This window comes from Dendrobates tinctorius, unplaced genomic scaffold, assembly GCF_039654945.1.
Source record: "Dendrobates tinctorius isolate UK_male_01 unplaced genomic scaffold, ASM3965494v1 ptg000155l, whole genome shotgun sequence".
NCBI lineage: Eukaryota > Metazoa > Chordata > Amphibia > Anura > Dendrobatidae > Dendrobates > Dendrobates tinctorius.
The window spans coordinates 23,796,605-24,033,770 of record NW_027361822.1 but is presented as its reverse complement, the minus strand read 5'-3'; the positions used below and the strand labels follow the sequence as shown (position 1 = coordinate 24,033,770).

The following is a 237,166-nucleotide window of genomic DNA, read 5'->3' as shown; positions in this document are numbered from 1 at the left end:
CGGAGCCGTGTGTGTACGAGGTGTACGGAGCGGAGCCGTGTGTGTACGAGGTGTACGGAGCGGAGCCGTGTGTGTACAGGGTGTACGGAGCGGAGCTGTGTGTGTACAGGGTGTACAGTGAGGAACCGTGTGTGTACGAGGTGTACGGAGCGGAGCCGTGTGTGTACAGGGTGTACGGAGCGGAGCTGTGTGTGTACGAGGTGTACAGTAAGGAACCGTGTGTGTACGAGGTGTACGGAGCGGAGCCGTGTGTGTACGAGGTGTACGGAGCTGAGCCATGTGTACGAGGTGTATGGAGAGGAGCCGCGTGTGTATGAGGTGTATGGAGCGGAGCCGTGTGTGTATGAGGTGTACGGAACGGAGCCGTGTGTGTACGAGGTGTATGGAGAGGAGCCGTGTGTGTACGAGGTGTACGGAGCAGAACCACGTGTGTACGAGGTGTATGTAGCGGACCCGTGTGTGTACGAGGTGGACGGAGCGGAGCTGTGTGTGTACAGTGAGGAACCGTGTGTACGAGGTGTAAGGAGCGGAGCCATGTGTGTACAGGGTGTACGGAGCGGAGCTGTGTGTGTACAGGGTGTACAGTGAGGAACCGTGTGTGTACGAGGTGTAAGGAGCGGAGCCGTGTGTGTACGAGGTGTACAGAGCCGAGCCATGTGTACGAGGTGTATGGAGAGGAGCCGCGTGTGTACGAGGTGTATAGAGAGGAGCCGCGTGTGTACGAGGTGTATGGAGAGGAGCCGCGTGTGTACGAGGTGTATGGAGAGGAGCCGCGTGTGTACGAGGTGTATGGAGAGGAGCCGCGTGTGTACGAGGTGTATGGAGAGGAGCCGCGTGTGTACGAGGTGTATGGAGAGGAGCCGCGTGTGTACGAGGTGTATGGAGAGGAGCCGCGTGTGTACGAGGTGTATGGAGAGGAGCCGCGTGTGTACGAGGTGTACGGAGCAGAACCACATGTGTACGAGGTGTACGGAGCAGAGCTGCATGTGTACGAAGCAGAGCCGTGTGTACGAGGTGTATGTAGCGGACCCGTGTGTGTACACGGTGTACCGAGTGGAGCGTGTGTGTATGGAGCAGAGTCGAGTGTCTACGACGTGTTTCATGCCCATAATCGTTGGAGCTGATGAGTCTGGGGGTAACCACTATAAGACCACCTAGTCTGTCTAAAGTGACTACAGCCACTAGTGTACATCTCCCACTGACAAACAATCCCCCCAGACGGCCCCTACTAAGGTTTGGCTCAGGAGCTCACACTCCTCCAGGAGCCATGAGTGACTCCCTCACTTCCCCATACACAATCAAACTTTGCTCACGGATCATTGAGAACAAGACAGACCTTATTACTTGTAGTTTGATGATGAACAGTCACAAAGATTAATTACTGCACAATGAATAGAGTAAAAAGTGTAAAGTGCAATAGTAAGACTATGGCCGGGGTCACACTGGCGAGGAATACGGCCGAGTGAGAGGCGCTAAAAGCCCGCATTAGACACGGACCAATGATTCTCTATGGGGTCACTCGCACCAGCCGTATATTTCTCATCCGTATTCTACGGTCCGTGCCAATCGCAGCATGCTGCGATTGTCAGCGTACTACGGCCGTAATACGCCAATGCAAGTCTATGGGTGCGCAAAAAATACGGATTACACACGGACCACACATGTGACTTGCGAGAAATACGCACCCGGTGTATTTCAGCAAAGCCGGCAATTCAGTGCGCTATACAGTAAACTCACACTGACAGGTTTAATAAAGAAACAAAAGAATAGATATAGACACATAGAATACATATATATATAGATATACAGTATATATATATGCATTCTATGTGTCTATATCTATTCTTTGGTTTCTGTTAGAAACCCTGTCATAGGGCTCCATTATATGTCCATTTTGCAAGCCTGCGAGAAAATCTCGCCATATGGATTACATACGGATGCCATACGGATTACATACGGATGCTGACATGCGTAAAATACGCGACCACACCTTGCTTACGGATGACATACGGAGCACTGTTTAGGGGCCATTCATCCGTATTACGCATGTAAAATACTGAACGTATTTTGCGTCGGTTAGTGTGACCCCGGCCTATGAAGTAAATCTGGATAACAGTCCAATCATAACAATGAACAGTGGGTGAATCACCTTAAGAGCCATGCAGATGTAACCCAGATATGGGAGACAATTCAAAGAAGACCCAGATGAACGGCACCAAGGCTCTAATCCACCAGCAACAAGTCGAGGATCAATCACAGGCGCACAGTATGCAAAACGCTGCTGGGAATAACATTGCTCAGCATCAGAAAAAACATGCTAGATTTGTGAGCGAAGAAAAGAGATGCGGCACTCACCCAAATTTGCAGTGCAGTGTTTCTTTATTCAACCATTAAAGGTCACACAATAAAGGACGGGCAGGTAACATAAGGCATGAGGCAAGACCTGTTGAAGTGTCTGTGTACGCGAAACGGCTGTCGTCCGTTTTTTTCCCCGCATGCCTCATGTTACCTGCCCGTCCTTTATTGTGTGACCTTTAATGGTTGAATAAAGAAACACTGCACTGCAAATTTGGGTGAGTGCCGCATCTCTTTTCCTCATTCACAAATCCAGATATCGGAGAAGTACTTAGGCTGGTTTCACACTTGTGTTGGGCAGAGCTGCGGCGGGCTGCGTAATTCTTCCGTTAAGCCCCGCCCACTGCCGCACCTCTTCCATTCAGCTCTGCCTATGTCTGCCTGCGTACCTGTCTTTAACATTGGGTACGCAGGCCATGCACCGACCGCAACAAAATGCAACATGTTGCGTTCGGCGAAGCGCCAAATCGACGCAAGCAGAGGCATCCGCATATATCAGCATGGCCTGCGTACCCAATGTTAGATAAAGATAGGTACGCAGCCCTCCGCAGCTCTGCCCAACGCAAGTGTGAAACCAGCCTTTCTGAGTTAAGAGAGTTATTCAGAGTGTCCCCACCACCCCAACGCGAAGTGGGTTGGAAACCTTGAAACGCGTTTACAATAACCTGCACTCATGCTTCTCTTTTGTTTGTGACTGTATCTTTGAACCTTGTGCAGCGAGAACTCTGAACCACCATATTCCTTATTCCTCAACATTTCTCCTGCTACAGCCTTTACATGATTCTATAGCAGATGTATGTCACGTGTACCATTCCTGTGTGACACGACCCGCAGGTTGGTAACTGAAACAAAAAGACTGTCACGTATACCTGTCCTGTGTGACTCGACCCACAGGTCGGTAACTGAAACAACAAGACAAAAGGGGGACACAGGGAAACAGTTACAATGGTAGGCCCTGCAATAGGGAAAGGGGACGTGGAGACCTCCTGCACTCTCCTGAGGCAGTGTCCCTGAACACTCCTAATGTTCCTTATACAGGCTCTTGATCTGTCGCCAACCAGGATACCTGAATCCCTCACTAACCCTGCACCTAGCCCTTACTAGGGAACTGGATAGTGCGGACACTGGTCCCACCGCCAGGGCCGGCCCGAACGTATAGGCGAACTAGGCGGCCGCCTAGGGCGCCGACCCAAAGGGGGCGACAGAGAAAAAATAGAAAAAATTATAAAAAAATCTTTTCAAAAGGCAAAAAGTTTTAGGGATGGAAAGAAAAGTGTACATATTTAAGGGCAAATATGACGCAAGAGAGGTTGGTTGGGTTGGCAACAATTTTGATAGAATCTGAAGTTGCTAAACAAATTAATCTCGGTGACTTAGTGTCATCCTTTTAAAAAAAAAGGCAAGGAAACAAAAATTTTAATTACCTATGGTCGTTTTTGTTTTGTGTTATTGATTACTTTGTATATATTTGTCCTATACAACTTCTCAGAAGATTAAAGAGTTAGGAGAGAGTTAATTAATCATTGTTATTGTGGTTTATTTTGCTCCTAAATTTATATCCCAAGTTTTCATCTACTGCCAAGAATAGTAGGTGCGCAACAAAATAGTTTCGCCTAGGGCGCCGTAATCTCTCGGCTGGCCCTGCCCACCGCTGCACTAATACACACGAAGGAAAATACACCAAATGGGGGAAAACAGCAAAAGACTTATCTTTCTCTGCTGCAGTCACCGGGCAGCAGAGTTCATCACTGGATTAGCTTTCAGCAGTGGCTCGACACCTAATAGCCAGCTGCTACCTTCACCATCTTCAGCAGTGGTTCGACACCTAAGAGCCAGCTGCTACCTTCACCATCTTTCTCTGCTGCAAACACCGGGCAGCAGAGTTCAGCACCAGATCAGCTTTCAGCAGTGGCTAAACACCTCAGAGCCAGCTGCTAACTTCACCATGGTTGGAATTCACCAAGGACCTGCTATAATCAAAGACATGTAATAACCCCAGTGACCACTGGGGGCAAAAGGTAAAGCAAAGAAAACTATCAGACATGTAATAACACCTGTGGCCACCGGGGGGCAAAAACCCATATTAAGGCCCCAAAGTCCTGAAAGGAAAAAAAGGTTTAAATGAGGAATTCAGAATCTGACACAGGTCCAAGAATTGGACTGTGACAGTACCCCTCCCTCAATGAGCGGCCTCCGTACCCTCAACACCGTCCTACACTGGAGACGTGCTACAGTGAGGATGCCTTGTTTCGCCAGAGTTCACTTCAGCAATCATCTGGCACTCAGGGTCATGGCAAGAGAGGGCAGATGGAGGTGACGACGAATACTCCGGAGGTACCACAAATCTCCAGAGCGCCGACCTGGGGAATGAGCTAGGCCTGGGTATAACAAAGGGTAACTCCAGATGATTTGAATGGCAGACACCCATACAAACACGCACACACCCAGGTCTGGACCTGAACGTTTATTGTCATTCACTCTCTTGCCACTAGATGGTGAACTCCTCACAGAACCGACAACAGAGGCGTCCCCCCCGGGTCGTGACACTCACACCCCCACAAGGCTCAGAGGTAACCACTCCTCTCTGCCCCCCCTCCTAAGAGGACTCCGACTCTGAGGGGCAGCTTGTGGTGAGGGTTGCGACTTGCCCCTACTGCCTGGCAGCACCCCTGCTGCCACTACTGCAGGAGAAGGGGATGGGAATATGGAGGAAATATACACTCCCTGGTCATCTTCCTCCACATGACCAGGTGGGGGCAGCTTCAATAGTATAGAAGTTTCAGTGCAAGCCCCGCTGACCAAATTATCAGTCTGCTCACAACAGGGACATGCCCCCTTACCACGGGCAACATCAGGCAGCACCTCAGGGACACCAACTCCTCCCACCTGCCTGGGTGCATCCACGTGTATGAGCAAGTCCTGCTCGCTAGCAGGGACTACAGGGGGCATATTTGCCAGAGCCGCAATTGGAGAGGGAAGGATGAAAGAAAAATACTCTTCCTGGTCGTCTTCCCCTAAACGACCAGGAGGGGGCGGCTTCTTCGTTAGTATAGAAGTTTCGGCGTGAGCCCCGTGGACTAAATCATCAGTCTGCTCACTATAGGGATGTGCCCCCTCACCACGGGGAACATGAGGCAGCACCTTGGGGACACCAACTCCTCCCACCTGCCTGGGTGCATCCGCGTGTATGAGCAAGTCCTGCTCCCTAGCAGGGACTACAGGGAGCCTATTCGCCAAAGCCGCATATTGGGGTTCTAGTTGAGCCAGAGGGGAGGCCCCAGACCCCGACAACTGCTGCTGCTGCTCCAACACACCGTGCAGCACCTCACTCTCCTCAGTGAGGACCAGAAGCAATTGGTCACAGGTCTGTACTTGGTCCATGGCTCACCAGAGAAAATGAGTGGTTAGTTTTAAACTGTCACGTGTACCTGTCCTGTGTGACACGACCCGCAGGTTGGTAACTGAAACAAGATAAAAGGGGGACACAGGGGAAACAGTTACAACGGTGGGCCCTGCAATAGGGAAAGGGGACGTGGAGACCTCCTGCACTCCCCTGAGGCAGTGTCCCTGAACACTCCTAATGTTCCCTATACAGGCTCCTCACCTGTCGCCGACCAGGATACCTGAATCCCTCACTAACCCTGCACCTATCCCTTACTAGGGAACTGGATAGTGCGGACACTGGTCCCACCGCTGCACTAATACACACAAAGGAAAATACACCAAACGGGGGAAAACAACAAAAGACTTATCTTTCTCTGCTGCAGTCACCGGGCAGCAGAGTTCATCACCGGATTAGCTTTTAGCAGTGGCTCGACACCTAAGAGCCAGCTGCTTCCTTCACCATCTTCAGCAGTGGCTCGACACCTAAAAGCCATCTGCTACCTTCACCATCTCTCTCTGCTGCAAACACCGGGCAGCAGAGTTCAGCACCAGATCAGCTATCAGCAGTGGCTAAACACCTCAGAGCCAGCTGCTAACTTCACCGTGGTTGGAATCCACCAAGGACCTGCTATAACCAAAGACATGTAATAACCACAGTGACCACCGGGGGCAAAAGGTAAAGCAAAGAAAACTATCAGACATGTAATAACACCTGTGGCCACCGGGGGCAAAAACCCATATTAAGGCCCCAAAGGCCTGAAAGGAAAAAAAAGGTTTAAATGAGGGAATCCAGAATCTTACACAGATCCAAGAATTGGACTGTGACAATGTGACTTTCACAATTCTATCAGAGGAGAGGATCTATAATATTTTACACCACTTGGTTATCAGATGAGACCTTATTTGCACTTTTTTATTATTTTTTTACCAGTGTTACCATTTGATTCACTCCTGGTTTTGGCTTACAATTACTGAGGTAAAAAAAATCACCAAATACTCAATGTGTGGCCTTACACAGTGACCTATATAGATTATATACTTTAATCCAGGAAAAGCTGTTTTGCCTTACTTGAACTGTGAGCATTATCGTCTTGTTGCAAACAATCGCTACATGTGTCTTCTTCATGGTTGTCAAAATGGGTTATGACAAATGCAACACGATCAGTGATGAAATTTTTCTTTTCCCTTTCCAGGTTCTCAAGATGTAATTCTCTACAAGCTCTAGAAAAAAATAGAGGAAGAAATTAATCCTGTTGATTGCGCGGGAGCGCTCCCCTGGCTCCCGAATCTGCTTTTTGCGGGCCCCCCGGCGAAGGTATCAGTCAACTGAGGGTAAGTCCTCTGAAGCAGGCCCCCCTCTGATGCTCCAGGACCACACCTCTCCTTCTGTAGGGGGTCCTGAAGCGATGAGATGTGGAGTGGAGCACACGCCGCTGGCCCTGTGAGGTCCTGCAGTGCTGCGGTTCACGGTGGTGTGGCGTGAGAGCCCTGTCGGCCCTTATTTGTGTCTCTGCACTGCGGGCGTGAAGAGGAGTCCTGCTGGAAGCCGGCGCTCAGTTTATGCCCCCTTCTAACGATCTTATTGGGGAGGCACTGGGAATAAGGCTGTGTGTGGGAAACTTGTGGTTTTGCCAACACCTTTTGAATGCTAGAGGCTGGAGCCTGGAGATATCTTCCCCAGTACAAACTGAATAATATCTCCCTCTGTTGTTTATATGCACACTGGGGCTGGGGCACCTGGAGAATCTTTTTCTCCATTGTATGTTTCAAAGCATATCTCAGTCCCTGCTTTCACTATTCTGGAGCTCTTGGACTGAGACTCTACTGCTATCTGGTGTCTAAGCATATTATTATCACAGACAGAGGTCTTAACTGGCTAATGAGTGGGCTACCTTTGTGATATTCTATTTTTTGAGCATGGGGCAATCACTGCTGCAAAATATGGGACTGTACGTCTTCCAGCTCAGCCGCCGACCAAGCGAATCCTGATTACCGCTTATTCTCTGCCCCCCCCCCCCGGTCCCCTATTGTTGGGAATCTCTCTCAGGCAAAACTAACAGGTCAAGGAAATTCTTATCCTCTCTTGCTGACAACTTTATCTTCCAAAAGGTAAGGGAGAGAACAAGGGGAACTGCTACCTTGGATCTAATCCTTATAAACAGGGAGGAAATGGTTGAGGAGGTAAAAGTGGCTGGGACCCTAGGAGGTAGCGACCATGCTATTTTAGAATTTTGGATAACTAGAGGAGGAAGACCTGTGAAGACTCAGAAGTCAAGGTTAGATTTCAGAAAGGCAGATTTTAAGGGATTCAGAAAGAGAATTGGAGCGATCCAATGGCTGGATATCCTTAAAGACAAAAATGTCCAGGAAGGATGGGAAATCTTGAAAAATGAAATTCTCAAAGCATAATTGTTAACAATTCCGAAAAGAGGGAAGAATAGGAAGCATTTAAGGAAACCAGGATGGATGAACACAGAACTTAAGCACATGCTAAAAAGGAAGAAAGAAATGTTTATAAAATGGAAAGAGGGAGGCATATCTAAAGAAGAATAAAATGCTGTCTGCAGAAATTGCAGGGCACAAATCAGATTACCTAAAGACGACAATGAATTGAGGCTTGCAAGAGATGTCAAAAGCAATAATAAAGGATTTTGGGGATATGTCAAAAGTAAAAGAAAAGTCAAAGATGCTATAGGATTTTTACAGGATGAAAATGATGAAATGGTAAGACAGGATGTTGAGAAGGCCGAAATCCTATTTTGCATCTGTTTTCTCTCAGTAAGGAAATGTAACATCAACTGTTCTTCACTGTCCTATTAAGGGAATAGAAGAATCCAGAATATCTATAAACAGAAAAATAGTGAGGAAACACTTAGCTGACCTAAATGAATTCAAGTCTCCAGGTCCAGATGAATTACACCCCAGAGTACTGAAGGAGATAGCAGAAGAAATTTTTGAACCCCTCTCCATAATCTTTGAAAATTCTTGGAGAACAGAAGAAGTCCCAGAAGACTGGAGAAGAGCAAATGTTGTTCCTATCTTCAAAAAGGGGAAGAAGGTGGACTCAGGCAACTATAGGCCAGTGAGTCTGACTTCTATACCAGGAAAGATCTTTGAACAAATTATTAAACAACATGTATGTAAGCACCTGGATAAGAATGAAGTGATTAAACAGAGTCAGCATGGATGTGTAACTAATAAGTCATGTCAGACTAACTTAATTTCCTTCTATGACAGAATCACTGATTGGGTGGCTCAGGGAAATGCTGTAGATATAGTATATCTTGACTTCAGCAAAGCATTTGACAAAGTATCTTACACAATCCTTATTGAAAAAATGGCTAAGTATGGAATGGACAAGCAACTGTTAGGTGGAATCAAAACTGGCTTAGTGATTGGACCCAAAGGGTGGTTGTAAATGGCTGCACATCCAGTTGGAAGGATGGCTCAAGTGGGGTACCACAGGGCTCTGTCCTGGGCCCTGTATTGTTCAACATCTTAATCAACGATTTAGATGAAGGAATTGAGGGTAAACCGGGCCAATTTTTACAATTCTGACCACTGTCCCTTTATGAGGTAATAACTCAAACGCTTCCATGGATTTCCGGTGATTCTGACTTTGTTTTCTCGTGACATATTGTACTTCATGTTAGTGGTAAAATTTCATTCAAATAACTTGCATTTATTTGTGAAAAAAATGGAAATTTGGCAAAAAATTTTAAAATTTTGCAATTTTCCAACTTTGAATTTTCATGCGCTTAAATCACAGAGATATGGCACACAAAAAACTTAATAAGTAACATTTCCCACATGTTTACTTTACATCAGCACAATTTTAGAACCAAAATTTTTTATGTTAGGAAGTTATAAGGGTTAAAAGTTGACCAGCGATTTCTCATTTTTGCAACACCATTTTATTTTTACAGACCACATCACATTTGAAGTCACTTTGAGGGGTCTATATGATAGAAAATCCCCAAAAGTGACACCATTCTAAAAACTGCACCCCTCAAGGTGCTCAAAACCACATTCAAGAAGATTATTAACCCTTCAGGTGCTTCACAGATATTTTTTGAATGTTTAAAAAAATGAACATTTAACTTTTTTTCACAAAAAAAATTACTTCAGGTCCATTTTTTTTATTTTTCCAAGGGTAACAGGAGAAATTAGACTGCAAAAGTTATTGTGCAATTTGTCCTGAGTATGCTGATACCTGATATGTGGGGGGAACCACTGTTTCGGCGCATGGCAGAGCTCAGAAGGGAAGAAGCGCTGTTTGACTTTTTCAATGCAAAATTGGCTGGAATTCAGATCGGACGCCATGTCACGTTTGGAGAGCCCCTGATGTACCTAAACAGTGGAAACCCCCCACAAGTGACCCCATTTTGGAAACTAAACCCCCCAAGGAACTTATCTAGATATGTGGTGAGCACTTTGAACCCACAAGGGCTTCACAGAAGTTTATAACGTGCAGCCGTACATTTAAAAAAATCATATTTTTTCCACAAAAATGATCTTTTCACCCCCAATTTTTATTTTCCCAAGGGTAACAGGACCCTAAAAGTTATTGTGCAATTTGTCCTGAGTACGCTGATACCCCATATGTGGGTGTAAACGATTATTTGGGCACATGGCAGAGCTCAGAAGGGAAGCAGCGCCATTTGACTTTTTTGGCTGGAATTGAGATCGGACACCACGTCGCGTTTGGAAAGCCCCTGATGTACCAAAACAGTGGAAACCCCCCACAAATGACACCATTTTGAAAACTAGACCCCCCAAGGAACTTATCTAGATATGTGGGAGAAAACTACTGTATGGGCACACGTCGGGGCTCGGAAGGGAAGTAGTGACGTTTTGGAATGCAGACTTTGATGGAATGGTTTGCGGGTGTCATGTCACGTTTGGAGAGCCTCTGATGTGCCTAAACTGTTGAAACTCCCCACAAGTGACCCCATTTTGGAAACTAGACCCCCCCACGGAACTTATCTAGATGTGTGGTGAGCACTTTGAACACCCAAGTGCTTCATAGAAGTTTATAACGTCCGGGCTTTAAAATAAAAAAATCATATTTTTTCCATAAACATGATCTTTTAGTCCCCAATTTTTTTTATTTTTCCAAGGGTAACAGGAGAAATTGGACACCAAAAGTTGTTGTCCAATTTGTCCTGAGTACCCTGATACCCCATATGTGGGAGAAAACTACTGTATGGGCATACGTCGGGGCTCGGAAGGGAAGTAGTGACGTTTTGGAATGCAGACTTTGATGGAATGGTTTGCGGGTGTCATGTCGCGTTTGGAGAGCCTCTGATGTGCCTAAACTGTTGAAACTCCCCACAAGTGACCCCATTTTGGAAACTAGACCCCCCCACGGAACTTATCTAGATGTGTGGTGAGCACTTTGAACACCCAAGTGCTTCACAGAAGTTTATAACATCCGGGCGTGAAAATAAAAAAATCATATTTTTTTCCACAAAAATGATATTTTTGCCCCCAATTTTTTATTTTCCACTGTTTGGGCGCATGGCAGAGCTTGGAAGGGAAGGAGCACCATTTGACCTTTTCAACGCAGAATTGGCTGGAATTGAGATCAGACGCCATGTTGCGTTTGGAGAGCACCTGATGTGCCCAAATAGTGGAAAACCCCCAATTCTAACTCCAATCCTAACCCCAACACACTCCTAACCCTAATCTCAGCCCTAACCCTAGCCCTAACCCTAATGGGAAAATGGAAATAAATACATTTTTTTCATTTTATTATTTTTCCCTAACTAAGGGGGTGATAAAGGGGGGTTTGATTTACTATTTGTGGCGGGTTTTTATGTTTGGCAGCTGTCGCACGCTAAAAGACGCTTTTTATTGTAGTAATAGTTTTTGCATCACCACATTTTGAGAGCTATAATTTTTCCGTATTTTGACCCACAGAGTCTTGTGAGGTCTTATTTTTTGCAGGACGAGTTGATGTTTTTATTGGTACCATTTTCGGGCACGTGACATTTTTTGATCGCTTTTTATTCCGATTTTTGGGACGCAGAATGAACAAAAACCAGCATTTCAAGAATTTCTTTTGGGAGGGGCGTTTACACCGTTCCACGTGCAGTTAAATTGATAAAGCTGTTTTATTCTTCGGGTCAGTACGATTACAGCGATACCTCATTTATGTCTTTTTTTATGTTTTGGCGCTTTTATGCAATGAAAACAATTTTATATAAAAAATAATTATTTTTTTTTCATCGCTTTATTCTGCGAGCTATAACTTTTTTATTTTTTTGCGGATGATGCTGTATGGCGGCTCGTTTTTTGCGGGACAAGATTATGTTTTCAGCGGTACCATGGTTATTTATATCCGTCTTTTTGATTGCGCGTTATTGCACTTTTTGTTCGGCGGTATGATAAATAAATCATTATTTTTTGCTTTTTTTTATTTTTGAAGGGGTTCGCTAAAGGGGTTTACTAGTGGGACAGTTTTATAGGGTGGGTTGTTACGGATGCGGCGATACCAAATATGTGTACTTTAATTTTTTTTTATTTCCAAAAAATGAATTTATTAGGGAATTTATATATATATTTTAATTTATTTCGCGATTTTTTATAAATTATTTTTACACTTTTTTTTTTTAACTTTATTACAATGTCCCAGGGGGACATCACTGTCATGTGACAGATCGCTGATTTGTCACATCACAGATCGCTGTGACAGATCAGCGATCTGTCACAGGCACTGCAGCAGACTTCCTCATGCCTGCGCTCAGCAGGCATGAGGAAGACGCCTCCCTTGCAGTCTCCCGAAGGTCCCCAGCACCATATTGGATCCGGGGACCTACAAGGAAGGGGGCCTCCGCAGCAGCGCTGCACATTGCGCTGCTACGGGGGGCTCAGGGAAGCATGGAGGGAGCCCCTTCCCTGCCGATGCTTCCCTAAACCCCCGGTAGACTGCGATCGTGTTTGATCGCAGTGTGCCAGGGATTAATGAGTCGGGGGCGGCCCGTGGCCACCCCTGACACATAGTGCCAGGTGTCAGCTGTGAAAATCAGCTGACACTCGGCCGCGATCAGCTGCGCTCCCCCCGTGAGCGCAGCTGATCGCGCTAGACGTACTATCCCGTCCATGGGCATAGGGGCCCAGGTCCCATGGACGGGATAGTACGTCAGATGTCAGAAAGGGGTTAAATTTGCTGTTGACACAAAGCTAGGAGGGATAGCTAATACTAGAGAAGAGAGAGAGAGGATTCAAAAAGATATAAATAAACTGGAGCAGTGGGCAGCAACTAACAGAATGTTTTTTAGCAGGGAAAAATGCAAAGTACTACATCTGGGCAATAAAAATGAAAAAAGCATATACAGAATGGGAGAAATAGGGCTAAGCAACAGCACATGTGAAAAAGACTTGGGTATACTAATAGATCACAGACTGAATATGAGTCAACAGTGTGATGCAGCAGCAAAAAAGGCAAATGCAGTTCTAGGATGTATTAACAGAAGCATACAGTCTAGATCACGTGAAGTCATTATTGCCCTCTACTCCTCTTTGGTCAGACCTCATCTGGAATACTGTGTCCAGTTCTGGGCGCCACATTTTAAAAAAGACATCAACAAACTTGAGCAAGTTCAGTAAAGAGCGACAAGAATGGTGACCGGTCTGCAAACCCTGTCTTATGAGGAAAGGTTGCAGGATTTGGGAATGTTTAGCTTGCAAAAGAGAAGACTGAGAGGAGACTTAATAGCTGTCTACAAATATCTCAAGGGCTGTCACATTGTAGAAGGATCATCTTTATTCTCATTTGCACCAGGAAAGACTAAAAGCAATGGAATGAAACTGAATGGGAGGAGACACAGATTAGATATTAGAAAAAACTTTTTGACAATTAGAGTGATCAATGAGTGGAACAGGCTGCCACGAGAGGTGGTGAGTTCTCCATCAATAGAAATCTTCAAACAGAAGCTGGACAGACATCTGTCTGGGATGATTTAGCGAATCCTGCTTTGAGCAGGGGGTTGGACCAGATGGCCCAGGAGGTCCCTTCCAACTCTACAATTCTATGACTCCATTATACTGTATCATTTAGCCATTTGACTTTCACCTCCTCAAGGTCTTTCAAGCTGTCACAAAGCAAAAGACGATTTTTAATTAATAAAATTTGCTTGTATGGACCGCTATCTCCTTCGTAGTGGGCAAAAACAGCCTGTTTCTTCCTGTCTTTTTGTCGTCTCAGACCTCCCCAAAATGGATCCTACTCTTGAACAAGATGAAAAATATCCCCAAATGGAGAGTGGGGAGAAATCAGATCATTCCCACAAACTGCCTGGCATCTCAATTCCAAAAAAAAGGGGAAGCTCAAATGGACAATTCTGACTTGGCTATTGAGGTCATGGCCAAATTACTACCTGAAATTAAAACCATAATTGAATCCACTCTTAACTCTGCCCTGAAGGGCCTACAGGATAGATAGAATGAGCAGGCTGAACAGCTGGCTGAACTGGAAAGGCGAATGTCATCCATTGAGAAGGTTTCTAATGATGATCAATGATCATGCCAAAGTGGCAGCTATCGCCCATGAAAACTTGGTTTTGAGAGATCACATTGATGACCTAGAAAACCGTTTCCGCAGAAGTAATCTACGTTTAGTGGGACTACCGGAGTCATATTCACAGGATACCCTGAAACCTTAATGTGAAAATGATGTTCCAAAAGCTCTAAAACTACCCGAGGGCAAAAAGGTAGAGCGAGTTCATAGGATTGGTCCTCCGTCTTCTTCCGAAAACTGGGAGGCAATTAGACCGTCACAAGACATCATGAAGTTTCTGGATTTCAATGATAAAATGGACATTATTCGAGCTTTTAGGCAGCTAAATCAACCACTTATCATTCAAGCCCATAAAATCTTGCTTTTTGAAGACTATTCTATGGAGGTAACCAGAAAACGCAAGGTTTTTAGCTCCATATGCACCAGGCTACATAAGGAAAAAATTTGCTTTCAACTCCGTTACCCGGCTACTTTACGCTTGAAGGATCACAAAGGTTCTATTTGAAAATTTCCATCACCTGACAAGGCGAGGATTTTTGTTAACAATCTTCTGGATTCAATGGGCAGTTCTGATAGGGCTCCCCAAGCTGATAAAGAGTCTCATCATTCTCGGATCCCGGGATCCTCGGCAAGTTGGGCAAGCAATGGAGAACAGAGACCTAAGAGATATAAGTCAAAAAATGTTAAAGGGCACCTGTCACCCCCCCAGGCTTTTTAAGTAAAAGAGCCACCTTGTGCAGCACTAATGCTGCATTCTGTCAAGGTGGCTCTTTTATTTAGCGTCCCTTCCACTGCCGAAATAATCGTTTTTAAAATTGGTCAGACATACCTGATATTTGTCAGGGGGCAGGGCTTTCCTCCCTGGACACATAGCCTCACATACGTCAGTCATGTCCTGCTTTTGAATTTGGCGCCGCCTCCTCAGTGTTCATTACTTTTTCTGGTGCCTGCTGCACCGCTGCTCTGATTTGCTCCGCCCCTACTGGTCACATGCTGCTGACTTCATCACAGGTCCTGCTTGCACCCACTGCTCTGGTGAGCTCCGCCCCTACTGGTCACATGGTGCTGACGTCATCACAGGTCCTGCTGCACCACTGAAAGAATATTACAGCGCAGGTGCAGCGTTCATTTCTTTTTCTTGCACCTGCGCTGTAATATTCTTTCAGTGGTGCAGCAGGACCTGTGATGACGTCAGCACCATGTGACCAGTAGGGGCGGAGCTAAGCAGGGCAGCGGTGCAGCAGGCACCAGAAAAAGAAATGAACGCTGAGGAGGCGGCGCCAAATTCAAAAGCTGGACATGACTGACGTATGTGAGGCGTCAGTGTCCAGGGGGGAAAGCCCTGCTCCCCTGACAAATATCAGGTATGTCTAAACAATTTTAAAAACGCTTATTTCTGCGGTGGAAAGGACGCTAAATAAAAGAGCCACCTTGACAGAATGCAGCATTAGTGCTGTACAAGGTGGCTTTTTTTTTACTTAAAAACGCCTGGGGGGGGGGTGACAGGTGCCCTTTAAACAGTCATAGTTTGTGTTATTTGCATTTCTCTTTCAGGGCTTTTATTATCTTTAGTACCATACTGACGTAATTAAGCTCCTTACCAGAGTGTTACGAAAGAAAGAGAGGTGAGAAGGGGACAGAAGTAGGAAAGGGGAGAGTGGTATAAGGAATAGAACATATATAATGAGGGTTATTTTTGAAGTCTCATACACTTGGTCGGGCAGAAGTGAAGTCCAGTCTAAATGTTTTCCCTAGCGAGTTTGAACAAAATGTCCTTACTCCTGCTGGGGCAATTATCTGTTTTTGTTTTGTTTGATACCTATTGTTTGGGTCAGTTACACAATGTTGAGAAGCATTTTTTTTGTTTTCTGATCTGACTACATGCCATTATCATAATCTCTGCTCTGAATCAACTCCTGTGTTTCTCCACTCCATTCAGTGTCAGCAATCAGTTAATCCTGCATGCTATATATCTGTTTTCAACTATGCAAGCTTATATCTGGTATATAGTTATTTCAACTTACTCTGCTTGTCCCCTTATGTTGTGAGGTCAAGAAACTTTTCAAAGTGCTTTATGATCCATGTAGTGCTGGACATCTGTTTATCTGACCACAACATTTTAGTGGGTCCTGCTGTCTCAATTTAGTTTGATTGATTAACGAGAAGAGAGGGAGCACAAAAAAAAAATCTAAGCCTTAGCCTCCTATATATTCAGACATAGCTTGGGGGAGCATTTATGCAGGGGGCATTTGTGCACATGTAATGGAAGTACATGTATCAAAGTACTGGCAGTTATAACATGGCAGTTAGACAGGGCAGGAGACAGGTAAGACAAATAAATAAGTCTATTCCCTGTACATTTGGAGTACAACAAATATATACCATATGCATTTGTATAATTTATATCCTGGCCGCTGCATTCACACATATCCACCGCCCTGGCATTAACTCTCTACACTCCATTCATATCGGCTCCTCGCTCCTTTCCTCTCCTATGTATAGCACTCACGCACTTTTCACATTGTTAAATTGCACAGATCCAGTCAGTCCCACCATTCAACATAAGAGACGCTCTCACAAATCACTTAACCATCTGCTCACTCTTTCTATCCTCCTTCTCCTAGTCGCAGGTGACATTGCTCCCAACCCTGGTCCCCCATGTTATAGAAAGTCAAACCCCCCCAATTGCTACACTCAGAAACCCCTCTAATCTTATTAATATTCCCTGCATGCCATCTGTCTCTATTAATTGTGCACTTTTGAATTCTCGCTCAGTGTGTAACAAACTCTCCTTCACTCATGACTTTTTCCTTTCTTACTCTCTTAATCTCCTGGCTCTCACTGAAACCTGGATCCAGCAGTCAGACACTACCGCTGCTGCTGCTCTTTCATATGGGGGACTACACTTCTCGCATACCCCAAAATCAGACAATAGAGCAGGTGGAGGCGTTGGTCTGCTCCTATCACCAAAATGTACCTTTCAGGTTATCCCTCAACTACCCTCACTAGTCTTCCCTTCTTTTGAGGTCCATGCTGTCAGACTCTACAGCCCCTTCTCCATGTGAGTGGTGGTGGTGTATCGTCCTCCCGGCCCCTCCCATCAGTTTTTGGATCATTTTGCCACTTGGCTTCCACATTTTCTCTCCTGTGACATCCCTACCCTCATCATGGGAGATTTCAATATCCCCATTGCTCTTCCCCTCTCCCCATCTGCTACTCACCTTTTATCTGTAACCTCCTCATTTGGCCTTTCGCAGCTTACTAATTCTCCAACGCATGAAGACAGAAACTCCCTCGACTTGGTCTTCTCTCGGCTTTGTGCAGTGGATGATTTTGCAAACTCCCCTCTCCCACTCTCTGACCACAATCTTCTTTCATTCTCTATCAAGAACTGCCAGGCTGCTCAGATCACCCCCACTGTCCATACTTAAAGAAGCATACAGGCCATTAACACCCAGAAACTTATGAAGAACTTGCAGTCTTCATTGGCCCCTATCTCCTCCCTCTCATGTCCTGATTCTGCATTGAAGCATTACAATGAAACACTTCAAAGTGCCCTGGATGAATTTGCACCCCCTATAAATAGAATACCACAACACAGACAGTGACAACCCTGGCACTCCCTGCAAACACGTTTCCTGCAGCGGTGCTCCAGGTGCGCTGAACGTCTGTGGAGAAAATCCTATCTACACGAAGATTTCATCCATTATAAGTTTATGCTTAGGACATATAACACTGTCCTTCATCTCTCCAAACAAACCTATTTCAACACCCTCATCACCTCACTGTCCAATAACCCGAAACGTCTCTTTGACACTTTTCATTCTCTACTCAACCCAAGAGTACAGGCCCCAACCACGGAGCTCCGAGCTGATGATCTGGCCAATTACTTCAAAGAAAAAATTGACCAGACTCGACAGGAAATTATCTCCCAATCACCTCATACCATGCACTGTCCTCCCTCCCCCACTGCATCTAGCGCACTCTCTGATTTTGAACCAGTCACAGAAGAAGTAAGCAGGCTCCTTGCATCTTCTCGCCCAACCACTTGAATCAGTGACCCATTTCCGTCACATCTCCTCCAGTCCCTTTCCCCTGCTGTCACCCCTCACCTAACTAAAATATTTAACTTCTCTCTCTTCTGATATCTTTCCCTCCTCACTTAAGCATGCTGTCATACATCCACTACTTAAAAAACCATCCCTCGACCAAAACTGTGCCGCTAACTATAGACCTGTCTCTAATCTTCCCTTCATCTCTAAACTCTTGGAACGCCTGGTCCACTCCCGTCTTATCCGCTATCTCTCTGATAACTCTCTTCTTGACCCTCTCCAATCCGGTTTCCGCTCTTTACACTCTACTGAAACTGCTCTCACTAAAGTCTCTAATGATCTACTAACAGCTAAATCAAATGGTCATTACTCCATGCTAATTCTCTTGGATCTCTCTGCAGCATTCGACACTGTGGATCATCAGCTCCTCCTCAATATGCTCCGTTCCATTGACCTCAAGGACACCGTTCTCTCCTGGTTCTCCTCCTATCTCTCTGACCGCTCCTTTACTGTATCTTTTGCCGGTTCCTCCTCCTCTCACCTTCCCCTTACTGCTGGGGGTCCTCAAGGATAGGATCTAGGCCCCCTCCTCTTCTCCTTGTACACTGCCCCTATTGGTCAAACAATCAGTAGATTTGGTTTCCAGTACCATCTCTATGCTGATGACACCCAATTATACGCTTCTTCTCCTGACATCACGCCAGCCTTTCTAGAAAACACCGGCGATTGTCTAAACGCTGTGTCTAACATCATGTCCTCACTATATCTGAAACTGAATCTGTCAAAGACTGAACTCCTTGTGTTTCCTCCCTCTACTAATGTACCTATACCCGACATTGCCATTTCTGTGTGTGGTTCCACTATTCCTCCCCAGCAACATGCCCGCTGTCTTGGGGTCATACTTGATTCTGAGCTTTCCTTTGCCCCCCACATTCGATCACTGACTCGCTCTTGTCATCTGCACCTCAAAAACATTTGTAGAATTCGACCTTTTCTTACTTTTGACTCCGCAAAAACTCTTACTGTTTCTCTTATTCATTCTCGTCTCGACTATTGTAACTCTCTTCTAATCGGTCTCCCTCTTACCAAACTCTCCCCTCTCCAATCTGTCTTGAATGCTGCAGCCAGGATCATACTCCTCACCAATCGTTACACCGATGCCTCTACCTTGTGCCAGTCATTACACTGGCTACCCATCCACTCCAGAATTCAGTATAAACTTATTACCCTCACCCACAAAGCCCTCCATGGCTCAGCACCACCCTACATCTCCTCCCTTGTTTCAGTATGCCACCCTACCCGCGCCCTCCGTTCTGGTGATGACCTGAGGTTAGCATCCTCAATAATCAGAACCTCCCACTCCCGTCTCCAAGACTTTACATGTGCTGCGCTAATTCTTTGGAATGCACTTCCCAGGTCAATACGATTAGTCCCCAATCCCCACAATTTTAAGCATGCCCTGAAAACGCATTTATTCAGACTGGCCTATCGCCTCAACACATTAACCTAATCTATCCCTGTGTGGCACAGCCAAAAGTTTTACCATAACCAGGTTCCCCGCATCATGTTTCCACATGCTTTATGCATCCATTAGCCCTCTGTGTCTGTACTGTTACACACTTAACATTATGGCTGGTCCATACAATCAGGGCAACTGTTACCACCCACCTTTCGTGTCTCCCCTTTTTTCCTCATAGACTGTAAGCTTGCGAGCAGGGCCCTCATTCTTCTTGGTATTTGTTATAATCTATGTGATTATTGTTATGCTGTAATGTCTATTGTCTGTACAAATCCCCTCTGAAATGCAAAGTGCTGCGGAATATGTCGGCGCTATAGAAATAAAATTTATTATTATTATCATCATCCTGTAATTGTCTTATCAGTGTTAATCATCCATTTTTGTCCTAAATATGATTACTGTGTTATGGAATGTTAAGGGTTTGAGATCTCCTCAAAAATGTATGAAAATCCTCAGACATTTAAAGCGCCTAAAATCTGACATAGCCCTTTTGCAGGAAACACATCTTCGGAGGCAGATTTCTTCAGGATGAGAAAGTTGTGGGTGATGTCTATGGCTCTTCTTCGGTGGACAGGAAGGCTGGGGTCTTAATCCTAATCAATAAACACTATAGCAAAGGTGGACTGATTCACCTAACAATGTCCACGCCTAGTGGGGTCTTCTCTAGTTATAATATCTATGCCCTTAATGAGGGGAACAAGTCCTTTTTTAAACAGTTGGAGTCTAGACTTCTGCTTGATTCCAACTCTAATAAAATAGTGGATGGTGATTTTAATTTGGTAGTTTCGGTCCATGAAAACCGGAAAAACGTCGCAGGTACCGTTCAACAAATAACTACCCACGATAAGGTGCTCCATCCATTATCGTCTACCTGTCAGTTATTTGTTTCATGGAGATTTCTTAACCTTAGTAGTAGAGAGTATACCACACTCCAATGACTCTTGGTCACGGATAGATTATCTCTTTGTCTCCCCCTCCCTGTTGGACAAACTAAGGTAAATATCGATAACATTGCCATTTCAGACCACGCACTAGTAATTATGGAATTGTCAGAGATTTTCCCTCGGGGTTCAGACTTTTTGTGGAGATTTCTGAGTTATTTCTGCAGGGATGACTCCTCTGTCTTCTCTCTCAATTTATGGTGACAGGAATTCATGTCGGATAATTCGGCACACTGAGATTATCCAATGTTGTTATGGGAGTCAGCTAAGGCAGTACTTCGAGGGAAAATTTTTGCATATAACTTTACTCATAAAAGAAAAGTCTTTAAAAAATATGGTGAATGCTCTAATGAATTAAAACAAGCCTATACCAAATTTTTACTTGACCTATCTCTCATAAATAAAAACCACTGGAAACAAAAACAAACATAATTTAGTCAATATGTTGAGTTAAGAGAAAAGTTTTAATTATCTAAATCAGAAGTGTATTTTTATTGATTTGGAATTAAATCAGGGCGAATGATGGCTAACTTATCTAAAGGGGTGAGAAAACCACAAGGAATTTGCCAGTTAAAAAATATTAATGGAGAAATTCATTCATTCATTCATTCATTAGCAGACGTCATGTCACGCTTGAAGACCCCCTGATGTGCCTAAACAATGGAAACCCCCCACAAGTAACATCATTTTGAAAACTAGACCCCCCACAAGCAATATATCTAGATGTGTGGGGAGCACCTTGAATCCACAGGTGCTTCACAGAAGATTACAAAATAGAGCCATGAAAATAAAAACCACATTTTTTTCCCACAAAAATGTTTTCTTTAGCCCCAATTTTTTTATTTTTACAAGGGTAACAGGAGAAAATGGAACCCAAAATTTGTTGTGCAATTTCTCCTGAGTACACAGATACACCAAATGTGGTTGAAAACTACTGTTTTGGCGCAGAAAGGAAGGTGTGACCTTTTGGAATGCAGACTTTCATGGAATCGAATACGGTTGTCCTGTCGCATTTGGAAAGCCCCTGATGTTCCTAAACAGTGGAAACCCCCCACAAGTGACCCCATTTTGGAAACTAGACCCCTCAAGGAATTTATTTAGCGATGTGGAGAGCCCCTTGAACCTACAGGTGCTTCACAGAATTTTACAATGTTGATCTGTGAAAATGAAAAACAAACTTTTCCCACAAAAATATTTTAGCCCATATTTTTTCATGTTCACAAGGATAGCAGGAGAAAATGGCCCCACAAAATTTGTTGTGCAATTTCTGCTGAGTACACCGATACCCCCATATGTGGTTGAATACTACTTTTGAGGCACAGTGCAAAGTACAGAATGGAAAAAGCGCCATAATGGAGTTCAGATTTTGCTGTAATCGTTTCAGGGTGCCATGTCATGTTGGTAGAACCCCCGATGAGGGTTCTTATTTTACAACCTACACCCCCCCATGAATTCATCTAGGGGTGCATTGATCATATCGACACAGAGGTGTATCACAGAATTTTATACCAATGGGCAGTGAGGAAAAAATAATGACATGTTTACCACCAAAATTTTGTTTTAGCGCAAGATTTTACATTTTCACATAGGGAAAGGGCTAAAAAATTGCATCAAAATCTATCCCACAATTTCTGCTAACTGTAAAAATACCCCATATGGCAAGACTCGGGAGGGACCGAGCGCTATTTGCCTCCCGGAGCACATATTTTATTAGAATTGTTTGTGGACTCCATTTACAGAGCCCCTAAGTGCTAAAAGTGCAGAATCCCCCCTCAAGTGACCCCATTTTGAAAATTATACCCCTTTGGGAATTTATCTACAGGTTTATTTACTATTTTGGCTCCATGGGTGTTTTCCAGAAACAAGCAGCAGTAAAACTGCTATTGTAGTACCTAGTATGTTGTAATGCCCAGTACATTGTAGTGCCCAGCTCATGCTTCTGGAAACACGCACCCATAAATAAGGCGGGCTCTCATCACTACAGAAATGCAAACATATGGATGCTAAATGTGGTTTAGGCACACCGGGACTCATAACAGAGAGGGGCATTTGGATTTGGGAGGGCAGAATTTTCTGAATTTCGTCTGGGGGGCAAGGAGCAATTTCACTTTTCCTGAGCCTTTGTACTTTCAGTAGCATAGGAGCCCACTATATTTCCATTAACAGATGGCTAATCTTAGTGGGGATTTCTTTTTTTGTGGTTTTTACTTTAAGCTAATCCCAGCCCCTCTTGTAATAATAAGACTAACTTCTTCCCTGTTACACTCAGAACCCTGCTAATCTCATTAATATTCCTTCCATGCCTTCTGTCTCTTTTAATTGTCCCCTTTGGAATACACGGTCAGTGTGTAACAAACTCTACTACCTCCATGATTTTTTCCTTTCAAATTCCATTAACCTTCTAGCTCTTAATGAAACCTGGATCCAGCAGTCGGACAGCACTGCTGCTGCTTTCTCATATGGTGGCCTACATTTTTCTCATACCCCAAGACCTGACAACAGATCAGGTGGAGGTGCAAACGCTCCTTTAAAAAAAATGTACTTTTAAGGTCATCCCTCACAGTACCCTCTGTGAGGCAGTGACCCTTCAAACAGCTAGGGGGCACTGTATGTGCTCCTCAGGATGGGCATGGAGGCGTAACTGTGATGGTGAGAGAGTGACAGGCATCATTGTAAATGGCCGGTATGTGTCGCAGAGGAGATCCTCTGTGCTGTAAGCCCGAAATGTTGCTCTGGGACTTGTAGTTCCACAAGTGTTTGTGTAGTTTATAAGGGGGGCTTACTGGGTTAGTCGGAGACCTGGGCAGGACTGACTAACCACACATACACTGCCCACCTATAGGGGTGGTTACAGCTACATAAAGTGACCAGGATTTGGGTCACATGTTCAGAGTGTATGGACCTGAATGGTCTTTGTTCTAAGGTCCTGTGAGATAGGAAGGCCTGTGTGTTGGAAGGTCCAAGGAGTGGCCTTCCTGAAGAGCACATGGAGAGGCCGTATGTGCAGAGTCCGCGACGGCACTGCGTTTGGAAGCTACCATTCCTCTGAGGGTCTGGACTGTCAGGAGTGCCCTGGTCACATGGACAGTGATCCAAGTAAGACAGCTTCCCCAGGAGAAGGACTGACAGAAGTCAGTGTGTGGAGCAGGAGCCACTGGTGACATATGATACTAGTCCAGGAGGCACGTGTGGAGGTGATTGCTGTGGATCGGCAGGTCCACAAAATTTTTTTCAGGACAACTTGCTGTGGCCTTGCGGGGCCACGAAGATTATAAGCGTCAGGCTGTAACTCGGTGGGTTTATGAAGATTTGCTGTGGATCGGCGGGTCCACGAAGTCTGTGTAGAGGAGCTGCAGTGGCAGCAAGAGGCTCTGCTGCAGCAGGAGATGCAGTTGCAGCAAGAGGTTCTGCAGCAGCAGTTTGAGATTGGCAACCGTTGGTGGAGCCAGTGGCTGCAGCAAGATCTGTGGCAGTGCCAGTAGGAGCTGGTGAGGTGTCATAAGGACATTGGAGGTCCAGTTCGTACAAACTTTTAAAGGGCCAGTGCAAGCCCAGAGATATAAGTGTACTGTGCAAACGGGGGCCAGGAGAGTGCCGTGGGGGAGACCACAGTGTGTACCACAGAGAGGGGTTAGTGTCCCTAAAAGGGGTGGTGTCCCAAAAGGGGTGATGGACCCAAACAGGGATGGTTTCCAAAAAAGGGGTGGAGTCCCAAAAGGGGGCGGTATCCCAAAAGGGAGAAGTTGACCAAAATGGAGCAGAGTCCCAAAAGGGGCCAAGCTGGTAAGGCCTTTGGAAGAGGTGCTGCCAGCCCCTACGGTCCAGTTAAAGGGGCAACCCGAGGACCCTCGGGCAGTGACTATTTGTACTCTGCAGACTGCCGAGTCTTCGGCCCAGGAGAAGGGTCGAAACATCCTGGAAAGAATGCGGGCCGAACTCTCCAGCCTGAATCCAGTCCAACTCCTCCAGATAGAAACATTACTCGGACAGTACCACGAGGTATTTGCCAGCCACGAGGATGATTTTGGATGCACCACAGCCATCACGCATGGAATTCCCACGGCAGGAACGGCCCCCATCCGGGAACGATATCGGCAAATCCCTCCACAGCTTTACCAGGAGGTGAAAACTTTACTGGGCCAAATGCTCTGGAAGGGGGGCATACGAGAAAGCCAGAGCCCCTGGGTGGCTCCCATCGTGTTAGTCCACAAAAAGGATGGCACCTTGCATTTCTGTGTGGAATATCGGAAGCTGAACGCCCGCACCATCAAAGACTCGTACCCGCTGCCCCACATAGAAGAGTCCCTGTCCGCCTTGGGGAAGGCGACGTACTTCTCGACTTTAGATCTGGCCAGTGGGTACTGGTAGGTGCCGATGTCGGAGGAAGACAGGGCCAAGACGGCGTTCATTCTCCCCATGGGGCTGTTTGACTTCAACTGGATGCCGTTTGGCCTGGCCAAAGCCCCGGGAACCTTTCAGCGGCTGATGGAGCAGTGTCTGGGAGATCTCAACTTTGAAGCCACGCTGATATATGTTGACGATATCATCATCTATGCTGCCACGTTTGAGGACCACCTGCGGAGGTTGGGACAGGTGCTTGGCCGGCTGCAGAAGTACGGGTTGAAGGTAAAACCCCAGAAATGCCACCTGTTTCGCACTCAGATCGAATATCTGGGGCATATCGTCTCTGCCGAGGGCATTAGACCATCCCTGGAAAAGGTTGCCGCCATCCAGGGATGGCCTACCCCTGAGACGGTAAAAGATGTGCGGGCCTTCCTGGGGTTGGCCGGATACTACCGTTGTTTCGTAAAGAATTTTGCATGCCGAGCCTGAGCCCTGCAGGACCTGCTAAAGGGGGCTCCTGCCAGGGCGAATGGGTGAAAAATCCACTGGCAACAACCGCAAGAAGAAGCTTTCCAAGATCTTAAGGCTGCACTCTCGGGTGCCCCAGTGTTAGCTTATGCAGATTTCTCGCAACCGTTCATACTGCACACCGATGGGAGCCTCCACGGGCTAGGGGCTGTATTGTCACAAGTTCAAGATGGCCGGGAGAGAGTAATCGCCTATGGTAGCCGATCACTTCATGACTCCGAGTGTAACCCTGACAATTACAGCTCCTTTAAGCACGAGCTCCTCGAGGTAGTGTGGGCCATGATGGAGCGGTTCGCAGAGTACCTGGTGGGCTCCGAGGTGGTGGTGCGGACCGACAACAACCCGCTGGCCCATTTGAAAAATGGCAAAATGCCAAACTAGGGGCTCTGGAGCAGCGATGGGTGGCCCGGATGGCCAAGTTCAACTATAAGATAAAATGTACACGCTGACGCCCTCTCCAGGGTCCGGCATACAACCGCAGGGAAAAGTCAGGACAACGAATTGGAAGGAGAAGAGACGCCGTTCGCCCTCACTGCCGCCGTGCTCATGGCTGCCACACAGGAAGAATCCCAGCTAGAACCCTCACGGGGTATGCTGGAGCAATCATGTGACAGATGGATCCAACAGCAGCAAGAAGATGAAGAAATTGGGCTCCTACGCCAATGGGTGACCACCGGCAGACTACCCACCGACTCTCAGAGACAGACCTTGACTCAGGATATGTTGCTGATGTTACGCCAAGGCAGTATCATGGGCAACGTCTGCAACAGCTTGGCAGGTAGTCGTGCCCGGAGCCCAACTCAGTGAACTGGCTCGGGAGGCCCACGAAAAGGGGGCTCACTTCGGAGCTCAAAAGATCTTGCAATGGTTGCAGCAGATAGTTTACCATCCGCGCTTGCACGCTGCTGTGGAAGAAACTTGCTGGGCTTGCCGCCTATGCGAGCTAGCTAAACCACCCGCACAACGGACCCCGGTGCAAACGATAGTGACATCAGCACCCCTCGAGCTCTTGACGGTGGACAATTTGACCATTTGTTGCGCATACTAGGGGTATGAACATTGTCTCGTTATGGTGGATCATTTCACCAAATTTGCCGTGGTAACCCCCACCCGAGATCAAACTGTGGAGTCGGCCGCCTATGCAATCTGTAAAAACTTTATCCGAGTGTACGGCTGCCCTCAACGGATACATTCAGACCGACCGGGGAGCGTGCTTCCTGGGGAAAGTCATGGAGGAGTTACATTGTCTCTACGGTACCAATAGATCCCGGACCACGCCATACCACTCCGCAGGGAAACGGGGCCTGCGAACGATTTAATCAGACACTAATTCAAAGGTTACATACCCTGGAGAGTGACCGGAAGGTCCACTGGCCTGAGTATGTCCCTGAACTAGTGTGGGTCTATAACAACCGAGTGCCGGGTTACTGGCTATACCCCCTACTCACTGCTATTTCGGTGAGAAGGCAAAGGGATCACAGAGGTAGAATTGAACCCGGAGGAACCCCAACCCTGGACCGGGGTGCCATCATGGGTCTGAAACCACCGACACCGGCTACAGACCCTCCACCGAATCGTCCATACAAAACTCCAGGACCTAGAACACCCAGGGGGGAATCTGCCTCTGCCCACCGACCTCCAGACTGGGGATCGAGTACTCGTACTAGACCAGCTCCCCCAGAACAAGTTAGAACATCGGTTGTTGTGAGCTCATTTTCGGGTTTGCCACTGGCTTCTGGTGAGGGCTATGGAGCTGGCTGTGCTGACAGAGGAGTAGTGAGTTCTCTATCTGGACTCCCTCTGTTGGTGAAGGGAGGTAATGAAGCTGATCTAAATGGCAGAGACCGGCCACCTGAGGAAGAGGACTGCGATTGGACATCAGGAGTTTCTGATTGGATTTAAGGCAGCCAACTCCCTAGTTTCTTGCTGGTGATTTTTCCTGACTGTGGCTTCTGGTTTCCAGTTTGGTTCCTGCCTTCTTAAAGCAAAGTTTTCTCTGCTATTGTTCATATGAGTTTTTGTCTGGTTTACTGGTTTTTGTGTTGAGCCAGCCCTGGCTGGGACTGGGCTGAATTCCCATTTTGTCTCTGATCAGTTGATCTCTTTTGCTCTGTCTTCAGAATATACCTGAGTGCTGATATAGGGAATTGAAGTCTAGCGACTTCAGGGCTTTTTCCTATCAGACGTGTTGGACATTTTTTGGCAGGGTTTTTTGCTTGATTGCAGACAGCAGCTTTTCTTACGTGTCCTTTCTAGTTAGTGAGGGCCCTATCGTTTGCTCAGCCTATCTTTCTATCTGTGTTTGTGTTTTCATCTTGTTTCACCGACAATACATGTTGGGGGCTGTCTATTGCTTTGGGGTCTGCTCTGGGGCAGTTTAGATTTTCCCTTTCTTTAGGCTTATTTAGTTCTCTGGCCGTGACGAGGCGTCTAGGACCACCGTAGGCACGCTCCACGGCTACTGCTAGTTGTGTGGATAGGATCAGGGGTCTGCAATCCGCTAGTTACCAACCTCTCCGGTTTTCTGGACTTAGCTTGCTTTTTGTTTTTTCATCCTCGGTGACTCATTCATAACACTCGGTGGGAAGAAAGCCCTTACCGAGTATTGCGTTGAAAAAGCTCCGACGGGCCTGTGTATGAGATACAACCTGAGAATGACGGGGCACTTCCCACTCGTACTGTGCACCGTAATATGTTACGACCCTGTACATCCGCCGACCCCTTGCGACCCGAGCCTACTCCTCAGGTCCCCGACCCACTGCCAACAGTCTGAGACCTGGATGACAAAGAAGACTTCCCAGCAGTACCCGCGGACCTTCCAAGAAATTACATCTCAGTTGGCCCAGTCAGCCCGCCAGAATCGAACTAAGACGCTCCGAGCGGTCAACAGCTGGCAAACTCCCTGAACGTTACGAACAGGACCAGTTCGTATGGCAACAAGAACTTTCGTCTCTATTGACCAACCTGAGCCTACTAAGGCCCTCACCCGAGGACTGGCGAGCAAACAAGATGGGGGAGTGTAGGAGGAGGGGCCCCCGCCGAATGTCCGGGCCGGAACCAAGGGGACCGTCATCTAAGTTCCTAGGGGGTGCGTTTCAGGGGAGCAGAGTTAGGGGACGGACCGCTGAGACTGACAGGATGGTTGGGGCAGAGCCTATATAAAAGGGGCAGAAGATGCCAGTCAGAGTGAGTCAGCAGAACGGGAGAGAAGGAGCAGGAGACCGTGGGAGTGCCAGGGAGCCAGAACCACAAGCAGAAACAAGAGAGGACAGTGACAGGAGGGAAACTCATGGTGGACTGCAGAGAGACGGCGCCGAGCCGACTGACAGAAGACCGCTGATTCACTCCAGCCCGCGGCCATTGCTGCCTCACTCCAGCTCGTGGCTGTGGCCTGCCCGCAGCCACCTGCGGCCGTTGCCGCCTCACTCCAGCTCGCAGCTGCGGCCTGCCCGCAGCCACCCGCGGCCGCTGCCGCCTCACTCCAGCTTGCAGCTGCGGCCTGCCTGCTGCTGCCCACAGCCACTGTCGCTCCACTCCCGACCGCGGCTTGTCCATTGCCGCTCGCAGCTGCCACCGCCCCGCCCCAGTCCGTGGCAAGGGTCGGGCCGTCGCCCGCTGCGGGTTCCCTAGTGCAGCCGCTGGCTGCGCCAGTGGCCTACCAACCGCCACTCAACACCGCCGCTGCCTGCCCCTGTTCAGGGGCTGCGGCCTCGACTCTCCCACTACCAGGCTGTGTCCCGCTGCCTCTGCTGGGGGACACTCTGCCAAAGAACCCTTCTAGGGCCTGTTGTGCCCCTGCTTCGCCTGGGCGTCGGAACACCTGAATACTACGCCAGGTCCTCAGCATCTGGGCCCAGCACCATTGTCCAGGACATTGAGGGACATCAGGATGGATAAGTGACCCTACAGAACTAAGGACCCGTAGTCGGCCATACCGCGGCCCTATAGTGACCGGCCTTTGTTGGAGTAGTCGTGTTCTTATAACCAGTGTTTGCTTGTATTGAGTCCCTGTGAGGACAATTTCTGTTATTTTGTTTGGTTGCTTAGGATAGCCCTACCGGCATCAATCCATAAAAGTTATTACCTAAAGTTCAATCCGTCTCGCGTCTCATCACTGCATCCCGCGTACCTGCCATTACCACAGCGACATGACTGTGTCAGCCATACCAGAATGTATGACCGTTAGAAGTGGGCCTGCGGTTTCCAGGATGACAGATCGGGTGGTGGTGACTCCCATTCAGACGGTGACGCAAGTGGAAAAGAGTCCGGTAATGCTGACTCAGGTACAAGTAGCAAGTCTTCCTCCCATCGCTGGAGAAGTAAAGGGCACAAAGAGGCTGAACAAATTGCACCCTTTGAGGATATCAATATAGAAAAAACAGTGAATTGTGCTTTAATTCAAGGTGTTAATACTCTTCTAGACACTGAAGAGGTCGGGAAGGAAGGTGACGTGTCGTTGCCCATAGCAACTGCTAGGGTGGAGTTCTCTGAAGCTGCAGAGAATTGTGAGGTACCTAAGGGTGACCGGGCAGAGCCTCAAGAGAGATTGAAGGTGTCAAGTATGGAAGCTGGCCCATCAAAAAATATATTTAAAGAAGTTATGGTGCGACACGTGCTAGCCAAAAGAGAACAGGATCACGAAACAGAGCTGATTAAAGAGACCATGAAAGAGCATGTTGAACGAGAAAGGGTTGTGAGACAAGCGGCTGAGCACAAAGTGGATGAGCTGGAGAAGAAAGTCTCTGAGCTCAGAGGTCACCTGTCAACGTGACAAACTGTGAGCAAGACCTTAAGGGAAGATGTGGAAGTGCTCAGAGAAGAATTAAGAGGTCCTCTACAAGAAAAAGAGGTGGTGGTCGCAGACTTACCGTGGCAGTGCCAGAGTGATAACGAGGTGAAGCTGCAAATGCCCATCTTGGCAAGGGGTTTTGAAGAGTGGAAAGCTGAGGAAGAGTTTGCGCCAAGAGTGGAACAAGACAATCACCCGGTCGTGGAAGATGTCTTGATGGAAAGGACCCTGGCAAAGCGGGAGCCGTCCGTCCATGAAGAGAATGAGACTTCGCTCTTCAAGTGCGTGATAGAGGTACCCAAAGACATACGGGAAGCTTGTGCCAGTGAGGCTGTGCATGAGACCTTTAGAAAGGCAGTAGAAGCATGTAGTGTGAACTGGGCACCAGATACGAAACAGTTGGTGATACTGTCGACTAGGGAAGTCACAGTGAAGTGGGAGGCTATACTGAGGGACATGCACCTAAAATATCTTCGCACGAAACAGACGATCCTGGTGAGGAATAAGGAAGCCGCTCGACGTTTGGAGCATGCCAGGAAAGCTCATAGTCGGCTGGGCTTTGTGGAAGACATTGTTTAAATGCCCAGAAATCTGGTGAGAAGAGTCATTGGGAGACGTGGAAAGGTGATACAGGAACTCGTGAATAGATCTGGTGTGGCGAGAGTGCGGATTCCAGCTGAAGACGAAGTTCAGGTAGCTGGTGAAGAAGGGATGGACTTATTCGTCATTGTCAGCTCAGTGGAAAGCCTTAGGAATATCCGAATGCTCCTGGAATATCGGGTGACATACCTGAGGGAGATAGAGCAGCTCAGACTGGACCGACTGCAGATTAATAAACAGTTGCAGAACATAAGATGGTGGCCTCCTTCAACCCAAGGTAAAGGGAACAGAAGGGACCCTCCAAATAATGGAATTGCTGTTAGCCAAAGACAGCCAGAGAGAAGACGCCTGGGATGCAGAGAATCTGAAAGTGGCAGTTCTCTCAGTACAAAGCTAAGGGACATGGACAGTAGCCCCTGTAACATATTAGATGGGTCAGAGGGTCAGACTCAGACCGGACAGTAGGCTCGACTGTCAGTGGGATGTATGACTGCGCCAACCATGGGTGGCGGCCATGGAGATAAAGGTCAGGTGAAGGGGTATACTTGAGAAAAGTGGAGACTAAAAAGGGTCTGGTGACGCAGACAGACGGTGACTTAAGGTCCAAAGCTCAAGACTTACATACTGACCACTGGGGCGGGGAAGGTTTAACAAAGGGAGGTGACGCTCAAAGACGATTGAGAGGGCCCTCTCGACTTGTAGGGCAAGGTGACATGGGTGCCTGGTCTCGAGAACCCTGGTGTGAGACAAGTGTTCAACCCCACAAGTTTGAACAGAGGGGGGTATGTGAGGCAGTGATCCCTCTTACGGCTAGGGGGGCACTGTATGCGCTCTTCAGGATACGCACGGAGGTGTAAATGTGATGGTGAGACAGTGACCGGCATTATTGTAAATGGCTGGTAATGTGTCGCAGAGGAGATCCTCTGCACTGTAAGCCCAAAATGTTGTTGTTCTGGTACTTGTAGTTCCACAAGTGTTTGTGCAGTTTGTAAAGGGGGCTTATAGGGTTAGTCGGAGACCTGTGTGGGACTGACTAACCACACATACACCGACCACATATAGGGGTGGTTACAGCTACATAATGTGACCAGGGTTTGAGTCACATGTTCAGAGTGTATGGACCTGAATGGTCTGCGTTCCAAGGTCCTGTGAAACAGGAAGGCCTGTGTGTTGGAAGGTGCAAGGAGTGGACTTCCTGAAGAGCACATGGAGAGGCCTTATGTGACTGCACTGGGTCGGGAAGCTACCGTTCTTCTGAGGGTTTGGACTGTCGGGAGTGCCTTGGTCACAAGGACAGTGATCCCAGTAAGACAGCTTCCCCAGGAGAGAGGACTGACAGGAATCAGTGTGTGGAGCAGGAGCTCTAGGAAGGTAACTCCAGCAAGGGATTTATAACGGCAGAGAAGTATCTGCCATTGGAACAGACTGTCGGTGGCTATTATGTTCTGTTGATGTATATAATGAACTGCTCGTGGTGCGGTTTATGCTCTGGAAATAAACCAGATAGACTGTGAGAAATACGTGCCAGTGTGCTTTAATCCCGTTGCCAAGCGAATGTCCCCCTACACACTTAGTAAGTGCTGTCTTACACCTCCCTTATGTTCTCTTCTCTGGAGGACCACACTACCCTAGTCTACCAGCCCTTCTCTCTGAAAGTGACAGTTGGGTATCGCCCTCCGAACACCTCCCATCAGTTCCTGGATCATTTTGCTACCAGGCTTCCAAACTTTATCCTGTGACATCCCCACTCTCATCATGGAGGACTTTAACATCCCCATTGGTGATCCCCTATTCCGAACTGCCTCCCAACTTTTCTTTCATCACTAACTTCCTTCGGCCTTTCCTAGCATGATAATTCTTCAACGCATGAAGATGTGGATACTCTGGACCTGGTCTTCTCCCAGCTCTGCTCAGATTTTACCAATTCCCCTCTTCCGCTCTCTGATCACAACCTTCTTTCATTCTCTGTCAGTAACTGTCACCCCGCTCAGGACACCCTTACTTTCCACATATGTAGAAATATACGTGCCCCTAACACCCAGAAACTTATGAAAAAATTGCAGTCATCATTGGCCCCATTCTCCTCCCTCACATGTCCTGACTCTGCACTGAAACAATATAATGAAATACTGCAACATGCCTTGAATGAAGGTGCACCGCCTACATTTAAAAAATCTCAACACAAATGTGACAACCCTGGCACATGATGCAAACACATTTTCTCCAGCAGTCCTCCAGGGGCGTTATGTTATAAGTTTATGCTTAAAACATACAACTCCTCACTTCACCTCTCCAAACAAGACTACTTTAACACCCTCATCACCTCACTATCCAACAATCCTAAGCAACTCTTTGACACTTTTCACTCTCTCCTCAATCCAAGAGTGCAGGCCCCACCACTGACCTCAGTGCTGATTATCTGACCAATTATTTAAAAGAAAAAAATGACCATACTGTTCTAATCTGCTATCTCTCAGATATCTCTCTTCTTGAACCTTTACAATCCAGTTTCTGCTCTTTACACTCTACTAAAAATTCCCTCATTAGTGTGTGTGCACACGCTGCGGATATTGCTGCGGAACCGCAGCGGTTTTGGCCCTGTGGATCCACAGCAGTACAGTACCATAATATCCTATGGGAAATGGAAACCGCAGTGCAGACGGTGCAGATTTTTCCACTCGGATTTGCTGCGGTTTCTAATCCGCAGAAAGAATTGACATGTCAATTCTTTCTGCAGATTCCGCTGCGGTTTACCATCTCCTCCATTTTAGAGGTGATAAACCACAGGGCAAAACCGCAGGCTAATCCGCAGATAAACCGCAGGTCTTTTGACCTTCGGAATTACCTGCAGATTTTGCAAAATCGGCACGGATCAATCCGCAGCAGAATCTGCAGCGTGTGCACATACCCTTAAAGTCTCCTATCATCTACGAACAGCTAAATCTAATGGTCACTGCTTTCTGCTGATTCTCCTGGATCTCTCTGCAGCATTAAACACTATCGATCACCAGCTCCTCGTCATTATGCTCTACTCCTTCGGTCTCAACGACACTGTTCTCTCCTGGTTCTCCTCTTACCTCTCTGACAGCTCCTTCACTGTATCCTTTGCTGGCTCCTCTCCCCCTCCCATTCACCTTACTGTCTGGGTTTCTGAAGTTTCTGTACTAGGCCCCCTCCTTTTCTCCTTGCACACCGCCCCTATTAGACAAACAATCAGTAGATTGGGATTTCAGTACCATCTCTATGCTAGTGACACACAATTATACACATTGTCTCCTAACATCAACCATGTATTACTACAAAATACAAGTGATTAGCTTTCCACTGTCTCTAACATTATGTCCTCCTTCTATCTAAAACTGAATCGGTCAAAAATAGAACTTTGTGTTTCATCCCTCCACTAGCCTACCTATGCCCAAAAGTGACTGGTGATATCAACCAGTCCAGGCCCTGCAACACAGAGACAAATGGAGAACCAGCCTATTAACCCGCATGACCCTGTCCAAAGCCCCCTTTAAGGGCCAGAGGGGCCTTCTGGGTTCAATACTCCCCATCCCTGCCACACATTGCCCAAGGAGGGATGCATAGTTCTGTATCTCACCATTGACAACCCCTCAGAGAATGACCAAGGGTTATATGTACTAGGCTCAAGTACTAGACTTGGGAGGGAGGGAAATGGTGACAAAATGGGTAAATTTTGGTTAAAAAACATAGATGCAATAGGGGCTCCACAGGGAGTTCCTGATAGATTCAAAGCCAGAAACAAGATAGCAGTTGGATTTGAACCCATCATCCCCATGATTGGGACAGGCATGAATGCAAAATGGATAAACTACCTATACTATAATCAACAACGGTTTGCAGAATACACTGGGGATGCCATAAAGGGACTTATTAATATGAACCTAGCACTCAACTTAAAGGTATTTGTAAGGCGGTTTATTATAGTACACGAAAAAAGACGTTTCAGTCAATGTGACCTTCTTCAGTTACGTCCACCGCATCTGGAGGCACGTTTGCCCCTCTCCTATATACTGACAAGCTCATTACCTTAGAGAGATCATTCTCCTCAATGCCTAAAGCACCATCGTCCTTTCTGATAGATGCCTATAAGCTCTACACAATCTATATACCACACGTAACTGAAGAAGGTCACATTGACCGAAACGTCTTTTTTCGTGTACTACAATAAACCGCCTTACAAATACCTTTAAGTTGAGTGCTAGGTTCATATTTGTTGCTTTAACGGTTTGGGAACCTAACTTTAGCACCATCTTGAGTTGTGCTCACAGTGTTCTTTCTATAAAGGGACTTATTGACCCATTAAATTTGCAATAGCTATGTGTTTTGATTGTATTAGCCTTAATTCTATGCTCCATGCCTTAAGAAAATGATGATGAAAACCATGGAAACCACCATGATGGCCATGCACGCCGACTTCAATGAACTCATAGATGGAAGATGCTGCTGTAAAACCATGAGAAGAATGCCATATCCACCTCCACCGGAATATGTCCTCCTGATACATGCCAAATAGGGAGTGAGTAGGATCTGACTTCCTTCTGCACAAGTCCGTTACGAGGGGGTCTATCGTAAGCGGTGAAGAAGCCTATAAGTGGACTTGGACAGATCGATAGGTTCAACGAGATTAGAGTTCTGATTTTGCATACTGTATCTCCAAAAGGGGACTGGGATATGATTATGAAGATATGCAAATCATGGACACTTATATTCAAAATCGACACTTTGCTTAATATGTATTAAATGACGTGGTTACTTATGCTCTTATTCACGCCTGTCAGCAGGTTACATAGCGTTCAGTGGACTCTTGACATGATTAATCCACTGATTTTAGCAAGAATAAATAATAATGTGGCTGTACCAGGGAGTATCAATCACACTCGCCTAATAAAAACCAAAGATCAATATGCTGCGTCCAAAACAGATGTCAGCTTGATTAATTGGTTAACCATTAGCAATAATTTTTAGATAAGGCAATGAGGTAATAAGTTGAAAAACACCTTGTTTCTCTCTATAAATACTGTACACCTCAACCAATAAAACCAGAATTCATTTGAGACACAACTCATTGTCTTTGTCCTTTGATTTCTCCTGCCATAGAGCTCCAAGATACAATTTGGCAGCAGACAATTAAGATGACAACACACGCATATATATATATTTCCATTGACAGATTATGGACCTGAGTGGGGACTTGCTATTCTTGTGGATTGAGTTAAAGCTTTTGTTGGGAACATTTTACATAAAGTTTGGGGTCACATTTATCTGGCGCTCTGCGCTGAGCACTTTTTCTGCTGATGGAGCTGTATGGCGACTTTATATTTGTGGAACAAGATGTTGCTTTCAGCTATACCATTTTTATTTACATTCATCTTTTTGATCGCATTATATACCACTTTTTGCTTGGCAGTATGATGTTAAAGCATCGGGTTTTTTTATCCTGTTTTTTATTATATTGTTTTTTACAGTATTCACTGAAGCGGTTAACTAATGAGACAGTTTTCTGGGGCTGGTCATTCTTGATGTGGCAATACCAAATATGTGTACTTTTGTTCATTTTACACAAAAATACAGATTTATGGGTACAATATATTTTTATTTTATTATTTTGCAATTTTTTAAAATATATTTTTATTTATTTTTACTTTTTTTACTCAGTTGCTTGTTGAGACTTTCACTTTCAGCCATGCATTATAACTGTCAGTCTGCTCTCACACAAACTTGTTAGACCATGCTCTTAACATGCTCTTCTCTGTTGCGGTAAACCCGTGAGAGTACCCCCCTTCTAAAAGGGGCCTCAAGAATGTGAGGTCCGGGTTTATCAGGGTGTGCCACGTAAAAGGACCAGATCAACCTGATCACATGAACATTAGATACTGGTACCCACATCTTCTCTTCAGGACAGCAACCCTTCCAGTGTAAGGCCGGTTTCACATTAGCGCTTTATAGCGCAGCGACGGCCTGCGCATGGCAGCCGCTAGGCCCCGCCCCCTCAAGGCTCCCTGCCCGCCGCATCCGGTCATCGCCGCCTACTAGCGCACATATCTTTAGCATAGGGTGCGCAGATCGTGCGTTGGCCGTGCGCTAGCAGGATTTTGCAGTGAGCTGCGCACTTTTGAAGGTGCGCCCGTGTGCGCAGAACGCAGCATGTTGCATTTCGGCCGCACGGTGCACCTTCAAATGTGCGCAGCGCACGGCAAAATCCTGCTAGCGCACGGCCAGCGCACGATCTACGCACCCTATGCTAAAGATAGGGTGCGCAGATCGCAAGCGTCCATGTGCGCTAGTAGGCGGCGATGACCGGATGGGGCGGGCAGGGAGCCGGAAGGGGGCGGGGCTTAGCGGCGGCCGTGCGCAGGCCGTCGCTGCGCTATAAAGCGCAAATGTGAAACCGGCCTAACAGATACTGAAGAGACTGAAAAACCAAACGAGATTCCACATTTTTAGCTATTTGGAACTTTGAAACTCTAAATTCTCATCAACAATGACCGGAGATGGAGGACGTGGTGATCGTTCAGGGGGCGCAACATATTTTTTGAGCAAAGACCGGTAAAACACATTATGAATCCTAAAAGTACAGTGCCTTGCGAAAGTATTCGGCCCCCTGGAACTTTTCAACCTTTTCCCACATATCATGCTTCAATCATAAAGATACCAAATGTAAATTTTTGGTGAAGAATCAGCAACAAGTGGGACACAATTGTGAAGTTGAACGAAATTTATTGGTTATTTTAAATTTTTGTGGAAATCCAAAAACTGAAAAGTGGGGTGTTCTGCCCTGATATAGGGCAGTCTGTTTAGTATTATGTGCTGGGTTAATTATAGCACCATCTAGTGGTGGCTGAATTTATAGCAGTGTTTTTGGTAGCATTATATAGTCTGTGCTTTTAACAGAAGCAATGCACTATGGGATTGAAGCTGTGCTTCGTGGGAAGGAAGCAATGTATTCTGGGATGAAGGACCATTTTGCTTCTGTGTATATCATAGGATGCACGTGTTTACCTGTCCTCCATCTTAACCCCTTCATGACCCAGCCTATTTTGACCTTAATGACCTGGCCATTTTTTGCAATTCTGACCATTGTCCCATTATGAGGTAATAACTCAGGAACGCTTCAACGCATCCTAGCGATTCCGAGATTGTTTTTTCGTGACATATTGGGCTTCATGATAGTGGTAAATTTAGGTCGATAATTTTTGCGTTTATTTGTGAAAAAATGGAAATTTGGAGAAAATTTTGAAAATTTTGCAATTTTAAAATTTTGAATTTTTATTCTGTTAAACCAGAGAGTTATGTGACACAAAATAGTTAATAAATAACATTTCCCACATGTCTACTTTACATCAGCACAATTTTGGAAACAACATTTTTTTTCGTTAGGAAGTTATAAGGGTTAAAATTTGACCAGCAATTTCTCATTTTTACAACAAAATTTACAAAACCATTTTTTTTAGGGACCACCTCACATTTGAAGTCACTTTGAGGGGTCTATATGGCAGAAAATACCCAAAAGTGTCACCATTCTAAAAACTGCACCCCTCAAGCTACTCAAAACTACATTCAAGAAGATTATTAACCCTTCAGGTGCTTCACAGGAACTAAAGCAACATGGAATGAAAAAATGGACATTTTAATTTTTCCAACCAAAATTTTATTTTAGCATCAGTTTTTTTCATTTTCACATGGGTAACAGGATAAAATGTATCCTAAAATTTGTTGGGCAATTTCTCCTGAGTACACCGATACCTCATATGTGGTCATAAACCACTGTTTGGGTGCACGGCAGGGCTCAGAAGGCAAGGAGCACCATTTTATTTTTTGAATGTAAAATATGCTTGAATATTTAGCGGTTGCCATGTCTTGTTTTAAGAGTACCTGTGTGCCTAAACATTGGAGCTCCCCCACAAGTGACTCCATTTTGGAAACTAGACCCTCCAAGGAACTTATCTAGATGCATAGTATGCACTTTGAACCGCCAGGTGCTTCACAAATTGATCTGTAAAAAAAAAAAAAAGTACTTTTTTTTTTCACAAAAATTTTATTTAGCCTCAGTTTTTTCATTTTCACATGGGCAACAGGATAAAATGGATCCTAAAATTGGTTGGGCAATTTCTTCTGAGTACATCAATATCTCATATGTGGTCATAAACCACTGTTTGGGCGCACCGCAGGGCCCGGAAGAGAAGGAGCGCCATGTGACTTTTTGATTGGAAAATTAGCTCCAATCGTTAGCGGACACCATGTCGCATTTGGAGAGCCCCTATGTGCCTAAACATTGGAGCTCCCCCACAAGTGACCCCATTTTGGAAACTAGACCCCCAAAGGAACTTATCTAGATGTGTGGTGAGCACTTTGAACCCCCAAGTGCTTCACAGAAGTTTATAACGCAGAGCAGTGAAAATAAAAAATAATTTTTTTTTGCTCAAAAATGATTTTTTAGCCCACTATTTTTTATTTTCACAAGGCTAACAAGAGAAATTGAACCACAAAAGTTGTTGTGCAATTTGTCCTGAGTACACTTATACCCCATATGTGGGGGGGAACCACTGTTTGGGAGCACGGGAGAGCTCAGAAGGCAAGGAGCGCCATTTTGGAATGCAGACTTTGATGGAATGTTCTGCGGGCGTCATGTTGCATTTGCAGAGCCCCTGTGTGTCTAAACAGTAGAAACCCCCACAAGTGACCCCATTTTGGAAACTAGAACCCCCAAGGAGCTTATCTAGATGTGTAGTGAGCACTCTGAATCCCCAAGTGCTTCACAGAAGTTTATAAATGCAGAGCCATGAAAATAAAAAAATATTTTTTTTTCCTCAAAAATGATTTTTTAGCCCGCTATTTTTTATCTTCCCAAGGATAACAGGATAAATTGGACCCCAAAAGTTGTTGTCCAGTTTGTCCTGAGTACACTGGTACCCCATATGTGGGGGGAAACCACTGTTTGAGCGCACGGCATGGCTCAGAAGGGAAGGAGCGTCATTTGACTTTTTGAATGGAAAATTAGCTCCAATCGTTAGCGGACATCATGTCGTGTTTGCAGAGCCCCTGTGTGCGTAAACTTTGGAGCTCCCCCACAAATGACCCCATTTTGGAAACTAGACCCCCTAAGGAACTTATCTAGATGCATAGTGAGCACTTTGAACCCCCAGGTGCTACACAGAAGTTTATAACGCAGAGCCATTAAAATAAAAATATTTTTTTTCCCTCAAAAAATAAATTTTTAGCCTGCTATTTTTTATTTTCACAAAGGTAACAGGATAAATTGGACCCCAAAAGTTGTTGTCCAGCTTGTCCTGAGTACGCTGGTACCACATATGTGGGGGGGACCACTGTTTGGGCACACGTTGGGGCTCAGAAGGGAAGTAGTGACGCTTTGAAATGAAGACTTGAAGGAATGGTCTGTGGGCGTCATGTTACGTTTGCAGAGCCCCTGATGTACCTACACAGTGCAATCCCCCCCACAAATGACCCCATTTTGGAAACTAGATCACCCAAGGAACTAATGTAGATGTGTGGTGAGCACTTTGAACCCCCAAGTGCTTCACAGAAGTTTATAACGCAGAGCCGTGAAAATAAAAAAATATTTTTTTTCCTCAAAAAATGATTTTTAGTCCACTATTTTTTATTTTCACAAGGGTAACAGGATAAATTGGACCCCAAAAGTTGTTATCCAGTGTGTCCTGAGTACGCTGGTACCCCATAAGTGGGGGGGACCACTGTTTGGGCACACGTTGGGGCTCGGAAGGGAAGTAGTGACGCTTTGAAATGAAGACTTGAAGGAATGGTCTGTGGGCATCATGTTACATTTGCAGAGCCCCTGATGTACCTAAACAGTGGAAACCCCCCACAAATGACCCCATTTTGGAAACTATATCACCTAAGGAACTAATCTAGATGTGAGGTGAGCACTTTGAACCCCAAGTGCTTCACAGAAGTTTATAACGCAGAGCTGTGAAAATAAAAAAATATTTTTTTTTTCCTCAAAAAGTGATTTTTAGCCCACTATTTTTTATTTTCACAAGGGTAACAGGATAAATTGGACCCCAAAAGTTGTTGTCCAGTTTGTCCTGAGTATGCTGATACCCCATATATGGGGGGGGGGACCACTGTTTGGGCACACATTGGGGCTCGGAAGGGAAGTAGTGACACTTTGAAATGAAGACTTGATGGAATTGTCTGTGGGCGTCATGTTACATTTGCAGAGCCCCTGATGTACCTAAACAGTGGAAACCCCCCACAAGTGACCCCATTTTGGAAACTGGACCCCCCAAGGAACTTATCTAGATGTGTGGTGAGCACGTTGAACCCCCAAGTGCTTCACAGAAGTTTATAATGCAGAACCGTGAAAATAAAAAATCTTTTTTTTCCACAAAAATAATTATTTTAGCCCCCATTTTTTTATTTTCCCAAGGGTAACAGGAGAAATTAGACCCCCAAAGTTGTTGTGCAATTTTTCCTGAGTACTCTGATACTCCATAAGTGGGGGTACACCACTGTTTGGGCAAACGTCGGGGCTCGAAAAGGAGGGAGCACTGTTTGACTTTTTGAACGCAAAATTGGCTGGAATAAATGGTGGCTCCATGTCGCGTTTGGAGACCCCCTGACATGCCTAAACAGTGGAAACCCCTCAATTCTATCTCCAACCCTAACCCCAACACACCCCTAACCCTAATCCCAACCCTAATCATAACCCTAACCACAACCCTAATCCCAACACACCCCTAATGAAATCCCAACTCTAACCCTAACCACAAGCCTAACCGTAATCCCAACCCCAACCCAACCCTAATCCCAAGTCCAACCCTAACCCTAAGTTCAACCCTAACCCTAAGTCCAACCCTAACCCTAAGTTCAACCCTAACCCTAAGTCCAACCCTAACCCTTAGTCCAACCCTAACCCTTAGTCCAACCCTAACCCTATTTCTAACCCTAGCCCTAACCCTAGCCCTGGACCTAACCCTAATGGGAAAAAAAAAAAAAAAAATATTTTATTATTTGTCCCTACCTATGGGGGTGATAAGGGGGGCGGTGATTTACTTTTTTTTTATTTTGATCACTATGAAACTTTATCATAGTGATCAAAATAAATGAATGAATCTGCAGCGTTGCAGATTCGATTCGGCGCACTGCGCATGCGCCTGCCATCTTGCAAGATGGCGGCGCCCATGACGCTGGACGGCGGGACACCGGGACGGATAGCGGGAGGTCGGAGGCACAAAGGAGGGTGAGAGTGGGTGATCGGAGGGGTGATCGGAGGGCTGGGGGGGTGGAGGGAAGGCGGGGGGACAGATTATGACGGCGGCTGCCGATCGGTGCCGTCAGACAGTGGCGGCAGCCGATCGGTGCCGTCAGTCGGTGTGGGGGGGTCGGGTCTCGGTGTCCAGCCATGTCCGATGCTATTTCAGCATCGGCCATGGCTGGATTGTAATATTTCACCAATTTTCATTGGTGAAATTTTACAATCGCTCTGATTGGCAGTTTCACTTTTAACAGCCAATCAGAGCGATCGTAGGCACGTGGGGGCTAAGCCACACCCCCAGGTGTTAACTCTGAAGGGTCCTTTGTGTGCGGGTCGGGTGACCTTTCAGTGACCCCGGTCACCCGACCCGCAGGGGGCTATTTATAGCATGACGCCTACGTAGGCGTCAGAGGTCATTTGGGCACTGCTTTTCATGACGCCTACGTAGGCGTTATAGGTCGTGAAGGGGTTAATTCTCCAACTTGAATTCATTATCCAGTTAATGCATATCTGGTAAGCTTAATCTTTCTTACAATGCAGTGTGTGCAGAGAGTTTATTAGCTGCAAAGTAGTCAGTGCTCAGTAGACGTAATTGGACACCTGTGTTTTCTTTCTATGTAAATTGCATCACACTAAATGCTTCCTGTATCTGCGTTAACTGTGTTATCTGCGCATGTAGTTTTACCGCGCATGTTCTATACTCTTCACAAATAAACAAGTTAGACTACAGAGAACAGTCTGCTTATTTTGGAAGACAGAGCTGTGGTTTATACTGTATGCTGGATTGCACATCGTGTCAGTGTGCCTGAAGGCAGAATATGGGGCGTGCAATATTATTCGGCCCCTTGAATTTAATACTTTGTTGCGCCACCTTTTGCTACGATTACAGCTGCAAGTCGCTTGGGGTTATGTCTCTATCAGTTTTGTACATCGAGAGACTGAAATTCTTGCCCATTCTTCCTTGCCAAACAGCTCGAGATCAGTGAGGTTTGATGGAGATCGTTTGTGAACAGCAGTTTTCAGCTCTTTCCACAGATTCTCGATTGGATTCTGATCTGGACTTTAACTTGTCCATTCTAACACCTGGATCTGTTTATTTGTGAACCATTCCATTTTAGATTTTGCTTTATGTTTGGGATCATTGTCTTGTTGGAAGACAACTCTCCGTCCCAGTCTCAGGTCTTCTGCAGACGCCAACAGGTTTTCTTCAAATAGGTCCTGTATTTGGCTCCATCCATCTTCCCATCAATTTTAACCATCTTCCCTGTCCCTGCTGAAGAAAAGCAGGCCCAAACCATGATGCTGCCACCACCATGTTTGACAGTGGGGATGGTGTGTTCAGGGTGATGAGCTGTGTTGCCTTTACGCTAAACATATCGTTTGGCATTGTTGCCAAAAAGTTCGATTTTGGTTTCATCTGACCAGAGCACTTTCTTCCACATGTTTGGTGTGTCTCCCAGGTGGCTTGTTGCAAACTTTAAATTACACTTTTTATGGATATCTTTGAGAAATGGCTTTCTTCTTGCCACTCTTCCATAAAGGCCAGATTTGTGCAGTGTATGACTGATTGTTGTCCTACAGACTGTCCCATCTCAGCTGTAGATCTCTGCAGTTCATCCAGAGTGATCATGGGCCTCTTGGCTGCATCTCTGATCAGTCTTCTCCTTGCTTGAGATGAAAGTTTAGAGGGACGGCCGGGTCTTGGTAGATTTGCAGTGGTATGATACGCCTTCCATTTCAATATGATCTATTGCACAGTGCTCCTTGGGATGTTTAAAGTTTTGGAAATCATTTTGTATCCAAATCTGGCTTTAAACTTCTCTACAACAGTATCACAGACCTGCCTGTTGTGTTCCTTGGTCTTCATGATGCTCTCTGTGCTTCAAACAGAATCCTGAGACTATCACAGAGCAGGTGCATTTATACGGAGACTTGATTACACACAGGTGGATTATATTTATCATAATTAGTCATTTAGGACAACATTGGATCATTCAGAGATCCACAATGAACTTCTGGAGTGAGTTTGCAGCACTGAAAGTAAAGTGGCCGAATCATATCGCACGTCCCACTTTTCAGTTTTTGTATTTCCACAATAATTTAAAATAACCAATACATTTCGTTCAACTTCACAACTGTGTCCAACTTGTTGGTGATTCTTCACCAAAAATTTACATTTGGTATGTTTGAAGCATGATATGTGGGAAAAGGTTGAAAAGTTTCAGGGGCCGAATACTTTCGCAAGGCACTGTATGTAGCAAAGCATGGCAGAATGGCACAGGATTGATGACAGCCACAATCTCATAATGACCGATGAACCTGGGACACAGTTTCCAAAAACCTATTGACTTAATGTTCCTCGAGGACAACCACACCAAATCAACAACACATAGGTCTGAACTCACCAAGCATCTCCAATCAGCCACACTGTTATATTTGGCCCCCATCTTCTTCAAATTATTGACATTATAAGCCACCCTGAGATATAGTTAGAAAACCATTTGGCTCCCACAATCTGATTAAAGAGGTCTGGGATGAGAGGGAGAGGATACAGATCCCAGGCCGTGATCTGATTGAGTTAGCAAAAGTCTAGGCAACTGCGTAACCCCTAAATACCGTTGCAACAACAGAACATGCTACACACCAAACTGCATGGATTCCACATAGACTCAGCCCCAGATTCCCTTGACCCCGGGCTTCCTGCAAATTGCAGTGTCTCCTTATATCTCTGACGAAGACGGTGGTCACACGGATGGCCAGAGACATCATGGCTGCCTCCATGGAAACTGGAGTCTTATACATGGCAAAGGCATCCTTTAATCTTACCGATAACCCTTGATAGAACTGGCTACGGAGTGCGAGGTCATTCCACTTAGTATAGGTAGATCACCTCCGAAACTTGGAGCAGTACTCCTCAGCCGGCTGGTCTCTCTTTCGAAGCTGATGTAGTGTAGACTCGGCCAGGGAGACGCAGTCGGGGTCATTGCATATGTGACTCGACGACTGAAAAAATTCCTCAACCGTCCATAGCAACTGAGAGTCGGTCAGAAGAGAAAATGCCCAGACTTGTGGGTTACCCTGAGGAAGTGAAACTATGATGCCCATCTGTTGCTCCTCAGTTCCAGAGGAGTAAGGACACAACTTAAAATAAAGTTTACAGGCTTTCCTGAAAGCAAGAAACTTGTCACGCCCCCAGAGAATCTGTCAGGCAAGGCAACCTTGGGCTTCAACAGGAGTTTTTTGGGAGTTGCATTCCATAAACCAGATGCTAGAGCAGTAATATTATCCATAATGGATCAAAAAATATTATATGCCATTGTTACTGTCACGTTTCTGTTGTCTGATTACCAGGAGCTCCTTTCCTGTCCCTAACGCTAGGAGCGCTAACTATCCCTGCTCTCCAGATTACTTCTGATGGTGAAGATGTTAGGGCCATGTAGCTTGCTGAACTCTTGAATCAGCCCTATATCTGTCCCTCTCCTCCACCCAGAGACGTAAGGAGGAGGAGTCAGCATAGAATAAGAAACAGCAAAACAGCACTAAGCAGGGTCTACTCACTGATGGAGATATAGATATCTGAATTCCGGACTTTTGGGTGATTTTCAAACTGGTTACTCTGGTGCTTACATGAAACCACACGTAGAATCAAAACAAAAATCCAGAAGCATGGACCTGTTGAAGCGTGTATAACGCGAAACAGCTGTAGTCTTATTCTTTCTTTGCATTTTGTTCACATACCTAGCCCTATGTTAACCTTGTCCAACTGATCCAATAAAGGACTTTGGTTTTCTTTAACGGAGTTGAAGAGTGCTGCATTTTTTCTCCTTCTGGATTTTTGTTGTGAGGAGGAGTAGTGTATGCATATACACAAACCAAACAAACAAAGAAGGACGAACAGGGGCAAATGAAAATACCAAACATACAAATATGCACTCACAGACAACAGAGGGGAACACCAGGTAGAAAAGGTAGGGAGACTAAATAGGAGAGGATGAGGGACTGCACGCAGCCAAAACACATGGCAACAGTCACAGTTCAACACTCCAAAACACCTCTACCGACTCCTCCACTCCTCATCAGACAGTATAAGACTTAGCACTGGCAAGCCAGATTTCCACTGGAGTATACATAGGAGAGGGGAGTGGGCAATACTGAATAGCTAAAATCAGCCATATTGGGAAGCTACGGAGACTCCAAGCTCAACAGAGTAAGCCCTGCACTGCTAACAGAAACCTGCACCGCTTAATATGAAGGAAGAAGGAGAAGTGCTACTGATCAGTGCATTAGTATGTGAAATCAGACACTGCAGTCTCCTCGCCCCTCTCTGTCATGGTAAGCCCGTGAAACCTTTCCGGTTATTCCTTTAGAGCTGATTAACTTCTGTTCTGCAGGTGGAGCAGCATGCTGTAGTTTTATCCATTCTTTGTCTTACTTCGGTGTTGTGCCTGAATTTGTACACCCTCAGTGGAGTCCAAACAAGTAATTGCGTGTGTACCCCATTTTCACTGGAGGAATTACAAAGAAGGAATGGATCATATATGTATAAAGTAATTTGCAATAAAAACATGTTTATTGTTGTTATACAGAGAAAAGTTACATGAGTTTATTAAAACATGAATATTGAGCTGATACTGTAATGAATGGCAGATCACTGAGATTTGGATTAAGAAAGGAGCAGGAGGTGGGGGGTGGTTTGAAATACTCTTGTCCAGATTGTTAAATATGTACAGTATATATTCACTATGTAAAATGTTCAGTGCACATGGAATATTGCTCTTTATTTGCTTTTTAGATAACAGATGTCTAATAGTAGCTGCATATATTATTAATTCTAATGTACGTTCTAACTTGCCTTTTATCTTTCACTTATTTGCTGTTAATTTGACTGTCTCTGTTATTTGTTTTCTTGTACAGTTTGTCAAAACATATGTAAGATTTTATATACATCTAAAATTTTATTAATGGTCAACAAAATATGGTTTTCAAGTAAAACATTTCTCACCTCTCAGGCATGACAATGGCTTCGTCTCATGTGAGATTTTTGATGTTCAAAATTAATCAATTTGCATGTAAAAAATTTCCTACATTTTGATCATAAAATGGATTCTCCCCTGTGTGAATTCTCTGATGGATAATTAAAACTGATTTCCGATTAAAACATTTTCCACATTCTGAACATATATATGGTTTCTCTCCTGTGTGAGTTCTCTGGTGAATAATAAGATATGATTTCTGCTTAAAACATTTCCCACATTCTAAACATGAAAAAGGCTTCTCCCCGGTGTGTGTTCTCTGATGTATAACAAGATGTGTTTTATCTGCAAAACATTTCCCACATTCTGAGCATGAAGATGTCTTCTCCCCTCTGTGCATTTTGTGGTGTTTAACAAGATTTGATTTATCTGCAAAACATTTACCACATTCTGAACATGAAAATGGCTTCTCCCCTGTGTGAATTCTCTGGTGTATAGCAAGAGTTGCTCTTTCTATAAAACATTTCCCACATTCAGAACATGAATATGGCTTTTTTCCTGTGTGGATTCTCTGGTGTAGAACAAGAGTTGATTTATCTACAAAACATTTCCCACATTCTGAGCATGAAAAAGGCTTATCCCCTGTGTGTAACTTCTGATGTCTAAGAAAATGTGATTTATCTCCAAAACGTTTCCCACAGTCTGAACATAAATATGGTTTCTCCCCTGTGTGAGTTCTCTGGTGTGTAACAAGAGTTGATTTATTTACAAAACATTTCCTGCATTCTGAACAGGAAAATGGTTTCTCTCCTGTGTGAACTCTCTCATGCCTAACAAGCTGTGATGTTTGGTTAAAATATTTCCCACACTGTGCACAAGAAAATATTTTCTCCTTAGTGTGAAATTTTTGATCAGTAAAAAAAGACATTTTGAGGGAAAAACTGTTTCCGTATTCTACACTTGTAAATGGATTATTTGCTGCATCAGAAGTTTGATTTTCAATACCTCTATTGTGACTTTTATTTTTTTCAATAGATAGTGATGCATCAAAAGGTATAATCTGTTCAAAAGGATCAAATGATAGATCTTTGCTGTGGAGGGATGCTGGTACATCTGGAATAATGGTGTACACTTCAGTTAGATCTTGTGTGATATCAGAGTAATCGGATTTAAAAACTGAAGATGTGAGTTGTCCCTGTGAGATACTGGTACAATCATCTGCCAAGAATAAAGATTAATAGTTTTGAATAAAATATCCTTAAAATTATATTTCTAGAACATTCCTAAATATCCATAAAATTTGTTCTTATTTTCTGCTATATATAAATATACACTCACTGGCCACTTTATTAGGTACACCATGCTAGTAAGGGGTTGGACCCCCTTTTGCCTTCAGAACTGCCTCAATTCTTCGTGGCAGAGATTCAACAAGGTGCTGGAAGCATTCCTCAGAGATTTTGGACCATATTGACATGATGGCATCACACAGTTGGCGCAGATTTGTCGGCTGCACATCCCTGATGCGAATCTCCCGTTCCACCACATCACAAAGATGCTCTATTGGATTGAGATCTGGTGACTGAGGAGGCCATTTGAGTACAGTAAACTCATTGTCATGTTCAAGAAACCAATCTGAGATGATTCGAGCTTTATGACATGGCGCATTATCCTGCTGAAAGTAGCCATCAGATGTTGGGTACATTGTGGTCATAAAGGGATGGACATGGTCAGCAACAATACTCAGGTAGGCTGTGGCGTTGCAACGATGCTCAATTGGTACCAAGGGGCCCAAAGAGTGCCCAGAAAAAATTCCCCACACCATGACACCACCACCACCAGCCTGAACCGTTGATACAAGGCAGGATGGATCCATGCTTTCATGTTGTTTACGCCAAATTCTGACCCTACCATCCGAATGTCGCAGCAGAAATCGAGACTCATCAGACCAGGCAACGTTTTTCCAATCTTCTACTGTCCAATTTCGATGAGCTTGTGCAAATTGTAGCCTCAGTTTCCTGTTCTTAGCTGAGAGGAGTGGTACCCAGTGTGGTCTTCTGCTGCTGTAGCCCATCTGCCTCAAAGTTCGACGCACTGTGCGTTCAGAGATGCTCTTCTGCCTACCTTGGTTGTAACGGGTGGCAATTTGAGTCACTGTTGCCTTTCTATCAGCTCGAACCAGTCTGCCCATTCTCCTCTGACCTCTGGCATCAACATGGCATTTCCGGCCACAGAACTGCCGCTCATTGGATTTTTTTTCTTTTTCGGACCATTCTCTGTAAACCCTAGAGATGGTTGTGCGTGAAAATCCCAGTAGATCAGCAGTTTCTGAAATTCTCAGACCAGCCCTTCAGGCACCAACAATCATGCCACGTTCAAAGGCACTCAAATCACCTTTCTTCCCCATACTGATGCTCGGTTTGAACTGCAGGAGATTGTCTTGACCATGTCTACATGCCTAAATGCACTGAGTTGCCGCCATGTGATTGGCTGATTAGAAATTAAGTCTTAACACACAGTTGGACAGGTGTACCTAATAAAGTGGCCAGTGAGTGTATATATATATATATATATATATATACGCAAAACAAAATCAACCTAATTTTACCATTAACATAAAGTGCAATGTGTCACAAAGAAAAAATCTCAGAAACACTGGAATCAAATTCGGCATTCCAAAATAATTTCATGGAAAAGTAAAACTGGCTGTAACAGAGAGCGATTAAATCAGAGAATCTTGGCCACTAACTACTGTAGACAAAAACTGTGACTATAGACAATAATATATCTGCTAAAATGATCCCTCTCCATTCTGTCTTCATCGTCAATGATTTAGTAATTTGTCAAGTGTGACCAACTTTTTACTATTGAGGCTGCCTATGCTGCCTCAATAGTAAAAAATTGAATGATAAAAATAATTTAAAAAATATGGTTATTCTCACCTTCTGACGGCCCGATGTCCTTAGCGGCGCTCCCAGTACGTTCCGTTCCCAGAGATGCTTTGCGCGAAGGACCTTTGTGACGTCACGCTCGCGAGACCGCTACGTCATCTCAGGTGATTCGCGCAATGCATCCCTGGGAACGGAAGATGCTGGCAGCGTGGCTGAGAGGCAGGAAGACTCCGGGGGCCATCAGAGGGTAAGTATATCACTATTTTTTATTTTATCTTTATTTTTTACAGGCATTTGGTACCCAGGGCATGGAGGAGAGTCTCCTCTCCTCCAGACCCTGGGTACCATCTGCACATGAAGTGCTCACTTCACGCATGGTGGGCATAGCCACATGCGTAAAGTGAGCATTTCAATGCAATCCTATGGCGGCAGAATCGCCGCGATTCCGCAGAAAAAATTAACATGCTGCGGATTTTACCGCTATGTGCTTCTGCAGGGGAAAAATCCGCAGCATGGACACAGCAACTGCAGAATGCCATAGGATTGCATGAGGATGCGTTTTATTAGCGTTTATGCGTTTCTGCTGCGGCAAAACGCAGCCGAAATGCATAAAAAAATGCAACGTGGGCACATAGCCTTATAGGGCCTCATTTATGATGGACCATTGGAGGTACTATGAAATCTGTAAATAAAGTGTTACAGTACAGATTACTGTACAATCTGAGTTTCTTATGACTGAAAACAAAATGCAGTTTAAAACGTGAAGTAATGCAAGAAACCAGTTACAAGCCATGCCAACACAACTACTGGACATGTGAACACCAGTCTGACCAAAGAACTGAGGTGGGCTTCCAGGGCTGCTGAGCGGAGATGGAAAAAATCCCACTCCAATGAGGACTTCATCACATTCAAACAGTCCCTCACTACTTTCAAGGCCACACTCGCTGCAGAAAAACAAACCTACTTCTCATCTCTCATATCCTCCCTGTCTCACAACCCTAAACAGTTATTCAACACCTTCAATTCTCTCCTCCGCCCCCCAGCACCTCCTCCCTCTCCACTCATCTCAGCTGAAGACTTTGCCTCATTTTTCAAGGAGAAGATTGATAACATCAGAGACAGTTTTGGTCAACAACCCCCAGGGCCCTTACTCCTACCTGCCCTGCCCTCCTTCCCCAAAACCAACTTCTCCACCATTACAGAAGATCGACTCTCCACTCTACTCTCAAGATCACATCTCACTACCTGTGCACTTGACCCGATCCCATGCCACTTCATCCCAAACCTCACCACAGTCTTCATCCCAACCCTAACCCATCTCTTCAACCTATCACTAACAACTGGTGTTTTCCCCTCAAGCTTTAAACATGCCTCAATCACACCTATCTTCAAACAGCCCTCTCTTGACCCATCCTCTGTATCTAGCTATCGCCCTATATCACTTCTCCCCTATGCCTCAAAACTACTGGAACAACACGTCCATCTTGAACTATCCTCCCACCTCTCTTCTTGCTCCCTCCTTGACCACTTGCAATCCGGCTTCCGGCTACACCACTCCACTGAAACTGCCCTAACAAAGGTCACCAATGACCTACTAGTCGCCAAGGCCAAGCGACACTACTCTGTCCTCCTCCTCCTGGACCTGTCCTCTGCCTTTGACACAGTGGACCATTCCCTATTACTACAGACCCTCTCATCTCTTGGTATCACAGACTTGGCCCTATCTTGGATTGCGTCATACCTAGACATTCAGCGTCTCCCATTCGCACACCACCTCCTCACCGCGCCCCCTATCCATCGAAGTCCCGCAAGGTTCAGTCCTAGGGCCTCTGCTCTTCTCCGTTTACACCTTCGTCCTCGGACTGCTCATAGAATCTCATGGCTTTCAGTATCATCTCTATGCTGATGACACACAGATCTAAATCTCTGGACCAGATATCACCTCCTTACTAAACAGAATCCCTCAATGTCTGTCTGCTATTTCATCCTTCTTCTCCGCTAGATTTCTAAAACTTAATATGGACAAAACAGAATTAATCATCTTTCGCCCATCTCACGTGACCTCCCCAACAGACCTATCCATTAAAGTAAATGGCTGCCCACTCTCTCCATTCCCACAAGCTCGCTGCCTCGGGGTTATCCTTGACACTGATCTCTCCTTCAAACCACATATCCAAGCCCTTTCCGCTTCCTGCCGACTTCAACTCAAAAATATTTCACGGATCAGTACATTCCTCAACCAAGAATCTGCAAAAACCCTAGTCCATGCCCTCATCATCTCCCGTCTTGACTACTGCAACCTCCTGCTCTGTGGCCTCCCCTCTAACACTCTCGCACCCCTCCAATCTATTCTTAACTCTGCTGCCCGACTAATCCACCTGTCCCCCCGCTATTCCCCGGCCTCTCCCCTCTGTCAATCCCTGCACTGGCTCCCCATTAGCCAAAGACTCCAGTTCAAAACCCTAACCATGACATACAAAGCCATCCACAACCTGAGTCCTCCGTACATCTGTGACCTAGTCTCCCGGTAATTACCTGCACGAAACCTCTGATCCTCTCAAGATCTCCTTCTGTACTTCCCTCTTATCTCCTCTTCCCACAATCGCATACAAGATTTCTCCCGCGCATCCACTCTACTCTGGAACTCTCTACCACAACATATCAGACTCTCGCCTACCATGGAAACCTTCAAAAAGAACTTGAAGACCTACCTCTTCCGACAAGCCTACAATTTGCAGTAACCACCGATCCACCAAACCGCTGCACGACCAGCTCTACCCTCGCCTACTGTATCCTCACCCATCCCGTTGTAGATTGTGAGCCCTCGTGGGCAGGGTCCTCTCTCATCTTGTACCAGTCGTGACTTGTATTGTTTAAGATTACTGTACTTGAATGTATTATGTATACCCCTCCTCACATGTATAGCGCCATGGAATAAATGGCGTTATAGTATAAGAGCCATCAGCTACACACATCTTACAGATATATCATGTGTGGCATGGCGACTGGTCAGGTGATTAATGGGCGGTATGTATCGCAGAGGTGGGTGGCCCTGTGATGGAAGCCTGGGCGTGTTTTGGCTCAGCAGATATACTGCTGAGATTTTGCTATATATTGGGAGGCTTCCAGGTGACTTGGAGAGATGGGTGGGTCCAGTCACCTACATACCCTCCCAAGAGGTGTGTATCTTAATACCTAATTAAGCCTGTGTGCTTGTCTATGTACAGGACCTGCAGTGAGGTCATGATCATGTGACTAGCCATGTGATAGGTAACTGGGAGTGGTTACAGCTATCTAAGGAAGGTGTGTTGCACATGGGAGGGAGTGTTTGGGAGTCTGGCAGTGTGCACAGACTTCCATGTGTCTAGGTGGGACAATACAGAGTGGTCTCTGTGCAGGAAGAAGCCCTCCTGTGTGTACAGCCCCAGGCTGGACATTGCCCTGGCCTGTGTGTGCACAGGGCTTGAGGGAGCAAAGCCCAGGTAAGGACGGTTTGGTGTTGTTTAAAGACTGTTGACCATTCTGTTGTGGATTTCATGGTTTATGAAGCAAGTAAACCCACATGAACTTTGAAGAGAATGTGCCTCCTGTATACTCCTATGCAGCGGAGTACAATCGTTACACATGGCAGAGGTGTAATGTGTTTTTGGATAGTTTATCGCAATCCTTTTTGGAGTTGGTAAGATCTTTTATCAAAGAAAAGTCAGGATAATGCGAAACTCTGGTGTCATTGTAAAGAAATTCACACTTGGCCAGGATTAAAAATCATTACCTTGCAATAAGGGGGAATTTTTCCTTTCTGGCCTCTCAAGACTAATCTGTTTTCAGGCTCTTCAAAGTTAAAAAAAAAATTAGACCTTTATGTAATAATTACTGTTATTTTTTTTATTTTAACTACATTTTAGCTGTAAGCTCTTACCAAAACCAATCTAGCTCCAACAGAAGGACTTTAGCAGGAGAATTATCACCACTTGATTGTAATATGGCCAGACTACAGCACTAATAAAGTAGCCACAGCCGGTGACTTATAAGAATCTGTGGCTTCTCAGCATTTAGTGGTTACTGCTTACCTGGGTAGTCATATGTAGGAATCTCCACTTTACACCACTCATCACCCATCACATATGTCTCTGTAGTATTAATATGGGTCAGATCTTCACCCTGAAACAAAAATTGTAAAAGTCACAGACAGATGGAGAAGTCACATCTATGATCAGCTCTAATCCTGCCATCTCCACCGTTCTCATTACACAAGTATAAAACATAATACTGGTGGATAAAACAAGACTGAACACAAGACCTTCACATCCATCTACACATCGTTGTGGAGATCTCATGACACCTTCTCTCCATCTACCTGATCATCCTGAGGAACATCAGGATTTTCTTGTTCACAGTTCTGAGGAAGAAGAGGATGGGGACATCTCTCTGTTGTTGTCGTCTTACTGGATAGAACTGGAGGAAACATAGAAGGACTGAATTCATTCTTTACATACAGATAATTATAGGCCGTGTGTATTTAGTCCTGTCTATTACCTGGTGATGTGAGGGGCTGGGGAACCTCCATCATGATGTCCTTGTACAGATCTTTGTGTGCTTCTAAATACTCCCACTCCTCCATGGAGAAATAGACGGCGACATCCTCACACCTTATAGGAACCTGACACATACAATCATACCATCATCCCCCCGAACCCTTCATATCATTACTGTATAAGGTACCAGCATTCCCAGCAGTGTCACCTCTCCAGTCAGCAGCTCAATCATCTTGTAGGTGAGTTCTAAGATCTTCTGGTCATTGATGTCCTCATGTATCAGGGGGTGAGGTGGAGGCCCCGTGATTGGGCTCAGGGGTCTTCCCAATCCCTCCGACACAGGTATCTGACAGCGCTCACTAGAGGTCTTCTTCACTACTGTGTAATCCTGGTTATGGAGAGACACATTAATAAATCTCACTACAGACATTTCCAGAGTCCTCACCTCTCCAGTTCTGTCCATCTGTTATTCCCATAGATAAGAATGATGTAATGTGACGACATCAGAATCTCTCACCTCTCCAGTAAGCCGGAAGAGGATCTCTAGGGTGAGGTGTAATATCTTCTCTACCATCTTGTCCCTGTCCTTATCCATCCTTGATTGGTAAATCAGGAAAATTCTCTTATATAGAAGATCTCCAGTGAGAGGATCCGATATTGTAGGGGCCTGAATGGGAAGAAGATGACGATGTAACAACATAAAGAATCCAGTGTAATAATACTATTAGAGACAATAAGGGGAAACATGAGGAGATAGTATGGGGAAACTAAGTTTTCATACATTGCAAGTTTTACCACCTAGAAAGAATGGAGAGATCTGTAATTTTTATCATAAGTACACTTCAACTGGGAGACAGAATCTTAAAAAATTTCTTGAAAGTCACATTGTATGATTATTACATAATTAATTTGTATTTTATTGCATGAAATAAGTATTTGACACAATAGAAAAACAGAATTTAATATTTGGTACAGAAACCTTTGCTTGCAATTACAGAGGTCAGACATTTCCTGTAGTTTTTGACCAATTTTGCACACACTGCAGCAGGGATTTTGGACCACTCGACCAAACAGATGTTCTCCAGATCTTTCAGGTTTTGGGACTAACTTAGCCTCGACCCATCTTCAATGTTCTTACTGAGGGAAGGAGGTTGTCGGCCCATATCTCGCAATACATGACCTCATCCATTCTCCCTTCAATACAGTGTAGCTGTCCTGTTCCCTTTGCAGAAAAGCACCCCCAAAGTATGATGTTTCCCCCACCATACTTCACGGTTGGGACGGTGTTCTTGGGGGGTTGTACTTTTCCTTCATCTTCCTCTAAACACAGCGAGTGGATTTGATATCAAAACTTCTATTTTGGTCTCATCTGACCACATGACCTTCTCCCATGCCTTTTCTGGATCATCCAGATGGTCATTGGTGAACTTCAATGGGGCCTCAACATGTGTTGGCATGAGCACCATGCGTGCCCTGCAGGATTTAAATTGATGAAGACGTAGTGTGTTACTAACAGTAATGTTTGAGACTGTGGTCTCAGCTCTCTTCAGGTAATTGACCAGGTCCACGAGTGTAGTTCTGGCCTGATTTGTGACCTTTCTCAGAATCATCCTAAGGCCAGGTTCACATTGCGTTAGAGCAGTCCGTTCAACGCATGTGTTAAATGGACTGCGCTAACGCTAGTCTGTTTTCTGATCGCGTTATGCGATCGCGCTAGCGCAGATTGCTAGCAGTGACGGACCCTCGAATGCTGCAGACCGCGTCCGAGGGTCCGTCACAGAATTACGAAAAAAGTGGTTTGGTACAGTGTTAGCCAGTTGAAAAAAATATATAAAGTGCTCTCAGTGAGAAAAACAAAATAGGAATCTTGTGGGTATGATACCTTTTAATGGCTAACAAATAATAGTGAATGTTGTTACAAAGCAAGCTTTCGGGACTGCTTACGTCCCTTCATCAGGCGGATATGACAAAATATTTGAAGAAACGTTATTTATATACAGTTTAAAGCACAACATTTCAATAAACAAACAATGAGCATGGAGAGAGAATCCTTAATTAGATGTGTCTGTGATTTAAAATTGCCTTTTAAAATGACAACTTTCATATTGTCTATGTTGTGTCCTGGATGACAGAAATGTTTAGCCACAGGAGTATGGTCGTCACAGTGGCATTGCCTTCCTCCCGGGAGGATGATGTCAGGCTTGGAAGCAATGAAGGGTCTCTCTAGCAGTTAACCATAACATGCAACACAGTTCCCACTCCGGGCCAGCAGAGGGAGCTCTGAACCACAATTGGGGGAGGAGTGCTCTCTGAGGGCCAGGAAGGGAAATGAGTAGTGATGGGAAGTTTGGCTCTTTTTGGCGATCCGACTCATTCGGCTCCGCTCACCATAAAGAGCCGGCTCTTTTGGCTCTTTTTTTTAATATTAATCCGTTTTCCACAGTCCTCGTTCCAGGTCTTTGCCTGTACAGTGAGGGCCTCATTCTCCACCTGTATAAGGATCTAGTGACGCAGTGTAGACTGTTATTCAGCATTGCTGTTTCCTCAGACTGTCAGCTCTTGTGATCAGGCCCCTGCTCCTCGCTCCGGTCTCTCCTGTACAGTGAGGCCTCATTATACCCCTGTATAAGGATCTAGTGATGCAGTGTAGACTGTTATTCAGCATTGCTGCTTCCTCAGATTGTCAGCTCTTGTGATCAGGCCCTTGCTCCTCGCTCCGCTCTTTCCTGTACAGTGAGGCCTCATTATACCCCTGTATAAGGATCTAGTGACGCAGTGTAGACTGTTATTCAGCATTGCTGTCTCCTCAGATTGTCAGCTCTTGTGATCAGGCCCCTGCTCCTCGCTCCGGTCTCTCCTGTACAGTGAGGCCTCATTATACCCCTGTATAAGGATATAGTGACGCAGTGTAGACTGTTATTCAGCATTGCTGTTTCCTCAGATTGTCAGCTCTTGTGATCAGGCCCTTGCTCCTCGCTCCGGTCTCTCCTGTACAGTGAGGCCTCATTATACCCCTGTATAAGGATCTAGTGACGCAGTGTAGACTGTTATTCAGCATTGCTGTTTCCTCAGATTGTCAGCTCTTGTGATCAGGCCCCTGCTCCTCGCTCCGGTCTCTCCTGTACAGTGAGGCCTCATTATACCCCTGTATAAGGATCTAGTGACGCAGTGTAGACTGTTATTCAGCATTGCTGTGTCCTCAGATTGTCAGCTCTTGTGATCAGGCCCCGGCTCCTCGCTCCGGTCTCTCCTGTACAGTGAGGCCTCATTATGCCCCTGTATAAGGATATAGTGACGCAGTGTAGACTGTTATTCAGCATTGCTGTCTCCTCAGATTGTCAGCTCTTGTGATCAGGCCCCTGCTCCTCGCTCCGGTCTCTCCTGTACAGTGAGGCCTCATTATACCCCTGTATAAGGATCTAGTGACGCAGTGTAGACTGTTATTCAGCATTGCTGTTTCCTCTGATTGTCAGCTCTTGTGATCAGTCCCCTGCTCCTCGCTCCGGTCTCTCCTGTACAGTGAGGCCTCATTATACCCCTGTATAAGGATCTAGTGACGCAGTGTAGACTGTTATTCAGCATTGCTGTGTCCTCAGATTGTCAGCTCTTGTGATCAGGCCCCTGCTCCTCGCTCCGGTCTCTCCTGTACAGTGAGGCCTCATTATACCCCTGTATAAGGATCTAGTGACGCAGTGTAGACTGTTATTCAGCATTGCTGTGCCATCAGATAGTCAGCTCTTGTGATCAGGCCCCTGCTCCTCGCTCCGGTCTCTCCTGTACAGTGAGGCCTCATTATACTCCTGTATAAGGATCTAGTGACGCAGTGTAGACTGTTATTCAGCATTGCTGTTTCCTCAGATTGTCAGCTCTTGTGATCAGGCCCCAGCTCCTCGCTCTGGTCTCTCCTGTACAGTGAGGCCTCATTATACCCCTGTATAAGGATCTAGTGACGCAGTGTAGACTGTTATTCAGCATTGCTGCTTCCTCAGATTGTCAGCTCTTGTGATCAGGCCCCTGCTCCTCGCTCTGGTCTCTCCTGTACAGTGAAGCCTCATTATATCCCTGTATAAGGATCTAGTGACACAGTGTAGACTGTTATTCAGCATTGCTGTTCCCTCAGATTGTCAGCTCTTGTGATCAGGCCCCAGCTCCTCGCTCTGGTCTCTCCTGTACAGTGAGGCCTCATTATACCCCTGTATAAGGAGCTAGTGACGCAGTGTAGACTGTTATTCAGCATTGCTCTTTCCTCAGATTGTCAGCTCTTGTGATCAGGCTCCGGCTCCTTGGTTGCAGACAGTCTTACCATGTATTCCTTTCTAATCTGTGGTGTTTTTTGCACATGTCCTGTCTGGATTAGTAAGTGCTGCAATCTGTGTTGGCGCTGTGTAAGAGTATAATCCGTAAAAGGTATGTTGGAAGCACTGTGCCAACACACACTCCAAAATATGTAAGCAACGCCTACTGAATGGTAAAATCCGACACTAGGAGCAGCTGCCTGGCAGGGGTGCTCGGTGTTGCCCCCTCACTGGTCAGACATTGCTGACCTATTCTAAGGTCAGCCAACATTAAAGTCACGGACAACCTCACAGGTGTACTTATTTGAAGCTTGCAAAATGATTTGGACTAGGGCCAGTTTTGTTTCCATATTACACTGAAAAGATCCTTTCTGTTCCCCCACTGGCACCCTTCCTCCTGACTCCCCTATTCCTGCAGTGTAATAAAGTCATGTGCAGTAAGAATAGTTTCCTATCGGCACTGGTGATCTGATAATTAACCAGTAGTAGCCCAGCGGGACATCCATTCCCCCAGACTAGGAGTCCGCACCTTCATTGCTGTAGTCGTTCCCTCTTGAACGCGATTTATTCGCATCCGTGTTTTTTCCACAAATGGATGCAAACGCATGGAACTGCGCCCTAATGAGGATTTGGTTGGAAATGTGAAATTCTGACTTCTGGGGCAGAGGATAGGGGGAGAGAGAGACTGGTGAAAGAAAAAAGAAAATGGACCTCGGAGCCTGCGCAGTATGAAATCCACATGCAGATTGGACGCAGGCATCCTGATTCAGGTGCGTCTACATTGACAATCATATGTTTTTGCTGACACATATCAGGATGTCTTCAGATTTTTTTTAACAACCAAAATTCGCAACAAGCTGCGTTTTGGGAGAACATGGAAAATCCTGATGCAAACGCAGGTCTGTGCATCCCTATGTTAAGTATAGAGATCTAATCTGGATCAGGATTGCTACGCTTCACAACGCACCGTACCACAACGCTAGTGTGAGCGCAGCCCCACTCGTGCAGCCCCTAACCAGGTGCCCCCATGTTATATACATGCTCCCAATACATTTTATTATCATTACCACACTGTAACATAGGGCACAAGCCCTTCTAGTGAGGCAGGAAAGATCATTGTATGGCAGAGCAGCATAGTCTATATTATGTCTGCAGTCTGGTCTCATACAGCACATCCCTCACTTCCGAGCATCAGTGCCGCAACACGGATCTCTGCACACGGACCCGTGTTGTCCTGGATCCGTGCCCCATAGAGCTCCATGTAAATTCCAGACGTGTAGCCGCGGATCCGTGCGTCTCCCTGTGCCTCGTGTTTTTCAGATGACACAAAACTGCAACAAGTTGCGTTTTTGTGCATCTGATAAAATATGCAGACACACGGATCTGTGGGAAAACGGTGACACCTGGATGCACAGTCCCATCCGTCACCACTGAAAGTCAATGGAGACGAAAACGGATCCGTGTGCAGCCAAAATATGCAAGTGTGAAACCAGGTGAACCCTATAAGGCCATGTGCACATGGTGCGGATTCTGCTGCGGATCCGCAGCGTTTCAGGCTCTGCGGGTCGGCAGCAGATTTAGGTGTGTTGTACAGTACCATTGTTTTCAATGGTAAACTGAAAAACGCTGTGTACATGCTGTGGATTTTTCCGCCCGGATTTGCTGCGGGTTCAAATCCACAGCATGTCAATTCTTTGTGCGGAATCCGCTGTGGTTTCACACCTCCATTGTAGAGGTGTGAAACCGCAGGCTAAACCGCAGGACTTTTTTACCTGCAGATTTTTCCAAATCCGCAGCACCAAAAATTATGTGTGCACATGGCCTAATTATTGGGGCTGGACCTAGATCTCTGCACAGTCTTGCCTGAAATCACTTTATTATATTGCTTACCCTACCCTCAGCAAAAACTGACACTTCTCCCTGTAGGGTTCCTGTCCTGTGTGACTGTTCTGAATCCTCCTCACTAAGGCCAGTTTCACATTTGCGCTTTATGGCGCAAGCGATGGCCTGCGCATGGCGCCGCTAAGCCCCGCCCCCTGCCAGCTCCCTGCCCGCCCCTTCCGGTCATCGCCACCTACTAGCGCACATGGACTCTTGCGATCGGCGCACCCTATCTTTAGCATAGGGTGCGCAGATCGCGCGCTGGCCGTGCGCTAGTAGGATTTTGGCGTGCGCTGCGCACTTTTGAAGGTGTGCCCGTGTTCGCCGAACGCAGCATGTTGCATTTCGGCGCGCACGGCGCATCTTCAAAAGTGCGCAGCGCACGGCAAAATCCTGCTAGCGCACGGCCAGCGCACGATCTGTGCACCCTATGCTAAAGATAGGGTGCGCAGATCGCAAGCGTCCATGTGCGCTAGTAGGCGGCGATGACCGGAAGGGGCGGGCAGGGAGGCGGGGCTTAGCGGCGCCGTGCGCAGGCCGTCGCTGCGCCATAAAGCGCAAATGTGAAACCGGCCTCACTCAGTGCTGCACTGCTGCTGAGCTGAGTCAGGGGACTTTAACTAATAGTATACGTGAGAGTCTACATGAGACCAACTTGCTGAGTCACTTGAGTTTAACCCCTCTACAGTCACATGCCATATACTGAATGCCATGCATACATGTCTGAAGCTAGGAGGAGTATATCACTTTAAATATTTCCACTCACTCCAGCACAGACAGCACACATTTCTCTCTGTCTCCTGACAGTTCCGCCTCCTCCTAGATGAGTCACTGCCACTGCCTGGCGCCAGAAAAAGAAGAAAAAAAAAAAAAAGAACCGGCTCGTTCACAGTGCAGAGTCGGCTCATTTCGTTCCCAGCGGGGAGCCGGCTCTTTGAATCGGATCGTTCATGAACGACACATCACTAGAAATGAGGAGTTAGTGTGAGGAGGCCGAAGTGTGTAGACGTGGAGAGAGAAGCTGGGAGACTGAGCGGAGTTGAGAGCTTGTTCCCAGCTGGAGCGCATAATCTGGAGCCTGGCCTCCACGGTTGTATGGATACTGGAGGTCCTGCAACAGAAACCAGAGGAATAGGAAGCTGTAAATGCTCTATTCCCACCTAAGACTCAGAGGCACAACAGCAACGGGTGAGTCAAGAGAAGAGATAGAAGGCTACAGCTGTCTGCCATACGAGGTAGATCTGAGAGGGAACAAGAAGGAGGAACTTCAGTGTAACACAGTAGTGCATGTACCTCAAGTAAGCACTAGGAAGGAGACTACACAACCTATCTGCATAGAGAGATTCCTGAGTTGCTTCCAGGCTAATCAGCTGCTGTGCCAACTGTAATCTGAACCCTGGACTGCACTTACAAAGTAAAGGTAAAGAAACTACACTTTGTTGTGTCCTTGCCTTCTTCCTGCAACTTCTTCAGCACTGCTACATCTCTGTGCCAGACACTGCACCCTCTTCCTCAACACCTATCCTCTTCATCTACTCTGCCCTGGGACTACAGCCCCGCCTGTGGAGGGCTACACCATCATTGCTGCACCCCACCATCTGTCCCAGAGGATGCCTGCAGCGTCGGCTTAACATCTCCCTTGCCGAACACCACAGGTGGCGTCACGAATCACTCAAACTTTATTTCATCACTCAATCCTCTTTTACATGGGCGCCCAGGGCCACAGACCGGGTCACTGCTGCTGTGACATTCCCCTCTGAAAGACCGGCCCGGTACTGAGTACCCCACAGCCCTGGGAGGGCGACCCATTTTGGCATCACAAACAGGCTTTACGGAGCCCGGTGTCCCCGGGTCCTGTGTGCCAGAGACAGTGTTGTGTGCATTAGACTGTTTGCATCATTGCCGCCATTATCCCGCTACTTGGCGCGTGTGGGAAACCAGAGAGGCGGGCCGTCGTGGGCAGAGCCCGCCGAAGAGCGCAAAGAAGTGAAGTGCCGCGCGAGAAGAGGACAGGGCGCGAGAGGTGGGAGGAGCAGAGGCCTGGAGCCCCGATCATCCAGCCTGCAAAGCTGCCGCCGGTAAGCCTGCTCAACCCCGGGGTCTGGCTAACGTTAACTAGGGGGGAAGAGAATGTCGGAGGCATGCGCCGATGCAGCGGCGGACGCCCCCGCCAACCACTCAGCGCAGCAAGATGCAGGGCCCAACGCGGCTGCGGCTCCAATAGCACCCACCGCAGCGGTTCCCATAATGCCGCTGTCTATGCCTTACATACCGGGAGCAGCATGGCTACCGCAGTATTCAGGGGAGTCTCATACCCTGAGTGACTTCAAAGAGAGACTGTGCAGTTTGTTTGAAGTGTATCCTCTGTCTGAAAGCCAGAAGGTGAACATCCTTATTGGGCAGCTAACAGGTGCAGCACAGAGAGAAGTGAAAAGCCTGGCAGGACACTGATAAAGAGACTGTTACAAAGATTCTGGCCAAGCTAAGAAGCACCTTTGACACCCGCCCTGCAGCTGAGATCAGGATGAGATTCTTTGGGTGTAAGCAGAAAGCGCAGGACAGTATACGGGACTATGCTCTTAACCTTCAGGAGGCGCTGCGAGCCGTCAAGCAGATTGACCCAGACAGTGTGAAAGATGGAGACGGACTGTTAAAGGAGCAATTCATTGAGGGACTCTTATCCAGCACCCACAGAGCACAGCTGCGCATCATAGCCCTACAGAACCCTGACCTAGACTTTGCTGATTTCAAAGACAGGGCTATCCAGGTGCTGCATGAACCAAATGTCAGTCGTCCAGCGCCCCCTAGGCGCCCAGCGATTACATACCACCAGGAAGCAACATCTTTCCCTTCCATCCCTGTGGAGGCTGATGCACAGACTCTGGACAAAGATCCATCTGCAGAACTGCGTCTTCAGGTCCAGGAGTTGACCAAGGGTATGGCTGCACTTGCTAAAACCGTGCAGTCCCTGCAGGTACCCTCCAAGGAGAAGATCCAGCTCGCCTCCAGTCCAGAGGATGTCCCGTGGCTAAAGAAGAAGAGGATCCCGCCCCTCCGAGGACGGACGTCCCATCTGTCGTCAATGCCACAAGGCAGGCCATATCGCAAGATTCTGTTATTTAAACGAGCAGCCCCTGGGGCAGAGGGCCAACCCCCAGGAGTAGGACCACAAGGCCCAAAGAACTGGCGAGCCAAGTATGTTGGAGGGAGACTGATCCTCCCAGTGGTGATTGACGGCATCCCCATGAACGCTTTGCTGGACACTGGCTCCCAGGTGACAACTATGCCCTATATATGTTTTTAATCCTTTACAAGCGGTATTGGGCGGATTCTGAACTTACTCACGGCCCAAGTGATGAACTCACAGTAGTTGCCAGTAATGGTCAGTCTTTACCGCAAGTGGGATGTAAAGAAATTACTGTTAAAGTGGGTCGAGTAGGGTTAAAATCTCAAGGTCTGATAGTTGTGGATATTGATCGACGAGAATGTAACCCAATGATGACTCTTGGTACCAATGTGATTGAAAATTGTCTTTCCGAGGTTATTGTCTTGTTGCAACAGGTGGCTGAGATTGCTGGTTCCAGAGAACAATGAGTCCTGCAGAAGGAGATCAGAGCCCTGATGCAAAGTCAGCAGGTAGAGCTCTCTGGCGGAGAAATTGGCAGCGTCAGAGTGAGTGATTCTTTCCCAATTGCAATACCCCCAGATGTGAAATGTTGATTTGGTGTCCGGCAGCCATAGGCCTCAGAGGAAAAGATTACCAGGCAATGGTAGAACCAGTATACTCTGATAGCAGGCCCACTGTCCTGACAGCCAGAAGGGTAGTTGATGTCCGTAAAGGGAGGGTACCTGTACGCCTCTTGAATTGTGGGGAGGAGGAGGCCACAATACCTCGGTATGCCACAGTTGCTAAACTGCTTACTGTCAGTAACAATGCAATGCAGGCAGCAAAGCCCTTGGTCTCATCCGACCAGGTGGAGGACAATGGCTCTATAAAGCAGCTGGAGGAATGGTGCCAGCAAATTCAGGTGGGGACTGACTCCACTCCTTCATACCAAAAGAATGGGGTTTACCGGGTGACTCAGGAGTATGAGCGGGTATTCAGTAAACACCCTCTAGATTTTGGGAAGGCAAAAGGGGTTTAACACCATATCCCCACTGGAGACCATCCACCCATCAAAGAAAGGTACCGGCCTATACCCCCAACACAGTATCAATGTGCCAAAGGTATGTTGCGGGAAAAGAAGGAGGCTGGGGTGATCAGAGACAGTTCTAGCCCGTGGGCAGCCCCAAAAGTCTTTGTGAAAAAGAAGGATGGTACCATGAGAATGTGTGTTGATTACAGAAAAATTAACAGCATTACACATAAAGATGCCTACCCATTACCCAGAACTGAGGAGTCATTAGCTGCACTTAAAACTGCTAACTATTTTTCCACCTTAGATTTCACTAGTGGGTATTGGCAGGTTCCAGTGGCAGAGGCAGACAAGGAGAAAACAGCGTTTACAACCCCAATGGGTCTCTGTGAGTTCAACTACATGCCATTCGGGCTCTGCACTGCTCCAGGGACATTCCAACGGCTAATGGAATGCTGTCTTGGGCACAAGAACTTCGAGACAGTCTTGTTGTACCTTGATGATGTCATTGTTTTCTCCAAGACTTATGAAGACCATCTGAAGCACCAGGCTGAGGTGTTTGAAGCCTTGTCCAACTTTGGCCTGAAGGTGAAGTGTTATGAATGAGTCACCGGAGGAGGAGAAAACAAAAATACAAGCTAAGTCCAGAAAACCGGAGAGGTTGGTAGCTATCGGATTGCAGACCCCTGATCCTATACACCACAACTAGCAGTAGCCGTGGGGGGTTCCTACGGTGCCCTAGACCCCTCGTCACAGTCGGAGAACTACATATGCCTAAAGAAGGAAAGGGGAAATCTAAACTGCCGCAGAGCAGACCCCAAAGCAATAGACAGCCCCCAACATGTATTGTCGGTGAAAAACAGATGAAAACACAAACACAGACAGAAAGACAGGCAGAGCAAACGATGGGGCCCAACTAACTAGATAGGACAGGACAGAAATGATGCTGGCTGCAATCCGCAAAAAACCCTACCAAAAATGTCCCAACCGTCTGATAGGGAAAAAGGCCCTGAAGTCTAGCTTTTAGTAGACAGGAACTAAACTGGATGCAAGAGCTCAGAGCAGAAAGGATCACCAGCAGCCCTGCAGGGCGTCGGCTGCCTTATATCCACTCAGAAATTCCAGATGTCCAATCACACTCCGCCTGTTCAGATGACAGGTTCTTTCCATCCCAATCAATTTCACTACCTCTCTTCACCAGCAGAGGGAGTTCTTCAGACATCAAAGGTGAAGGGGAGAATGAACTCACAACAGTACCTCCCCCTTGAGGAGGGGTCACCGAACCCTCATCCACGCCACCAGGGCGATCAGGATGGGTCCGATGAAAAGCACGAACCAATCTTTCGGCATGAATATTGGATGCAGGGACCCAAGAATTATCCTCCTGGCCATAACCCTTCCATTTAACCAAATACTGGAGTCTCCGTCTAGCCAGACGAGAATCCAGTATCTTCTCAACCTCATATTCCACATTACCTTCAACCAATACAGGGTCAGGAGGTGCCACCACAGGAACTACTGGCTCAACAAACCTCTTTAACAGAGACTTATGAAACACGTTATGGATCTTGAATGTAACAGGAAGGGCCAATCGAAAAGAGACCGGATTAAGAATCTCCAAAATCTTGTAAGGTCCAATAAATCTAGGTTTAAACTTTGGAGAAGCCACCTTCATAGAGATATTCTTTGATGACAACCAAACCATATCACTCACCTTAAACCGGGGACCAATGGTCCTATGCCTGTTGGAAAACCGCTGGGCCTTTTCCTGGGAGAGAGACAACTTATCCACCACTTGGTCCCAGATCTGGTGCATTCTCTCCACCACAGTGTCAACACCTGGGCAGGCAGAAGACTCCACCTGCCCTGAAGAGAATCGAGGATGAAAACCAAAGTTACAAAAAAAGGTGACATCAAAGTGGCAGAACTAGCTCTATTATTTAAAGCAAATTCGGCCAAGGGCAAAAATGAAACCCAATCATCCTGATCAGCAGAAATAAAACATCTCAAATACGACTCCAAAGTCTGGTTTGTTCTCTCCGTCTGCCCATTGGTCTGAGGGTGAAAGGCAGAGGAGAAGGACAACTGAATTCCCAGCTTGGAACAGAAAGTCCTCCAAAATCTAGAAACAAACTGAACTCCTCTGTCAGATACAATGTTCTCAGGAATCCCGTGCAAGCGAACCACCTGTTGCAAAAACAAGGGCACCAACTCTGAGGAAGATGGCAACTTAGGGAGTGGTACAAGATGGACCATCTTAGAGAATCTATCACAAATCACCCAAATAACAGTCATTCTCTGAGAGACAGGCATATCAGAGATAAAATCCATTGAAATATGGGTCCATGGCCTCCTGGGCACCGGCAAAGGCATCAACAACCCACTAGAGCGAGAACAAGGTTTAGACCGGGAGCAAGTCCCACAGGACTGCACAAAATTCCTGACATCACGAGACAAGGCGGGCCACCAAAAAGACCGACTCACCAAATCTATAGTACCAAAAATACCTGGATGACCAGCCAATGCGTAGCAATGAACCTCAGACATCACTCTCTTCCTCCACTGGTCAGGAACATACAATTTTCCAATGGGACAACGCTCAGGTTTGTCCTCCTGAAACTCTTCCAGAACACGTCTCAAATCGGGCGAGATGGCAGAAAGAACTACCCCCTCACCTAAGATGGTAGCATGCTTGGTCACAATAGGAGAATCAGCAAAGAAACTCCTAGAGAGGGCGTCTGCCTTGACATTCTTAGTGCCCGGAAGAAAAGAGACCACAAAATCAAAACGTGTGAAAAACAAGGCCCACCTAGCCTGTCTAGGATTCAAGCGTTTGGCCGACTCAAGGTAAATCACATTCTTGTGGTCAGTAAGGACCACGACTTGATGTTTAGCTCCCTCCAACCAATGTCTCCACTCCTCAAATGCCCATTTCATGGCTAACAGTTCCCGATTCCCCACATCATAGTTGCGTTCGGATGGGGAGAACTTTCGGGAAAAGAAAGCACAGGGATTCATTTTAGATGTTACAGGATCTTTTTGGGACAAAACAGCTCCTGCACCAATCTCAGAAGCGTCCACCTCTACCTGAAACGGGAGTGAGACATCAGGTTGCCGCAAAACCGGAGCAGAAGTGAACCTTCGCTTCAGCTCCTGAAAGGAAGAAACAGCCTCCGGAGACCAATTCAGCACATCAGCCCCCTTCTTAGTCAAAACAGTAAATGGTTTGGCAATACTAGAAAAATTAGCTATAAATTTACGATAAAAATTAGCAAAACCCAAAAACTTCTGGAGGGCCTTCAAAGGAGTGCACTGAACCCAATCATAAATGGCCTGTACCTTGGCAGGGTCCATTTCAATAGTTGACGGAGACAAAATAAATCCCAAAAATGAAATCCTCTGTACACCAAAAAGGCATTTTGATCCCTTGACATACAGGGAATTCTCCCTCAAAATCCGGAACACAGTCCGAACATGTTCCACATGAGAGTCCCAATCCTTAGAAAAAATCAAAATATCATCCAGATAGATGATCAAAAATTTATCCACAAAGTCTCGGAAAACATCATTCATGAAGCACTGGAAGACAGAAGGGGCATTAGTGAGCCCAAAAGGCATCACCAGGTACTCAAAATGTCCCTCTGGAGTATTAAATGCCGTCTTCCATTCATCCCCCTTCTTAATGCGAATAAGATTATACGCCCCCTGAGGTCAAGCTTGGTAAACCAGCAAGCACCTTTAACTCTGGAGAATAGATCAGAAATCAGGGGTAACGGATACTGATATTTAACAGTAATTTTGTTGAGGGAACGATAGTCAATACAAGGCCTTAATGAACCATCTTTCTTGGCCACAAAAAAAACCCAGCACCTAAGGGTGAAGAGGATGGTCTAATATGACCCTTCTCCAACGACTCCTTAATATAGGATCGGATAGCCTCGTGCTCGGGTACAGATAAATTGAAAAGTCGACCCTTGGGAAATTTACACCCAGGGCTCAGCTTAATTGCACAGTCATAACTCCTATGAGGAGGCAAAGACGCAGACTCATTCTCACTAAATACATCATAAAAATCAGCCAAATATTCAGGAACATCATGCGACTGGGGAGAGGTGGAGAAAATAGGAGAGTCACCAAGAGCACACCGACAACCCCAACTCACCACAGACACAGATTTCCAATCCAAAACTGGATTATGGATTTGCAACCAGGGAAACCCCAGAACGATGGTATCATGCGACACCAAAAATCTGCAATTTTCTTGATGGTCTGGGGCGACCCGCATTACCACCTGGGTCCAAAACTGAGGTTTATTTTTCGCCAAAGGAGTAGCATCAATACCCCTCAAAGGGATAGGCGTCCGCAGAGGTGTCATAGGAAACCCACAACGTTTAGCAAAATCCAAGTCCATCAGGTTCAGAGCTGCTCCCGAGTCCACAAAAGCCTTAGCGGAAAATGTGGACAGGGAGCAGATCAGAGTAATTGCCAGAAGAAACTTAGGTTGAACACCACCCACAGCAAATGTGTGTGCAAAACGTTTCTCTCGTTTAGGGCAGACAGAAATAATATGAGAGGCATCTCCACAGAAAAAACACAGCTTATTACGCCTTCTGAACTCCTGACGTTGCGCCCTAGACAAAACTCTCTCACATTGCATAGGTTCAGACATTTGTTCAACAGGTGGCAACACCTCTCGTGCAGTTTTGCGTTCACGCAAACGCCGATCAACCTGAATGGCTAATGACATAGAATCGTCAAGACCAGAGGGAACAGGAAATCCCACCATAGTATCTTTTACGGTTTCTGACAAACCCTTCCGAAAGAGAGCTGCCAAGGCACCATCATTCCAGGTAGTAAGGACCGCCCACTTTCGGAATTTTTGACAGTACAACTCTGCAGAATCCTGACCCTGGCTCAATGCCAACAGGGCCTTTTCAGCCTGATCAATAGCATTAGGTTCATCATACAACAACCCCAAGGCCTGAAAAAATGCGTCCACATTAGTTAGAATAGGATCATCAGGTTTCAAAGAAAACGCCCAATCCTGGGGATCGCCGCGCAGCAAAGAGGTGACAATTTTAACCTGCTGCGCGGAGCTCCCCGATGGGTTAGGCTTCAAGGCAAAAAATAATTTACAATTATTCTTAAAATTCAGAAATTTAGACCGATCCCCAAAAAACACATCAGGAGTAGGGATCTTTGGTTCAGCAGCATGTGAATGAGCAATATAGGCGGAAATTCCCCACACTTCAGCAGTAAGCTGCTCCACATGATCAGACAATTGCTTAATCTCCATTGAGAAAAAATTCCCCCCTACGGCCTCCGAGAAATAGAGGAAAAAATATACACAAAAAAAAAATTCTGACACTTTTTTTTTTTACAATTCTTTCCTGCTATTGAGTATCCTAGAATCTGCGGTATGGCTGGTGATTCTGCTATGAATGAGTCACCAGGGGAGAAAACAAAAATACAAGCTAAGTCCAGAAAACCGGAGAGGTTGGTAGCTATCGGATTGCAGACCCCTGATCCTATACACCACAACTAGCAGTAGCCGTGGGGGGTTCCTACGGTGCCCTAGACCCCTCGTCACAGCCAGAGAACTACATATGCCTAAAGAAGGAAAGGGGAAATCTAAACTGCTCCAGAGCAGACCCTAAAGCAATAGACAGCCCCAAACATGTATTGTCGGTGAAAAACAGATGAAAACACAAACACAGACAGAAAGACAGGCTGAGCAAACGATGGGGCCCAACTAACTAGATAGGACAGGACAGAAAAGATGCTGGCTGCAATCCACAAAAAACCCTACCAAAAATGTCCCAACCGTCTGATAGGGAAAAAGGCCCTGAAGTCTAGCTTTTAGTAGACAGGAACTAACCTGAATGCAAGAGCTCAGAGCAGAAAGGATCACCAGCAGCCCTGCAGGGCGTCGGCTGCCTTATATCCACTCAAAAGTTGAAGGGGAGAATGAACTCACAACAGTGAAGCCTTCCAAATGCCACCTCCTGAAGCCCAAGGTTCAGTACCTCGGTCATGTAGTGAGTGCAGAAGGTGTGGCACCGGATCCTGACAAAGTCACAGTCATCCGGGACTGGCAGAAGCCCAGCAACCTCCATGAAGTACGTCAATTCCTCGGGCTGGTAGGCTACTACTGAAGGTTCATCAAAGGCTTCACTGAGATAGCCATTCCTATGCAAAATCTTCTAGTGGGTCAGCCCAAGAAGTCCAGAAAGCAGAGTCCTACATTCGAATGGACTGAGGAGCTGGAGAGGCCCTTCACTCGACTGAAGATAGCTCTCACAGGAGATGAAGTTCTGGCCTACCCAGATTATGACCAACCCTTTGTGTTGTATACTGATGCCAGCAACGTGGGACTTGGAGCAGTACTGTCACAGGTACAGAATGGCAAAGAAAGAGTGATCTCCTACACAAGCAGGAAGCTTCGTCCCACTGAAAGGAACCCTGACAACTACAGTTCCTTCAAGCTGGAGTTCCTCGCCATAGTCTGGGCTGTGACTGAACGATTCAAGCATTACCTAGCTTCAGCCAAGTTTACCATCTTCACGGACAACAACCCGTTGACTCACTTGGAAACTGCCAAGCTAGGTGCACTGGAGCAGCGATGGATGGCTCGGCTGTCTAACTATGAATTCACCATCAAGTACCGAGCAGGGCACAGGAATGCCAATGCTGATGCACTGTCCAGAATGCCTAATCTGCTAAATGCAGGAGAAGACCCTGAGGCACTTGACGAAATCGAGTTACCTGCCTTCCACCGGCCAATTGTGGCCCAACGTGCCTAAGGAGTGAGAAACAGACGGTCTGGCTTTAAAGAGGCCACCCTAAATCCATTGCCTCATCATGACTGGGCAGAAACGCAGGATAGCGACCCCGCAGTCCGCCTGGTGAAGGAGCTACTGTCGCAAGCTGACTCACGCCCAGAGTCGGATGCTCCAGAAGAAATCCAGCAGTTGTGGAAGGAAAGAGGCCGGCTGTTCATCTATGAAGGAAAGCTGTGTCGGAGGAGTATTAATGCCCGCACTCATGAGTTGGTTTGGCAAGTGGTAATCCCAAAGAGGGAAGCATCAATGTTCTTGGAAGCATACCACAATGGAGCTGGACATTTCGGATGGAAGAAGTTGGAGGCCTTGCTCCGAGAGAGATTCTACTGGGCTGGTATGAGGAAAGCCATTGAAAATTGGTGCCGAGAGTGTGGACAATGCAACCTGCGCAGAAAGGACAGTAACAGCCAACGAGCTCCTTTGCAGCCAATAATAACCAAACAACCACTCGAGTTGGTCGTCTTGGACCATGTGAAGCTGGTCCCAAGCCATTCAGGCTAAACTATGCTCTTACCATCGTTGACCACTACTCAAGATTTTTGTTAGTTGTGCCTGTCAAGGATCAAACAGCCAGGACAGCAGCTAGAGCATTCCAACAGCACTTTTGTCGACCACACGGATACCCCGAGCGAGTGCTTACAGATCAAGGTCCAGCCTTTGAGGCGGAAGTGTTACAGGAATTCTGTAACTTGTACGGTTGCAAGAAGATCTGGACAACACCGTACCATCCACAGACCAATGGCATGTGTGAAAAGATGAACCAGGTGATGATCGATCTACTGAAGACCTTGCCTTTGGAAGAGAGGAATCAGTGGCCAGAGAAGTTGCCAGATCTGGTAGACCTCTACAACCACATTCCTGTGAATTCCACCAACTGCACTCCAGCCTATCTAATGACAGCGAAGCCTGGTAAGCTGCCTATTGATTTGGATATGGGAGTCCTTACACCTGAGGTAACATCACCAGATGCTGACTGGGATACAGAACGGCAGCAACAGTATCGAAGAGTACAAGAGTGTGTAGAAAAGAGTCTAGCTCAGGCAAGACAAAAACAAGAAAGGCACTACAATCACCATGCACCTGCAGTTCCCTTGACACCAGGAGAACAAGTCCTAAAAAGGAAGAGGAGGATGCATAAATTAGATGACCAATGGGAAGCTGAACCCTGCACCATCTTACCATCAAACTTCGATAACACCAAGGTGTGCCTTATCAGTAAGGATGGGGGAGAAACCTCAGCAGCAGTATCAAGGGATCATTTGAAATTGTGCCCTGACCAGTTAAAAGAAAGAATGGAAGCGCAAAACAACATCCAAGCCATAGAGGAAGAGGAAAAGGTCAGCACTGTACTTGGAGAATTCCCTGCAAATTGGACTCGAGCAAATAATGCCATAGTGGTGCCAGTTTTGACCTTTCCCCAACTGGTAGTACAAGAAGAAGTGACTCAAGAGAACTCTGAAAATCAGGAGGTTCAGGTAGCAGATGCCACACCAGCAGTGGAGCCAGAGAATCCTCGCCTTGCCAGTGGTGAATCTGTCATACCCATGGTGAGTCTAAGAGTCTGTAGACGGCTACTACCCAATTTACCCAGTTTACCCACACCAGAGCTACGTAGGTCTGTCCTTAGTACCCAAGGCATACCACCCCTCAAGTTTCGCATCTAAATAAGTTATGCAAATAATGTAAATGTTAACCTGTACATGTATATATGTAACGTTTAAGTTTTGTGCCTACAGAGACTCTGTAAGAAATCCTCTTTTTGAATTTTCCAGTTTGTTTTGATGGACACTTGTGCCACAGGACTAGGTGTGGTCAAAAACTTCTTTTGTACATAGTTCACCATTTGCCCAGGAATGGACCATGGACATTGACACATGGACTAATCATCACAGGACTATTTTTGGAGCTTTGGGTTTTTGTATTTTTCATTTTTCTTAAATCTTGTACATTTACCATTGTTCATTTGTTTATATGTTCATATGTTTCTTTTTATCAGTCCAAAAGTACTGAATTGCACTAGGGGGGAATGTGGCACCCCAAGGAGTATGGTCGCCACAGTGGCATTGCCTTCCTCCCGGGAGGGTGATGTCAGGCTTGGAAGTAATGAAGGGTCTCTCTGGCAGTTAACCATAACATGCAACACAGTTCCCACTCAGGGCCAGCAGAGGGAGCTCTGAGCCAGAATTGGGGGAGGAGTGCTCTCTGAGGGCCAGGAAGGGAAATGAGGAGATAGTGTGAGGAGGCCGAAGTGTGTAGACGTGGAGAGAGAAGCTGGGAGACTGAGCGGAGTTGAGAGCTCGTTCCCAGCTGGAGCACATGATCTGGAGCCTGGTCTCCACGGTTGTATGGCTACTGAAGGTCCTGCAACAGAAACCAGAGGAATAGGAAGCTGTAAATGCTCTATTCCCACCTAAGACTCAGAGGCACAACAGCAACGGGTGAGTCAAGAGAAGAGATAGAAGGCTACAGCTGTCTGCCATACGAGGTAGATCTGAGAGGGAACAAGAAGGAGGAACTTCAGTGTAACACAGTAGTGCATGTACCTCAAGTAAGCGCTAGGAAGGAGACTACACAACCTATCTGCATAGAGAGATTCCTGAGTTGCTTCCAGGCTAATCAGCTCCTGTGCCATCTGTAATCTGGACCCTGGACTGCACTTACAAAGTAAAGGTAAAGAAACTACACTTTGTTGTGTCCTTGCCTTCTTCCTGCAACTTCTTCAGCACTGCTACATCTCTGTGCCAGACACTGCACCCTCTTCCTCAACACCTATCCTCTTCATCTACTCTGCCCTGGGACTAGAGCCCTGCCTGTGGAGGGCTACACCATCATTGCTGCACCCCACCATGTGTCCCAGAGGATTTGTCTGCAGCGTCGGCTTAACACCTCCCTTGCCGAACACCACAGGTGGCGTCACGAATCACTCATAAACTTTATCTCATCACTCAATCCTCTTTTACATGGGTGCCCAGGGCCATGGACTGGGTCACCGCTGATGTGACATTCCCCTCTGAGAGACCGGCCCGGTACCGAGTACCCCACAGCCCTGGGAGGGCGACCCACTTGCCTATTGCCCTATAGCCCATCGCAGCCTTGTGCAGGTCTACAATTTTGTCCCTGGTGTCCTTAGATAGCTCTTTGGTCTTGGCCATGGTGGAGAGGTTGGAATGTGATGGAGTGTGTAGACAGGTGCCTTTTATACAGGTAACACATTCAAACAGGTGCAATTAATACAGGTAATAAGTGCAGAGTATGAGAGCGTCTTAAAGAAAAACTAACAGGTCTGTGAGAGCCAGAATTCTAGCTTGTTGGTAGGTGAGAAAACACGGGTATTACATACCTGGTAATGTGTTTTTTCATGATACGTGACGGCACCACGAGAAAGGGGATCCGCCGCCCAACAAGGACAAGAAACCTTTAAGATAAAAGAGGCAGCTCCTCTCTCCGAATCAGTTGTTTTGCAGAGCATGAGAGGAACTCAGCAGGTTAGTGTACATGTAAATAATACATCCTTTATACCATTTAGACTTTCAATACCCAAAGGAGTGTATAATGCTAATAATGCATCCCACTAATGATGTGATCAATAGGGAGGGAATATAAGGGTGCCGTCATGTCTCATGAAAAAACACATTACCAGGTATGTAATACCCGTGTTTTTCCATCATACATGACGGCACCACGAGAGAGATACAGAGATTTGTATTCTCTTAGGGAGGGATCACTGCTTGTAACACTCTTCTCCCGAATGTGAGATCAGAGGTAGCAAATAGGTCTAACCTATAATGTTTGACAAAGGTAGACGGAGCGGTCCAAGTGGTCGTCTTACAGATTTGGTCAATGGGAGCGTCTGCTTTCTCCGCCCTGGACGTCGCCACGGCCCTCGTGGAGTGGGCTTTTTATACCTTCTGGTATAGCCCTGCCTGCACTGCTATATGCTGGCATAATGGCCTTTCTCAGCCAGCTATAGTCTGTTTAAAGGCTTTTAAGGCCCTTCCTTACCCCCTGGAATGAGACAAATAAGGCCCTCTGTTTTCTCCAAGGTCTCGTTACCTCTAAATACTGCAGGAGACATCTCCTCACATCTAGGCAATGAAGCCTCTCCTCCTTCTGGTAGTTAGGGTTAGAAGGGATGACAAGATTATCTCCTGAGCCCTATGGCATTTTGATACCACCTTGGGAAGGTGTGCTGGATCTAATTTTAACACAACTCTATCGTCCATGACCTGAGTGTAGGGAGGGTCTGTTGATAATGCGAGTAAATTCTCAACCTACGGGCCGATGTGAATGCCATTAATAAGGCTGTTTTTAATGTTAGAATCTTTATCTGATGTTGTGTTTAGTGGCTCAAACAGACTCTCTGTCAGAGACGATAGGACTAAATTTAGATCTCAAGGAGGAAGAGTAGGGGACGGGACTGAGTCAGCGCTAGTACAGGTCCGGATAAACCTGGCCATCCACCTATTGTTTGCCAGGTCGCATTGAATAAGGCTGCCAGGGCTAAGATGTGTACTTTGAGGGTACTGACAGCTAACCTAAATTCTAAATCTTTCTGCAGAAATCCCAGTATTGCCGCTATCGAGACTTCCCCTTCCCATATTGGGCCTGAGCCAGATAAGAATTTTTTTCCTCAAAATCCTCCCATAAAATTCTTTGTTGTCACTGGTTTTCTGCTACTGAGTAAGGTGAATATTAACCCTACTGAGAATCCCTTCTTCTCTAGTAGTGACGTTTCAAATTCCAGGCTGTCAAATACAGCCCAGACTTCTGAGGGTGATTGAAGGGACCCTGTGTTAGAAGGTCCTAAACCTCTGTCACTAACATCACTCTCAGCCTAGTAAGACCATGGTCTTTTTTCCCACCAAAAGGGAGCTATCATAATCACTTTGGCTCTGTCCTCCCTGATCTTCCTCAGAACCGCTGGTATGAGGCACATTGGAGGGAAGGCGTACAGGAGACATGATGTACCCTCTATCCTGAAGGCGTCTACTGTCAACAGCCTGTCTGCAGGATTTAGGAAGCCGAATTTCTGATCTTCCTGTTGGCTTTTGAGGCGAAAAGATCTATAATGAGTTTTACCCACATGTGCACTATCTGTTGAAAAATGGACTCTTTTTAAGCACCATTCTTCTTGCCTCAAGTAGTTCCTGCTCAGGAAGTCTGCCTTCAGGTTGTCTACCCCTCGGCTATGCCGGGTTGATAATGAAAGGAACTGATATTCTGCCAGAGTCATGATCTGGCCTCAAGCTGCTTAGCGGAGGCCCTCTGACAAGAGTAGTCAGTTTCAGTCTAAAAGGACCGGTGACTATCTGCATCAAGGACTGAGAACAGGTGTCTCCCTGTTGGTTTACATATGCAACCACTGCTTGGTTGTCTGACAGGACTCTCACATGGTGTTCTCTTTAAGTGTGGTACCAATTCCCCTAGCGCCCTTTCGATTGTTAGAAGTTCTCAATTGTTTTTTGAGGATAGATTTCTTTCCTCCTGGACCTAGGGATCCTGGAGCCATAATGTGTCTAGGTGGGCTCCCCCAAGGACTGGCATCTGTTGTGACTACCTTGGAGGCTGTGTGTGTGCAGGGTACTCCTTTTCGGAGAGGACTATCTGTAACCACCATCTGAGTGACTGGAGTACAGAGTCCGGGATGGTGAGCATCCGCTCTAACCGTCCCTGAAGTTCCAGATTGTTCTGCAGCTCATACCCTTACAGTTCCCTTATGTGGAACTGGGCCTATTTCACCGCTGGTATGCAGGCGGTGAGGGACCCCAACACGGTACTTCACAGAGTCATTTCTGGCTTTTTTATCTCCATTTTCTTCCTCTGGGAGGTGATACTCCTGCTCCCCGAGTCCAACGTTAACCTCAAGAAAACTCTGGATCATTGCTGGTTCCAGTTTGGATTTTTTTTTTTGAGGTTCAGCTGCCATCCCAGCATCTGTAGTGTTTCCATCACTATTCTGACTTGTTCTTGACAGTAAGGGGGATTTCTTCCCACTATCAAGAAGTTGTCTAGATATGGTATCACCAGAGTATCTTTCCTCTGAGGTGCGCTACAACTTCTGCGATTAAACTTGTGAAAACTTGAGGGCTATCACTACTCCAAAGGGCAGAGCCCTATATTGAAAGTGACGCCACTGAGACCTCGTTTGGACTGCCACTCAGACATTTGCGGCCTTATTGCCGGATCAGAATGTGGTGATAAGCGTTCTTGAGGTCCAGGACTGCTATATAATACTGAGGAAGGAGGAGTTCTACTGCTGACCTTACCATCTCCATCTTGGAAGACGGGATTATAAGATACCTGTTGAGGTCTTTCCAGATTTACAATTGTCCTCCAGGAATTGAATGGGGTGTTTTTTGTTTTTTTTAAATAGGGGGAAGTAAAATTCTACCCTTATAGCGGAATCTCTTTCAGGACATGATTGTCTAGGAGTGAGATTACTTCTCCTTCCAGACTGTCTTTCTTGAGAGGACCGGATATATCCTCGTGGAGGCCAGTGGTGGAACCTTAACTCCAGACCTGATCCCACAATTTGTCACATCCAGGTGCTGGACGAGATCCTCTCCCAAGCTGGGAAGAAGTGCACCTAAAAAGGCCTGTCACTAATAGGGTTTTTTGGTGTTTTTGGAGGGCTTGCCGAAGTAGAAGCCTCTCCCATCTCTGGATCACTTGTCAGAGTTGTATCTGTCTTGATCCTTATATTGCCGTCTCCTGGACCTCCGACCCTTCTGGAAGGAGCGCCGAAGAGGCCTGAAATGGCTGTTTTTTGTTGTCGGCTTCTCCTAATATTTCGTCTAACGTCTGCTCAAAACAGGAAATATCCCTCACATGGCAAAGAGCAGAGTTACATATTTGCCTGTGTGTTCTCTGGCCAGCATCTAAGCCATACTGCACGGTGTCCCACATTAGCCAAAGCTGCTGATTTTGCTGCTAGTCCTGCTGAATCCTGCTGCAGCCTCAGCTAAGAATACTGACGCTGCTCTTATGGCCGGTATTGCTTTTAGGATAGAGTCCCTGGGGACGCCTTGCTCTAGCTGATCCTCCAGTTTATTAATCCATACCTTAAAGAGGTTGTCCGGGCATTTCACATAATCTCAGTGTATATCTTGGCTGCAGAATGCTGACAATAAGTAATTTACCTTCTGTGGCCAGTTTGCAGGGTTTGCTAGATATCTTCTCTTGCTTGTAAGATAAATGTCCAGGGGGGGTGTTCTGGCATTGAAATGAGAACTGGTCGTTTCCTCCTCACTAGTTTCACTTTCCATAGATCACTGTTCAGCGTGTGTCTGGGGGAGGAGCAGCTGGGTGGTCCTGCTCTCTGCACTGAGGCTGCTAGAGGGGGAGGATTTGTTACTGTGTGAGGAGGGATAGGCTTGTTCATGTGGACGGGGAGGGCCTATTGCTATAGAGGGTGGGGTTGTTGCTATAGAGGGCATGTTTTTAGTAGAGTAGGAGGAAATGACCAGTTCTCATTTCAATGCCAGAACACCCCCCCAGGACATTGTTCATAGAAGCAAGAGATCATATCTTGGAAACCGTGTATACTGTGTAGGGATGTGACTCGCTCAGGTGCAGCGGGAGACAATCATGAGGCAGGTTCTTCCCAAAGTCCATGAGGTTTATTTGCTCCATAAACCATAAATCAGCGTATCACCAAAATAGCCTCTAGCTTAGGCACAAAAGAACATAAACGTCCGTGGCTTCAGACTCGGACCGAGAGTCTCAGCACATGCTGGGAGGTGTAGTCCTCCCCATATACAACTAATATACATAGGCCAGGGCAATGTCCAGAGCAGCGCTCTATCTGCAGCCGCAGACACAGGAAGGCTTCTCCTTCCTTGGAACACAGACCACTCTCTGTAGTGTCCCACCTGGACACATGGAAGTCTGTCCACACTCTGACAGACTCCCTCCACACTCTCACATGTGCCAAACACCTCAATTACATAGCCCTGTAACCACACCCAAAGGGGATCACATGGCTATGACATCACCAAAGGTTGTATAGACACACAGGCTTCCCTGACACAGTGTAACAGAAAGATCAGCAGTACCTCTGCTGATCAATACACCCTGGAGCCTGCATCCCAAGGCCACCCACCTTGAGACCCACAATGGTCATTTAGGACCCTGCTCCTGTTACCACACTGAATGTGCCTGTACACCCGTCCTGGGACACCCACACAGCGCCCCCTAGCCGACACAGTGGTAACTACACCACATACCTCCCCCCTCTGTTCAAACTTGTGGGGTTGAACACATGACATCACCCAGGTATCTTGAGACCTGGCACCCATGTCACCTTGCCCTACAAGTCGAGAGGACCATCTCCGTCTGTTTCGGTAGTCAAACTGCCTCATATTCACGTTAGGCCTCCCCCGCCCCCAGCGGTCAGTATCTCGGCCTTGGGCTTTGGCCTTCCCGTCAACGTCCGTCAGTGTGATCAGACACTCTTTAGTCTCCACCTGTTTGCAGTGCGCTCCGTCACCCGACCTTTCTCTCACCGGCCGGCTCTCCCAGTTCACACTGTCATGAGTCCCACATCCAGCTGGGCCAACTGGCTGGTCTGAGTCTGACCCTCTGTCACTATGTCCACCACCGGGTCTCGTGCCTATGTTACTACGATTAGAACGGCCACTTGCGGACTCTCGACGTTCTTGCCTTCGACTACCTGTCCTTTCATTCCTTGGAGGATCCCTTCGGGTCCTTACACCTTGGGTTGGAGGTGGACGCCACCTGACGTTCTCTATCTGCTCATTCATCTGCAGTCGATCCTGTCTTAGCTGCTCAATCTCCTTCAGGTACGCTACCCGATATTCCAGGAGCATGCGAAGCTTCCCAATGCTTTCCACCGAACCAACCACAATGACAGGAACCATGTCATCTTCAATAACGACTTGGATTTCACCAGCAGGTGGGATCCTCACTCTCTTCACACAGGACCGATTCACCATCTCCTGCATCACCTTTCCAAGTCTGCCAACGACTTTCCCCACCAGATTTCTGGGTACCGGAATTATGTCTTCCACAAAGCCCAGCCGACTTTGTGCTTCCCTTGCAAGCTCCAGACGTCGAGCGGCTTTCCTATTACGCTCCACGAGCATCTGTTTCGTGCGGAGACATTGTAGGTGCATCTCCTTCAGGACAGCCACCCTTCTCTCTGTGTCTTCCGTTTCTGCCAGTATCACCAACTGGTCTGTTTCTGGTGCCCAGCTCACACTATAGGCCTTTACTGCCTTTTTAAAGGTCTCATGCACACCTTCGCTGGCACACGCTTCTCGCACGTCTTCGGGTACCTCCATCACGCACTTGAAGGTCATGGACTTGCTCTCATCCTGGACAGATGGCTCTGGGTTCCCCACGGACACTTCCCTCAAGGTATCTGCCAAGATCGGGTGACTGTCTTGTGCAGCTCTTGGTTCACCATCTTCCTGAGATTTACAGTCTTCAGGACCCTTTTCCAAGATGGGCTTTGGCAGTTCTGCCTTGCTATCAGTCGGGCACGGCCGCTGTACGTCTTCACCCATCCACTTCTTCTGCAGAAGACCTTTTACTACTCCACTGAGTTCTTGCAGAACTTTATCTCGCTCCTCTGCCAGGTAGCGATGCTGATCCTCTCTCCTGAGAATCTCCTGTTGATGCTTCTCTTGGGCCTCTCTGAGCACCTCCATATCTTCCAACAGGGTCTTGTTCATGGTTTTACATGCTGACAGGTGACCTCTGAGCTCAGAGACTTCCTTCTCCAGCTCATCCACTCTGTGCTCAGCTGCTTGCCTTAGGACTCTTTCCCGTTCGACATGTTCTGTTACAGTCTCCTTTATCAGCTGTATCTCATGATCTTGTTCTCTTTTGGCCAGCACGTGTCTCACCACTACCTCTTTAATTATATCATCAAAGGGTACCACTGGGTCAGTCACACCAGTCGAGTGAACCCTCCAGTTACCGTCCAGCACCAATGTGTCTAGTCCAGTAGTCTCATCTCCCAGCCCACCATCTGTCTTATCACGAGACGTCAGGTCCGTCAGTTGGGCAGATGTACTTCTTCCTCTGGTCAGTTCTACCTCTGACCTGTCCATGTCAGGAGCCGTCACTGTCTCAGTGTCTGCTTGTCCCACAGTCGAAGCATCTCCATCGTCAGACCAAACGTCATCAAACAAAAGAAAGTCCCGGCCCCTCTCCCAGGCATAGACTAAGTCCCGTGGTATCCCTCTACCTTGGCACTCACCACCTTTGGTCCCCTCAAACACTACTGTGTCTACTGCGTAGTTCACCGTGACCCCGTGTTTACAGCGAACCCTGACGTTTTTCTCGGTCAGAGAGAAAACGAGAGGCGTTCCTGTCAGAGTCACCTGACTCTCTGAGTCCAGCCGACCAAAGGCTCCTTCCCGGTGCAGCATCACTGTACACATCTGTGGCCCGTCATTACTACCCGGAAAGGATATTCCACATTCTGAAAAAGACCTGCACATACACTGCGGTACTCCAGACATACCTACTGAGACACCCAGTGCTGTCACTTCTTCACACTTGGCCCCTTTCTGGACCACCACCCCGCTTTGGGTTGCCACCCCAATTTTGGTCACCGCCCCCTTTTGGAACTCCACCCCTTTTTGGGTTACCACTCCAATTTGGGTCACCGCCCCCTTTTGGGACTCCACCCCTTTTTGGGTTACCACTCCAATTTGGGTCACCGCCCCCTTTTGGGTCACCGCCCCCTTTTGGGATTTCCCCATGTCCGTCCTGCAGAACCTCTTAGGCCACAGTTCACACAGTACAGTTTGTCTTTTAACGATACCACACAAGTCTTTGCTGGCACCACCACAGCTCCTGCTGTCACTGATCACCGGCACCTCTGGCTGCTGTTCACACACACACACAGCGGCTGGTGTCACTGCAGCTCCTGCTGCACCATCTTCGTGGACCCGCCGATCCACCGGAAGCCGCTTGTCACCTTCGTAACCCCGCCGGGTTACTGGAAGCCGCTTGTCACCCTCAAAGATAAAAAAGCCACAAAAGTGCGCCCATAGGGCCTTACCAGTGCAGGTATATTGGGTTATGCAGCAATAATACAGGGTACTCACCCTTAATAGTTGTGTAAAGCCACAACTGCTGTATCCGCTTAGTTACACTCCATAAAGCTGCAGCAGGATGGTGTAGACAGACAGCGTCTGCTACCAATGCTCCCAGGAAAAACACCAGGGCCCTGTGCTGCGAGACCTTCGTGACCCCACTGAGCCACAGCAAGCACCTTCAGGTTTTGCAGAGGAAAAGAAAAAAAAAAACAAAAACACATGCACAGTCTCTCATGTCCTGTCCGTGTGCTGTTCAGGACGTACCGTCTCCGCCTGAGACCGTCCAACACACAGGCGCACACCTGGTGCTATTCAGGGAGCCGACCCTCCTCCCAGGGTCTCCCAACACACCGGTCTCACCAGGTCCAGGGGCTCAGCGGGTGCTCTTCAGGACATCCGTCTCCGCCTGAGACTGCCCAACACACGCCTCACCAGGTCCAAGGTCATATCACGTGTTCCAGGGATCCGATTCCTCTCCCAGAACCTCCCAACACTGACCCTCCAGGACCTTGCTCACTGACCCCTCCAGGAACACAGTCTCTCACTGACCCTGGTCAGTGCAACACAGACTCCTGTCTGTTACCTGTGTCGGCCACACAGGTTCCTGGACGCCTCTTCTCCTCAGAGGTATCCCACAAATATTAATACAGTCACTTTCTCTGACCTCGGTCAGTATTACTCACGGTTGTCAGACTGTCTGCTCTCCTGGCTCAGAATCGCCAGCGCTGCCACACGTGCTTCTGGGAATCGCTGCCCGCATTCTCCACCAATTGTAGGGATGTGACTCGCTCAGGTGCAGCGGGAGACAATCATGAGGCAGGTTCTTCCCAAAGTCCATGAGGTTTATTTGCTCCATAAACCATAAATCAGCGTATCACCAAAATAGCCTCTAGCTTAGGCACAAAAGAACATAAACGTCCGTGGCTTCAGACTCGGACCGAGAGTCTCAGCACATGCTGGGAGGTGTAGTCCTCCCCATATACAACTAATATACATAGGCCAGGGCAATGTCCAGAGCAGCGCTCTATCTGCAGCCGCAGACACAGGAAGGCTTCTCCTTCCTTGGAACACAGACCACTCTCTGTAGTGTCCCACCTGGACACATGGAAGTCTGTCCACACTCTGACAGACTCCCTCCACACTCTCACATGTGCCAAACACCTCAATTACATAGCCCTGTAACCACACCCAAAGGGGATCACATGGCTATGACATCACCAAAGGTTGTATAGACACACAGGCTTCCCTGACACAGTGTAACAGAAAGATCAGCAGTACCTCTGCTGATCAATACACCCTGGAGCCTGCATCCCAAGGCCACCCACCTTGAGACCCACAATGGTCATTTAGGACCCTGCTCCTGTTACCACACTGAATGTGCCTGTACACCCGTCCTGGGACACCCACACAGCGCCCCCTAGCCGACACAGTGGTAACTACACCACAACTGCCACAGAAGGTAAATTACTTATTGTCAGCATTCTGCAGCCCAGATATGCACTGAGATTATGTGAAATGCCCGAACAACCCCTTTACGGGATCTAGCCACACAAATGGCCGCGATGTCCGGTCTTAGTGACCCAGCCGAGGCCTCCCAGGTTGTTTTAAGACAATTGTCTGTCTTTCTGTCCAGAGGTTCTTTCAGGGAACCTAGATCCTAAAAGGGTAGGGAGTATTTTCTGGCGACTTTTGAGATCGCTACATCAATCTTTGGAGAAAACACAAAAATTGAGCTTGGTTTGAATTGATACACATGCAGCATATAAATGCATGTTGATATTGGCCATAAAACATAAAACCTGCAAAAGACAAAGTGAGCAAAAACCCTGCTGTAACTAAATAAGTAAAAGCAAAAGTGCATCTAAATAATAGAGAGTTTTTAGTCATACTGGTTTTGATCAAAAGTAGCATGAAAGCTATCTCATGTATTATTTAGATGCACTTTTGCTTTTACTTATTTAGTTACAGGAGAGTTTTTGCTCACTTTGTCTTTTGCAGGATTAATCTTTGGAGCTCTATCCCAGGATGAAGATGCCTCTTCCACAAAGGGGTACCTCCCTTACAGGGAATTGATTATCTGGGACTTCTTCTCTGGTTTTCCCATTCCCTTTTAAAGAGTCCTTTCCACTGTAAGTTAATAGGGAAGGCTCTACGTTTTTCTTATAGCAAGCTGTCAAACATGAGTTCTATGGCTTTTTGTTTTCTCATCTACCCGTCCCATGATAGGCCGGACTGCTTTAATAAGCTTGTTTGTCCTGTAGCTTCCACTAGAAATGTATCTTTCTGATCTGAGCTACTTTCTGAGTAGCGACATTTAACTGAGTACTCCTCTGATCTTGTGGAGTCCTCCTGAGAGATCAATGAGGGGCTGGCCTATCCCTTGCTTTACTATCCGTGTCCGTTGACTGTAAAGCCCTTACTGACTTACAGACTTCTGACTGGATCAGAGATCTCAGGCTCTCAGCAAAGAGGGTGTCTCCTCCGCCACTGTTTTATCAATACAGGCCTGATACAACCTCTTATTCCTAAGGGACTTTTTTGCATAAGGAACATTCCTTATTCCTAAATTTTGATTTACCCCTTTTTTAGGGACCTCCAATGTTCGACCCCACCAATGTGTGTAAAAGAGGGGAGAGGAGACAAAAAAGAGAGAGAAAGAGAACAGACATTATCGTACTGGACTTTCTCAAAGCTCACTCACCACTCGGACATTTCACAGGATGGGTACCGGATCTGGAGGCTGTCTGGTCTGTTCACTTGTCTCCCATCGGAACTATAGACCCCTCCTTTTTAACACCATGGCGATCCGCCCGTACGCTGTCTGTGCGGCTTCCACTGTAGCTATGGTGCGTCTGGCTCTTTTCATCTGAGCGAGACCACCACTCCTGCACCTCCTGGCGTGGCTGTAAGTGCTCTGGTGAAAAAGGCTCTCAATTTTACAAGCTGACTAGCTGCTGCGGCTTCCAGATGAGAGCTGTCAAATTCAACCTATAATGACTGGTGACCGATGCCAGCACTTCTGACAGCATTACCCCAATAATTTTTTTTTTATTTCCTCTTTTCCTTGATCACCTGGCTGATCCAGCACATGCCGGCTGCCTGCGCTTTGCCTTTCAAGCGCGCTGTGTTCTGTGCACGCCTTCGGCCATCAAACAGCGCCTTACTATGCCATGTCTGTGTGCTCCTCTGGCTCCAGGATCGCACACACGCGCATCGGTAACCACTTCTGGTGCACGCTCTGTATTACTTCCGGTGCGTGCACCCTGTGTTACCATCGGTGCGCGCATCCTGTCATCTGAGCACGCTATCTCTTCTGTGCATGCTCCCCGACATTCCGGCCCCACCGCTGCCGGCACGCGTCCGGGTGCTTCCCCCATGTGAGCCCGGTTTCCAGGGTGTGCCTGCTTCTGGTGCGTGCTCCCGCTAATGGCTGCCTGCTCCCAGGTCTCTCCCAGCTGCGTGCACCCGGCTTCCCTTCTGGTGTGCGCCCGTGTTCACTGAACACCTGTTGCGGCATTCTCACGCCGTCAGCCGCCATGACACCCGCTGCTGCCACCCTCATACCTGCGGACCCCATGGACCTGGTCTCAGGAAGAAGCCTCCACGCTGCCCTGGCCACTACTATTACAGGTACTTGTTTCCCAGGGCAGTCCACGGTGTCCGGCTTGTGCTCGACAGGGTCCTCCGAGGAGTTTACCTCTGCCCGGGCACCGATGTGCCTCACGGGCTGCATGGCCACCATACGTCGACAGGGAGGAATCACGGAAAGTGGCCTCCGTGGACTTCTATGGGGTATGCTGGCATCAGGGAGGGAACACCCAATGTGGCCTGTGTGGCTCTAACTTCACCCGGGCATTTGCCTCACAGGCTGTGGCCATGCAGTCGCTCGGGGGGGCATAGGAATATATGGCTCCCGAGGCGACTACCGGTACCTGGTGACTGGTGTAGCAGACCGGTGCCTGCCAGTAACCACCCGACCAAGGTCCAGGCATCCTCTTCTTTCTTCTAGAATCTTCAAGAGGTTTTCATCTTGAGGGTTCCCCATCAAGGACAGGAAACCAACTGATGCGGAGAGGAGCCGCCCCTTTTATCTTGAAGGTTTCCTGTCCTTGTTGGGTGGATCCCCTCTCTTGTGGTGCCTTCATGTATGATGGAAAAATACTTATTCCATGCAACAAAATGAAAATTAATTATGTAAAAATCAAAGCTAGTTCACACAATAACATCACTCTTCATATCACCACGTTCTATTTTGATAGGTCATCGAGATGCCTGTCATAGGCGACACACTAGTACACCTGCACACCTTAGCTTCCCACGCAGCTAATAGGTAGTGTTATTGTATTTTGGCATACACAGGGTAACACAAGCAGCCTATATTTTACCATCTTTCAGTCAGCCATTAAAAATCTACTACTGAGGACTCTCAAGTTTGATTAACGTTTTTATATCTTCTGGATAACATGGTACAAAGATATATTCTTGGTTATTTTTCATTTTACCAAAAGCAGAAAGAGATGGGCGGCCTCTGTCCCCATAGACACATCCCAATATATCGCCATGACAGCCGAGGCCTAACAATGGGGTCTGAGAACGGTGACATTAAGAATATAAAGAGAAAAAATATCAACTAAAATCCAGCTACATTGTCTAACAAGAGAAGAAGTTCTACTTCTGGGATAATCTGTCCCCAGAATGTCTCCATTCCATGTACAGCTCACACCGCAGATAACAGCCCCTCATACATCTATAGCACCGGCCCGGGGCCACATCTCCAGACCTGGGAACCTGATCCAGGAGGGCGGTGCTGTGTCCCGGGGTCATCTGTATCTGCACCAGGAGTGGGGGAAGGGGGGGTTTATTTATTAGGAGGAGGGGGGGACATATTGTGTCGGAGGGGGAAGGAAAGGGAGAAAAACGCCGTGATTCTCAGAAAGTGTCAATAAAACACCAAAAATAGTCTCAGCGTCGAAGGGGTTACTGCCCCTGCGCCCAGTAATGGGGAATCTCCAGCACCTACCTCCACCTGCAGAGCCGCACTCCACATATATGGCTGCTCTGTGCGCACAGGACCTGGGATGAGGTCACAGGAGGGGAGGAGTCAGGGGTCACATGATCAGGGGCCTCAGTATATACAGGACTGTGCTGTGCTGGTTGTCATGGTGCTGGATGAGGGGAAGATTCTGTGTGGGGGTCAGGAGGGGTTTACAGTGTGGATGTAGCAGAGCCGTGTGTGTACGAGGTGTACGGAGCGGAGCCGTGTGTGTGTGAGATGTACGGAGCGGAGCCGTGTGTGTACGAGGTGTACGGAGCGGAGCCGTGTGTGTACAAGGTGTACGGGGCGGAGCCGTGTGTATACGAGGTGAACGGAGCGGAGCCGTGTGTGTACGAGGTGTACGGAGCGGAGCCGTGTGTGTACGGGGTGTACGGAGCAGAGCTGTGTGTACGAGGTGTACGGAGCGGAGCCGTGTGTGTGCGAGGTGTACGGAGCAGAGCCGTGTGTGTACGAGGTGTACGGAGCGGAGCCGTGTGTGTACGAGGTGTACGGAGCGGAGCCGTGTGTGTGCGAGGTGTACGGAGCAGAGTCGTGTGTGTACGAGGTGTACGGAGCAGAGCTGTGTGTACGAGGTGTACGGAGCGGAGCCGTGTGTGTGCGAGGTGTACGGAGCAGAGCCGTGTGTACGAGGTGTACGGAGCGGAGCTGCGTGTGTATGAGGTGTACAGAGCGGAGCCGTGTGTATGAGGTGTATAGAGCGGAGCCGCATATGTACAAGGTGTTCGGAGCAGAGCCGTGTGTGTGCGAGGTGCACGGAGCAGAGTTGTGTGTACCAGGTGTACGGAGCAGAGCCGTGGGTATACGAGGTGAACGGAGTGGAGCCGCGTGTGTATGAGGTGTACGGAGCGGAGCCTTGTGTGTACGAGGTGTATGGAGCAGAGCCGTGTATACGAGGTGTACAGAGCGGAGCTGTGTGTACGAGGTGTACAGAGCGGAGCCGCATGTGTACAAGGTGTTCGGAGCAGAGCCGCGTGTGTACGAGGTGTACGGAGCGGAGCCACATGTGTACAATGTGTACGGAGCATACCCATGTGTGTGTATGAGGTGTACAGGGCGGAGCTACATGTGTACGAGGTGGACGGAGCAGAAGCTATATTGTTAAAGAAATGGTTAATCTTAGTTCGCTAAAATTTATAAAATAGCAGAAAAACAACTGGTAACCCTTGACACCATTTTAATTGTTATCATCTGTCTACGTGGTAGGATAATTCTGCCAATGGTCAGTTCCAAATAAATGTCTAAATATGTTGAGGCCAAATCTTTTTCCTGGCCAAACACATCAACAGGATACTGTTCCACGAATTGTTAAATTAATACAAGGGAAATGCCAAAACCCCTCCATATCCTTGTCATCCAATTTAGTGATATCTCATAACTCATCATATAGTTGACATGTCGTTATATAACTATCTTTCTTTGCCAAGATATCCTCCATTTTGTTTTTGTTACACAATATTACGGAATTGTCCATATTTGTTCATTTCCTCTTTCTGGTTCACTATAAGAGATGCACCCATCTTATTAAAGGATGAGATTAACTTGAAAGACAAGCAACCTGTGTCTCTCTTTTTATTTCTCCACTCCTAGGATCCTAGGTAAGAGAAGCTCTAAGTGAGCTTTACCCGAGGTTGGTGACTAGAGAAAAAATCCTGACGCTGACAACTTGGAGGCCCACAGCGGCATTGCATTCCCCTTTAACTATCGATTTGGACTGAAAAAGATTGCCTTGCTTTGTCGGAGGGAGAGCAGAAAGAGGACCCGGGTAAGTGAGCATTTTGCTCGCATCCTTGCATGTCTCCCTCAGACAAGGTAGGTAGGTCAGTCTGTCTGGATCTTTGAATGGGAATCCCCTAGGGTAACAAAATTTAAAAAAATTTAGGTTTATTTTATTTTTGTCTCTTTGCTTTAATCTATTCTGTTTTGTGCTTTTGTAGTTGTTGCATATTTGCACTTGTTTATCTGTCTAAAAATACTAACCATCTTAACATTCTAATATTGTGTGCTTAATTGTTGTTGCAAAGCAAAAGACCGGACAACAGACCAAAAGTGCTGCTAAAAATTTTCTTCTTCTAGATAATCTTAAATCTTACAAAGGAGTGTGAGTTGTATGCGTATGGTGTATGTAGTATGCAGAATTGAAAATAGAAAGTAATGTTGTGCTACACATGTTCCACCCTTCTCACTTTAATTGCTATTTTGGTTTTTCTTTGGTTGGTGGATTATGTTATTATGTGTTTCTGTTGCTTTGCCAGTTGCTAAGTAGAAAGAGGGATAAGTAAGTAGTAAAGAGGGATAAGTAAGTGGCAAAAAGCATAAGCAAGTAGAAAAAGGATAAGCAAGTAGAAAAAGGATAAGAATTGGTTGTTTGGTGTGAATCTGCAAAAATAAAATTAAAAATGATTATCAAGGGAAATTTGATAAATGTCCTGTGCTCAGTGTGTTCAAAGCATAGTTATAAAGAGTTTGCAGACAGATGCCACCCCACGTTATTGGAAGTCTGAGGAAAAGATTACTGGAGGAGTTGGCTGGTGGGCAGGTATAACCTGGCTTGGATCTGTGAGAGTGTATATTTTGACTATAAATATTCATTTCAGAGTGCCTCGGGATACCCCGGTCAATTGTGAGATAGCGGAGATATTGCAAAGATTTGGAAGTCCAGGAGCCAGTTATTGCCCAGTGGCTTTAAGACACTTTGAGATGAATACTAGTCTGTGAAGTGTACGTGTTAAATGCCGTGTGAAAATTGTCTGTGTTCGGTTACTATAGTTGAAAAAAGAGTGAGAAGATTAAGGTCTGATTGGTTTTTGGAAAGAATACATTTGACGCCAGTTGTTCCCCATCAGTACAGGAGAGCAAATAAGGTGTATAGAGTATTTTCGTGTCATGTAGTGCCACACCCTCATGCATTATTGAAAAGTTGGTCATACATCTTAATACAGGATGTATATCTTTGCACCGTGTTAGCCAGTAGATAAAAAAATATTCAGGATTGAGAGTCCTCAGTAGTTGATACCTTTTAATGGCTAACTGAAAAGATGGTAACACATTGCAAGCTTTCGAGACTACTCAGGTCTCTTCATCAGGCTAGACTAATACAAATTTACCTCCAGATTTGGGTTGTAGGTGACTACTAGAGGCACTCGGTTATTTTCTTCTTTAGCTTTGTAATTTAGGGTTACCATTCAAGAACAATTGAAAACCAAATTACAAGAGCCACCAGATTGTCAAGGAATCACCTGCTAAATTACAAAGCTAAAGAAGAAAATAACTGAGTGCCTCTAGTAGTCACCTACAACCCAAATCTGGAGGTGCTAAGGGGAGCTGCACGTAAATTACAACCTTTACTACAAAAAGATGCCCGATTGAAATCCATTTTTCCAGACCCCCCACTGCTGTGTTTTAGGCAGCCCCCAAATTTAAGAAGCATCATTGTCAGAAGCTCCCTGTCCTCTCCAACAGCTGGAGGAACCTTTCCTTGCAACCAGAAAAAATGTAAAACCTGTCCATTTATAATGACCACGGACAAGATAAAGATCCCCAACTCACATCAGGACTACAAGATCGCAGGTACTTTCAGCTGCATTACATCTAATGTGGTGTACTTAATTATTTGTACTAAATGTCCAACTGGGGGTATGTATGTGGGGGAGACAGGGCAAAAGCTTAGAACAAGGATGAATGCTCATCGTCACACAATAAGAGAAAAAAGAATGGATCTACCTGTGGCAAAACATTTCTGTATCCCTGATCACAGCAACATGGATATGAAATTACTGGTATTGAAAGGTAACTTCAATTCTCAGAGAGAGAGACGAGTTTGGGAGTACAAATTTATGACGAACTTTGACACTCTCAGTGCTGGAATGAATGTGTCGCATGGATTTATGTCTTTTTACATCAATTAAGGAATTTCCTTTTAAAACCGTGTGGGGGCATCACAACACAGAACTAGACCCCAATCAAAGGACCATAAAACATCCGGACTCCTTATCTATGAACTGGTCCAATGTTTATATTTATGTTTCTCCCTCTCCCATATTGATAGTTCTGCTTCACGTCACTTGTCTTATCTATTGCATTTTTTCTAGGCTGTATTGTGCATAAATATGTGACTCTTCAGATTTTGTATTAGTCTAGCCTGATGAAGAGACCTGAGTAGTCTCGAAAGCTTGCAATGTGTTACCATCTTTTCAGTTAGCCATTAAAAGGTATCAACTACTGAGGACTCTCAATCCTGAATATTTTTCATACATCTTAGAGACTAGATGGTACATGCCAAGGTGGCAAGATATAGTTTCACAGTTTCACATGAATATTATTTTGATTTCTCTGAAACAGACTCAGGAATAGATTTGGCATGCTCAGAGTCTAGCGAGAATTCAGGTTCTGATTCTGATGTATGAGGAATATGTAGGGCTTGCTTTTGGAATAATATTGTTTGTAGCGATATATAGTTACCTGTTCTACAAGGTGTGTAGTAGAATCAGGAGAGAACAGAAAGTACAAGTTCAGCTTGTTACTTTGGAAGCAGAGATTTCTGGGCATCATAACCGTCCAGTGGGATCCTGCTAGTATAGATATCGGAGCTGAAGATAGGAGTAGCTAACTTTGACAGCTTCCGATACAGATAGTCAGAGCTGAAGATAGGAGTAGCTAACCTTGACAGCTTCTGCTACAGATAGCCAGAGCTGAAGATAGGAGTAGCTAACCTTGACAGCTTCTGATTCAGATAGCTTTTTGCTATGGGTATTAAATTTACCAGGCCAGGACGAAGCACAGATCCAAGATATAAAATGAGGGATCTGGTGCGCCTGGAGCATGGGCAAAAAGCGGTGAGAAATGCTACAAAAATTTTAGAGCGAGCAGGAATGCCGAAGAATGGGTGCTTGGATGTTGAGAGATGGAAGCGATTTAGCATAGAACATAATAAATGGATTAAGAAACATGGTTATGAGGAGCAAGTGGCCGCATGGATGAGAACAGCTGAGCAGCATGATCCATATTTTAATACTGATAATGATGATGACAAGAGGGAGTTCACCCAGAATAGGAGAGGGAGAAATCAAATAGCGCAGGGGCGAGCAGCAGCCCCTCCTTTACAGCGACAGACTGTGTCCGCAGCTCCCTCCGCTCCTTTGAGTGAGAGTAGGGAAATCTCTCTTAGTGACTCAAATGTTACCAGTAGTTGCAGTCCTACAAGGGACAGAATCATTAGTGGAAAAGGAATAGAATCCATGTCCACTGAGGCACCAGTTTCTACTCTGACGGTTAGTACTATGCCTTAATTTTCTTCACCATCATTTTTGTCTCCACCAGACCTTCACATGTCAGGACTCCATTCTGGTCAGATACCAGTGATTTACCAGACACCAGGAACCCCATTCATTCAGTATGTGGGGGAGAGAATGATTTCTCCTGCATCTCCAATGCAGATGCGGTTGAGCCCCCTTACTTTTGAGTCTTCTCCTCCTACATATTCAGCTACAAGTCAATACCCTGTGCTTCCAAAGGGGTCCCCAGATAGTTTTTCCACCCCAATAAAAAGTTCTGGGCAGGGGGAGCTGGAGGTCACAGGGGGAAGTGGGAATGATTTTAAGTTACAAATATCACCCAGCCCCTCCCAAAGTAGTCCTCAGGTAGTGAAGTTAAAGCTAATTAGGAAAAATGATGAGTGGAAATGTGAGGACAATCACCAACAGAGTGAGGATACTCAGGGTTATTCAAATAGAGCTATGAGATCCCTTACTTGGATTTGTAATAGGTGTAATAAATCACAGGAGAAGGGAAAGGCAGAATGTGATTTTTGCAGTAGGGCTGAGAGAAATACTACAGTCAGCAGCTTCCCTGTGATAACTCAAACTACAAGCAGACCAACAGATGACGGAGATTAGAGTTGAGCGAAACGGGTCGAAAAAATTCAAAAGTCGCCGACTTTTGGCAAAGTCGGGTTTCATGAAACGAAACCCGACCCTAGGATGAGGTCGGTCACGAGGTCGGCGACTTACGCGCCAAAGTCGCGTTTCAAAAGTTTGTTTTGCGCTCTTTTTCAGCCAATCAGGATCCACGGACACTGTGGGCAACGTGATGACCTAGGCACGGGTCACCACCATCTTTCAGAAGGGCATGCAAGTGATTGGCTTGCTTTGGTGGGCGTCACAGGGGGTATAAAAGGGCGTGCACGCCGACCGCCATCTTACTTCTGCCGATCTTAGTATAGGGAGAGGTTGCTGCTGATTCTGTAGGGAGAGCGTTAGGCAGGGAAGAAGACAAAAAAACTGCTTCTGCTGCTAGCGATTTGGCCTGCACAACACACAAGTCACTGTGTGTGCAGTGCAAGGGGAGGCTATATTGTGGTGTATCAGTGGTGTTGGTTGTTGGGCTGCCTTTTAAGGCTTCCTGACACGCTGGCATTGCTGTTTACCCACTGCTCCGCAAACTGCTTTTTTAAAAGCAATCCAATCTCCCTTATCCTCTAGTCACTTTTGTCACAGTTGTGCCATCGAGCCTGTCACATAGCGCTCAGATATCAGTGGGCCTCACACAATCCACAAGTGTCCAGTGTCCAAAAGTGTGCGCAGAGATTCAAAATCTCCATTATCCTCTCGTCACTTTGGTCACAGGCAGCTGTGCCATCGAGCGTGTCACATAGCGCTCAGATATCAGTGGGCCTCACACAATCCACAAGTGTCCAGTGTCCAAAAGTGTGCGCAGAGATTCAAAATCTCCATTATCCTCTCGTCACTGTGGTCACAGGCAGCTGTGCCATCGAGCGTGTCACATAGCGCTCAGATATCAGTGGGCCTCACACAATCCACAAGTGTCCAGTGTCCAAAAGTGTGCGCAGAGATTCAAAATCTCCATTATCCTCTCGTCACTTTGGTCACAGGCAGCTGTGCCATCGAGCGTGTCACATAGCGCTCAGATATCAGTGTGCCTCACACAATCCACAAGTGTCCAGTGTCCAAAAGTGTGCGCAGAGATTCAAAATCTCCATTATCCTCTCGTCACTTTGGTCACAGGCAGCTGTGCCATCGAGCCTGTCACATAGCGCTCAGATATCAGTGGGCCTCACACAATCCACAAGTGTCCAGTGTCCAAAAGTGTGCGCAGAGATTCAAAATCTCCATTATCCTCTCGTCACTTTGGTCACAGGCAGCTGTGCCATCGAGCGTGTCACATAGCGCTCAGATATCAGTGGGCCTCACACAATCCACAAGTGTCCAGTGTCCAAAAGTGTGCGCAGAGATTCAAAATCTCCATTATCCTCTCGTCACTTTGGTCACAGGCAGCTGTGCCATCGAGCGTGTCACATAGCGCTCAGATATCAGTGGGCCTCACACAATCCACAAGTGTCCAGTGTCCAAAAGTGTGCGCAGAGATTCAAAATCTCCATTATCCTCTCGTCACTGTGGTCACAGGCAGCTGTGCCATCGAGCGTGTCACATAGCGCTCAGATATCAGTGGGCCTCACACAATCCACAAGTGTCCAGTGTCCAAAAGTGTGCGCAGAGATTCAAAATCTCCATTATCCTCTCATCACTTTGGTCACAGGCAGCTGTGCCATCGAGCGTGTCACATAGCGCTCAGATATCAGTGGGCCTCACACAATCCACAAGTGTCCAGTGTCCAAAAGTGTGCGCAGAGATTCAAAATCTCCATTATCCTCTCGTCACTTTGGTCACAGGCAGCTGTGCCATCGAGCCTGTCACATAGCGCTCAGATATCAGTGGGCCTCACACAATCCACAAGTGTCCAGTGTCCAAAAGTGTGCGCAGACATTCAAAATCTCCATTATCCTCTCGTCACTTTGGTCACAGGCAGCTGTGCCATCGAGCGTATCACATAGCGCTCAGATATCAGTGGGCCTCACACAATCCACAAGTGTCCAGTGTCCAAAAGTGTGCGCAGAGATTCAAAATCTCCATTATCCTCTCGTCACTTTGGTCACAGGCAGCTGTGCCATCGAGCCTGTCACATAGCGCTCAGATATCAGTGGGCCTCACACAATCCACAAGTGTCCAGTGTCCAAAAGTGTGCGCAGAGATTCAAAATCTCCATTATCCTCTCGTCACTTTGGTCACAGGCAGCTGTGCCATCGAGCCTGTCACATAGCGCTCAGATATCAGTGGGCCTCACACAATCCAAAAGTGTCCACTGTCCACAAGTGTGTGCAGAAATTCTAAATCTCCCCTGTCCTATAGACACCTTGTACCTTGTTTTACATTACTATATAGTTTGTTGGATTTTGTCTACATTTCTACCAAAAATGAGGAAGGCTGGTGGAAGAGGCCGTGGAATTGGGCGGGGGTTGGCAGCTGGTAATGATGGTGTTGGTGGTGGATCTGATGGTAGTGGCAAGAGCAAAATAGGACCGAATGCAGGAGGTGCTGACCCTGCGTCATCGTCTGGCTACATAAGGCCTCGAACGCTTAGTTTTCTAGGAGTTGGCAAACCGCTTTTAAAGGCAGAGCATCAGGAAAAAGTTTTGTCTTACATTGCTGACTCAGCCTCCAGCTCTATCGCCTCCTCTTCTTCAGTTGTAAAAAGTAAAAGCACTGAGTCGTCATTGGAGGCTCATGTTCATGAACCACACCTTTCCTTGTGTCCTTCACCCCAACCAAGATTGAAGGATGACGCAGGCCATACTACCGATTACTCCATGGAGCTGTTTTCACATACCATGCCTGGATTATCAAGTGAAATGGTGAATTACCCAGGCCAAGATGAATCTGACATGGAGTGCACTGATGCACAGCCACTGATGGATGATTCTGCTGGTACATTCACTCAGAGCACTACATTGTCCTCACAGTGTACAGAGCCAGATTTTGGCCCTGATGAGACTCAGGTGCCCCTTCCCGCACACTATACCACCATACACGGTGACACAGAGAAAGGTGCACATGACATAGAAGAGGAGGTGATGGATGACCCAGTTGTTGACCCAGATTGGCATCCATTGGGGGAAGAGGGTGCTGCTTCCAATAGCTCAGATGAGGAGCATCCACAGCAGACATCGACATCGCAACAGCTGTTATCTGGCAGGCCCGGAGCACTCCAAAGACAGGTTCCAAACATCAAAAGAGTTGCTGGACAGCTTGTCCAGAGGGTCAAAAGATCACAGCGTGCTAGGCCGCAAAATGTCTGCCAAAGTAGGAAGAGTGCAGTGTGGCACTTTTTTGAACAAAATCCTCATGATCAGGCCAAGGTTATCTGTAAGAAGTGTGCAAAGACCTTTAACCGAGGGAAAAATCTGAAAAATTTGAATACCAGTTGCATGCTTAGACATTTAACCAGCATGCACTTGCAAGCGTGGACACAACACCAAACCTCAAGTGCCACATGTGCAACTGATCACAAAGAAGGTAGTCAGCAACGCTACATTGTTTCCCCCACTGTAAGCCCACCGGTTAGCACAGCAGCAAATGTTGAGGTGTCGTTGCAAGACCACAGCAGTCAGGGAATCCCACTGTTATATCAACGAAAGACTGATTCTAGGCCATCAGAAAGAACACCAACTCCATCACCATCATCAACCCTCTCTCAGTCCGCCCTGTCCACCGCTACTTCCACCATATGCAGCTCTCAAATCCAGCTCACCCTCCCAGACACTATGAGTAGGTCAAGAAAGTACTCAGTCTCTCATCCGCGTACACTGGGTTTGAACGCCCACATTGCCAAACTAATCTCGTTTGAGATGATGCCCTTTCGGTTGGTGGAAAGCACAGCTTTCCGCGAACTCATGGCCTATGCAGTACCACGCTATGACCTACCCAGTCGCCACTTCTTCTCTCGCAAAGCCATCCCAGCCCTCCACCATCATGTGAAAGACCGCATTGTCCATGCACTCAAGCAGTCAGTGAGCGGAAAGGTGCACCTCACAACTGATGCATGGTCCAGTCGGCATGGCCAGGGCCGTTACGTGTCCATCACTGCGCACTGGGTTAATGTGGTGGATGCAGGGTCCACAGGGGACAGCGGTGGTGGGACAGTGCTGCCTAGCCCACGGTATAGGAAACAGTTGGCTGTAGGCGTTCGACCCTCCTCCTCCTCCTCCTCCTCCTCCTCCTCCTCCAGAAGCGAAAGCTCGTCCACAGAGCGCAGTCGTACGAGCACTCCATCTGCAGCTGCCACTGTTGCACACGATGTGTCCCCCTATCGAGCAGCTAGTGGAAAGCGTCAGCAGGCTGTGTTGCAGATGATGTGTTTGGGCGACAGAAACACCGCCGAGGTGCTGGCCGAGTACTTGAAGCGACAAACTGAGTCATGGCTGGGCAGTGTACATCTTGAGGCAGGCAAGGTAGTTAGTGATAACGGCCGTAATTTTGTGGCAGCCATAGCCCTTTCAAAACTCAGCCACATACCTTGCTTGGCTCACACCTTGAACCTGGTGGTGCAGTGCTTCCTCAAAAATTATCCGGAGTTAACAGCCCTGCTCCAGAAGGTGCGAAGACTGTGCGCGCACATCCGCCGGTCGCCTGTACACTCCGTTCGTATGCAGAAGCTGCAGCGATTGCTCCACCTTCCCAACCACCGCCTCATTATCGACATTGCAACAAGGTGGAACTCCACCCTGCACATGGTGGAGTGGCTGTGCGAGCAGAGGCAGGCCATAATGCATTTGTGGGAGGATACACGGCCAGGCACTTTGAGAGCAGACATGGAGTTGACAGGCGTGCAGTGGTCGAAGCTGAAAGACCTTTGTAAAGTCCTTCAGTGTTTTGAGGAATGCACACGGCTGGTAAGCGCAGACGACGCCATCCTAAGCATGAGCATCCCACTTATGCGTCTGCTCATGCAAACTTTGACGCACCTTAAGGAGCAGGCGTCTGCAGCCAATGTTGATGAGGAGGAAGAGGAGGAGGGAATCCTTGATGACATTCAGCCATTGTCTGCTCAGGGACCTCTCCTGGACGAGGTGGAGGAAGAAGAGGAGGAGGAGGATGATGGGGATGATTAATTAGGGGAGGAGGATGCATCTCGTGGGGCAAGTGAAAATGTTGGCGTGGCAAGGTCTGGTACAGGGTTTGTGCGTGACTGGAGGGATGTGGATTTGCCAGAAAGTGCTCCTCCACCCAGCACTCGCAGTGCATCATTGACACCGGGAACATTGGCCCACATGTCAGATTATGCCTTGCGGATCCTAAAAAGGGACCCCCGCATTGCCAAAATGATGAACGATGACGACTACTGGTTGGCCAGCATCCTGGATCCACGCTATAAAGGCAAATTACAAAACATCATGCCACAGGAGAACCTTGACCTAATATTGGCTAATAAACAAGCAACTCTGGTAAATCGGTTGCTTGAGGCATTCCCAGCACACAGCAGCGGTGATGGTTCTCACACGAGCCGTACGGGCCGGGGGCAGCTTGGCAGAGGTGTTCGTGGTGCACACAGCAGAAGTGGCGTTGGAGACAGGGGTTTCATGACAATGTTGTGGACTGATTTTTCAAATACCGCTCACACAACTGGTAATACTGCATCGATGGAAAGTGACAGGAGACAGCAGTTGTCAACTATGGTTACAAACTACTTTTCCTCCCATATCGATGTTCTCCCACACAGGTCATTCCCCTTTGACTATTGGGCCGCTAAACTGGACACCTGGCCTGAATTGGGCCAATATGCCTTACAGGAGCTCGCTTGCCCAGCTGCAAGTGTGCTATCGGAAAGAGTCTTCAGTGCAGCTGGATCAATCCTGACAGAAAAAAGGACCCGTCTGTCAACCCAAAATGTGGATGATCTAACCTTCATTAAAATGAACCACGCATGGGTTTCCAAGGATTTTGTCCCACCTTCCCCTGATGACACATAGGGTGACAGAAAAATGGCTTGCTTTGGTCCACCTCTTCCTGGTACTTCACCTATTTCGCCTTTTGCATCAGCTGAATGTCCAACATCAACATATGCCACTTTCTAAAACTCCCTAACTGTGCTGCCTCCCCCCCCATGGCCGGGGTCACCACCTACCACACGACACCGTGCGAGTGCCGTTGCCCTGGACAGGTGGGTAGGCCGACTCTTGGGCGCGGGCACTGGCACAGGGTCCCTCATAGTGCAATCAAGTGTCTCTGACGGTGGTGGTGCACACCGCTGTACTATGAGGGGCCCAGTGCCAGTACCGACGCCCACGAGTGGGCCCCCCTTGCTTGGGCAGGGCCCCAGCATTTGCAATCTTTACCTCTCCCTGCTCCTCCGCTGTGTAATCTGGGCCGTCAAATCCATACTGTGCCTGACACCGTCTGAGCCTGCCTCCTGAGACATATATTTTGAATGTGTACGCTATCCATACATGTTATCCGGGGATACGGTACCCTTTCTAACCTTTGTGCAATCACGTGCAATCCATACTGGGCCTAACACCGTCTGAGCCTGCCTCCTGAGACATATATTTTGAATGTGTACGCTATCCATACATGTTATCCGGGGATACGGTACCCTTTCTAACCTTTGTGCAATCACGTGCAATCCATACTGGGCCTAACACCGTCTGAGCCTGCCTCCTGAGACATATATTTTGAATGTGTACGCTATCCATACATGTTATCCGGGGATACGGTACCCTTTCTAACCTTTGTGCAATCACGTGCAATCCATACTGGGCCTAACACCGTCTGAGCCTGCCTCCTGAGACATATATTTTGAATGTGTACGCTATCCATACATGTTATCCGGGGATACGGTACCCTTTCTAACCTTTGTGCAATCACGTGCAATCCATACTGGGCCTAACACCGTCTGAGCCTGCCTCCTGAGACATATATTTTGAATGTGTACGCTATCCATACATGTTATCCGGGGATACGGTACCCTTTCTAACCTTTGTGCAATCACGTGCAATCCATACTGGGCCTAACACCGTCTGAGCCTGCCTCCTGAGACATATATTTTGAATGTGTACGCTATCCATACATGTTATCCGAGGATACGGTACCCTTTCTAACCTTTGTGCAATCACGTGCAATCCATACTGGGCCTAACACCGTCTGAGCCTGCCTCCTGAGACATATATTTTGAATGTGTACGCTATCCATACATGTTATCCGGGGATACGGTACCCTTTCTAACCTTTGTGCAATCACGTGCAATCCATACTGGGCCTAACACCGTCTGAGCCTGCCTCCTGAGACATATATTTTGAATGTGTACGCTATCCATACATGTTATCCGGGGATACGGTACCCTTTCTAACCTTTGTGCAATCACGTGCAATCCATACTGTGCCTGACACCGTCTGAGCCTGCCTCCTGAGACATATATTTTGAATGTGTACGCTATCCATACATGTTATCCAGGGATACGGTACCCTTTCTAACCTTTGTGCAATCACGTGCAATCCATACTGGGCCTAACACCGTCTGAGCCTGCCTCCTGAGACATATATTTTGAATGTGTACGCTATCCATACATGTTATCCAGGGATACGGTACCCTTTCTAACCTTTGTGCAATCACGTGCAATCCATACTGGGCGTGAGAACGGCTGGCGAGCTGTTAAGCAAGCTACAGCACCTGTCCAGACAAGTACAGGGATTCCCTAGCGAGGAGACTTATTTGATTGTTTTCAATGTTGGGACAGCAATTTTTGGGGAGCACTATACTCTGGAGAATGATAGATGGGGCCCACCATACACTGGAACATTCCAAAGGTGGACATCAGACACTGGAGCAGCATTTACAGGGCCCATTATACACTAGAGCATTAGAAATGGGGCCCATTATGTTTGGAGCATTATTTGGGCCCATAAGACAGTGGAGCTTCATCCATGGGGACCAATGTACTGTAGCATTATGTGGAGCTCATCATATACTGTTTCAAACATTATATGGGACCAATGATTCTGTATGGAGAAATAGATGGGCCTCGTCATGAGATGTAAAAAGTGAGGTATTTTTCATTGTACTATACCGCTATTTATCTGCCGTATCGGAGCATGATGAGTTGTGGTATGTGTTAAAGGGGCGCCCTTTCGCCCAGGGCACATGAAAACCTGCAGCCAGCCCTCCCCCCCCCACAACTTTAGCCAAATAACCCCCATTTTTCAGTGCGTAACTTGTATTATGAAGTTAATTAAGGTTGACAAGCTTAAGTAAGAAGAATTGATGCTTTTGGCATTCAAATGGGCACTGTAGGTGTGTTTCCTGTCCTCCTCTCACTGCCGACTTTTATTCCCCATTGACTTACATTGGGTTTCGTGCTTCGGGACGACCCCGACTTTTCCCTATAATCGGACGATCTTGCTCGACCCGACTTTTGGAAAAGTCGGGTTTCACGAAACGAAAAGCGACCCTAAAAAACCAAAAGTCGCTCAACTCTAACGGAGATGATGAGGCAAAGTGTAACAACCCTGCTGGCATCACTGCATGGCCTACCATCCCCCGCACATCAACTTACTCACTGCTCCGGGTCATGCTGTGAATTCTGTCTGCCGCCTGTCCTGTGTCTCCAAGCCGTGCCCGCCTGTCCTGTGTCTCCAAGCCGTGCCCGCCTGTCCTGTGTCTCCAAGCCGTGCCCGCCTGTCCTGTGTCTCCAAGCCGTGCCGGCTTGCCCTGTGTCTCAGCCTGCTTGTCACTCGCTCCTGTCTAGGTGTCCTGTTCCCGAGTGGGATCAGCAGCCACAGCCAGACACCACCCTGGAGTGGCACCCGGCAGCTACCTGCCGCCCAAGCCTGACCTCACCATCAGAGGCTCCAGTGAAGACCGAGGTAGCTGCCGTAGTTACGCCCCTTCCAGGGTAGTCTGGTTTGTGGCACAGTGGGGCCACAACCCCCTGGCTTGCGCCACTCAGCCAAGGCGCGAGCGTGACAGTTTGCACAAGCCATGGTCCCCGCTGAGTCCCATATCCTTTCGCTCTCAGAACAAGATGAGCTTTTTTGCCAGTATGGGCAACCAAATAAATTTACCCAGTCTGAAGCCCAATCCTTCACTGCTCCACCCACCATTGTGGTCTCCAATAGACTGCTCAACTAGAGGCTGGCATACCTAAAGTTGAACCTCCCTCGGACCTGCCAAGATATGATGGGGACCTTAAGCAGTGTCATGCCTTTAAGGAGCAGTGCCTACGCTATTTTCAATGGCATGCTCCCTACTTCGCCAGTGATCGGGTAAAGGTAGGATTACTAATGTCCTACCTAACAGGAGATGCATTACAGTTGCTTAACCCCCTTTGGGAAGCGGGGGATCCCATCACCTTGAGCTTACCGGCCTTCCTGATGGCCTGCAAAGCCTTTGACAAGCCAAATACAGTGTATCCTGAAGAGTCTTCCCCCCAAGCTTCCAGAAACGGACCAGACGAAGAGAACCCGAGGCTAATTCGTCTCATCCGTCTATGACCGTCCATGACCCACCTGTTCCACAACCTGCCAAGACAGTCCCCCGTGCAAGATCCAAGAGGTCTAAGAAAAAGGGTCTGGCTAGGTTGTCGCCAGAGTCCAGTCCTGAGAAGGAACATCCTGACAGTCTCTGCCCTGTGAAGCCAAAGCTCCAGAACCTTGGGTCAGTAGGAGAGACTGCCCTTGGTGAGAGTACCTCCTCTCCACTAAAGTCTGTGACTGTTCCGGTGCCTTGTGGGAGTTTCGGCCCTGCAGTTGTATGTAAGCTGCAAGACAGACGGAGTCTGTGTTGGGTTCCTGTTCCACAGTTCCAGAATCCTTTGAGGGTGTTTGGTGATGGCCGAGCCCTACTTGTGAACAGTCCAGTACTGAGGGGTCAAGTACAACTCCTAATTGGAGCATTATACACGAAGACATTTGTTTTCCACCTGCTGTCCAGTTTGCCCACTGGTCGTTCGGGGCCGGGTACTCTACTGCCCCTTCCGGTCCAAAGACCCAGCGTGGTGCTGCATTTGGAACTGCCTAGCCAACAGAGGTTCCTAGTTCCACTACTGCAAGGCCAGTCTTCTGTATTGTCACCTTCTCCACCTGATCTGCCGGTTATTAAGTCATGGTGTGCTGACATCACTGAAGAAAAGAAAGCAGTGGCGCCCTCTCCGCACACCTCCGGTGACCAGTCCCCAGGAACATCCCTGTCGCTTGATTGTCTTCCCCAGGATAGTGGGCTGAAGATGGATCCTGAGTGGATGCCCTCGGCTCCTCTATGGCCTGTGGGTGAAGGTCCCAGGATTAAGCAGTACTCCTTCGCCAACTTGAAAGAAGTGGCCCAGTCTTTTCCGGGTAACAGGCGGAAGTGGCTCCCCTTATGTATGCCTCCAACTTCCATGTGGCAGGTGGATGAAGAGGTGAGAACAGTGGCCTATGTATCTCCGTTTTTTAGCCATCTGGAGGAGGAGGTCCAATTTTCTTGGAATAACGGGCTAAAAATTGACTCTGTGCAGGTGTCTTCAGTTTCTAGCTGGCCGGCTGATGTAGGGGCGAAGTCTGAAACTGCCAGGGCCCCGCCTTTTGCCAATCTGGAGGAAGAAGTCCTTGTACCCTCTGTGTTGAAAACTGACTCCTTTGGGCACCAAGAAACCGGGCAATCTGGGATTCCTGATAGCACACATAAACTATTCGACCTGATGAATATCATGTTAGCCTGGACTGTGTGTGGTCCCACACTCCTTCTGCAGGTCATTCTGGCAGGCCTGAGGAAGAGGGGCCGTAAGGGGGGAGGTACTGTAACAACCCTGCTGGCGTCACTGCATGGCCTACCATCCCCCGCACATCAACTTACTGCTCCGGGTCATGCTGTGAATTCTGTCTGCCGCCTGTCCTGTGTCTCCAAGCCGTGCCCGCCTGTCCTGTGTCTCCAAGCCGTGCCCGCCTGTCCTGTGTCTCCAAGCCGTGCCCGCCTGTCCTGTGTCTCCAAGCCGTGCCGGCTTGCCCTGTGTCTCAGCCTGCTTGTCACTCGCACCTGTCCAGGTGTCCTGTTCCCGAGTGGTATCAGCAGCCACAGCCAGACACCACCCTGGAGTGGCACCCGGCAGCTACCTGCCGCCCAAACCTGACCTCACCACCAGAGCCTCCAGTGAAGACCGAGGTAGCTGCCGTAGTTACACCCCTTCCAGGGTAGTCTGGTTTGTGGCACAGTGGGGCCACAACCCCCTGGCTTGCGCCACTCAGCCAAGGCGCGAGCATGACACAAAGATAGATACCACTACTTGGTATAAGCCATGGAGCAGATCTGAACAGTTAGCCATGGCAAACAGCTTCCCTGATCCCTATAAGAATCTCTTAGGATTCTATAAAGCAGTAGAAGGGGTAGCTGATAATTATGACGCAGCTTGGAATGATCTGGAAATATTGTGTCGAATATCTGTTGGAGTGCCTTTGCACTTGAGAAAATAAGGGCAGTCCCTGCAGATACTAACTTAATTCACGAAGTTCCAGAGGATAAGAAAACTAGAGAATCTGGGTGACAGTTTATAGCAAGGTTACTCGTAGTGGCCAAGAAGCTAACAGAAGAATTGACTTCAGGGTTACCTGAAGTATTTCAAGAATCAGATGAACCTATTGACAAATTCCATGCTAGGTGTGCAGCAGTGTTCACAGACCATGACTATGATCTGAAAAATCCTAGGGAAGCTAGGTTTCTAAAAAAACATGTTCATAACAGGATTAAGAGAAGACCTGAGAGCTGAAGTGATGAAAGTAAGACCTGAATGTGTATTTGCTACCTTGGAAAATTCTCTTCCTGTATTCCGGGGAATAGAAGCCCAAATTAATAATCGCAAAGCAAAAAAACAGCAGAAACCAGTGCCTGTTATGGTAAATATACCTCCTGATGCCTTTAATAATGCTGTCAGAGCTGCGGTACAAGCATCAGGCATACATAACAGAGTTGCGGGAGGAGACAGAAGAAAGAGAGATGGGATAATAGACCCCGAGGAGTGCAGACAGAAAGGGCTTTACTATGAATGTGGCCAGAGAGGACACATCAAAAGGAATTGTCCCAAGAGTAGAACAACCAAACCAGAGCAGACTCGTGTTTCACTGGTAGCAATTGATGAGGCAGGGAATTTGTCAGACTAGGAACTTGGCAGCCCCAATGTGATTCTGTAATAGTGGTTCCCCCTCAGGATGGTCCAATGGCCACCACACAATTACAACTTCCCAATGGGAAGCAATTGAAATGTTTAATTGATACGGGGGCGAGCCGTACGATTATAAGAAAACAAGATATGCCACAACAATTCATGACAGGGAAAACGGTACAAGGATTAGGAGCAGGAGGAATGGTTCATCCTTTGTATGAAACAGAACCTATGAATGTGGGAATAGCTCAGACTACTGACTTATGTGCCCAATTGTTAGTTTCAGAAAAATGTCCGCTGAATTTGATAGGCTCTGATATTTTGAATGCTGTCAATGCAATCATTAAGTTTGGGAAAAAGGGAATTACTGTTTCAGGCCCTTTATCGGAAGAAGCATTATCCGTGGTGATGTCCATGATGCAGTTAGAAGAACATGAAAAACAACAGGTTGAGCAAGATGAGGAAATACTGCAAATGCTTGAGCAGATACCAGCTGCACTATGGGTAAAAGATAAAACAGATGTTGGTTTGTTGAAAATAACACCTGTTTCTATTAAGTTGAAACCAGGAGCTGTACCAGTACGTATCCAACAATATCCACTGAGTAAAGAACAAACTGAGGCTATTTCAACACAGGTATCCACCTATCTGAAAGCAGGTATACTAAAGGAGAAAAAAATCCATTTTTAATACACCTCTTTTTCCGATAAAAAAGAAACAGACTGTGGCAGGGCAACCTGCAGTGTACCGAATGGTACATGATTTAAGAGAAATTAACAAACTAATGATGGTAGACATACCTATTGTGCCAAATCCTCATACCTTGTTGAATCAGATTCCAAGCAATGCAAAATGTTTTACTGTTATTGATCTCAGCAATGCCTTTTTCTCGGTGCCAATTGATGAAGAGAGCCAACTACTGTTTGCTTTTACACATGCTGCAAGCAGTACTGTTGGACACGGTTGCCTAAAGGGGGAGCCACTTCCCCTTCTGTGTTTTCTGAGGCAATGGCTGGGATCCTTCTTTCCTGGCACCCTGAAAGGGGAGATGTGCAGTTGTTACAGTACGTGGATGATTTACTTCTTTGTACCCTAGATAGACAAGTGTGTCTAAAAGAAACTGCTTCATTACTGATATTTTTGTACCATGAAGGATTCAAGGTGTCAAAGGACAAATTACAGGTGGCAAAAGAAAAGGTCATTTTCTTGGGACATTGCATTTCACCTCAATTGAAACACATAACACCAGAAAGGAAAAAGGCCATAAGCCAAGCCATTGAGCCCACTTCAAATACTACACTGAGAACATTCTTGGGATTAATTGGTTACTGCAGAGAATGGATTCCTGCTGCATCACAAATGATGCAGCCTCTCTTTGATGTGCTATCTGCATGCAATAAAGGGCAGCCATACCAGCTGACCCCGGGAGCCAAAGAGGGGTTCAGAAACCTAAAGGAGGCCATTGTCCCTGCACCCGCCCTTGGAATTCCAAGCTATAACCTGCCTTTCCGTTTGTACTGTCATGAATCGGGGGGACATGCTAAAGGGGTGCTTACACAACAACATGGAGGGAAGCATCGCCCCCTAGAATACTATTCAGCCAAACTTGACACAGTTGCACAAGGGGCACCAACATGCATCAGAGCAGTCGCAGCTTGTGCAATACTGAAGGAAAAAGTTGCAGACTTGGTGCTAGACAATCCCTTGGAAATTCTGGTACCACACTCTGTGCAGGAGATGCTGCTCCTGGCAAGGACAAAACATTTGACCATGAACAGGTTAACAAAGTATGAAGTGGCTTTACTTACACCCCCGAATGTAACTATAAGAAGGTGTACAGTTCTGAACCCCGCTACTTTGCTACCAGACACTGATGATTCAGAATTAATTGAAGCTCAGCATGATTGCTTTGAGCTTATGGAGGCAGAAACACAACCACTTGCCAATGTGCAAGAGACACCGATTTCCAATGCAGACCTAGAGCTGTATGTAGACGGATCACGGTTTTATCAAAATGGTGTACCTCACACAGGATATGCAATTGTAGATCAGCATGAGATTGTAAAGAGTGAAGCACTGCCAGCCGATATGTCTGCACAGGAGGCTGAATTAAAAGCACTCGCTGAGGCGTGTGTAATCGCTGAACATTTGACAGCAAATATCTTCACAGATAGCCGCTATGCATTTGGCATCTGCCATGATTATGGTCCCATATGGAAGAGCAGAAAGTTTGTTGGTTCCTCTGGTAAGCCCATTAAAAATGCAGAATTGGTGGCCCAGCTTCTCAGAGCATTGGAGCTGCCAAAAAAAGTTGCTATAGTCAAAGTGCAAGCTCACACTAAAGAGCGCACTAAGGAAGCCGAAGGTAATAACCGAGCTGATATTGCAGCCAAGGCTGCTGCTTTGTTCCCTCTTCCCGCAGGAACATACACTGTACAGGTGTCGGGGGAGGTGGATCTACAATTACTTCAGAACCTGCAAGATCAGGCCTCTGCACCAGAAAAGGAGGAATGGCAAAGGCACGCATGTGCGAAGGAAGAAGATGGATTGTGGAGAGCGGATGGTAGGTATTGCTTGCCCAGGGCATTGTTCCCTATGGTGTGCACCCTCTCCCACGGGCTAACACATCAATCCAAGGATGGAATGGTAAGCCAGGTAAAAGCAAGTTGGGTTGCACCAGGGATCCATTATGCTGCTGCAAAATTCATACAGGGATGTGTAATCTGTGCATGCCATAATGTGGGAAAAACAGTGAAGGTGCCACCAAAGTGCACCCCCAGGCCATTGTACCCTTTTCAGCGACTGCAGATTGATTTCATTCAGCTTCCAAGGGTAGGCAACTATGAATACGTGCTGGTATGTGAGGATCTTTTCTCAAATTGGCCAGAAGCATGGCCCTGTGCTCATGCAAATGCATGCACTGTGGTTAAAAAGCTAATATCAGAAGTTGTTTGCAGATTCGGAGTGCCAGAGGTAATTGAAAGTGACCGAGGTAGTCACTTCACTTCACAGGTGTGCAAAGGAATCACTCGAGCCTTAGGGATGAAACAATCTTTCCACACTCCCTATCATCCTCAGAGCAGTGGTAGGGTGGAACGGTTAAATGGTACACTGAAATTGAAAATTCTAAAAGTAATGGCAGAAACAGGTAAACCATGGACTGAGTGTCTTCCCATTGCATTGTACACTGTTAGGGTAACTCCCAAACGAAAGACAAGTTTAAGTCCATATGAGGTATTGTTTGGGAGCCCTCCCAAGACAGGATTGTACTTTCCTCAGAAAATGCAGGCCTCTCATTCAAATATGACGGCCTATGTGGGCGCATTACAGCAGGTGTTGCAGCAAATTCATACGTGTGTTTTCAGTTCCCTTCCAGATCCATCCTCCTTATCAGGCTCGCATGATCTTAAGCCTGGAGATTGGGTGGTAACGCGAAAGTACCTGAGGAAAAGTCTGGATCCTCGCTTTGAAGGACCCTACCAAGTCCAGCTGACCACACCTACATCTGTTAAGCTAGAGGGAAAAACCACCTGGATTCACACGTCTCACTGCAAGAAGTTCCACATAAACTAAAAAGGATGGAATTTGGGAAGTACTATCCATTCTTGCTTCTCACTACGATATTATCTATTCAATGTAAAAAAGATAATGATGTCTTTGAACCATGGAATAATGATGTATCAAAACAGTGGGCTAATAAATTTGTCCAGTACCATAGCTATATTGCCAGGTCGAAATTTATCCAATCGTTGGATTTGTTCTCATGCCCCCATTGCTGCAAAAACTATGCCATATTTCGTAACTCCACTGACAGAGGAAGAGCTATTCAGAGGAGGGTGTTGGGAAATGCGGGCCCTTAATCTGGCTGAGCAGCAGAGTCAAACTTATGCTGCCTTGCCTATTACAGGTTGGACTAAGCAGCCATGGTTTCAAATAAATCTTACTAGAAAACAGGAACCTGTAGATAAGCGACAAATCAATTTGTTTGAATTTAAGGAATATGATGGAAATTGGGGAAACAAGGCTACTGATAAAAATTATATAGGAAAAGTGCCCGAACAAGAGCTAAAACTTAGTTTCGCAGTAAAAACTCCCTTTTCTCTGGGAGATAAGCAAATTTGCAGTGACCAAGTGTGTTTAGAACGATTCTTACATGATACTAATTGGACAAAGAATAATTTCTTCCTTTATGGTAATACAGCACAATGTACAGCAAGAGAAGTGGTACATGTAGATGAAGAGACCAGAGAAGGTCAGTATGGAGATGGTGCAGCTGAAATGTCCATAAGCCTTAATACAGACCCAGAATGTCAGCCATTACGATATTATAGGGCAGTTACTACAGATTTAAATGACTCTTGGTGCCTTTATACTGACACTACCCGGTTGGTTTCAATAGCAATAGCCTTCCTTAATGAATTTCAGTTTGAATTACCAAAGGGAGTTTATATAGTCTGTGGAAGTAATGCATATAGATGGATTCCTAAAGGAGCTGAAGGTGCATGTACACTGGCTAAGTTAGAGCCAGCCACCTGGGTATGGAATGAGAATGACTTTCCTTATAAAAACGTTCCCAGCCACATGATAGCAAAGCGTAGTGCACCCTCTCCCCAGCCACCCAAGCATTTAATGCACACACCATGGTATCTTAAAACAGGGATGGTTCTCACTGGTCCTTTGGGAGTTATGTTTGGAACTCTAAGGAATGCTCAAATGATAGAAGAATTGGGTGATATCTTTGATAATGTAACTGAGTATTTATTTGACGCCATCAATGTAGGATCTGCTTATATGAGACAGCTCATTGTTATAACTAACCAACACTCTATGGTGCATGACTATCTTACAGCATCTCAAGGGGGATTCTGTCAGGTAGTGGGACCCGCCTGCTGCCACTATATCGATCCATCCGGACTGATGAGAGTTACTCATGACATAGAACAAGCTAGGTTGATAAAGGAAGGAATACGGAAGGTTAATTCCCTGGAGGACTTGCCCCTCCCTGAATGGCTCGCAAGGTTAAATCCTTTGAATCTGTTTAAATGGAGAGGCGGATAGATATCGGGAATAATTCATTTCCTAATTCAAGCAGTTTTTGTGATATTGGTTATTGCAGTAATGATAAGACTATTTGTTTTACTCATAAATAGTGTTGAGCATTCCGATACCGCAAGTATCGGGTATCGGCCGATACTTGCTGTATCGGAATTCCGATACCGACTTCCGATATTTTTTCAATATCGGAAGTCGGCATCGGAATCGGAAGTTCAGTTGATTGACAGCCTGACGTCATCATGATGCGCGGTGTGTGCGCATCATGATGCGCCGTCATTTCGGGCCTTCCGGGGGTCTCTGCCGGCCTGCCGGGGGGCTGTGCCGGCCTGCCGGGGGGCTGTGTGGACTGCCCGGGGTCTGTACCGGCCTGCCGGGGGGCTGTGCCGGCCTGCCGGTGGTCTGTGCACCCTGTGGGGGTCTGTACCGGCCTGCCGGGGGGCTGTGCCGGCCTGCCGGTGGTCTGTGCACCCTGTGGGGGTCTGTACCGGCCTGCCGGGGGGCTGTGCTGATGTCCGGGGGTCTGTGCAAGCATCGTCCGATGGGACTACAAGTCCCATCTGGCGATGCCTGCTACCATGACAGTGATTGACACATTAGCCAATGATGGGACAGTAGTAGTCCCATCATCCGGCTAATGTGTTAAATGTTAAAAAAAAAAAAAAATACTACATACATACTACATGCATGCTACATACATACTACATGCTACATACATACTACATACATACCACATACATACTACATACATACTACATACATACTACATACATACCACATATATACATACATACTACATACATAACACATATATACTACATGCATGCTACATATTACATACATACTACATACATACTACATGCATGCTACATACATACTACATGCTACATACATACTACATACATACCACATACATACTACATACATACTACATACATACTACATACATACCACATATATACATACATACTACATACATAACACATATATACTACATGCATGCTACATACTACATACATACTACATACATACTACATGCATGCTACATACATACTACATGCTACATGCATACTACATGCTACATATATACTACATACATACTACATACATACATACTACATATATACTACATACATACTACATGCTACATACATACTACATATATACTACATACATACTACATACATACTACATGCATGCTACATACATACTACATGCTACATACATACCACATACATATTACATACATACTACATACATACTACATGCATGCTACATACATACTACATGCTACATACATACTACATATATACTACATACATACTACATACATACTACATGCATGCTACATACATACTACATGCTACATACATACCCCATACATACTACATACTTACTACATGCTACATACATACTACATATATACTACATGCATGCTACATACATACTGCATGCTACATGCATGCTACATACATACTACATACATACTACATGCTACATACATACCACATATATACTACATACATACTACATACAATACATTCATACAATACATACATAGACATACAGTACATATAACATAGAGTAACATACTTACCAATACTTGTCACATTGTTCCCCGAAGCCATTGTCTTTTACGGAATAAATATTAACATAACAAACCACAAAAATACTCACCCACGATCCGAAGCAGTCCACGAGTGTGTCCCACGACGATCTTGGGTAGAGAACTGCAGCATCAGCTGTTGCTGCCATTCTCTACGGGCTGCAGGAATCCAATGACGGAAGGTAGGTATCCTTCCGCACTGTATTCCTCCGCCACTTAAAAAAAAAAAGTCCCTAGTCTCACTTTATGCCATTGCTGTGTGGGAAATTCCCACGCAGCAATGGCATAAAGTGAGACTAGGGACTTTTTTTTTTTTAAGTGGCGGAGGAATACAGTGCGGAAGGATACCTACCTTCCGTCATTGGATTCCTGCAGCCCGTAGAGAACGGCAGCAACAGCTGATGCTGCAGTTCTCTACCCAAGATCGTCGTGGGACACACTCGTGGACTGCTTCGGATCGTGGGTGAGTATTTTTGTGGTTTGTTATGTTAATATTTATTCCGTAAAAGACAATGGCTTCGGGGAACAATGTGACAAGTATTGGTAAGTATGTTACTCTATGTTATATGTACTGTATGTCTATGTATGTATTGTATGAATGTATTGTATGTAGTATGTTTGTATGTAGTATATATGTGGTATGTATGTAGCATGTAGTATGTATGTAGTATGTATGTAGCATGCATGTAGCATGCAGTATGTATGTAGCATGCATGTAGTATATATGTAGTATGTATGTAGCATGTAGTATGTATGTAGTATGCATGTGGTATGTATGTGGCATGTAGTATGTATGTAGCATGCATGTAGTATATATGTAGTATGTATGTAGCATGTAGTATGTATGTAGTATGTGGTATGTATGTAGCATGTAGTATGTATGTAGCATGCATGTAGTATGTATGTAGTATGTATGTAGAATATATGTAGTATGTATGTAGCATGTAGTATGTATGTAGTATGTATGTAGCATATATGTAGTATGTATGTAGCATGTAGTATATATGTAGTATATATGTAGCATGTAGTATGTATGTAGTATGTATGTGGTATGTATGTAGCATGTAGTATGTATGTAGCATGCAGTATGTATGTAGTATGTATGTAGCATGTAGTATATATGTAGTATGCATGTTGCATGCATGTAGTATATATGTAGTATGTATGTTGCATGTAGTATATATGTAGTATGTATGTTGCATGTAGTATATATGTAGTATGCATGTTGCATGTAGTATATATGTAGTATGCATGTTGCATGCATGTAGTATATATGTAGCATGCAGTATGTATGTAGTATATATGTAGTATGTATGTTGCATGTAGTATATATGTAGTATGCATGTTGCATGCATGTAGTATATATGTAGCATGCAGTATGTATGTAGTATATATGTAGTATGTATGTTGCATGTACTATATATAGAGCATGTAGTATGTATGTTGCATGCATGTAGTATATATGTAGTATGCATGTTGCATGCATGTAGTATATATGTAGTATGTATGTTGCATGTAGTATATATGTAGTATGAATGTAGCATGTATGTAGTATGTAGTATGAATGTAGCATGTATGTAGTATGCATGTTGTATGTATGTAGCATGTATGTAGCATGTAATTTTTTTTTTTTTTTTTACATTCAACACATTAGCCGGATGATGGGACTACTACTGTCCCATCATTGGCTAATGTGTCAATCACTGTCATGGTAGCAGGCATCGCCCGATGGGACTTGTAGTCCCATCGGACGATGCCTGCACAGACCCCCGAAGCCTGCACAGCCCCCCGGCAGGCCGGCACAGCCCCCCGGAGCCTGCACAGCCCCCCGGCAGGCCGGCACAGCCCCCCGGCAGGCCGGCACAGCCCCCCGGAGCCTGCACAGCCCCCCCGGCAGGCCGGCACAGCCCCCCGGCAGGCCGGCACAGCCCCCCGGCAGGCCGGCACAGACCACCGGAGCCTGCACAGCCCCCCGGCAGGCCGGCACAGACCACCGGAGCCTGCACAGACCCCCTGGCAGGCCGGCACAGCCCCCCGAAAGGCCCGTACAGACCCCAGAGAGGCTGTACAAGGGAAAAACAGGATTTTTCTTATTCCGATACCGGAAGTCCCATAGACTTGAATGGGACTTCCGGTATCGGAATCGGCGATACCGATACTTTTTTTTAAGATCGGCCGATCCATTCCGATCCGATACTTTGAAGTATCGGACGGTATCGCTCAACTCTACTCATAAAGAAAATTCTTGGCTCTAATTGTAAATGTTTTCCAGGTAAACGTAATGCTAAAATTGAGGCCGATTCAGAGATCAATCAAACACAAGTGATGACAACCTTCATAACCACTGTTCAGCGTGAATGTATATTCTGCAAAAAGCAAACTTCAGTAGACCTGGCTGATTGTATGCATTGTGGAAAACCCCGCTTGGCTCTACAAAGAACTACAACGATGAAGATTACATACACTATGGACTTTAAATGATTTAATATTTACTTATGAATAAAGATTAAAAAAAATACACTAAATATACTAATATATATAAAAATATATATGTTACAATGTATTACAGTAATTATGAATATCTTATTACCATATACAAAACAAATATAACTCCCCTTGATACAGTCTGTATTCCTCTGAGATAGGGCAATAAGTAGAATAGAAGTATGGAAAGGAGGTCTGATTTACAGGTATAATGTGAATGGATACACAGCAGGACTGGTATCCCATGATATACATAGGACAAGCCGTGTATTTTGTGAAGTAGGGTTATCTTGCAGGCCTCGGATAAAGGCAAGGGCAGATAGAGGTAAGTAGACAGAATGATAAAAAGAGGGGAGTTGTTAAAGAAATGGTTAATCTTAGTTCTCTAAAATTTATAAAATAGCAGAAAGACAACTGGTAACCCTTGACACCATTTTAATTGTTATCATCTGTCTACGTGGTAGGATAATTCTGCCAATGGTCAGTTCCAAATAAATGTCTAAATATGTTGAGGTCAAATCTTTTTCCTGGCCAAACACATCAACAGGATACTGTTCCACGAATTGTTAAATTAATACAAGGGAATTGCCAAAACCCCTCCATATCCTTGTCATCCAATTTAGTGATATCTCATAACTAGTGTTGAGCATTCCGATACCGCAAGTATCGGGTATCGGCCGATACTTGCTGTATCGGAATTCCGATACCGACTTCCGATATTTTTTCAATATCGGAATTCGGCATCGGAATCGGAAGTTCAAAGTTGATTGACAGACTGACGTCATCATGATGCGCGGTGTGTGCGCATCATGATGCGCCGTCATTTCGGGCCTTCCGGGGGTCTCTGCCGGCCTGCCGGGGGGCTGTGCCGGCCTGCCGGGGGGCTGTGTGGACTGCCCGGGGTCTGTACCGGCCTGCCGGGGGGCTGTGCCGGCCTGCCGGTGGTCTGTGCACCCTGTGGGGGTCTGTACCGGCCTGCCGGGGGGCTGTGCCGGCCTGCCGGTGGTCTGTGCACCCTGTGGGGGTCTGTACCGGCCTGCCGGGGGGCTGTGCCGGCCTGCCGGGGGGCTGTGCTGATGTCCGGGGGTCTGTGCAAGCATCGTCCGATGGGACTACAAGTCCCATCGGGCGATGCCTGCTACCATGACAGTGATTGACACATTAGCCAATGATGGGACAGTAGTAGTCCCATCATCCGGCTAATGTGTTAAATGTTAAAAAAAAAAAAAAAAAAAAAAAAAAAATACTACATACATACTACATGCATGCTACATACATACTACATGCTACATACATACTACATATATACTACATACATACTACATACATGCTACATACATACTACATGCATGCTACATACATACTACATGCTACATACATACTACATGCATGCTACATACATACTGCATGCTGCATACATACTACATATATACTACATACATACTACATATATACTACATACATACTACATACATGCTACATACATACTGCATGCTACATACATACTACATACATACTACATACATACTACATGCATGCTACATACATACTACATGCATGCTACATACATACTACATGCATGCTACATGCATGCTACATACATACTACATGCTACATACATACCACATACATACTACATACATACTACATACTACATATATACTACATGCATGCTACATACATACTACATGCTACATACATACCACATACATACTACATACATGCTACATACTACATACATACTACATACATACTACATGCATGCTACATACATACTACATGCATGCTACATACATACTACATGCCACATACATACCACATACATACTACATACATACTACATACATACTACATGCTACATACATACTACATATATACTACATGCATGCTACATACATACTACATGCTACATACATACCACATACATACTACATACATGCTACATACATACTACATATATACTACATGCATGCTACATACATACTACATATATACTACATGCATGCTACATACATACTACATGCTACATGCATGCTACATACATACTACATACATACTACATACATGCTACATGCTACATACATACTACATATATACTACATGCATGCTACATACATACTACATGCTACATGCATGCTACATACATACTACATACATACTACATGCTACATACATACCACATGTATACTACATACATACAATACATTCATACAATACATACATAGACATACAGTACATATAACATAGAGTAACATACTTACCAATACTTGTCACATTGTTCCCCGAAGCCATTGTCTTTTCCGGAATAAATATTAACATAACAAACCACAAAAATACTCACCCACGATCCGAAGCAGTCCACGAGTGTGTCCCACGACGATCTTGGGTAGAGAACGGCAGCATCAGATGATGCTGCCGTTCTCTACGGGCTGCAGGAATCCAATGACGGAAGGTAGGTATCCTTCCGCACTGTATTCCTCCGCCACTTAAAAAAAAAAAGTCCCTAGTCTCACTTTATGCCATTGCTGCGTGGGAAATTCCCACACAGCAATGGCATAAAGTGAGACTAGGGACTTTTTTTTTTTTTAAGTGGCGGAGGAATACAGTGCGGAAGGATACCTACCTTCCGTCATTGGATTCCTGCAGCCCGTAGAGAACGGCAGCAACAGCTGATGCTGCAGTTCTCTACCCAAGATCGTCGTGGGACACACTCGTGGACTGCTTCGGATCGTGGGTGAGTATTTTTGTGGTTTGTTATGTTAATATTTATTCCGGAAAAGACAATGGCTTCGGGGAACAATGTGACAAGTATTGGTAAGTATGTTACTCTATGTTATATGTACTGTATGTCTATGTATGTATTGTATGAATGTATTGTATGTATGTAGTATATATGTGGTATGTATGTAGCATGTAGTATGTATGTAGTATGTATGTAGCATGCATGTAGCATGCAGTATGTATGTAGTATGTATGTGGTATGTATGTAGCATGTAGTATGTATGTAGTCTGTATGTAGCATGCATGTAGTATATATGTAGTATGTATGTGGTATGTATGTAGCATGTAGTATGTATGTAGCATGCATGTAGTATGTATGTAGCATGCATGTAGTATATATGTAGTATGTATGTAGCATGTAGTATGTAGCATGCATGTAGTATATATGTAGTATGTATGTAGCATGTAGTATGTATGTAGCATGCATGTAGTATATATGTAGTATGTATGTAGCATGTAGTATGTATGTAGCATGCATGTAGTATGTATGTAGCATGCATGTAGTATGTATATGGTATGTATGTAGCATTTAGTATGTATGTAGCATGCATGTAGTATATATGTGTTATGTATGTGGTATGTATGTAGCATGCATGTAGCATGCATGTACTATGTATGTAGTATGTATGTAGTATATATGTAGTATGTAGCATGTAGTATGTATGTAGCATGCATGTAGTATATATGTAGTATGTATGTAGCATGTAGTATGTATGTAGCATGCATGTAGTATATATGTAGTATGTAGCATGTAGTATGTATGTAGCATGCATGTAGTATATATGTAGTATGTAGCATGTAGTATGTATGTAGCATGCATGTAGTATATATGTGTTATGTATGTAGCATGTAGCATGCATGTAGCATGCATGTAGTATGTATGTGGTATGTATGTAGCATGCAGTATGTATGTAGCATGCATGTAGCATATATGTAGTATGTATGTTGCATGTAGTATTTATGTAGTATGAATGTAGCATGTATGTAGTATGCATGTTGTATGTATGTAGCATGTAATTTTTTATTTTTTTTTTACATTTAACACATTAGCCGGATGATGGGACTACTACTGTCCCATCATTGGCTAATGTGTCAATCACTGTCATGGTAGCAGGCATCGCCCGATGGGACTTGTAGTCCCATCGGACGATGCCTGCACAGACCCCCGGAGCCTGCACAGACCACCGGCAGGCCGGCACAGCCCCCCGGCAGGCCGGCACAGCCCCCCGGAGCCTGCACAGCCCCCCGGCAGGCCGGCACAGCCCCCCGGCAGGCCGGCACAGCCCCCCGGAGCCTGCACAGACCACCGGCAGGCCGGCACAGACCACCGGAGCCTGCACAGACCCCCTGGCAGGCCGGCACAGCCCCCCGAAAGGCCCGTACAGACCCCAGAGAGGCTGTACAAGGGCAGGAAAGGGTTTTTCTTATTCCGATACCGGAAGTCCCATAGACTTGAATGGGACTTCCGGTATCAGAATCGGCGATACCGATACTTTTTTTAAAGATCGGCCGATACCATCCGATACGATACTTTGAAGTATCGGACGGTATCGCTCAACTCTACTCATAACTCATCATATAGTTGACATGTCGTTATATAACTATCTTTCTTTACCAAGATATCCTCCATTTTGTTTTTGTTACACAATATTACTGAATTGTCCATATTTGTTCATTTCCTCTTTCTGGTTCACTATAAAAGATGCACCCATCTTATTAAAGGATGAAATTAACTTGAAAGACAAGCAACCAGTGTCTCTTTTTATTTCTCCACTCCTAGGATCCTAGGTAAGAGAAGCTCTAAGTGAGCTTTACCCGAGGTTGGTGACTAGAGAAAAAATCCCAACACTGACAGTATGTACGAGGTGTACGGAGCAGAGCCACGTGTGTACGAGGTGTTCGGAGCATAGCCGCGTGTGTATGAGGTTACGGAGTGGAGCCGTGTGTGTATGGAGCAGAGCCGTGTGTATGCGGTGTACGGAGCAGAGCCGCATGTGTACGAGGTGTTCGGAGCATAGCTGTGTGTGTACGAGGTGTACGGAGTGGAGCCGTGTGTGTACGGAGCAGAGCCGCATGTGTATGCGGTGTACGGAGCAGAGCCGCATGTGTACGAGGTGAACAGAGCAGAGCCGCATGTGTACGAGGTGTACTGAGCAGAGCCGCATGTGTACGAGGTGTTCGGAGCAGAGCCGTGTGTGTATGGAGCAGAGTCGCGTGTGTACGAGTTGTACGGAGCGGAGCCGCGTGTGTACGGAGCAGAGCCGCGTGTGTATGCGGTGTACGGAGCAGAGCCGCGTGTGTACGAGGTGAATGGAGCAGAGCCGCGTGTGTACGAGGTGTACGGAGCAGAGCCGCATGTGTACGAGGTGTTCGGAGCAGAGCCGTGTGTGTGCGAGGTGTACGGAGCAGAGTCGCGTGTGTATGCGGTGTACGGAGCGGAGCCGTGTGTGTACGAGGTGAATGGAGCCGAGCCGCGTGTGTACGAGGTGTTCGGAGCAGAGCCGTGTGTGTACGAGGTGTATGAGCAGAGTCGCATGTGTACGAGGTGTACGGAGCAGAGCCATGTGTGTGTATGAGGTGTACAGGGTGGAGCTACATGTGTACGAGGTGGACGGAGCAGTAGCCGTGTGTACGAGGTGTGTGGAGCCGCGTGTGTACGGAGCGGAGCAGCGTGTGTATGAGGTGTTCGGAGCATAGCCGTGTGTGTATGAGGTGTACGGAGCGGAGCCGTGTGTGTACGGAGCAGAGCCGCGTGTGTATGCAGTGTACGGAGTGTAGCTGTGTGTGTACGAGGTGAACGGAGCAGAGCCGCGTGTGTATGAGGTGTACGGAGCAGAGCCGCATGTGTACGAGGTGTTCGGAGCAGAGCCGTGTGTGTACAAGGTGTATGAGCAGAGTCGCATGTGTACGAGTTGTACGGAGAGGAGCCGCGTGTGTACGAGGTGTATGGAGCAGAGCCATGTGTGTGTATGAGGTGTACAGGGCGGAGCTACATGTGTATGAGGTGGACGGAGCAGTAGCCGTGTGTACGAGGTGTGTGGAGCCGCGTGTGTACGGAGCGGAGCAGCGTGTGTATGAGGTGTTCGGAGCATAGCCGTGTGTGTATGAGGTGTACGGAGCGGAGCCGTGTGTGTACGGAGCAGAGCCGCGTGTGTATGCGGTGTACGGAGCGTAGCTGTGTGTGTACGAGGTGAACGGAGCAGAGCCGCGTGTGTACGGAGCAGAGCCGCGTGTGTATGCGGTGTACAGAGCGGAGCCGTGTGTGTATGCGGTGTACGGAGCAGAGCCGCGTGTGTACGAGGTGAACGGAGCAGAGCCGTGTGTGTACGAGGTGTACGGAGCAGAGCCGCATGTGTACGAGGTGTTCGGAGCAGAGCCGTGTGTGTACGAGGTGTACGGAGCAGAGCCGCGTGTGTACGAGGTGTTCGGAGCAGAGCCGTGTGTGTACGAGGTGTATGAGCAGAGTCGCATGTGTACGAGGTGTACGGAGCAGAGCCATGTGTGTGTATGAGGTGTACAGGGCAGAGCTACATGTGTAGGAGGTGGACGGAGCAGTAGCCGTGTGTACGAGGTGTGTGGAGCCGCGTGTGTACGGAGCGGAGCAGCGTGTGTATGAGGTGTTCGGACCATAGCCGTGTGTGTATGAGGTGTACGGAGCGGAGCCGTGTGTGTACGGAGCAGAGCCGCGTGTGTATGCGGTGTACGGAGTGTAGCCGTGTGTGTACGAAGTGAACGGAGCAGAGCCACGTGTGTACGAGGTGTACGGAGCAGAGCCGCATGTGTACGAGGTGTTCGGAGCAGAGCCGTGTGTGTACGAGGTGTACAGAGCAAAGTCGCATGTGTACGAGTTGTACGGAGCGGAGCCGCGTGTGTACGGAGCAGAGCCGCGTGTGTACGGAGCGGAGCTGTGTGTGTACGAGGTGAACGGAGCAGAGCCGTGTGTGTACGAGGTGTACGGAGCAGAGTCGCGTGTGTACGAGTTGTACGGAGCGGAGCCACGTGTGTACGGAGCAGAGCCGCGTGTGTACGGAGCGGAGCCGTGTGTGTACGAGGTGTATGGAGCAGAGTCGCATGTGTATGAGGTGTTCGGAGCATAGTCGTGTGTGTACGAGGTGTACGGAGCAGAGTCGCGTGTGTACGAGTTGTACGGAGTGGAGCCGCGTGTGTACAAGGTGTACGGAGCAGAGCCATGTGTGTGTATGAGGTGTACAGGGCGGAGCTACATGTGTACTAGGTGGACGGAGCAGTAGCCGTGTGTATGAGGTGTGTGGAGCCGCGTGTGTACGGAGCGGAGCAGCGTGTGTTTGAGGTGTAAGGAGCGGAGCCGTGTGTGTACAGAGTGGAGCCGTGTGTGTACGAGGGTTATGGAGTGGAACTGTGTGTGTATATGACATGTGTGTAGTGCACATAAGGAAGGGAGCCATATGTGTGTTCAATGTGTATGTATCATGTACGTAGGTAGAGGAGCTGTTAGTGTGTAGGAATCGGAGCAGTGTGTATATAAAACTCCACCGTCAGTATTTTAACTCAGTATTTGGTCAGTATTTTACCTCATTATCTGTAAGCCAAAACCAGGAGTGGGTGATTAATACAGAAGTTGTGACATGTTTCTATTATACTTTCCTCTGATTGCTCCTCTCCAGGTTTTGTGGGTTTCTCTTTGGCCCAGCCTGGTTTGCCCTTGCAGACCCATTATTCTATTCTGAACCTAGACAGTCTGTTATAATAATTGTAATAAAGTCCTTTCTTTTATGTGTGTACAGTATATCTAATATATAAAGCTCAAAGTGTGTATGTATGTGTGTATGTATGTATGTGTGTGTGTGTATGTGTGTATGTCCGGGATAGGCATCCGCACTGTCGCAGCTACAGCCACAAAATTTGGCACAGTCACACGTCTGGACCCTGAGAGCGTCCTAAGCTATGTTGTGAGGCGAAATTTTAACCCCGCGCGTTCCAATTCACCAAACAATTTTGCCCCGTCTACATACTGGGGAAAAAGTGTGTGTGTGTCAAGCCCCGCCCCTCATTATGATGTCACAATGCCCCTATTTGCATACTGGGGAAGCAGTGTGTGCGCGTCAAGCCCCGCCCCTCATTATGATGTCACAATGGTTGCCATGGCGACGCTGATGTCATCATAGGTTGCAAGCCCCGCCGCTGCTCATTATGATGTCATAATGGTTGACTATGGAATGGAGGATGTGTGATGAGTATCTGGGCACCGGACTGTGGGATGGAGGATATGTGATGGGTATATGGGAACGGGACTATGGGATGGAGGATATGTATATGGGCACGGGACTATGGGATGGAGGATATATATGATGGGTATATGGGAACGGGACTATGGGATGGAGGATGTGTGATGGGTATATGGGTGTCATGGTTAGGACATGGTTTATGTCCTGTTCTGACAGGGTTAACATTGCCGGCCTCTCTTTGGATCTGGGAGGGGTATTTATGCTCACTCCATACTGGCATTCTCTGTCAGTTATACTGCTATTCTGGTGTGTCTGACCCCTGGTGTGTGTGTACTCTGCATTGTTTGTTTGCTTCCCGTGTATGACCCGGCTTGTTCCTTCACTCTGTACTCCGTCTCTCGTTTTTGGTACCATTGTCTTTTCTGGTTCTGACCTCCTGGCTTGGCTATTGTTACTCCGTTACAGTTTACCCCTATTGTACCGTCTAATACCTGTTCTGGTTTTCTGATCTATTGCTACGTCCTGACTATTCTTTCTGTCTAAGCCCTTTGGTACTGTCCTGCTATCTCGTGCTTTGACCCGGCTTGATCTGGTGTCTGTCTCTGTCTATGCTCCTTGGTAACATTGTCCTGTAGTTACCCTTCTAGGAGTTTCCCTGCAGCTCCTAGCTCTGTGGAGCTTAGGCCACGCCCCCAGCAGTCACGTGATTCAGGTCCTGGAGCATGCATTGTCACCACTGCTGCTCACTCCGCAGGTATCTTTGTGCACAGTCTTTGTACTCAGGACACACGCCCTGGCTCAGTGAGCAAGTGCAGTGCGGTGTTCCTGACATTATAACTGACCGTTTCAGTTTTTTTTTCCTCTGAAGGAAAAAAAAAAAAAAAGTGTGTGTTATCCTCATGGATCCCATACAAGCCTTGGCTGATCAGGTCAAGCACCTGACCCAAATGTTCCATAAACTCAATGTGGAACAGCGCACGATGGCCCATACCCAGCAACAGTTGGTGGTTACTGTGCAGGGGGCTGTCGATGCAGGGGCTTCTAGTTCTGGGGGTAGGGATGTGTCATTAGCGTCCCCCGAATCTCTAGTCAAATTGCCCGATCCCTTCTCAGGGGATAAAAAGGAGTTCAGGTCTTTCAGAGAAGGATGCAAGCTTTTTTTTTCTCTAAGGCCCCGCTCCTCCGGGGATGAGTTCCAGAGGGTGGGGGTCATTATTTCCCTACTTTGGGGGGCTCCGCAAGCATGGGCTTTCTCTCTGTCTTCCTCTGCTCCTGAACGTACAGTGGGGCAAAAAAGTATTTAGTCAGTCAGCAATAGTGCAAGTTCCACCACTTAAAAAGATGAGAGGCGTCTGTAATTTACATCATAGGTAGACCTCAACTATGGGAGACAAACTGAGAAAAAAAAATCCAGAAAATCACATTGTCTGTTTTTTTTTCATTTTATTTGCATATTATGGTGGAAAATAAGTATTTGGTCAGAAACAAGCAATCAAGATTTCTGGCTCTCACAGACCTGTAACTTCTTCTTTAAGAGTCTCCTCTTTCCTCCACTCATTACCTGTAGTAATGGCACCTGTTTAAACTTGTTATCAGTATAAAAAGACACCTGTGCACACCCTCAAACAGTCTGACTCCAAACTCCACTATGGTGAAGACCAAAGAGCTGTCAAAGGACACCAGAAACAAAATTGTAGCCTTGCACCAGGCTGGGAAGACTGAATCTGCAATAGCCAACCAGCTTTGAGTGAAGAAATCAACTGTGGGAGCAATAATTAGAAAATGGAAGACATACAAGACCACTGATAATCTCCCTCGATCTGGTGCTCCACGCAAAATCCCACCCCGTGGGGTCAGAATGATCACAAGAACGGTGAGCAAAAATCCCAGAACCACGCGGGGGGACCTAGTGAATGAACTGCAGAGAGCTGGGACCAATGTAACAAGGCCTACCATAAGTAACACACTACGCCACCATGGACTCAGATCCTGCAGTGCCAGACGTGTGTCCCACTGCTTAAGCCTGTACATGTCCGGGCCCGTCTGAAGTTTGCTAGAGAGCATTTGGATGATCCAGAGGAGTTTTGGGAGAATGTCCTATGGTCTGATGAAACCAAACTGGAACTGTTTGGTAGAAACACAACTTGTCGTGTTTGGAGGAAAAAGAATACTGAGTTGCATCCATTAAAACACCATACCTACTGTAAAGCATGGTGGTGGAAACATCATGCTTTGGGGCTGTTTCTCTGCAAAGGGGCCAGGACGACTGATCCGGGTACATGAAAGAATGAATGGGGCCATGTATCGTGAGATTTTGAGTGCAAACCTCCTTCCATCAGCAAGAGCATTGAAGATGAAACGTGGCAGGGTCTTTCAACATGACAATGATCCAAAGCACACCGCCAGGGCAACGAAGGAGTGGCTTCGTAAGAAGCATTTCAAGGTCCTGGAGTGGCCTAGCCAGTCTCCAGATCTCAACCCTATAGAAAACCTTTGGAGGGAGTTGAAAGTCCGTGTTGCCAAGCGAAAAGCCAAAAACATCACTGCTCTAGAGGAGATCTGCATGGAGGAATGGGCCAACATACCAACAACAGTGTGTGGCAACCTTGTGAAGACTTACAGAAAACGTTTGACCTCTGTCATTGCCAACAAAGGATATATCACAAAGTATTGAGATGAAATTTTGTTTCTGACCAAATACTTATTTTCCACCATAATATGCAAATAAAATGAAAAAAAAACAGACAATGTGATTTTCTGGATTTTTTTTTCTCAGTTTGTCTCCCATAGTTGAGGTCTACCTATGATGTAAATTACAGACGCCTCTCATCTTTTTAAGTGGTGGAACTTGCACTATTGCTGACTGACTAAATACTTTTTTGCCCCACTGTATGTCAGTGAACTTGTTCTTTGAGGCTCTGGGGCACATTTATGACGAGCCTGATAGAGTGCGTCTGGCAGAGGATATGGTGATGAGTGTGACACAGGGAAGGCACTCTGCTGAATGGTTCTGCTCAGAGTTTAGACGTTGGACCGCCGAAGTATCCTGGAATGATGCCGCCCTGAGGGGGTTGTTTCGCAGGGGCCTTTCTGACCATCTGCAGGACGCTCTGGCATTACATCCGCCTCCTGATACCCTGGAGGACGCCATGATGCAGGCGGTCCGTATGGACCGGAGACTCCGTACTAGAGGAATGATGCAACAAGAGTCTCCCTTGTACCCCAAATTGTGTGACACTTCACCCGTATCTGAGCCCATGAACGTTGGGTCAGTCTCGGTTAAGGAGAAAGGGAGAAGGCACCGCAGAGACAACCTACTATGTTTTTACTGTGGAGCCTCTGGACATTGGAAAAGGAATTGTCCCTCCTGCCCTTCTTCAGAGAAACCTTCAGAGAAACGACTGAGTCTGGGCAACAATCGAGGAGGTTGTCCAGACTCCCAGGTACATTTTTTCTCACGTATAAAAATGGTCCTCCAGGTTGAATTGGAATCATAGAATCATAGAATCATAGAATCATAGAATCGTAGAGTTGGAAGGGACCTCCTGGGCCATCTGGTCCAACCCCCTGCTCAAAGCAGGATTCGCTAAATCATCCCAGTCAGATGTCTGTCCAGCCTCTGTTTGAAGACATCCATTGAAGGAGAACTCACCACTTCTCGTGGCAGCTTGTTCCACTCATTGATCACTCTAACTGTCAAAAAGTTTTTTCTAATATCTAATCTGTGTCTCCTCCCATTCAGTTTCATCCCATTGCTTCTAGTCTTTCCTTGTGCAAATGAGAATAAAGATGATCCTTCTACAATGTGACAGCCCTTGAGATATTTGTAGACAGCTATTAAGTCTCCTCTCAGTCTTCTCTTTTGCAAACTAAACAATCCCAAATCCTGCAACCTTTCCTCATAAGACAGGGTTTGCAGACCGGTCACCATTCTGGTCGCTCTTTTCTGAACTTGCTCCAGTTTGTTGATGTCTTTTTTAAAATGTGGTGCCCAAAACTGGACACAATATTCCAGATGAGGTCTGACCAAAGAGGAGTAGAGGGAAATAATGACTTCACGTGATCTAGACTGTATGCTTCTGTTAATACATCCTAGAATTGCATTTGCCTTTTTTGCTGCTGCATCACACTGTTGACTCATATTCAGTCTGTGATCTATTAGTATACCCAAGTCTTTTTCACATGTGCTGTCACTTAGCCCTATTCCTCCCATTCTATATATGCTTTTTCCATTTTTATTGCCCAGATGTAGTACTTTGCATTTCTCCCTGTTAAAAACCATTCTGTTAGTTGCTGCCCACTTCTCCAGTTTATTTAAATCTTTTTGAATCCTCTCTCTCTCTTCTCTAGTATTAGCTATCCCTCCTAGCTTTGTGTCATCAGCAAATTTAATCAGTTTACCCTCAATTCCTTCATCTAAATCGTTGATAAAGATGTTGAACAATACAGGGCCCAGGACAGAGCCCTGTGGTACCCCACTTGAGACATTCTTCCAACTGGATGTGCAGCCATTTACGACCACTCTTTGGGTCCGATCACTAAGCCAGTTATGAATCCACCTAACAGTTGCCTTGTCCATTCCATACTTAATCATTTTTTCAATAAGGATTGTATGAGAGACTTTGTCAAATGCTTTGCTGAAGTCAAGATATACTATATCTACAGCATTTCCTTGATCCAACCAATCAGTGATACCGTCATAGAAGGAAATTAAGTTAGTCTGACATGACTTATTAGTTACAAACCCATGCTGACTCTGTTTAATCACTTCATTCTTATCCAGGTATTGACATACATGTTGTTTAATAATTTGTTCAAAGATCTTTCCTGGTATAGAAGTCAGACTCACCGGCCTATAGTTACCTGGGTCCACCTTCTTCCCCTTTTTGAAGATAGGAAGAACATTTGCTCTTCTCCAGTCTTCTGGCACTTCTCCTGTTCTCCAAGAATTTTCAAAGATTATAGAGAGGGGTTCAAAAATTTCTTCTGCTATCTCCTTCAGTACTCTGGGGTGTAATTCATCTGGACCTGGAGACTTGAATTCATTTAGGCTAGCTAAGTGTTTCCTCACTATCTTTCTGTTTATAGATATCCTGGATTCTTCTATTCCCTTAATAGGACAGTGAATAACAGTTGATGTTACATTTCCTTTCTGAGAGAAAACAGATGCAAAATAGGAATTTAAAAGTTCAGCCTTCTCAACATCCTGTCTTACCATTTCATCATTTTCATCCTGTAAAAATCCTATAGCATCTTTGACTTTTCTTTTACTTTTGACATATCCCCAAAATCCTTTATTATTGCTTTTGACATCTCTTGCAAGCCTCAATTCATTTTCAGCTTTAGCTAATCTGATTTGTGCCCTGCAGGTTCTGCAGACAGCATTATATTCTTCTTTAGATATGCCTCCCTCTTTCCATTTTATAAACATTTTTTTCTTCCTTTTTAGCATGTGCTTAAGTTCTGTGTTCATCCATCCTGGTTTCCTTAACTGCTTCCTATTCTTCCCTCTTTTCGGAATTGTTAACAACTGTGCTTTGAGAATTTCATTTTTCAAGATTTCCCATCCTTCCTGGACATTTTTGTCTTTAAGGATATCCAGCCATTTGATCCCTCCAATTCTCTTTCTGAATCCCTTAAAATCTGCCTTTCTGAAATCTAACCTTGACGTCTGAGTCTTCACAGGTCTTCCGCCTCTAGTTATCCAAAATTCTAAAATAGCATGGTCGCTACCTCCTAGGGTCCCAGCCACTTTTACCTCCTCAACCATTTCCTCCCTGTTTATAAGGATTAGATCCAAGGTAGCAGTTCCCCTTGTTTTCTCCCTTACCTTTTGGAAGATAAAGTTGTCAGCAAGAGAGGATAAGAATTTCCTTGACCTGTTAGTTTTGCCTGAGAGAGATTCCCAACAAATGTCTGGATAGTTGAAATCTCCCATGACAACTATGTCATATTTTTTGGAGAACTTGGCCATTTGATGCATAAAGAGTTCATCCATAGCTTCAGCTTGCACAGGCGGCCTGTAGTAAATGCCTACAATGGTGTCCTTTCCATTGTTCTGTCCTTGTATTCTTACCCAAACAGTTTCCACAGAACTCCCAGTCTCTGAAGCTTCAATCTCTGTGCAGATATACGCGTTTCTAACATACAATGCGACACCCCCTCCTCGTTTATCAAGTCTGTTTCTTGCAAATAAGTTGTATCCTTCTAGTCTTGTATTCCAATCATGTGTATTGTCCCACCAAGTTTCAGTGATTCCAATGACATCATATTTCTTTTCCTGTGTTAGTAGTTCCAATTCTCCTTGTTTGTTGCCCATGCTTTGTGCATTAGTATAGAAACATTTTAGTTTGTGATTGGTTTCTCTTTCTCCAATATTTTTATTAATTAGATTCTTTCGTCTTTGTTCTTCCTTTCCACTTCTAATAGCAGAGTTCTCAATAGCATTTGTCAGGTGTATGGCTTTTTCTGGTCTTTTGCTTCCCTTCCCATGTTGTTCTAGTTTAAAGCTCTCCTTACAAGTGTAGCAAGGCGACTTCCAAATACATGCTTACCAGTCTTCGTAAGGTGCACCCCATCTCTAGCAAGTAGTCCATCGTATAAGTAGTTCACTCCGTGATCCAGAAATCCAAATAGTTGCTGACGGCACCATCGACGTAGCCAGTTGTTCACCTGCAGAATCTTATTCCACCTCCTTGTTCCATGGCCATCCACTGGGAGGATGGAAGAGAAGACCACCTGCGCTCCCAGTTCTTTCACTTTCTTGCCTAAGTCTTCAAAGTCTCTGCAGATGGTTTCCAGGTCGTTTCTTGCAGTGTCATTTGTCCCCACATGTAGTAGCAGGAATGGGTAGTCATCTGTAGGTCTGAAGAGTCCTGATATCCTGTCAGACACATCTTTAATTTTTGCACCTGGAAGACAGCACATTTCTCTTGAAGTTATATCCGGTCTGCAGATAGCGGCCTCTGTTCCTCTCAACAGGGAATCCCCCATGACCACCACTCTCCGTTTCTTCTTCACAACATTTTTCTTTCTCCATCCAGGAGGACTCTGAAGGCGTACAAGGTTGCTGCTTGTTGGCAAAGTCTTATCCTGATGTATTTCTTCATTGTTTTCCTGCGTGAGAGCCTGGTACTGGTTTCTGAGCAGTATAGGTGCTGACTGCCTCCTGATCCTCCTGCTTCTCTGGGTCACATGTCTCCATTCCTCTGTTTCTTCAGGTGCACTTCGAATTTCTTCTCTTTCTGTAACATGAAGAGATAATTCTGCTCTGTCCAAGAACTCTTCACCTTCCTTAATGATCTTCAACGTAGCTAACCTCTCTTCGAGATTTTGCAACTTTTCCTCCAACAGGGACACAAGCTTGCATTTGTGGCATGTGAAGTTTGGCTTTTCCACTGGTAAGTCTGTGAACATGTAGCAAGAAATGCAGCTCACCAAATGGCTCCTGGCCTCTTCCATCTTGAGATTTCTTAAAAACGATGAAAGATGAGCCCAAATTTCAGTTTTTCCGATTTCCTCTTTTCAGCTGCAACGGCCAAAACCCAGTGATCGTTGAGCTCGCGGAGACTCTTCACTTATCCCAGAAGGCACTGGGAATATGCAAATGATCTCCTCAAGACTCTTCCCCTGGTTTTCCGATTTCCTCTTTTCAGCTGCAACGGCCAAAACCCAGTGATCGTTGAGCTCGCGGAGACTCTTCACTTATCCCAGAAGGCACTGGGAATATGCAAATGATCTCCTCAAGACTCTTCCCCTGGTTTTGAAATTTGGAAATTGCTGGCGGTCCTGTTATGACCACCGCCTTTGTTGACTGTGGTTCCTCCATTAATCTGATTGATGCCCAAGTTGTGACTCTTAATAAGATAGGGACAGTCAGGTTAAAAGACCCTGTTAAAATTGTGGCTGTGGATTCATCCCCTTACCCGGGATGGAATTTGTTTTATGTCTGAAGTTTTTTCTATGAAAGTGGGTTCCACTCATGTGGAAAATTTAAGTTGTTTCGTTATGAATAATCTGCCTGCAGGACTGGTATTGGGAATGCCCTGGTTGCAACGCCACAATCCTCTTATTGATTGGGTGAAGGGGGAGATCACCCGTTGGGGATGTAATGATAATGGTCTGTGTTGTAACCCGGTTCCTTTTGTCAATCCGATAAAATCTGTATCTGTGTCATCTGTCGGTCTGGAGGGTATTCCGGAGTACCTGAGAGACCTTAAAGATGTGTTTTCCGAAAGCGAGGCCGAGGCTCTCCCACCACATAGACCATATGATTGTGCTATCGATTTAGTACCTGGAGCCAAATTACCCAAGGCTCGTTTGTTTAATTTGTCCGGGCCTGAGCGCCAAGCTATGAAAGAGTACATTAAAGAAAGCCTTCGCAAGGGGCATATTCGGCCCTCGGTCTCACCCGTGGCAGCGGGGTTTTTCTTTGTAAAGAAAAAAGATGGTGGGTTGCGACCGTGCCTCGACTTTCGAGAACTGAACAAAATTACTGTTAAGACTACGTACCCTCTCCCGTTGATTCCTGATCTATGCAATCAACTCACGGGGGCCAAATGGTTTTCTAAGCTCGATCTACGAGGGGCTTATAACCTTATAAGCATCCGGTAGGGGGACGAATAGAAAACAGCGTTCCTGACAACTGAGGGGCTGTTTGAAAACCTGGTTATGCCCTTCGGCCTCACTAATGCTCCTGCGGTTTTTCAGAACTTTATTAATGTTGTCTTTTCTGACTTGATTGGACGTTATGTAGTCATTTACCTGGATGACATCTTGATTTACTCTGAGGACAGTCAGTCACACTTGCATCATCTGCGTACGGTGCTTATGAGACTCCGGGAGAACCATTTGTATGCTAAGCTGCAGAAGTGCTCATTTTTTATGCAAGAACTGTCTTTTCTGGGTGTAATTGTATCCGGGGAGAGATTCCGCATGGATCCAGGGAAGGTTCAGGCCATTACAGATTGGGTGCAGCCTCATGACCTGAAGGGGTTGCAGCGATTTCTGGGCTTCGCTAATTATTATAGGAAGTTCATTAAAGGGTTCTCGCAGGTGGTAAAACCCTTGACGGACCTCACTCTTAAAGGGGCAGATGTAAAAAGTTGGTCTGTGGCCGCAAAAAATTCCTTCCTGGCATTAAAGAAGTGTTTTACTACAGCCCCTGTGTTGGTACAACCCGATTCGTCAAGACCTTTTATCGTCGAGGTCGACGCTTCGGAGGTGGGGGTGGGGGCAGTATTGTCACAGGGTCCCTCTACCCTGACTAACCTCAAACCCTGTGCCTTTTTCTCTAAGAAGTTCTCGTCGGCCGAGAGAAACTATGATGTCGGTAACAGGGAACTGTTAGCAGTTAAATTGGCCTTTGAAGAATGGAGGCATTTTTTGGAGGGGGCCGCTCATCCCATTACGGTCGTCACTGATCATAAAAACCTGGCCTATATCGAGTCTGCTAAGAGATTGACCCCCAGACAGGCTCGGTGGGCACTTTTTTTTTCTCGATTTCAATTTACCATCACGTTCCGACCAGGGTCTAAAAATGTAAAGGCAGATGCCTTATCCCGAAGTTTTGATTCTGTGTCCCCTCCAGAACCTCCTTCCTCCATTCTTCAACCGGGAGTGGTTGTAGCCGAAATCTCCTCTGAGTTACAGAGAGAGATTCTGGAAGCACAAGCACAAGCTCCCAAGAATAAACCCCCAGGTAAATTGTTTGTACCCGAACAATTCCGTCCCACACTCCTCCAAGAATTTCATGACTCTATGTTAAGTGCACACCCTGGTATTGCAGCTACCCGGGGGGCAGTAGCTAGGGGTTTTTGGTGGCTCTCTATGGGTACTGATATAAAAAGGTTTGTGAATACTTGTGGGGTGTGCGCGCGCTCTAAAAGCTCTCAGGTCCGGCCGGCCGGGGAATTGGTGCCTTTGCCAATTCCGGATAAACCATGGACACACCTGTCCATGGACTTTATCACTAACCTTCCACCTTCCAAGGGCAACTCAGTGGTATGGGTAGTGGTTGATAGATTTTCTAAGCAAGCCCACTTTGTGCCATTACCTGCGTTACCATCTGCTGAAACCTTGGCTCGTTTGTTTATACAGCACATTGTTCGACTGCATGGAGTGCCTGTGAACGTGGTGTCGGACAGGGGTGTGCAATTTGTGGCCAGGTTTTGGAGAGCGTTTTGTATGAAGTTGGGGGTCACGTTGTCATTCTCCTCTGCCTATCACCCGGAATCTAACGGACAAACGGAACGCACCAACCAGTCATTGGAGCAGATTCTGAGATGCCTGGCCTCCTCCAGACAGGAAGACTGGTGTGAGGTATTGCCCATGGCAGAATTTGCATTCAACTGTCGGGTTAAGCCTCCCTTTCTGGTCAATTATGGGTTTGTTCCGCAGTTTGGGGAATTTTCCCGTATGGATTCGGATTGCCCTGGTGCCGAGGGGATGGTACAACAATTAAAAACCCTCTGGAAGGAGGTACAGGGGAACATCTCCAAATCCCAGAAGAAGTTCAAACATTTTGCAGACAGGAGGAGGGGGGTGGTTCCTGCGTTGACAGTGGGAGAAAAAGTCTGGTTGTCCACTCATAACATCAAACTTAAAATACCCTCTATGAAGTTGGGCCCCAAATTTATTGGCCCATACAAGATTGTAGAGGTGATCAACCCGGTGGCATACAGATTACAGTTGCCCACCTCCTTCAAAATCTCTAACGTCTTCCACAGGTCCCTATTAAAACCTGTGGGGACAGTTAGAGAAGATCCCTCATCCGTGGCTCCACCAGTGTTTTTGCCTGTCATCATTCATGTAGGTATTTTTTCCCTGTAGTTATGGTCACGACCATGGGCAAACATTATTTATGTTTAGACAGTTAGACACTTCACAATGTTCATGTATTTCTCATGACTATTTATTTGGAGCTGCCATGGTCACCCGGCCTTTCTTTTCCTACCAATGTCACTTTTTAGCCATGTTCTGTTTGTTTCACCTTTCAATAAAAACCTACTTTGCACTTTACCTTGTGATATGAGGACTTTTTCACTGCTTTTCGTCAGTTGCTATGGTTATATGCAGTGTGTTCTGCACTATCCATTCATGTGCTGGAATCTTGGTTGTGATTACCAACACATCTAAATCACTATGATTTTGATAACCCACTCCAGCACATTTTGCTGTCTTTCATTCTTACAGTGTTGGTAGAGGGTCAACTGGAGTACGAGGTAGGGCGCATCATTGATTCGCGGTGGGTGCGCCGGAGACTTCAGTACCTTATCCATTGGAAGGGATATTCCGTTGAGGATCGATCGTGGGTTCTGGCCAGTTCGGTGCACGCTGATCGACTGGTGCAGGCTTTTCATGCCAGGTACCCTGAGAAACCTGGGGGTCCGGTGGCCCCCCATTAAGAGGGGGGTACTGTCATGGTTAGGACATGGTTAATGTCCTGTTCTGACAGGGTAAACATTGCCGGCCTCTCTTTGGATCTGGGAGGGGTATTTATGCTCACTCCATACTGGCATTCTCTGTCAGTTATACGGCTATTCTGGTGTGTCTGACCCCTGGTGTGTGTGTACTCTGCATTGTTTGTTTGCTTCCCGTGTATGACCCGGCTTGTTCCTTCACTCTGTACTCCGTCTCTCGTTTTTGGTACCATTGTCTTTTCTGGTTCTGACCTCCTGGCTTGGCTATCGTTACTCCGTTACAGTTTACCCCTATTGTACCGTCTAATACCTGTTCTGGTTTTCTGATCTATTGCTACGTCCTGACTATTCTTTCTGTCTAAGCCCTTTGGTACTGTCCTGCTATCTCGTGCTTTGACCCGGCTTGATCTGGTGTCTGTCTCTGTCTATGCTCCTTGGTAACATTGTCCTGTAGTTACCCTTCTAGGAGTTTCCCTGCAGCTCCTAGCTCTGTGGAGCTTAGGCCACGCCCCCAGCAGTCACGTGATTCAGGTCCTGGAGCATGCATTGTCACCACTGCTGCTCGCTCCGCAGGTATCTTTGTGCACAGTCTTTGTACTCAGGACACGCGCCCTGGCTCAGTGAGCAAGTGCAGTGCGGTGTTCCTGACAATGGGCACTGGACTATGGGATGGAGGATATGTATGACGGGTATATGGGCACGGGACTATGGGATGGAGGATGTGTGATGGGTATATGGGCACGGGACTATGGGATGGAGGATATGTTTGATGGGTATATGGGCACGGGACTATGGGATGGCGGATATCTATATGGGCACGGGACTATGGGATGGAGGATGTGTGATGGGTATATGGGCACTGGACTATGGGATGGAGGATATGTATGATGGGTATATGGGCACGGGACTATGGGATGGCGGATATGTATGACGGGTATATGGGCACGGGACTATGGGATGGAGGATATGTATGATGGGTATATGGGCTTGGGACTATGAGATGAAGGATGTGTGATGGGTATATGGGCATGGGACTATGGTATGGAGTATATGTATGATGGGTATATGGGCATGGGACTGTGGGAAGGAGGATGTGTGATGGGTATATGGGCACTCGACTATGGGATGGAGGATATGTATGATGGGTATATGGGCACGGGCCTATGGGATGGAGGCTATATATGACGGGTATATGGGCACGGGACTATGGGATGGAGGATGTTTGATGGGTATATGGGCACTCGACTATGGGATGGAGGATGTATGATGGGTATATGGGCATGGGACTATGGGATGGAGGATATGTATGATGGGTATATGGGCATGGGACTATGGGATGGAGAATATGTATGATGGGTATATGGGCATGGGACTATTGGATGGAGGATGTGTGATGGGTATATGGGCATGGGACTATGGGATGGAGGATGTGTGATGGGTATATGGGCACGGGCCTATGGGATCGTGGATGTGTGATGGGTATATGGGCACAGGACTATGGGATGGAGGATAATTATAATTTTCTATAACTAACCACAGTTAGTTACTATGCCCGGGCAGCGCCGGGCTCTTCAGCTAGTCTATTATATAAAGCTCAAGTGTGTGTATGTGTGTATGTCCGGGATAGGCATCCGCACCGTCGCAGCTACAGCCACAAAATTTGGCACAGTCACACGTCTGGACCCCGAGAGCATCCTAAGCTATGTTTTGAGGCAAAATTTTAACCCCGCGCATTCCAATTCACCAAACAATTTTGCCCCTATCTACATACTGGGGAAAAAGTGTGTGCGTATCAAGCCCCGCCTGTTGCGAGTTCATTTTCTGGTCCACCAGTTGTGAGTTCTCCTGCCAGGCTCCCTCTGGTGGTAACAGGAGGTAGTGAGGCTGATTAAATCAGTAGAGATCTGCCACCTGATAATGAGGATGACGATTGGACCACAGGAATCTCAGACTGGATTTAAGACTGCCGACTCTTTATTCTGGTGCTGGTGATTCCTTCTGGCTTGTCAGGTCTTGGTTTTCAGCTCTGTTCCAGTCATCTAAAGCTAAGTTTTTCTGCTAATGTTCAAACTTGATTTTGTTGGTCTATTCAGTTTTTTGTGTGGTCAGCCAGCCCCGGCTGGGGCTGTGCTGAATTTCCACTCTTATTTACCTGTATTTGCCAATTTGCTTTTTGCCCCTTATTAGATTGGCCTCTTTTTGCTCTGTCTCAGAATATTTCAGAGTGCTGATATAGTGGGAGAAGTCTAGTGACTTCAGGGTTAATTTTGCTATCAGAAGTGTTGGACATTATTTTTGTAGGGTTTTTTGCAGATTGCAGACAGTGTCTTTCCTTTCCTATCCTTTCTAGTTAGTTTGGGCCCCATCGTTTGCTCAGCCTATTTTCTTGACTGTGTTTTTTGCTTTCATCTTGTTTCACCGTCAATACATGTGTGGGGGCTGTCTTTCCTTTGGGGTCTGCTCTGGGGCAGTTAGTTTTCCCCTTTTCTTGCTTCAGGCTTATGTAGTTCTACGGCTGTGACGAAACGTCTAGGATCATCGTAGGTACGCTCCACGGCTGCTGCTAGTTGTGTGGTTAGGATGAGGGATCTGCAATCTGCATAGTTACCAGCCTCTCTGGTTTTGTGACTTAGCTTGTTTTGTTTTTTTTCTCCTCGATGACCCATTCATAACACCTGCCCCTCATTATGATGTCACAATGATTGCCATGGTGACGCTGATGTCATCATAGGTTGCAAGCCCGCCACTCATTATGTCATAATGGCTGACTATGGGATGGAGGATGTGTGATGGGTATATGGGCACTGGACTATGGGATGGAGGATATGTATGACGGGTATATGGGCACGGGACTATGGGATGGTGGATATGTATGATGGGTATATGGGCACGGGACTATGGGATGGAGGATATGTATGATGGGTATATGGGCACGGGACTATGGGATGGTGGATATGTATGATGGGTATATGGGCACGGGACTATGGGATGGAGAATATGTATGATGGGTATATGGGCATGGGACTATTGGATGGAGGATGTGTGATGGGTATATGGGCATGGGACTATGGGATGGAGGATGTGTGATGGGTATATGGGCACGGGCCTATGGGATCGTGGATGTGTGATGGGTATATGGGCACAGGACTATGGGATGGAGGATAATTATAATTTTCTATAACTAACCACAGTTAGTTACTATGCCCGGGCAGCGCCGGGCTCTTCAGCTAGTCTATTATATAAAGCTCAAGTGTGTGTATGTGTGTATGTCCGGGATAGGCATCCGCACCGTCGCAGCTACAGCCACAAAATTTGGCACAGTCACACGTCTGGACCCCGAGAGCATCCTAAGCTATGTTTTGAGGCAAAATTTTAACCCCGCGCATTCCAATTCACCAAACAATTTTGCCCCTATCTACATACTGGGGAAAAAGTGTGTGCGTATCAAGCCCCGCCTGTTGCGAGTTCATTTTCTGGTCCACCAGTTGTGAGTTCTCCTGCCAGGCTCCCTCTGGTGGTAACAGGAGGTAGTGAGGCTGATTAAATCAGTAGAGATCTGCCACCTGATAATGAGGATGACGATTGGACCACAGGAATCTCAGACTGGATTTAAGACTGCCGACTCTTTATTCTGGTGCTGGTGATTCCTTCTGGCTTGTCAGGTCTTGGTTTTCAGCTCTGTTCCAGTCATCTAAAGCTAAGTTTTTCTGCTAATGTTCAAACTTGATTTTGTTGGTCTATTCAGTTTTTTGTGTGGTCAGCCAGCCCCGGCTGGGGCTGTGCTGAATTTCCACTCTTATTTACCTGTATTTGCCAATTTGCTTTTTGCCCCTTATTAGATTGGCCTCTTTTTGCTCTGTCTCAGAATATTTCAGAGTGCTGATATAGTGGGAGAAGTCTAGTGACTTCAGGGTTAATTTTGCTATCAGAAGTGTTGGACATTATTTTTGTAGGGTTTTTTGCAGATTGCAGACAGTGTCTTTCCTTTCCTATCCTTTCTAGTTAGTTTGGGCCCCATCGTTTGCTCAGCCTATTTTCCTGACTGTGTTTTTTGCTTTCATCTTGTTTCACCGTCAATACATGTGTGGGGGCTGTCTTTCCTTTGGGGTCTGCTCTGGGGCAGTTAGTTTTCCCCTTTTCTTGCTTCAGGCTTATGTAGTTCTACGGCTGTGACGAAGCGTCTAGGATCATCGTAGGTACGCTCCAGGGCTGCTGCTAGTTGTGTGGTTAGGATGAGGGATCTGCAATCTGCATAGTTACCAGCCTCTCTGGTTTTGTGACTTAGCTTGTTTTGTTTTTTTTCTCCTCGGTGACCCATTCATAACACCTGCCCCTCATTATGATGTCACAATGATTGCCATGGTGACGCTGATGTCATCATAGGTTGCAAGCCCGCCACTCATTATGTCATAATGGCTGACTATGGGATGGAGGATGTGTGATGGGTATATGGGCACTGGACTATGGGATGGAGGATGTGTGATGGGTATATGGGCACTGGACTATGGGATGGAGGATATGTATGACGGGTATATGGGCACGGGACTATGGGATGGTGGATATGTATGATGGGTATATGGGCACGGGACTATGGGATGGAGGATATGTATGATGGGTATATGGGCATGGAACTATGGGATGGAGGATGTGTGATGGGTATATGGGCACGGGACTATGGGATGGAGGATAATTATAATTTGTTATAACTAACCACAGTTAGTTACTATGCCCGGGCAGCGCCAGGCTCTTCAGCTAGTGTATGTATATATATATGTATATATACACACACGTGTATGTGTGTGAATATACAGTATATATACATATATATATTCATGATTGCATGTATGACATTTAAGTTTCTAGACTTAGAAGCTGAAATATTGCATATGAATGCATAGTTGGCTTTCCTAATCTTACGTACAAATAAAAGTCTCATCCCTTTTACTTCTTTGGTAACGTAGATAAGGATTGCTGACAGTAAGGCTGTGTTCACACACATTTTTTTTCGCGTTTTTCCCACGGCTTTACCAAAAAATCCGCTCAAAAACCATTTAAAAGAAGCTTCCCATTCATTTTAATGCATTTTGCACTTTTTGTGCATATTGATGCGTTTTTTTCTGCAAAAAAAACGCTTCGCGATAAAAAACGCAGCATGCTCATTAATTTCACGGAAAATTCCGCATTTCTAGCTATTTTCTGTGTGTCTGGGGACGCGCTGAAAAAATTGCGACAAAAACGCGCAAAAAACGCTCATTTTCTGGGAAGGAGTCCGTTTTTTATGCAGAAGTTTTCTGCATACGTGTGCACATAGCCTTAAGCATATTCCAACATACAGTATGTACTATTTTGCAAACTTTTTATTTTATAGCACCACACAGAAAGGATGATCTAAAGGGATGGTTTTTAAAGACGCAATATCCTCAGTAGCCGCTGCTGCCTCAATCCCAAGCAAGTGTTCTCTGACACGAATTTTGAATTGCCTGGTCGTCATGCCAACATAGATTTTGCGGCACAGACATACCGCATAATAAATGACATTTTTACTAATGCAGGTGATACGTTTCCTAATTTTGAACTCACGGGAACCGTCTTGACTCAAAAAAGAGTCCGCACGATCTATGTTGGCAGAGGCCACACAGCGGCCACAGGAGGAGCATCCAACTAATGTCACCCCTTGATCCAGAAAAGTTTTAACTGGGACCCCAGTATAGTGACTACGTACCAACCGGTCCCTAAGGTTTCTCGATCTCCTAGCTGCAATTGCAGCCTTCTCAGGGACAAATTTAGTAATGACTGGATCTGCCCTTAGAATATGCAAAGATTTATTCATGATCCTCCTCATTTGGGCGAATTGTGAATGAAAGTCAGTCACAAACCTTATTGTATTTTGTTTCTCACCACATTTTTTTCCGTATAGTAGATTGTTCCTAGAGGCATACTTTGCTCTATTGAAGGCTTTTTTAATCATACGGTTGCTGTAACCACGTTCTACCAACCTATCCTTCAAATCCTCAGCTTGTTTAAAAAACTCATCCTCTGTAGAACACAATCTCCGTAAACGTAAAATCTGTCCAGTAGGGACCGCTTGGATTATATGGCCGGGATGGGATGAGGAGGCATTTAGGAGCATATTGGTTGATGTCGGCTTCCTGAAAATACTTGTCTGTACCTCACCCCTGTCATCTTTACATAATGTTACGTCCAAAAATTCAATCGACCGTGGATGGTACTTATATGTAATGAAAATATTTAACTCATTAACATTGAGAGTCGACATGAAACTCTCCAGTCCATCTACCGAGCCCTGCCAGATCAGTAAAATGTCATCGATGTACCGCGTCCACGAGAGGACACGGCACATCGGCGACAACTGATCCAGCAGGGAGAGGTCTCTTTCCCACAGCCCCAAGAAAAGGTTAGCATAGGCAGGAGCAAAGGAAGCCCCTATAGCTGTTCCCTGGAGCTGCAGGAAGAAAGAATATATACTATTTTTGCACAGCAAGTGAAATATTGTTTCATAAATCTCACTATAACACCTGTTTAGTCCGTATATTCCATCTGTGGTGTCTGCTTTCCTGGACCCGATTGTCCTTGAGTGTTATAAGTGGTGAACACTTTGCACTTTTCCATTTGTACCAATAATTGGCAATATGATTTTAATTTTGTACTAATAAAAATTGTATTTCTTATGCATAACTTGATTGCCTTTAGATCATCCTTTCTGTGTGGTTCTATGTGGTAACTGATGATAGGCTGTTTTAATCCTACCATTTCAAGGTTATTTAATCATGTGGGTTTGTCAGACCTGGTGGTATTAAACTTTTTATTTTGAACGCCCATCTGTTGTTCTACTTAAACTCAAATAATCTGTATTGGGGCAGACAGGTGACTGCTCACGTCTGGTGCGGCTGTCATTCTCTCTCCATGCCGGCATGATCAATAAAGAACAAATCATCTTACTTATTCAGGTCTGGACATTTTCTAATTGGAAGACTAAAACTCCACTGACATTTGGTGCGTTGGTCGGGAAATCCAACATCTTTCCCTCACAGGTGAGGACTGTAAACCATGCACGGGGGAGTCTGGAACTCCTTAAATAAGACCTCCGTCTTAACATTAGGCATCAACATAGGCATTATCAGATATCCCGGACTGAGGGGAAGTGACGGATTTCGCATAGTCTAAGAATCTCTGGGAATCGTCTGTATCTGAATACAGGTAAGAACATTTAATAATTTTCATTATATTCGGTAACTTTGTTAATCCAGTATTAATGTTATTCTAGGAATTGAATGGAGACTGGGATTGTGGACAATTCCAATTGGAGTTTGTTGGCTCCTGTAAATTGGAAGTTGTTTACATGCAATTGGGGGTTGTAAAACTCCTGTAAGTTGCAAAGCTCCATAGTGATTGGGGTTTGTTTGTTCTTATAAGATATTCCATAGAATGAGTACAAAGCCAGTGTGAGAAGGCTACTGTGGAATAATATAACTCCATGTGCACTTTAAATTGATCTAGATGGAAGAATCAAGGGTGATTCTCAGGGATTGAGGAATCCGCTGGATTAACCTAAGATAGAACCCAGTATAAGATTAATTTTTGTCAGTATTTTCTTTTGTCTTCTGTACTTTGTTGAATGTTGTTTTCTGTTTTGTCTGTCTTTCAAAATTATAGAGCTAAAACACCATAAATATATGTTTTATGTTACATACATATGAGACTCTTTGAAAGATCTCTTCAGTGAATGTATAAGGATTGAAATATAAAATCCAGAGTGCATAAGGGAGTCCAGTCTGTGTGGTTGACAGTCATGTGTGGACTGGAGACAACTCATAGGTTATTATAGTGGTAGAAAACACCTAGGTACATGCCACCTGATCCCCATAGAGAATATTCTATGTTGTATTGTTATGTTATTCTTTTACTAATACAGAGTGACTGAACCCTCCTCATTTAAAAAGTAGGCACAAAGTCAGATTTATGGCTGTCAATTAAAATTTTATGATCACTGAGGAGTCTCCACCTGTGGTGCTCTGAATACCTGATTTTAAGAACGGGAACGTCTCTGCATATAAAGAGGCGGTGTCGTTAGACATTATCTCGGCACTTCAGGTCTAGAAATATGAGGGAACTTTAATCTCTTGTCTTATATGTCATCTCTTTGTCTGTGTATTTCCAGTCCCTAACTGTGAAGATTGTTGTACGTTGTGTGTTTGCACTGTTACACTAGTCAGAAGTCCTTGTGAGCATATGTATCTTGTTCATATCAGTAACCATAGTCCTAGGGGACCTTTGTTGTTTATTACACTGTGTTGTCACACTCGTCCTTACAGACCTTCATTGGATGGAGGTGGCAGGATATAGAGATACAAGCTGGTAAATACCTAGGACATAGTGTAATCAGTGAGGATTATTTAGATCCTGGATATTAGATACAAACACAAAAGGAAGAAAAGGGGACCCAATATTGTTGCACTGTAACATTATATACTGTATGTACCTGTTAGGCATCAGGTTTCTGCGTCGGCTCTGCAGGAATCCAGAGCCTCACATTCCGCGGTCTCCTGCTGTCTATCTACTGCAGAGAAGATTACTTTGCAGCAGACCGCTCCAGAGACTAAGTTCCTCTGTGCTCCTACTGGGCATGCTCACGAGGCGATCTCTCCCATTGGAGATCGGGAGTCATGTGCCCAGGTCCTGCTCCAGATCTCATTGGTCCATCTCGGAGATCTGGAAGGTCCCGCACGGCTATAAAAAGCGCGCATGACCGTTCGGCCATGCGCTAGTATAGACTATACTTGCTATGTGTGAATGGTGACGGATGTATGATTCTGGTGACTGACTCATTAAGAAACCCCTTCCCTCTGATATTACGCATGTGGATAGGGAATTAGTTCAGCAGTCAGCGCCAGTCGGTGGCAAGCCTTAGGCCACTGTGCACACTGCACCTCTACGCTAGCGACCTACATTGCGCTTGCTTTCTAGCTTTGTCGTCGAGCGGCTGTGTCCTACGCCGCGCTGCAGTTGTATCCCTTCTTGGCGCTCGCAGTAGCGACGCCGCACACATGGTAGGTCTAAACGGACGCAGCCCCTCTGTCTTTAGTTCCTGCTCCTGTGACCAGATACCGTGTGTGCATTTACCTGAGGCCTGTGACACAAACAGGCTCAGCGTTTTTGTATGTTTATGTTGAGGTGCCTCTGTGTGTGAACAGAGCCTGCTCTGCGCACTTCGGGTGAAGTTGAACCCGTGCGCATTATACCGCCATATTGCTCGTCTGTCATTACCTAGCAGCGGTGTAACACCTACTGCACTGTGGACCCCGAGCGGCGAACGCACTTTATTATTTATTTTTTATTTAGTGCGTTCCGCCGTTCCTAACAGTACCAATGTAAAGAAAATTGTATATCTAAATATATAAAATCACTTAAAGTGCTCACCGAAAAAAAAATGGAGAGTTGTAGACTATTGGACAATCGGAAACAAACCACCAAAAAACAACAATAAAAAAGCCGAAATTCAGTCCATATGATGTATAGAAATATTAATTTTTATTAGTATCACAGGTTAAAAAACACTTTAAAATCAGTGTCAGATACATTCTCCATGATATCAGTATACTTATATAAGAGCGCAAATGTCCAATTACACACATAAAAATGAAAATGATGTGGATAAATACAAAAATAATGAATAAAGAGTTGTAAAAAATATATCTATATAAAAGATGACCATATAAAGTGTGCAAAATATGTGAACAACAAGTGTTGTCCAAATATACAAAAAACAGTGTGTATGTTGAAACAAACACTAAGTGAATTCAGATCTAAAGTGCAATGTGCAAAAGACACCGGGTGTCAGTGTATCCAAATCATGTAACATATGACCATAGAGTAAGTAAATGCAGAAAAGATATAGAGGTATATATTGATGTCAATCATTAGAAAGTAACTTACAAGATAATGGCTCCTGGTCTCCTGGACAAGCGTCCTCCCCAACCCTGCCTGACACGTCAAGTATCCAGGGGCAACGGGGTTATCACCAAGATACATAAAGACGCGGCAGACCATGGAGACCACAACGCCCCACTGCCATACGTGCGTACCACAATCAGGGGTTAAAGTCCATCCTGTGCTGGAAGCATACTCATAGCGTTAACCAATGGCTGCATGTACAATGCTCCAGGTTTTTTGAGATGCTAAGCATGTCATTTCATCACTGGATGGTTCTAAATGGCCTAATCAATGTCGGTGGCTTTCCTGTGATGTGGTTGGTCTATATCCAAGTATCCCTCATTCATTGGCGATTGTGGAGTTATCATCTTTCTTAAAATTTCATAGTATTTATACATTGGTCATTAATGAATTTATTTTGATGGCAATGGAATTTTTGTTAACCCACAATTATTTTTCTTTCAATCGGAGATATTTTTGGCAAAAACAGAGAGCCCCGATGGGTGCTGGATTTTCACCTGTCATTGCCTGTATATATTCATGGCTGTTTGGGAAGAAAATTATATTTTTAACGCTGCCTCCGATTTCTCGTCCCATGTCAGGTGGTATTGTCGTGGAATCGTACTGAGGAGGCCGCCAATGTCTTTCTTGATTTTCTCAATAATAATGATATGAATCTCAAATTTACATGGAGTATTCATGAGAAATCGATTTCTTGGATATTTCTCTTGAGTTTTTCTGATGAAGGTATTGTGATCAGCCCCTTTAGAAAACAATCTGCAACCAATTCTACTCTGTTTGCAACTTCCTGCCATAATGAAAAAAATATTTCAAATATTCCATTAGGGGAACATATCCGAATAAAAAGGAATACTTCTAATGATTTAATTTATTAAAAGGAAGTTAAAAAAAACAATGATCGTTTAAATGCAAGAGGATATCCACAATGGATGATTCATACCACCTCCTCACCGCGCCCCCTATCCGTCGGAGTCCCACAAGGTTCAGTCCTAGGGCCCCTGCTCTTCTCCGTTTACACCTTCGGCCTCGGACAGCTCATAGAATCTCATGGCTTTCAGTATCATCTCTATGCTGATGACACACAGATCTACATCTCTGGACCAGATATCACCTCCCTACTAACCAGAATCCCTCAATGTCTGGCTATTTCATCCTTCTTCTCTGATAGATTTCTAAAACTTAATATGGACAAAACAGAATTAATCATCTTTCGCCCATCTCACGTGACCTTCCCCAACGGACCTATCCATTAAAGTAAACGGCTGCCCACTCTCTCCAGTCCCACAAGCTCGCTGCCTCGGGGTTATCCTTGACACTGATCTCTCTTTCAAACCACATATCCAAGCCTTTTCCGCTTCCTGCCGACTTCAACTCAAAAATATTTCACGGATCCGTACATTCCTCAACCAAGAATCTGCAAAAACCCTAGTCCATTCCCTCATCATCTCCCGCCTTGACTACTGCAACCTCCTGCTCTGTGGCCTCCCCTCTAACACTCTCGCACCCCTCCAATCTATTCTTAACTCTGCTGCCCGACTAATCCACCTGTCCCCCCGCTATTCCCCGGCCTCTCCCCTCTGTCAATCCCTGCACTGGCTCCCCATTAGCCAAAGACTCCAGTTCAAAACCCTAACCATGACATACAAAGCCATCCACAACCTGAGTCCTCTGTACATCTGTGACCTAGTCTCCCGGTACTTACCTGCACGAAACCTCCGATCCTCACAAGATCTCCTTCTGTACTCCCCTGTTATCTCCTCTTCCCACAATCGCATACAAGATTTCTCCCGCGCATCCCCTCTACTCTGGAACTCTCTACCACAACATATCAGACTCTCGCCTACCATGGAAACCTTCAAAAAGAACTTGAAAACCTACCTCTTCCGACAAGTCTACAACTTGCAGTAACCACCGATCCACCAAACCACTGCACGACCAGCTCTGCCCTCGCCTACTGTATCCTCACCTATCCCGTTGTAGATTGTGAGCCCTCGCGGGCAGGGTCCGCTTTCATCCTGTACCAGTCGTGACTTGTATTGTTTAAGATTACTGTACTTGTATGTATTATGTCTACCCCTCCTCACATGTAAAGCGCCATGGAATAAATGGCACTATAATAATAAATAATAATAATAATAATAATAATAATAATAATAGAGCAACAACATCGGTTGCAAAAAAAAAAACAGGAAAGAAATGTCGAAAGAAAAAACGGTAGCGACTAAGTTAGTGTCTAACTCTATTACATTTGTAACACAGTTTAGCCCTTAATTTGGTGATATAAAAAATCTTATTTTAAAATATATTCCCATATTGTATCAGGATGAGCGACTAAAAAATATTTTGCAAGGTTCTTTGAGATTTACTGCTAGGAAAGCCCCAACTTTGGGTGATACCTTGTCACCAAGTCTTTTTATTAATAAAAATGATCCGATTAATAGGACATGGTTACATGTTAAGGGCAACTACAAATGTGGACATAATACATGCTTATGTTGCAACCATATGTCTAGTACTAAGGATTTTTGTTCTAGTGTTACTGGAAAAAACTGTAAGATTAATTCTTTTATTAATTGTAACACTTAATTTGTAGTGTATTTATTAATTTATACGGTATGCGATTTACAATACGTTGGTTGCACCACTAACACCACTAATCATTTGAAGGTTAGAGTGAGATGTCATCTTTCTGATGCAGTTAATAAAAAATGTCTAAATGTTCAGCTGCCTCAAGGCATTTTTCAGCTAACCATAATGGTGATGTCTTTATGTGCAGTGCTATAGGGATAGAAAAGGTTACAAAGCTATTAAGGGGAGGTGATCAACGTAGGAAACTACTAAATAGAGAGTCTTGGTGGACATACACTTTGAAGACTAGAACCTCCATGGGTATGAACATCAAACAGGATATGACACATCATTACGTTTGAGTATTATGTTGTTTTTTTGTTTCTCTGCAAGTTTTTGATTTTTATTATATACTAGCTGAAGAGCCCGGCGCTGCCCGGGCATAGTAACTAACTGTGGTTAGTTATAGCAAATTATAATTATCCTCCATCCCATAGTCCCGTGCCCATATACCCATCATACATATCCTCCATCCCATAGGCCCGTGCCCATATACCCATCATGCATATCCTCCATCCCATAGTCGAGTGCCCATATACCCATCATACATATCCTCCATCCCATAGGCCCGTGCCTATATACCCATTATACATATCCGCCATCCCATAGTCCCGTGCCCATATATCTGTCATACATATCCTCCATCCCATAGTCCCGTGCCCATATACCCATCATACATATCCTCCATCCCATAGTCCAGTGCCCATATACCCATCATACATATCCTCCATCCCATAGTCCAGTGCCCATATACCCATCATACATATCCTTCATCTCATAGTCCCGTGCCCATATACCCATCATACATATCCTCCATCCCATAGGCCCGTGCCCATATACCCATCATACATATCCTCCATCCCATAGGCCCGTGCCCATATACCCATCACACATCCTCCATCCCATAGTCCCGTGCCCATATACCTGTCATACATATCCTCCATCCCATAGTCCAGTGCCCATATACCCATCATACATATCCTCCATCCCATAGGCCCGTGCCCATATACCCATCATACATATCCTCCATCCCATAGGCCCGTGCCCATATACCCATCACACATCCTCCATCCCATAGTCCCGTTCCCATATACCCGTCATACATATCCTCCATCCCATAGTCCAGTGCCCATATACCCATCACACATCCTCCATCCCATAGTCAACCATTATGACATCATAATGAGCGGCGGCGGGGCTTGCAACCTATGATGACATCAGCGTCGCCATGGCAACCATTGTGACATCATAATGAGGGGCGGGGCTTGACACGCACACACTGCTTCCCCAGTATGCAAATAGGGGCATTGTGACATCATAATGAGGGGCGGGGCTTGACACGCATACACTTTTCCCCCCAGTATGTAGATAGGGGCAAAATTGTTTGGTGAATTGGAACGTGCGGGGTTAAAATTTTGCCTCACAACATAGCTTAGGACGCTCTCGGGGTCCAGACGTGTGACTGTGCCAAATTTTGTGGCTGTAGCTGCGACGGTGCGGATGCCTATCCCGGACATACACACACACACACACACACATACATACACACTTTGAGCTTAATATATTAGATTTTTGTTGTTTTTTACACTTGGTGTTTCAGGGATATTATTCACGGTTTATGCTTAGGTCTGTTACTATGTCTATTCATTACTGTGGAACAGGTGTTCCCTAATGATTGTTAGACGTCTCACCTGTGGTAGCAGGCTCTAGCGTATATAACTGACAAAGGAAATTTTTCATGTTAAGCAATGAATAAGAGCTTATGAGCTCAAAACACATCTGCTTATCCCTGGGGAATTATGTGATTATGCTTTTGTTATGAAGATGTAATTTTAAAAGTTTTTCTAATAAATGATTAATTTTCAAGGACCCAAGAGCTGGATTTTTTCCTCTTTTAATTGAACTCCCTGCTGCACTACAGATCTTCCGTGCTGACCGTTTTCTTTATTTTATATACCAATAAATTTGTATTTTTATTTAAAAAATATAAATAAACTATATGTTTGGTATCTCCACGTCCAGAACAGCTCGCCCCATAAAACTGTCCCACTATTTAACCCCTTCAGAGAACACCACAAACACAAAAAGGGGGTAAAAACTATACTTTTTCATCATGCCACTGAACAAAAAGTGAAATACAATGCAAAAAAGATGAATGTAAAGAAAAATGCTATAGCTGAAAATGTCTTCTTGTTACTGCAAAAAACATGCCACCATACAGCTCCATTAGTGGGAAAATAAAGTTATAGCTCTCAGAATAAAGTTTTTTTTATATATATAAAAATAGTTTTCATTGTGTAAAAGTGCCAAAACATAAAACAAATATAATTGTGGTATCACTATACCACTTATCAATTTTAGCACACGTGGGACCACATAAAACAAAAAAACAAATCTGGAGTTGCTGGTTTTTGTTCATTCTGCCTCCTAATAATTAGAACAGAAAGCGATCAAAGCTGTCATTTGCCCAAAAATAGTACCAATAAAAATGACAACTCGCAAAAAAACAAGTTCTCACATGACTCTGTTGGCCAAAATATGGAAATATTAGAGCTCTCAAAATATGGCAAAGGTGTTGCAAAAAAAAGCGTCTTTTAGTGTGTGACAGCAGCCAAACTTTAAAAAAAGCTCTAAATCTGGTATCGCTGTAATCGCACCAACCCAAAGAATAAAGTAATCTAATCACTTACTGTATATCACTTGAGGATCGGCGTAAAAAATAAATAAAACCAATGCTTCACCTGTTGTTGATTCGTTCATCCTGTCACTCAAAGATCGCAGATAAGCCCGGCGGCGCACATTTATCCTACGCTCTGCGCTGAACAAATACACTGGGTTTTCATTGTAAATCTCTGAAACACGTGATTCAGATTGAATCTCTGGTGGAAGATTTCCTATAATGAGGCAGATGAAGACCCCGTGGGTGCTGTCTGGCCTATGATTCAGCGGCAGGACCGGACTGACCATCTGGCAAATTCCAGAAGGGCCTGTCTGGTCGTGGGCCACCTTGTTTGCTACATTGCTAACAAAATCGGTGTCCTCAAGACACCCATGCTGTTAACAGTTGTGATGAAGCACAAAGAGGCTGGCTCAGTCGGTGCAATGACATCACTGCATCATGCTGCCAGCGTCCACTGTGAGAATGGATAGAAGAGGAGACAGACGCTGCAGAAGATGAGGAGTTTGGATTAGGTGAGTATAGAGTTTAATGTTTCCGAGGGGGAAGGGGGCCGCAGGGTACCATCACACTATATAGGGCAATATGAGTTAGAACATCATAGTATGTAAGGGGCTGTGGGGTGGCCACCATACTATATAGTGTACTGTTGGGGGGACTATCATATTTCATAAGGGGCTATTGGGGGTCCATCATACTGTATGGAGGACTGTGAGGTGGACCATTATAATATATAATAATACATTTTATTTCTATAGCGCCGACATATTCCGCAGCACTTTACATTTCAGAGGGGATTTGTACAGACAATAGACATTACAGCATAACAATAATCCCATAGATTATGACAAATATCAAGAGGAATGAGGGCCCTGCTCACAAGCTTACAGTCTATGAGGAAAGAGGTAGACACGAAAGGTGGGTGGTAACAGTTGCCCTGATTGTGTGGACCAGCCATAATGTTAAGTGTGTAACAGTGCAGACACAGAGGGCTAAAGGATGCATAAAGCATGTGGGAACATGATGCGGGGAACCTGCTTATGGTAAAACTTTTGACTGTGCCACCCTGGGATAGAATAGGTTAATGTGTTGAGGCGATAGGCCAGTCTGAATAAATGCGTTTTCAGGGCACGCTTAAAATTGTGGGGATTGGAGACTAATCGTATTGACCTGGGAAGTGAATTCCAAAGAATTGGCACAGCACATGTAAAGTCTTGGAGACGGGAGTGGGAGGTTCTGATTATTGAGGATGCTAACCTCAGGTCATCAGCAGAAGGGAGGGTGCGGGTAGGGTGGTATACTGAAACAAGGGAGGAGATGTAGGGTGGTGCTGAGCTATGGAGGGCTTTGTGGGTGAGGGTAATAAGTTTATACTGAATTCTGGAGTGGATGAGTAGCCAGTGTAATGACTGGCACAAGGTAGAGGCATCGGTGTAGCGATTGGTGAGGAATATGATCCTGGCTGCAGCATTCAAGACAGATTGGAGAGGGGAGAGTTTTTGTAAGAGGGAGACCGATTAGAAGAGAGTTACAATAGTCGAGACGAGAATGAATAAGAGAAACAGTAAGAGTTTTTGCGGAGTCAAAAGTAAGAAAAAGTCGAATTCTAGAAATGTTTTTGAGGTGCAGATGACAAGAGCGAGCCAGTGATCGAATGTGAGGGACAAAGGAAAGCTCGGAGTCAAGTATGACCCCAAGACAGCGGGCATGTTGCTGGGGAGTAATAGTGGAACCACACACAGAAATGGCAATGTCGGGTATAGGTACATTGGTAGAGGGAGGAAACACAAAGAGTTCAGTCTTTGACAGGTTCGGTTTCAGATATAGTGAGGACATGATGTTAGACACAGTGTTTAGACAATCGCCGGTGTTTTCTAGAAAGGCTGGCGTGATGTCAGGAGAAGAAGCGTATAATTGGGTGTCATCAGCATAGAGATGGTACTGGAAACCAAATCTACTGATTGTTTGACCAATAGGGGCAGTGTACAAGGAGAAGAGGAGGGGGCCTAGAACCGATCCTTGAGGAACCCCAACAGTAAGGGGAAGGTGAGAGGAGGAGGAACCGGCAAAAGATACAGTAAAGGAGCGGTCAGAGAGATAGGAGGAGAACCAGGAGAAAACATTGTCCTTGAGGCCAATGGAACGGAGCATAGTGAGGAGGAGCTGATGATCCACAGTGTCGAATGCTGCAGAGAGATCCAAGACAATTAGCTTGGAGTAATGATCATTTGATTTAGCTGTTAGTAGATCATTAGAGACTTTAGTGAGGGCAGTTTCAGCAGAGTGTAAAGAGCGGAAACCGGATTGGAGAGGGTCGAGAAGAGAGTTATCAAAGAGATAGCGGATAAGACGGGAGTGGACCAGGCGTTCCAGGAGTTTAGAGATGAAGGGAAGATTAGAGACAGGTCTATAGTTAGCGGCACAGTTTTGGTCGAGGGATGTTTTTTTTAGTAGTGGATGTATGATGGCATGCTTAAATGAGGAGGGAAAGATATCAGAAGAGAGAGAGAGGTTAAATATTTTAGTTAGGTGAAGGGTGACAGCAGGGGAAAGGGACTGGAGGTGATGTGACGGAAATGGGTCACTGGTGCAAGTGGTTGGGCGAGAAGATGCAAGGAGCCTGCTTACTTCTGTGACTGGTTCAAAATCAGAGTGAGCTAGATGCAGTGGGGGAGGGAGGACAGTGCATGGTATGAGGTGATTGGGAGATAATTTCCTGTCGGATCTGGTCAATTGTTTCTTTGAAGTAATTGGCCAGATCGTCAGCTCGGAGCTCCGTGATTGGGGCATGTACTCTTGGGTTGAGTAGAGAATGAAAAGTGTCAAAGAGACGTTTAGGGTTATTGGACAGTGAGGTGATGAGGGTTTTGAAATAGGTTTGTTTGGAGAGGTGAAGGGCAGTGTTGTATGTTCTAAGCATAAACTTATACTATATGAGGTTGTTGGGGGAACCATCATACAATATGGGGATCTGTGAAGAGGACCATCATACTATATAGGGGGCGGTGGGGGGACTGTCATACAGTATTGGAGAAATGGAGATCTTAGTCTATGGAGGATCTATCATACTGTGAGGTATGGGGAGGACCATCTTACTGTGTAGGGTGGTTGTGGTGGACATCATATTATGTGGGATGGTGTAAGGATTCCGGTCTTTCCTTGTGCCTGTTCACCCTGATCCAAGATGGAGTCTTGGATCTCGCCCTGACATGGAACTTCCTGTCTGTCCTGATTGTTTAAGTCCGGGTTATGTGTTCTCCTGTGCCTGAGTATTTTGTTGCTATCTTGTTCTTACCCATCTGCTAGTGGACCTCCTGCTGCGGGTGCTGCTCTTTACTGGGTGCTCTTCCTCTCTACATTCTGCTGCCTACTGCGCTGCTGTGCTCAACTACGGTCTAGACTTCTGGTGTGGAGCTGATCACCCTTGGTGCTGCTGTGGCCAGTAAGGAATCCTGACTTTTGCCATCTTCTTTAGGTCTGTGTGTGTTGGGGCTGCGTTGCTGTACTTTTGCGGGACTGTCAGCCCTATAGGTACATATAGCGACCTTCTCCTGTTTTGCCTCTCCTGTGTCACGCTGGACTTCTTTGTTTGAGTACCGTGTTCATTTCAACCTTATTGTCACGTCTGCCATGTCTGTTTGTCTCAAGAACTCCTGGAGCAATGTGCATGCGCATGCTTTGTCTGCTGTCCTGCATGTCCCCTAGAGCAGTGTGCACACTCACCTCATGTCTGAGCTACAGGATGCCTGCGTTTCTGCTCTGCCTTCTGTGATCATCTCGTCATGTCTGGAGTCCTTGATCATGTGACGTTTCTTAAGATCCTGCACTATCTGGTTCTGCAATCATCTCGTCATGTCTAGAATCCCGGATCATGTGTTCTTCCTAGGATCCTGCACTGGTTGGTTCGGTGATCATCTCGTCATGTCTGAAACCCTGATCATGTGACGTTTCCTAAGATCCTGCACTGTCTGGTTCTGCTATCATCTCGTCATGTCTAGAATCCCGGAAGTGCTCCCCTGGTCCTGACCTGGAGGAGGAGGTGCTATGCCCTATATCAGGCCGCCTCTTCCTATGCTCAGTGCCTGATTATTGTGTTGCTTCCCTGCAAGGCTCTGGGTCTGTGGGGTTGCTCCCTCTATTCTGTGCCCTTGCACTCTGCCCTGTCGTGCGTCTCTGCACACGCTCCATGTTCGTATTCCGCCTCTTGTCTTGTGCCATGTCTTGCTTTGACTTGTAGTTCTTCCTGTGTTCTCTGCCTTGCCTGTTTTGCCATGTCTTGCTTTAGCTATGCTTTGACTTGTAGTCCTTCCTGTGTTCTCTGCCTCGCCTGTTTTGCCATGTCTTGCTTTAGCTATGCTTTGACTTGTACTCCTCCCTGTGTTCTCTGCCTTGCTATTCCTTGCTTTGAGTTCCTCCCTATGGTCTCTCTCTTCGCTTGCTCCGCCTCGCTCTCTCCTATGGCGCCCTGTAGTGCTCCCTGGCACACGCACCATTTCACCTCTCCTTAGTGCTCGTTTCTATGTCTAGTCCCAAGGTCTTCCCTTGGCCCGGCTCTGGGCTTCTGCCTACGCTCCACTGTTAGGCTCTGTCCTCGCTCTGACCTGGCTCTGTTTCTGCTTGTTCCTTGCCTTGTTCCCTGCCTTGTCCTTGCATTGAACCCCGGCGTGGGTTCCCCTTGGCCGTCTCCTGTGCCACGTGTTTGTGTACAGCCATGTGCACTGGCCAGTGTGGCGTGCCCCCTGCGTGGCTCCTAGCACGCAGCCCTTCCTTGTGCCCTGGCGTGGCTCCTAGCACGCACCCTGCCTTGAACCCTGGCATCGCTCCTAGCACGCACCCTGCCTTGAACCTTGGCGTGTCTCTACACGCACTCTGTCTTGTACCTTGGACCCTGGCGTGTCTCTACACGCACCCTGTCTTGTACCTTGTGCCTGGGCGTGTCTCTACACGCACTCTGTCTTGTACCTTGTGCCTGGGCGTGTCTCTACACGCACCCTGTCTTGTACCTTGGACCCTGGCGTGTCTCTACACGCACTCTGTCTTGTGCCTTGGCGTGTCTCTACACGCACTCTGTCTTATCCTATGCTTTGGCGTGGCTCTACACACACACCCTGTCTCGTTTGTGAACCTTGGTGTGTCCCCTACACACGCACCTCGCTTTGAACCCTGGCGTGTCCCCTACACACGCACCTTGCCTTGCACCTAGCCTTGAACCCTGGCGTGTCCCCTACACACGCACCTAGCCTTGAACCCTTGCGTGTCCCCTACACACGCACCTTGCCTTGCACCTAGCCTTGAACCCTGGCGTGTCCCCTACACACGCACCTAGCCTTGAACCCTTGCGTGTCCCCTACACACGCACCTTGCCTTGCACCTAGCCTTGAACCCTGGCGTGTCCCCTACACACGCACCTTGCCTTGCACTTAGCCTTGACCCCTGGCGTGTCCCCTACACACGCACCTAGCCTTGGACCTTGGCGTGTTCCCTAACACGCGCCCTGCCTGGATATCTTCGTGCCTCCTTGCCTGGACCCTGGTTTGCCTGCCGGATGCCTGGAACCTGTCGATCGCTGCCAGAGATCACGAGCTGGATGACTGCGGCCTGACCTCCGGAGCTGATGTCCGCAGCCTGATGCCTTGATGATGTCGATCGTTGCCAGCAGTCCGGAGTCAGATGCCATCATGCCATTACCTGTACCTAGGCGTGCCACCTGGCACGTACCATGTTATGGACCTTGGCGTGCCCACGCGCGCACCTTGCACGTTTTGTTTGTTTACACTGTATGTGATCCTGAGTTATTCTAATGAAGTTACCTTGAACCTACGTCTTGTCTCATCTTGCTTCCTGCTCGTCCTTGTCGTCAGACACTCGTCTAGTGTCCCCTGAGCCGGCCGTCTGGTCCCAGCAGTCGTGGTGACTCACCCCCTTGGTCTTACCCCTGACAATCCCTGTATAGGGGGTGGATTCTCACAAGGTTAGCTCACCCTCGGTGGGTGGGTGCCACGACCCAGAGGGTCCACTCAAAAAATGGGCTCAGCAGGAGCTTTGTCCGTCACACTTATGTTTTCTGGACTTATGCACCCTAGTGCTGTGTGCATGCTGATTTACTACATCATGGGACTGCCTTATTAATATGGTGTACTCGCTTACATATCTGCTGCGGACTCCTACGCTCTGTGCCCTGTGCGCACTTGAGTATTAGTACTGTTGGAATGGTTATTATTAGAGGTCTTATTAGCGGCAGCAGGTGTAGGCTCATGGGAGTAGTAGTCTCAACAGTCGATGCCAGTGACTGGAGGTAAATTTTTACCCTCTGTTAACTGCTGAGAACCACAGCGCTCTGACTGGTGGTATTAATCTTACGACTGATCAGAGCAGCCGGTGTTTCTCATGGTGTCATGCAAATGACAGTGTGAGAAACACCTGGCGTTCGGGCTGCAGAACCCGAACAGTAAGACGGACTTTCTGGCGAAATCCGTGCTCAGGGTCCGTGCTCGAACAGTAGGTGTACGGACCCTAAATTTTATTGTTCGGGTTCTCCTATCTCTATGGGGCAATCATACTGTGATGGTCATCATACTTTGTGGGGGATTAATACTCTATGGGGGTCATGAAAGGGGTATCAGTGAGTGAGACCACTTAAGCACTTCAGTAGGGGCAAAATAACTAAGTGCTGCAATACATTTCTTTCTCCTTTTCTTAAAAAGTTGGGTGATATGCTCTCAGGACTTTTTCTATGAGGGCGCCTGTTATTTCTATGTACGCCCCTGCTCAACAGCATTATTACAATAAGGAGGCAGTGAGGGTCATTATTATTAGAGGCCTAATGGGGGAATCATTGTCATTTTTAGGGGAAGCAAGAAGTCATTATTATTATTAATATAAGAAAGCACATGGGATATTTTTATTATTATAAGGAGGTACAGGGTCATTATTGTAAGAGGTCAAGGGGCATTATTAAAAGAGGCACAGGGGAATTATTATAAGGTATCCCAAGTTGTGGTTTGTATATGTCACGTCCGCCATGTCTGCCATGTCTGTTTGTCTCAAGAACTCCTGGAGCGATGTGCATGCGCATGTTTTGTCTGCTGTCCTGCATGTTCGCTAGAGCTGTGTGCAGACTCACCTCATGTCTGAGCTGCAGGATCCCTGCGTTTCTGCTCTGCCTTCTGTGATCTTCTCGTCATGTCTGGAGTCCTTGATCATGTGATGTTTCTTAAGATCCTGCACTGTCTGGTTCTGCAATCATCTCGTCATGTCTAGAATCCCAGATCATGTGTTCTTCCTAGGATCCTGCACTGGTTGGTTCGGTGATCATCTCGTCATGTCTGAAACCCTGATCATGTGACGTTTCCTAAGATCCTGCACTGTCTGGTTCTGCTATCATCTCGTCATGTCTAGAATCCCGGAAGTGCTCCCCTGGTCCTGACCTGGAAGAGGAGGTGCTATGCCCTATATCAGGCCGCCCCTTCCTTTGCTCAGGGCCTGATTATTGTGTTGCTTCCCTGCAAGGCTCTGGGTCTGTGGGGTTGCTCCCTCTATTCTGTGCCCTTGCACTTTGCTCTGTAGTGCGTCTCTGCACACGCTCCGTGCTCGTATTCCGCCTCTTGTCTTGTGCCATGTCTTGTGTTGTCTCTCGTGCCATGTTTGTCTTTGCCTTGCTTTGCCTTGTAGTCCTTCTGCTGTTCTTTGTCTTAGTCTGTTTTGCTATGTCTCGCCTTAGCTATGCTTTGACTTGTAGTCCTTCCTTTGTTCTCTGCCTCGCCTGTTTTGCCATGTCTTGCTTTTGCTATGCTTTGACTTGTAGTCCTCCCTGTGTTCTCTGCCTTGCTATTCCTTGCTTTGTGTTCCTCCCTATGGTCTCAGTCTTTGCTTGCTCTGCCTCGCTCTCTCCTATGGTGCTCTGTAGTGCTCCCTGGCACACGCACCATTTCTCCTCTCCTTAGTGCTCATTTCTTTGTCTAGTCCCAAGGTCTTCCCTTGGCCCGGCTCTGGGCTTCTGCCTACGCTCCGCTGCTAGACTCTGTCCTCGCTCTGACCTGGCTCTGTTTCTGCTTGTGTTCCTTGCCTTGTACTTGCATTGAACCCCGGCGTGGGTTCCCCTTGGCCGTCTCCTGTGCCGTGGTAAGTGCCACGTGTTTGTGTACAGCCGTGTGCACTGGCCAGTGTGGCGTGCCCCCTGCGTGGCTTCTAGCACGCACCCTGCCTTGAACCTTGGCGTGTCTCTACACGCACCCTGTCTTGTGCCTTTGCGTGTCTCAACACGCACTCTGTCTTGTACCTTGAACCTTGGCGTGTCTCTACACGCACTGTCTTATTCTATGCTTTGGCGTGGCTACACACGCACCCTGTCTCGTTTGTGAACCTTGGCGTGTCCCCTACACACGCACCTCGCTTTGAACCCTGGCGTGTCCCCTACACACGCACCTTGCCTTGCACCTAGTCTTGAACCCTGGTGTGTCCCCTACACACGCACCTAGCCTTGGACCCTGGCGTGTCCCCTACACACGCACCTAGCCTTGGACCTTGGCGTGTTCCCTAAACACGCACCCTGCTTGGATATCTGTCGTGCCTCCTTGCCTGAACCCTGGTTTGCCTGCCGGATGCCCGGAACCTGCCGACCGTTGCCAGAGGTCCGGAACCAGATGACTACGGCCTGATGTCCGGAGCTGACGTCCGCAGCCTGATCCCTGGACCCTGTCGGTTTGCCAGCAGTCCGGAGTCCGATGCCATCATGCCATTACCTGTGCCTAGGCGTGCCATCTGGCACGTACCATGTTATGGACCTTGGCGTGCCCACGCGCGCACCTTGCACGTTTTGCTTGTTTTCTCTGTATGTGATCTTGTGTTATTCTAATGAAGATACCTTGCACCTACGTCTAGTCTCGTCTTGCTTCCTGCTCGTCCTTGTCGTCAGACACTCGTCTAGTGTCCCCTGAGCCGGCCGTCTGGTCCCAGCAGTGGTGGTGGCTCACCCCCTTGGTCTTGCCCCTGACACTCCCTGTATAGGGGGTGGATTCTCACAAGGTCAGCTCGCCCTTGGTGGGTGGGTGCCACGACCCAGAGGGTCCACTCAAAAAATGGGCTCAGCAGGAGCTGAGTCCGTCACAGTATAGAGGTGGTAGAATGTGAGGAGGGTCCTGGAAAATTAGTAAAGTGAAGATGTCTGTGCGTTACATTTTGCAGGGGCGAGTTATGGATGGAAGAAGAGGTCATTGTGATCTGGACCAAATGCAAAGTAAAAGGAAAATGAATGACAACAATTAGTGAGAATATCACTGGTGACAACCTGCAAAGTGCACATATACAGTATCACGGTCCTGTTAAGATTGGCGTGCAGCCACCGCTGAGCAAGGACTCACCCACACTGCAGAGGGGCCCGGGGTCAGACATGGCCAGACAGTTCAGGAAAACAGGACCTGGAGGAGCTGAAGTCAGTGAGCAGTGAAGGACCTACGGTCATGTGACTGCAAGGGGTGGGGCTTAGCGTCCTGCTGTCAGAGATAGGCAGAACACTAATACAGGAATTCTCAAAGTCAGACAAATCGGGTCATACACAGAGATAACAGTAAAGTACCAGGGATGAGACCGAACAGAGAGTCGGGGCCAGGCAGTGGTCTAACAGACATAGAAGGTACCAAGCAGAATCCAACAAGCAGTATCCAGAGAACAGACCGAGTCGTACACAGAGTATCAGATAAACAAGAACACAGCACAAACACACTCAGGGGTCACCACACTATACCAAGGGCGAAAGTATAAGGCCAAGTGCACATGTTGCAGATTGCAAGCAGATTTTTCCTGATATAATCTGCATCCACTGTTCCCAGAATCAGCATGAGGATTTTTTGCGGTATTTTTTGCGGTTTTATTAGCGTTTTATGTGCGTTTTTCATGCGGTTTTCATGCTTTTTTTATGCATTTTGTACATCACACAAAGTTGAATGAAAAAAACCAAAAACTTTTATGAGGTTATTTCCTGTTCCAACCCCTATTCTCCATGTTTTTTGGGAATTGCACTACAGTGAAAGATGCCTCCAGTGCAGAGCCCGTGTTTGAGCCCAGAAATGATGCTTATTTTGCAGCACCACCACATTAATGAGCAGGTAAGGCTGGATTCACAGTAGCTTTTTATCACGCACCGCATCTATCGTTTTTTGTAGCATCGCATCTTGCGGGTCTCTGCGCATGCATGGCGTGCACATGGTCTTGGCTTTTCCTGTGTTTAGATGTGGATTTATGCACAGGCGTATTTTAGTTGTGTGCATTGACAGGGTTCACATTGCGTTAGGGCAGGGGTCCCCAACCACCTGTCCGTGGCCCAGCACCGGGCCGTTGCAGTGCTCATGCCGGTCCGTGGACACAAGGGGAGCCGGCGGCGGTGCAGCAGTTGATACTCACCTAGCGGTCCCTGTCGGCGTGGCGGCGAGTGTACCGCTCATTTAAGGTCATGAATATGGACGCCACTCATCTCCCATAGGCGTGGTGTCCATATTCATAGACCTTAATGAGCGGTAGCATGTGACCGCTCCGCACAGGAGCTGAAGCGCCGCGAGATGCAGGGAGGGAAGTTCAGCGACGGGAAGGAAGTTCAGAGATGTGAGGGTAAGTATGATGGGGGAGCTGAGCGGAGCCATATACACAAGGGAGGGAGAGTGGGAGCGGAGCCATATATACAAGAGAGGGAGAGTGGGAGCGGAGCCATATATACAAGGGAGGGAGAGTGGGAGCGGAGCCATATATACAAGGGAGGGAGAGTGGGAGCAGAGCCATATATACAAGGGAGGGAGAGTGGGAGCGGAGCCATATATACAAGGGAGGCAGAGTGGGAGCGGAGCCATATATATAATGGAGGGAGAGGGGGAGCGGAGCCATAAATACATGGGAGGGAGAGTGAGAACGGAGCCATAAATACATGGGAGGGAGAGTGGGAGCGGAGCCATATATATAAGGAGGGAGAGTGGGAGCAGAGCCATAAATACATGGGAGGGAGAGTGGGAGCAGAGCCATATATATAAGGGAGGGAGAGTGGGAGCGGAGCCATAAATACATGGGAGGGAGAGTGGGAGCGGAGCCATAAATACAAGGGAGGGAGAGTGGAGCCATAAATACATGGGAAGGAGAGTGGCAGCGGAGCCATAAATACATGGGAGGGAGAGTGGGAGTGGAGACATATATATAAGGGAGGGAGAGTGGGAGCAGAGCCATATATACAAGGGAGGGAGAGTGGGAGCGGAGCCTTATATACAAGGGAGGGAAAGTGGGAGCGGAGCCATAAATACAAGGGAGGGAGAGTGGGAGCGGAGCCATAAATACAAGGGAGGGAGAGTGGGAGCGGAGCCATAAATACATGGGAGGGAGAGTGGGAGCGGAGCCATATATATAAGGGAGGGAGAGTGGGAGCGGAGCCATAAATACAAGGGAGGGAGAGTGGGAGCGGAGCCATAAATACATGGGAGGGAGAGTGGGAGCGGAGCCATATATAAGGGAGGGAGAGTGGGAGCGGAGCCATATATACAAGCAGGGGTGAACCTAGCCTATCTGCTGCCTGAGGCGAACAGCAAAATGACGATAAATAGAAAAAAAAGGTGTCCAAACACAAGGATGTCAGCGCCATCACACGCACATACAAGAGCAACACGTATGTATCCAGAACAAGGGTCAATAATGGCAGTGGTAGGCCTGGCACAGGGCCGGACTGGGACGAAAATGCAGCCTGCCACACAAATCCCACCAGCCCACAAACTATAGCACTCATCACCTCGATCAGTGAATTTTTGCTATACTTTGTCGTCCCCTCATCACTCTCTTTAAGGAGTTATTTGAAGAGCCACATGTTAGAAATGCGTATATCTGCACAGAGATTGAAGCTTCAGAGACTGGGAGTTCTGTGGAAACTGTTTGGGTAAGAATACAAGGACAGAACGATGGAAAGGACACCATTGTAGGCATTTACTACAGGCCGCCTGTGCAAGCTGAAGATATGGATGAACTCTTTATGCATCAAATGGCCAAGTTCTCCAAAAAATATGACATAGTTGTCATGGGAGATTTCAACTATCCAGACATTTGTTGGGAATCTCTCTCAGGCAAAACTAACAGGTCAAGGAAATTCTTATCCTCTCTTGCTGACAACTTTATCTTCCAAAAGGTAAAGGAGAAAACAAGGGGAACTGCTACCTTGGATCTAATCCTTATAAACAGGGAGGAAATGGTTGAGGAGGTAAAAGTGGCTGGGACCCTAGGAGGTAGCGACCATGCTATTTTAGAATTTTGGATAACTAGAGGCGGAAGACCTGTGAAGACTCAGACGTCAAGGTTAGATTTCAGAAAGGCAGATTTTAAGGGATTCAGAAAGAGTATTGGAGGAATCCAATGGCTGGATATCCTTAAAGACAAAAATGTCCAGGAAGGATGGGAAATCTTGAAAAATGAAATTCTCAAAGCACAGTTGTTAACAATTCCTAAAAGAGGGAAGAATAGGAAGCATTTAAGGAAACCAGGATGGATGAACACAGAACTTAAGCACATGCTAAAAAGGAAGACAAAAATTTTTATAAAATGGAAAGAAGGAGGCATATCTAAAGAAGAATATAATGCTGTCTGCAGAACCTGCAGGGCACAAATCAGATTATCTAAAGCTGAAAATGAATTGAGGCTTGCAAGAGATGTCAAAAGCAATAATAAAGGATTTTGGGGATATGTCAAAAGTAAAAGAAAAGTCAAAGATGCTATAGGATTTTTACAGGATGAAAATGATGAAATGGTAAGACAGGATGTTGAGAAGGCTGAACTTTTAAATTCCTATTTTGCATCTGTTTTCTCTCAGAAAGGAAATGTAACATCAACTGTTATTCACTGTCCTATTAAGGGAATAGAAGAATCCAGGATATCTATAAACAGAAAGATAGTGAGGAAACACTTAGCTAACCTAAATGAATTCAAGTCTCCAGGTCCAGATGAATTACACCCCAGAGTACTGAAGGAGATAGCAGAAGAAATTTTTGAACCCCTCTCCATAATCTTTGAAAATTCTTGGAGAACAGGAGAAGTGCCAGAAGACTGGAGAAGAGCAAATGTTGTTCATATCTTCAAAAAGGGGAAGAAGGTGGACCCAGGCAACTATAGGCCGGTGAGTCTGACTTCTATACCAGGAAAGATCTTTGAACAAATTATTAAACAACATGTATGTCAATACCTGGATAAGAATGAAGTGATTAAACAGAGTCAGCATGGGTTTGTAACTAATAAGTCATGTCAGACTAATTTAATTTCCTTCTATGACGGTATTACTGATTGGGTGGATCAAGGAAATGCTGTAGATATAGTATATCTTGACTTCAGCAAAGCATTTGACAAAGTCTCTCATACAATCCTTATTGAAAAAATGACTAAGTATGGAATGGACAAGGCAACTGTTAGGTGGATTCATAACTGGCTTAGTGATCGGACCCAAAGAGTGGTCATAAATGGCTGCACATCCAGTTGGAAGAATGTCTCAAGTGGGGTACCACAGGGCTCTGTCCTGGGCCCTGTATTGTTCAACATCTTTATCAACGATTTAGATGAAGGAATTGAGGGTAAACTGATTAAATTTGCTGATGACACAAAGCTAGGAGGGATAGCTAATACTAGAGAAGAGAGAGAGAGGATTCAAAAAGATTTAAATAAACTGGAGAAGTGGGCAGCAACTAACAGAATGGTTTTTAACAGAGAGAAATGCAAAGTACTACATCTGGGCAATAAAAATGAAAAAAGCATATATAGAATGGGAGGAATAGGGCTAAGTGACAGCACATGTGAAAAAGACTTGGGTATACTAATAGATCACAGACTGAATATGAGTCAACAGTGTGATGCAGCAGCAAAAAAGGCAAATGCAATTCTAGGATGTATTAACAGAAGCATACAGTCTAGATCACGTGAAGTAATTATTTCCCTCTACTCCTCTTTGGTCAGACCTCATCTGGAATATTGTGTCCAATTTTGGGCACCACATTTTAAAAAAGACATCAACAAACTGGAGCAAGTTCAGAAAAGAGCGACCAGAATGGTGACCGGTCTGCAAACCCTGTCTTATGAGGAAAGGTTGCAGGATTTGGGAATGTTTAGTTTGCAAAAGAGAAGACTGAGAGGAGACTTAATAGCTGTCTACAAATATCTAAAGGGCTGTCACATTGTAGAAGGATCAACTTTATTCTCATTTGCACAAGGAAAGACTAGAAGCAATGGGATGAAGCTGAATGGGAGGAGACACAGATTAGATATTAGAAAAAACTTTTTGACAGTTAGAGTGATCAATGAGTGGAACAGGCTGCCACGAGAAGTGGTGAGTTCTCCTTCAATGGAAGTCTTCAAACAGAGGCTGGACAGACATCTAACTGGGATGATTTAGCGAATCCTGCTTTGAGCAGGGGGTTGGACCAGATGGCCCAGGAGGTCCCTTCCAACTCTACGATTCTATGATTCTATGAATGGCACCACAGTGCGTATGATCGACCACAGCTCCATTTACTTGGTGCTCTTCAAAGCTACGTTTCCCAGGATCATGGGGTTCCCAGCGGTCTGATCCACAACAAACAGAAAGTCATCACCTATCCCCACATAATGCTCCATACAGTATTATGGGCCCCATATAATGCTCCATACAGTATTATGGGCCCCATATATTACGGCATACAGTATATTGGGCACCAAATATTACTTCATACAGTATAATGGGCCCCATATATTACTTCATACAGTATAATGGGCCCCATATATGACTTCATACAGCATAATGGGCCCAATATATTACTTCATACAGTATAATGGGCCCCATATATGACTTCATAAAGCATAATCGGCACCATATCTTACTTAATACAGTATAATGGGCCCCATATATGACTTCATACAGTATAATGGGCCCAATATATTACTTCATCCAGTATAATGGGCCCCATATATTACTTCATACAGCATAATAGGCACCATATATTACTTAATACAGTATAATGGGCCCCATATATGACTTCATACAGTATAATAGGCCCCATATATTACTTCATCCAGTATAATGGGCCCCATATATTACTTCATCCAGTATTTTGGGCCCCATATATGACTTCATACAGTATAATGGGCCCCATGTATTACTGCATACAGTATAATGGGCCCCATATATGACTGCATACAGCATAATGGGCCCCATATATGACTTCATACAGCATATTGGGCCCCATATATTACTTCATACAGTATAATGGGCCCCATATATGACTTTATACAGTATAATGGGCCCCATATATGACTTTATACAGTATAATGGGCCTCATATATTACTTCATACAGAATAATAGGCACATATATTACTTCGTACAGCATAATGGGCCCCATATATTACTGCATACAGTATAATGGGTACCATATATTACTTCATACAGTATAATGGGCCCCATATATTACTTCATAAAGTATAATGGGCCCCATATATTACTTCATACAGTATAATGGGCACCATATATTACTTCATACAGTATAATGGGGCCCATATATTACTTCATACAGTATAATGGGCACCATATATTACTTCATACAGTATAATGGGCCCCATATATTACTTCATACAGCATAATAGGCACCATATATTACTTCGTACAGCATAATGGGCATCATATATTACTGCATACAGTATAATGGGCCCCATATATTACTTCATACAGTATAATGGGCCCCATATATTACTTCATACAGTATAATGGGCCCCATATATTACTTCATACAGCATAATAGGCACCATATATTACTTCGTACAGCATAATGGGCACCATATATTAATGCATACAGTATAATGGGCCCCATATATTACTTCATACAGCATGATAGGCACCATATATTACTTCGTATAGCATAATAGGCCCCATATATTACTTCATACAGTATATGGGGCCCCATATATTACTTCATACAGTATAATGGGCCCCATATATTACTTCATACAGCATGATAGGCACCATATATTACTTCGTATAGCATAATGGGCACCATATATTACTGCATACAGTATAATGGGCCCCATATATTACTTCATACAGTATAATGGGCCCCATATATTACTTCATACAGCATAATGGGCACCATATATTACTTCATTCAGTATAATGGCACCATATATTACTTCATACAGTATAATGGGCACCATATATTACTTCATACAGTATAATGGGCCCCATATATTACTTCATACAGCATAATGGGCACCACATATTACTTCATACAGTATAATAGGCACCATATATTACTTCATACAGTATAATGGGCACCATATATTACTTCATACAGTATAATGAGCCCCATATATTACAGTATACAGTATAATGGGCCCCAAATATTATTTAATGCAGCATAATGGGCCCCATATATTACTTCATACAGTATAATGGGACCAATATATTACTTCATACAGTATTATGAGCACCATATATTACTGCATACAGTATAATGGGCACCATATATTACTTAATACAGTATAATGGTCCCCAAATATTATTTCATACAGCATAATGGGCCCCATATATTACTTCATACAGTATAATGGGCACTATATATTACTTCATACAGCATAATGGGCACCATATATTACTTCATACAGTGTAATGGGCCCCATATAATTCTACCCAAACCCTGCTGTTCTGGTCTCCTCAGTGTATTCTGATCCTCCGCAGTGCTTGGCACAGGGACATCATTAACTTTACGTATATAATTGTCCACTTGGACTGATAGTAATAGTGATTTTTTTGTACCCTGTTGTCTGGCGCTGGCCCACTTTATGGGGGTGCTCAGGGCATATGATTATACACCAGTAAAAAGTATGAGAGGCTCAATGTGACCAGTGCCACCTAGTTTCCTACCCTCTTATTCGACTGGTACTGTGGGCACACTGACTTGTACTGAGAAAAAGAAAGAAAGAACAGAGAGAAAAAGAAAACAGAGAAAGAAAGAAAGAACAGAGAGAGAAAGAAAGAGGGGAAAGAAAGAAGAGAGATAGAAAGAAAGAGGGGAAAGAAATAAATAACAGGGAAATTAAGAAAGAAGAAAGAAAGAAACAGAGAGAGAAAGAAAGATTCTATAAAGATACTACAGCAGCCCGGCTCCCAAAGTAGTGCCCACCTGAGTCTCCCGATGCAGGACATATCATGATCCGCTCACATGGCCGGCATCCCGAGTCCACGGCGATCCTGCTGTCCACGCTGTTGGGGGAGGATACGGTGATAGATCTGAAGCATTCCCTGAAGTATCTCCATGGATCCGTCACAATCTCCTCCCGAAATTACCTCATTTCCAGTCAGCTTCTATTACGTCACTTCCGGTGGAACGTCACGTGCGAATTATAAAGTGCTCCTCGGGGCTCTGCCGTTTACTCCTGTGTCCGTGGGAAAAGTAAGCTCCCAGCCGGGGCAGTGGGGCAGAATCTCTCTCAAAATCGGGACTGTCCAACTGGGAGGTATGAATGCTCCCCACCATACACCTTGTACACGTATGGCTCCGCATACATCATACACATGGCTCCGTTCTGTACACCTCGCACACACACGTGTTGTGAGTTCATTTTCCCCTTCGTCACTGGGGTCTGGTGAACTCCCTATTCTGGTAAAGGAAGGTAATGAGCCTGATTATCAGGCACCTGAGTCTAATGAGGATGACTGGCTGAGTGGAGTCACGGACTGGATATAAGGCTGCCGACGCCCTTCTGCCCTGCGGGTGATTTCTCTGTGGACTTCTAGGACACCAGTCTGATTCCTGCTCCTCTAAAGCTAAGTTTCTGTTTTGCCTGTTAGCTTTTTGTTTTGTTTTTTGTTTTCCTTGCTTTTCAGTATTCTGCCATTCCCTGCTGGGGTGAGCTGAATCTCCTTTTGCCTGTAGCTCTGTCTTCAGAATACTCCTGAGTACTGACATAGCTTTTTTGAAGCCTAGCGTCTTCAGGGCCATTTTCACTGTCAGTCTGTTGGATCTTATTTTCATAGGGTTTTTCATGGATTGCAGACAGCAGCCTTCCTGTCCTTTTCTATCTAGTTAGCTTGGGCCCCGTCTTTGCTCAGTCTATCTTTCTGTCTGTGTTAGTGTTTTCATCTTGCTTCACCGTCATTATATGTTGGGGGCTGCCTATTGCTTTGGGGTCTGCTCTGGGGCAGTTTAGATTTCCCCTTTCTTTCTTTAGGCCTATTTAATTCTCCGGCTGTGATCGAGGGGTCTAGGGCATCGTAGGAACCCCCCATGGCTACTGCTAGTTGTGTTGATAGGTTCAGGGGTCTGCAATCCGATAGCTGCCAACTTCTCTGGTTTTCTGGACTTAGCTAGCATTTCTGTTTTTGCCTCCTACGGTGACTCAATCATAACAGAATCACCCGCCATACCGCAGATCCTAGGGTACTCAATAGCAGGAAAGAATTGTGTTTAAAAAAAAAAAAAAAAAGTGTGTATATTCTTTCCTCTATATCTCTGAGGCCGTAGGGGGAATTTTTTTTTTCTCTCTCAATGGAGATAAAGCAATTGTCTGATCGTGTGGAGCAGCTCGCTGCGGAAGTGCGGGGAATTTCCGCCTACCTTGCTCGTTCGCATGCTGTTGAACCAAAGATCCCTACACCTGATGTATTTTTTGGGGATCGATCTAAATTTTTGAGTTTCAAAAATAATTGTAAATTATTTTTTGCCTTGAAGCCTAACTCGTCAGGGAGCTCCACGCAGCAGGTTAAAATTGTCATCTCTTTGCTGCGTGGCGATCCCCAGGATTGGGCGTTTTCTTTGAAACCAGATGATCCTATTCTGACTAATGTGAACGCATTCTTTCAAGCTTTGGGGTTGTTGTATGATGAACCTAATGCTATTGATCAGACTGAAAAGACCCTGTTGGCATTGAACCAGGGTCGAGATTCTGCAGAGATGTACTGTCAAAAGTTCCGAAAGTGGGCGGTCCTTACTACCTGGAATGATAATGCCTTGGCTGCTCTCTTTCGGAAGGGTTTGTCAGAAGCCGTAAAAGATACTATGGTGGGATTTCCTGTTCCCTCTAGTCTGGACGATTCTATGTCATTAGCCATTCAGGTTGATCGGCGTTTACGTGAACGCAGGATAGCACGAGAGGTGTTGCCACCGGTTGAACAGACGTCTGAACCTATGCAATGTGATAGAGTTTTGTCTAAGGCGCAACGTCAGGAGTTCAGAAGGCGTAATAAGCTGTGTTTTTTCTGTGGAGATGCCTCTCATATTATTTCTGTTTGTCCTAAACGAGAAAAACGCTTTGCACACACGTTTTCTGTTGGTGGTGTTCAACCTAAGTTTCATCTGGCAATTACTCTGATCTGCTCCCTGTCCACATTTTCCGCCAAGGCTTTTGTGGATTCGGGAGCAGCGCTAAACCTAATGGACTTGGATTTTGCTAAACGTTGTGGATTTCCGATGACACCTCTGCAGACGCCTATCCCTTTGAGGGGGATTGATGCTACTCCTTTGGCTAAAAATAAACCTCAGTTTTGGACCCAGGTGGTCATGCGGGTCGCGCCAGACCATCAAGAAAATTGCAGATTTTTGGTATTGCATGGTCTGCATGATGCCGTTGTTCTGGGGTTTCCCTGGTTGCAAATTCATAATCCAGTTTTGGATTGGAAATCTGTGTCTGTGGTGAGTTGGGGTTGTCGGTGTGCCTTTAGTGAGGCTCCGATTTTTTCCACCTCTCCTCAGTCGCATGATGTTCCTGACTATTTGGCGGACTTTTATGATGTATTTAGTGAGAATGAGTCTGCGTCCTTGCCTCCTCATAGGAGTTATGACTGTGCAATTGAACTAAGCCCGGGGTGTAAATTTCCCAAGGGTCGGCTCTTCAATTTATCTGTACCCGAGCACGAGGCTATGCGGTCCTATATTAAGGAGGCGTTGGAGAAGGGTCATATTAGACCATCCTCTTCACCCTTAGGTGCCGGTTTTTTTTTGTGGCCAAAAAGGATGGTTCTTTAAGGCCTTGTATTGATTATCGTGCCCTCAATAAAATTACTATTAAATATCAGTATTCCTTACCCCTGATTTCGGATCTATTCTCTAGAGTTAGAGGTGCTTGCTGGTTTACCAAGCTTGACCTCAGGGGGGCGTATAATCTTATCCGCATTAAGCAGGGGGATGAATGGAAGACGGCGTTTAATACTCCGGAGGGACATTTTGAGTACCTGGTGATGCCTTTTGGGCTCACTAATGCCCCTTCTGTCTTCCAGTGCTTCATGAACGATATTCTCCGAGACTTTGTCGATAAATTTTTGATTATCTATCTGGATGATATTTTGATCTGCTCCAAGGATTGAGATTCTCATGTGGAACATATTCGGACTGTGTTCCGGATCTTGAGGGAGAATTCCCTGTATGTCAAAGGATCGAAATGCCTTTTTGGAGTACAGAGGATTTCATTTTTGGGATTTATTTTGCCTCCGTCAACTATTGAAATGGACCCGGCTAAGGTACAGGCCATTTATGATTGGGTTCAGCCCACTTCTTTGAAGGCCCTCCAGAAGTTTTTGGGTTTTGCTAATTTTTATCGGAAATTTATAGCAAAATTTTCTAGTATTGCCAAGCCATTGACTGATCTGACTAAGAAGGGTGCTGATGTGTTGAATTGGTCTCCTGAGGCTGTTGCTTCCTTTCAGGAGCTGAAGCGAAGATTTACCTCCGCCCCGGTTTTGCGGCAACCTGATGTCTCACTCCCGTTCCAGGTAGAGGTGGATGCTTCTGAGATTGGTGCAGGAGTTGTTTTGTCCCAAAAGGATCCTGTAACATCTAAAATGAATCCCTGTGCTTTCTTTTCCCGAAAGTTCTCTCCATCTGAACGTAACTATGATGTGGGGAATCGGGAACTGTTGGCCATGAAATGGGCATTTGAGGAGTGGAGACATTGGTTGGAGGGAGCTAAACATCAAGTTGTGGTCCTCACTGACCACAAGAATTTGATTTACCTAGAGTCAGCTAAACGCTTGAACCCTAGACAGGCTAGGTGGGCCTTGTTTTTTACACGTTTTGATTTTGTGGTCTCTTTTCTTCCTGGAACTAAGAATGTCAAGGCAGACGCCCTCTCTAGGAGTTTCTTTGCTGATTCTCCTGTGGTGACCAAGCCTGCTACCATCTTAGGCGAAGGGGTAGTTCTTTCTGCCATCTCGCCCGATTTGAGACTTGCTCTGCAAGAGTTCCTGGAGGACAAACCTGAGCGTTGTCCCAGTGGAAAGTTGTATGTTCCTGACCAGTGGAAGAAGAGAGTGATGTCTGACGTTCATTGCTCTGCATTGGCTGGTCATCCAGGTATTTTTGGAACTAGAGATCTGGTGAGTCGCTCTTTTTGGTGACCCACCTTGTCTCATGATGTCAGGAATTTTGTGCAGTCCTGTGGGACTTGCTCCCGGTCTAAATCTTGTTCTCGCTCTAGTGGGTTGCTGATGCCTTTGCCGGTCCCCAGGAGGCCATGGACCCATATTTCAATGGATTTCATCTCTGATATGCCGGTCTCTCAAAGAATGACTGTTATTTGGGTGATTTGTGATAGGTTCTCTAAGATGGTTCATCTTGTACCAATCCCTAAGTTGCCATCTTCCTCTGAGTTGGTGCCCCTGTTTTTGCAACAGGTGGTTCTCTTACACGGGATTCCTGAGAACATTGTGTCTGACAGAGGAGTTCAGTTTGTGTCTAGAGTTTGGAGGACTTTCTGTTCCAAGCTGGGAATTCAGTTGTCCTTCTCCTCTGCTTTTCACCCTTAGACCAATGGGCAGACAGAGAGAACAAACCAGACCTTGCAGTCGTATTTGAGATGTTTTATTTCCGCTGATCAGGATGATTAGGTTTCGTTTTTGCCCTTGGCCGAATTTGCTTTAAATAATAGAGCTAGTTCTGCCACTTTGATGTCACCTTTTTTTTTGTAACTTTGGGTTTCATCCTCGATTTTCTTCAGGGCAGGTGGAGCCTTCTGCCTGCCCAGGTGTTGACACTGTGGTGGAGAGAATGCACCAGATCTGGGACCAAGTGGTGGATAAGTTATCTCTCTCCCAGGAAAAGGCCCAGCGGTTTTCCAATCGACATAGGACCATTGGTCCCCAGTTTAAGATTGGTGATATGGTGTGGTTATCATCAAAAAATATTGCTATGAAGGTGGCTTCTCCTAAGTTTAAGCCTAGATTTATTGGACCTTACAAGATTTTGGAGATTATTAATCCGGTCTCTTTTCGTTTGGCTCTTCCTGTCACATTTAAAATCCATAATGTGTTCCATAAGTCCTTGTGGAAGAGGTTTGTTGAACCAGTTGTTCCTGGGGTGGCACCTCCAGACCCTGTATTGGTTGAAGGTAACATGGAATATGAGGTAGAGAAAATACTGGATTCCCGTCTGGCTAGACAGAGACTCCAGTATTTGGTTAAGTGGAAGGGTTATGGTCAGGAGAATAATTCCTGGGTCTCTGCCTCTGATATTCATGCCAAAAGATTGGTGCGTGCATTTCATCGGGCTCACCCTGATCGCCCTGGTGGCATGGTTGAGGGTTCGGTGACCCCTCCTGAAGGGGGAGGTACTGTTGAGAGTTAATTTTCCCCTTCGTCACTGGGGTCTGGTGAACTCCCTATTCTGGTAAAGGAAGGTAATGAGCCTGATTATCAGGCACCTGAGTTTAATGAGGATGACTGGCTGAGTGGAGTCACGGACTGGATATAAGGCTGCCGACGTCCTTCTGCCCTGCGGGTGATTTCTCTGTGGACTTCTAGGACACCAGTCTGATTCCTGCTCCTCTAAAGCTAAGTTTCTGTTTTGCCTGTTAGCTTTTTGTTTTGTTTTTTGTTTTCCTTGCTTTTCAGTATTCTGCCATTCCCTGCTGGGGTGAGCTGAATCTCCTTTTGCCTGTAGCTCTGTCTTCAGAATACTCCTGAGTACTGACATAGCTTTTTTGAAGCCTAGCGTCTTCAGGGCCTTTTTCACTGTCAGTCTGTTGGATCTTATTTTCATAGGGTTTTTCACGGATTGCAGACAGCAGCCTTCCTGTCCTTTCCTATCTAGATAGCTTGGGCCCCTCTTTGCTCAGTCTATCTTTCTGTCTGTGTTAGTATTTTCATCTTGCTTCACCGTCATTATATGTTGGGGGCTGCCTTTTGCTTTGGGGTCTGCTCTGGGGCAGTTTGGATTTCCCCTTTCTTTCTTTAGGCCTATTTAATTCTCCGGCTGTGATCGATGGGTCTAGGGCATCGTAGGAACCCCCCACGGCTACTGCTAGTTGTGTTGATAGGTTCAGGGGTCTGCAGTCCGATAGCTGCCAACTTCTCTGGTTTTCTGGACTTAGCTAGCATTTCTGTTTTTGCCTCCTACGGTGACTCAATCATAACACACACGGCTCCGTTCTGTACACCTCGCACACACACGGCTCCACTCAGTACACACATGGCTCCACTCCGTACACCTCGTACATATGCGGCTCCACTCCGTACACCTTGTACACACGTGGCCACGCTCTGTAAGCCGTGTACACAAATGGCTCCACTCCGTAAACCTTATACACATGCGGCTTTGCTCCATACACCTCACACACACGACTTTGCTTCAGACACCTTGTACACATGCGGCTCTGCTCCATACACCTCGCACAAGCGCTGCTATGCTCTGTACACCTTGCACACACGCTGCTCCACTTCGTACACCTTGCACACACACAGATCCGCACACCCCACACACTCGCGGCTCTGCTCCATACACCTCATACACACACAGCTGCACTCCTTACACATCACTGCTCGATACACCTCGTACACACACAGCTCCACTCCGTACACATCTCTACAACGTCCACCTCGTACACGTGCAGCTCTGCTCCGTGCACCTCCCACATGCGCAGCTCCACTCCGTACACCTTGTACACACACATGGCTCTGCTCCGTACACCTTGTACACACACACGGCTACGCTCCGTACACCTTGTACACATGCGGCTCGGCTCCTTACACTTCGTACACACGCGGCTCCGCTCCTTACACCTCGTACACACGCGACTCCGCTCCCAACACCTCGTACACACGCGGTTCCGCTCCTTACACCTCGTACACACGCGGCTCCGCTCCTTACTCCTCGTACACACGCGGTTCCGCTCCTTACTCCTCGTACACACGCGGCTCCGCTCCGTACACCTCACACACTTGAGGCTCTGCTCCGTACACACACACGGCTCTACTCCGTACACCTCGTATACGTGCGGCTCTGCTCTGTACACCTCGTACACGTGCAGCTCTGCTCCGTGCACCTCGGTCCTCGTACACACGCGGCTCTGCTCCTTACACCTCGTACACACGTGGCTCTGCTCCTTACACCTCATAGACACGCGGCTCTGCTCCTTATACCTCGTACACACGCGGCTCTGCTCCTTACACCTCGTACACGTGCAGCTCTGCTCCGTGTACCTCGGTCCTCGTACACACGTGGCTCTGCTCCTTACACCTCATACACACGTGGCTCTGCTCCTTAGGGTACCGTTACACCTAGCGACTCACCAGCGATCCCGACCAGCGATATGACGCGGTCAGGATCGCTGGTGAATCGCTAGGTGGTCGCTAGTGGGCTGCCACTCAGGCAGATCTCACCAGTGACATCGCTGGGGACGGGGATCGCTACTTACCTGTCAGATGCGGCGATCCTGTGTCCTCCTGCCCGGCTCCACGCGTCGCTCGTCGGCGCCACAGGAAGCACCGCAGGAAGTTACTGACGAGGAATGGTCCAGCAGCTTCTCGCGCGATCAGCGATAACCAGCGGGGGAGCCGGTCGGAGGTAAGTATCACATGCAGCAATATCGCTAGCAATATCGCTGCAACGTCACAAAATCGGTGACTTTACAGGGATATTGCTAGCGATATCGCAGTGTGTAACGGGGGCTTTACACCTCATACACACGCGGCTCTGCTCCGTACACCTCGTACACACACACGGCTCCACTCCGTGTACACACACAGCTCCACTCCGTACACATCTCTGCTCCGTACACCTCGCACACACACTGCTCCACTCCGTACACATCTCTGCTCTGTACACCTCGTACACTTGCAGCTCTGCTCCGTACACCTCACACACTCGCGGCTCTGCCACATACACCCTGTAAACCCCCCTGAACCCACAAATAAACTTCCCTCATCCAGGACAATGTCAGCCAACACAGACAGCAGAGTCCTGCATAAAACAAGGGCTGGTGCGCACTGGACCTGTGATGAGGTCATAGGAGGGGAGGAGTCAGCATCACATGATATCTGGATTGAAGACGCTACAGATGAGGAGAGGAGCGACTACAGGACCTGTGATGAGGTCACAGGAGGGGAAGAGTCAGGGGTCACATGATCAGGGGGCCCCTGACTCCTTCCCTTCTGTGATCTCATCAATTACAGCCTCTTGCACGACCGCAGCACCAGCGTGCAGAGGCTAAATTGTAGGTGCTGCAGGTAGAGGAGGGCATAATGCTTCAGTTCCTGGCTCAACTTGGCTCATTATAGCTGCGGCCCTGTATACAAGGGAGGAAGAGTGGAAGCAGAGCCATATATACAAGGGAGGGAGGGTGGAAGCAGAGCCATATATACAAGGGAGGGAGGGAGGGTGGGAGCGGAGCCATGCATACAGGATGGGACAGGGGAGCCATGTATACAGGATGGGAGAGTGGGAGCAGAGCCATGCATACAGGATGGGAGAGTGGAAGCAGAGCCATGTATGCAGGATGGGAGAGTGGGAGCAGAGCCATGTATACAGGATGGGAGGGTGGGAGTGGAGCCATGAATACAAGGATGGGAGGATGGGAGCAGAGCCATGTATACAAGGATGGGACAGGGGAGCCATGCATACAACAGGGGGAGCCACACAGAGCTGGACATGATGGGGGGAACCACACATACATTTTCTGATGATTAGAAAATAATCAGCATGTACAGAACTCCAGTACAATTTTTCTTAAGTGCTCAATGCTCCATTTCCTTGTAGGTTCCAATCATCATTAGCAGTGACAGTCATCAGTAGAAGTAGCCCTGTGCTCCCACTGAAACAGAGAAACAAGCCAGGTGCTCCCACTCATTCAAAACCTATGGTGAGTTGAGTCACATTATAAATGTTATAATTAAATGATAAGTATGCACTGCTAAACTACAACCGCGTCCATAGCACCGCCCCCTTATGACCAAAGCCCTGCCCCTGTCACACCTCCATCCCCGCCGGGCCATGGAAGAATGGTCTTGCTTGAAGCCGGTCCCTGGTGCAAAAAAGGTTGGGGACCACTGCGTTAGGGGACAATTTGCTGACGGATACGTTACATAGTGGCAATATGTAATGGATGCGTTAAGTCCGCCATTGCCTGCAATGAAAATAATGCATCATAACGCATGTCAAAATCGCAATGTGTTATCAAGTAGGCGTTAAGTAATGATGCACCCTTGAACGCTGCTTGCCTTTTTTTGGGTGCGTTGGTGAACGCACCCGTTTGCTATGCATACAACTGTATGTGCAAATGCTAGGTAGCGCATGTTACCTGGGCGCTACCATCTGTTTACGCAAACCGTTATCGCTACGTCAATAGTGACATCTGCTTTACTGCATACAAAATGTTTGCTGTAACGCCATGTAAACCTAGCCTTAGGCCTGCAATACGCAAAGTTTCATTTTTGTGTCTGATGAAAGTCTTTAAAAAAAATGTGCAAGCTTTTTTATGGAATGTGACAAATTAAAGCACAATGGTCTAGGGAAATGCAGCGTTCGCATGTACATGCGGTTGTTTGCGTTATAGTGCGCATGCGTTTTTTGCGTAAAGATTTGTAGATACTGTATTTGACCACTAGATTACTAAGGCGCATAAAAAATGCAAGCGAATGCAAAAACACGGGGGTTTTTTTTGAGCATGGGTTTTTTTGGCACACGATGTGCCTTTCAAAAAAATGCAAATGTGAAAGTACCGTAACATAATGTCCGTATATTTGTTATTGGTTTATTCTTTTGATGTATTTGGGACTGATATTAAATTCTCCCATAGGAGCGATGTCGTACGAGGAGGAAGAAGAGGAGTACAGCTGCAAAAAGAATGTGGGTCCACCCAATTGTTCAAGAGCGCGTGGACAAGGGCAACTTCAATCTTCTTTACCAGGATTTAAGGAAGTAAGATATAGTAGGGCAAACTAGTGTTTTTTTGACTCCGTGAGCACCAAAAGTATTTTTACATTGTTTTGTTGTTTGTTGTAATCATGTGCAATACTTATCTGTGTGTTAATAACTTTTTTTTCTTGGTTTACAGGTATCCTGAGAAATTTGTCCAGTTCTGCCGGCTGACAATACCAGCATTTGATCGCCTACTCGACCTTCTTTCACCCGATTTAAATTATCAACACACAGTCATGCGAAGACCCATCTCTGCTGAGGAAAGGCTGTTCATCACCTTGCGGTAAGTTTTATTTTTTTTTTTTGTTACACATTTTACCCCTCTTAAGATCCCATCAAACATAAAACAGATGAATGGCAAAGTAGGGCCCCAAAAAAACACAACATTAAAGAGACGTGGCTATGTATCTGAAGTATTGCGGTATATTTTGCGGGAAAAACATTGAGGTGCTTGCATCAAAACCAAGGAATATTTCAATGTGAATTAAAAAAAAAGATGCAGCACTACACACTATAGGGGAAAAACTGTGTGTCTTTATTTAACATGAATTTCATCAATAGATATGTAGACATGCAGGACGTTAGAGGAATGCTAGGGGAGGGAGGTGTGGGACAACAGTCGTTTCTCGCTTACTCGATTAAACTCGCTTCGACGGGTACAGGACACGTAGAAGAGATGCATTGCGAAAAGGTCATTCCAATAACGTCCTGCATGCATATTATTCCTTTATTTTATATTATTTTGCTTTCCTTACATTATTTTTTTTTTATTTCCAAGTTTTTGGCCACAGGAGAGAGCTACACATCACTGCACCTCCAATTTAGGGTTGGTAAATCCACCATCTCTCAAATTGTGAGGTGTACATGTACCGTCATCTGGCAGAAGTTGCAGCCCATCGTCATGCCATCGCCAACCGAGGAGACTTGGCTGCAGGTCGCAGCAGGCTTTCAGTCTGTGGCCAATTTCCCAAACTGCATAGGTGCAGTTGATGGTAAACATGTGAGAGTGCAGAAGCCACCACGGTCAGGATCCCGCTTCTTAAATTATAAGAAGTATTTCTCAGTGGCCCTGATGGTGGTGGCTGATGCACATTACAAATTTGTTGCCATCGACATTGGTGCTTATTGCAGTTCTGGGGACTCTCGGTTGTTGCGATCATCTCAGATCGGACTGCAAATTCTTCAAGATGGCGGAATGCTCACAGCCCCAAGATGTTTGCCGGGTTCCACACTTCCAGTGCCCTTTGTGATGGTATCGGATGAGGCGTTTCCCTTAAAGACCAACCTGCTGCGCCCATACCCACGAAGGGCACTGGATGACCGGCAGAGGATTTTTAATTATCGGCTGAGCCGTGCACGAAGATATGTGGAATGCACCTTTGGGATCCTGTGTAGTCAGTGGAGGATCTTTCACACTGCCATCCAGATAGAGACGGACACTGTTGACACTGTAATTAAGGCATGCTGTGTACTCCACAACTACATTAGAGAATACAGCACAGAGATAGATGAGGAGTCACAGCTGTCTGAACTAGTTGCAGTTGAAAACTTGGGTCAGGGAAGGCTTTCAAACTCGGGTGTGCATGTGAGGCCAGTTGTACGTGTAGTGACAGTTTTCTCACGTACCAGAGACACTGACACACATAGACACATTCTAATGAATGTGTCTATGCAGATGTCAGTGTGTTTTCACGGACCGTGTATCCATGTGCAAAATACGCTGACATGTCCGTTTTTGTGCAACAGCACGGTCACACGTACCCATACAAGTCAATGGGTCCATGTAATCAAGTACCGCACACGGATGGCGTCCGTGTGCCATCCATGTGCCATCCGTGCGCATTTTTAGGAGTCATAGGGTTAATATTGAAACCAATTATTTCACTACACGGACACATGGACAGCACACGGACAGCATCTGGTCTCAATTATTGTGTGAACATCGATTATTTCCATACCACCATTACCCATTAGACTCAATTTTCATGATATTTTTAGTATTATTTTTTAAAATTGCAGCATATATTCCATGGTGCGGTACTTGACAAGGGGTAACATACGAATTACAGATATCACTACAGTACACAAAGGAGACAGTAGGTTGGGGTGTCACAGCAGCTCTGGTGTTGGTTGACCTGGTAGCTCCAAGAGTGGTGAGGAGGCAGCGTGGATCATTGCAGCCTGTCAGCTTTCCTTAGCCAATTATTTTCATGATTCTGTTTGAAGGATCCGATTGTGGTTGATAGTCTGACGTGTTGGTGCACAGAATACCAGATGATGGGGGATATTTTGGATCTTTGAGGTGGTGTGTAGGAAAGAAGGAGGTCTTGAGAGGGCCGAAAATTACGTTTGGACTAAGGTATCGTTTGATGTTTCCCAATACATAGGGAGGATACAGGTTGGAGATGGCATTGTAGGTCAATAGTATTACATTTAATTTGATACATTGATAGCATGGGAGCCAGGGAATACATTTGCAGAGGAGAGAAGTGGATGAGTATCGAAGAAAGAGACGAATACTGTGCCGGCACAGTTAGTAATGATGGAGTGGAGAGGTGCAAGGGTTTTAGCAGTGATTCCACAGGGAAATCTGTTGAAATAGTGTAGGCGAGAGATAAAGAGGGCTTTCACAAGCCTTTTTGTAGCACAAGGTTCGAAGAAGTAGCGGTTTCTGCAAATATTATAATACTGTATGCGACAGGAGGGGGCCAAAGCTTGCATGTGCGTTTCAAAAGACAGGCCAGAGTCAAGGATTACTCCAAGTCAGCGGATACCTTGTACTAAGGAAAACATAAAGTTGACAATTACATAAGTCGGGTAACGAAGATGTGTGAGATGGAGGCAACACGAGTTGTTCATATTTGACTACATTCAGTTTGAATAAGCGAGAGGCTAACGAGGATTTGGCTGATAGACAATCCTGGATTGTGGATAGCAGAGAGTTTAGAGTCTGTCCACAGCTGAGATTAAGGAAGTTTGCGGTGTCCGTGGTGGGTGTATGAAGGGGTAAAAAATATAGAACCTCGGTTTGTGGTTGTGGGATAATGAAGATACAAGGTATGTAAAGTTGGGCTGTTTAGTAGAGGAGAGGGCTGATTTCAATGCAAGTGTTTTTTGGTTGAGTCCAGTGAGGTAGTCTTGGGACCAAAAATATATTCACACACACACACACACTGTGTCTTGAAACAATTCTTTTTTATATAAACAGTATAAAAATTGTAAAACCACATACTGTATAACCACAGTATGAAACATACTTAAACTGAACGACAAACATTGTCGGAATAAATTGAACCCTGTCAACAGGACAGGCAAGGTGGGGGGTGGCTACGGGGGGGTTTTGACCAGACAAGTTGGCTGTTGGTGACCAAAACCTCAAAATTCATGGTACTCCGGATCATAGCTATATGAAGGATATAGGTTTTGGGACAAAATCTGACTTGGGAGCTTCCATGTTGAACACTACTTTGGGAAGAATTTTGGCGGCCATAGACAAATGCATCAGCATGGTCATGACGTAATGATGCCGCCTGCCCCAAACGCTGCGATGCAGCTGCTGCTGGTGGTGGTGGAGGCAGACTGCGGGGATTAAAAAGGTTCAGAATCCCCGTGATTATTTCATTTGACGGTGGAAGATTGGATGGGATGTCAACAGACATTATAATTACATTTACTGCAGACATTATTAGATTCCGACGGTCCCGTGGAATGGACCTCAGGCGGCCGGCTATGTTTAAACCAAAAGTGTCGATTTCATCCTGATGTCTTGTATTATCAATAAGACTGAGGGTTCGGCTAGTGAGTAGTTCAATTGCATTAGTGGAAGTCTCAGTCCTTGTCCCTTTTTTGGGTGCCGCCCTTGTCGATGCCATGGAATGGCCAGAACCTGCCCGCATCCAAGTGCGCCTTGACACACCACCAGCAGAGCTACTGGCAGCGACAGATGCAGGAGCAGCAGAAGTAGAGCCAGATGCCAATCCCACGTCAGAGGACAGACTGTAATCCAAAAAAGAAGCTGAAGAAGCAGCTTCGGATGCTATTGAGGACATCGCTGAAGAGGGCCTGTCATCCGGAGGAGCTGGAGATGAAGACATTTCAAAGTTCTGGACCTCCTCAGCCAGACCATGTTCCGGGCTGTTCTGTCCAGGGGCCGTTGACGTGCCGGAACTTACATTTCCAACCGTTCTGTAGAAGGAAGAACAACTAAATTTAAAAAAAAAAGTAACAAAGTTTATAACTAACAAAACATTAAAATATATATAGATATACCATATATACTCGGGTATGACACGAGATGGAGGCGGAGAAGCAGGATTGGAGAAGCGGGAAGCTCATCTGCATATTTCCGGTGGATTCTGGGAAGAGGAGAAGAGTCGCCTTAAGCTGATCGATTGCTGGGACTTGCCGGGTCTCGCTGTTTGAGGACATCGCAAAACCGCACGCGAGTTTCCACCAATCATAGACTGCAATAGCGATATGGAAGAGAAGAAAATCCACATGGTCACCTGCAACACATGCTACATGTTTACAGATCTTCCGGCCCAAAAACTCAACTTTACCTTTCAGAAGTGCAAACTTGTTGCCCTCTTAGAGGAAAAGGTGCAGGGACAGGAAGAAAGAATAGCAACATTGAAGGTAATTAAAGAACATGAGGACTTCTTGGATGAAGCAGAAGCAACCATTCAGGATACGGAAAGTGAGAAAAGCATCAGAGCACATTACAGAGGCTGAAAAGTGGAGCCATGTGACGAAAAGAAGCAAACGGATCAAGTGGTCATCACCACCCACACAGCTTAGTAACCAATATGAAGCCCTCATGCTGGAGAACGAAAATGGCACAGCTCAGGATGATACCTTATCTACAAGAGAAGACACACTATCAACAAAAGAAGTTACTGTGTCAACAAAGGCGGAAACAAATGACACTCAAAAACGAACGCGCAACAAGCAGTGTGTCCGGTAAGAAAAGAAGAGTGGTAGTTATGGGCGACTCACTACTAAGAGGCACAGAGGCAACTATCTGCAGGCCGGACATAACCGCACGAGAAGTATGCTGCCTCCCAGGAGCAAAAATCTAGGATGTGGCCAACAGGATACCAACTATCCTCAAATCCAAGGACGACTACCCTTTCCTACTGATACATGTAGGCACAAACGACACGGCAAGAAATGACCTACCAACTATCTGCGAAGACTTTGAAATTCTGGGGAAGAAAATAAAGGAACGGAATGTACAGGTTGTTTTCTCATCAATCCTCCCAGTCGATGGTCATGGCATCAGAAGATGGAATCGGATACTAGAGGTCAACAACTGGCTATGACGGTGGTGCAGGCAGCAAGGATTTGGATTCTTGGACCATGGCATGAATTACCTCTACGATGGACTTCTTGCAAGAGATGGGATACACCTCACAAAACCTGGGAAACACACATTCGCCAGAAGACTTGCCACACTCATCAGGAGGGCTTTAAACTAGAAGAAGAGGGGATGGGAGGAAAAACAGCAGACAAGAACATGCAGCAGAAGGACAAACTAATCAAGGATACTAGATGTGGTAAAGAGGACCCAAGACAGGGTACTCAGAAGGAAGCTAAGAAAAATGAAGCAAAACTTCTTTCCTGCATGCTGACCAACGCAAGAAGCCTGACCAATAAGATTGAAGATCTGGAGTTGGTAATTTATGAGGAAAAATACGACATAGTAGGAATAACTGAGACATGGTTAGACGACAGCTATGACTGGGCGGCTAACTTGCAAGGATATGATTTGTTTAGGAGGGATCGTAAAAAAAGGAAAGGGGGTGGAGTCTGTCTATATATAAAGTCCACTTTAAAGCCCACACTAAGAGAAGATATACAAGAGGGAAACGAAGAGGTGGAGTCTCTATGGGTGGAGATACAAGGAGGGAAAAGTAATAAAATCCTCATAGGGGTTTATTATAAGCCACCAAATATAACAGAAGCCACTGAAAATCTATTATTGAAACAAATAGACAAAGCAGCAAATCACAATGAGGTGATTATTATGGGGGACTTCAACTACCCCGACATAGACTGGGAAACTGAAACCTGCGTATCTCAGAAAGGAAACCAATTTCTGTCAGTGACCAAGGATAATTATCTGTCACAACTTGTACAGGGCCCAACTAGAGGGACAGCCCTTCTGGACTTAATTTTAAGCAACAGGCCAGATAGAATAACAGAAGTACGAGTCGATAGGTACCTAGGGAACAGTGACCACAATATAATACAATTCCACTTGTCCTTCAGTAAGGTGCCCTGAAAGGGGGTTACAAAAACGCTGAATTTCAGGAAAGCAAAGTTTGATCAGCTTAGAGAGGACCTTCGCCGAATTGATTGGGACAATGTCCTCAAAAATAGGAGCACAGAAAATAAATGGGAAATATTTAAATCAGTTTTACACACCCACTGCGAGCTAGCCATACCGTACAGAAATAAAAGGGCTAGGAACAGGAGAACACCAACGTGGCTAAATAAGGATGTAAAAAGGGCAATAAATAACAAGAACAAGGCATTTAAGAAGCTAAAACAAAAAGGCAATGAATAAGCATTAAAAAGTTATAGATAAAAAAATAAAATGTGTAAAAAGCAAATACATTTAGCAAAAGTGGAAACTGAGAGACTCATTGCTAAGGAAAGAAAAACAAACCCCAAACTATTCTTTAATTATATAAACAGTAAAATGATTAAAATTGATGGTGTTGGCCCTTTAAAGAACAATGAGGGTGAAATCATAGAGAGCGATGTGGGAAAAGCAAATGTTTTAAATACTTTTTTCTCAACAGTGTTCACACAGGAAAAGGATTTGCCAGGGGAAATGCAGAGTGATAATGTAAACTCCCCATTAAGTATTACCTGCCTAACCAAGGAAGAAGTGCAGAACCACCTTAGCAAGATTAAAATTGACAAATCACCAGGCCCTGATGGCATTCACCCTCGGGTATTTAGGGAGTTAAGTAATGTGATAGACAGGCCTCTATTCCTTATATTTAAAGACTCTATAGAAGCAGGGTCTGTTCCTTTTGATTGGCGGCAAGCAAATGTGGTACCAATATTCAAAAAGGGGTGTAAAAGGGAACATGGAAACTATAGGCCAGTAAGCTTAGCATCTGTTGTGGGTAAAATTTTTGAAGGGTTTCTAAGGGATACCATTATGGAATATCTCAATGTTAATAAATGTTTAACTCCATATCAACATGGATTTATGAAGGATCGCTCCTATCAAACTAACCTGATCAGCTTCTATGAGGATGTAAGCTCTCAAATGGACCAAGGAGAATCATTGGATGTCATTTATCTCGACTTCTCTAAAGCATTTGACACTGTCCCACATAAAAGATTGGTAAGTAAGATGAGAAAGCTTGGGCTAGGGGAAAATGTGTGTAGATGGGTAGGTAGCTGGCTTAGTGATAGAAAACAAAGAGTGGTTATCAATGGGGCATACTCAGATTGGGCCAGAGTTACTAGTGGGGTATGTGATAAAACACTCCGGGGTCGCCTTTGCTGGGGTCAAAGGTCACGTGCGTTCCGCATGAAACTCAGGCGCAGAGGTGGGATTCGGGTGTAACTGACCCTGGGTCAGGTTTATTAATAGTGAAAGCAATGCAAAAGGAAATAAAACATAAAACAAAACCTTACCTGTCCGGCACTAACTAAACAATGGACAACCTAACTACCAACTGGCGGGCTTCTCCCGTCCAGCCAAACCACAGTTGCAGTGGGCACTGCTTTCACTCACGTGTGTGTCTCTCACACAGACAGGCTCTCTGTGTTCCCAGGCTGAGACACTCACACAACCACCTGGCATCCTTTTATATCCACCTCCCATTATCCATTAGTAAGCAGGTGCGATACTGACCAGACTAGGCCACATAGGAAAGGAATCTGGGCGAGATATACCTGCCCTCATCCACTATTCCCACATGATTCTCATATATCCCCCCCTCTGCTCAGACCACTCCGGTCGAGCAATGACACCCGCCAAACAGTGCACTCGGGACAGGGCATCTGCATTCCCCATCTGTACCCCTGGGCGGTGCTCCACCGTAAAAGTGTAGGCCTGCAGGGCAAGGAACCACCGGGTCACCCGACTATTCCGTTTCTTGTTCAAGTGCATCCACTTGAGAGGGGCATGGTCAGTGATCAGCCTGAACTTTCGGCCCACCAGGTAATATTTGAGGGCCTCTAGAGCCCACTTAATGGCTAGGCACTCTTTTTCCATGACTGCATACCTTTGCTCGTGTTTATTCAGCTTCCTGCTGAGATAGAGGACTGGGTGTTCCACTCCGTCCCTCACTTGTGAGAGTATGGCCCCGATACCGGTATCAGAGGCATCCGTTTGTACCACAAACTCGCTGCGGAAGTCCGGAGTCACCAGTACGGGCTGAGAGCAAAGTGCCCGTTTTAGGCTATGGAAGGCTTCTTCAGCCGCTAAACTCCATTTAATCATGATGGAGTCTTTCCCTTTTGTAAGATCCGTCAGGGGGGTAGCGATGGCTGCAAAATTGGGTATGAACCGGCGATAATAGCCGGCGATCCCCAGGAAGGCTTGCACCTGCTTCTTGTTGACAGGTTGTGGCCAGTCCTGAACCGCCTGAGTCTTATCAACCTGGGGTTTAACAACACCCCTCCCAATTACATACCCCAAATACCGGGCTTCTTCTAGCCCGATGTGACATTTCTTGGGGTTCGCGGTTAGACCTGCCTCCCACAGGTCGTCAATCACAGCTTGTACTTTCTGGAGATGAGTCTCCCAGTCCAAGCTGTAAATGACAATGTCATCCAAATAGGCCGAAGCGTACTGCCTATGCGGCCTCAGGACTCGATCCATCAGTCTCTGGAAGGTCGCCGGTGCTCCGTGCAGTCCAAACGGCATATACACATACTGAAATAGACCCTCTGGGGTAGCAAATGCCGTCTTTTCTCTGGCAGCCTCCGCCAGAGGGATCTGCCAATACCCCTTTGTTAGGTCTAGGGTCGTAATATACCGGGCTTTTCCTAACCGATCTATTAACTCGTCGACCCGGGGCATAGGGTAGGCATTTTGAGACCGCATTCAGTTTCCTGAAGTCATTGCAGAACCGGATGGTGCCGTCCGGTTTAGGAATTAGCACAATCGGGCTGGACCGAGCACTGTGCGATTCCTCAATGACTCATAACTCTAACATTGCCTTCACTTCTCGGGAAACGGCTTCACGGCGCGCTTCCGGGATTCGGTAGGGCTTTACGTGAACTGTGACACCAGGTTCCGTTACGATGTCATGTTTCATTAGCGTAGTCTGCCCGGGTTTTTCTGAGAAAAACTTTTGGTTGTGAAGTAAAAACTGCCTGACCTCAGTCTTTTGCCGCTCTGAGAGAGTCTCAGCAACCCGTACCTCCGGTACGGTATGTGAGCAGACGGGACGGGCCAGCTCCGCTGACAAGGCAGACCGATCCTTCCAGGGCTTTATCAGATTTACATGATAAATCTGTTCAGGTTTCCGTTTACCTACCTGGTATACTTTGTAATTTACTTCACCAACTCTTTCCTTGATCTCAAAGGGGCCCTGCCACTTTGCCAGGAACTTACTGTCCACCGTGGGGACCAGGATCAACACCCTATCTCCGGGTGCAAACGTACGGATCTTGGCGCCCCTATCATAGATTCTTTTTTGGGCTCCTTGAGCCTGTATCATGTGTTCTTTGACGATAGGCATAACAGCCGCAATACGGTCCTGCATTTGTGTGACGTGATCTATCACTGTTTTAAATGGAGTGACCTGACCCTCCCAGGTTTCTTTTGCAACGTCTAACAGTCCGCGAGGACGTCGGGCGTACAATAACTCGAAAGGCGAGAATCCCGTGGAAGTCTGGGGTACTTCCCTGATGGCAAAAAGCCAATATGGACGTAAATAGTCCCAGTTCTTCCCATCCTTGTCTATCACCTTTCTCAGCATCTGCTTCAGAGTTTTATTGAACCGTTCAACCAACCCGTCTGGTTGAGGGTGATACACGGATGTGCGTAACGGTTCGATTTGTAACAATCGGCAGAGCTCCTTCATTATCCTGGACATAAAGGGGGTCCCCTGGTCGGTGAGTATCTGTTTTGGTATACCGACCCGACTAAACACATGCACCAGCTCCTTGGCAATCGTCTTGGTGGCCGTGTTACGCAAAGGGATGGCCTCCGGGTAACGAGTGGCATAATCCAAGATGACCAGGATATGTTGGTGTCCACGTGCAGACCGTGGAAGGGGCCCAACTAAATCCATCCCAATCCTCTCAAACGGGACTTCAATAATAGGTAGGGGTACCAAAGGGCTACAGAACCGGGGCTTAGGTGCAGAGGCTTGGCAGTCAGGACAAGTCTCGCAATATACACGAATATCATGATGCATGCCTGGCCAAACAAAACAGTGTAATATCCTTTCGGTGGTTTTCTGGACTCCCAGGTGACCTCCCATCACATGTCCGTGGGCCAGGTCCAGCACCTGCCGCCGGTAGGGTTTTGGCACGACTAATAGTTGCACCGTATCTTCCCCCTTTTTCTCTATCTGATAGAGTAAATCATTCTCCAGAACCATGTAAGGATATGCCAGCCTAGAGCCAGGTTCTACGGGTACCCCATTTATCACTTTTACATTTGTCCTAGCCTGAGAAAGGGTAGGATCCTTTATTTGCTCGCTTTGGAAGTCATCTTTCTGAACTTCTAAATCCGGCAAACAGGGAGGTGGACGGCTGTCAGCCTCCTCCTCTTCTTCTCCTCATTATCACCCGCCATGACTGAAAACGGGAACTGCAGGTCATTTCCCGCAGACTCTTCCCCAGAGTCTTCCGGGGAGACCTCTTCCAGGGGTTCGGGACCCACACGCTCCCTGGGAGAAGAATCATGTACCCTATTACCCGAGGGCATCAACTGATTCTCCCACAATTGCCAGAAGTGGGGAAAATCCCGGCCCAGGATAACATCATGCAATAACGCCGGGACGAGTCCCACTTTATGTTGCACAGACCCATAGGAAGTAGTAATACATATGACCGTGGTGAGGTACGAACAGGTGTCTCCATGCACACACGTTACAGAAAATTTGTCTGATGGTCCAGTCGGGGCTGACACCAGACTGGCCTTCACCAGAGTCACCACACTTCCCGAGTCTAACAATGCCACCACATTTTTGCCATCAACAGTTAAATCACACAAGTGTTTTTCCACATCCTTTTGACCGGCATTCACACTCACTACCCGTGCAACCATAGACATGCGGTTTTTAGAGTCTGTGACGTCGCACTGCATGGGTTCAGTAGTGACCGGACAGTTCGCAGCAATATGTCCCATCTCTTGGCAGCGGAAACACCTAACGGGCCCCTTGCTTAGACCATAGTTCGTTACTCTCGGCCTCGCAGTGCGGGCAGTCCCGTTTTCCTCCCCCACTGTCTTAGGGATTTTTCCATCTCCCCTACTCCCTGGAACAGTCTTACCGGTTCCACGTGGAGATGATGAAGAACGAGGTGGGGTAGCGTCGTCTCGGAGTCCTTCCGCCACGGAGTAACGTTCAACCAGATCCACCAGTTGATCTGCCTTCGTAGGATTTCCATGGCTTACCCACTTCCTCAGGGCTGGCGGTAGAGCTCTCAGGTACTTGTCCATGACGACTCTCTGGATTATCTCTGGCGCTGTCAACACCTCGGGTTGTAGCCACTTCTTCGTCACGTGGATCAGGTCAAACATCTGGGACCGCGGTGGTTTATCCGGCTGATAAGTCCATTGATGCACTCTCTGTGCACGGACAGCGGTCGTCACTCCCAGCCGGGCCAAGATCTCGGCTTTCAATTTGTCAAAGTCCTGCGCGGCTTCAGGCTCTAAGTCATAATAAGCCTTTTGGGCCTCACCGGAAAGAAACGGGGCAATCAGGCCGGCCCATCGTGCCTTCGGCCATTTTTCTCTCACCGCCGTCCGTTCAAACGTGGTCAGGTATGCCTCGACGTCATCTTCGGTCGTCATCTTCTGCTAGTACCGACTCACGTGAATCACTCTCGACTCGGCTTCCAGGTTAAGCTCAGGTAAGCTTGCCAAGTGCTGCGCCACCTGCTGGAGAAGCGAACGATCGGTAACTGTCATGTCCACCAACTCCTTCAGCTGGGCCATCATCACCCGATTAGCTTCTTGCTGGACGACGGTGGACTGTACCAGCGCTTTCACCACGTCCTCCATGCTCATGCTTGCAACGTGATGCCCGCGTTCTCCACCACAATGTGATAAAACACTCCGGGGTCGCCTTTGCTGGGGTCAAAGGTCACATGCGTTCCGCATGAAACTCAGGCGCAGAGGTGGGATTCGGGTGTAACTGACCCTGGGTCAGGTTTATTAATAGTGAAAGCAATGCAAAAGGAAATAAAACATAAAACAAATCCTTGCCTGTCCGGCACTAACTAAACAATGGACAACCTAACTACCAACTGGCGGGCTTCTCCCGTCCAGCCAAACCACAGTTGCAGTGGGCACTGCTTTCACTCACGTGTGTGTCTCTCACACAGACAGGCTCTCTGTGTTCCCAGGCTGAGACACTCACACAACCACCTGGCATCCTTTTATATCCACCTCCCATTATCCATTAGTAAGCAGGTGCGATACTGACCAGACTAGGCCACATAGGAAAGGAATCTGGGTGAGATATACCTGCCCTCATCCACTATTCCCACATGATTCTCACAGGTACCACAGGGTTCTGTATTGGGCCCTCTACTATTTAATATATTTATTAATAATCTAGTGGATGGCTTACACAGTAAAATATCAGTATTTGCAGATGATACAAAACTATGTAAGGTAGTTTACACAAAGGAGGACAGTTTGCAACTACAGACAGATTTGAGTAAATTGGAGAATTGGGCTGAAAAATGGCAAATGAGGTTTAACACAGATAAGTGTAAGTTTATGCACATGGGAAGGAGAAACAGATGCTACAATTACTTACTAAATGGGAAACTGCTGGGGAAATCAGACATGGAAAAAGACTTAGGCATCTTAGTCAATAAGAAGCTAAATTGGAGTGCCCAGTGTCAGGCAGCTGCCACCAAAGCCAATAGGGTCATGGGATGCATTAGAAGAGGTCTGGGGACTCGAGATGAAAACATAATTCTCCCTCTATACAAATCACTCGTCAGATCACACTTGGAGTATTGTGTGCAATTTTGGACGCCGGTACTCAAGAAAGACATTACTGAACTTGAAAGGGTTCAAAGGCGGGCTACTAAAATGATAAATGGAGTTGGTTCACTACAATACCCAAGAAAGGTTATCAAAATTAGGTCTATTTACTGTAGAAAAGAGAAGACTTAGGGGAGACCTAATATATATGTACAAGTATATCAGAGGGCAATACAGAGATCTCTCCAATGAACTGTTTGTACCAAGGACTGTGACAAGAACAAGGGGGCATTCTCTTCGTTTGGAGGAAAGACAATTTCTGCACCAGCATAGAAGAGGGTTCTTCACGGTAAGAGCAGTGAGGCTCTGGAATCTTTTTCCTGAGGAAGTGGTGATGGCCAACTCACTGAATGAATTTAAGAAAGGAATGGATGCTTTTCTTGTGAGTAACAGTATAGAAGGTTACAAATAACATAATATTATATGTAGATGATTGACCCAGCTTAGGGGAAGGAATTTTTTTCCCTATGGAGAAAATTGGCTTCTACTCTGTGGGTTTTTTGCCTTCCCCAGGATCAACAATGCAGAACAGCAGCACTAAAAATAGGCTGAACTAGATGGACATAAGGTCTTCCTTCAACCTTCAAAACTATGTTACTATGTTACCTCAGCAGTAAAAAAGATTACAAGAGGTCGAGGAAGGATAAGAAGTGCCCTATTTGTTCAAAGAGGCTAAAGGACACTTGGCAGAAACCCCTCTGCGACATATGAACCAGACGGATCGTGGGGGTGGAGCAGGCTACACTCATGTCTAACATGATGTCTATTATAAGAGAGGAGGTGCAAGCTTCGGTGTCAGGCCTTGTCTTCCCCCAGACCCCGCAGTTGAACCCCCAGGTATCCAGGAAGAGGCCAAGGGAATCGGACACCTCGTCTGCGGAGAACCTGTCCAAATCAAAATTGGAGCAGGAAGAGATAGAGAGCCTCCAGAGAAAGGGAAGGGATATTTCTTTTCATCCGGGGATACGGCCGAGCTCTTGGGAGCAGTAAGGCATACTATGCAGATCGAGAAGCCCCCAACAACTCTCTCAGCACAAGATGAGATGTTTGGGGGGGCTGCGTTCGAAGACCTCAATGGTCTTCCCAGTGAACTCTCATATACGAGCGATGATCTTAGAGAAATGGGAGGAGGCAGAGAATAGACTGACTATACCCAAAGACTTTAGACTTCGCCTACCGATTGACCCAGAGGAGATCAAGGTCTGGGAAGAGATCCCCAAAATAGACATCCAGGTAAAGAAGGTGTCCAAAAAGACGGCTATCCCCTTTGAGGACTCCTCTAACTTAAAGGAGCCTATGGACCGAAAAGCGGATCGGCTCTTAAAGAGGGCCTGGGAGAGTTCAGCAGCAGTCATACATGCCAATATAGCTGCAACTTCAGTAGCGCGCTCCATGCATCTATGGGTAGATGATCTGGAGGAGCACCTTAAAGATAGAACTCAGAGGGAAACTATCTTGAAATCCTTTCCCTTACTGAAATTAGCAACTGGGTTTCTGGCAGATGCCTCGGCAGAGTCAGTCAGGTTCACTGCCAGAAGTCAGTCCCTGTCCAACGCAGCCAGAAAAGCCATCTGGCTAAAAAGTTGGTCAGGGGTCATGCAATCAAAAAACAAGCTTTGCTTGATTCCTTTCCCGGGGGAGGGGGGGATAAGGTTTTCGGGTCTGTTCTCGATGATATTTTAGAGAAAGCCTCAGACGAAAAGAAAGGGTTTCCCGAAGAAAAACACAAAAAATATCAGCCCTTTTTAATCAAAAGACGGACTACAAAGAGAAAGGGAAATCGGGAAGATGGAGCTATCCCAAAGGGGGAGAGAGCAGGGGTAGAAATAGAAATACCATCTTCTCCGGCTCGGGATCGAATTCCCAAAGGAAATGACGCCACCGGGGTAGGGGGGCGATTGGTCGGTTTCCTAGAAGGCTGGCAAGAGATTTCCAACAGCCCTTGGGTTCTGCAGGTCATCTCTCAGGGATACAGAATAGAGTTCGACTCCCTACCTCCCAACAGGTTTCTTGTAACCAGCTCCCGTCTTTGTTCAGCCTCCCCTATGTGGTCGGATATTCAGGACCTCCTAGGGATGCCTGCAATCGTTCCAGTACTCGCTCGAGAAGAAGGGAGAGGACACTAATCAAGCCTCTTCTCGATTAAAAAAAACCATCTGGGGAATCCAGAACTATAATAAATGTTAAACCCCCTAAACAGATGGTTAAGATACAAGGGGTCCAAAATGGAATCTATAAGATCCACGATTCCCCTCTTAGGGAAAGGAGTGGTAATGTGCACTCTAGATTTAAAGAGTGCGCATTACCACGTAACAATCTACAGAAACCACCAAAAATACCTCAGATTTGCAGTCGAAATGGATGGCAAGATCTACTATTATCAGTTTCGCTGCCTCTTCTTTGGCCTAGCATCAGCCCCCAGAGTCTTTACAAAGCTGATGGTAGAGGTAGTGGCCTACCTAAGAAATCGGAACATCACGGTAGTTCCTTACCTAGACAATTTCTTGATCGTAGCAGATTCGGTAGCTCAGTTCAGAATCGACTGTCAGGCTTTGATCTCCACACTGCAGTAATTAGGCTGGATCATAAACTGGGCAAAATCAGATCTAGTACCCAAGCCAAAAATAAAATTTTTGGGAGTCATGCTAGACTCAAGGGAAGAATGTCTTACCTACCGAAGGAGAAGCAAGCCAGCATGAAGGAGAAGATTCGTCAGTTCACAAAGAACTAGGTCTCTATCAGGGATGCGATGAAGATCTTGGGTCTAATGACCTCCTGCATTCCCTGTGTGAATTGGAGCCAATTTCATTCTCTGGAACTACAACAAGCGATCCAAGCATCCTGGGACAGAAAGCAGAGCTTGCTAGACAAGAAGATGTGGCTGTCCCCTCGGGTGAAATGATTTCTGTTTTGGTGGACCATCCCGAGAAATCTACAGGCCGGTGTCTCATGGATTCAGTCTCCAGAGGTCATAGTCACCACAGACGCAAGTCAACAAGGATGGGGTCGACATGTCCAAGGAAGTTACTACCAGGGACGATGGAGTCCGGTGGACAGCAGGGAATCCTCCAACTTCAGAGAACTTCACGCGGTGTGGAAGGTTCTATCTTCCACCCAGTCCTTGGTGAGAAACAGACACGTGAAGGTACTGTCAGACAATACCACGACGGTAGCCTTCCTCCATCACCAGGGCGGTCCAAGACACCCAGCACTACAATGTATAGCAGGACAAATCTTCAGGTGGGCAGAGAGGGAGATTCTCTCAATCTCAGCGGTACACCTGGAAGGTACCAGAAACCAGGTCGTGGACTTCCTCAGCAGAAGAGTAGCCACAACAGAGTGGGAGCTGAACTACGAGGTGTTCAACAGACTATGCCAGCGGTGGGGAAGACCGGAGGTAGACCTATTCGTGGTCAGACAGAACGCAAAGGTCAAGACCTTCTAATCTCTGAACCCTCTGGGAGGTCAGGTGGGGATCGACGCCGTCAGTCATGGAGCAGAGGCCTGCTATATGCTGTCCCGCCTCTTGCACTGATCCCGAGGACTCTCAGAAAGATTTGCGAGGACAGAGCCAGAGTCATACTAGTGGTGCCTTTCTGGCCGAAGAGGAGTTGGTTCCCCTTGCTGAAGAAAATGTCAGAAGAGGAACCCCATTCTCCTGCCAAAAAGAGATCTTCATCAAGGTCTAGTCTTGTACCAGAACCCAGAAGCCCTCCAGTTATCAGCGTGGATCCTGAGCGTCAGGTCCTAAGATCTAGGGGTTTGTCAGAGGATGTTATCTCTACCCTCCAAGCGAGTAGAAAGCCGGTAACTTTCGCAATTTATAACAAAATCTGGAAGAAATTCTGCAGCTTCTGTGGAGAGGCGACAGTTGATACTGACCACCATGACATCCTCAGGTTCTTTGACTTTTTATAAGATGGAGGAGACCAATATCTTAAGGGCTGTCAAAATGTAGGACCATCCTTATTCTCATTTGCACATGGAAACGCGAGAAGCAATGTGATGAAAGTGAAGGGGAGAAGATACACATTAGATTTTAGAAAATAAAACTTTTTGACAGTGAGGGTGATCAATGTGTGGAACAGGCAGCCACGAGAGGAGGTGATGAGTTCTCCTTCAGTGGGATTGGTCACACACACAGGCTGGACAGGCATCTGCCTGAGAGGGTTCAGTGGCTCTGAGTTCTTAGACACCGTGACCTTTGACCTCTCTTCCAACTGTAATATTCTAGAACATGCAGTGTTCTACAGTCAGACAATCACAGCGCTTGCACATCAATATATGCAAATAAGCTGCTGGAAAAATCCACTTTTCAACAAATTTCTCCTAAATATTCAGCAGAGGCGGGGCATTTTGACAACAGAGATGTGTTCAATATGTCAGCAGGTCACTAACGCTGCATAGAAAAACAAAATCTCTATGAAAAGAAAATCTCCATAATTTAACAGGTGTTGCCGTTACTGGCGCATAAATACAGGTGAGGTAAAGGTATGGCTATAGATTTGTGTGCGGTGAGCGAGCTCTGGCTGTAGGCTCAGGAGGGTGGTGGAACGCACAATGCAGTCTCAAGAATACAGCCGCTGCCATACCAGTGGATCCTCAGAAGCTTCCAATGGCATCCTACCCACCAAGTTCAGTAGCCGCTGCGCCACACTTTTTGATAAGAAATAGGTGTAGAACAAAACACATGGAATTGCAATTATTTTCTGGAAGTGGCCATGCTTATACAAATATAACTGGAGTGCCGCCTGAGTCAGAGCTTGCGCACACCGCACTACCATGCCATTTTATTGGAGAGTAAGGGGCGGCGCCGTCTTATATGATCGGGGCCATCTCCACGATGTCGGCTGTGTGGCAGCGGCTTCAACGGCTTCTGCGATCGCCGTATGTCTGAAGACGCTGCTGAACTGTGCGATTTTTGTATTTTCTTTTTTCCCTATAAGCTTCTATGTGAAACCTGAAAAAAACTAATGTTGATACTGATATCTGATAATCTGGCATCTGTCAGCACCATTAATATTTTATGGAAGTAGTGTACTACAACATCAACATAGCAGCGCGCACGCGTCGGCCATAGGGATCATGGTGATGTGCGTCGCGTTCAGCCAACCTGTTCTGTCAGTGTTAAATAGACTTGTTACCAGATGTGATACTCTAAAATATGACAATGTTCTTATAAAAAAATGTGGTTTATTTGGATTCATCCATCAAAAGTTTGTTACAGAAAAACATAAAAATAGGTGAAATGTTTATAAAGAGATTGTCCATTTGTTCATAGCAAAGCTTGTATCCTTCTTTCCTGGAATTCTGCAAGGAACTGATAATTCTGCCTGTCATAGGCTTCTCTTGAAGTCACACATGGTGATTAAGTTGCATACCAGCTGTTCATTCAACGTAATGACCGAACAGAGATGTCCCCTCAAGTGTGTGTCTCATGGTGGTGAAGAAGTGAGCGCCCTCTAGAGTAAACCCCCACCTTAAATATACTTCTCTCAGAGCACGTGGTCTCTATATATGGGGTTGACATTTACCATGAGCTAAACTTACAGAAATAATATATGTAGCGTCAGCGAAAGCAATATGTTCAGTACAGAACTGAGTGTAATAAGAATATTCCATAATATTCAATAATTGATATTTAACAATTCCCCCTTTTGAGGACGACAGACATTAATTGGAACCCTCAAAGTAGATAAGTTCATCTTCAGGATAATTATATCTTCTTTCTTCTTCTTTGACAAAATAATTTAATATCAATAATAATAATATCAGATTATTGTTATAGGTAGTCAATAACATAGTGATGTGAATTCATGTTATGGTAAGCCGTGAACAATATTCATATAAAATATGTATAATTATACTTCCCTAAATCTAAATTGAAGCATCTCAGGTCGTCATCATCATCTGATGTCATCTGGTCTTCATTTTGATGTCTTCTGTCTTCTTCTTGGTTCTTTTAAAACGCAGTCTTTATATTATAATTCCTTTGTAATAACATAGATGTTGCAGAAATCGTCTCGTGTGTCAAATCAAAGTCCATAAATTCAAATGTTGATAAGAAACAAAATCTATAGATGAAATGTAGCTTTAATATCTGTGCAGTGTCACCTTTAAAAACCTGGGCTTACATTGGCTCGCCTTGGATATTCCTGGAATCCTTCATCGGTACTGGTCTTTGAACAGGTGTGACGTCTTTGGTCAGCAAAGCAAGGGTTAAAATGACTGTTCCTTAAAACATAGCATTAGCACCATAACCAATCATTAGTCCTAATGCACAGGACACATGTCAGGGTTGTAGCTTCCTGACAATTACCTTATTGTTCACCAGCCTTCATTGAAGCTTTACAGGTGATTGGAAACCACTCGAACTTGATAAAAACGTGATAACACAGTTCATCTCAGCATCATCGTCCTCTGGTTATCAGGTTTCATACTTTGTGACTGTCAGTGGTGGATACTGCACTTGTAATTGACACAGTCCATTATTCAGACATCATAGCTTTATTACCTTCTGGAACTTCTGGATAGCATCTTCTTCTTGCAACTGGTAAGAATCAATTAAATTTAGAAATATGAAAAGTCTTTATTAACGTAATTTCAATATCTTGCTTGAAGTCTTCATTCCCTATTCTATACCAAATCTGGTAATTTTCCTATCCTATAATATCACAGCGTACCATAGCAATCAGTAATATCCATATAATTATTCTCAGAATGTTAATATGGATTTCATGTTTGAAATAATAAAACAATAATAAGTGATAATACATTATTAACCGTATTCCTCATGTGATATAAAAAATGTTCTATGTCATAGGTGTAATTACCTTTTTCAACCCATAGGTGTCAGTGTGTTTTATGTAACAAGTGTTTTCATCTTTATTACTAAAACTTTATTTTATTATATCAATAATATGTAAGAATGTATAGCCATGAACCAAAATAAGAATATATGAATGAGTGAATGAATGAATTGTTGCATATAACTCAGAATTGAAACATTTTTCCTTTGTAATGGAACCATATCATCGCTATATTTAATGAAGCAACATTCTCATACTAGACATTACTTTATTAAATATTGATGTTTCTTGATTGAGAGAAAAAAATACAAATTTAAGAATTAAAAATAAAAATAGAAAAATAAACATTGAAAATGAAAAATAAAAATAAGACTAAAAATAAGGCCTTTATGTTGATAACAAATGCAGAGTAGTTATGTCCTCAGTAACATATACCCTTAATATTTCCATGATCTGGATTATTTCATATTTGTCATAAACTTGTATTACCAAAATATTCAAATTATTCAACTTTGCATGTAATACTCTTCTTAGTGTAGAGAAATGACTCTTTATAATACTTAATGTCATTATACCCAATACTATACCATTGTACCTTATTAATATTTCTTCTTTATTAAAATTTGTGAAGAAGAGGTATTAATCAAATGTGATGATGTAATCAGGATCAAAAACACATTTCCCCCTTAATACCAAAAAATATTGGTTTATGAAATAAGTCACTTATCAAAACCAAAATGAAAAATAATTAATTTATAAATTGTGTAAATTTTATACTTGCTTTATACCATATATTTATCTGAAGATGTGTACCCATCTATGTAACCATTAAAAATAAAATTGAATATCATAAAATTATCCTTTGGAAAAAATTAATTTAAATGTAGATTTTCTTAATAAATCATTTTGATGTGTGATTGCACTTATCCACAATTAACTAAATGAAGAAATAATTATTAAAGAAATATAGAAATAAATGTTGTGTAGATAATATTTCATTATATATCTTAATATTCTAATGATTTAACTGATCTGCATATTTCTCCTAAAGAAAAAGGTTGTTTTTCTTTTTCTTGCATACAGAGACTTGTTACCAGATGTGATACTCTAAAATATGACAATGTTCTTATAAAAAAATGTGGTTTATTTGGATTCATCCATCAAAAGTTTGTTACAGAAAAACATAAAAATAGGTGAAATGTTTATAAAGAGATTGTCCATTTGTTCATAGCAAAGATTGTATCCTCCTTTCCTGGAATTCTGCAAGGAACTGTTAATTCTGCCTCTGTCATAGGCTTCTCTTGAAGTCACACATGGTAATTAAGTTACATACCAGCTGTTCATTCAATGTAGTGGCCGAACAGAGATATCCCCTCGAGTGTGTGTCTCATGGTGGTGAAGAAGCGAGTGCCTTCTAGAGTAAACCCCCACCTTAAATACATATCAGAGATACAGGATATTACAAAATCCAATAAAATGGGTAATCACATAAGGCCCGATACTAGAAAAACAAACAAGTGGGCAGCCTGTGATGGGAATGGATATCCGAAGTCAATACCACAAAAATTAATGATGTAAAATGATTAAGCAATGAAATGTAGTTATTCTACCCGCCAAAGAAGTATATGGTGGGATATATTAGTGCAGAGGTCACCAAAAAATTATTTTCCCCCTGGGGCAATATTATATCATGCATGTAGCCCAGATGAGTAATGCAGGTGATACCAATAATGACTGCACTAAATGTAAACAAGCTAACATATTCCACCACTGGATCTGTGCAAGGCTCAGCTACATAACATGTGATAGAGAATAATAATTCCCCCCGAGGAAGCGGTCCTGCATACCGCGAAACGCGCGTAGGGGTACACAAGTCGGCGCCTGTCACGTATCTGGACATGATGGGTATGTTTATCCAGCTTATTTAAGCACACTTTGTCTTTTCCCACATTGTTCTCATTCACATGCCATATTATTCTCTATCACATGTTATGTAGCTGAGCCTTGCACAGATCCAGTGGTGGAATATGTTAGCTTGTTTACATTTAGTGCAGTCATTATTGGTATCACCTGCATTACTCATCTGGGCTACATGCATGATATAATATTGCCCCAGGGGGAAAATAATTTTTTGGTGACCTCTGCACTAATATATCCCACCATATACTTCTTTGGCGGGTAGAATAACTACATTTCATTGCTTAATCATTTTACATCATTAATTTTTGTGGTATTGACTTCGGATATCCTTTCCCATCACAGGCTGCCCACTTGTTTGTTTTTCTAGTATCGGGCCTTATGTGATTACCCATTTTATTGGATTTTGTAATATCCTGTATCTCTGATATGTGTCCTTCTTTTTGATAAATAAATTTATACATGTTTTGCAATGGAAATGGATTCTATGTCCTCCTTTTTCTCATGATATTGAGAATCGTCTCCATTATATTTGACTTCATGAGGCATTATTAAGGTATTTTACTCTTAAATACAATAGGATGTTTTTTTGGAGTTTCTTTCACGTCACCCCACCTTAAATATACTTCTCTCAGAGCACATGGTCTCTATATATGGGGTTGACATTTACCATGAGCTAAACTTACAGAAATAACATATGTAGTGTCAGCGAAAGCAATATGTTCAGTACAGAACTGAGTGTAATAAGAATATTCCATAATATTCAATAATTGATATTGAACAGTCAGAAAGGCGTTCCCCTCTATAAGATGGAGGAGACCAATATCTGAAGGCCTGTCAGAATGTAGAGTTACCATCCTTATTCTTATTTGCACGAAGGTGATGGAACGCATGATGCAGTCTCAAGAATACAGCCGCTGCCATCCCAGTGGATCCTCAGAAGCTTCCACCGGCATCCTACCCACCAAGTTCAGCAGCCGCTGCGCCGCACACACTTTTTGATAAGAAATATGTGTAGAACAAAACACATGGAATTGCATCTGTCTGAGAGGTTTCAGTGGCTCCGAGTCCTTAGACACCGTGACCTTTGACCTCTCCTCCAACTGTAACATTCTAGAACAGGCAGTGTTCTACAGCCAATCACAGCGCTTGCTCATTAGTCCAGTCAAAATACGGTTTGACTCGGAACAAATTCCAAGAAAGCGTTTTATGATTTTTTTTATTACTATTATATGTGGGGAACAACATATTAAAAGTTTTCCAAAAATTGATCACCACAAAGGTCATAACTATGACATCATAAAATGATGACAGCCATCGCACTAAAAATAATGAATATTTCCCTATTTCAAAGCTGTGGCTTTAGGTTACAGAAGAGTTTGCATTTTGTATACTATAAATTTTCATATGACAATTTTTATACAAAGTTTTATACTAACTACATGGACAGGCGGGGTCATGACGTCATCAATGACGTCATGACATATGTACATTTCTAGAAATTATAGAATTAATACACAGTGCATTTTAAGACCACTTCATCACTGAATAAGCGTGTCAGGTCAATAGTCACTATTTTCATCATCAGACACTGCTTCCTCACTCATATTGTCACAATGCCCTTCTTGACATGGTCCGCATATCCATGAACAGGTAAATCCGTGTCTTTTGCAAGTGCACCGAAGTGTACTACAACCACGAGAACAATTGCAGTGAATTATTTTCAGAAGTGTTTCTGGCGCGGGTGAAGTATCCATCATCACTGGAACTAGACTGTTGTTCTGCAATTCCCATCCCCAATCAATAGTGTCCATGGCCTCACATTGTCCATCCAAAGCATCACTTGGAGGTAACTCTGAAGGGCATGATACTTCGTTGCAGAGGAGGTCGGTGGCAGTCGTTCAGGCGTAACAAAGATTTTGGCTGAACCAACTTTTTTGCAGAGAGTAGAATACCTCATTGCAGACAGATTATCTCCAGGTTTACCCCCGAACAATGCCACCATCGCTTTACACCCAGCGTCTTCAGTCTCAGCTCTGTTTCTGTTAGGTGTGGAAAAGATTTTAGCACAGCTATTTAAGACCGAGTCTCCCTTCAAAACCTTGTGTAGACCGAGTTTTTTTCCGATTCCAAAAACCGCGGAAGTGGTATCGCAACCTGTGAATGCATGAAGGAACAAACAAAAGACTGCTGCAGACATGGTTTCACAGGAACTTCTTCATAACCTTAATGTCATATAGTGTTGCAGGACTCCCTTTATCCGAGTAGAAATAAAGCTTGTTGCCATCACTGGTTGATGCGTGATGAAGTAACAACACCAAAAGATCTGTATCTTCGCCAATGAGATTAGTACTTTTGTTGGATGACTTTGACACTGCTGCCTTAACAATCTCCACATCTGCATCCCCCTCTGATTGTATTACGTGGCAACCTCTGTCATTCATGCGCTGTGAGATGAGATTGATAAGAGACTGTTTGTTCTCCACATTCGAAAGGAAGTCCTCCTTTTTCCCGACAAATTTCGCTCCTTCAGCAATGTTCACTTTGTTACTTGTTCATTTTTTGCCCTGTGTTTGGTTCTCCAATGTAACCATCAAATACTATCGTAGCCTTACCATAGTGCTTTAGTGTGAAACATGCATAGTCTTCAGCGATTGAACAATGTCTTTCCTTCTGACCTCTTCAGTCGATGGAGAAGAGAACCTCTGTCAAGAACATAATGTTCCACTTCTGGTACATCCTTGAGTACTGCGTCATCTGAACTCTGTTCTTTTATAGCAGCCATCAGTTGTGCTTTGTTTGGTTTGCGTAAGAGATGTTTTGCCTCAAAGAGGGATGGTGGGTATGGTGAAAGTTCATAAGCCATCACCTCATCAAGGGAAAGATCAGCAGTTTGAGACAACACAAGAAACCTTTGGAGCAAAAGAGCGGGGTCTATTGTTTTGTCCTTAGCAACGTCAATAGCCTCACTGGATGCCAGGGTCTTGGCTTTCATTGACTGCTTGCAATTAACTGAAAACAGGGATTGACCCTCCATTGTTGCAACTATTTCTCTGCCAATGGTGAACAGGTTATGGACATTCACATCCTTATTTGCATTGACACCGGTGATAATGTTGCGAAGAGACACTTCATCAGAGAAAGGTGAAAAGGTCTCGAGTTTATCAGCAATTTTCTCCAGGTCTTCACGATCTCTTCTCGTCCTTGACGTTCTTGCCTCCTTGTGTTGTTCACTGGTGACAAAGCTCTGGCGAGTGAAACCCTGCATCGCATCACTGTAGGAAGAGAACACTGGCATAGACAGAGTCCACAAGGCCCTCTGATGTTCGGACACTCCACTTCCTCTGGTGAGTCCTCCTGCAGTTTTTAGGGAGCGCATCAGAGCTTGCTCGATGACTAGGTTGCACCCAGGTCTGCCCAGTACTGATCAGTCCGCCTTACAACATGCAAGCCATTCATAAATCTATGGAAGACTGATGGCATATCATCTTCCAGAGTGGTCATAGACTGGAGGTAAAGGTAGGTAGCCTTCACATAGTTCCCATGCCCAGCAGCTGCAAGAATGGGCAAACATTCAGCTACAGCATGAAGGTGCATCATCCAGGATCATCCATCAACGTTCCTATGGCACCCATAAGATTCTTCAATCTGTGGAAGCTCCCGAGCATCAGGACAACATCTCGAACCAGACTGTCTTCAGGCACCTCGTGTTTGATTTCTGACCCTTTCCAGTAGAGTGGCTGATCGAATGTAACAACTGCAGCGGATCGGTGTTTATCAGCAAGGTTGCACAGATACTCAAGAGTAGAGAAGATGCATGACTTGTCTCCGGAATACATGTCAATGATGGGCAGGAAGATTACCGAAGACGACCCAGGATGATCAGAGTCTTTATGTAGCATGTGCATCATTCCATTCCAGCTCGGTGCAGGCTGTTTGAAGTGTAAAGACATCTCCCACAATACATCAACACAATGGTCAATGGCGTCGAGAAATGGCAAGGGCTTGAATTTCATGTTTCGGCGAGTGTGTTTTGCGAAACGGTATTCCCTTACATCAACTCTGCTTTGTTCAACTATCTCCAAGTCTATTTCCAAGAGACAAAAATAACCTGTGCATGAAACAGCAAACATAAACCATAATATTATCATGGAAAGATAACCCATTAATAAATAGTAAAACAAATACACTTATGTATAGTATTACCAACCAAATGGATACAATTTATTTGGACATAGAGGACAATCGCAAAGAAATATGTAAAATATATAGAAAAAACAGCGAAGAAAAGAAGTCCAATGCAAAATTAGCAAATTTATAAACAATTTTATTCAAGTATATCAGGATTATCAGAAAAAGGGGGGGAAGTGAGACAATGATGACCATAAAAGGTACATGGGCAAAAACAATGGGGCACACAGTGGTACATGGACATGTACATAATATTACAAATGTATCATACAAAGTTGAAATATACACCATAATCCCATATATGAAAAATAACCAGTCACAGTATCCCTTAATCAAAGCCGGACAGCACTACCATAGGCTGTGGAACCAGCCACCACTCATGGTATGTGCTAAAGCCGAAGTAAACTCAAAATAGTCACACAACATCCCCCCTGGGAAGGGCACACTTGGGTGGACTTGTTTCACAGACCAGTCTGAAGGTAATATGTTGTATGGGATTATGGTGTATATTTCAACTTTGTATGATACAATTGTAATATTATGTACATTCCCATGTCCATGTACCACTGTGTGCCCCATTGTTTTTGCCCATGTACCTTTTATGGTCATCATTGTCTCACTTCCCCCCTTTTTCCGATAATCCTGATATACTTGAATAAAATTGTTTATAAATTTGCTAATTTTGTTTTGGACTTCTTTTCTGTGCTGTTTTTTCTATATATTTTACATATCTCCAAGTCTGCAGTCTTCCATCTGAGAACAGTGCGACTGACCTTCCTTCCTGGAGTCACAGTAGCTACCATCCCCATGCCGTGGAAAGTCCCCTTCCCATCTAACGTGATGATATTATGATCAACGTTGTCTGCAGCGAACAGCAGTGCCGTATCCAGTCTGTCTATAGTACCACCGAGTACATCTTGGCCAACAGAAGCGGCAGCGTTTTCCTCAAATCGCTGAACTTCCGAATATGATGAACAATATCCCATGGCTGAGAGACTGTCTACAAGAAATCGAGACCTGAAATGATGATGGAGCTGGACTGCTAACCCAAGCTGCAATGGAGCTTGTTATGAATGAGTCACCGGAGGAGGAGAAAACAAAAATACAAGCTAAGTCCAGAAAACCGGAGAGGTTGGTAACTATGGGATTGCAGACCCCTGATCCTATACACCACAACTAACAGTAGCCGTGGGGGGTTCCTACGGTGCCCTAGACCCCTCGTCACAGCCGGAGAACTACATAAGCCTAAAGAAGGAAAGGGGAAATCTAAACTGCCCCAGAGCAGACCCCAAAGCAATAGACAGCCCCCAACATGTATTGTCGGTGAAATACAGATGAAAACACAAACACAGACAGAAAGACAGGCTGAGCAAATGATGGGGCCCAACTAACTAGATAGGACAGGACAGAAAAGATGCTGGCTGCAATCCGCAAAAAACCCTATCAAAAATGTCCCAACCGTCTGACAGGGAAAGAAGCCCTGAAGTCGCTAGACTTCAAAATCACTATATCAGCACTCAGGTATATTCTGAAAACAGAGCAAAGAGATAAACTGATCAGAGACAAAAATGGAATTCAGCCAGTCCCAACCAGGACTGGCTGAATATAAACACTAAGGAAACCAGACAAAATCTCATGGAATAATAGCAGGGCAAAAACTTAGCTTTTAGTAGACAGGAACTAAACTGGATGCAAGAGCTCAGAGCAGAAAGGATCACCAGCAGCCCTGCAGGGCGTCGGCTGCCTTATATCCACTCAGAAATTCCAGATGTCCAATCACACTCCGCCTGTTCAGATGACAGGTTCTTCCCATCCCAATCAATTTCACTACCTCTCTTCACCAGTAGAGGGAGTTCATTAGACATCAAAGGTGAAGGGGAGAATGACACAACAGGAGCTACTACAGCCCTGGGACGTACAGCCTGAACAACTGATTGTCCAATGCTTGCGACCTTCCTGTGAATGTCCTTTCCAACGAAGAGGGTTTCAAGCAAGAAAAGCAAACTCAGGGGGAGATAATCTAAGGCAGACTGACATTCAAGCGAAGAAGTCTTCGGATATTCATCGGTTGAAGATGGGATCTTAGACTTGATATCGCTCTTGATTAGTTTGGCCGCAGTCGCTATGATGGCTCTCTTCTGGGCTTCTTCATCCGTTTCTTGACTACGGAAATAGTCCCTCAGGATTACTCTGGTCTTTTCACGGAATGTTACAATGTTAGGCAACCCTTCACACTCTGCACACTCTGCTATGAATAGCAAATTGTGGCGCCCGAGGGTTCAGTTGCCACAGATGTACTGCACCTCCTCCTGAGGTGTGGTACCCCACCGTCCAGGTGAGTTGGAGGCTCCTAACCACATTCCAACAATCGCGTCGCACACAACACGGTAGTTCAGCAAAGACACATTGCGGCTCCCTGCTTGGAGTGTAGCAGAGCACCTTTGGTGGCTCCCTGCTTGGAACACAAAACGTGCTGGGAGGCGGGTGGAGTTTAAAATACATAAAAGAGTGGGAAGGTTTAGGAAGTCAGTCAGTCAGTTGGAGAGTCACTCAGAGAGGAGTGAGGGAAGGAGATCCCTGGAAGAGGGATGGAGGAAGGAGTGCTGCAGCTGCCTCAGTGATCTGAGCCAGCTGGCACAGGAAAAGAAAGAAGGAGAAAGACATTGAACTGAAACCTGATCTTCCATGAGAAGGAGAGATTAGTATGGAACGAAGGAGTAGAAGGGAACAGAGAGGACGTAGGTTAGAGGAGAACCCTGCCTAAAGGTTCTAAGCGCAAGGCCGGAGCCTGGTCCCCGAGGTTGTATGGATACTAAAGGTCCTGATGCGGACACCGGTGGAGTAGTGGGCTGTAAATGCACTACTCCCATCTAAGACTTGGGGGCACAACAGAAACTTGGATAGTGAGCCGAGACTCAGGAGAGAGGAGTCCCCGAAGAAGGCTACAGCTGTCTGCCGTACAAGTAAGGTTCTTGGGAACATCTGTCAGGAGGCACTCCAGTGTAACTCAGTACTAGGAGTACTTCACACTTAAAGGCGCTATAAGAGACGTTCAGAAAGGCACATGTTGGCGGAGTGTTGGAAGGGAGCATTCCATCTGATCTGGAGGTTGACTGAGCCCCTGACCTGGAGGACACGGCACGGAGGCAGGCATCTGTGTGTGCTACAGACTGAGTAAAGCTTTGGAACTACAGGCCCTGGTGTCCTCCAATTATTCCTGCGCCAACACACCCTGTACCACTACATCGGGGTACCAGCCACTACACTGCCTGCACCTCTCCTCTGCCCTACACTCCCTACACTGCCCTGGGGCTACAGCTCCACCTGTGGGGAGCTTCACCATCTTGGCTGCAACACACCACCAGCTCCAGAGGATCTGCATGCAGCGTCAGCTTAACATCTTACTTGCCGAACACAACAGGTGGCGTCAACAGGGGAAGAGTCTTGAGGAGATCATTTGCATATTCCCAGTGCCTTCTGGGATAAGTGAAGAGTCTCCGCGAGCTCAACGATCACTGGGTTTTGGCCGTTGCAGCTGAAAAGAGGAAATCGGAAAACCAGGGGAAGAGTCTTGAGGAGATCATTTGCATATTCCCAGTGCCTTCTGGGATAAGTGAAGAGTCTCCGCGAGCTCAACGATCACTGGGTTTTGGCCGTTGCAGCTGAAAAGAGGAAATCGGAAAACCAGGGGAAGAGTCTTGAGGAGATCATTTGCATATTCCCAGTGCCTTCTTTGGCTCATCTTTCATCGTTTTTAAGAAATCTCAAGATGGAAGAGGCCAGGAGCCATTTGGTGAGCTGCATTTCTTGCTACATGTTCACAGATTTACCAGTGGAAAAGCCAAACTTCACATGCCACAAATGCAAGCTTGTGACCCTGTTGGAGGAAAAGTTGCAAAATCTCGAAGAGAGGTTAGCTACGTTGAAGATCATTAAGGAAGGTGAAGAGTTCTTGGACAGAGCAGAATTATCTCTTCATGATACAGAAAGAGAAGAAATTCGAAGTGCACCTGAAGAAACAGAGGAATGGAGACATGTGACCCAGAGAAGCAGGAGGATCAGGAGGCAGTCAGCACCCATACTGCTCAGAAACCAGTACCAGGCTCTCACGCAGGAAAACGATGAAGAAATACATCAGGATAAGACTTTGCCAACAAACAGCAACCTTGTACGCCTTCAGAGTCCTCCTGGATGGAGAAAGAAAAATGTTGTGAAGAAGAAACGGGGAGTGGTGGTCATGGGGGATTCCCTGTTGAGAGGAACAGAGGCCGCTATCTGCAGACCGGATATAACTTCAAGAGAAATGTGCTGTCTTCCAGGTGCAAAAATTAAAGATGTGTCTGACAGGATATCAGGACTCTTCAGACCTACAGATGACTACCCATTCCTGCTACTACATGTGGGGACAAATGACACCGCAAGAAACGACCTGGAAACCATCTGCAGAGACTTTGAAGACTTAGGCAAGAAAGTGAAAGAACTGGGAGTGCAGGTGGTCTTCTCTTCCATCCTCCCAGTGGATGGCCATGGAACAAGGAGGTGGAATAAGATTCTGCAGGTGAACAACTGGCTACGTCGATGGTGCCGTCAGCAACGATTTGGATTTCTGGATCACGGAGTGAACTACTTATACGATGGACTACTTGCTAGAGATGGGGTGCACCTTACGAAGACTGGAAAGCAGGTATTTGGAAGTCGCCTTGCTACACTTGTAAGGAGAGCTTTAAACTAGAACAACATGGGAAGGGAAGCAAAAGACCAGAAAAAGCCATACACCTGACAAATGCTATTGAGAACTCTGCTATTAGAAGTGGAAAGGAAGAACAAAGACGAAAGAATCTAATTAATAAAAATATTGGAGAAAGAGAAACCAATCACAAACTAAAATGTTTCTATACTAATGCACAAAGCATGGGCAACAAACAAGGAGAATTGGAACTACTAACACAGGAAAAGAAATATGATGTCATTGGAATCACTGAAACTTGGTGGGACAATACACATGATTGGAATACAAGACTAGAAGGATACAACTTATTTGCAAGAAACAGACTTGATAAACGAGGAGGGGGTGTCGCATTGTATGTTAGAAATGCGTATATCTGCACAGAGATTGAAGCTTCAGAGACTGGGAGTTCTGTGGAAACTGTTTGGGTAAGAATACAAGGACAGAACAATGGAAAGGACACCATTGTAGGCATTTACTACAGGCCGCCTGTGCAAGCTGAAGATATGGATGAACTCTTTATGCATCAAATGGCCAAGTTCTCCAAAAAATATGACATAGTTGTCATGGGAGATTTCAACTATCCAGACATTTGTTGGGAATCTCTCTCAGGCAAAACTAACAGGTCAAGGAAATTCTTATCCTCTCTTGCTGACAACTTTATCTTCCAAAAGGTAAAGGAGAAAACAAGTGGAACTGCTACCTTGGATCTAATCCTTATAAACAGGGAGGAAATGGTTGAGGAGGTAAAAGTGGCTGGGACCCTAGGAGGTAGCGACCATGCTATTTTAGAATTTTGGATAACTAGAGGCGGAAGACCTGTGAAGACTCAGACGTCAAGGTTAGATTTCAGAAAGGCAGATTTTAAGGGATTCAGAAAGAGAATTGGAGGGATCCAATGGCTGGATATCCTTAAAGACAAAAATGTCCAGGAAGGATGGGAAATCTTGAAAAATGAAATTCTCAAAGCACAGTTGTTAACAATTCCGAAAAGAGGGAAGAATAGGAAGCATTTAAGGAAACCAGGATGGATGAACACAGAACTTAAGCACAAGCTAAAAGGAAGAAAAAAATGTTTATAAAATGGAAAGAGGGAGGCATATCTAAAGAAGAATATAATGCTGTCTGCAGAACCTGCAGGGCACAAATCAGATTAGCTAAAGCTGAAAATGAATTGAGGCTTGCAAGAGATGTCAAAAGCAATAATAAAGGATTTTGGGGATATGTCAAAGTAAAAGAAAAGTCAAAGATGCTATAGGATTTTTACAGGATGAAAATGATGAAATGGTAAGACAGGATGTTGAGAAGGCTGAACTTTTAAATTCCTATTTTGCATCTGTTTTCTCTCAGAAAGGAAATGTAACCAACTGTTATTCACTGTCCTATTAAGGGAATAGAAGAATCCAGGATATCTATAAACAGAAAGATAGTGAGGAAACACTTAGCTAACCTAAATGAATTCAAGTCTCCAGGTCCAGATGAATTACACCCCAGAGTACTGAAGGAGATAGCAGAAGAAATTTTTGAACCCCTCTCCATAATCTTTGAAAATTCTTGGAGAACAGGAGAAGTGCCAGAAGACTGGAGAAGAGCAAATGTTGTTCCTATCTTCAAAAAGGGGAAGAAGGTGGACCCAGGCAACTATAGGCCGGTGAGTCTGACTTCTATACCAGGAAAGATCTTTGAACAAATTATTAAACAACATGTATGTCAATACCTGGATAAGAATGAAGTGATTAAACAGAGTCAGCATGGGTTTGTAACTAATAAGTCATGTCAGACTAATTTAATTTCCTTCTATGACGGTATTACTGATTGGGTGGATCAAGGAAATGCTGTAGATATAGTATATCTTGACTTCAGCAAAGCATTTGACAAAGTCTCTCATACAATCCTTATTGAAAAAATGACTAAGTATGGAATGGACAAGGCAACTGTTAGGTGGATTCATAACTGGCTTAGTGATCGGACCCAAAGAGTGGTCGTAAATGGCTGCACATCCAGTTGGAAGAATGTCTCAAGTGGGGTACCACAGGGCTCTGTCCTGGGCCCTGTATTGTTCAACATCTTTATCAACGATTTAGATGAAGGAATTGAGGGTAAACTGATTAAATTTGCTGATGACACAAAGCTAGGAGGGATAGCTAATACTAGAGAAGAGAGAGAGGATTCATAAAGATTTAAATAAACTGGAGAAGTGGGCAGCAACTAACAGAATGGTTTTTAACAGGGAGAAATGCAAAGTACTACATCTGGGCAATAAAAATGAAAAAAGCATATATAGAATGGGAGGAATAGGGCTAAGTGACAGCACATGTGAAAAAGACTTGGGTATACTAATAGATCACAGACTGAATATGAGTCAACAGTGTGATGCAGCAGCAAAAAAGGCAAATGCAATTCTAGGATGTATTAACAGAAGCATACAGTCTAGATCACGTGAAGTAATTATTTCCCTCTACTCCTCTTTGGTCAGACCTCATCTGGAATATTGTGTCCAATTTTGGGCACCACATTTTAAAAAAGACATCAACAAACTGGAGCAAGTTCAGAAAAGAGCGACCAGAATGGTGACCGGTCTGCAAACCCTGTCTTATGAGGAAAGGTTGCAGGATTTGGGAATGTTTAGTTTGCAAAAGAGAAGACTGAGAGGAGACTTAATAGCTGTCTACAAATATCTAAAGGGCTGTCACATTGTAGAAGGATCAACTTTATTCTCATTTGCACAAGGAAAGACTAGAAGCAATGGGATGAAGCTGAATGGGAGGAGACACAGATTAGATATTAGAAAAAACTTTTTGACAGTTAGAGTGATCAATGAGTGGAACAGGCTGCCACGAGAAGTGGTGAGTTCTCCTTCAATGGAAGTCTTCAAACAGAGGCTGGACAGACATCTAACTGGGATGATTTAGCGAATCCTGCTTTGAGCAGGGGGTTGGACCAGACGGCCCAGGAGGTCCCTTCCAACTCTACCATTCTATGATTCTATGAACTATTCCATTAACTACAAACCACCATTCAATCTCCCTTATTACTTGGGCGCCCAGGGCCACGGACCAGGTCACTGCCGCTGTGACACATCCCCCTGACACTGGCCCAGTACCGAGTACCCCACAGCCCTGGGAGGGCGACCCAACTAGGCGTTACGAACAGGATGATGAGACCCGATGCCATCAGGTTCTGTGTGCCTAGGATTTGTTGGACTTAAGACTTTTGAGAATGTGCAGAAGACCCAATTTAGACTGTAAAATGAATGCTAAAAATGGCCACTGGCGCGTTGAAGAAGGGCGTGACATCATGGGAGGTCCTAAGAAAAGACTGCAAACTGTCCTGGGCCTCCCCTGCCTGAATTACTATGCAACGGCGACATGGCCCACCCACCGAGGGGTTCGTATACTGGCTTGGTATGGCGGCGCTGGAAGAAGACACCTCCCCAAGAAGGAGGGGCAGAAGCCAGTGGCGGGAAAGGGGCCGAGGCAGGAAGAATAATGCCAGAACGCCATTTTGGAGAGAGATGGGAGGAGGCATGCGGAGCGCAAGGAGGTCATGCCGGATCTCCCTGGCGCCATGGCTAAAGGCTCCAACCCAGTGTCCGAGATGAATCGCCAGCAGCTGGAGGAAGAAATAGGACAGCTGACGCGCAGCCTGAAACTGAGGCAGGAAGCGCTATGGACTTTGAACCTGCAGCATGCCCAGGAAGGACCTACACCCACGGTACCCGCCACACCGGTACCCGGCGCTGCTGCACCAGATCCTGTCCAGGCAGACTCCGTGGCCTTGCGACCGCTGCCATACCACCGGCAGCACATATAGTTCCCTCTCTGCCGCTGTAAAATATCAGTATTTCTATAATAAAAAATATATGGATTAATTCTCTCATACAGAATCTAGCTAACAGGCTTTGCTTACTTTAGAGAAGTGACTGACTTATTCTGAGTGCCTTGGCTCACACAGCTGTCTCTCTTGTCAAATGTATAGGTCAAAATAGTCAAAGCTGTCAAAATGTGACTATTTAGAGATAATGAATGGTTCTAAAGATCTCAGACTTTAGGCTTAAATATCTCAGACTAAGGTAATGCATAAATAACTGTATGCATATTGTTTAAAATAACTAGGGTTCACTTAATATGGAAGAAGTTATGAACATAGTGGCAAGCCACCATATGTGGTTGTAGTTTATAGGTCAGAATAGTATATAAAGCCGGCCTAACTCTTGTTCAGGAGATCTCATATCCCTTGAGACTCTCGAACACCCGGACAGCTGCTCAAGACTATATGTAAGAACAATGCTCGTTTTCTCTTCAAATAATTATTGCATGTCATGAACTTACTTTTCTTCATTTTTGTAATCACTTTTTGAAATGAACAATTAAAAACAAGATTTATTTTATCCTCAATTCAACATTGCCTTTACTTTTGATTCTCAACCGTGCAAGAAGATATATATATATATATTTTTCTACATTTTGGCGAGCCTTAGCCAGACTGATCTTTTGTGCTAATTTTGGCTGGCATTCCTTCCTCGATTGTGCAAGGGGGGAGCACGAACTCTGCTAAAAAACCACCTGTTGTACAAGCTTCCTCAGGAATTCCACTATTTCACGGCACAAAGGATCACACTGAACCTGAAGACGACGGGTGAGGATCGTAAAGAGCTGCATGCGTCTCATCCAGACGGAGATCTGAGGATTGCATAAGGACACAGAGGACCATCCATTGACGGGAAAGACTCTCAATAGGTGAGAAAAAAATATAATGGATTTTATATATGATTATGCTAAGAAAAGTAATATAGATTTCAAGTTTGTTCATAATCATACGGATGCCCAATTATGGTCTAGTTTGTATAATCAATGTGAGGCAGAAAATGTTAAAATTGACAAAAGGTTTTTCTCAGTTAGAAAATTACAAAGGAAACTTCAGAATGTTATGCAGCTAGTCCATGTGTATAATAGCTTAGTCTTTGAGAAAACTGAACCTAACACCTATAAAACATGCATTGTGACACAAGACATTAATCACACTGACACACCAGGTGACACACAAGAGTCTGACGGGGATTACTTTGATTGTCCAAATTGTTTGATTTTGTCAGAGCATATAGAACAATTGGAAGATCAAATAGATACCAGGACAGAGTTATTGTCTAAATTACGACAAGATATAAAAAGGGTTTCTGCTAACACAAGATCAACAGGTAAACAGGAGCAGGGTGTTGCGTCATCATTTGTACCAAATATGCAAAATCCAGATGCTTCAGTAGAGGAATTAGAGGCAGTAGAATTACAACGGAAAAAATTACATGACAGAGCAGCACGCATTAATCTGAAAATACACGATCAGTTAATGAAAATTGTAAAAGACATTCCAAATTACAATGATAAGATGGATGCCTTTTATAATGCGGACACTTTTGAATCAAACACAGACAAATACAATCTGAATGATGAGCAAAAGAATAAAATATTCAAAGTTTGGTTACCTTCACATATGGGAAAAAGATTACAGACCACACCCAGATTAAATGATGAGAATGAAATGGCACATAGTACAAAAGAAGACAGACTTAGACAATTAGTATTGTTTACAACTGGAGAAGACATGCCTACAGTTGATATTTTAGGGAGTTTACAAACAAATATTTCTGAAGACCCATTCTCTTTTTTGGTAAAGTTTGAACAGGCCTATAGGATGGTAATGGATCTCGGGCCTCACGAAGAGCCAGCATCCATGATCAAATTTTTTGTAAAGAAGTTCAAGTACTTAGATCCTGCCTCAGTGCAATTGGCTAACACTCAGCCATCATTGCAAGAAGCAACAGTTTTTATTGACAGAATAAGGAGATCCATGAAACAAAATCAGGTCAAGGCTAAAATAGCGGTAGTTCATGAGAAGGAAGACAGTCAGCTGAAACCTAGAGCCACAGTATTCTCCAAGAGCAGGGATCACATTGAGCATAGAGGTAAAAATACTACACAAAGGAACAATATCCATTGTTATTTTTGTGGTATACCTGGACACTTGAAGTGGCAGTGCAGGAAATTTTTGAGAGCAGAATCAGAGATGGGTACACAAGGAACAGGTAAGCTTGGAAGGGAAAACGGACTCATGCCAAAATCATACAACACACCTTCCGCACCTGCATTACGATTATCTGCATCTGCTCATACTGCCAACAGACAAACACAGTCACCATATGCACCATTAATCAGACAGATCAGAGAGATGACAGTGAAGGAAACAGAGTCAAGGGATAGAATTCCAAGGTCTTTTAAAAAGGACACTGGTCTTCTCCCATCTCCTTCATCTTTCTGACAATCACAGACTATTCCTGTACCACATCCATTGGAATTTGTGACTCGAGTTACATTGGATGACTGTGGAAGACCATTTATCAAAGTAAGTTTAGCAGGCCAGAATGTTGTATTTCTTATTGACACAGGAGCTCAGTTAAGTGTTACAAACCTGGATTTGAAGCTAAACCCAGATTCACCAGTTTGTACAATTGTCGGTTTCAGTGGAAAAGGTGGAACTAAAGCAACCTTAGTTCCCAATGTGATTTTGGAAATACCTAGTTCTTTCAAAACAGAAATTGACATCTGGTATTGTCGTGATTCTGAAAATATACTTGGCACAGATTTTATGCAGAAATTCGGATGGGTAGTTGACCTAGGAAATCAAGTGATCTGGAAAGATTCCAATGGTTGTAAACCGGTAGTCATTGATCCTAATGATTATAGCCATGTTGGAAGTATTTGCTTGAATGATGTGGTGTCATCTGACCATTTGTGGCCTGACACTAATGATGACAAGGTATTGACAGAAATTGTACAGCTTTTTCCTTCTCTTTGGGCTCAGTTCAGGAATCAGGTTGGAACAATGAAAGACGTTATCGTGAATGTGGAGGGGCGTGATCCCCCGCCACAGCGTCAGTATAAATTGCCTCCAGAATCAATTGACTCTATGTCAAAGATCATACAGGAATTGTTAGATCAAGGTGTTATCCGAAAGGCTAATTCTGTAAGTAACAATCCTTTGTGGTGTGTTTTGAAATCTGATGGTTCTTATCGAATGATATTGGATTTACGGATGTTCAATAAGCATACACCCAATGTCGCACCAATTGTGGCAGATACTCATGACATGATGGCAAGGTTAAATGCAAAGGCCAAATACTTCTCTGTACTGGACATTAGCAATGGTTTTTTCAGTATACCTCTTGAAAAGAGTTGTCAGTATAAGTTTGCATTTACTTTCTTGGACGAGCAATATCTGTTTTGCAGGTTACCTCAAGGAGCACATTTGTCACCTAGTGTTTTTCATCAGGCATTGGCAAAGGTATTATCCAGATTTTCGAGGCCTGATTGCATTCTGCAATATGTGGATGATATTTTATTGTCTACAGAGGATAAAGAGACACATGTTTCTCTTCTGACAGAATTGTTTGAGTTGCTGCATGATGCAGGGTTGAAATTGAACACCAAAAAGGTCAAATTGATGCAGACTGAGGTCAGATTTTTAGGGGTGCTGTTGAGTCCAGGAAAAAGGCAGCCACTGCAGGAAAGAATTGAGGCAATTGCTTCCCTACCAATTCCGACATCACACAAGGCATTGAGACATTTTTTAGGTCTTATGAATTATTCAAGGGATTTCATTGAGAATTTTGCAGATAAGGCCAGATCTTTATATGATCTTTTGAAAGGTGAAAACAGTGATTACTTTGGTCCTTGGGGTGATGAACAGCAAACCTCATTTGAACAATTGAAAATGAATTTACAAAATGCACCTGCTTTGTCCACAGTAGATCCTTCGGCTCCATTTGCTTTACAAGTGCACACTTCAGAGACATCTGTTTCTGCTGTATTGCTGCAATTACAGGGAGAAGAGTGGAGAATTTTGGGCTATTTTTCAAAACTTCTCTCACCTGTTGAAAAAGGTTTTGAGACCTGTGCAAGACACTTGGTAGGTGTCTACTTTGCAGTCAAAGCAACCGAACATATTGTCGGGTTCAACAAAATCATTTTGCAAACTCCTCACTCTACACTAAAACTTCTCTTTGAGAATAATATCCCAGGTGTGTCACATCAGAGATTTGCTCATTGGTTATTGTCATTGTCTCCCAAACAAATTGAGGTAGATTACAAGGCCAAATATGTTCTTCCTCAGCTGATGCAATATGAAGGACAAACTCATGATTGTTTACAGTCTTTTCAGGATCCAAGTCCATCACTTTTCAGACGGAAAGCAGAGGTAACAGACGAACCAATTTTTGTAGATGGTTCCAGATTCTATTCAGATGGGCACTATTATTCAGGATATGCCATTTTTTATCCCAAAAGAGGACAGGTTGTGAAGCACAAATTACCGAGTCATTTTTCAGCTCAAAGAGCAGAGCTAGAAGCAGTAAAAATGGTACTACAGCTGAATGAAGCAGATGATCAGTGTCCCATTGTGATCTACAGCGATAGCTCTTATGTTGTAAGATCACTGACAGATTACTTGTCAGTTTGGGAAAAAAGAGGCTATGTAGATTCATCTAATAAGACTCTTGTTCACAGTGACACACTGAAGACAATTTTCAGGATAGCATCAAAAAACCCTAATGGTTTTGCTATTGTCAAGGTTCCGGCCCATAAAAAATCTGATGATGAATTATCTGTTGGAAATGCAACCGCAGATATGCTAGCCAAAGAGGCAGCCCTGACAGGAGAAGAGGTGTTTGAACCTGAACCTCTCGAGGTTTCAGCAGTTCAAAGAACAGACACGCATATCCCTTCTTTTGCGGAAGAACAAGAAAAAGACTCATCTCTTGTTGCTTCCCGGGTTGATCCAAAACCTCCCTTTGTTTGTGAAAACGGGGTTTTGTGTCATGACTTAAACGGGGAGTTGCGTCCTGTTGTCCCAAGACATCTACAGGTTGAGTTCACAAAATACAATCATGAAAGTTTGGGTCATTTGGGCCAACAAAAATTGTTAGGCATTCTCAGAGAGAAATTTTACTGGGAAAAGATGGAAGAGACAGTGCAAAGTGTTGTTCAATCATGTCTCATTTGTGCCCAAATTAATCCAAGACCAAAAGGACAGAAACCGCCACTACTCCGAATCGCACCTGCAGATGGTCCATGGTCTACGTTACAAATCAACTACATTGGACCGTTACCATCAGGTAAAAATGGTCTCAGGTATGCATTGGTTGTGGTAGATGTTTTTTCTAAGTGGGTTGAAATTTTACCTGTCAGGAAAGATGATGCTTTGTCTACAGCTAGAGCATTAGTTAATCATGTCTTTTGTACTTGGGGGATCCCAAGAATGATCACCTCTGATCGAGGAAGTCACTTTACAGGAAAAATCATGCAAGCCGTTTGTGCTATTCTAGGGGTACGACAGCAGTTTCATGTACCCTACCATCCACAGTCTGCTGGTATTGTGGAAAGGATGAATAGAACAATAAAATCCAGAATTGCCAAGATGTTATTGGACAAAGGCAATACTTGGGTTGATGCAGTACCTTTTGTACTGTTGAGTGTAAGAGGAACAACCTCTGCCACAACTCAGTTTACTCCTTTTGAACTGATGACAGGAAGAAAAATGCCATTGATTTTTCCTCATGAACCATTTTTGTCTACACCACAAAAAGATGCTGTTGCAAGGTCCAAATGGTTGCAATTGTTGCAGGAAAATTTGAAAACGATTCTTCCACATGCTGCATCAAGAATGCAGAGAATGGAGCCACCATATGTATCCAAATTCAAGAAAGGGGCTCTAGTGATGATTAAAACTTTCAGGAAGAATGGACCTTGGGAAAGTAATTGGGAAGGTCCCTTTGAAATTATCGAAACCATGGGACAAGTGATGATACTTGTGCAACGAGCATCTAAGGTGGTTAAAAATACCCGCAGACAACAAAAATTGTGGGTACATGTTGATCAATGCAAACTGTATATTGCAAAATAATGATACTGCATTTCTTTTAGGAAGAAATGGATTCCAATAAGAACTGGAATACGAAACTCCACGTCCTTGATGGAAGGGATTCAACACCAATCCTTCAGGAGGAAAAGACATTTCCCAGGAAAAGCTACTATCTGATGGGAATCACATTTCTGCTGTTTTGTACTGTTTCAACTGTGATCTACGCTGAAGATATTTCACACCATGGAACAAATACTAGTGAAGTGAAGGAACTTTTCAAAGGAACTTTACATCCAAGGAAACCAAGAGGAACGAATCTACAAAGCTTAATAGATGAGGACATACCGGACGATTCAGTAGATATTACTGGAAACATTTGCATGGGTTTTGGTGCAAAATGCTGTATTGAGCTACACTTCATACATGACACTGACATAATATTACATGCAGCCACAGGACCTAAGACGAAGTTCACACAGTTACAAGGAGATTATATCCACAATAATAAGACAGGCACATGGGAATGTAGTCCTACAGATGTGTTATTCTGGAATATAGAGATAAGAGGTGAAGAGAAAGCTGTGTGGTCAGGCGACATTACAAATGATATGATCGCAAAAGGGAAAGTTGAAACATCCAAGACAGATGCTTGGTTAAGGACACAACTATTTGGGAAAGTTTTAGATCCTGCATTTCTTTCTATTACAGAAGGAGACGAGGATTGGGTAAAAACATGGAATTTTCAGATAACCAGAGAACCAGTACAAGTACAGGTATCTGTAGTTTTTACAGTTTCAAATACTATAGCTCCAGAAGTAAGGGTTACACCACAAGCAGTATATAGTCAAGAAAATATGTCTCCTTTATTACTAAAATGCAGCACGAGGTTAGAGCTACCTTCAGAATCTTTGTTAATATGGACCAAAGATAAATCATTTTTGGGAAGTTTTTCAAATGGTCCAACAAATGTTATACACAGAGGTCAATCCGGTAACGTGAGATGGTTAAATAAGGATTTTATTTTTTCTGTAGATAATCCATCTCCTAAGGATTCTGGACTTTACCAATGTTGCATTTTAACGAAATATAACTACAAACAATGTAGAGATGTAAAGGTAAATATATGGTCAGCAGTAGATAATGTAGGCACACAGACAAGATTTCAACCATCTACTCCTTTTCAGATCAATCAGTTCCAAACTAAACCTCTGTTACGAGATGGAGTGTTTCTGACCATGGTATGGACCTTTAACATGTCTAACTGGAAAATCTCTTCTAGATATCCCCAGTGTCAACCACATCTCACTAACATGGAGATGGGAATAGAACAATGGTTTGGGAAAAGAACTTCAACACAGGTTAGAAGTAAGAGGGGAGTGTTAGAAGGTATTTTGGGGGGATTAGGAACAGTAGGAAGTTTAATTAACACTATGGACATTCATACACTTAAATCAGATCTGGAAAATATTGGGTATATTGGAGGAAAAGGGGTAAAGATTCAGAAAAGTTTGAATCAAGTCCTTGAAAAGATGGTTTTGAACACTGCTACTGTATTGGGATCTTCTGTATCACATCTTCAAGATGCTACTTTAGCTTTAATGGAAAGTGAACAGGAATCTCAAGTGGCCAAAACATGTCTAGAAATTCAGATTGAATATTCCACCAATCTGAAAATGATTGCACAAGCCTTACAAAGTGGAATTACCCCTTTAGGGCTAATAAGAAATTTGCCCATAGAATATAACTTTGCGTTAAACCATACAGATTTGTGGGTAAATAAGTGGTTAGGATGTGAACAGAACATTTGTGTAGGAACATCACTGATTCCAGTGTCAGGAAGAGAAGAAACCCTGGTTCCTATAGGTGTTCTGGGAATTCCTGTCAGTCCTACACAATTGTTACATTATCAATTGCAGTACACAGATTTTGCATTTGATGGTACAAACATTGAACAATTAGACATTTCGTCATGCTTAAATTTTGTTTCCAAGGTAATGTGTCTACCTGGACAGGATAAAGTCATTTATCATTCATGTTTCCATAATCATACTTCTTGTCATGCCAGAGTTGAGAATGTCCACACGATACATGACTTGGTGACACCAGTAAGCGCTAACAAAACTTGTTTCCAAGTCATGTCAGGAAAAGAAGCAGTTTCTGCATTCTTCTCATCTTGTGTACATGTCGAAAATCTGACAATGGGTTTATATTGTATTGAGGGAAATGTTAAAACTCTCACAAAGAAGGAAGGAAGTATTAATATTACGTCAATAAGCTCAAGACGTCTGAAAATCCTTCCGATCCAGTTCAATTTGTCACAAGTCAATAAATTCCCTTGGGATTTGTGGACAAATGAAATAAAGAAAGACAAGGGTTTATTAAATCTGCTGACAAAACAATTAAAAGAAGCTGAAATTGTATTTAGACATGAACAAGGTAATCTAAATGATATTGAACATGAATGGACGAGTATGTCAGGCTCATCTTGGTGGAGAAATTTAGGAAAATCTGTAACTAGTTGGTCACAGTCTTCAGCGAAAATGGCAGCAGGAAATGTATTGTCTAATCCGATCGTTATTTTATTTATCATAGTTTTGCTGTGTATAATATATCAAATAATTATTATGTGTAAAATTAGGAGTATTTATAAGAATATAAAGATAGAAATGAAAAAGGAAGATGATATTTTAAGAGAGATGTTAAAACGAAAAAATATAACTCTCTGATCTAATTTTTGTTTTTACAATAGGTTTGAAAATTCAGATGACATTCAGGGCAGATGTTGATACAAGGTTTTCAGAATAAAGAATGAATGTGATACGAATGGTGAGAGAATGAGTTAGGATTGATTATGATATGTCTAAAATCATAATCAGGGGGGGACTGTAAAATATCAGTATTTCTATAATAAAAAATATATGGATTAATTCTCTCATACAGAATCTAGCTAACAGGCTTTGCTTACTTTAGAGAAGTGACTGACTTATTCTGAGTGCCTTGGCTCACACAGCTGTCTCTCTTGTCAAATGTATAGGTCAAAATAGTCAAAGCTGTCAAAATGTGACTATTTAGAGATAATGGTTCTAAAGATCTCAGACTTTAGGCTTAAATATCTCAGACTAAGGTAATGCATAAATAACTGTATGCATATTGTTTAAAATAACTAGGGTTCACTTAATATGGAAGAAGTTATGAACATAGTGGCAAGCCACCATATGTGGTTGTAGTTTATAGGTCAGAATAGTATATAAAGCCGGCCTAACTCTTGTTCAGGAGATCTCATATCCCTTGAGACTCTCGAACACCCGGACAGCTGCTCAAGACTATATGTAAGAACAATGCTCGTTTTCTCTTCAAATAATTATTGCATGTCATGAACTTACTTTTCTTCATTTTTGTAATCACTTTTTGAAATGAACAATTAAAAACAAGATTTATTTTATCCTCAATTCAACAATGCCTTTACTTTTGATTCTCAACCGTGCAAGAAGATATATATATATATATTTTTCTACAGCCGCCACCACCAGAGTTGTACCAGGCCCTAGGAGCCAAAGCGGAGGAAGAAGAGCCTCCGTCCGGACCTGACGCGGCCGCACAGGTCCCTCCAGAGACCGCTGCGGACCCGGAGCCGCCATTAGCTCCGCTGCCGTCCCTGGCATCCCGCCAAACAGCACCCGCTGCCACCATGCCTGCACCGGAGCAGAGACCACACCACCAGGTGGCTCCAGGTACGTCTGGTGCCCCTACACTTGGGTGGGCCATGGGGTGTGCCGCAGTCGCGACGGATGGCCAGGTCGCGTTGGATCTGGTCTGGGACCGGGATGCCAGTCCCCCGGGGAAAATACCAGAACCCCTAATGGTTGTGCAGCGGTACCCGACGAACCGGGATAGATCTCGGGAAGAACGGGAGGAAAATTGGGCTGGGTGCCGGGCGGCTATGCGCCGGCTGGGCGGGGGGGCGGCGCAGGTTGGCTGTGCTGGGCCCTGACTTGGACCGGGGGGAGCGGGTCCGTGCCGGTCGCTGCAGTCCCCGTGACTCAGCGGGTTGGGGGCACGTGCTGAATGTGGACCGTGGGGGGGATTTGGCTACGTCCGTGGTCCCGGCCGAGTCTCCGATCTGTTCTTTGGCAGGGGGGATGTGGGGCCACACCTGGGGGGGTACCCTGCCGGGAACCTGGGCCTGGGAGATTATGTGACCTTCGCTGGACGCGGGGGACTGGCGGGATGGTGTGCGGTGGGCGTTGGACAGATCCCGGAGGATCTTCTAGAGACCTACGGGCAGCAGCCACCTGCTACCCCGGCAGCAACCGTTATTGAAAAGACTGTGTTTGTACCTACCCCTATGTGCAACATAACTTCAGTACCAGTCCCACAGCCAAAAGTACGGAAAGCCGCAAGTTTCACTCCACTGGAAGAGTACCTGAGGACTGCAAATGCGTTTCTCACCATTGGTAGCAGTTCCAGTCCAGAAACCCCAGGAGGGGACAATCACTAGTTAAGATGCCTCTTCACTTTAACTCTCGTTACCCAGCAGGGTATTTGCAACATTGTGCCTTTTTCAGTTTTGTTCATTATGTTTGCTTGCTTATTTTTGTTGCCTAGTTTTTGATTGGCAGCGTTATTTTGCTTATTGGAACTGTGGAGATCATGGACGCTGTATGATGCAGAACTGCTTGTAAATAGTTTGCACCTCTTTAGGTGCTCTCTCTTGGTTTTACATAGGTCTCCTTTCAAGGATAAGGAGTAACGGGCATAGCTCCAACTAAGGACACTGCAAGAGATCCCAGCTGGGAGCGGTGTCCAGCACTTAGAAGAATTATCTCATTTTAAGGACATTTTCAGACTTGTGTCTACCCTTAGCACTTACTGATAATGGTTAATATATTTTTTGAGACAGAAATATAGAAACTGATGTTTTAATGACAGATTTTATAGAGTATAACTGAAAGAAGAAATATAGTGAATGTTTACAGAACTTTGATTAAAGATGTTGAGGATGTGAATATAGAATCAAAGTACAGGTGACAAACCAGGTATCCACGGTTGTCATCCTACGTTTAGAAGAGACAGTAAAAGAGGAAAATGTGAAAGATAGTGGAAAGATGTGTTGCTAGCAAATGTGAATTGATATTGAGTTTGCTTATATAGCACTTTAAATTAGGTAGCATTATTTAAGATTTAGGCAGTTAATTTGTTTGTAACGTTCAAGAAACCGTGCCTCCTATATTAGGAAGTTTAGTATAAGAAATGTTTATTCTGCATTACAAAATTTTGCATGTTCCTGTCTTGTTAACTTTGTTTGATTTGCAGCCCGCGGACGTGCTGTGTTTAACGGGGGGAATGTGGCGCCCCTGAGGGTTCAGTTGCCACAGAGGTACTGCACCTCCTTCTGAGGTGTGGTACCCCACCATCCAGGTGAGTTGGAGGCTTCTAACCACATTCCAACACTCGCATCCCACACAACACGGTAGTTCAGCAAAGCCACATTACGGCTCCCTGCTTGGAGTGTAGCAGAGCACCTTTGGTGGCTCCCTGCTTAGAACACAAAACGTGCTGGGAGGCAGGTGGAGTTTAGAATACATAAAAGAGTGGGAAGGATTAGAAAGTCAGTTGGAGAGACACTCAGAGAGGAGTGAGGGAAGGAGATCCCTGGAAGAGGGATGGAGGAAGGAGTTCTGCAGCTGCCTCAGTGATCTGAGCCAGCTGGCACAGGAAAGGAAAGAAGGAGAAAGACATTGAACTGAAACCTGATCTTCCATGAGGAGAGATTAGTACGGAACGAAGGAGTAAAAGGGAACAGAGAGGACGTGGGTTATAGGAGAACCCTGCTTAGAGGTTCTAAGCGCAAGGCCGGGGCCCGGTCCCTGAGGTTGTATGGATACTAGAGGTCCTGCAGCAGACACCGGTGTAGTGGGCTGTAAATGCACTACTCCCATCTAAGACTTGGGGGCACAACAGCAACTTGGATAGTGAGCCGGGACTCAGGAGAGAGGAGTCCCCGAAGCAGGCTACAGCTGTCTGCCGTACAAGTAAGGTTCTTGGGAACATCTGTCAGGAGGCACTCCAGTGTAACTCAGTACTAGGAGTACTTCACACTTAAAGGCGCTATAAGAGACGTTCAGAAAGGCACATGTTGGTGGAGTGTTGGAAGGGAGCATTCCATCTGATCTGGAGGTTGAATGAGCCCCTGACCCGGAGGACACGGCACGGAGGCAGGCATCTGTGTGTGCTACAGACAGTGAGTAAAGCTTTGGAACTACAGGCCCTGGTGTCCTCCAATTATTCCTGCGCCAACACACCCTGTACCACTACATCCGGGTACCAGCCACTACACCGCCTGCACCTCTCCTCTGCCCTACATCTACACTGCCCTGGGGCTACAGCTCCACCTGTGGGGAGCTTCACCATCTTGGCTGCAACACACCACCAGCCCCAGAGGATCTGCATGCAGTGTCGGCTTAACATCTCACTTCCCGAACACCACAGGTGGCGTCACGAACTATTCCATTAACTACAATCCACCATTCAATCTCCCTTTTTACTTGGGCGCCCAGGGCCACGGACCGGGTCACCGTCGCTGTGACACATCCCCCTGACACCGGCCCGGTACCGAGTACCCCACAGCCCTGGGAGGGCGACCCAGAATCGCCATACCTCTCCTCCAGCCTATACCTCAGCCATTTATTACTATAGGCAGCACTGTCTCCTTCTACAAGATACTCCGTCATTTTCTTTGCAAGATCTGGGACAGTCAGTTGCTCTTCATCGTTGTCCTCGAGAAATGCACACACTCTCAAGAACGCTTGCTCTTGGTCCATATTCATCGGCCTCCCTACCTTCTGTGGTTTCTTTGTAGTAAATCCACCACCATGACGCATAGGAATTCCGTAATTTGTCCGAAGTTAATGTCACATGAACGATGATACAGACAGTCTGCAGCATGTAAGTCCTTCTCAAAGTACGCGATTCTCCCTTGAATGGTGTTGCCCAGTCATCATTACGCTGCTTGCAATGTGAGAAGATGGACCTTACAAATCTATCCATTTTAACCAAAGCTATAGTCATCGAAATCACTACTAGATCTTGTCTTCACCACTTCATGTCCACAGAACAAACACTGCGTCGTGCTATCACAGGATCCAGTAGACACCCGTGTACCTCTCTTGGCAGCAGAACGATGAACGGAAGTAGCTTTCTTATGCAAGTCTATTTGCTTCTTGTTTATGTAGTTCATACGACATATCTTGTGCACCACTGCTCCAGCAGCTACCACAGTGCTAACGCTCCTCTCAATACTGGCTTTATTGATCCCTTCAGCTCCTTTCGCACCAATCACCACTCTTTCTCCGTCATCTTCTACTTCATGGCTGCATAAGGGGCAAGTTTCTTGACTTTCCATCATTCTTAGCTCTGTAAAAGAAGATAAATAAATTGTTAAATAATAAATATAATAGTAGTAATTGTAAAATAAATATGATAGACACTGAAAGGTGAGTCGCATTTAACATTTTACAGCTTTGGTGGCCATATTCTTTGACATCACATTTGGACCCTTTGTGGTAACCCTATCTTGGTAAACTTTTAGTATGTTTTTCCCTACATGTAATACTACCAAAAAAAACAATAAAACGCTTTCTTGGAATTTGTTCAGGGTAAAAGATTTTGACTGGACTACATCGATATATGCAAAGGAGCTGCTGGTAAAAATCCACTTTTCAACAAATTTCTCCTAAATATTCAGCAGAGGCGGGGCATTTTGACACCAGGGATGTTTTCAATATGTCAGCAGGTCACGAATGCTGCATGAAAAAAAAATTTCTATGAAAAGAAAAACTCCGTAATTTAACAAGTGTTGCCGTTACAGGCGCATAAATACAGATGAGGTATCCTATAGATTTGTGTGCGGTGAGCGAGCTCTGGCTGTGGGCTCAGGAGGGTGGTGGGGGCACTATGGATCACGAAGGTGATGGAACGCATGATGCAGTCTCAAGATTGCAGCCGCTGCCATCCCAGTGGATCCTCAGAAGCTTCCAGTGGCATCCTACCCACCAAGCTCAGCAGCCGCTGCACTGCACACACTTTTTGATAAGAAATATGTGTAGAACAAAACACATGGAATTGCAATAATTTTTTATTTTTTTATTCTTGATGCTTATGAGTGGCTTGCACCGTGCAGTGAACCCTCTATTTACTTTCATGCAGTCTTCTCTTTATGGTAGATTTGGATATTGATACGCCTACCTCCTGGAGAGTGTTGTTCACTTGGTTGGCTGTTGTGAAGGGGTTTTTCTTCACCATGGAGATTATTCTGCGATCATCCACCACTGTTGTCATCCGTGGGTTCCCAGGTCTTTTTGCATTGATGAGTTCACCAGTGCTTTCTTTCTTTCTCAGGATGTACCAAACTGTAGATTTTGCCACTTCTAATGTTGTAGCAATTTCTCGGATGGGTTTTTTCTGTTTTTGAGCTTAAGGATGGCTTGTTTCATCTGCATGGAGAGCTCCTTTGACCGCCTGTTTCCTTCACAGCAAAACCTTCCAAATGCAAGCACCACACGTCAAATCAACTTCAGGCCTTTTATCTGCTTAAGGGCAGAGTCACACTGGCGTATTTCTCCTGCGATAATCGCATCGCACTGAATGGACTGGCCGGCACCTCTCCTGACCTGAGCATGACAGCATGGTGGATTACTATGCAGATGTCAAGCCCAGGTCAGGAGAGCCGACAGCCAGTGCGAGTTTTATGATGCGATTCTCGGACGAGAAATATGGCAGTGTGACTCCAGCCTAATTGAGAATGACATAACGAAGGGATTGCCAACACCTGTCCATGAAATATCCTTGGAGTCAATTGTCCAATTCATTTTGGTCCCTTTAAAAACAGGGTGGCACATGTTAAGGAGCTGAAACTCCTAAACCCTTCATCCAATTTTAATGTGGATACCCTCAAATGAAAGCTGAAAGTCTGAACTTCAACTGCATCTGAATTGTTTTGTTTAAAATTCATTGTGGTAAGGTCTAGAACCAAAATTAGAAAAATGTTGTCTCTGTCCAAATAGATATGGACATAACTGTATGTGTAGAATAAAACACATGGAATTGCAATCATTTTCTGGAACAGCCCAACGCTTTCGGCCATGCTTATAAATATAACCGGAGAGGTGTCCTTCTGTCAGAAGCCGCCTGCGCGCTGCTGTACCACCGGAGTCAGATCGTGCGCACACCGCGCTACCACGCCATTTTATTGGAGAGTAAGGGGCAGCGCTGTCTTATGCGATCGGGGCCATCTCCACGATGTCGGCTGTGTGGCAACGGCTTCAACGACTTCTGTGATCGCCGTACGTCTGAAGACGCTGCTGAACTGTGCGCTTTTTGTGTTTTCTTTTTCCCCTATAAGCTTCTATGTGAAACCTGAAAAAAACTAATGTTAATACTGATAATATCTGACAATCCTGCATCTGTCAGCACCATTAATATTTTATGGAAGTAGTGTACTACAACATCAACATAGCAGCGCGCACGCCTCGGCCATAGGGATCATGGCGATGTGCGTCGTGTTCAGCCAACCTGTTCTGTCAGAAAGGCGTTCCCCTCTATACGATGGAGGAGACCAATATCTGAAGGCCTGTCAGAATGTAGAGGGACCATCCTTATCCTCATTTGCACGAAGGTGATGGAACGCACGATGCAGTCTCAAGAATACAGCCGCTGCCAACCCAGTGGATCCTCAGAAGCTTCCACCGGCATCCTACCCACCAAGTTCAGCAGCCGCTGAGCCGCACAAACTTTTTGATAAGAAATATGTGTACACCAAAACACAAGGAATCACAATCATTTTCTGGAACAGTGGCCAACGCTTTCGGCCATGCTTATAAACCAGAGATGTGTCCTTCTGTCAGAAGCCGCCTGCGTGCTGCTGTGCCGCCGGAGTCAGATCGCGCGCACACCGCGCTACCACACCATTTTATTGGAGAGTAAGGGGCGGCGCTGTCTTATGCGATCGGGGCCATCTCCACGATGTCGGCTGTGTGGCAACGGCTTCAATGATCGCCTTACGTGTGAAGACGCTGCTGAACTGTGCGATTTTTGTGTTTTCTTTTTTTTCCAATAAGCTTCTATTTGAAACCTGAAAAAAATTAATGTTAATACTGATAATATCTGATAATCCGGCATCTGTCAGCACCATTAATATTTTATGGAAGTAGTGTACTACAACATCAACATAGCAGCGCGCACGCCTCGGCCATAGGGATCATGGCGATGTGCGTCGTGTTCAGCCAACCTGTTCTGTCAGAAAGGCGTTCCCCTCTATAAGATGGAGGAGACCAATATCTGAAGGCCTGTCACAATGTAGAGGGACCATCCTTATTCTCATTTGCACGAAGGTGTTAGAACGCACGGTGCAGTCTCAAGAACACAGCCGCTGCCATCCCAGAGGATCCTCAGAAGCTACCACCGGCATCCTACCCACCAAGTTCAGCAGCCGCTGCACCGCACACACTTTTTGATAAGAAATATGTGTAGAACAAAACACATGGAATTGCATCTGTCTGAGAGGGTTCAGTGGCTCTGAGTCCTTAGACAACGTGACCTTTGACCTCTCTTCCAACTGTAACATTCTAGAACAGGCAGTGTTCCACAGCCAGACAATCACAGCGCTTGCTCATCGATATATGCAAATGAGCTGCTGGGAAAAATCCACTTTTCAACAAATTTCTCCTAAATATTCAGCAGAGGCGGGGCATTTTGACAACAGGGATGTGTTCAATATGTCAGCAGGCCACTAATGCTGCATAAAAAAAAAACTCTATGAAAAGAAAATCTCCATAATTTAGCAGGTGTTGCCGTTACTGGCGCATAAAAACAGGTGAGGTATGCTGTAGATTTGTGTGCAGTGAGCGAGCTCTGGCTGTGGGCTCAGGAGGGTGGTGGGGGCACTATGGATCACGAAGGTGATGGAACGCACAATGCAGTCTCAAGAGTACAGCTGCTGCCTTCCCAGTGGATCCTTAGAAGCATCCAGTGGCATCCTACCCACCAAGTTCAGTAGCCGCTGCGCCACACTTTTTGATAAGAAATATGTGTAGAACAAAACACATTGAATTGCAATCATTTTCTGGAACAGTGGCCATGCTTATACAAATATAACCAGAGATGTGTCCTTCTGTCAGAAGCCGCCTGCGCGCTGCTGTGCTGCTGGAATCAGAGCGTGCACGAACCGCGCTACCACGCCATTTTATTGGAGAGTATGGGGCGGTGCTCTCTTATGTGATCGGGGCCATCTCCACGATGTCGGCTGTGTGGCAACGGCTTCAACGGCTTCTGTGATCTCCGTACGTATGGTGAATGACTCATTAAGAAACCCCTACCCTTGGTACACATGTGTTGTGCAGCCTAGTCTGCTAGCGCCCAGGCTTAGGCGTAGGTAGGTCAGAGGTTGAGTCAGGCATCTGTCCTCACCAGGGACTCTTGCACGCCTCAGTGCTCGTGCTCCATATTCAGCGTCTATAGCGGCACCGATGCCGCGCGCTCAGTGGGCCTAGAAGGACTCTAACCCCGTGTCCTTGGGGTAGAGTTCTGTGGCCATACACTGTGCGCTCTTTTGGCCGGGCTCTGTGAGCTTAACAGGCTCCGGCATCTACTTTACGTTCAGCGGTTTTTCGGCTCTGTGCATTAACAGAGTTCGCCCCTGTTCACATTGGGTGACGTAACCCACATGTGACTGGTTTCACACCGCTAGATTCTCCCGCCATTATTTAGCAGCAGTGTACCACCTCTGCACGGTGGACCCCGGGCTTCGAACGCGCCTACTATTATTTTATAATTTTGTGGGTCCCGCCAGCCCTAACAATGTCACTGGAAGCAAGGATCACCAAGCTACGACTTGCCTACTTTGGACATATCATATGAAGAAAGCAATCACTGGAGAAGGACAACATGGTCGTAAGAATAGAAGCAACAAGGCGGAGAGAAAGACCAGCAACCCGATGGCTTGATACAATCAAGATAATACTGGAGAAGACCCTGGTGGACCTATCTAGGCTTGCACAAGATCGACCTTCCTACAGATCATCGTCATGACTCGAGATGAAGATGAAGGCTGTTAAATAAAATATTTATTAGCCATTTGGGTGGTTGGTACCATACTGTGTGTGTGTATATGGCGGTACTGTGGGAACATTATACTGTGTGTGCACTGTGGGAACATTATACTGTGTGTGCATATGGTGTTACTGTGGGAACATTATACTGTGTGTGGGGGATGGCGGTACTGGGGGAACATTATACTGTGTGTGGGGGATGGCGGTACTGTGGGAACATTATACTGTATAGGGGGGATGGCGGTACTGGGGGGAACATTATACTGTGTGTGGGGGGGATTACGGAACTGTGGGAACATTATACTGTGTGTGGGGGGATGACGGCACTGTGGAGACATTATACTGTGTGTGGGGGGGATGCCGGTACTGTGGGAACATTATATTGTGTGTGGGGGATTGCGGTACTGGGGGAACATTATACTGTGTGTATATGGCGGTACTGTGGGAACATTATACTGTGTGTGCATATGGTGGTACTGTGGGAACATTATACTGTGTGTGGGGATGGCGGTACTGGGGGAACATTATACTGTGTGTGGGGGATGGTGGTACTGTGGGAACATTATACTGTGTGTGGGCGATGGTGGTACTGTGGGAACATTATACTGTGTGTGGGGGGATGACGGAACTGGGGGAACATTATACTGTGTGTGGGGGGAATGACGGCACTGTGGAGACATTATACTGTGTGTGGGGGGATGGCGGTACTGTGGGAATATTATACTGTATGCGGGGGGGATGGCGGCTCTGTGGGAACATTATACTGTATGTGGGGGGATGGCGGTACTGGGGGAACATTATACTGTGTGTGGGGGGATGGCGGTAGTGTGGGAACATTATACTGTGTGTGGGGGATGGCGATACTGTGGGAAATTATACTGTATAGGGGGATGGCGGTACTGGGGGACATTATACTGTGTGTGGGGGAAGGCGTACTGTGGGAACATTATACTGTATGGGGGGATGACGGCACTGTGGAGACATACTGTGTGCGGGGGGATAGCAGTACTGGGGAAACATTATACTGTGGGTGTATATGGTGGTACTGTGGGAACATTATACTGTGTGGGGGGATGGCGTTACTTTGGGAACATTATACTGTGTGTGGGGGGATGGCAGTACTGTGGGAACATTATACTGTGTGTGTTGGATGGTCGGTACTGTGGGAAATTATACTCTATAGGGGGATGGTGGTACTGGGGGGAACATTATACTGTGTGTGGGGGTATGGCGGCACTGGGGGACATTATACTGTGTGTGGGGGATGGCGGTACTGTGGGAACATTATACTGTATGGGGGATGACAGCATTGTTGAGACATTATACTGTGTGGGGGGATGACGGCACTGTGGAGACATACTGTGTGCGGGGGGATAGCAGTACTGGGGGAACATTATACTGTGGGTGTATATGGTGGTACTGTGGGAACATTATACTGTGTGGGGGGATGGCGGTACTTTGGGAACATTATACTGTGTGGGGGGATGGCGGTACTGTGGGAACACTATACTGTGTGGAGAGCACATTGTGGGGGCCATATAAAGGGCACCATACTACACTGTGTTCCAAATTATTATGCAAAAAATATTTCCTAATATTTTCTCTAAATTACCTGTATGAATTGCAGTCAGTTATTTTCCAGTCATCTAATATTCTAGTATAATTGCAATGTTTTTGAACAAACTGCCTATGAAAACAGTATATTTTTAAAAATAAGAAACACTCAAAATGCATGTTCCAAATTATTATGCACAGCAGTTTTCAACCTTTTTGTTTTGAACAAAAAAATGGTCAATTGTGAAATTATAAGCATTATCAGCTTATTACAAAATGAAATCAAACAGTTTTCAAGTCAAAACTTTATTCTAGGTGATGTTACATTTGCACATAGGACCCCTTGTTGGAAAGAAGCTTCTGAACTCTCTCGTCCATTGAATTTGTCAGTTTTTGGATGGTTTGTGCTTCAATTGTTTTGCATGTGGACAGAATACCCTCCCAGAGCTGTTGCTTAGATGTGAACTGCCTCCCGCCATCATAGACACTCCTTTTGATGATGCTCCAGAGGTTCTCAATGGGGTTGAGGTCAGGGGAAGATGGTGGCCACACCATAAGTTTGTCCTCTTTTATGCCCATAGCAGCCAGAGATGCACATGTGTTATTTGCAGCATGAGACGGTGCATTATCATGCATGAAAATGATCTTGCTGCGGAAAGCACGGTTCTTCCTCTTGAACCATGGCAGGAAGTGCTGTTTTAGAAAGTCCACATAGATTATGGAGTTCATCTTTACCCCTTCAGGGATCCTAAAGGGGACGCCAATCTCTCTCCCCATGATTCCAGCCCAAAACATTACTCCACCTCCTCCTTGTTGGCGCCTTAGCCGTGTTTTCATGGGGTGTCCATCAACCAGCCATCCTCCACTCCATCCATCTGGACCATCGAGCGTTGCACGGCATTCATCGGTGAACAAAACAGTTTGGAAGTCAGTCTTCATGTATCGTTTGGCCCACTGGAGCCGATTCTGCTTGTGTGCAGTGGATAGAGGTGGTCGACAGGATGGCTTACGCACAGCTGCAAACCTCTGAAGGACCCTGCATCTTGTTGTTCGGGGGACGTTGGAGGCACCAGCAGCTTCAAAAACTTGTCTGCTGCTATGACAAGGCATTTTTGCAGCTGCTTTTTAAACCTGACGCAATTGCCTGTTGGAAAGAGTCCTCAATTTTTCCTTATCAGCACGCACACGTGTGTGCTGGGAATCAGCTACATACTTCTTGATTGTGCGATGATCACGATGAAGTGTCTTGGCAATGTTGATTGCAGTCATGCCTTGACCTAAATACTCCACAATTTGTTGCTTCTCAGCAGCCGACACATCCTTTTTCTTTCCCATTTTGGCAAAAAATGTAGGCTGCTTAATAATGTGGAATAGCCTTCTTAAGTAGTCTTGCCTGTATTTGGTCACACCTGCCAAACTAATTTGCACAGGTATCTGCAATTGCTTTCAGAGATATAAAGAGCCCTGACACACATCACCATCAATGAGTTTAAATGACAAACAAAAAAATTCTAACCTTATCACTCCTAAACTCTTTCTGCATAATAATTTGGAACACAGTGTATGTGTGCAATGCAGGTTCCATTGTTTCCTTTCATAGTTGTGTTGTATATATCTATTATAGGTAAAGTATTAAAAGCCCTTATGTGTCTAACACTGGTAACACATAAACATCTAAATAATCTCTGCGCTGAAGGGGTTACTGCCCCCTGCACCCAGTAATGGGGAATCTCCAGCACCTACCTCCACCTGCAGAGCCGCACTCCACATATATGGCTGCTCTGTGCGCACAGGACCTGGGATGAGGTCACAGGAGGGGAGGAGTCAGGGGTCACATGATCAGGGGCCTCAGTGTATGCAGGACTCTGCTGTGCTGGTTGTCATGGTGCTGGATGAGGGGAAGTTTCTGTGTGGGCTCAGGAGGGGTTTACAGGGGGGATGTAGCAGAGCCGTGTGTGTACGAGGTGTACAGAGCAGAGCCGTGTGTGTACGAGGTGTACGGAGCGGAGCCGTGTGTGTACGAGGTGTACGGAGCGGAGCCGTGTGTGTACGAGGTGTATGGAGCGGAGCCGTGTGTGTACGAGGTGTACGGAGCGGAGCCGTGTGTATGAGGTGTAAGGAGCGGAGCCGCGTGTGTACGAGGTGTACGGAGCGGAGCCGCGTGTGTACGAGGTGTACGGAGCAGAGCCGCGTGTGTACGAGGTGTACGGAGCGGAGCCGCGTGTGTATGAGGTGTATGGAGCGGAGCCGCGTGTGTACGAGGTGTACGGAGCAGAGCCGCGTGTGTACGAGGTGTACGGAGCAGAGCCGCGTGTGTACGAGGTGTACGGAGCGGAGCCGCGTGTGTACGAGGTGTACGGAGCGGAGCCGCGTGTGTACGAGGTGTACGGAGCGGAGCCGCGTGTGTACGAGGTGTACGGAGCGGAGCCGCGTGTGTACGAGGTGTACGGAGCGGAGCCGCGTGTGTACGAGGTGTACGGAGCGGAGCCGCGTGTGTACGAGGTGTACGGAGCGGAGCCGCGTGTGTACGAGGTGTACGGAGCGGAGCCGTGTGTGTACCAGGTGTACGGAGCGGAGCCGTGTGTGTACGAGGTGTACGGAGTGGAGCCGTGTGTATGAGGTGTATGGAGCGGAGCCGTGTGTGTGCGAGGTGTACGGAGCGGAGCCGTGTGTGTGCGAGGTGTACGGAGCGGAGCCGTGTGTATGAGGTGTATGGAGCGGAGCCGTGTGTGTACGAGGTGTACGGAGCGGAGCCGCGTGTGTACGAGGTGTACGGAGCGGAGCCGTGTGTGTACCAGGTGTACGGAGCGGAGCCGTGTGTGTACGAGGTGTACGGAGTGGAGCCGTGTGTATGAGGTGTATGGAGCGGAGCCGTGTGTGTGCGAGGTGTACGGAGCGGAGCCGTGTGTGTACGAGGTGTACGGAGCGGAGCCGTGTGTGTGCGAGGTGTACGGAGCGGAGCCGTGTGTATGAGGTGTATGGAGCGGAGCCGTGTGTGTGAGAGGTGTACGGAGTGGAGCCAGGTGTGTACGAGGTGTACGGTAATCAAAAAAAAAGCAGCCGCACTCAAGTGGTAGATAATTATACAAAAATAAGTATTCTTTTATTAGTGCGTATAGATATCACCAGGTGCCTATAATGTAAGACGTAGCAGATGCGGACGGCAAGGTTAATGTTTCGACCAGGAGTGGTCTTTTTTGAAACCTCACTGAAAGACAAATGCAGAGTATAAATGTGCTGTACCTATATGCATAAGTGTAAGAGTAAATCAAGAAAAGGATATGGAAATCCACAAACATATAAGAGATCCCTAATAGGTATATTTACATACATAATAAACATTTACAACAAAATAATCATGTACAAAATATCTGAAAATGCTGGAGGAATCAATCTACAAGGGCAGGAGCAGAGAAAAATCTAGGGAAGAATCATGTGCAAAAGAACATGGAAGTTGCATGCATCCAAGTAAAACAGGTAAAATGATCATGCTGGGATATTGATGTACTAACCTTATAGAGAGGGGTAGATAGAAGTTATATTCGTGAAAGGGTAAGTCCTGGGTGGGCTGAATTGAAAAAATGAAGGCTATGAGGACATAGAGCTAACTAAAATAATTACGAGATAATCGTTTGTTTGTTATAAAACCAACCTCAAAGGAGTTTTCAAGAGACCTGTCCGCCTGGTGGGTGATGTAACCGCTAGCATTAGTGGCAATGGTGCTTTAGAGGTGGCGAGTGCCATCACTTCCAGGATCTTAAGGTCTGGAGTGAGGCTTGAGGTAGCGAAAATGAGGCTTGGAGCGCCAAAACATGTGTCATGTTCAAAGGCGCATGCGCGAAGTGCATAGCAGTTTGATCATATGGCTGCGCGTGCACAGTGTCGCTATTGAAGTCAGGAATAAAGTGAAGTCTATCACATTGAGTTGCGCAGAGGGATATGGTGACGTTCTAGTTCATTACTAGAGGGTTGTAGGGTGCATGTGTGACAGTCTCCATTTGTAGTAATATCTTAGGAAACGCGCAGTGCTGCCAGCAGTAGAAACGCTAGTGTGTAGGGGGTCTAGTAGTTAAGTAACGGACATTAGAAAAAGTATATTTAACCCCTATCTGACATGTGACGTACCCATCCATGGGACCTGGGCCCGTATGACCGTGGACGGAATAGTACGTCACCGCGATCAGCGGCGCTCACGGGGCAGCGCCGCTGATTGCGGCCGGGAGGCAGCTGATTATCACAGCTGACATCCAGCACTATGTGCCAGGGACAGTCACAGACAGCCCCCGGCACATTAACTTCTGGCACATTGTGATCATGCATGATCACAGTGTATCGGGGGGCATAGGGAAGCATCGGGCAGGGAGGGGGCTCCCTGCGTGCTTCCCTGAGATCCTCGGAACAGCGCAATGTGATTGCGCTGTTCCGAGGGCCTCTTCTCCGCAGGCCCACGGAACCGATATGGCTGCGGGGGCATTCCGGGTCATGCAGGGAGGCGGCTTTCTCAGCACTGCAAATTGCACTGCAAAGTGTCAGATCAGCGATATGACACTTTATAGTAATGTCCCCACCTGGAACAATAAAATAAAGTAAAAAAAAAATAAAGTGTAAAAATAATTTTTTTAAAATTCCTAAATAAATAAAACAAAAAAAAACCCCTAAGAAATTCTTTCATTTGTAAATAAAAAAAACAAAACAATAAAAGTACACATATTTAGAATTGCCGCATTCGTAACGACACGCCCTATAAAACTGTCCCACTAGTTAACCCCTTTAGTGAACCCCTTAAAAAAAAAACAAGGCAAAAAACAATGCTTTATCATCATACCGCCAATCAAAAAGTGCAATAACGCACGATCAAAATGACGGATATAAATAAACATGGTACCGCTGAAAAAGTCATCTTGTCCCGCAAAAAACGGGCCACCATACAGCATCATCAGCGAAAAAATAAAAAAGTTAAAGCTCGCAGAATAAAGCGATGCAAAAATAATTATTTTTTATATAAAATTGTTTTTATTGTATAAAAGCGCCAAAACATAAAAAAAGATATAAATGAGGTATTGCTGTAATCGTGCTGACCCGAAAAATAAAACCGCTTTATCAATTTTACCACACGTGGAATGGTGTAAACGCCCCCCCAAAAGAAATTCATGAAATGCTGGTTTCTATTCATTCTGTGTCCCAAAAAGCGATCAAAAAATGTCACGCGCCCAAAAATGGGACCAATAAAAACGTCAACTCGTCCCGAAAAAATAGCACCTCACATGACTCTGTGGGTCAAAATATGGAAAAATAGCTCTCAAAATGTGGTGATGCAAATCTATTTTTACAATAAAACGCGTCTTTTATCGTGTGACAGCTGCCAAACATAAAAACCCGCCATAAATAGTAAATCAAACCCCCCTTATCACCCCCTTAGTTAGGGAAAAATAATAAAATAAAAAAATGTATTTATTTCCATTTTCCCATTAGGGTTAGGGCTAGGGTTAGGGTTGGGTTCCGAGCTTTGCCATGCGCCCAAACATTGGGGTATTGGCATACTCAGGACAAATTGCACAATAACTTTTGGGGTCCTGTTTCCTTTGGTAAAATAAAAATTGGGAGTGAAAAGATCATTTTTTTGGAAGAAATATGATTTTTTAATTGTATGGCTGTACGTTATAAATTTCTGTGAAGCCCTTGGGGGTTCAAAGTGCTCACAACACATCTAGATAAGTTCCTTGGGGGGTCTAGTTCCAAAATGGGGTCACTTGTGAGGGGTTTCCACTGTTTAGGCACATCAGGGGCTCTCCAAATACGATATGGTGTCAAGCCAATTCTGCGATGAAAAA

The 237,166-nt window shown here is 45.7% G+C and overlaps 2 protein-coding genes across 6 annotated transcripts; one reads left to right on the top strand and one right to left on the bottom strand.

Moving 5' to 3' along the window:
• Nucleotides 1–46,838: 46,838 nt before the first annotated feature.
• Nucleotides 46,839–157,118, bottom strand: LOC141051051 (uncharacterized). 5 transcript variants are annotated; one of them, XM_073547874.1, is made up of 7 exons: nt 156,889–157,118; nt 55,204–55,353; nt 54,895–55,074; nt 54,688–54,811; nt 54,509–54,606; nt 54,222–54,312; nt 46,839–48,481 (listed from the first exon to the last, which is right to left on the bottom strand). In XM_073547874.1, the coding sequence occupies exons 2-7, from the start codon at nt 55,279–55,281 to the stop codon at nt 47,349–47,351; spliced, it is 1,704 nt and encodes a 567-aa protein (XP_073403975.1). In that variant the 5' UTR covers nt 55,282–55,353; nt 156,889–157,118; the 3' UTR covers nt 46,839–47,348. The 5 variants fall into 5 exon arrangements, with proteins under 5 accessions (XP_073403975.1, XP_073403973.1, XP_073403971.1 ...); XM_073547872.1 differs by lacking the exon at nt 156,889–157,118 and adding an exon at nt 87,933–88,004; XM_073547870.1 differs by lacking the exon at nt 156,889–157,118 and adding an exon at nt 75,181–75,369.
• A 54,491-nt stretch (nt 157,119–211,609) lies between these two features.
• LOC141051022 (uncharacterized) lies at nt 211,610–220,566 on the top strand. Its single transcript, XM_073547814.1, has 2 exons — nt 211,610–212,504; nt 217,740–220,566. Exon 2 carries the CDS (start codon nt 217,746–217,748, stop codon nt 220,401–220,403), a length of 2,658 nt encoding a protein of 885 aa, XP_073403915.1. The 5' UTR covers nt 211,610–212,504; nt 217,740–217,745; the 3' UTR covers nt 220,404–220,566.
• Nucleotides 220,567–237,166: the final 16,600 nt, after the last annotated feature.

Excerpts from the sequence above, each read along its gene's own strand:
- LOC141051051 (XM_073547870.1), bottom strand. The coding sequence starts at position 75,309 with ATGCTCTGCAAAACAACTGATTCGGAGAGAGGAGCTGCCTCTTTTATC. Across the intron at positions 54,607-54,687 it reads CCAGCCCCTCACATCACCAG|TTCTATCCAGTAAGACGACA; the intron begins GTAATAGACAGG and ends TGTTTCCTCCAG. Across the intron at positions 54,313-54,508 it reads ATGTTCCTCAGGATGATCAG|GGTGAAGATCTGACCCATAT; the intron begins GTAGATGGAGAG and ends TTTTTGTTTCAG.
- LOC141051022 (XM_073547814.1), top strand. The coding sequence starts at position 217,746 with ATGGATTCCAATAAGAACTGGAATACGAAACTCCACGTCCTTGATGGA.